This window comes from Simochromis diagramma, unplaced genomic scaffold, assembly GCF_900408965.1.
Source record: "Simochromis diagramma unplaced genomic scaffold, fSimDia1.1 OVJJ01000411.1, whole genome shotgun sequence".
Lineage (NCBI taxonomy): Eukaryota > Metazoa > Chordata > Actinopteri > Cichliformes > Cichlidae > Simochromis > Simochromis diagramma.
In genome coordinates this window covers 1,515,664-1,733,213 of record NW_024386735.1, presented here as the reverse complement: position 1 = coordinate 1,733,213, position 217,550 = coordinate 1,515,664, and the positions used below count along the sequence as shown (strand labels likewise).

At 40.5% G+C, this 217,550-nt stretch overlaps 5 protein-coding genes and 1 long non-coding RNA gene across 8 annotated transcripts; 4 read left to right on the top strand and 2 right to left on the bottom strand.

Moving 5' to 3' along the window:
• Nucleotides 1-7,323: 7,323 nt before the first annotated feature.
• LOC120738254 (sodium/potassium-transporting ATPase subunit alpha-1-like) lies at nucleotides 7,324-20,285 on the top strand. Its single transcript, XM_040039479.1, has 23 exons — nucleotides 7,324-8,292; nucleotides 8,779-8,889; nucleotides 9,168-9,227; nucleotides 10,306-10,407; nucleotides 10,528-10,629; nucleotides 10,704-10,817; nucleotides 11,014-11,148; nucleotides 11,595-11,712; nucleotides 11,874-12,142; nucleotides 12,237-12,545; nucleotides 12,672-12,806; nucleotides 13,335-13,527; nucleotides 13,623-13,798; nucleotides 13,900-14,036; nucleotides 15,233-15,383; nucleotides 15,478-15,646; nucleotides 15,731-15,885; nucleotides 16,763-16,886; nucleotides 17,401-17,546; nucleotides 17,646-17,776; nucleotides 17,921-18,022; nucleotides 19,253-19,344; nucleotides 20,133-20,285. Exons 1-23 carry the CDS (start codon nucleotides 8,281-8,283, stop codon nucleotides 20,159-20,161), a joined length of 3,072 nt encoding a protein of 1,023 aa, XP_039895413.1. The 5' UTR covers nucleotides 7,324-8,280; the 3' UTR covers nucleotides 20,162-20,285.
• A 1,228-nt stretch (nucleotides 20,286-21,513) lies between these two features.
• On the top strand, nucleotides 21,514-83,566 carry LOC120738107 (sodium/potassium-transporting ATPase subunit alpha-1-like). 3 transcript variants are annotated; one of them, XM_040039293.1, is made up of 24 exons: nucleotides 21,514-22,907; nucleotides 23,736-23,882; nucleotides 65,378-65,488; nucleotides 66,089-66,148; nucleotides 69,429-69,530; nucleotides 69,667-69,768; nucleotides 71,011-71,124; nucleotides 72,216-72,350; nucleotides 72,603-72,720; nucleotides 72,832-73,100; nucleotides 73,193-73,501; nucleotides 74,090-74,224; nucleotides 76,699-76,891; nucleotides 76,980-77,155; nucleotides 77,235-77,371; nucleotides 77,957-78,107; nucleotides 78,192-78,360; nucleotides 78,449-78,603; nucleotides 78,706-78,829; nucleotides 80,211-80,356; nucleotides 80,486-80,616; nucleotides 80,779-80,880; nucleotides 81,830-81,921; nucleotides 83,394-83,566. In XM_040039293.1, the coding sequence occupies exons 3-24, from the start codon at nucleotides 65,459-65,461 to the stop codon at nucleotides 83,420-83,422; spliced, it is 2,979 nt and encodes a 992-aa protein (XP_039895227.1). In that variant the 5' UTR covers nucleotides 21,514-22,907; nucleotides 23,736-23,882; nucleotides 65,378-65,458; the 3' UTR covers nucleotides 83,423-83,566. The 3 variants fall into 3 exon arrangements, with proteins under 3 accessions (XP_039895227.1, XP_039895311.1, XP_039895143.1); XM_040039377.1 differs by lacking the exon at nucleotides 21,514-22,907 and having other exon boundaries at nucleotides 23,037-23,882; XM_040039209.1 differs by lacking the exons at nucleotides 21,514-22,907; nucleotides 23,736-23,882 and adding an exon at nucleotides 64,712-64,866.
• On the bottom strand, nucleotides 26,208-27,548 carry LOC120738573. The gene is made up of 2 exons (XR_005697022.1): nucleotides 27,357-27,548; nucleotides 26,208-26,349 (listed from the first exon to the last, which is right to left on the bottom strand). It is a non-coding gene; the product is annotated as an uncharacterized LOC120738573 (long non-coding RNA).
• Nucleotides 42,325-44,933, bottom strand: LOC120738424 (piggyBac transposable element-derived protein 3-like). The gene is made up of 2 exons (XM_040039686.1): nucleotides 43,882-44,933; nucleotides 42,325-43,784 (listed from the first exon to the last, which is right to left on the bottom strand). The coding sequence occupies exons 1-2, from the start codon at nucleotides 44,209-44,211 to the stop codon at nucleotides 42,666-42,668; spliced, it is 1,449 nt and encodes a 482-aa protein (XP_039895620.1). The 5' UTR covers nucleotides 44,212-44,933; the 3' UTR covers nucleotides 42,325-42,665.
• A 1,054-nt stretch (nucleotides 83,567-84,620) lies between the features above and the next one.
• Nucleotides 84,621-108,728, top strand: LOC120738031 (sodium/potassium-transporting ATPase subunit alpha-1). Its single transcript, XM_040039088.1, has 23 exons — nucleotides 84,621-85,167; nucleotides 85,483-85,593; nucleotides 89,012-89,071; nucleotides 90,262-90,363; nucleotides 90,502-90,603; nucleotides 90,693-90,806; nucleotides 91,284-91,418; nucleotides 91,851-91,968; nucleotides 92,066-92,334; nucleotides 92,427-92,735; nucleotides 93,553-93,687; nucleotides 94,362-94,554; nucleotides 94,656-94,831; nucleotides 94,917-95,053; nucleotides 95,620-95,770; nucleotides 95,855-96,023; nucleotides 96,112-96,266; nucleotides 96,369-96,492; nucleotides 102,494-102,639; nucleotides 102,731-102,861; nucleotides 103,091-103,192; nucleotides 104,262-104,353; nucleotides 108,526-108,728. The coding sequence occupies exons 1-23, from the start codon at nucleotides 85,156-85,158 to the stop codon at nucleotides 108,552-108,554; spliced, it is 3,072 nt and encodes a 1,023-aa protein (XP_039895022.1). The 5' UTR covers nucleotides 84,621-85,155; the 3' UTR covers nucleotides 108,555-108,728.
• Nucleotides 108,729-114,886: 6,158 nt separating this feature from the next.
• LOC120737962 (sodium/potassium-transporting ATPase subunit alpha-1) lies at nucleotides 114,887-140,912 on the top strand. Its single transcript, XM_040038968.1, has 23 exons — nucleotides 114,887-115,099; nucleotides 127,636-127,749; nucleotides 128,453-128,512; nucleotides 130,236-130,337; nucleotides 130,461-130,562; nucleotides 130,749-130,862; nucleotides 131,128-131,262; nucleotides 131,824-131,941; nucleotides 132,016-132,284; nucleotides 132,364-132,672; nucleotides 134,642-134,776; nucleotides 134,948-135,140; nucleotides 135,228-135,403; nucleotides 135,502-135,638; nucleotides 136,032-136,182; nucleotides 137,240-137,408; nucleotides 137,499-137,653; nucleotides 137,807-137,930; nucleotides 138,888-139,033; nucleotides 139,114-139,244; nucleotides 139,904-140,005; nucleotides 140,145-140,236; nucleotides 140,544-140,912. The coding sequence occupies exons 1-23, from the start codon at nucleotides 115,088-115,090 to the stop codon at nucleotides 140,570-140,572; spliced, it is 3,075 nt and encodes a 1,024-aa protein (XP_039894902.1). The 5' UTR covers nucleotides 114,887-115,087; the 3' UTR covers nucleotides 140,573-140,912.
• Nucleotides 140,913-217,550: the final 76,638 nt, after the last annotated feature.

The window sequence follows — 217,550 nt, the reverse complement described above, 5'->3', positions numbered from 1 at the left end:
ACTGCCAATGAGGACAAACTGTTTAAATCTTTGGACATAAGCTGTAAAAAAGAAAAGCATAAAAGAAGATATAATAAACAAATTTCAAAGAAACACACGGTAAATGAAAAATAAATACCACCTATGTTATGGAGTTTAATGGATCACCAATCAGTGCTATGTCCAGTTCTGTTGTATTAAACACCCTCCATCATGATGCACTATCCAGGTTCTGACCATTGTCGCAGACAACTCAGTGGAGCATCTTCTCTTTAGACAATCTCGCCTCTTTGGAGGCAGCTGTGAATCTTCAACCTGGGAAGTAAAAATATGAGTTAAGAAAGAATGTTTTCTTTATGTTGCAAGAAATGATGAATGAATTTTATAAATAACAGCAAAGCGCTGGAAGCTAGATTTGTGAGATGGAAGCTCCCAGTGTGCTCCTGGTAATACAAAACTGTGGTTTCTTATTGTAAATATTAGCACAGATCAGTGTATCAGTATTTACAAAATAAATTGTAATACAAAACTGTATTTGTCCTTCAAGCTCAGTTTAGATTATGCAGTTTATTCATTACTCGTGGTTCGTGACAGTATTTTCCTACAACTTTATAACTACATGGCTATTACGTGACGTTCAGAAACTTTGTTTTCGAAATCATCTTAACACTACATCGACATAAACTAGCAGTTTTTTTAAAAATAAGGAATTATGTCAACTATTTATTTATAAGTGCAATTCGACTTTCCAGTGTGCTGTTTACCCAGACCTCAAGTCTCCGAGAGATTGGATGTAGTGGTCCAAGGTCTAGCTGTTGGGAGTGGGAACACAGGTAAGTGGATGTATTTTGACTTCCACAGGACAAATAGGGGCACTTTCATGTCTCTGGAAGGAAGAAAGAACAAAGAATGTAATAAGTGTGGCTTGAAAAGTCTGATTGACAGTGTGGTTACAGCTTTATCCTTGAAACTTCTGCTGTTACAGCACCACTGGTAGTAATGTAATTTAACAGAATCTTTAAACCGGTGGCAAACAAAAAATGTCACAAGATCTTAACTGTATTCATTAAAATGTATAAGTGGTTAAAAAATGATTAGTGTTTGTTTTCTTTGCAAAGATCCATGCAAAAAGTTAATTTACTAAATAAAAAAGCGTTACAAGAGTTATAGTTTTAGTAATAATACAGATGTTCCTAAAATTTGAATCAACAGAAAATATCTTGTCTTTACTTCAGCGTGTCAAAATTACACTGAAACATTACATTTTTATTTAAATCCCAAGCAGAAAACAAACAAGCAATACAATGCAAAAAAATAAAATAATAATAATCACTGGCCCATAATCAGAGTGTCGTTGTTCTCCCCCTTTATGCCGATGCTGCATTCTCACCCTGTTGGGCCTTATGAACAATAGTACCTATAAGTTTAAAAATAAATGTACTATATTGGCATATTTACATTCATTAAGCTATTCCTTATCAAATAAACCTAAAAGCTGCTTCAGAGAGTTTCTTCTTTTTACCACACACTGTGTCAGCAGATGCAATTCAGCTGACAAGTTGCAATGAACTTCATAACTCAGAGATCATTTAGAAAATGTAATTAAATGATTAGATTTTTCATGTGGTAAAGCAGTTGTACTTTACATTAAACTTTTGCCTACTGGAGCTTTAAAATATAGCAGCAGCTAAATGCTATTCCATTTTATTAGACATGATATAATTCTGTTATCTTGCAGTGATTCAATAATCACCTACTAATCCTTTAAGGGGTACCTGAAGCGCGCAACATAGCAGAAGTAAATAAATTAACAGTAATTGTGATTAAGAAAATAATTTTTATGCTTATCCGGTTGGATCCTTTAATCAAAATTATGTTTTTAGTGCTAAAATTTAAAAAATTGTTTTTATTCACTCATTTTCAAATTTACCATTTAATAAAAACACAGAAAAAATAGTAAACCACATCAATGTCGTTGTATTTTTTTATTATGCTAAATACTTTACTTGCATTTCTGGTAAGAAAAACAGGTTTAGTGGACTAATGTTATGGAATAGAATAGAATAGAATAGAATAGAATAGAATAGAATAGAATAGAATAAAGCTTTACTATCCCACAAATGAGAAATTTGGGTGTTACACAGCTCTTATAGCAAGGGGAATATAAAATATAGAAGGAAGACACAAAGTGGTCCTGCATACACAAGCAACTGAAGTTTGTATATATAGGTAACAATGTAGCAAACAAGCTGATGAGTAAGATAACCCCAAAAATGTTAAACTGTGTAATAGAGTCTGACAGCTGCTGGTAAGAATGACCTTATGCGTGACTGACCCAGACAAGTGCAGTGTGTTTACAATCTTTAGATTAGCTTGGTATTTGTCTAACTATTAACAATATAATTTTTGGTTCTAAAATATTTGTGTTTTCTTGTTTTAATGACAGGTAGTCTAATAAATGCATACTGTAGCACTGTAGATGAATCCAGATATTTAGTTAAATTTAATTGTGCTTTAAAACTAACAACGCATTTTAATGCTTAAATCATTGAAAGGAGAACGAAGGGTGTGCAAATGTTTAACATTTTCAAAAGACTTAGTGCAGCTGCCAAAGAGGAACTACTGACTGTTGAGTTGATTAACTCTTGTTTTATAGTTTGGTGAGGGATATTTTGAGCAAACATTCTTGGTGCTGTAGCTCACTGAGGAGTCCATTTACACAAAAAAAGAAAGTAATAAAAGGAAAATTGTGTGATACACACTATATAAATATTGTATAGTAAATTTGCATTAATCAACAACAATGCAGATCGTTGTTACATTGTTCTCATGCTGTGGTTAACGTAAAAGTGCCTTCTAGGTCTCTCTTTCATGGCTCATTTGTTTACTCTGTGTTGTCACCACCTTTTTTGTCTTTAAGATTTCTGTGTAATGCACATATCCCTCCTCTATGACACACTCACTCTTGGAAATCGTTTAAAGAGCACAAGTCATACACGCTTGTCTTGTTTTGTAAATATATAGAAATCGGATCAGTCGCTCTGAATGGTGTGTTGATATAACCCTAATCCTATAAGGCAAAATTTTAAAATTAGAGAGTTCTACACTAGACATAAGTTGAGTGCTAATTAGGAATTGACTCTGGACTAACTAGACCATTCCAGAACCTTCATTTTGATTAGTTTTTTTTCTTTAGCCATTCAGAGGTGACCTTTCTGAATAATGACTATCACTGTGGTTCACTGAAGTCCAAAAGCCTTAGAAATGGCTTTGTAATCGTTTCCATGCAAATAGACATCAATTAATTTGTTTCTCAGACGTTTCTTTAGATTATAGGTTGCTTTTTGAGATCTTTTTGCCTTCTTCCATTTGTCAGATAGGTTCTATTTCAGTGATTTCTTTATTTGCCAGGTCTTGCAGCACAGAGGTTATCACTAAACTGCCATTTAAGTAAACACTGTCGTTGTAATCTCTCTCTCTCTCTCTCTCTCTCTCTCTCCCTGTATAACTGTATTGTTTCACAATTAAGAATAATAATTGGCATTTCACAGAAATTCACATCAAGTTTGTGATTCCTGAGGAAGTGCGCTGATATTCCCCCAGGAAAGACAAAGAAAGACAAAGTGGCTTTCTACACTTGATCCATGACCTTTCATCACCTTAACAAAAGATATAAAGATAAGAAAAATCCAAGTTGAACAGTCAGTCACCAAATCCATCTTGCCAGTTTTTGTATTTTTATTTCCCCCTGTGACTGCTAGTAATTATGCGGCTATAAATTGTCCCCTTCTGTGGCATATTTGAATTTGGTGTTGACAGCAAGTATCTAGTCTATCTCTTTATTTGAAGTGTTTCTCCCAAACTTTGCAAAACTGTGATTGCAGATATTTGACTTTGATTACAGGTCACAGAGCTGGGATCCCATTGTGATGGTGCTGACTGACTCTACTACAAAACATCTCTGAAGTACAATTATGAAAAATCCATGTTTTGGGACATTTTAAGGTAGGTTTACTCCATCAAACACTGATTAGTGAACAGTTTATTCATTTTTTTTCCGATAGTCCTTTGGTGGACTCTTACAATAGTACATTTAAGGCTACTTATGCCTTTGACATTGAACTCCTTGCAGCTGTTAAATGAACTAAAAATCAAAAGCACTGTTCTTATGTTTGCCCTGAGATTGGGTTTCATTCTTATTAGTTGAAGAAAATTAAATAAGACCAAGGGGCCCTTAACAGGATGTCAGTCAACGTAGTTTGAAATCAAGGAAACCAGTTTTACTCTATGTAAGCATTTATTGCCAGGGAGTCCTTCAATCTAAAAGAAAAAACGTGCATAGAGTGAATACAACTTCACTAAAAACCAAACGAAAAAAATATTAAAATGTTTGTTATTACTGCCCATTAAAAAGCCTACGTTTTATTTGTAAACCATGAAATCAACTGATCCACACCAAAGCCCAATTTTCCTGCTGTAAGGTGATAGTGCTAAACACTGCACCACCTGGGATTTTTTTAGAAGTGACCTTTTAATGCAGGCAGTGAGCAGTGATGGTTTCATTCTTTCAGGGAAATAAAGGCAGTATTAGTGTGAAGGGCAGTTACTAGCATAGCTTTTTTTGAGAAACGTTTTCTGAACAAACACCGCTATCCAGTCTTAAAGTCCTGACTCAAATTACCTAAACACTGCACGACTGTTGAAAGGAAGTTGACGGGAATGACTCACTGCTAAATGGTGTGTTTCCAAATCTGAAACTTTTCAGTTTGTCTGTTTGTCACTGTTTACTATAGCAATAAATGAAACAGAACCGAAAGGGTCTCTTTGCTGCTGTTGCCAGTGTCTAGAGTGCTAAGAAAAATAAATTCTACTTACTTATCCAGTTCTGAGATAAAGTGATATGTTGACCTTACTGCACAATTACTCTATTTAAAAAAAATGTGATGTTAAATGTAAAAAAAAATTAATTAAGAAGATTAAAAGCATTATATCTCACATTCAAACTTTTCTCAGCACACTTTGGTTAAATCAAAATTCAGTCACACAACTGATTTAAATAATGTCATTATTGTGCTAGGGAACAGGGAAATATAATAATGCATTTATATAGTGCTTTTCGGGGCCCTCAAAGCGCTTTACAATTCCACTATTCATTCACTCCCACACTGGTGGAGGCAGCTACAGTTGTAGTCACAGCTGCCCTGGGGCAGACTGACAGAAGCAAGGCTGCCATATCGTGCCATCAGTCCCTCTGGCCATCACCAGTAGGTGAAGTGTCTTGCCCAAGGACACAACGACCAAGACTGTCGGAGCCGGGGCTTGAACCGGCCACCTTCCGTTTACAGGACGAACTGCCAACTCTTTGAGCCACCATCGTCCATGATTGTGTCTTCAAAATACCCATAGCATCATAGACATTTATACTACAAGTATATTTATAAAAGTTAAACAGTAATGCTCTTTAAATGGAAATGATGTGTACTGTCATTTACATCTTTTTATTATTTTATTTATTTATTTATTTATTTTTACATTTGTTACATTAATTTCCGAGATTTTCCATGTTTTTCTCCTGCCTCTTTAGTTTTATATGATCCACTCACTTTGTTCTCTTTCTCTCTTTCCATCTTTATACCCCTTCTCACTTAGCTTAATGGGGTGACAACACACGGTTGCTCGTTTACAGCAAACATATCCAGCTCCGCCGTACATCAAGGACAGTCCTTCCTTTATGATCAGGTTGTTGAGTTGGAGTGGGGGCAGGGGATGGGGGATGGGGGGCAGGGGATGGGGGGCGGGAAGTGTTGGATAGGATGTTAAATTGCAATGCTTAGGCTACAATACTCCTCAATAAACACCAGAAGACGTCACTAGATATGTGATTTATTCACAAATAATAAATGTTTATCTGCAGTAACCTCAGAATAACCTTCATTTTCCATACTCACAGCCTCATACCTTTTTCAACCCATGTGGTGCTAAGGCGGGGATCAAACTAGATCATCAGGCAAAACATACAAAATTATATAATAATACAGATGACTGAAATTTTGAAATATTAAATAAGTATCCAAGCTTAGCTGGATTAAAAAAAAAAAAAAAAACAGTAAATACCATATCTTGGTCCAGTCAAAATGCATTACAATTTCTGTCAGTTTTCCTCAGTTAACAAACATAAGCATAGAAGTGAGCCTGAAAATGTTTATGTGCCTGTGTATGGAGGCGTATTTCATTGACACTTAGCAACATTACATTTTTACAGAAGAAAAAAATCACAGTGATGTTAAAAATGCTATTTTATCAACTTCCACGTGGCTTTCTTACCTCACAAACTCATTGGTCCAACATATAAATCTTGAAAAAACAAAGTGCTGAAAAGGTGCTTCTTGATGTTGCTCCTGTCTATTATTGTAGGGTCTTTATCTTACAATTTAAAAAAGAAAGAAACCCCCCCCAAATTGAACAGGCGTTAATACTGCCAAGATTCTCGTTGATACTGCCATCGAAATAAAAGACTGCTGAGAATAGCTGCTGTTGGCAGTATATGAGCTCACTGTGTGTCAATTCAAGTAAAGTAAGATCTCCTACTTTTTCAAACTCTCTGGGTTAACATCGTAAAATGCTTGTTGTGCTCAGCTCACCTTTCTTTGGAAACAGCATTTCTTAAGAACCGCTTTCTGCCCCTCTCTTTTCTTTCTTGTAATTATTTGATTTTGCTTTCTTGTAGAAAGACATGACTCACAGTGTGCATTAGCGCTCGCCTAGGCAGAATAAATCAGTTGTGCTATAAAGGTGAGTCAAGCGTGGGATGGACTGAACCATTTTGTATTTTTCTAATATATATTAATATGTACAGAAGTGTGCTTTGGACCTCGTACTTAAATTTGAACCATCTCATTCATCATTTACCTTTCTCTCGTATTTATTTCAGACAGTTTCCATGTTTTCCTCCTGCGCCTTTTGTTTTACATTTTACCTCATCTTTGTCGCTCCATTCTTTGCATCTTCACAACGATCCTCACTTTGCTCTGTGGGTTGATAACACAAAGTTATACGTTTACAGCAAACATATCCAGCAACTCCCTGCTCTGCACCCATAAAAACTTCAAGGACAGCCCTTCCTTCCTAAACAAGAAGAGGATACATTGATTTGATGAGGGACATCAGGGTCAAAAGTGTTTTTTAATTACATGCTAGGACTTTGTTGACAAAACTACCCCTTAAAGATTTATGAATTTTACAAGATTACAAGTTGTAATTTTTTTCATTTGTTTTTTCATTTCTAAAAATCTGTTCCTTCCATAAATGGTGAAAAATCCTAATCAATTAGAGATAGATTTTTGCCTCATGGGGTTTCCCAAGGCAAATGGCAAATAACCCTCTCCTTCATCTCTTCTCTCACATTTATTTCAGACAGTTTCCATGTTTCTTTTCTAGGTTTTCTCCCTCACCCTTTTTTTGTTTGACAGTATATCTCTTCTTTGCGGTTTCTTTCTTTCTATCTTTACACCCATCCTAACCTTGCTTAATGAGATGATAACATGCTTACATTGATTCACACGTTTACAGCAAACATATCCTGTAACTCCATGTACTCCAACCAGCCAGACATCAAGGGCAGCCCTTTCTTTGCGAACAGGAAGAGAACATCTTGGTTTGATGAGGGATATCAGGGTCAATTTTCGAGCATAGCTGTGTTCATCAAGGCACCTAGAACACGCTAGGTCGCTGATGATTGGTTTTGTAATTGTATGACCAGATTCGCAGTGAGGTTTGCTGTGCCCAAATGTATAGGGAGGGTTCATTGTGCATGTCTGGCAGAGGATCCTTGTTTGTTAGATCTTTAACTTCCCCTTCCAGCAACGCAAGGATGACAAGGATGAAGGGTTATCGAAGTTGACTGATCAATTGTGGTAGCTCTATTGCCGAGATATCTGCACTGAGTAGTGGCACCAAAGCTGAAGGGAGCCATCAAGCTGAAGGAGTCCAACCAAGCGTGGTTAGCTGTTGGGCTTCTGGACACAGCTGACGGGTACCCTTGGCAGTGACTGAAGCAAAAAATTTGAGTGTTGGAGGAGTTTAATCATAATACCTCCCCCAACCCATGACCTATTGAGTTTAACCTCCACGCTTCCTTCCTCTAAGCTCCTCCTCCACAGGTATAAAAGTAAGCTGAAATTAAGCCACCTATGTTCAGGGCAGAGTGGAAGACGCAGGAGACAACTGGACTGAAAGAGGGAGGCGGAGTAGGAAGGTTAGACTGATTAACTGAACTGACTGCTGTCAGACTGCACTGCAACCATGGGAGTGACAGTAAGTTTGGACTGAGCTCGACAGTTTTGGATTGCTCAGGGTTGAATATTCTTGCCGCTTACTTACACATTAGCTTACATCTCTGTTAAATTTCTTTTTTTTTTTGACTGCTTTATCAACTGTGAAGAGACATTTTTCGAAATTATATAAACAATGACACATTTTACTTCATTATGTAAAATCTGAAAGGCAACTTTCCAGCATGTTTCATGTTGTATCAGTTTTATTTAAAACCCTATTTTGTGACACTGTGAAAACATACATTAATTTCTTTACAGCTTTAGAAACTTAAAACATATTCTAAAATGATCTATTTGAATTTGAATTTGCGCTTCTAATATTTAACAGCATATCAGTTAACAATATATTATTCTTTAATTGTTGACAATAATTAATAATTTAGTTTCATGCAACTTTCTGCTTTAAAATCACCTTTGATTTTAGTCTTATTCAGAACTCCCTTTTGTGACACTTTGTTCATAACAGAAAATGAAAGATGACTACAAACTGGCGGCAACCGCAGACCACGAGGAGAAGAGGAGCAAGAAGGGCAGAAAAAATAGGGATACGGAGGACCTGAAAAAAGAAGTTGACCTGGTGAGTACGTAAATTATATGAAGCCACTCTGGGATAATCTTTCATGTAAGTGTTTGATTGGCACAATTTAAGTATGCCAATATAGTATAAAGAGTTTATAACATGTGAAAATCCGTGTTCAAACACAAAAAGATTCTTATCTTAAAATGACTCTGTATGGAGCAATGTGTAAAGTGCAGATGCATTTTGTCCCCTGTGTCCCTCTGGAGGAATTTACAGGGACGTTTTTTAAGCCTCAAATGACATTTTCGTCTTTTTCTTTCCCACACTCTCCTTAGGATGATCACAAATTAAGCGTGGACGAGATTCACAGAAAATATGGAACCGACTTAGTCATGGTGAGGACTCCGAATATGTGTCTTTGTTTTTGTGAGTGTTTGAGATGGTAAGGACAGAGGCCAGGAAAGATCAGGTAGTCTTGAAAAACATCATGGTGTGCATGCAAATAATAGTATATAAAATGTTCAAGATCTCAGTTTCTCACCCACTATGAGCAGTATCTAGTTACGGAGTTCTGTTTTATTGGTCTAGTTTTACAAACCAAATTCTTCAAATTTGAACAAAATGAAAACTAAAAGACTTTTAATCCACACGAGCCACTATTTTTTTCACATCTCTTTTATAGGTAAGCATGTTAAACAACTAAAAAGCAATCAAATAATAATAACTTAATAATTTGCTATATGTTCTCCAGGCTTAATCTTTTTGAACTTTCTTGTTTTTTCAGTCATTTGTTGCCTTGACAGCTTTTGTGTGGCCTGTAGCAAACATCAAATTTAACATTAGCTCATTTTGTGCATAAAATTGTAAAATTACAGAGAAAATACCACTGCCTTGCCCCAACAAGTAAAAAAACGGCATTGGAATCTTCTCTCTAATACAAGATTTAAAAAAACTTAGATTTGAGCACTCAGATGCAGACATAATGAGAAAAGAGCAGGTTTAAAGTTTTTTTCAACCAGAGAGAAGTAGGTGATAAATGGAGGCCCCAGCTGAAAGACAGCAAAGAAATGAGGGAACAATAGAGGGAAGAAGGAGCGGCTCGGGCATACTGAACCACCAGACAGTGACAACTTTACACAGAAAACTTAGATTTTAAACATAAAGAAGGAAAAAAAGTTTTATTTGCAGTCAGTGCTTTAGCTAATGAACTGGTTTGTATGTAAAGCAGTGTTATAACCTACATTATAGACATGAATTATAAGCAGTTCAAGTGAAGATATATTTTGCAAAAAAAAGTACAACTCTCTACATATACTCTATAACTCTAAATGTTCCACAAAAGGCAAAATTAAGAGGGTGACAGGAACCAGTAAATATACTACAATATTACTGTTGTAGGATGTAACTATACTGTACTACACATGTACAGACAAGTCTTTTGAACTTCTGGGGTAACTGAGACACTGTTTTTAGGGTCTCTCCTCCTCCAGAGCAAAAGAGATCCTGGCCCGAGATGGCCCCAACGCCCTCACACCTCCTCCCACAACACCCGAATGGGTAAAGTTCTGCAAACAGGTAGGAGTCCAACATCCTCACCGTGAAAACCGCAAACCTGTGTTTTAACTCACACATTATAAATGCAAAAAAAGTGAGTACAATCACCAAAGCTTAAATGTTATTTCCCCTGGTTTCCAGCTGTTTGGTGGTTTCTGCATGCTGCTGTGGATTGGTGCCTTCCTCTGCTTCGTGGCTTATAGTATCCAGGCTGCCTCAGAAGATGAACCTGCAAGTGATAACGTAAGCGAGTCTTTATCTAAATTGTTATTGTGACCATTAAGGATCACCTAACTCTCTTGTGTCTCTTCATGAAGTTGTACCTAGGTATCGTCCTTTCTGTTGTGGTCATGATCACGGCTTGCTTCTCCTACTACCAAGAGGCCAAGAGCTCCAGGATTATGGATTCCTTTAAGAACATGGTCCCACAGGTTAGACACTGAAAGGAAAACTAATGTAAATTCAACATATTTACAGCTCATATGAATTAAGAAACTGCAGTATTTTTTGCACAGTCTTAAGGGAAAAGTTCTACACTGATGATACATTTTATCATCTGAAATTTTGGTGTTGGCATTAAATTCAAACCGAGTTAATCAAAAAATCCTAAAATCTTTGATTTCATAGCAAGCCCTGGTTATCCGTGACGGAGAGAAGAAAAGCATCAACACCGAGGAGGTGGTGCTTGGAGATTTAGTGGAGGTGAAAGGAGGAGACCGGATCCCTGCTGATCTGAGAATCATCTCTGCTCACGGCTGCAAGGTCTGTATCTCAAATACTCTTTATGCCAGCAAACATTTTTGTAGAGCATGTGTTTGATATCTACTATTATTTATTTATTTATTTAAATGAGAAGAAGACATGCTGTGATGTTTAGTTAGTTTTAGACATAGTTTAGTTATGGCCGGTGACAGAGTCGAGCTCAGCCCTCAGTCCATTTAGATTAGCTAATCTTGTGCATGCAAGCTGATTGCTCAACTGTTCAACATTTTTATGTATCCCACTAGTAAATCTGAGAAGTTACTAGCTATGTTGATTGGATGTGGTGGTCTTCATTCTAAGTAGCTTTTCTTTGATCATATCATAAACTGTTCCCATTTGTTTCTTAAGTTTATTATTATTATTTTTTACAAAAATATTTAATTCTGTGTTTTCATGTCACTGATCCCCTCACTGATCTTCGTTTGATTTTGTTTGTTATCTCTCAGGTGGACAACTCCTCCCTGACTGGTGAATCAGAGCCCCAGACTCGTTCTCCAGAATTTTCCAATGAAAACCCACTGGAAACCAGGAACATTGCTTTCTTCTCCACCAACTGTGTAGAAGGTAGAGTATGAACAGCTTGTGGTTGACAATTTGAGTGTGGTTTTTATTTGATGAAACAGTAGTTTAGTGATGCTTGCTGGTAATCCACAAAATAAGAAGGATAACGAGGAAGAATGAAATCATCCATTGTTCTGTGGACTCAGTGTCTCTTCAATTTTCAGGCACAGCCAGAGGAATCGTCATCAACACTGGAGATAATACTATCATGGGCCGTATTGCCACCCTGGCTTCCAGTCTTGAAGCTGGAAAAACTCCCATTGCCATTGAGATCGAACATTTTATCCACATCATCACTGGAGTGGCCGTGTTCTTGGGTGTAACTTTCTTCATCCTCTCCGTCATCCTTGGATATAACTGGCTGGAGGGTATTATCTTCCTCATTGGTATCATTGTCGCCAACGTGCCAGAAGGTCTCTTGGCTACTGTCACTGTGAGTTTTGGTGTCAAATGACATTCTCTGCAGATAGCTTATGTCTTACTGTCTGCAGTTGTCCTAGTTTTGAAAACTTACGTTTTGTCTGTAGGTGTGTCTGACTCTGACTGCTAAGCGCATGGCCAAGAAGAACTGCCTGGTGAAGAACCTAGAGGCTGTCGAGACGCTGGGCTCCACCTCCACCATTTGCTCTGACAAGACCGGCACCCTGACCCAGAACAGAATGACCGTGGCTCACATGTGGTTTGACAACCAGATCCATGAGGCCGACACCACTGAGAACCAGAGCGGTACCTCTTTTGACAGGAGCTCTGCCACCTGGGCTGCTCTGTCCAGAATTGCCGGACTCTGCAACCGGGCCGTCTTCCTGGCTGAACAGAACAAAGTTCCTGTTTTGAAGGTGATAAACTTTCATTTCTTAAGGCTCTTGTGGTTGGCAAGTAAAAGCTTTGGTATTTTAAACAAGGCGTAGGATGTAACTTATGAATCCATTTTACCAACTCTGTCTTTTTCTAAAAATCCACAGAGACATGTGGCTGGTGATGCATCAGAAGCTGCCTTGCTGAAGTGTATCGAGCTGTGCTGTGGATCTGTTAGTGACATGAGAGAAAAATACCCCAAAATTGCTGAGATCCCCTTTAATTCCACAAACAAATACCAGGTAAATCATCCATACAGAGTGACAAATCTCAAAAATACATTGTACATACTATATATGCAGGAGGAACTGCAACCACAGTCATGCTTTGGTTTGTGAACTTCTGTTTCAAAGCTTTGTGTTTAAATCAAAAGTCCAGTAAGCCAATTTTCTCAAAAATACCTATACAGTCTGACTTCTTGTTGTTATCAGTGGAGTCATCCTTTGCTGGCAGGAGTACAGTTTAAGGCAATAAACCTTGACGGTATGTTGTTGTGGAAATGCACAGTAGTATACTTCTTTGAAGTGCAGTGCCTGGTTCACATATATACTTGGGACATTGCAATGTAAAGTCTCCATGAACAATTCTATGTGGTCACAAATAATCGGCAGGCACAGTGACATCTCCACCAATGCTTGCACTCACTGCTAGATGGTGAAATTCAAGTCACACTCAAGATCACCCTTGCAAATGTAGAACGCCTAATGAGGGCCTAATTTTTGAGACCTGAAAACTTTGCGTTTAAATCAAGGCTTTCTGTTGCCCCACAGCTCTCCATCCATAAAAACAACACCCCTGGCGAAACCAAGCATTTGCTGGTGATGAAAGGAGCTCCAGAGAGGATTTTGGACCGCTGCTCCACCATCGTGATCCAGGGCAAAGAGCAGCCTCTGGACGCTCAGCTGAAAGATTCTTTTAATAGTGCCTATCTTGAGTTGGGAGGCCTTGGAGAGAGAGTTTTGGGTACAGCTTCACTTCTTTTTATATCAGCATTTATGAACTGTTTGTTTACTGGAGAAAATTTAATCTAACAAGTACTTTCTGTGTGTCTTTTTCAGGTTTCTGCCACTATCACCTCTCTGATGACCAGTTCCCAGAAGGCTTTGCTTTTGATGCTGATGATGTGAACTTCCCCACTGAAAACCTGTGCTTTATTGGCCTCATGTCCATGATTGACCCTCCTCGTGCTGCTGTGCCCGATGCTGTGAGTAAATGCAGGAGTGCTGGAATCAAGGTATGCTAACTTTTTTGAAACAACAGATTTTAAACTTTCTCTTTTTTCAAACTGTGGTCAAAACTTCAAGTTAAATATTTTTCTTATCTTTTCCCTCTCAGGTCATCATGGTCACAGGTGACCATCCAATTACAGCCAAGGCTATTGCTAGAGGTGTGGGTATCATCTCAGAAGGCAATGAGACTGTTGAAGACATTGCTGCCCGCTTAAATATTCCAGTTTCAGAGGTCAACCCTAGGTTAGTTTTCTTATCAAGATTTATTTAGCTAGCTTTGAACATTTTGTGAGCATAAGAGGCAGCTGTTCAAATCAAATCAAGTTTGGCTAATGAAGGTTTTGACATCTGCAGAGCCTAAAAGGCTTTTACCATTAATTTGTGCAAGAAAAAATAATCTTGATATGGTTCTTAGCTACTGGCTTTCCTGTTTCTTCATCAGCAGTACAAGACTATACTATACTATAATCCTGAATCAGTAGTCATCTTCGTAACTCAAGTGCAAATAATACCTAATAAATGCAACACATGTGATTCATTATCTGCAGTGGGAAGCCAACAAGTAGAATATGTTGTAAATGTAGCTTTTTGCTGAATGTTCCATCATCAACTTTTGCTGAGGCTGATGTTATTTTGTTTCCCCCATCATTATCTTTTTCTAATATCCTTAACATAGTCTGTGCTTGGACACAGGATGTTGGATTACAGCTGCTGTTCGTTAATAGATGATTCTTATATAGTGCTTTCCTGCTCTACTTGAGTACTTGAAGTACTTTGTACAACATGCAACATTTATCCATTTATTCATGCACATTGACACACGAGCCAGCAACCTTCCAGTTAGCGAATGAACTCCTCTACCTCCTGAGCCACACTACTGTCATCCAGTTGTCCCTCATTTATTGTGGGAGTTACGTTCTAAAAATAACCTGCGATAAGTGAAATCCGCGAAGTAGCCAAGTTTATTTTTTGCAATTATTATAAATGTTTTAAGGCTGTAAAACCCCTCACTACACACTTTTTTCAGACAGGCATCAAGATTTTTACACTTTTCTCTCTTGTTTAAATACTCTCAAAGTTCAAACCTTGTAGAAAAATAAGTGCAGTATTATAGAATGAAACCGAAGGCACCCGCAGGTGATGGTGCTTCGTCGACATTGTTGTGTTTGTTGGGGAGAAAACTTACAAACATACAGTGCAGCACTTCAGAGTCACACTGCAAGCGAAGATTTATGTAAATTTGACAAGTTGAACGCAATCTGTACTGTGCAGGAGACACTGCACGAGGTTGATTGAAAATGGTCTACAGCCAATCAGGACGCAGAATACAATGCGCATTAAAAAAAAAAGAAAAAAGAAAAAAAAAGCATGCAGAATTGCACAAAAATAAAAATCAGCGAAACACCTCGGTACTAACACTGCTGCAATCTAATCTACAGGGAAGCTAAGGCCTGCGTCATCCATGGTAGTGAGCTGAAAGAAATGACCCCAGAGCAGCTTGACGATGTGCTGAAGCACCACACTGAAATTGTATTTGCCAGGACCTCCCCACAGCAGAAACTGATCATCGTGGAAGGATGCCAGAGACAGGTGAGCATCAGGGGCGGCGGGAGTGGGGATTCTCACACACACAGTTTCAACATTGTTTTGTTTAAAATGTATATAAAAAAATGCTTTCTTCCAGGGAGCCATTGTGGCCGTGACAGGTGATGGTGTGAACGACTCTCCAGCTCTGAAGAAAGCTGACATCGGTGTTGCTATGGGCATCGCTGGATCTGATGTCTCCAAGCAGGCTGCTGACATGATCCTGCTAGACGATAACTTTGCCTCCATTTTAACTGGAGTGGAAGAAGGTAACATCTATATCAAGACTTGGAAAAAAAGTAAAATTCCATAAAATACAAAGCTTCGCAGCAGCTGCTGAATTCCTTTTTCAGGCCGTCTGATCTTTGATAACTTGAAGAAGTCTATCGCCTACACTCTGACCAGTAAAATCCCCGAGATGTCGCCATTCCTCTTCTTCGTGCTTTTTGACATCCCTCTTGCCCTGGGAACTGTCACCATCCTCTGTATTGACCTGGGAACTGACATGGTGAGATTTTGCCTGATTCTGTTCAATTCAGTTTAATTCAATCTATGTAGAACAAAATCACAACAACAGTCACAAAAACAATGATTTTAGAAGGAAGAATCATCCACGCTGTTTTAGCTTTAGCACATTCTGTTAAACACGTTTAACTAATTGTTGTGTTATCTGGCCTCTTAGATAAATAAAGTTTGGTATTATCCACATAGCAGTAAAAGTCAATGTAAAAGGGAAGCATGTATAATGTAAACAGAATTGGTCCTAGCAGGGAACCCTGTGGAACTCCATAATTAACCTTAGTGTGAGAAGAGGACTCTCCATCTTACATGAAGAAACTGTAGTCCATTGGATGGAAAGGATTCAAACTACTGTAGCACAGTACCTTTAATACCAGCAGTATCACTGAAGCTGTTTCTGTGGTGTAATGTGGTCTACACTGACTATTTAGAAGTACTAATTATTACGTTAACTCAGATAGATCAATCGTAGGGAGAGAGTCTAAATAAATATCAGTAGTATTAAAGCTTACTGTGAGTAATGATATGTTTGTGACATTGTTATAAATGTTGTTTTTTAAATAGTTCAAATATTACTTATGAAGAAATTAAAAAAGTTATTTATACTTAAGTAAGTTGGGTACAGTGCTGAAAAGAAAACTGCGATTTTTGCTGTTTTCCTTGATCAGAGATGGATAGGAAGATGTCCTGGATTTTTCTTAGATCAACAATCTCTTTTTGCAGGCTAAAAGAAGATCTCTTTGTTGATGAGGGGGCATTTCCTCTCCAGCTTACTGAATCTGTTCTACACAGAAGCTCAAGCGGAAGATAATGCATTTATGGGTGGATAATTTGTTTTTTCTTTATCTTTTCTTGTGCCATGACAGGTCCCTGCCATCTCCCTAGCCTATGAACAGGCTGAAAGTGACATCATGAAGAGGCAGCCTAGAAATGCCCAAACAGACAAGCTGGTGAATGAGAGACTCATCAGTATGGCCTATGGGCAAATTGGTAACACATCGTTCACTGTTTAACCTTTAGCTATATCAAATCTGTTTTTAATACGTTTGTGCTGTTTTAAGCCTTCCTCTACTGCCCCCTGCTGGATTTTGTTTGTACTGCAGACACTAAAACACCTTTAAATATCATATCCAAAATGGGTACCGTCATTTGGTGAGGAAATTATTGCTTATAGATTGAATGCAATTATTAATTTAAATGCATATTACTTTATTAAATTTAAAGATTTTTTGTTTGCAGGCATTAAAAATGGAATCCGTCAGTTTTTTTCAGGCAAATCTGATCATTATTTAATTTGTTAATAGGTTAAGCGTGCGGCATTGTTTCAAACAATTAATGTGTTTAATTTTCATTCACCATGGATTTGCAGAGTATTACATTGACATGTCATATTTGCTACTGCTTTCTTTATGAAGAGACAGCCACAGTTGTTATTTATATTTGTCATTAGTAAAAGTTGAAACCCTGTCTGATAAGCATTCTTTGATGTTTTTGCTTCTTTTAGGTATGATGCAGGCCTTAGGTGGCTTTTTCACTTATTTTGTCATCCTGTCTGAGAATGGATTCCTCCCCAAAGATCTGGTGGGAATCAGAGTGTTCTGGGATAACAGATATCTAAATGACCTGGAAGACAGCTATGGACAGGAGTGGGTCAGTCACAGTAATGTTACTAACTTTACTCCGGACTGTGAGAATTGTAAAACGTGTGTGTTTCAGTGATTCAGTGTTAATTTAGCTTTTGTCCCCCAGACGTACGAGCGCAGAAAGATCGTCGAGTTTACCTGCCACACAGCTTTCTTCACAAGTATTGTGATCGTCCAGGTGGCCGATCTGCTCATCTGTAAAACCAGGAGCAACTCCATTGTGAAACAAGGAATGAAGTATGTATGCACAGACATACATGAGATCTCCAATAACAACAGACTTTGGAACCGCCATTTTCCAAATAAACCGGCAAATAAGTCCAGTTTTAACGAGATTAGTCTCTGCTGTTTTATTGATTCTTACATTTATTTATTTCACAGGAACTACGTTCTCATCTTTGGCATCTTTGAGGAGATGGCTCTGGCTGCCTTCCTGTCATACTGCCCAGGCATGGACATTGCCATCAGAATGTACCCTATGAAGTGAGTAAAAACAATCTGATAGGTTTACACTATAATTTTCTACACTGTAATTATACAAATGAACCAAAACACTCAGCATTATTTGGCTACTTTAGAGAAATCGCTATATATTCATATTGCAAAGTTTTGCTATTTCACCAATGTTTTTGTGGCTGCCTAGTTTGCCATCTTCATTTATGCAAAGACGATCATGTCCTTGTATTTTGTTAAATGGAGTTTTAGCTTTGTTAATATAAAATAAAATATGTTTATTACTGTCATTTCCACTTTGTAGTAAAGCGCACAAGCTGCGATATGGGTTGCTCTCCTCTAAAAAGAAAAAAGTTAAGACACTTTTAGGCTCATCAGCTCAGAAATTCATACGATCTTGCCAAAGAATATCCAAGAGGACCATAAAACATTTGCATTAATTTGTTTACTTTTCCTGTGGGTGTTCTTTAAATGTTGTGCAGTATATCACAAGTTTTCTATGTGTGCATTATGACATTGAAAGGGATCATGTCCGTATGGTCTCTTCTAGACGTGACCAGTAACGGGAATTTTAAGATCAATACTGACACAAATATTTGGTGATTTCAGAACTGATACTGGCCAATTTTTTTCTTTCAGACAGAAAATATGAACAGCTTTCCCTGTTATTTGTTATATGTAGTTATATATGAGTCCTTGATGTGACAGTGATGTTTTAAAACAGTCTTTCTTTGTCGTGGATTGCTTGTTTATGCTCTGTCCAACTTTCTTCGGGTTAGCTGGGTTTCGTGTTTGTGGCATTTCAAATATGTGTTGCCAACAGGGAAGTTGCAGAGTGCCCTCTGGTAGGCAAACTTGCAACATCAATGGTCATAAAATGACTGAAGGCTTTTTTCTCCCCATGTCTTCCTTACTTTTTTTTTTTAATCAACTGTTATATATCCCGATACTGTTATTTAAGCTGATATATCGACCCCACTGATATATCAGTTGGTCTCTAGTCTGTTCTTACTGACCTGTAGCAGTGAGTACCTTCTGTTTTTAGATTTTTTAGATGCGTCGTTTTGCTTCCTCACCTCATAAATTCATTTTAACATCTGGTTGTCTACAGCATAATGTTCACCATCAAAGCTTTTCATGTGCTTTTACAGAACCTGACATAAGAATTTCCAAGATGTTGAGAAGCAAGCTTTTGTGTGTGTGTGTTGTTTTTTTTTTGTCATTTGAAATTGAATCTTTGTCTGTCCATCCTTACCTTAGGCCAATGTGGTGGTTCTGTTCCGTTCCCTACTCCTTCCTCATCTTCATCTATGATGAAGTCAGAAAATATATCCTCAGACGCTCCCCAGGAGGTAAGACCTTCCCAGCTCTTTGTTTTACTTTCTGACACACGTAGGACACATTTTTGCCTGTAAACTCTGCATTTTAAATATTAGTGTAGGGGAATGCAAAGGTCATACTTTTTTACATTTTATCTAAAGGGTTTGAGAAACCACAAACTGAACATCAGAACAGCAAAAAGTATTAAGAGTGAAAGCTGGAAAATGTTGATTATTCCAAGAAATGAAAATAAACTGTGTCCTGATGATCAGACTTCAGTTCAGAATTGTACAGGATGTAAATCTAATAATATAAAACCCAAATACACAAACATCTAGCTCTTCTAGGGTCATATGACTTCATCCCAGGGTGAATATTAATGGCCTCGCTCATGATATCCTCTCATAAGCAACCTTGAGACCAAACTGACACACCCCCACATGTCCCTGAAGGGTAGAGCTCCTAATAGCATCATCACCAAAATCATGGCTGCAGTTTATCTTCTTTATAATCCCCAGTCAAGTCAATTTTTTCCCCCAATAACTGTCAGTAAACATAAGCAAAATCAAGTAAAGACAGATAAAAATTAGATAAGTTGGCCACTCTATAATTTTTATTAGAATTTTTCGTTGGATTTGTCTGTAAAAGACAAAAGGAAGTACCTAAACTCTCACATTTGTGGGTGTGTGAATGCACAAGTTGTGTAAAGCGCTTTGAGTGCTCAGAAGAGTAGAAAAGCGCTATATAAGAACCAGTCCATTTACCATTTACCACATTTGACATGAAACATCACACTAATTGTGTCTCATTTGATTTCTAGGTTGGGTGGAGCTAGAGACATACTACTGAGCCAACATGACATAGGCTTGGAGGATGTGCGTTTTTCATTACCATCTTATGCAATCTTACATTATTAATATAAATATATATTTATCAGTGTGTGTCACAATAAAGAACGTCTGTTGTACACTGAGGCTGCCTGCATGTTAGTGTCTTTTGTAAACACTTTTCTCGTAGGTTTCTCTGTTTTGTTAGCAGTAAAAATACTGATTCAGGATGGGGGGGATTTCCCTGAAGCTTCAGCAGATATAGGACCTGTGATTCATTTCCACCTTTTCACAGTCCTTAGTTTGGTACAAGCTATGTGTCACAAATAAAAAGGTAACATATTAGGACATTTTTCTAATAATTTGCTGAGAGGTTAGAGACCTTTTTGTTCAAGAGCACAGAGTATTTTAATGGGCAAAGTGTTGCTAATTTCTTAGATTTTCCATTTTTTCCCCTCCCCTTCGCTCTTTGTTTCTTTGTACTTTTACAACTGCCACCAAAACCAGCACTACCACCACCTTTACTAAACATGGTTGAGTAGCTACAAAGAGTCATAAGTGTACTAGAAACACTTCCAACAACCCCCACAGGCCAGCCGGTGAGCCAAGCCTTCCTCCTCACTGCAGATTCCAAAGAACAGGAAGTGCACATGTTGATTTTGTGAGGAACATCAAAGTCCTTTGGTTAAAGGGCAATCTTTTTTTTTTACATTTTATTAGAGAAGTTAAAGATATTGTTGTCTCTTCAAGGGTACAGTGTGTTCCAGGTACTCTGTGTTGCTCACTTATTCACTGAAACCATCTCAGTTAAACTTTATGACTTTGCTTTGATTTCTGCTGGCCGCAGAAGTGCTGAACTGGGGCTTCCAGTTCCCAAACCTTTTGGTTCTTGATAGCATATCAGTGAAACCAATTAAATCGTATTTGTAAATTGACTTTGCCCAGATTCTGAGTCACGGTAAAAAGAAAACACACCCTCTTTTCTAAGGGTTTAAGGATCAGTACATAATAGAAAAATCTGGTCGTTATGAGGTTTTAAAGTTAGTTAAATACAACCTTCAATGAATAGCAAAGCCATAGTAAAGCATGAATAGTCCTTTTACATGATTGTTCAAAATTTAACTTATACACTGTGATCACCTGTTAGGTCTTCACCCAAAGTCAAGGTCACATTTGTCATTTTACAGACATTTTTCCATTTTCACAGCCTGACCTTCACGCACACTCTTCATGTAGGAACATTACTGAATCCGAATTAGTCATTAACATAAGGTTCTTAATAATTTGATGACTGGTATCCTGTTAGATGGTGATGATCATGATCTTCATGGTCATGATCATGGAGGGAGTGGTCCTACTGGTTGACTCCCACATTAGGAAGGCGTGGTTGGGGCTTTCCTTTCACCATTATGCTAACATCAGTGAAATGCTGGTGAATTCACATATTTCCATGCTTTTTATGTGTCAGGGTTACCACTGACCATCCTGAACTTTAACTTTGTCAAGTAGATTGCTTTTTACTGGATGTGACTCTTTAAAAGCCTCATTGATTTTTCAAAGGATTCTAATTGTCTTTATTTTCTGTAATACAGTAAGTCAAAAGCACATCACTCTACTGCTCAGCTTTACACATTTCAAAAGCCTTGAAACTGTTATTGATTGTAAGCTGAATGAACTAGTACATCCTCGAAGTTTCAATAAAGCACTGGGAGTCAGATTTATCAGGTAGATGTGCAGTAATACAGAACAAAGGGTTGTTGCTGAAAAGAACAGTGCAGATCTGTGCACCAGGATTTTAACTGTATGCACAGAGTAATTCGAAGCACTAAAGCAGTTTTATTCCTCCACCACATTGGATCCTCCACCACATTGGATCAGGTAGACAAGGTTTTACTCTTGTCTACCTGCCTGCCAGCTTCATATTCACCATCCTTTTTCTAATATATCCATTATCCCTCCTCTGCACATGTTCAAACCATGTCAGCCTTGCCTCACTTTATCTTCAAATCACTCAAGCTGAGCTTTTCCTCTGATGTTCTCATTTGTAATCCTGTCCCAATGAAAATCTAAGCATTTTCAGCTCTCCACTCCTGACTTCCTCATGCAGTACCACAGTTCCTCCTTTGGCACCCTATCATATGTTTTCTGTAGATCCACAAAGAAGCACAGTTGAAAAAATCAACTGCATTCTTTGCCAGACATCCCCAAAGCTCCACAAGTATGTCATATGAACCCACTGCCACTCTTCAGTGTGTTCATAGCTGTCCATACTTCCTCCTTACTAATTCTCTGCTGCTCATCCTTTCCGGCATGATCTTTCTGTCCAGCCAATCGATATAGTGTTTTTGTTTTTCCTTAGTGACCAGCCTTGTGTATGAGTCACTGTAACTGTTTGCCTTTGGCACTTCTTTCTTTTTGCCATATGCCTAGCCTCCCACTACTCCTCCTCACTTTCTTCATCACACGAATGATTCCACTCTTTCTTTGCCAACATCTTTTGAATATTTTCCTCTCCTAATGGCATCACCATCTCCTCTTTACTCCATCCAGAGGATACAGTAAGTACCTTCTTGGCAGTTTCCCTCACCACTTCCCTTCTGCTTTCCCAGTCACTGGGAAAGCAGTCTTTACATGTTACATGTTACTCTGTCACTGGTGACATCAGCTGAGATGAAGATCTCTGAGAGTGAAAGTCAGAACCAACTTCTTGCCTTTCCAACAGAAACATGGAACGAGTGGATGCCTGGCTGTTGGGGGCAGGATCCCAGGTAAGTAGAGCATTTTTGGGTCTGTCTACATCCATCGTGATTCCCACTGTCAAATAGAGGGGCAGTGTCGTGTAGTTAAAAACAGAATGGAAAAGTATAAAGTATGTAATCAGTGTGGCCAAAAGTAGTTATGTGATTTTACATGATCAAGTCTATGACCTAAAATTTCCAGTGTGGAAAAGCAGCCCTACTGTACATTAATATTTTGCTTGCTGGAGTTTTAAAATATAAGCTACACAATCGTTATTCAATTTTAGCACACTTGATGTCCTTCCTTCGAAGGAGAAACAGACAAAGTTTGTTCGTCTGTCTGTTTGTTAGCAGTCTTTGGTCGACAGCTTTCATTTTCATTTTCAGTTCAAGCTTATTTAATTTCGGTGAACATGACATCAACTTCACACAAATTGTGAAAAGCAGTACAACTTTACATTACCCACACATTTTTATGGATTGTGTTCAAAACTCAAACAATATACTAGGCCCTGAAGGACATGACTCCCTTGGTTGGCGAAACATTTGACCTTCACCATCATATAAGCACTGAAGTTCAAAGTTGACCTTGAAGAAACATTTCAAGACCAAATCAAGTAATATTTGATATGAAAGGGCATGGCAAGAGCTATACAACACTTTTTTTCTGTATGATGCCTACAATGTCACAATGACACCATAACAGGCTGATATGTTGTAATAAACACATCATTAGGCATCAAAGTTTTAGTCTAACCCTTCCTCCTCCGGGGGAAGTCGTTCTGAGAGCAATTCAAACACACATTTACTTCTGCGTACCTTTATCTGATACCTCAATAATGCTCTTTGCTCCATCAGGCATCTCACAGAGGTCTCCATGGTCCTCTGAGGCAACATCGTGAAAAGTAAGTCTTCATTTGGGTCCTTTCTGCTCCATCCCATATTTACTGCTGGGCATCAGCCTCTGCTCTTCCAAGTACCAGGCGCCTGGGAGCGACTCATCAGGTACATCACACTCAAGCAACATCCCTCTCTTACTTTAAAGATACATTTTTTTTTCTTTTTAAAATTTTAGAACATACATTTTCATTTTAATTCTTCTCCGCTGTCAACCTATTTAAGTAGTTCTTCTAACTATAATGCATATTGTTTGTATATTAAGGACTGGCATGACAACTCAATGACAAATTTGACTCTTATGGAAGAGGCAGTTGACAGAGTGCAGAATGAAAAGTATATGTTTATGTGACCATTATCAAAGGATTATGATAAAACACTTACCAATTAACCCTAGTTAACCAAGGTCTTTTCTGGGATTTCATGATGTTGTATTCTTAATCAGCATTGGTAGGACAGCAGTGGTTCCTGTTCATCTTTCAGTCATTTTCTATACTTAATTCCAATATTTAAGGTTGTCAGGAGCCTAAGGAAGGTAGATTCACACTAAGTAAAGCACCACTTAAAACTAAGATAAACATGTTGTTGGTTTTCTTGAACACCGCTGTTAAAAGGACTACTAGTATCATACTTGCTTATTTATCCTTGAAAGACAGAATTGCTAGACCTTCACTGTGGCAGTTCATAGCTTTGCAGGTGTAAACATCTTTGTCTGGTATACACGTCTAACACCATCTTCAGTGAGTTTCTTCTTCCCATTCTCCTTGCAGTGTTCACCATTTTGCACTGTGGTTTCCTATAAAGTCTCAATTTTCCTGCATATGTTGCATCACGCCATTGATCACTCACATCCTCGTGTTGTGGCTGGGTCTCTCCTTCGACTTTGAGATAGGTCTGGATCACTCTGGTATGGTCACCAAGTAACCTTTTCCCTCCCCTGACAGCTTGTAAGGTCCCTCATATAGCTATCCCACGGTGGCCCACTACAGGACATGGATAGCCTAAAACAGTGCCTCCCAACCACTGTGCATAGATGTGCTGTGAGAAATGATCAGGTGTGCCGTGAAAGATTATCTGGTTCCACCTTATTGGTACTCGAAGCGATTGGCGTGAGTAACGGACAGAACAGTTACATTCTCTTCCACTAGAGGGCAGTACAACTACCTGCTCTATTTGGTAGTTGAAGTTATATAACAGTCATGCTGTGAGACAACACAGTGCTAATGTCAACAGGAAAATATTTGAAAAGAAAAAGTAGTCAATCTTACCTGGTTCCTGGAGAAAATTCTGACCCAGATAAGAGCCCTAGCATGAGTAGTGGTCAGAAGAAAGCAAAAAGGTATACTGAGCCAATTCTATACCTGGTGCATGGGGAAAATTTATCAATATGCTTTTTGTGACATTTTTGTTTGGTGGTGTGCCGTGTGATTTTTCTAATGTGAAATATGTGCCGTGGCTCCAAAAGGTTGGGAAACAATGGTCTAAAACATGAGGTGTACCACCAAAACATCCATGATGATGTCACTCTTTGTTTAGGTTTTATTTATTCTAGCTTCATCTGAGACACTTTAAGCTAAAGAAATGCTTATTGTAGTAGATAATCAGTTCAGACAAAATAAATACAGACTATAGCTCGGAAACCCAAAACCCAAAAACAATAAACAGGATTAAATGGTTTTGTGAGCAAACACTCGGTTGTCTCACAGATGGCGCTGTAGCTCAGTGAAGAGTGTGTTTATAAAGCAGTCTGTTCAAAAAAGTCTCCGTGTCACATAGCACACAAACATACCTGCAGTCACTATCTGGGAGTAACCTCTTCCATATATAAAAGCATGCCTCCTGTGGCCTTAATGTTGGCTTCTCTTTGTTAGATCATTGTTGTGTTGTTGCCAGCTGTGAAGTCTAGCAGCAACATACACCATTCATTATCTGAAGCTTTATGTTCTTTTGTAGTTTAGCAGCCGCTCATTTCTCTTTCATGGCTCATTTGTTTCGTCAGTCCTGTCACCACCTTTCTTTTTGCATTAGGAATTTCAGCCATCTGTGCTCTGTGACACATCACTCTTAGAAATCATCCGAAGAGCATAAGTCATGAGTAGAAAATTTAAATGATGAGTAAAGTCATAACAGAGACGTATCCACTTTGAGTGTTTTGTGGGCACATGACAGGAAAAGATCCACCTCCTTAAAGCTAAAGAAATTAGCTCAGTGTAAAAGTCAACAGAGAATAGCTTATTTCTAATTGCACGCATTAAATTTTAGAGGATAAAATGCTTTTACAGCTGCTGTCCACTCCACCTCTGCTGCACCAAGACTCAGTTTATGGGCATACAGATTACTCTGTGGGCTCACCTTTCTGATACTCAGGTGACGCTAGCTGCTGTAGGAAAGAGGAGAAGGCCTCACATTTGTCTGCTGTGTTTTGTTTTGCTTGTGGAAGGGAGGCTGTGCACAGCTCTGGTATGCTTAACATAACTACAGAGTGCAGAGACAGTGTTTTAGATGAGAGCAATAAGTGTCACCTAGAGGAGGAGCCGGTGATCCAGACAGCACTTTCTCAATAACACTGCATTACCTACAGAGATGGGCAGTAACACGTAACGCGTTACTGTAATCTGATTACTTTTTTCAAGTAACGAGTAAAGTAAGGGATTACTATTGCAAAATCGGTAATTAGATTACCGTTACTTTCCCGTAGGAACGCTGCGTTACTGCGCTACTAAAACCATGATTTTTTTGCGAGAATGTCTCATGATAGTGACGTAAGCGAGTGCGACGTTCGTGACAACAGCTGTGTGCAGATCAACAATGGATCACATATCGAGTGCGGGAGAGAGTATGAGCGTGCAGCGTTTAAAGCGTGGAAGTACTGACCTTATTTTGAGTTTGATTCCATAAAAAGTGACAAAAACATTAGCGTCCGTTGTGCGTAGGAAGAAAACCCCCTAAACTTCCAAGCAAGCACCGAGTGCGCAATGACGTAATGGGAAATTCACAGAGAAACTCGTGGATTCTTCAACTGACCGCAGCACACCTGCACCAGGGTAAACCTCCGCCTACCCCAGTCCTGCTTTTCAGGTGAAAATAGAGCAACAGGACCGCTGAGTCTTTGACTTTATTTATTTTCTGCTGTGTTTTACTTGCATCTATTTGAAAGAGTGAGTGTAAACACAAAAAATATTTTATTTTATGTGCTGGAATGTGTAGAAAATAGGTTTAAATGTTAAACTAATTTATTCAAGTCAGAGAATGTTGCATATAATTAAATTTTTGCTTGATGCATAAAGTTAAAAGATTAAAATTGATAAAAACAAGTTTTAAAAGGAGACTTTTCCAGTTGATTACATTTTGTATGATGGATTATGCAGAAAAAGTAGAATTGGGCTGAAAGATCTATCGCTTTATCACCTCTTCAGGTTGTAAATCGTGTTTTTAAAAAGTAACTAAGTAACTAAGTAACTAAGTAATTAATTACTTTTGATAATAAGTAATCAGTAAAGTAACGGGATTACGTTTTTGGGGAAGTAATCAGTAATTAGTTACTGATTACTTTTTTCAAGTAACTTGACCAACACTGATTACCTAGTCTCACCATCAGGCTGGTGGGACTGAAAATAAAATTATATCACATGACTTTAATCCGTCACATTCATGTACCTTATAGTCAGTCTATATAAACAATGCACAGAGGTTTCCTTTAGCAGAGCAGCAGAGGAACAGGAAGATCATCTGTGTGTATATAAGATCAGCCCTGTGGGACACTGCAAGCTTTCCTCTCTGTTTCATTACATGTTTTTTTGCTTTAATAATAGCTTCTAGAAAAGTCCTTGTAATGTAATAGTGTTGTTGGATCTGTGGATCATCACTACTTATTTTCACAGGCAGGGCTAGGAGGTTGAAGAGAAGGTGACTTGAAGTTTTGTGGGGGTTTTTATTTCTTCCTCTGTTTGTATGGTCATGTGACCTTGTGATGTCAGCACAGCATACATATTCTGATGTGACCTAAAACCCTTGCAGGGTCAAAGTTAATCAAGCATGAATTCACAGAGCAGGAGTTAAAGAATTACAGAAGGTCCAAGGGCATAAAAAGCATACAAGAGATTTACTTGTTTTTCCAGTACTGTCCATTAGATGAGGCTAAAGAGTTATTTTAAAAAAATGAACTCTGGCCCTGACGTGAGTTTAAGGTTAAAAACAGCCATGCAGAAAATCAACATATTTAAGCCACACAGCTGTCACCTTTGACCTCCCTGAGCAGAACCATAGTAGAATTAGTATCACAAAGTGGCAAAGCATCTCATTGCATCATAATAAAATCCTCTATTAACAACATATTTCATTTCATTTCATTTATTTGTTTCAAACATGGTTCAACAGTATTCATTTCCTACATACAAATCCCCCTAGCCCACATTTAGATATAAATTTTCTAAAATAATAATAATAATAATAATAATAATAATAATAGTAATAAAATTGCCCATTTTTTAAATTATTAATTTAATAAAATTCTAAATGATCTAAAATAAAGATGATCTTTTAGGAAAAGTCTTGTTTTACCAACACTGCACTAAAAAGAAGCATCGCTCAGTTTATAGTTTCCAATCACTGTATCATTGCTGTAACTTGTGTCGCTGAAGTCTTATTAAGAGGGGTGATGTTATTGGAAATCTGAAAACATTGTGGTCCCAGGATGAAACATTTATGGCCCCAGAGACCTGAGGGAGCGTGCTCAGACGCAAGTACAGGCCCGAGGACGGATCCTCATCCTTCTAATTTTGAACCTGCTGTGAAAAAGAAGAGCAAACACATACTGAGAACGACTGAACTAATATAGAGACACGCAGAGCCAAAAGAAAGATCAAACATCTTTGTCAGGTGACCCCTGACATTTTGGCTCCTCCCTCTTCTCCATGCAACCAGCAAGCATGTTGGGAAAACCAACAAAGGATTCTGGGAAAGACAGTTGGGAGACTTTTTCCCCCCCTTTTTTCAATATAAACAACATCTGTGTATGTGTATGAGACAAAGAGAGGATTACATGTTTTTGAGCACTAGTTTTTATTGTTATTATTATTTGATTTTTTTTCCTCCTGAGAATAATTTTAGCTCTGATTCAACATTGTCCCAGATTGTGGCGCACGTCATGGCACTGAAATCATTTTTATGCTGGGAAAAGAAGCTTTTCTGAAATGATTGATTTGGAAATGTAGTTTTCTTGTTTGGTGTTCCTGACAGTGTCCTTGGGGTAGAGCACTTACACTTGGCTGAGTTACACACACGCTCAGTGAAATCAAGCAATCGAGAGACTGATAGTGTGAATGCAATAAAATAATTGGTTTATTGGTTTATTCACTGGAGGCAAAAGTTATGAAAAAGGCTGGTGACAGCACTGGAGCTATTATTTATTTATTTTGGAAAATGATCCTTTATCCTGAGAATTTAGAAAGAGTAATGCCTTTCTCATGTGAAAATCAGGATAATATTTGGGCATTAAGACTGGAGGCTGGTGAAAACAAGTAGTCAAAAGCACATAGTGCCTGTCCAAAAAACCCCTTACAGCATGCAACTACCCTGCAAACGTTATTACTGGACTCAGAAACGTTATCTCTTCTACCCTGTTTAGTTTTTGGCTAGGAAGAACTAATCATCTGGTGTCATACTATGTTAATTTTAATTACCCAGAATACTCCAAAAAGTTTGTGCCTCAGTGTTCAACACACTTAGAGCCACTGAGAGTGGATTTAAGAAGGCAAACCAACTCAAAGCCATTATAAACCAGGACATTTGCACAGGTAGAGGACAGTCCTATGAAAGAGTCAAATGCACTTGGAGGTAATGTCTGTATGCAGATATTATTTTATTAGAACAAGAGTTAGTGCAGTTCTAATTAAGTTGAAAGTCAATATTTGGTGTAAGTAGTCTTCAGGAATAGTTCTCCAGGCTTCTTGAAGGAGCTCTTCTTTGGATGTTTCTGCCTTTTGTTCTGTTCTCTGTCAACATGATCCCACACTGCTTCAATAATGTTGATGTCCGGGCTCTGGGGAGGCCAATCCATGACTGATAGTGTTCCACTGTGTGTTTTTCTATCCAGGTACGATTTTACTGCATTGGCAGTGTGCTTGGGATCAATAACATGATGAAAAATAAAGCTGTTACCAATCGGGTGCTTTCCAGTTAGTATTACATGGTGCATCATAATCCGAGGGTACTTTTTCTGCATTTAGAAATCTATCAGTTTTAACAAGGTCTGCAACACTGACTGGAATACAGATCAAACCATGATGGAGCCTCCTCCGTGTTCCAGTTATAGAATAGTCTGTCCAGCTTCTACCTCTAACCAACTCCGGGGCGATCGTGGCTCAAGAGTTGGCAGTTCGTCCTGTAATCGGAAAGTTGCCGATTCGAGCCCCGGCTCAGACAGTCTCGGTCGTTGTGTCCTTGGGCAAGACACTTCACCTACTGGTGATGGCCAGAGGGGTCGATGGCGAGATATGGCAGCCTTGCTTCTGTCAGTCTGCCCCAGGGCAGCTGTGGCTACAACTGTAGCTGCCTCCACCAGTGTGTGAGAGTGAATGAATAGCGCTATATAAATGCAATCCATTATTATTAACCAGCACTTCTCACATTCCTGTCCACAAACCTGAGCATCAAGCAGAATTTTCCTTTCCCACATTTTGGCCTGCAGTAGTTAAGTTTGTCTTAAAAGTAAAAGATCATCTTGTTATATTATTACATTTTCCTGAGTCTGATTTGTAGAGTTGTGTTTGAAAATCCCGTTTGTTGTCTTGTTTACATTTAATCAAAAAGGACTCTTGAGAGTTCATATCTCACAGCTACATCATAGGCGTAACTCTGAAGTGCAGGTAAACTCAGACTTGTATTTTGTGTTCTGCTTCATAGAGCTGGTACAGTCCAATCCTGGATTTGGCTCCGTATTGTGTTTACTTTAATAATGATGGTCAGATGTTGCATCGGATACATATTACATTACTTTTTGGGATCAGAAGCAGATGTGGAGAACATTCACACAATCCCTGCTTAAGGCAGAAAAGTACAGCACTGTACTCTCTTCCCACCTTGCAAACTGTGTGGATGAGCCAGTTTTCAAGTTTGCAGTATTCACTCACCGGCCAATTTGTTAGGTACACCTCGCTAATGCTGGGTTAAACCTCCTAAAGTCTTCAGAGCTCTCTTAATTTGTCATGTCACAGATTCAACAAGGTGCTGGACGCACTCCTCTGAGATTTTTATCCATGTTGACATGACATCATCACACAGTTGATGCAGATTTGATGTGAATCTCCTGTTCCACCCAATCTCCTGTTTCTGTTCCTCCCAAAGGTGCTTTATTGGATTGAGATCTGCTGACTGTGGAGGTCATTTGAGTTCAGTGAACTCATTGTCATGTTTTAGAAACCAGTTCGAGATGACTGAGATGGTACATTGTGGTCATAAAGGGACGGACACGGTCAGCAACTAAACTCAGTTAGGTTCAGCTGCTGCCAAGGACTAGAAGTGTGCCAAGAAAAACATATTTTTTAAATGTTTTTTTTTTCAGTTCATTAGCTCTAAAAAAGAGCATTTGGGTTATTAAAATCTCCAGAGTAACAAGTAAAAGTGGAATAAATGTAGTCAAGTTTATATAATTTCTAATCTTTTTAGAAGTGAATCTGAGTGCACATTTGGCATAACCAGTAAAATTTAGTTAAAAAGATTTTCCAAATTTTGCTGACTTTCCAAAATAAGGTTTACAGCTTGTAGCAGATATTTGGAATATATATATCTAACTTCATTAATGGGTCCATCCATGGTGCCATCACCGTGATCAGTGTTTCTGACTCTCCCCACTGATGCACTGAAACAAATAACATTATGCAAACAGTAAGAAGAAAGAAAAAGTTCAGTGTCTTTATATTCAAGCGTTGCAGCATTAATCTAAATATTATAAAATTATTTAGATTTATATGCATCTCTTTGGTTTGCATCATTGTAGTAATCCTCTCTTCCATCCGTATGTTGCAGTACATTTTACACTCATGACAGTCTGCTGATGTTGGGTTTTTCACTTCTGAGGATAATGTGAGGTGTTACTTGTAGAAGTCAGCCACCCTGAGTGCAGCAGAGTGATTTTACTGGAGTCAAATAATGTACAAAAAATGACTTTAAGGGCAGATGTGGATGCAAATTTCATATGATGACCCATATGATGACATGTGATGACACACACACATCCAAGATGACTCTTGGATGTTATGACAGATGTGAGAGGAGCAGTACATGCCGTCGCACCTCTAGGTTGCAGGCAGCCATCTGCTACAGTATATTATAGAACCTAAAAAAGGAAAAGCTAAAGCTACCCGGATGTCAGAGCAAGCTATAAACCACTGGCCTTGGTATGAGCAACACATCAAAGCAGTTTGGAGACAAAGGGATGGATGTTATCAAATGAACTTATACAAATAGATGAAAAGGACTTAACTTAAGTTTTTGTTTGTATATGCTGTCCACTGAAGCTCTTACAAAGAAAATCTAAATCAACAAAAATGACTTCCAATTATTGTTAATCAATAATAATTTATCTTGTTTTTCTGTTTAATGAGCAGTGGCAATTCATCTGTGGGCAAAAGATATATCACCAGCAAGTGGAAGAGGTCAGTAGAGGGAGCAGAAAGCGTCGCAGTTAGGATCCTCTTACACCTAATTATTAATGTATTTTTTTTTTTACTTTGTTTGGCATCAGATTAGTACAGTGGCACTGTGAAGCAAAACACTACAACAAACAAAAAGTAGCAAAACAAGAAAAACAAAAAAAGGTGTTTTTTCTCTGTAGAAACATTATATGACATTTTTTTGTATTTGCTGAATAGACAGATCTCCCGAATTTTAGTACATCTGTTACACCTATAGATGACACGAGCGTGTACAAAACTTTGGTAGTGTAACTAAATTTTCTGGTTCCAGTGGTGTGAAAAAAACATTTCACTCCACTCTAAATTAAAACACACACATACACAAACTTGCTTAGATGGAAGAAGCTTCTCAGTTTGATAGGCTGACAGTCAGACACACTGATATAGATGAGGGTTATTTAAAGCACACATCCTGATGCTTGAGCTACAGTTACCATGACAACCTGTTTGTGTGAGCATGTGTATGCACGAGTCCTCCACATGAACCCTGCTAACTTACTTTCTTTTCTGAAAAGGATGCTGATCAGACTAAAAACTGCTTCTTGGGTCTCACTAATTCACTTGTTGCTGTTCTGCTGCTCTCATTAGGAAAAATAGACACAGGACAAGCTTTCTACTATTAACCTTTTCTTGTTTGTGAACTTTGTTTAATGAATTTTTGCAGCTTGTGTTGATGCCCCACACTGAGAATATCTTGCAGTGGGGTTAGTCTAGCCATTCATAAATGTTCGCTATTGTTTTAGTGTGGAAGGGGACATTCTGGGGACCATGCATAACTTTAACTAAAGGTTTCTATTTAGTTATGAATGGCTATAAATTTAAACATTTGCTATGTGGATTGTTTACTCTGCAACAGACGAGCAACCTTTCCAAGGTTAACCCCACCTTTCACCCTGTGGTAGCTGCTATAGGCTCCAGCCCCCCCCCACAACCCTGTATTGGATAAGAAGAAGGCTGGATTGGATGGATGGCGTTAAGAGACTTTTTTAGGTCGTTGTTGGTGCATGGTGGTGCTGTGGTGGTTCTCCATGTTCTCCTCATGCCTTTGTGGCTTCTCTCTGGTTTCCTCCCACATTCCAAAGACTTGGGTTAGGTTAACTGCTGATTTTAAATTGGTTGTAGGTTTGAGCATGCATCTGGCTTTCTGTGTTAGTCCTGTGACAGACTGGTGACATGCCTCTCTTGCCCTGTGAGACACCCACAGCACTAAAAATATACAAGTTTGTCAAGTATGATCACCTGTCAGTCACATGAGCGTGTTTCACTCAAACCTGTAGAGAAAGTCATGTACTTTACATAGCTGCACATCCTCTACACCAGGGGTCCCCAATCCCAGTCCACGAGGGCCGGTGTCCCTGCAGGTTTTTGATCTCACCCTGGGTCAACACACCTGAATCACATGATTAGTTCATTACCAGACCTCTGGAGAACTTCAAGACATGTTGAGGAGGTAATTTATCCATTTAAATCAGCTGCGATGGATCAAGGACACATCTAAAACCTGCAGGGACACCGGCCCTTGTGGACTGGGATTGGGGACCCCTGCTCTACACCTTTGTACACTTTTGATGTTGCCACAACATTCAGGAAACGTACAATGGCCTCTTTTACACTTGTACCTACTTAGCTCAACTCGACTCGATTGTACTTAACCCTTTTTTTAAATTCGGTTTCAACAGTTTTCCACTACAATTGAGTACCATCTCACTGTCACGATCTTGGGTCTTTTGACCCAGTGTTTTGAGTTTATATATATATATATATATATATATATATATATATATATATATATATATATATATATATATATATATATATATATATATATTGATGTTTATGTTTTTTAATTATGCCTAGGTTGCTGTGACAGTTCATTGTGATTCCCCGTGTGTCTTCAACCCCTGTGTTTAAGTCTCCCTTGTCCTTCATGTGTTTCATGCCTGCGTCTCATTATGTTTCCTGTTTTATTTTGAAGAGGTGTCAAATACTGAGCTTCAGTAAAGATTCAATTTGGAGTTATTTAAATTTCCTATCACCTTAAATCTTCACTCAAAGACAAGTATCTTTGACAGTGTATATATAGTATATATATATATATATATATAGTATAGTGTATATTATGTATAAGAGACAAATATTGTTCTTTTAATATGTTGTCATTTCTAAATTTGGCTCAATGCTTAAATATATGTGTAAAAACAAAATGTACGAGCTGTGAAAACTGTTTCTGATAGAATGAAGAGTAGACTTATATATTAAATATTCCTTTATTGGGTGAGAAAATTACACCAAGTCATACAGAACAGATATAAGAGCCTTAAACAGGCTGACTTCTGCTAAATGGGTCAAACTGGGCAGATAGTATACAAACACATAACATCCTTATAGAATATGATGTAACACTATAGACCAACTTACCTCAGAATATATAAAGCATATAAACAATTACAGCAATATGATGCAACAAACAAAGCAGTACTACTAATCCAAAATACTCAAAGCTTCATAGAACTGAAACAAACATGGCAGCATCACTGACTTTCAGCCTGTTCTGTTTGTGGATATTATCCATAAAATCATCACATTCTCAGTAAGATTAAGGTCAGCTATTGAACCGTGTATTTTATAAAGTAAAGACTTTAAAACCAAGTTGATGCTGAGAGTACTCACATCACTAATGTCACATAACTTTGCCGACATGTGGTCATTCATAACGCGGCCCAGCCAATTCCAACAATAGCGACAGTTACTTTGTTGTAATATTAATCTTATTACTTTTTCTGGGTCACAAAATAAACTTTTAAGATATTTTCAGGCGAGAAAGTAGCTGTGTAAACTTTAAATATCTGCTCGGTTTATCAAGACATGACATATTTGTAAAAGTGCTACGACATTTTCAGAGACGTCTGTTATCCAGCAGCTCAATAGCTAGCCGGGAGCTTGAGGGTCACTAGAACTGCTGAGAACGGCAAACTCCCAGCACATCGTTTTCAAAGCCCCCATTACTCAGATTAAACATGATATATAAGTCACTTAGATAACTTAAAAATGTTATTGTTTGGCTTTTTTCAGTGTTTTATTTGTTCATGAGTTAATCGTTTTGGCTGAGATTACAGCTGAATAAACGTCGAATGGAAAACTGATTAAACAGAAGTGTGATCGAGAATTTACGCCAGTGTCCTGTTATATTTTAGATAGCAAGGAGCAGACAGCTGAGTTTATGAAACTCCACTGAGACAGGTGGTGATGCAAATCTGAAGGCGAGACTGTCCAATTTCACCACAGCCGCTCAATTCCGGCCTACCTAGCCTTCGGAGGACCCGGCCCACGTAGGCCACAAAGGCCGGGTCCTCAGGAGGATACAGCCTATGAATCTGGACACAGCTTCAATGTGCACGGGGTCGTTATAGCAACATGGCTAAAAGTCCAGTGACTTGTTTGTATGCCACAAACACAACAATGGAGGACGTTGAGGTGGCTGCATACCTACTGCTCGGTCTATGACATCTTGTCAGACTCAGGAACCATGTTGCCAGGTTTCAGAAATTGTGCATATGATTGTTGTTAAGGATTCACTCTCATGACTCAAAGAGTGACACCACTGACAGGCTAATCGGGGGCATGCAGTCTGCTGACATCACATTTTCAGGTTGATTCAGATCGCTTTGAACCCAGGCCGAGCAGGTACTAAAAAAGTACCTGGTACCAGGTTCTACTACCTAATGTAAAATCCTAAAAACCAAGTCGGGTCAAGCAGAGCCGAGTAGGTACTAGTAGAAGCGAGACAAATGTGATATGACTCAGTCTTTGAATGTTAGAGTGCAGAAGTGTAAAGACTTAGAGAGTGCGTCCCATCCCAGAGTCCTACTGCAAGAAACTTATAAATAATTGGAAGATGCTGCCCACAGATTCTGTCCATTATGATATTATTCCCATGGAAATGACCCAACCTCTGCAAACGGTGCTATGTAAAAATCAGCTGCTAAACCTGTTAAAATGTGGGCTGGTTCTTCAAATAACAAGTGGCTCTATACCAGCACTGTGTTGATGACAAAGAGTAGGGTAGGGAGTGTTTTTTTTTTTTTTTTAAATGAAACATTTCATAGGGGACCTAATTACTATGATAACTAAAGTAGTCCAGTCTTTTATCAGAATACCAAGAAATGTGATGCTGTTTTTCACCCAATCCTGTGTTTGTTAGAGGGATATCTCAAATATCTGCCAGTGCATAGATGGCCTTGGTACACCAAGCCAAGGAACAATTGATTAGCTACTGGTGTTTCAGATTGAGATCTGGGATTTCTGCCATCAGATGAAGTTTTAGCCTTACCTGCAAACCTTACAAAAGAAATCTGTGCATGCACTTGCAGTGGCAGGAAAACAGAGTCTGGATGTTTTCTGTTAGTAGAACAAATGAAGAGTTTTAGTCTTTTTTCTGCAGCGAAAATGCACAATTGGAATTACATGCGGTCGCTAGTTGTCTTTAAAAAAAACAACAACTAGTACATTGCTTACATTTTCTTTTCTAGTCTTTTGATTTCAAACTTTCTCGTCTTGCTACTTGTCTGTGCACCGTTTCATCAAAGTTGGCCCACTTCTCCAAAAACTTCTCAGCGAGGAGAGATAATGATGGCAGAACTCTGGCTGCCTCTAGGCAATGGTGTGTAACCATATACACATACACACACTGGGTGCCAAAACCACACATGGCATATTTGCTCTTAACAACCCTTCAGGGAAAACACACACACACACATGATGAGGTAAACTGATGCAATCTAACTGAAAGTGTCGATTCAGCAGAAAAAAATGCAATGACAAGAAATAAAGTATCATCCACCGTTTCCATGTTTCCACAGCGTGTGTGAGATAGCAGATAGGAACTGGTGATAGTTTTCCACTGCTATCACACTGCTTCCATAAACATTTTTCGTCAGTCTTGCTGTCTGATTGCCATGGTAACCTCTACACCTGTCATGTGCAGACATACACACACCGACACGGTCACAGCCCCAAATTAGTTCAATCCTTCCTGGTCGAAAAACAGCACATGTCGGTGATTTTCTCCTCCGGCAGCAGCTTTTGCTCTTTTTAGACTTTCACAAACATCCTGTTTTCTTCGTGTAATTATGACAATTTCCGAATTGTAAATGCACACCTAAATTTTGTCACTGCGAGGAAGAAACACACCCACAAAGCTAATTATAGCATGTGTGAGGACATCTTGTCCTCTGATCTCATCCCCTCTTAAAAATTATAAACAGCAGCTGTTGGTGATGAGCCTCCTGCATACTTATCTCCACTGCACGAGTCATTCAGGGAGTTTAATGTACTTCATGTTCTCAGAGAAACCTTAGATCTAAATGCAAAGGCAGAATAATTATTGCCTGTCATGGTTTACTTTAAACTGGCTTTCCCTTTGTTTGATTCGATGAAATGAACCTGCAAATGGTTTCTTACATTTGAAACTATGAATGGAGAGAGAGGTGTGGCTGTGACACAGTGATGAATGAAGTCATAAGGGAGGCTGAATGAAGTACTCTTCCTGATTGAACCTTTGCTAAGCTACATTAAATATCTTAAGCCCACAGTTCCAAAAGAAGTAGATTAAATAATGACAGGCACAAAATCCTTCTTTTAAGTTTTACAGTAATGATAAGTATACAGGATTAGTTCGTGCTCTAGTTTAAGCTCATTCATGCGTACTCCCTCTGAGTGTTTGCTATGTGACTTGAAAGCGGCGTATAGCAGGGGTTAAGCGGTTAGCATTTTAAAAGAGCAGTTGTTTCGCTGGGTAGATGCAGTAACGTGATCTCTGGTTTGGATTGCTGATGTTGTGCTTCATCAGGGGACATCATTATGCGATTATTGCGCTGTTGAATTTAGCCATATTAGCACTGTAATGCTGTTTTTTCTTTCTCTAAAATTACAATAACATTTTCTTAAAAAGAATATTTTTACAAATTTTCATGCAATCTAATCTGATGCTTTATTTATTCAGAAATGTATTTGGATGTCTTTAAAGCTTTAAGGCATTATAAACCTGCACAGGTTTTTATGTTTTTTTCTTCAGTGTGAAGCACATTGAGTTTACATTTAATAAAAATTGCCATTGCAAAACAGACTCAACAATTAACAATTTATAGATAGAAATATGCTTTCAGTCTTTAATGAAACTGGAATGCATTTCATTAACCATGTACAAAAATAGAGACGTAACATTTGCATCTACTCTCCTCTCTTTTTCCATTCGAATTACTTTCTATTAAAAGCTTCGTTCTATCTTTGTGTTTAATTTATGTTAAACTCTGACTTCATTATTTTTGACAAGTGCAGCATAGCTCAGTAAACAGTAGTTTATTTTTTCATGCAGCATTTAGCTGCACTGAATACTAACAAAAGAACCGTATACGTTAATCTGTTTTTACATATAGCCTACAACAAAATTCCCTGCTAGTCCGGTATTATATAAGTGCAGCTCTGTGTTTGGTGTTTGACTGTGAAAAAAAAAAAGCAAAAAAGTTGTTCAACGCTGGGGATAAAATTCACAAAAATAATTGGAGAACAGAACAAAAGAAATCACATAAAATAAATAGACAAAATAGTCATAATAATCTTTTTAATATCTCGCATGATGTTTGCATGCCTTAATCTTACATTTTACATAATTTAAATCTCATCATACACTATAAACAGATCCCTAAACCCTCCTCTGTGCATCTATAAACCTTCTGCACTAGTACTTAACATTTGATACTTTATTCATACCTGATGATAAGTCAGTATTTTTATACTTGAATTTATTTAGTTGTCAGCTGTCTCTATTTTTGCCATTATTTTTCTCAGGTTATTATTAATATATGAATGAGGCGGCCTTTTTTATATGTTTACATGAGATTACAGTAGATTGTTACATAACCCCTTGCACGTGCTCGCTATATTAAAGTGAAGCAGCCTGGTGATTCATTGCACACATGGATAACTAAATGGCAGAAAGTCAGAGCAGGGAATGAAGCGTTACGTAACATGAATCAAGCACACACATGTGTATGATCAAGTAAACTGGGCGAAAAAATCCCTCATTCATTCACTGAAGATTTGGCATGTTCGTGTGTGTATGATTTGGTGTATTAGTGTGCGATCACGCGAGCACATCCAACTCTGACTGGCAGATTGCTTGCAGTGAAATGTCAGCTGCCCACACCATGCAACATGCTGTGCTGCTGCTGTGTGCGTGTGTGTGTGAGCGCTTCATTCACAAGAGCACGCGATAGAGTGACAGGCAGACAGACAGATGGGAGGAGGGCTGCAGAGACAGTAGGGAGGAAAAAATCAATACATAATTTCAAAACAAGTTCACTTTTTCATCATATTTAACTGATACTCTGATGCGATATGGATTAATGCGTGACACAGATCTATTCCTCATTAAACTCAAAGAGCCAGTAATAATAAAAAAGGGTTGAAAATTTCTGCAAATCCTGCCCTGATCGACTGAATGAGCTCACAACAAATTTGCCTTTTTCTAGAACAGTACTGCAGTCACATGTATAAGCTTCTTTTTCATATTCGAGGCTGATAAAATACATTGACGTACTCTCATCAGCCACTCTAATATCTACACTTTCCTACCGCTACTGTCAGAGCTGCTTTAAATCTTCATGGCACAGATTCAACAAGGTGCTGGAAAACTTCCTCAGAGACTTTGATCCATGTTGACATAACAGCATCACAGTTGGTGCAGAATTCTTCATCTTGAAAACTGCAGCAGACCAGGCATCATTTTATGGTCTTTTTTTCCAGTTTTGGTGAGCCTGTGTGGAATGTAGTCTGTGGTGTTTTGTTTTATAGTCCATCTGCTTCAAGGCTGGATGTGTTCTGCATTCAGAGATGCTCTTCTGCATCCTTGGTTGTAAAAAAGTGGGTGTTTCAGATACTGCTAAATTCTTATCAGATGTTTGGCCCCTCTCTCCTGCCATCAACCCCCCCCCCCCAACACACACACACACACACACACACACACACACACTTTGGGAACCACTGCTCTAGAGGGGGAGGGAAAATCCCAGCAGATCCAGAAGTTTGAATTCTCAAACCAGCCCCCCCAACAACACCAACAACCATACCAAGTTCAAAGTCACTTAAATCACCTTTCTTCCCATTCTAAACTTCAGGAGGTTGTCTTGACCTAGCTAAATGTCACAGCAGTGTCACACCAATGTGACTGGTTGATAATGAGTAGCTGAAAAGGTATATATATATAAAAGGATTATATACCTATAAAGGTATATAAAAGGAAAAAAATCATCAAGGCTCAGCTTATCTCAGTGATCACAAAATACACAGAGGATGCCACACCTGAGTTTCAGTTACCAATTAACGTTAGTATATTTAAACTAAAGGTGGGGAGGCCTGGCAACAAAGAAACAAAAAGGTGTAAGGTGAAATTCCACACAATGGGCCGCAGGACCCACAACTTCCTTCCTGAGAATAATGAGCTCAGAAAACAAAAATAACCAATAAAGCTTTCAACCTGGAAGGAAAGGAAAAAAAATCTTTACAAGGAAGCAGGGAAACGAGAGTGCAGCAGAAATGAAGAAAAGGGTGGGTAGCAGTTACAGTCACTGTTATTAAGTGAGAGAAATACAATGTTAGCAAATGGCTCAGATAACCACACAAGCAAATGGATCGATCTATGTGTTTCAATCTTCAGATGAATCCCATGATTGTGCCGAAAAGTTTGACCACATGGTACATAAAAGAAGATTAAAGCACAGCAGATGATTATTTAATCAGAGTTAATGATTTATTAACTTTACTATATAAGTTAGTAATAGATTAACTTCCTTAAATCCACACATTGGTAGATGGAATAGAAACAAAGTAAACAGAAAGTTAAACAGTGTGATGACAGATGCTGGTGACATTTTGTTCTTTTGTAATCTCACCATCATGTCCCTAATCCCAGATACACTCAAACTGCTTCAAAGTTGCTCTGAAAACTCATTGTAATGACTCTATTGTCTAGCTTCATATTTACACCTGTCATCTTGCTGTGTCATTACTCACATGGTGAGTGCGTACCTGTTCCCCAACAGGAATGTCTCCTCCTTTGGGAGTGTGGTACAGTGTCATGCTCCTCTCCGAATGCTAATTTGTGCACGAATATGTGCATGATTGATAGAATGATAAGTGGAATAACCAGAAGTGTGTGTATGTGTGTGTGTCTGGTTGTAGTGGGCTGTCCTTCCTTGGCCCTCCCCACCGCAGTAAATCCAGCTCTCTGGCTCTGACATCATAAAGAGGCTAAGACCAGTCCCCGGGGGCCCAGAGAGAAATCCACGTTCCTCAGTGTGTGCATGCATTATGTGTATTCTGCTTTTTTGTTCTCTGTCCTAATTCAAATTCATGCCCATGCTGTTTCTTACGTGTGGCCTGTGAAATGATCCAGCAGAGCAGTAAGTGAAGTGGAAATCTGAAATTCAGTTGCAGCAGAAACTGAAATCTGAAATAATTTTACTTTGCATCCAAGTCCATATTGTTCCCTTGAGGCTCACGTTGTCAATCCATTTTAATTCCCGTGTGTATGCGTGTGTCCAAGAAATCCATCTGCTCTCCCCTTGTTAAGATCAGCCTCAGAGGGACCCTTGAGCACAAATCCTCCCCTTCTTGCGCTCATTTACCAGACGTAAATGAAACATCAGCTTCAGTATGCGAGTCCATCTCATGTCTTACAGTCTGTATAATTTTTAGTTATTACATTTGTAAAAAAAGAAAAAAAATCACAAAAACCACTGAAAACAAGGTGATTTCTAAAACACCTCTGATGTATAGTGATTGTCCAGTTATAGCTTAGCAACACTAGATTTACTAAACCTGCGCAAATTTGCGTAACTTCCCTAAACCCAACACCTACTAGAATTACTGGCTTTTTTATTTTCTGGTGCAAGTCCTGAGGTGTTAATCACCCCGCTGAGAGTTTCACAGGTCGTCAGCTCGTTTCTCCTCCAGCTTTTGTTGTGCAAACCACCCATTATCCTTGAGGCCTGGCACATTTGCATTTGCTCACTCAGAGTTGCTCAGATCCAAGCCAAGCCAAACCTCTGTGTTACAACCTTCAGAAATTCCTGCCATATCGATACAAAAGACACACATTCACAATATATGGGTACACAAGTCTGTTTTATTTCAAAGTGTTTCAAACTTTACAGCGTTTGCAGACCCAGTGTTCATCATCCCTGCATTTGGCACAGGTGAATTTCTGACATGTTGCACAGGTAAACCTGCTGCGATTCCTGTTACAGCTCTCTTGCACCTGGCACTGCGTTGTCTTTCCAGACACTGGCACAGCAGCTGCAGCAGCTTCAGCAGCCTGTGCTAATATTTCCTTGTGCTGCATGAATCGGCAACGAAGTTCCTGAGCTAGAAGACTCAGAAACAATCTTCTTTTGCCTGTCCACCCTGTACATGCCTTGTACAAAATGTAGGCATTTCCTGCTGCCAGGTCCAGCATATTGTAGAAAACTGCTACTGGCCACCTGCGTGTTGCTGCTCTTATGGAATACATCCGCGCAAGTTGAGGAAGTTCACGCCGGACTTTATTCACCGTGCCCAGTAACGTTGTTTTGCGCTGCAGCAGTCTGTGCGACAGTGACAGTGAAGTAAAGAAATTGTCCGTTGTGACGTTTCTCCCATCATCCAAAAACGGCTCCATCAGTTTCATGACCACGTTCTCTGCCAGCCTCTCTCCCTTCTGACGACTGGGGTCCTTTCCCAAGTAAGGAGATGCACTGCAGACATATTTGGTGTCCAGGTCTGTGGCCATCCAGAACTTGATCCCAAATTTGTCTGGCTTTGTTGCGATATACTGTGTGAATGGACAACGAACCTTGGTAGGGAACAGCTGTTCATCTATGGTCATGTGTTCTCCTGGAGTGAAACTCTTAGCACAGTTCTCGTTGAAGCGTGTCCAGATGTCAGAGATCGCTGCAAATTTGTCTGTTTTCACCCGTTCTGCCCACGTGTCCTTGTCATCAAATCGAAGGTGTTGCATAATTGAAATGAATCTATCTCGGGGCATTGTCTCTTTGATTACTGGCACCAGAAATCTTTCTGACCAGCAATCCACAATGGCACCAACGGGACACATGATTGCTCTTACAAACAGGATTGAAATGAATGCCATCAGTTCATGAACTGACAAATTCCAGTCTGGCTCTGTTCTGCGGGCTTGATGTACCGTACACTCTCTGATGGTGTGCAGCATTCCCACGTCTAACAGGCAAAGGAAGCTTTGGTGCACACTTGTAATTTTACGCTGTCGGAAGATAAACAAATAGAGAATGGTAAATTTACATGAACCTCACTCTAAATGGGTTTATATAAATATCATATGTAATATGGCAGTGACAAACCTTAGCAGACTCTGTGGGTCCAGCTTGTGCAGTGAAGCACGAGCGATTTGCTCCTGCACTGGGTATTCCATTGTCCTCCTCTACCCACAAAGTGCCGTCTTTTGCCGTGTGGCTCAGACAGGGTTTCCCAGTACCACGGGGCCTCTTCCGTGGAGGCATGTTGGGCTCTTGTTCCGTCTCCTTTTCAGATTCTTCTGAGGAGGTATCAGTGGCCTGCTGGACAAATGAAACCTCTCCTCCATCAGAATCTGCTTCGTCCATTTCCTGAAGCAAGGCCCAAGCCTGTTGCGCGGAGAGGTTCTTCCTGCGGGGCAGTGATACGGAGGCCATCCTGATGTGCGTTCTCAGAAATGCGTAGAAGAAATGATTCTCCCTCCTGGTCGGTCTGCTTTTATGCACAGCACTGTGCTGTAGTCAAGCAATGCCACTCCTACACATACACAAATCTCTCCTGGTTGGGGGAGGGTGTTTTGCACAACAAAAGCAGGAGAACAATGGAGCTGAAGGCCTGTGAAAATCTCAGCGGGATGCTAGCACTAGAATTACTGAGCCTTTTTTCCTGCTGCAAGTCCCTACTACTACATTTACTAACCCTGCGCAAATTTGCATAAATTCCCTGAACCTAACACCTCCTAGCACCCTGCTGAGAGGCCTTCAGCTCCATTGTAGGGTTGTAACACAGATTTTTCTCTTGCCTTGGATCTGAGCTACTCTGAGTGAACAAATGCAAATGTTCCAGGCCTCAAAGATAATGGGTGGTTTGCACAACAAAAACAGGAGGAGAATCGAGCTGATGACCTGTGAAAATTTCAGCAGGGGTGATTAACACCTCGGGACTTCCACCAGAAAATAAAAGTCAGTAATTCTGGGAGGTCTTACCGGTAGGTTCAGGGGATTTACGCAAATTTGCGCAGGTTTAATAAATCTAGTAGTAGGGACTTGCACCAGGAAAAAAAAGGCTCAGTAATTCTAGTTTAGCAAGCCTAACTAGGTACAGCAAACCCGTAACTCTTCAGATTTTCCACATGTGCAGTTTTTGTGAATGGGGGACAAGTTTGATCCTCAACATTTCATGCGGTTGAAGGATTCTTGGTTTGGTTTTTCTTTCCAGAACTAAACGTATGTGCAAAAAGTATATATACATCCCTGTAATGTGAGCAAGTGTGAGCACCTCTATAAAAGCAGAAGTTTAACACAATTCCAAGGTGAAAAGACATCATCTGTGATCTTAGAAAAGCAATTGCTTCTGCCTATCTAGGAAGGGTTTGGCTATAAGGCCAAATTTGAAGACTATCAATCTACAGCGAGAAAGACTGTTTACAAGTGGAAAACTTGGTGGCCATGATCAGACTGTGCAATTCTTAAAGAAACTTCAAAAGATGCAAGAGCTACATCTGAGACTCTACAGGCCTCAGTTAGCATGTTAAAGCGCTTAACAGTATAATTAGAAAAAGACTGAATAAATATGGGTTGTTTGGAAGAATTGGAGAAAGCCTCCTCGCTCTAAAAAAGAAATGGCAGCAAAGCTTAAATTTGCAAAGCTGCATCTGAGCAAACCACAAGACTTTGGAAACAATGTCCTTTGAACAGATGAGACTAAAGTGGAAATGTTTGGCCATAATGCACAGCACCATGTAGGGAGAAACCCAAATATAGCATAGCAGGAGGAATGATGATTGGGCCTTGTTTTACAGCCAGGGGACCTTAGCACCTTGAGTTACCATGAGCTCCTCTGTATACCAAAGTATTCTAGAGTCAAATGTGAGTCTAACAGCTAAGGCACAGCAGCAAATCTATAGCAGAATGGCTGAAAAAGAAAAGAATCAAGGTGTTGTAATGAACCAATCAAGGTCCAGACCTCAGCCTGAGTGAAATGCTGTGGTGTGCAACCTTAAGAGAGCTGTGCATAAACAAATTACTGCAAACCTCAATGAATTCCTCTGCAATGATATGAGCGACTGATAAAGACATACAGAAAACAGTGAATTCACATTACTGCTGCTAAAAGTGGCTCTACAAGCTACTAAATCATGGGATGGACTAAACAGTGAACATGGGGGTCCCATGGAAACCTTCTTTTTCCCATGACTGTAGCTACAGAGGCAGTATGCCTTATCTTTTACATCTAAAGTTCTCAGTGAGTAAAAACCTGAACTGTGAACACTTCTGGGGCAAACCGACCTCAGAGGTAATTGTCATCTTACTTGCTAAAATTGCTGTACTGTCAGGTCAGGATATTCCTCAAGTTTACTGTGCTGAAGCTGAGCTATAAGAACAGAAACTTCTGGTCAGCGTATGCCAGCTCAAACTTGGATTTAACCACTCTGTGTTCAGATACCTGGAGTTTGCACACTGTTTCAGTCTCTTATTTAAAGCTTTTTGATGCAGCTCACCACGCCAACACTGCACACCTCCTGCTGTCTTCACAAAGTCAGAATTTTTATTTTGTTTCCCTTTATCTCACTCGCACAACCATACTAGAGTTACGGACAGTACACCTCAACTATTATGCATGAGACCTTGTTGCTAGGCAACACTGGCCTATGTCAGAATGTCTTTACATGCAAGATCAGACTGTGCATTTTTTTTTAAGTAGTATTTTTGCAAATGTTTTGCAGACCAGTTTGATTGGTGGTTTATCAGAAGAGGCATGTGAAGGTGGAGATGAGGATATCTGTGTGTGTGTGTGTGTGTGTGTGTGTGTGTGTGTGTGTGTGTGTGTGTGTGTGTGTGTGTGTGTGTGTGTGTGTGTGTGTGCTTGCCGGTCATGCACTCTGTTTTAGTATTTTTTCTTTTGCTGCCAAAATTAACCCCACAAACTTTAACATTTCGCTTTTATTAATTCCCCCGATTTACTTTAAATTTGTTTTAAGTATTTCTCACATTCACATCTCACTTACTTTGTTTTTCTTTGCTTTGTCTTTGTTTTGTGTTTTTTTATACAGATTTTTTAAAGCTTCCAGTGTGGATATTGTGGAATTTTAACAATTTAAATACTGATCATTATTGTAAGGTAATTTAAAGATTATACGTTTATTATAGAGAAGAAAAACAGAGAGACATACGTGTGTGTGTGTGTGTGTGTGTATGTGTATGTGTGACTCATTGTACATTACATAATTTTGAAGCTGAAGGAAGTGACAGGTGGGGCGGGACAATGTGGTGTTTATATTTTGAACAGTGAAAACTGTCCATCTAATCCTCATGTTAAGCTTCAGAGCTGAACTCGAAGCACCGCATGTCCTCACATTTGGATGTTACGCCCTAGAATAGAACAACACTATGTGATACGATCAAGGCTTTAAACCTGCAGCATCAAAAGTATTAAATCTAAATATACTGTTAAACACGTTTAACGTTACTAAAAAGAAACATTTCTTTTATAAAATGTTTTTTTTAAATGTGTGTGAATATATATATATATAGAGAGATAGATAGATAGATAGATAGATATTTTATACTCTATATTTTTAAAGCTTGAAACAAATACAGTTCACAATGGATTTTTTAAAATGTTGACACTAATAATAATGCAGGGATGTCCTGAGCGAAGCTGACTTTGATCTTAAGTTGGTCAGACCAGTGAAAAAGCATGATAAATGTGTTAAATCTGGTGATCGTGGCTCAAGAGTTGGCAGTTCGTCTTGTAATCAGGAGGTTGCCGGTTCGAGCCCCGGCTCCGACAGTCTCGGTCGTTGTGTCCTTGGGAAAGACACTTCACCTGTTGCCTACTGGTGGTGGTCAGAGGACCCGGTGGCGCCAGTGCCCGGCAGCCTCGCCTCTGTCAGTGCGCCTCAGGACAGCTGTGGCTACAATGTAGCTTGCCATCACCAGTGTGTGAATGTAGTGTAAAGCACTTTGGGGTTCATAGGGACTAAGTAAAGCGCTATACAAATACAGGCCATTTACCATTTTAAAATTAGGTTCTGGTAGTCCATTACCCCTACTGTCATGTAATTTTAAACGATAAAGTTTTCATTAATTCACAGAAAATGTCCTTTTTCCCCCCTGTGGACTCACTGTAAGAAAAAGAAAATCTGACTTTTCATAGTACACAGTCAAAAAACAGCAAATCTTCTGTAATTTAATTTTTTATCTATTGGTTAATTACTTTGGTGTAATATGAATGGAACTAGGGGGAGGGGGTAAATTTGGAAAATACATAAAACTTATAAAAATACAGTTAAAAGTAAAGATCTATGCACTCCACATTTTCTAAAGCTGTCCACTGAGCCAGATGAGAGTCTTGGTTGGGGCGATCCTGGCCATTGGGCCTTATCTTTGACACCCCGGATATAAAAGAACAAATGATCTCAAATAATATAAGCAGACCACAAGGCGACTGCTGTTGTGATTTCGCACTATATTAAAAAAAATTGATTGAATTGAACTTGAACATGAAATCTAACAAAGCCATCACATTCAAATGAATGCGGTTTATAGTGGTTGGGAAATTATCAGATTACCTTTCTGCAAAACACAAAAGAACTGCAAACACTGAAATATTGTTCAGGTTGACTGCAGTGAGCAGTAATCGAGGAGGAAGCAGGTGCTTGATTCTTGGCTCTGACTCTTCTGTGCTGCATGTTTTCCATGAACCTCCGGCCAATCTGTGCAAGAAGTAAAACTTGCAACAGTAAGTATCTCCAGGAGTTCTTGGCAAAAACGAAGGTTTTTGTAGGATACTATCTGTTTAGGGATGTGCATCTATATGTGTATATATATGCATATAGTGCTGCAGAACTGTATAACAGTATAAATGTTTGGTGAAAATAATACTTGGTCATGCTGACTCACGCGAAAGGTCACTTTTCACAGGAAAACATAAATTATTTTAAACAGTACCTATTAAATCAAATCAAAATCAAATCAAATCACTTTTATTGTCACATCACATGTGCAGGTACATTGGTACAGCACATGTGATTATGCTCATTTTCAGCTCTATTTTGTTTTGGGGGAGATCCACTAGAGTAGCTTTGCATCAATCACTGTTCAAAATTATCTTGACTTATGTTTTACAAGGCCTCACTTGATCCTTTGTGGCGAAACAAGGTTTTTAACCTTCTTTTAAAGGCACCTTGCCGTGGAAGCCAACTTTCCTTTGATTGGCTGGGTTTGAACATCAAGTGGGTGGGGCTTCTGTGCTATGTCCCTGAGATGACCGTAGTGAGAACATCCGGACTCTACGTACCCTTTAAGTGTTTTAATGCTTCATTTCACCTGATGATTTTGCCATTGATTCATTTTATCATTCCTACAGGTTTTAGGATTAACACACATGTTAAATGAGGGTGAAAACTGGCCTCTTGTATGCCATACATAAGTCTGGTATGTCCACAGTTTACCTTTAAGGTGATAATAATCATTTCATTTTATGTTCTGCAAAGGTAATCAATGTCTGTAACTGAAAAAACAGAATCTTAACCTAAAATAAACCTACTTTAACCTAAAATTCATCTGCCCTTGACCTGCAGTTTGCTACATTAAGATTTAAATAGATGGAAGTCCTGTGAATAATATAGCAAAGTACCATCTGGCTGTAGTTAGGTCAGTGGGGGATTAGTCCAGTGGGAGGTGGTGTTGCTTTGGATTGGAGTGGGCGTGCTCAGTTTCTCTTTCTCAGTGACCATTTAGCTATCGGTAAGCATTTCACGGCACTTGTATAAATATTCATGTTGTCACATGTGGGTGACTGGAAGAGCTGGACAGATTTACGTTTGTTTTCATCAAATTTTATCAGTCACGGGCCCTCCGTCCCCCATCCCCCTCGCTCATCTCTCTATTCTTCTTTCTATTCCCGTTACTCTGCGGTCCACTGTTAACACAGGTCTCGTTGTGTGTGTGTGTGTGTGTGTGTGTGTGCGTGTGAGTGTGTGTGTGTGTGTGTGTGTGTGTGTGTACCCTGGTAGTTTTCCATGAGGGAAGGTTGTGAGGGCCCCAGGGGAAAGTCTTTACAGAGGGGAGGAGTCAGCATAGGAATTCTGTGCGTGTGTGTGTGTGTGTGTATGAGAGAGAGAGAGAGAGAGAGAGAGAGAGAGGGGTAAAGTGATTATGATAATGAAGAGGAATGGGGGATGTGGGGGAAGTTACAGGTGTATGCACGTGTATGTGTGTGTGTGTGTGTGTGTGTGCACGCATGTGTGAATGAACTCCTACTAAGAAATAACTAGCAGGAGAGTGAAAAAAAAGAAAACTCTAGAGTACAAAGGGCATCTTGAGTGTGTGTCCTTCTCGTGTGCAGTGTCAGGAACTGAGATGGTATTGTACAAAAGGTGAATAGCAGCTGGGTAGGAGAGACTAAGAAAATGGAAGACAGATAAGAGCTTGAAGGAGAGTGAACTTAAGACAGAAAAAGTGGGGAAATGAAGACAAGGAAATCCTTTGTTGTGAGATGCCTGTGTCCTTTCCAAGGACAAGATGACATTCCAGTACCATCATGTGACAAGTCTCCTCCTCTCTTGTCTGTTTGGCTCCTCCTTTCCGACGTTATCTTGTCCCTCCCCTGACATTTTCCTCTGCTCTTAGCTTCTCCCAGCAAGTTGCCTTTCCTTGGAGAGGTTAATGAGAAGGTGAGAGACTTTTAAGTGTATAAGGCCGATTCCAGAAAGGTTGTGAGGCTGTGTAAAATACAAATAAAAACTGAATTTAATGATTTAAAAAAAATGTTGTGAACCCACATTTTTATTCACATCAGAACATAGAAAAAGTGTCATTTTAAGAAAAAAAAAAGGTCATTTTGAATTTTATGGGAGCAATCTCAAAAAAGTTAGGACCAGACCATGCTTGCCACTTTCCCTCATTCTTGTCTGATATGTTATTCTAGCCGCTTAACAGTCCTGGATCTACTTTCTTGTATTTTTCATTTCATGAATGAGTTCAGTTAGTGGTGAATCAGCCTGCACTTTCTACTATCAAGTCATGCTGTTGTAATAGATGCGGGATTCAATTTAGCATTGTCTTGCTGAAATGTGCAAGCCCTTCCCTGAAAAAGACTTTGAATGGAAACATGTGTTGCTCTAAAACCTGGATATACCATCATCGCAGAGGGTGACTTTCCAGATGTGCAATCTGACAATTCCATAGACATTAATAGCCCTTAGAACCTACTTGGGTGGCTTGGCACGGCTCAACTTGGTTTTTAGGTTATTCTGTTAGGTGACCTAAACCCTAAAACCCCGGCCGGGGTTCCAAGCAATCTGAGGCAATCCAAAAATGTGACGTCAACATACTGCATGCCATCGATTCGCTAGTCAGTGGCATCACTCGGTGAGTCAAAATCACCGGTAAAATCAAAACCGCCATTTTTGAAACCTAGCAACCAGGAAAATGGCTACACAAAAGACAACACTGTGTTCCCCGAGTCTGATAAAAAGCCAAAGACCAAGCAGCAGGTATACCATCGCCTTGACATCCTCCATTGTTATGGTGTTCGTGTCACTTATATATGACGTCTTGGGACTTTTTGCCACGTTGCTATAACAACCCTACGCACATTAGGTGGTACTCGATTGTAACAGAAAACGACCCAAACCGAGTCGAGTTGAGCTGAGTAGGTACAGAGGTTTTCTACTTTGCCTGTGTTCATTTTTAACTAACCTTTGCCACGGAGAAGATGGTGACATTTCTGGTTATGATCCTCCACCCATTTTTCTTTATTCCTTACTTCTAAGAAACTCTGCGAATCATGTTATTGGCCTTTTGCTAATTAACTAAATTAGATAAAAATGTTCATCCAGCTGTTTCTGTTTACGCCCCTCTACTTTGTCCTTCTACCAACATATTGAGATGTGTTGCTGCCATCATATTTTAAGATGAAACAATATTTCTCATGAAATAAGAAAATGTCTCAGTTCAAACATTCAATATGTTTCTCTTTCATTTAAATGTCTTTTCTATTGCAAGTTTCTATACAGGCTCAGTAACTTTTTTTTTTGCCTTAACTTTGATTAAAGACCAATAAATAAATAAATAAATTCACTCTAGATTTCCAGTGAAAAACGTTCCAGGAATATATGGTTAAATCCATTGTTTGGAAAACTGAGCAATTCACTTTAGGGGTAATCAGCCCTAATCCACCACCTAGATTAGAGGGGATTTACTCATTATTAACTCATGCACTACAGGTCTGCCAGTTTCATGCCCACTGCTTATTACATTGTAGAAAAGAATATTTCCATCAACCTCCAGAATAACAGGAAAAACACCGCTGTGTGTGGGTGCAGTGATTGTAACAAATTTCAAGAAAATAGAAGAAACTGAAATACATATTTGAGATTAGGGTACACACTGATAACCTGTTGCTAATTTAGGATCACCAGTTAACTCTACATGCATGTCTTTGTGATGAAAACCAGAATACCTGGGGAGAACGTGCATCACACAGAAAACCACAAACTGACCTGAAGGTTCAACCCCAGAATCTTCCTGCCATGAGATAACAGTGTTTAGCTCCATACCACCATGCTAACCAGGAAACTAACTTTTCTTTTCATGTCAGACATAACGGTGACCACTGACCGAGTCATTCAGGGAAGTGAAGGCAGTTTTTCTGTGGAAGGCAGTTACAAGAATCTCCTTTTATTTTTTTTAAAAAGCTTTCTCAACAAACACTGCCACACAGCTGAAACAAACGCTGCATGACTTTTGAAAGGAAGCTGATAGCAATGACTCAGTGCTATGTTACGCATTCCAACATGTGCTTTTTCACAGTTTTTACTTTTTGTGATCATCCCAGTTCAGGACTTTGACATATCTTTTACCTAATATGTATTTAGTCTCGAATATGTTGCAAGTGAGATGCCTTTGAACACATACAACAGTGCGTAGCCATTTTCTGCTTCGGGCAAAACCTTTGTCATAGCAAAACTGGCACAAACAAAATCTTGGTTTTAAGACAACAGTTATGTCATTTTAATTTGGTAGCTGCAGCCATAATTAGTGAGTAGGTGCATGTTTACAACTATGGAAAGGCATAATGACAACTTAGAGCTATATCTGAAATCAGCAGAGGTAGGTGGCTGAAGGCCTGCGCCCTGGATGTTTATTTTTTGATAACAGTCTCTTGAGACAAACACAAGATTTGCTCAGACAGTTAAGCAACAGCATTTGATGGTCTTTCTTAAACACATTCACTGAAACCAATCTCCTGATCTTTTGACCTTAGTTTGACTCCCAAACAGACTGCATATTGACTCTATGATTGAATTGTGTATGACTGAAACATCACAGCTGAGAAAAACAGACCATGGTGTCAGGATGCAACTTTTTGAAATTCTGCTATGGTTTTTTTTTGTTTTGTTTTGGTCAAACAAAAAAGTGAATTCACATTTTTATACCCAAATTTGAGCCGAAACACCGGACTTCTCCATTTTGGTAATTACCAGTACTGTTAATTTAGGGCAGCAATGGCATAAACTTCACTTTGGATGGTTGTCTAGTAAAGCAGAGCACATTTTGTGTCTTTTAAACAAATGCCTGGTTTGGTTCTGCTGGAGGGTTCTTCCACTTAAAAGGGAATTTTTCCTTCCCACTGTCACCAAATCCCTAGCTCATAAGGGGTCATATGATTGTTGGGGTTTTCTCTGTAGTATTATTGTAGGGTCTAACTTACAATATAAAGCACCTTGAGGCGACTGCCGTTGTGATTTGGAGCTGTATAAATAAAATTTAATTGAAAAAAATTTAATTGAACAATTTTCAATGTTGCTATTCTGTAACAACACATATATTAAATTAAATACTCAGTCTTGACTTTATATTCCTAATGTACTGTCTTCGTTTAACTACAATGCATTTAAAACAAACCTTTAAAAGCAGTTTTTGACAGAGGTGCCACAGAGATATTGTGGGAGATCTTAAAACACACAAACTAAAGTAATGAAAAATGTGCTAGTCCCTCTGCAGCAGAAGGTGAAATGCTGGAATAGCGGTGCTTTGAGCTAAATATTTACGTCAGCATGCCTATATGTCTACGTGCTCACAATAACAATCATCACTTGCTGACATTTGCTTGTTTGCAGTGTTCAAAAGGCTTAAAATTTGCTAAACACAAAGAACAACAGAGATTGGCTCGTATTTGTTTGTTTTCACACATATTGGCAGGTTTACCTGATGATGGTTCTTGATGTGACGTAGAGAGCCACATTTCATGGGGACTAAAACAAGTACTAAAAAAACCCTTAAGCCTTAAGGTGATTGCTGTTGTGGTGTACAAATAAAACTGATTTGAATTAGTGTGAATGTGTGTGTGAATGGGTGGATGACTGGATGTGTAAAGCGCTTTGGGGTCCTTAGGGACTAGTAAAGCGCTATATCAATACAGGCCATTTACCATTTTTTTTATTTTATTTGTACACCATGACTTTGGTCATGACTGGAATTTAAATATTCCAGTCATGACCAAAATAGAAGGTTGAGTCCAGGAGCCATTGGACTGATGTTGCCACCACAGACTGAAAGACCTAAGGACTGCCATGATGCAACAGTTATATAATACTTTACCTGCAGGATGCATCAGTGTCAGAACTCCAGGTGTTATTTTTTTGTCTGTAGATGACAAGTGTTGAGCTAGAGCTGCAAGTGCAGGCACGTGGGCAAAGCTTGCCAAAGAGACGTTCAGTGCTTTCAGACAGATAGGTGTCCTCAGATTATGTAAAGGATCTATTTTAACCCACGTTACCATGTTGACCCAAACCTAACCAAACTGTCATCAAAAAAAGGCCTGAATTTAGAAGTCTTTCAGTCTTTAGGGAATCATCCAGAAAACCCATAAGACTTGTGGTGAGAAGAAAATCACTAGCACATTACTTGCATGTGGTGGTCATTTTGGTATGTGTCTGTTAGCAAACTAGCTTGCGTCCACACTGGGGTTTGCACATTGCAGTATGTGTGCATGAATGTGTGAGAAAGAGTGAGCTCAGACAGTAGCTCTTTGTTGCTGTTGCCAGGATTTTGGATCAGCCAGGCTGAAAGTGCCTACAGTGACTCTTTCTTCCTTTATTCTCTCACTAGTTCCTTGTGCCACTATACTACAGTGCACAGTGCTGGGAAATGTAAAACTATAATGTCACATCCAGTGCTGAAAAGAGAAGTCTTACATAGCTTTTAATTTCTATTTTATTTGTTCAGTGGTTACATTTTAAAAGATTCAAATCATTTGTACATTAGATATTTTACATTCTGTCATCGGTTGTGATCAACCCCAAATTAAATATCTAATTTTTGGTGTGAGTTCTTACAAAATGGAAAATTAGTGCAGAAATGTATTAAAACATGTGCCAGCACACGTGAAAATACAGTATTTAATAGTTTATACAATTCCACAACATTGAAAGTCAATATTTGGGTTACCACCTTTGTTCTTCAACACAGTCTGAACTCTTTTAGGTAGCTTTCCTGTCATTTTTTTAAGTAGTCTTCAGGAATTGTTCTCCAGGCTTCTTGAAGGACATTCAAATCTCTTCTTTGGATGTTTCTGCCTTTTGTTCTGTTCTCTGTCAACATGATCCCACACTGCTTCGATAATGTTTAAGTCCAAGTTCTGGGGAGGCCAATCCATGTCTGATAGTGCTGGATTGGCCTCAGATCAGGGATGGGATGTGTTTCAGCATCAAGCTCATTATAAGCACATGAAGGAATGTGTCAAATAAACCCTTAATCTTCATCTGATGTGCTAAAGGATTTGCATTTGTGACTTTGATGAGTATGAAGTTGTGAAGAATATTAACACAAGCTTTAGGAAAACTGTACATGAAGGAAAAAAATCTGTCAGAATCATTAAGACAAGTATTGATTCCCTATTTACTTCTGTACCAACATGGTTCAGTTTCAACTGCCTGTTTGCAGCTTTGACCATACAATAATAGCAATAACCTGAATTAGAAAAATGCATCCCTCGCCCTGTCTGTCTCTTTCTCCCTCCATCTTCCTTTTTTCATTCCTTTAATTGCAGCGGGTAATCCTCAACCAGATTAAATGGATGTGCAGGGTCTATGTGCGTGCGCCTGTGTGGTCTGAATGAACGACACATAGATCTCTCAGAGATTACATGATCCCTGTCATCATCTCCCTGGGTGAAACTGACGAGAATCCAAATCCAATTTACTCTCCACTGACGTCCACTCGTACCAGGAATACGATCTGGCAGCTTGTAAAGCAGCTAAACCGAACCACTTAGGATTTTCTTCATGTCAGAGAGGATGCCATGTGCGTTGCCGTAGCCTAGTTTGATTACACTTTGATCTGTCAGCTGGCCTATTTCTAGCTGACACTGCAGCTGATTTGAATGTTTACTAATTACACAAGCATTTTGTTGTGGTGCAAACAGATTTCAGAAATTCTTTCATCTCTCTTGGCCTGCAAGGAACCAAGCTTCTGGTAAATGGTTGGGTGTAGTAACTGCTGTGGACCCCCTCTGTTTTATGCCTTATCTTCTCCTTTCATACACAATTTTACCTGGTTTTTGAATTTCCTCATTCAGGTGACTGACTTAACCATTGAAGAATATGCATCCATCAGAAGTCACATCATCAATACATCCCATAACATTGCTTCCACCATGTTTGATAGATGATGTGATATGCTTCTTGATCTTGTGTTGTTCTCTGCTTTTCCATATTTTTCTTTTTCCCTCATTCTTTATCTTGGTTTCATCTGTCCAAGCATCTTTTTCCCCCTTCTGGCTCTTTTAGAGGTTTAGGGTTTTCTGTATAAGCCATTCCTAGGCTCCTTGGTCTAGCATTTGTCCCAGGTTTTACACCTTGTTTTAAACCTCTGTATCTTCATTGATGAAAATGTTTCACTTTTACAGTGATACATCTACATATTTGAGAGTCTGGTTTACACCATCCTCAATCAGTTTATTATCAGAAAATCCCCTCATTCATATAATCAACTTGATTCATTTCTTTCCATCTTGTTTTTGTCCTACTGGCTTCTTTGCCAGTCATGTTGATGTTATGTCATTATTTGATATTGGTGCCAAATGTGGTCTGACAAACTTCAACACCATCTTGGACTATATCTGGCAGCAATAATCCTTTTTGTGGTGTTCTTCTGGAGGCACTAGTTCTGCTGAGGGACTCCAACAAGAACCTGTAGGAGGTAGAGAACTGATCCAATGTAATAAATTAACTGAAAATGTCAAGTAGACCAAAGACTACCAGCTGCAGTTAGAGATGAAAGACTTACTAGAAAAAACTCTAGTTATTTATTTACTACTTACCAGGTAAAATATTCACAGAGGAGCGCCTTATAAATAGTAGTGTTTAACATGTGAATGGGAGCTGTGATGCATGGACAAAAATATTTAAAAAGTAAAATGTTGCCAACTAAAGTGATGGGATTAAAAAAAGATTAAGAAAACTACTTTGACTGTTTATTTGTTTTTTAACGTTCTGATAAAGACTAAAAAAATTATTAAGGTGATGGGACCAAGTACAGTCCGGTTTTGAGTACTTATTAGTTTGCTAAAATGGCAGGCTTCTAATTTAAGCAAAATCATATATAGTACAACTAATTTAGGGCAAAGGTTGTTTTCTTTTTTTATAACAGTAGTCCTCTGTTTGATGACAGAAAACAAATATGCAGCATTTAGCTTCATATCCATATATTTTTTTCTGACCTCATTTGTTTTTTTTCTATATTTGTATGAGAGGAGAAGAAGTGGAAACCAAGAGAGACAAAAAGTTGTTTTTTGTTTTTGTCCCTTTCATTCATGGCAGCCTCAACAAGAGTCTGTTTTCTCTTTTGTTGACCTTGGCACAGATATCCCAGCGTGTCCACAGAGTCTCTGACTTCTTCATCTGGAATTACTCTCTGCAAAGAAACATTTATGTCTGAGGCTATATAGCATGTTTCTGTGCCGTACTTAAATTTTTATTTTTTCTGTGAAAATTGGCCATTCTGTGTCTGTTTGATCAAAAGCAACCCAAAATTACTGCTAAAACTGAAACCTAAAAATGCACATGCTGAGCTAAATTCTAAACACCAAGAATAAATTACAGTCCTCCTTTTTTCAAGCTTTAGACAAACACCTAAGATGGAAATTTTGAGTATGTGTGTGAAGTCTCTTTTAGGAGTTATTAAGTCCTACTGGGAGTATGTCAGGCTGTCTTAACATTATGAAGTTTTCTCTTAAATGCTGGCAAAGTAAAACTAATATTTTAATTCAACTTACTTTTACTCAGTACAGTTATCAATTTTTTTCTTTTCATTTTGACTCGGTGTACCACCCAAGTGGATTTTAATTCAAGCAATCACAATGTTAATAAAGTGCAGACTTTCAGCTTTAATTCAAAATATCTAACTTGCATTAACTGTTTATGAATTACAGACATGGTTTCTTTACTAGTCAACTGGCTAATAAGAAGTTTCATGGCCAGGTGAGACTTATTGCCTATTCCAGAACCAGTTATACAGATGGTAAATGGCCTGCATTTGTATAGCGCTTTACTCAGTCCCTAAGGACCCCAAAAACTTTAGATAATCTTCAAATCGAGAGTTGAGTCACACGTCTTGTTGTGCTGCAGAAGTTGAACGAGCCCAAGTGAACACACTCCGAGTAACAACTTTTCTAAACACAATTTCCTGGCTGGTTTCATTGATTATTTTTCTAACTTTAGTTCTGCTCTGACACTCCATTCAGTCATTCACCCATTCACACACACATTCACACACTGGCAATGGCAAGCTACATCGTAGCCACAGCTGCCCTGGGGCGCACTGACAGAGGCGAGGCTGCCGGACACTGGTGCCACCGGGCCCTCTGACCAGCACCAGTAGGCAAACATGGGGTTAGTATCTTGCCCAAGGATATTTGGCATGCAGCCAGGAGGTAGCCTGGGATCGAACCACCGACCTTCTGATTAGTGGCTACAGATAAATGAGTTGGAGTTGATTCCAAGCGTTGAAATTGCATTTGGTAGCTCTTCACTCCAAAGTGATGTAAGCGGAAGTGAAAGTGGCCAAATTCAACCTTCTGCAACATCAAAAGGCCTTAAAGACCACAGAAGAAGTCTAGGAAGTGGATGATCACAGAAGTATTTCCATGGTGAAGAAAAACAACTTCACAACATCTGACAAAGTATCACTGTCAGGGTCTACAGGTTTGTCAAGGTTTACAACAAGGTGCACAGCGCTGATAAATGATATGACATGCAATCTATACTGTCTGCAAATCGATGATGACCCAAATCATACTGCAAAAGCAACCCAATGTTTTCTGAGGGCAAAGAAAGGGGATATTGTTCAATGGGCAACTCAGTCACCTGATCTGAACTCAACGCAGCTGCTTTTCAGTTCCTTTAAACAAAACTAAATGCAGCAAGACCGGCAAACAAGCAGCAACTATGGGTGACTGTACAGCATCTCAAGAGAGGAACCATGATGTTTGTTGGCAGCAAGGGAATAAAAACAATTCTTATATTTATGAAAATAGTTTGTGCAATTACTTTTAGGGCTCTGAAATAGTTTGGTTAAAACCCTTGAATTAAAGCTGAAAGCCTGCACTTTAGTCGCATGTTGATTGTGTTATTTGCAGTCCACCTTGATGTCATGTACAGAGACAAAATCATAAAAACTGTGTTATTACAACCTAACCTAAACCTAACAACATTATTCACCTGGCTGTCCCAATACAGTGTTCCCACCCTACCTTCTGGGAACCATTGGTATAATGTACTGAAGTCTGTAATCCAGCTGGGCTGTTTAGTATCTTTACTTGTCTTTGAAGTGCATGTTAAACGCAAATTAGAATTTTATAATATTGCTATAAAGGTACAGCCAGTTCTTATCTCTGGGGTGTCAGTTATTTCTGTTTGGTCAAGGCTCCTTTAGGTGCAACGTGTGCTTTGGTGGTGGTGCTCTGAAGTACCGAGTTATGGCATGAGTGAGACTCAGCTGTCACTTCCAGCTCATTTCTTCAGCAAGAAATATTTTAGCTTTTCTCACATTCAGTGTAAAGTTCTTATTTTTCAGTGGTATTGGTAGCAGCTTGATTGGGTTTTGGTGATGTATATTGTGGTTGCTCTGTTTAGGCCTGAATGTTTTTATGATATTATTTGTGTCATTTCCACAGTGTGTCTTTTTTTCCTGTCTCCCTCAACAGGCCGTGGCAGATGGCTGCCTGTCCCTGACCCAGAGGTTTCTTCCTGTTAAAAGGGAGTTTTTCCTTCCCACTTTTGCGTGCTTGCTCATTGGTGTTGTGTGATTGTTCATGTTTTCTATCTATTTTCTTTATTATATCTCTTTTATTATTTTACAGTCTTTACCTTACAAAATAAAAGTCGGTGCAATAGCATCAGCAAGCTCTTAATTATCTTACCTAAAACAATCTGATGCATTTAATTTCATTTTAAATCGTTTTTCACCTGGTCATCCATGTCACATCCTCTTTGTACTGCCCCACAGCTTGGGAACGACGGTTGGGAAAGACAAAGCATTGCCAATAATACTGATGCTATCACTTTTTTTCCCTTGGGAATTGAAGGCATTACTAGTCAGTGTTTTCATATTTGGGTACACTGCAGGGAGACGCTTCTGCACACATTACATGTTTTAACAGCCTTAAGCTCAGAGAAAATCTGTCATGTCATTATTATTTTTGCCCTGAAAAACATAACCAGGTAAGGAAAGATATTTGCCAATCAAAATTTGCATTATAAAAAAAATCATTAAAAAAATGTAAATATTTTTAAAAAATTAATAAAAACTATATTTATTTTAAAATAACTGGAAGTAATAATTCTGATTCAAAAAATATTTAAAAGTCTAAATAATCTTTCAAAATAATACTTAATATAAGACCATGATACTCTAAGGACGATCTAAAAAAAATTGACTAACTCAAGCAATCAAAAACTGCATTTTGTTGGGTATCCACATGACACATCAGTAACCATATATTCACACGTTAAAATCCCTGACTGTGCAGAAGAAATAAACATTACTACACATAAATAAATAAAATTAATATACAGCTTTTCTTTGGTCTAAAATAAGCATGTCAACATTAGCTTTTAACAGCGTTGTCGGACCTATGATCCAAAATTTTTCAGTTGTCAACTGCGTTTTTCACAAACTTGTGATTGCTCACGTTGGTTATGTCCATCTTTTATATACAGTTGGTGGTCTGCCCCCATCTTCATCATCATGAGATAATACAGATTCCCACAGAGTTTAAGTATCTCATGAATTTTGCTATGGCTTTGCTAGGTTAAAGGCCTTAACCTTTGATGCATAGAGAGTTAATTTGACTGCGAGCATGTTGTAGATGAACAAATATACATGATGATATGTGCTGTTACAGCACGAGGATTTACTGTCTCAGTGGGGTGGGAAACATGCTGTTCTTATCCCGTGGCTGTAATTTGGTTCAACTGTGGTTGCATTTTACATATCTGTGCCTTTTTTCTCATCACTCCTCAAGTGAATGTTTTATATCAAATTAAAAATAAACGGCACAAAGTCACATTTATTTAATGGATATTTTTGATTCCAAGTATCTGTAGGCTTTGTGCTGTCTTGTACAAGACCTTGGGCGGGGGAAGGGGTCCTGAAGAAACCTTGAAGAAGCCTACAATAGGAATAAGATGTAGCAAACAAGTCACACATTTTAGCTGTAATCATATGATAGCTTCTCAAGTAAAGAACAGATGTATGTCTATTTGTCAGGCATCTCTGGAGGAGTAGAAATGACAGCAAGGCAAATGTTCTCACATGTCAACATGGGTTTGACTGTCACCCTCGCTGCAGGAGTGGCTATGAGGAGGACAAAGCACTAAAATCAAAATCTTAAGAATCACTGGTCTGTACGTGTACTGCACTTGAGTGTCCTTTTGCCATGATAAGTTATTCTGAAATTACCTTTTATAGTCCCTGTAGGTGGCAGCACGGTGGCATGGTGGTTAGCACTGTTGCCGCACAGCAAGAAGGTCCTGAGTTCAATTCCAACATCAGGCCGGGGTCTTTCTGTGTGAAGTTTGCTTGTTCTCCCCGTGTTTGCGTGGGTTCCCCCCGGTTACTCCGGCTTCCTCCCACCGTCCAAAGACATGCAGCTTGTGGGATAGGTTAATTGGATAATCCAAATTGTCACTAGGTGCGAATGAATGTGAGTGCGAATGGTTGTCTGTCTCTGTGTGTTGGCCCTGCGACAGACTGGCGACCTGTCCAGGGTGTACCCCGCCTCTCGCCCTATGACAGCTGGGATAGGCTCCAGCACCCCCCGCTACCCTGAAAAGGATAAGCGAATGGATGGATAGTCCATGTAGGCAGTCAGTATGTTGGCACTACTATAGACGGCTTAATGTTAGCTTTCTTGCCCCAGTCAGGACTTTCTAGCGCACTCATTTACATGTTGCATATCCAGGTTTAGTCTCAGTTTAGGGAACTTTGAGACCCTTTTGCTATATTTTCAAGGGTAGATTTTAGTGTGTATTCAAGCCCAGTGTTGAATCCCTCTGACATAAGACATTCTTTAAATGCACAGTCCTGAATGCTTGCTTGATGGCAAGCATCTTTTGAAGGAAGTATTCCAACGCCATTTGAGAGATATAATCTCTCCAGTAAGTCCTGGGTCTTCCCTGGTGCTCTCCTGGGTAGACGCTTCACACCTCACTAGGAGAAGTTCAGGATGGATTGCAGTCAGATCACCAAACCACCTCAGTTGGCTCTTTCGAATGTGGGGAAACAGCAGCTCTGCTCTGAGCCCCTCCTGGATTACCTCCTCACACTAGCCTAAGCCCAGTCACCCTTTGGAGGAAGCTCATTTCTGCTGATTGTGATGCTTTAAGCCAATACACCCAGGTGATGGTAGGAATCTGGAATGGCCAGTCTAAATTCTTGGCTCTCCTATTCACAAATCCTGAATAGTTACATTAATCGTTACATTGAAATGTTACATTACATAAAAATCTAGGGAAGTATTCCAGAGGCCATTGTCATTCTGAAAAATGATGCCATTGCCAATCAAATGCTTTCCAGATGGTGGTATTGCATGGCGAATGAAAGCCTGATGGTACTTTTCTGTGTTCATGATTCATTAGCTTTATCAAGATCTCCAACATCACTGACTAAAATACAGCCCAAACCATGACAGAGCCTCCACCATTGTTCATAGACTGTAGACACTCACTGTTGAACCTGTCTCCAGTCTGAACTAAAAATGTGAAATTTGGATTCATCACTCCATCAGACATATTCCCACTGATTTTCCAGTTCTTGTGGAATGTGGCATACTTAGGCCTTTTCTCACTGGTTTCAAAATGAGGGAAAAACTCTCCAAAGACAAATTTTGAAAGACCTCCAGCAAGCAAGCCTGGCTGCTTGGAAGTAAAATATAAAGAAATGAATGGTGGCTCAAGATGTTTACACAGTTCTGTACGTTGACCTGTTTCTCAACAACACTTTAAGAGGTTATATTTATGCATTTGCATGTACATTTTTGCACACACTTTTTTAAATTTCTGGACATGTGTCTTTACAGTTATGTGAATCTGCATCATGAATGCTTTATACCCATTGTACTGTATATTTTGCAAAGTTGGCTTCCGTTATAATCACTTTTCTTAAGCATAAGTACAGCTGTTCACATTGCTGCTTTTTTTAAATCTAGCACTTCAGTGTCTTTTAAATTGCTTGGACCCTGTGCCTCTGCTGCTGGTGTTTCCCCTAATAATATTCATGTTAACTCTCATGTAGTTGGTAGTACAGTAACGTTCTAAAGGCCATGTTTTACATTTTCAGCTCCCACGTTGTTTGTGTATGACAGAGGATTGTTTAGGGTTATACAAGAGCCTATAATGCCTTAATTGCAGAGCTAAAACCTACATTATCTCCATAAAATCTCTGAGGGAGCCACTTAGGCTCAATCATGGTTCACTGTTTTGGTTTTATTGATGCAAAAATTGCATAATTTCCGCGTGGGGGGTGAACATCCCAAAGACTCAAGCATCCACATGTACAAACTCTGCAAATGAAAGTCTAAACACTAATTTCCAATGTGTGTGCTCGTGTTTTTGGATAGAAGGTGTGATCATATGTCGTTAAGACAAAGGTATCTCTGGGTGTTGACATGACGGGCACATTTTGTTCATTAGCATCCCGATGACTTTCAGATCACTACACCACAAACCAATATCCTATCCTGGGTTTGACTGTACTGCGGTGAGCTACAGCTATTATGAGTTGATATGCAACAGTGTGTGAAAGCAGAAAAAGTCTCAAATGGTTTTTGGCTTTAGTTAATGTAAGGGAGTAGCAGGCAGCAAACCAAGGCATTCAACATTTTATATTAAACACGGTGGTTTAGTAAAGGCATTTAGTAAAAGGCATTGTAGAGCAGCCCTTTCTTAAAGTAATGCAACTTTGAAATGAATTGGACGATCTTTTTTTTTTTCATAAGGGAAGCAGAAAGCTCACTGGATTACTTCCATTGCAATCCAAATTGTATCTGTGCTATGTGCACCAGTTTACTTCTCCTTTCACCTGCACCCTCACAAGATAAAAGTCCATTTTAAGCATCAAGTCCCTACTTTCAGCCATTGTTAATGAAGATTTGAGGAAATAAGTCACCTTCATAGCTGGATTCACTCCAGTGTTTCTCAACCTCAAGCGGGTGGAGACATCATAAACACATAAACGCTTCAGGTAAAATTAATGAGCAAGAAAATGTAAATTGTTTTCATAATGGCAGAATGAGGGGTGAAAGTCAAGTGGAAGACAGGAGGCAGTTTGTGCAACACATAGGGTTTGAGTGATCTTTAGCCCCCACATGGTCCTGCCCTGCCCAGCCACGGCTCCACCAAGTCAGGTATAAAGGTGTGCCAAACTGATGCCACCCATCGTCCCTGCTCTGGAGAGGGTGGAAGACAAGGGAGTGAAAGAGACAGTGCAGGTGTGAGAGAGAGAAGTGGAGGAGGGAAGTTTAACTTGTAAGGCAGGAAGATTGACTGCTGTTGGACTTGAAATACAATCATGGGATTTGGAGTAAGTACTGAAATTTTGTCACAGATTTTGGCCTTTAAACTTAGCTTAAGATTAGGTTCTGCATTTCTTTTCAGGTTTGAGCTCAGTCTAAATTTTGGTTATTTTGGTTAAGAAATACAATTTCTTTTGAGATAAAACAAAAATACTTCTTGTCTTTTCCAAATCATGAGGTTATTCTTGGGGCTAGGTTTGGAGTCACCACCAGAGATAACCTAGATCTCACAGGGCTCAATTTATTGTTTCGTGTTAATGTCAGTTCTCCTTTTTCTAACTTAAATTTATTTTTACAGCTTTGACAGCATTATAAACCCAAGATTATCTGGATCAAGATTAAAGAATTTCGCTCTTCTAACAGTTATTAACACCGGTGTCAGAGCATGTTTGAACAGGACGGCTGACCTGACTTTCTGCTCTTATTTTTGCACAACAGAAGAGGAAGCTTCAGGGCAATTTCCCCCACATATGTTCAGTTTTATTAATGCCACATTTTGTGCCACTTTCTTCTCTCCAGAAAGGAAAGGATAACTACAAACTGGCAGCAACGTCAGAAAATGGAGGACAGAAAAGCAAGAAGGCTAGAAAGAAGAAGGACATGGATGAGCTGAAGAAAGAAGTGGACCTGGTGAGTACTCAGCTCACGTGCAGCCACTCTGTGATCATCTGTAACTTGACTGGCTTGATGTCATGTAAGAAAAGTGAGAATTTTAAGCATACAAAACTACTGATAAATTCCCTAAAGTTTGACTGTGTCACAGAAAGAAAAAGGCATTGAATAAACGTTCGTGAACTTTAATGACAGTCACTCGATTGCTGCCAGTGGCCACAGCAATGATGCAGTCACGGCTGAGGTAAACCTCTGCTTTGGCCTCATTGCTGGTCTCATGAGATGTAGGTGTCTGAGCCATATTTCATGAAGATTGCTGCTTACATTGCTGGACGTACACTCCCATGTTATTAAGATGCTGTCAGCTATAATTACCTTCTAAGTCATGTTTATCTAGATTGGTTTTTAATGCTGAGTGAGTGAGAGGCTCTGTTGTTGTTGTATTCTGTGGTTCCTTAGATCACATCAACTCATCCTTCATGCGCAAACAGCAATTTTCTGCTGCTACATTCACATAATAAAACACATGTAATAAAATGCATGCCTGCCTGTGGGATTTCGGCTTGTTTTACTCAATGTTTCTCAATCTCTTTGTTTTTCCTCTCCTACTCTCAATAGGATGATCACAGGTTAACCTTGGAAGAACTTATCAGGAAATATGGAACTGACCTAACCAGGGTGAGCACTTCAGACGGGCTTGTGGGTGTCTAGTTTTGTAGAAGTGTGTTTTTTTAGAAGATAATCCCACAGGTCAAGGAGGATTTCATAGTCCAACATGAGGTTATAAGTAGAGGTGACACAAAACCACTTTTTAATGTCCGATACCAATACCGATATCATAAATTTGGATATCTGCAGATACCGATATGAATCCTATACAGTCTATTTTATAATCAATAAAACTTTAAAAACTGTAAAAAACAAAACACTAAAGCTATTCTATTACACCCAAAATATTTTGCAGTTCAGCGATACTAATCTTTTTATTTAAACTTTTAGCAGAACTTTAAATCTAAGTATTTAAAGTAATATTCAAAAATTAATTTAAAATGCAATTTTATGCAGATTTCAAAAATTCTTTGGTTCTGAAAAAAAGAATGGACCCTTTTATACTTAAAGCTTAACATAAATAGACATCCAGAGTGGAAAGCAGTGCAAATGAATGCAAACACGGCTTCTCACGACACTCATCTTTTATCAAGATGGATGTCAGTGTAAGCTAATGAATTTTGTGTAATTTCTATACAAAACATGAGTATGAAAAAAGTGTTTTTCATATTTTGTTTTCGAACCACGAAACTGTTTAACCATGTGTCGTGCCAAAGTTGATATCCCTGACAAAATTTGTTTCCCCTGCATCAGGAGCGCACGCTGGGCTCTCCAAATCACGGGCAAACACTATACCACATTCTGGATTTGAAGCTCACAAACACTTCTAATAACGACTAAATACTGAAATTTTGGAGATGTTAGCTCCTTATACAGTGAAGTTATAGTGGAATACAAATAATATCAGGCGGATCCTGCCACAATATGTTCCCCCCCTGCCTAAATCATGGACAAAGAGTATCCCACATTCTTGATTTTTAGTTCACAAACGCTTATAATGACTAACTAGTCCTAAAACTTTGAAGGTTTTAGCTCTTTATACAGTAAAGTTACATCTATTTATCAGATAAAATGTCCTTTATTTGTTAAAATAATCCCCTCCGATACCACATGAGAACAATAAATATATAATTTTCTGTTGTAACCCTTAAACTGAATGGTAATGTAACGACACTCATTTTTCACTTTTTCACAAAACTAAAACATCACTACTTCCACGTCTAATTGTCTGTAATGGAGGCAGAAAAAACTGGATCTGCACTCCGTGCCCAGCGAATGCTCACAACGCAAGAGGTACGAATTTTGTCAGGGATACCTACCTTGGTACACCTGGTTTGGCAGCACATAGCGAGGCTCCAAATGCTTTCAGTGTGAACTCCAGACCGCCAACAGGTCTCGCACACAACAGTCACTCTATCATGTGACGCATACTGCTCCGACGTGCTATTTCACTACGTGGGTTACGCAATGTTGCGAGTTTTGTGAGATGTTTTTGTGATATTTAATGGATCGGATTACTTTTTTTTTCTCCCCGATATCCAGTAATTTAGATCAGGATCAGACTGATACGGATACTGTATATCGGATCAAGCCTTCCCTAGTTATAAGCACATGACTCAGGACAGGCAACAATTCAGTTTACTTTGTCAAATGGACTGGTACTTATATAGCAGTGTTTCCCAACCTTTTGGAGCCACGGCACATATATCACATTAGAAAAATCACACGGCACACCACCAAACAAAAATGTCACAAAAAGCATATTGATCATTTTTCCCCGCGCACCAGGTATAGTGGAATTGGCTCAGTTTGTCCCCAGTATAGTTTGCTTTCTTCTGAGCACTACTCATGCTAGGTGCTTCGTCTGGGTCGGAATTTTCTCCAAGACCCAGGTCAGATTGAGTACTTTTCTGTTGCTATTACGCATTGCATTCTTTCACTCAGAGCATGACTATTATGTAATTTCTTCTTCGTCTTCTTCTGTTTTACTGGCAGTTGGCAACCCATTCAATTAGAGCAGGTAGTTGTACTGCCCTCTAGTGGAAGAGAATGTAATTGTTCTGCCCATTACTCACGCCGGACGCTTAGAGTACTAATCAGGTGGAACCAGGTAATATTCCACGACACACCTGATCATTTCTCGCGGCACATTGGTTGGGAAACACTGTTATCGAGCACCTTTCTACTTAATATGGGCATTCAAACTGCTTTCACCCAGTCACACACATATTAATACAGTGCTTCTATCTTTACTAAGCACTTTTATCTAACATGTCAACATGTTCGCACTCTGATAGGTACATTGGGGGTAAACTTGGGATTCTGTATCTTGCCCAACGACGCTTTGACACATGGACAGAAGGAGCCCGAGATTGAGTCATGGGCTATGTGGCACTTAGCTATTTGTTTCTTTAGCCTACTTGTAATTAGCTTCCTGCCTTCATTCATTCCAATAAAAGCTGGTAGAGGAATATTGTCTCTGTAAAGTAACATCCATCCATTCTTTTCTGTTTAACCAGTCATCAGGAGACTGGAGCCTATCCCAGGCTTTGCTTCTTGACTCTTTTTAATGCCACATGTGGCACAAACAAAATACGTTGTCTTTATAGTCCCAGGTTACTTGTGGAAATGAAGAAGATTTTTTTTTTTAAACAACTCAAGTGAAGTTAGGCAGTTACATTAACAGGTTAGACAGATGGTGAACTGGACCTTTAAAGTATCAATACATACCACACTACAAAAGGCAGACTTGGATACTATTCAATAGTAGCTCCATGTAATCTTCATCAAGCTACAGATAAACACACAGAATGCACTTTCACACACCAATACGGACCCACCTAATGATTGCTTGAGGCTGATTATCTCCTGGAATCTGACCTGTCTGAACAGTTTCACTCATATAGGGAAACGGGCTTTATTGACTCTGCCAACAAAGAAAATAGTAGTAAAAAAATTCCCCGTATTTCGTCAGAGGATTTCATAGAAACAGACACAACCTGATCACTTGGTAGTCTTCGCGCCCACTGTTAATTACAAGACTTGATTTCCCATAAACATGGATTTCTCTTGTTGTCTGTTCTTAAGGAGAGGAAGCTGTAATTTTAAGATTACTGAGGTATTTCGGCTTGTGGTTGTTGTTTTTTCTTCTTGGTTTTCCATTAGGCCTTAATTCACCATTTCTTTGGGTTTAAATTAAACTGAAATGTTCTTGTTCTTCATTATGTTTGTCCTTAAGTCAGCAAAGATTAAAAACTTTTTAGGAACAAGGGAAAAACTGGAATCACACATTTTCATATCAGGTTTTACACAGCTTAACCTTTCCTCTTACCTTTATCGTTCTTTTTAGGGTCTCTCCTCCTCCAGAGCAAAAGAGATCCTGGCCCGAGATGGCCCCAACGCCCTCACACCTCCTCCTACGACACCTGAATGGGTCAAGTTTTGCAAACAGGTAAGAGTCAAACATCCTCCCCTTGCAAACCGGACCTGTGGTGGAATATCCAAATAGTAGAAATGCAAATTAAGTCTGTGTCACTGTAAACCAGTACAACCAGCAAAGCCTGATTGTTATTTCCTCTTGTTTACAGCTGTTTGGTGGTTTCTCCATGCTGCTGTGGATTGGTGCCATCCTCTGCTTCTTGGCTTACGGTATCCAGGCTGCCTCAGAAGATGAACCTGCAAATGATAACGTAAAAATAACGTCTTCAACTAGATCGTTGTATGTTAAACAGTGTTGATAAGGTCACTTTTAAAAATGTATTCCGCTACAGATTACAGAATACATGCCCCAAAATGTATTTTGTAACATATTCCGTTACGTTACTCAGTGAGAATAACGTATTCTGAATACTTTGGATTACTTAATATATTATCATGCTTTTTACAACTACATGAATGTACTGTGTGTGAATTGCTGTGTGATTTATGACTATTACTTGGTTACCCGCCATACCAATACCAATATCAACTAGATTTTTGAATCTTAACATAAAATAAGTAACAGTAGGGTGGACATTATGTAAGGCTTCACTTTTTGCAGCGGTCTCGTATTGAAAACTATTCCGTGCTTATATAAAACAGGTCCGCGGCTCCAAATCGTAGTAAAGGGACCTCTGGCTAATACATTGCACTCTGTGACTGGCTCATAGCCAAAAATTAGCTTTACTTTGTTGTTCCGGTCAACTTTGCTAGCGAGAGACAGAGAGAGGCGTTGAAAGACTGCTCCAACTGAACTTATTGTTTTGGAGGAAAACATGAACACGGTGTACAGTCGAGTCTTAATAGAAAACTTACAACTGGGCTAGTCAGGTACTCTTTTTTGCTGCAGTGGTTATTATTATAGTTACATGCTTCCAACTCCCGTTTCTGGTCGGTGACAACTCGTACTTTTCCACTCTTCTTTTTCACCCTCCCTCGCGCTCACAGACACAGGTATGGCAGTCCATTCTCCCTGCAGCACAGACTACACTGCCCATGAGGCTACATTCTTTAGGGCTATGTCTGTAACACTCTGCCTGTTGCCTTCATATTAAAAAATTTTTTTAATAATTTAAAAAATATTTCTTTATGGTATTATGCGGGCCGCAAGTAGGGGTGACATGGGCTGCGAGACTGAGACACAGGCATTAGAGCCTCTTAATGCATGTTTTGTTTGGGTTTCCACCGGCGTGGAATTACCAAAAATAAAGAGGGCATAGACTAGCATATGAAACAGAAAAAGACCACCGTGTAATCCATTTATGTTAACAAAGTAACTGTATTCTGAATACCACTTTTTTAAACTGTAACTATAACGGAATACAGTTACTCATATTTTGTATAGTAAATACGTAACGCCGGTTCATGTATTCCGTTACTCTCCCAACACTGATGTTAAATAAATAATGTATAACACAAAAGGTGACCTAACTGCGCCTTCTCTGTTAATGTAGTTGTACCTAGGTATTGTGCTTTCTGCTGTCGTCATCATCACCGGTTGCTTCTCCTACTACCAAGAGGCCAAGAGCTCCAAGATCATGGAGTCCTTCAAGAACCTGGTCCCACAGGTAAATTAGCCGAACATGGTATAAAGTCCCTGCCCATTGAATCTATTTGGGTCAGGGAACTGGGAGAACTACAGGTTAATATAGACTGGGATACAGTGTGGTCTAATCTGAGTTTGACTTCTAAGAACCTGGCGCATCAATTAATTCATTTCAAAACCATACACAGAACATACATTACACCCTATAGGAGGTTCCAGATGAAACTACAGGCTACGTATCACTGTCACATCTGCAATGATTCATCACCTGGCACGTTTTTGCACATGTTTTGGGACTGTCCTGTGGTATCCAATTTTTGGGTCTTTGTGAACTCTGTGTTATCTGAGGTACTGGAAGTTTTTTATGTTCCCAATCCTGGTCTTTGTCTCCTTAATGATACCTCTGAAATCTCCTTAAAACAATTGCAATGCAAAATGTTGTTCGCTGGATTTACATCCGCAAAGAAGACTATTACAAAGCAATGGTTCTGTCCTGACATTTGTATGGAATCATTCTGGAGACGATGTCTTATCCATGTTATTGGTTTTGAACATACCACAGCAAAATTAAATAAAGCTCGACCCACGACTGTTGACGCTTGGAAAATCTTCTCATCCATAGTTATCTCCTGGAAGAGGCAATAATTGGTTTTAACTTTATGTTTTTGTGTCTTTTCTTTGCTGTCCCTATGCCTTGTTTGCTAATGTTTGCTTTGCTACTGCAGTTTACAGTTGTGCTGTATATGTCTGTACCCCCCCCCCCCCCAACCCCATTTTAAATCAATAAAATGTTGATCACAAAAAAAGAATCTGGTCCCACAGGTGAGACACAAAAAGAAAAGCTAATGTAACAGTTCATTTATACACACTGTTTTTGTATCATTTTGCTTGGTAGCCTCCCGGCGGTAACACCCAACAGTACTAGTTGCACAATTCTAAGGAGTAGCGTTTCTTCATCAGTATTACAACAATGATGATGCATTTTTACCATCACTCATCTGACTTTTTGTTGATGAGAAAAGAAAGAAAATACATATTCATGTGTCTTTTGACATATCTAGGTATGCTTGATGTGTTCCCTAAAAATTCCTAAAGTATCTTTGATTTTTATAGCAAGCCCTGGTTATCCGTGATGGCGAGAAGAAGAGCATCAACGCTGAGGATGTGGTGCTCGGAGATTTAGTGGAGGTGAAAGGAGGAGATCGAATTCCTGCTGATCTGAGAGTTGTCTCTGCTCACGGCTGCAAGGTTCTTTAACTCAAATACTTGTGTTAATTACACCATACATTTTTCTAGAGTGGGGGTTTGACAGCTATGGTTTTATTTATATAAATCTTATTTTATGTGTTATAATTTTTGAGTAATTTTTCATTCTTGAAGTGGCAAAATCAACCTCAGCCCTCCACCCTTGTGCATCACCTGATCATCACCACTGGTCAGCAATCACAGCTTATTGCTGACCCTGTTAACATGTTTGTTTCTTTTTTTTTCATTCCTCAGGTGGACAACTCCTCCCTGACTGGTGAATCAGAGCCTCAGACTCGATCTCCAGAATTCTCCCATGAAAACCCACTGGAAACCAGGAACATTACTTTCTTCTCCACCAACTGTGTTGAAGGTACAGACACAAAAATTGATTTACTGTCTAATTAGAGAAAACATAAGCTTGATGATCTCAAGTCAAAGCCAAATGAAATGTCAGCGGAATCAGTCTGTCTTCTCTTTTCAGGCACAGCCAGAGGAATCGTCATCAACACTGGTGATAATACCGTCATGGGCCGCATCGCCACCCTGGCTTCCAGTCTAGAGGGCGGAAAAACTCCCATTGCCATTGAGATTGAGCATTTCATCCACATCATCACTGGAGTGGCCGTGTTCCTGGGAGTAACTTTCTTCATCCTTTCTCTCATCCTTGGATATAACTGGCTGGAGGCTGTCATCTTCCTTATTGGTATCATTGTCGCCAACGTTCCAGAAGGTCTTTTGGCTACTGTCACTGTGAGTTTTGGTGTCTAATGGCATTCCTTTTAAATACCTTATATTTATTGATACAAAAAGACTGTGGGTCTAAAAACCTAAATTGTCTGTAGGTGTGTCTGACTCTGACTGCTAAGCGTATGGCCAAGAAGAACTGCCTAGTGAAGAACTTGGAAGCTGTCGAGACTCTGGGCTCCACCTCCACCATCTGTTCTGACAAGACCGGCACCCTGACCCAGAACAGAATGACTGTGGCCCACATGTGGTTTGACAACCAGATCCATGAGGCTGACACCACTGAGAACCAGAGCGGTACCTCTTTTGACAGGAGCTCTGCCACCTGGGCTGCTCTGTCCAGAATCGCCGGACTCTGCAACCGTGCCGTTTTCCTGGCTGACCAGAGCAACATTCCCATTCTGAAGGTGAGAAATTTTCATCTGTAAAACTGCTCTAGTTCATCCATCGTGAACATCAACAAAGACTCCAAATAATTTCCCATCCAAATAATCCATCTGAAGGAACAAATCAGAAACATTTGTTTTCCATGTAACAAGTCCTCATACCCTTGGTTGTACACAAAGACAATGCTTATTACCCCTCTTTCCTGAGTTTGATAGTATACCCAATGAATACTGGGAATCAGTGACTATGTGGGAAGTCCTGAAGTATTATTGCTTGGCTTGGAACTTTTGGGATTCAACCAGATACAAATGCAGCCAAAAAGCACTACAAATCTTTATGAAACCACTCAAGATAATTAAAGTCTGTTTTAAATATACAGATGTATAATAGTCTTCGTCTAAGTCATGGTCTCCATAATCATCTATCCAATTTAGTAAATTACATCCACAACCATGTGATTGCCATATTTTTGATGTAATTCAGCTACAGATTACCTAAATACAGTTGTGTACACATCAATTCTCATTTTCAATATGTTGTTATAAAGAAGGCATGGGATGTGATGATAAACCTATTTTACTAACCCTGTTTTTTGCTTAAATCCACAGAGACATGTGGCTGGTGATGCCTCAGAAGCTGCCTTGCTAAAGTGTATTGAGCTGTGCTGTGGATCTGTTCGTGAAATGAGAGAAAAATACTCCAAAATTGCTGAGATCCCCTTCAATTCCACAAACAAATACCAGGTAAACCATCCACACAGTGTGATAAAGCCCTTAAATGTTTAGATCAAAAAAAGCACATCTATAGACAAAACACATACTATAAAGTTGCAGAAAGCCTTGTTTCAAAGTCTTAACTTTAGAATTAAGGCAATCCCAATCTTGATTTCCATAAATTTGATTTGATCTGGGGGGGATGCTGCACACTAATATACAGGGAGTGCAGAATTATTAGGCAAGTTGTATTTTTGAGGAATAATTTTATTATTGAACAACAACCATGTTCTCAATGAACCCAAAAAACTCATTAATATCAAAGCTGAATGTTTTTGGAAGTAGTTTTTAGTTTGTTTTAAGTTTTAGCTATTTTAGGGGGATATCTGTGTGTGCAGGTGACTATCACTGTGCATAATTATTAGGCAACTTAACAAAAAACAAATATATACCCATTTCAATTGTTTATTTTTACCAGTGACACCAATATAACATCTCCACATTCACAAATATACATTTCTGACATTCAAAAACAAAACAAAAACAAATCAGCGACCAATATAGCCACCTTTCTTTGCAAGGACACTCAAAAGCCTGCCATCCATGGATTCTGTCAGTGTTTTGATCTGTTCACCATCAACATTGCGTGCAGCAGCAACCACAGCCTCCCAGACACTGTTCAGAGAGGTGTACTGTTTTCCCTCTTTGTAAATCTCACATTTGATGATGGACCACAGGTTCTCAATGGGGTTCAGATCAGGTGAACAAGGTGGCCATGTCATTAGTTTTTCTTCTTTTATACCCTTTCTTGCCAGCCACGCTGTGGAGTACTTGGACGCGTGTGATGGAGCATTGTCCTGCATGAAAATCATGTTTTTCTTGAAGGATGCAGACTTCTTCTTGTACCACTGCTTGAAGAAGGTGTCTTCCAGAAACTGGCAGTAGGACTGGGAGTTGAGCTTGACTCCATCCTCAACCCGAAAAGGCCCCACAAGCTCATCTTTGATGATACCAGCCCAAACCAGTACTCCACCTCCACCTTGCTGGCACCTGAGTCGGACTGGAGCTCTCTGCCCTTTACCAATCCAGCCACGGGCCCATCCATCTGGCCCATCAAGACTCACTCTCATTTCATCAGTCCATAAAACCTTAGAAAAATCAGTCTTGAGATATTTCTTGGCCCAGTCTTGACGTTTCAGCTTGTGTGTCTTGTTCAGTGGTGGTCGTCTTTCAGCCTTTCTTACCTTGGCCATGTCTCTGAGTATTGCACACCTTGTGCTTTTGGGCACTCCAGTGATGTTGCAGCTCTGAAATATGGCCAAACTGGTGGCAAGTGGCATCTTGGCAGCTGCACGCTTGACTTTTCTCAGTTCATGGGCAGTTATTTTGCGCCTTGGTTTTTCCAAACGCTTCTTGCGACCCTGTTGACTATTTTGAATAAAACGCTTGATTGTTCGATGATCACGCTTCAGAAGCTTTGCAATTTTGAGACTGCTGCATCCCTCTGCAAGATATCTCACTATTTTTGACTTTTCTGAGCCTGTCAAGTCCTTCTTTTGACCCGTTTTGCCAAAGGAAAGGACGTTGCCTAATAATTATGCACACCTGATATAGGGTGTTGATGTCATTAGACAACACCCCTTCTCATTACAGAGATGCACATCACCTAATATGCTTAATTGGTAGTAGGCTTTTGAGCCTATACAGCTTGGAGTAAGACAACATGCATGAAGAGGATGATGTGGACAAAATACTCATTTGCCTAATAATTCTGCACTCCCTGTAGTGCTAAGCTGTCAGTCTCAGGCTAGTTACCCTTTGCACTTTATTATCTATTTCACTATAAATGAGGGCTTGATTTACAAAAGAAATATCACATTGAATTAAATAACACTTAAACTAGAGATTTGGATGATAAACTATTGAGTATTTACTAGGGCTGTCAGTGTTAATCGCGTTAAAATGACGTTAATGCCAAAACCACATTAATGCGGCTTATCTCCATTAACGGGTTAATGTGGATCACCCTTTGTGTGGGGCTGGACGGCATCAACGCGTTAGTGTGTTAGTGCTCGATTAACGTGTTAGCGCCACGTTAATGCGGTTTTGCCGTTAACGTCATTGCAAAGCGATTAATGCTGACAGCCCTAGTATTTACTGAAGTTATAAATCAGAACAAAATGACTGTAATATCCTTATACATTTCTGCAATCATACTACTTGTTTCAACCAGGGGAGCCGCCCCTGCTGGTGAGAGTACATTGCATGAACTTACTTTTCAGGGCCCTAAGCCATGTCTATATTTTACATATATTTTATTCAAGTCTAATTTTAACAACAGCATTTTTAGCAATAAAACTTGCCTTACCTGAATCTATTAAATGTTTTTTATTAATCTAGTAAAAAGTCTTGTCAAACGGTTTGGAGTAAAGCTATATTTTAATTTTGCTTCACGTAAATCACTTAAACCTGCATTTAAATCCAGCCTCTCTGCTGTCCCACAGCTCTCCATCCATAAAAACACCACTCCTGGGGAAACCAAGCATCTGCTGGTGATGAAAGGAGCTCCAGAGAGGATTTTGGACCGCTGTTCCTCCATTTTACTTCAGGGCAAAGAGCAGGCTCTGGATGATGAGATGAAAGACTCTTTCAATAACGCCTATGTTGAGTTGGGAGGTCTTGGAGAGAGAGTACTGGGTACAGCTAGCCTCCTTCGCTATCTGTATATTTCAATTTTAGCTACCAAAGGGGAATCTTTCAAGTATTTTCTTTGTATCTTATTCAGGATTCTGCCACTGTCACCTCTCTGATGACCAGTTCCCAGAGGGATTTGCTTTTGATACTGATGAAGTGAACTTCCCCACTGAGAACCTGTGCTTCGTCGGACTCATGGCCATGATTGACCCTCCTCGTGCTGCTGTGCCTGATGCTGTTGGTAAATGCAGGAGTGCTGGAATCAAGGTATGATAACTTTTTGGATGACCAGATGTTTGTTTTTTTGTTTGCACAAAGTGCTCCATTTTTTTCTCTTCTCTCTCAGGTCATCATGGTCACAGGTGACCATCCAATTACAGCCAAGGCTATTGCTAAAGGTGTGGGTATCATCTCCGAAGGCAATGAGACTGTTGAAGACATTGCTGCCCGCTTAAATATTCCAGTTTCAGAGGTCAACCCTAGGTTAGTTCTCTTTCAAAGATTTATTGAAGTAGCTTTGACAGTTTCTTGACCACAAGTGAGAACTGTTCAAAATGTTTCTCTCTTTAATGATACAGCTTTAAAGTTTGCTTGAGATTGCAAAAACTGCTAAATTAAATTAACTCTGTCTTTCAGAGGTCCTGACTGCTACACAGCCAAAAAGGCTTTTACCATTAATTTACATCTATTAAATCTTGGTGTGATGCTTAGCTGGTGGCTTTGCTTTTTATTCATCAACAAGTTATAGTGTGTGTGTGTGTTCACGTTAAAGCACGCTAAAATTACTATCCTTCTTAGCGCTTTTGCAGGGTTGGGATTGTTAGGCTCTTTTAAACTCATATAAAACCTATGTTTACAAAATATGACATAACATTCTGTTGGATTAAATAAATGCTAAAAACAAAAGGTTGGGATTCACTGTCTGCACTGAGGATTGATTATTTTATTAGGTGACAGTGTTATTGAACACTTTTTTGCTGACAGTACCAAAGTTCACATAATTTACTTCCTGATGTAATCTCCTGATGATACCCTACTGTTATACTAATGCGTTTGTAATTTCTCCAGGGATGCTAAGGCCTGTGTTGTCCATGGTGGTGAACTTAAAGACATGACCCCAGAACACCTTGATGATTTGCTGAAGCACCACACTGAAATTGTATTTGCCAGGACCTCCCCTCAACAGAAACTGATCATTGTGGAAGGATGCCAGAGACAGGTGAGCATCGGGGGGGATTCTCACAGATACAGTTTGACAAATGTTTTGTTTGGAACTCGTAAAAACATGTTCTTCCTTGTCCAGGGAGCCATTGTGGCCGTGACAGGTGATGGTGTGAACGACTCTCCAGCTCTGAAGAAAGCTGACATCGGTGTTGCCATGGGCATCGCTGGATCTGATGTCTCCAAACAGGCTGCTGACATGATCCTGCTGGACGATAACTTTGCCTCCATTGTCACTGGAGTTGAAGAAGGTAAGATCTATATCAAGACCTACACCTGCAGAAATCTGGAAATACAAAATACGAAGCATCACTGAATCTGCTAAATTACTTTATTCAGGCCGTCTGATCTTTGACAACTTGAAGAAGTCCATCGCCTACACTCTGACCAGTAACATCCCCGAGATCTCACCCTTCCTCCTCTTCATCATTGCCAACATCCCTCTGCCCCTGGGAACCGTCACTATCCTCTGTATTGATCTGGGAACTGACATGGTGAGCTGTTTGGCTCTTCATCTTGTTCTATAGAGAGGTTCAAATGAACTCAAATATGGGTGGAAAGTTCATGTATTTATTTATTCACTTGTGGTTTTGCAGGTCCCTGCCATCTCCCTGGCTTATGAGAAAGCTGAGAGCGACATCATGAAGAGACAGCCCAGAAACCCCAAAACAGACAAGCTAGTGAATGAAAGGCTAATCAGTATATCCTATGGACAGATTGGTAAGGCATCATTTATTTATTCAGCTTTAACTATACTGTATCCATATTTTTGTGGCAGTATTTGAGAATTCTGCACCTTCAATATGACATATAATTTTCCAAAAACCCTCAAAAAGGTAATTCTAACTCTTTTGCCAATTTGTGCATTATTTATCAGTTGCATGGTTGAATGGTTTGAATGGTCTATCTAAAATGTCTGTAATTATGAAGGGCGAGCTATTGATAGATGGGAATTAATAATGGATTGGATTTATATAGCACTTTTTAAGGCACCCAAAGCGCTTTACAATGCCACTATTCATTCACTCTCACATTCACACACACTGGTGGAGGCAAGCTACGGTTGTAGCCACAGCTGCCCTGGGGCAGACTGACAGAAGCAAGGCTGCCATATCGTGCCATCGGCCCCTCTGGCCAACACCAGTAGGCGGTACACACAACGACCAGGACAGAGAGCCCAGGGATCGAACCGTCGCCCTTCCGGTTACAGATGCACTTCCCAACCGCCTGAGCCACGGTCGCCCCCTCAAATGGCAGATGGCTGCAGGCCCCTGCCGGGCATCGACGCTCCCACCCTAGGAGTGGGGATGGGTGCAGCCTAGATGGTCACGCCCTGGGGGTCGGCACGGACGCCAGAACAGTCCTTACCTCCTTCACTCTGGCGGAAGTGGCAGCCAGGTCCGGATCCGAGCTGCCATGCCTTAACCACCTCCACATGCTGCTCGGTTTTGTCCTGCAGCTCTTCCCGCCGGAAGCATGACAACACCGCCTGCTCTTGTTGTGTGGCTGTGAGTTTGATCACTATTCGGGCCAGCGCCTTCCCTGGCTGGCCCGGTCCTGGGTCTGCCATGCCACTCCACTTATTTTACAGTGGTTTCGGCACCACTGTAAAATAACCACAGCAGACCCAACGACATTCTTACACTTTTCAGCATCTTTATTCAACCACTTTTCACACACACAGTTGCTGTACACTCACAATGGGCTGCATTTCTGCAGCTGTCAACCACACACATCCACAACAACAACAACTACAAGATTAAACAGTCACAGACTTTTAAGCTGGCGAAGCGTGATTGCAGTTGCCACGCAGGTTCATCCATCTCACCTGGAGAGGCATTGCAGACCACGCCCCACTACAAATACATATCTCTTGCTGCAGTTATTTGCAAACCTTCAGCAATCCCACTGAGAGTGACATCAGTCAGCCCAAGTCAGACTGAACTACTGGTTTCAGAAAGGTTGCCTCCTATCAGCTGACCTGTGCAGTCACCTTGTGATCAAAAGTAGTCGGGGACCTTCAAGCACCTTACAGAATGTAAAAAGAAAAATCAATACAATCTGCATTTCCTGAAGTTCCCTGTTGTTTTTCTCCTGTTAGGTATGATGCAGGCCACAGCTGGCTTCTTCACATATTTTGTCATCCTGGCTGAAAACGGTTTCCTCCCCATGGACCTGATAGGACTGAGAGTGCTGTGGGATGACAAATATCTAAATGACCTGGAAGATAGTTATGGACAGGAATGGGTCAGTCACAGTAATGCTACTACATGTACTCTGAACTGGGAGAATTATTCAGCTTTATTGTGTTGTTCACTTGAGTTTCAGTGCTCGAAAAGGCTTTCTAAGCTTATCATTTTGTTTTTTGTGCACTAGACATATGAGCGCAGAAAGATTGTAGAGTTCACCTGCCACACAGCTTTCTTCACAAGCATTGTAATCGTCCAGTGGGCTGATCTAATCATCTGTAAGACCAGGAGGAACTCCATTTTGAAGCAAGGAATGACGTACGTATATGTGGAGACACAAGAGATCTCAGGGCGGGACTTACATCAAAACTAAGAGCACCTTTAAAGTTTAATGACCTCCCATGTTGTGATGCTTGATTTTAGAACATCTAAGAATATTCACCAGTGTTTTGGTGATTCTGACTTTTTTTTTCCCTGCAGGAACCGCATCCTTATCTTTGGGCTCGTTGAGGAGACGGCACTGGCTGCCTTTCTGTCATACTGCCCGGGCATGGATGTTGCCCTAAGAATGTACCCTATGAAGTGAGTCAAGCGCACAGACAAGCTTGTGCTCTTCTTTTTCATCCAGTAATACCACAAATTCAGGAAAACACCCTTAGAATTCAATAATTATTCATAAAGCACACTTTTGCTCTTCCACTGTTATTCTTGTGGCCGTCTTCTTTGTCACCTTTATTCATGCAATGACATTCATGAACACAAGACAATCCCCTGGTGAAGTGTTGATCTTGTTGTGTTTAATTCAGTGGTGTCATCTTGCTTTACCTTCTTGTTGAAAATAAGACGGCTATTATCTAGTGTCACTGGTAATTTCCTCTTCAGAGGCAGAGCGAAGCACAAGAGCTGCTATTACTAATGAGTTTCTTTGCCCAAAAGAGAACAATAGAAAGCATTGAAGACACTTTAGGCTCATTAGCTGAAAAGTTCGCATGCTACTTCCCTAACTTACCCACTCCCCTGTTTCTTTGGGTGTCTTCTGGTGTTTAAATAATCCCAGTTTCTTATTCTGTGTTGTTGTCCCTATTTCTGATTATTTTACTCTCTTTTATTTTTTTAATTTCTTTGTTTACCTGTGGATATATTCAGATGTAGACAGCTGCACTAGATCTAGGACACTGAAATAAGCACAAAAACATAACAAACAGATCCCAGAGTTTTGTGGGCTGGTTTTCAGGGCTTTGCATTAGTGGTCTTTCAGTAACCTCGTTAGAGTCGCCAGAGAGCAGTTTCAAAGAGATGAACGCATCAGCAGGATGTGTCCTCGACCCAGAGTCCTCAGATTTCTCTGCCTCGTTTTGCTTTAACAGCTTCTGAATTCATTCTAATAGCCGGTTCTCTGCAGCCTAATGCTCACTCCAAAAGCTTTTCATGTGCCTTTATTGAACCTTACAGAAAAAAGACGAGTGTGCTTGTGTTTTGTTTTGCTTTTTTTGCCATGTAACTCAACCTGACTGTCCATCCATACCTTTAGGCCATTGTGGTGGTTCTGTGCCTTCCCTTACTCCCTTGTCATCTTCCTTTATGATGAAGTCAGAAGATATATCCTCAGACAAAACCCAGGAGGTAAGAGCTTCACTAACTCTGTTACATTTTTTTCACTATCTGAGGCACCCAGGACCCCCGTTTTGTCTCTGCATTTTAATCTGAATGAAGTAGCGTGCAACTCCTTTTTACCCAAATGAGAAATCAGAAGCACAAAATGTGCTGTTTTGCGTTAAAATCTATTGTACATCCAAATTTGAAGAGAAATGATCAAGTGCTTTGACGAGCCTGCTACTTAAAGGAATAGTTCACTGCAAAATCTAACTTGGGCCTGTAGTGCCCAGATTTGGTGATACAGTATAGGCTGTGGAAATGTCTCCATTCTCTTAAATGTCATGAAACTAAATAACATTCTCTTTGTAGTGCCAGTGGCACCGATGTATCCTTCCTGTAATCAGGGCCTAGTTGCTCAAAAACTCTACAAACCTTGTTTTGCACAGTTTCATGTGGGAACTATTTTCATACTACTGAACCACATCCACTGAAACAAAGGAGCCCATCAGCTGGCTGGCATTAAAGCTCAGCTGTTGGTTGGGTGGAAGGGGGTGGGAACCATTTATGTTTACGTCCTCTCAAGCTGCTGCAGTTAAAAGCCCCTCCGTGATCAGTAGATGTACTCTTTCTCCTGCACAGTCATACAGTTGATAGGAATTGTTCCTGCATTAAACTGCCCACATCAAGGATTTTTAAGGATTTTTATTATGATACTCTGACCAGAACAAAGTTGGTGGAATTAATAACAGGTAATAGTTACATTATATTTAAGCAAGGCACACATCTGTGAAGCTGATGTTTCTAAAAGTGGCCGTTCACACCAATGCACACGGGTGGATAAATGGGACAACAGTGCATTAAAATATGTGTGTTTCATTTTCCAGATTTTTATTTCATTTAATTTACTCTTTTTAATTTATTATTATTTACTATATGCCAAATCCCATACAATCGCCACCTAATACACTATGTTGCTGGCCTTTCCACCAGAAATACTTGGATTTTTTTAGGATGTCCGACTAGTTAACATTTAGACTAACACATGAGACATGTTAGGACAGTTTTACTCAATTACATTTACATGAAACTCCACTCATAGCTTTTGAGCTACAGGGTCATTTCAGTGTCTTGTGATCCTTTTAGTCATTTCATCCCAGGCTGATTATTTATGGCCTCACTGATGATGTCATCTCATCAGCATCTGTGAGACCAAAATGACACAGCGTCTCCCGCCCCTGCAGGATACATCTTCTAATAGCATTGCCACCAAAGCCATGGTGGCATTTGGCCAAAGTTCAGCAACATATATCTTCAAAGCCCCGCCCCCCCTCCCACAAGTCGAGTCTCTTTTCTTTTGATTGCTGCCAGCAAACCTAACGGATTGAGTGCAAGCTTGTTGAAACCATGGCTTTTGTTTTTTCAACGCACCAGTTTGTCAACCCTGGTGCATGTGAGGCGAGATGTGCGATGTTCCTAATTGCGTCTCCTTTGGTTTCTAGGTTGGGTGGAGCTAGAGACATACTACTGAGCCAGCACCATGCATGGGACACAGGAGTGTTTCATATGCTACACCTATGTTTGAGATGTTAGACCACTAACACCACAAGTCATAGTCAGATTATGTTGATGTATGTGTGGCGCTTTCAATAAAACATAAATACTGTGCACTGACGCTGCTTGCATAGTGGATAATTTTGTCCAGGCTTTCCTTGTTGGTAAACGTGGGATTATCTCATCATTTAGGGTCATTTTAGCCTGTTTTCTGTTGCTTCTAACAGTCTGACAACAAGTCAAGAGATCACTTTGTCTGCTCAAGGGCACAGAGTATTTCTTGGCCACCATGTTGCCTAATCATTCATTACAAGCCCTTATGTTCATTTCTGAGATTTTCCATGTGTCCCCCACCCGCCCCCACGCCCCCTAGTGTTTTGCAAGCTCCCTCCCACTCCGTTGCTAACCCCCCACCCTGCAATAGTTGAGTGACTACAAACAGCCGTAAGTTTACTACAAACACATCCAACAACCCCCACCAGTCAGCCATCAAGGACAGCCCTTAATCCTCACAGCTAAAGTTTCAGTTGCGTTAACGGCACGTGTCGGTTCCAAAAGGGACATTGGGGGTCACGAGTGTCCTTCAGTTCCACCGTGGCTCTTTGAGTGCTAGTGCTGAAAACTTTTGGGCAGTGCATTTGCTTCACAGGGACTGTCATTCAGTTAAGAAGTCAGCAGTCAGTGGTCGCTCTGTTCAAGGGCACGGAGTATTGCAGGCGCATTATGTTGCTTAATCATTCATTGAAACCTTGTCAGTTAAAACTTTATGGCTTTACTTTAGACTTTGCTAACCTCAGGAATGCTGAGGTGGGGATTCCAGTGGCAGCTGCAAACCTTTTGGATCCTGTTAAGTGTATCGACCGCACCAATTAAGATACACTTTTCCATTCAACTTTGGCCAAGTTTGCAAGAGATAGCTAAAAATTTTAATCTCAAAACACTTTCAAATTAGATTCTTTTTCAGGGGGGGGGCGGGGTTGTTTTGAGCTTCAGGCTCAGTGGTTTACTCCCTTTGCATTCCACATGCTATCGTAGTTTTGGGTAACAGTTTTGTTCTCCCTCTATCTCCCGCGCCCTCGCAAGATAAAAGTCAGTCAGTTTTAGTCAGCTTCTCACTTTTTTTTTCTTTTTTTGGTACTTTACTTTCAGTCTTTGTTATTCAAGCTTTGGGCAATCAGTCACCTTCAAAGCTGTACTTTGACCTTTGGAGCTGTTGCTTTATCTCTGTGTCTCTCACTATCTTGCCTTTCACTGTGTGAGGTAAGCACACACAACCTGAGACAATGCCCTCGCACGAATAACACTGCAGATGAAATTAATCAAAAACAGAAGCCGAAAAACGGTTTTAGGACAGTTGGAAGGGAGAGGGAAGGAGAAGACCGGCTACAGTGGGAACAAAAATGAGAAGTTGAGTAAGATTTAGCCCACCCTTTCTCAGGCACGCCTCCTCCCAATGCAAGTAAACTTCCCCCAACTAAGCTACCTGTCCAGTTTTAGCTCCCTTCCCCCACCCAGCAAGCCCCTCCTCTTATTCCTCCAGGTATAAAGGTGTATTTCTGCAACCGCCTCTACCTTCTCTGCTCTGGGGAGAGTGGAAGACGACTGAAAAGAGGAAGAGAGTGAGCGTGAGAGAGAGAGGCAGAGGCGGAGTGGGAAGTTTCAGTTTTAAAAAGCAATTGGACTGACCACTCTCTGACTCGTGCTGCAGTCATGGGGCTTGGGGTAAGTGTTGGAACTCTGTCACAAGTTTGCTTAAGGTTGCTTAACTTTGCATGCGAGTGCCAAATTCTCCTACATTGACTTAGACTACGTCTTTCTTTACAGCTTTAGGAAGTTTATGAACTCCAGAACTCAAAGATCTCACTTGTGTTAATAATAATTTACAGGAGTTTCACAATATGTTTGATCAGGACAGTTGACATAGCTTCCCGCTTCTTAAAATCGGAAGTTCCAGGGCTTTCTTCCCTCAGGCTTTTTCTGTTTTTTTTTGGGTTTTTTTGTCAGAGGCTAACTTTGTTTCCCTTTCCTTCACTGCAGAAAGGGAAAGATGAATACAAACTGGCGGCAACCTCGGAAGATGGGGGCAAGAAAGACAAGAAGGCCAAGGCCAAGAAGGATATGGACGATCTGAAAAAAGAAGTCGACCTTGTGAGTACAGAGTGCTTGAGCAAAGCCAGTCTGTAATTAGTTGCCACTTGAGGGCTCGATTTATGTGATTTAAGCATGAAATGATGACACTAAAGCCTACAAAATGACATCTAAACTAGTTAAAGTCAAGTCATTTTATAAAATTCACTCAGTTCATGTTAACACTCAGTCACTGCCAGTGATACAAACCTCTGCTTTGGCCTCACAGCTGGTCACATGAGACGTAGGTCTGTGCTTACACTGCTGCATGTACAGTCACACATTATTGGGACTGCTTGCATAGTGTAGCTCACAGCTATAATTAAATTGCAAGCCATGTCTATAAAGACTGATCTCAACCAAACACGTCAGTGCTGGGTGGGAGTGCCAGGATGTTTCAAATGCATAAACTTCCACAAACACTCAGCATTTATTTTATTGTTAGGCTTCAAAATTTCAACTCTTCCCACTGGACTCTGATGACGTAGACACTGGTGGAGTTGTGGAGTTTCACACTTAAAAGTTTAGACAGGTTTTTAAACATCCTGGCGTAGACAGATGAGAGAGAGGGAGGGGAAAAAAAGCAGAACACTGAGGTGTTTTCCACTGGTGTCAGCTTTTTCTCAGTCACAGTCTGCAGCTTGCTTAGGTCATTTCCCAAGGTCAGCAAGGAACTTGGTGTGAGTTCACGAGAAAGTCAACTGCAGAGCACCGATGACCAGTTAAAACGGTCGTTTTGGTATTTTAGAAGCCAGGGATGCTTTTATTAAAAGTTTCAAGTGTTTAGGTTTTTATCCGACACATGGAGGCATTCACCTCTCATCTCACGTCTCCACTGGATACAACTCAGCGCGACATTTATCTCAGACACTTAATATTATGCATTTCAATTCCAGGCAAATTTTCCATCCATTCGGATTAACATAGTTTTGTTGGTTATCAGTCAAAAACAGATGAAGCGGGTAAAACTAGTGCGTGTTTAAAAATACCACGTAAAGTCACTGGTTACTCGTTTATTTGTATATATGTACATATTCACGTGTATTTAAGATGTATACTCTAGAAAATATTTTAGCCTTGTCCTTGTCCTTGACAAGGTCAGTTGACACATAGGCAAGTTTACCAACATCTCCAAACACCATTCAAGTATTAGTGAGCGATCTATGTTGAAATGTCACTTCTGTCATGAGGAACCATCAATTATTTGGCAGAATGGTGTTTTTTAAATGTTGCTGGTCAATGACTTTCACAAGGTCACAAAGGAAACATGTATTGTTAGGTAATATCCAGATATCCAACATGGCTCCAAGGTAACTTGTTAAAAACAACATTTTTGACAGAACATGCTATTAGCGGTCTTTGGCACTTCTACAATTATTTTGTCTTGACACAAGCGACAGTCCCTTCTTCCCAATGTCATCTTGCAGGTCACAGAATACTGAGGGTTATTAGGTAATAAAAGCCCCATCTTCCACACACATGAATGATTACTGTCCCGTGTACATCTTAACTACATCTCAAAGTCCTGCTGTCACTGAAGGACATCTCAATGCCATGGCAACCCTATCACCAAAGTGCCATGACCTCCCATGGCCTGCAATTAAAACAGAGCATTGTCTTTCATGTGTCAGGCCACCATTGAATGTGCATTTCAAAATAAGATTTACTGTCAAAGGGCAGCTTGGATTGATAATCCCCAGATTTGAACTTTAGTTAAATATTAATAACGTATTGGATTAATGTATCAGCTCAGTAGTAAAACTGTAGGTGACTCTCTATGAAACCCATGGATCTGGCAATCTGTTAATGATTATTGCATCATCATACAATTAACCGAGGCATCAAAGTCCAGCTAAAGACAAAGGGAACAGGCCCACAATAACACAACGCAGCTAGTGATTTGATAAATTGTGACAAAGTCTAACAGAAAGTCCTAAATATAGATCTTACTGAGTTATAGAGTTTGTTTCTTCAGCTGGCCCAGCAGTTTGTGGATGGCCAAGGTGTAGGTCTTTATAAGCCAGAATATGAAAGCTAGCCTGTAGCATGTAATATAAGCACAGTATCTGTGGCACATTTGGTATGGAACACTTTGCATGCTTATTGTAATGCAAAAAGGTGGCCATGCTGATTGAACCATGCGGTTACCCCCATTTTTTTCCCCATGTGACAGGAAAGCGTGCAGAGAAATGTCATCAAGCACAGTGAAGAAAGAGAAGTGGTTTAATTAACTTTTTTAATTAAAAACTTAACTAGTCAGATCAACCCAGCACACAGTAAGTGAAACTTGATGTGCACTCCTTCTGTTAAATAAAGGTTAACCAAAAAAGATACTGCAATCTATTAAAGCAGAAAGCCGAGTGACAATCATTTACCTGCAACTACAACTCTGACACGCTTTTCACAGTGCAGGCAGTAAACGACTGGAGCTTTTACACTTCAAACAATCAAAATGATCCTGTACTTTCGTATCACCAGCTCATGCCCATGCCACAGTACACGTGCTATGATTTTTAGTCTGTTGGTAGGCGGTTGCTAGGCAACGTGATGACGTCACAACCCACGTAATACACCATCCAGGTTTTGTGGATACAAATCAGATGGTATCGTTGTAAAATCAAAGTGATAGTGATGCTGGAGCTGGTTTGCTGTAGGTGCATAAACACCAAAAAAAAGAAAAAAAAGAAATGGGTCATCTTAGCCCATTGATAGGTGGTTGCTAGGCAACGTCACCTCATGATATGTGACACAGCAGTCCCAGAAGATTATCTGCTGCTATCTTTAAAACCATTAACATATAAATTTGTGGCTATAAAACAACATCCTTGCTTTATTTATGTAAATAATAATTTTTGTTTTGGTTTGTTTTTGTCTGGAAATGGAAATTAAATTGCTTTAGTGCACTCTTGATCGCATGACTGTGTTGTCTCTCAGTTTCCAATCAATGAAAGGTGGGAGTTAGATATCACTGCAGCTCATCCGAATGACATGAGATAATCTCACTGTAGGCATCGATGAACACATGCATCTCTGGTGGTTCATTTGTAGAGCTACTTTAGTTTCTGCCGCTATCGCATTTGGAATTAACTGAATTATTGCTTAATTAAAACGTTTGGTGGCTTACAAACACTCATGGTTAAACGCTACAAGAAATCATTATGAAAATCTTGCACCAAATTCACTTTGATGTCACTGATAATGACGTGAGTTAGACTCTGAGTCAGATAGCGTTCTTGGGGAGCTTTGCTGAAATGTCAAACAAATGAGCACCAACTTTTGAGAGCAAACATCAGTCTATCAGTTGGATGACATCGATTGACGGAGTGTTTGCTCGCAGCAAACTGATTGCTTGAGCCAATCCGAACGTCACTGAGCTCACGGCAGCCTTCATGTCTCACTTATGCAATGTCTCTCAGTCTCTTTCCTTCTCTCTCCATAGGATGATCACAAGTTAACCTTGGATGAACTTCACAGAAAATATGGAACTGACCTAACCAGGGTGAGCATTCCAGATGTGTGTATGTGTGTCTTTGTTTTTGTGAGTCTTTCAGCTGATAAAGACAAAGGTAAGGGAAGATTTCACAATCCAAGCTGAGGTCAAACAGCGGACTAAAGACGTGGACAAAGTTTCACTTTTTTCTTGTACTTATCCAGCAGTGTAGTGTTTATCCAAGAGCAAAGAAGTGGAGGCACAGATAGTCATGCAGCAAAGAAATTCATTTCTTGGTTTTTAGCCTAGTTTTACAGGTGTTGGCCTCATTCCTTCCTTCCCCCCAATGAAAAGCAGGTGAAAAGGGACTTTTCAAAACACTGGATAGAAATAAAAAGTGTCCCTGTTATTTAAAAGTACTGTAATGGTCTTGGCTATAAGTATGATTTGCAAGCAGGTCAAAGACTACTTTGTTAGAAAGTAGTCGTGCTGTTGCATTGTTACAATGATGCTACATGTTCCCACAAACAAGAGAAGACACGAGAAATTTCTAGGAAGAGGAAAGAGAGTAGCCCTTTAAGGTATCAGTGCACGCCACACTGTACAAAGAAAGCAAAGCTAGCTCCTACACAATAGTTGTTCTTCATGTTTTCCTCATCAAGCTAAGGTTACATACACACAGAATCCAATTGCACTAGCCAATACAATTCCACCACGGCCAAATGCCTGAGTGACGCTGGTTATCTCCTGAAATCTGATCTGTCTGAGTTTGCCCTAAAACAAAGGCTTCATTCACACCAGAACACCAGACTTATTGATCCTGCCAACAAGGAGAGAAAAAAAGCTCCTTGTTAATCTTGGTATTTGTTTAAAGAGACTTTCAGTCACACATGAAGTAATAGAAATACAACTTGATCATCTGGTATATTTCTCTGTCTTGGTTTTATTACTACTGGTATGTTGAGTTTTCATTTACTGCAAGTCACACATAAAACAGAGGAAGCTCTCATTTTAAGATTAGGGAGATAATTTTCTTCCCGCGTTTGGGTTTTCTTTTGTTTTGTGTCAACCAGACCTTAATCCACCATGTCTTTGTGGAATAGAGTGAACCTGTTTACCAAATAAAACCGTTCTTGTTCTTGTCCTTTATTATGGTTCTCACCCAGTAAATGAAGATTTAGACAGATTTAGAGAACAGATGAATATTTTTTTATATTATAGTTTGCACAGCTTCTTCTTATCTTTGTTTTTCTTTTTAGGGTCTTTCCTCCTCCAGAGCAAAAGAGATCCTGGCCCGAGATGGCCCCAACGCCCTCACACCTCCCCCCACGACACCTGAATGGGTCAAGTTCTGCAAACAGGTAAGAGTCAAACATCCTCCCCTTGCAAACCACAAACCTGTTTTTGAATATTCAAATATTAGAAATGCAAATTAAGTCTGTGTCACTGTAAACCAGTACAACCAGCAAAGCCTGATTGTTATTTCCTCTTGTTTACAGCTGTTTGGTGGTTTCTCCATGCTGCTGTGGATTGGTGCCATCCTCTGCTTCTTGGCTTATGGTATCCAGGCTGCCTCAGAAGATGAACCTACAAATGATAACGTAATGATAGTTTCTTTATATAGATTGTGACATATTAATTAAAGAATTAATAGTTACAAAGGTTATGTCTCTCTTCTCTCTTCATGTAGTTGTACCTAGGTATTGTGCTTTCTGCTGTTGTCATCATCACCGGTTGCTTCTCCTACTACCAAGAGGCCAAGAGCTCCAAGATCATGGAGTCCTTCAAGAACTTGGTCCCACAGGTGAGACACAAAAAGAAAAGCTAATGTAACAGCCCATTTATACACACTGTTTTTGTCTCAAATTGCTTTGTAGCCTCCCAGTGGTAACAAGCAACAGTACTAGTTGCACAACTCTAAGGAGTAGTGTTTCGTCATCGGTATTACAACAATGATGATACATTTTTACCATCACTCATCTGAATCATCTGGGAATTAAAAACAAGAAATATTCATCATGTCTTTTTGACATGTTTTATAATGTAGTTATTGTTTTATAATGTTTAACTAAAGTCTTTGGCAACAAGCAACAGTACTAGTTGCACAACTCTAAGGAGTAGTGTTTCTTCATCAGTATTACAACAATGATGATACATTTTACCATCACTCATCTGAATCATCTGGGAATTAAAAACAAGAAATATTCATCATGTCTTTTTGACATGTTTTATAATGTAGTTATTGTTTTATAATGTTTAACTTAAGTCTTTGGTTTTATAGCAAGCCCTGGTTATCCGTGATGGAGAGAAGAAGAACATCAATGCTGAGGAGGTGGTGCTTGGAGATTTAGTGGAGGTGAAAGGAGGAGACAGGATCCCTGCTGATCTGAGAATTATCTCTGCTCATGGCTGCAAGGTCTGTATCTCAACTACTTGTGTTAACCCCAACAAATACTTTTGTAGAGCATGGGTTTGATAGCTAATATATATTTTTAGACAGTTCAATTTACTTCTTTACACTCAAGCTGCCCCGTGATAATGTTTCTGATTCATGTGTTATGGTTTTTGAGTAATTGGGCGGAATGTTAGTCCACAAAAGCATTAAAGGCAAGCTCACATCATGATCTCAGCATCGGATGATTGCTTATCAGAAACCTTTCTATATTTCCTAACGAGGAATCTTATCTAGACTGTGTTTGAGTTTCTTTACCCAACATACATTTGTTGCTCACCTGCAAGCTGTTTGGCAACCCACCTCCATCTCAGCTTCTCAATATATCCTTTTTCTGGCTTGATCAGCATGATGTCTTTTGTCACTAATTCCTGCTTCTGTGCTTTCATTCCTCAGGTGGACAACTCCTCCCTGACTGGTGAATCAGAGCCCCAGACTCGATCTCCAGACTTCTCCAATGAAAACCCACTGGAAACCAGGAATATTTCTTTCTTCTCCACCAACTGTATTGAAGGTACAGCATGGACAATTAGTGGTTGACATAGAAATGTATATAGAGATCATGAATCATCACCAAGCTTCCATGGACTCAGTCTGTCTTCTCTTTTCAGGCACAGCCAGAGGAATCGTCATCAACACTGGTGATAATACCGTCATGGGCCGCATCGCCACCCTGGCTTCCAGTCTAGAGGGCGGAAAAACTCCCATTGCCATTGAGATCGAGCATTTTATCCACATCATCACTGGAGTGGCCGTGTTCTTGGGTGTTTCTTTCTTCATCCTCTCTCTCATCCTTGGATATAACTGGCTGGAGGCTGTCATCTTCCTTATTGGTATCATTGTCGCCAACGTGCCAGAAGGTCTTTTGGCTACTGTCACTGTGAGTTTTGGTGTCTAATGGCATTCCTTTTAAATACCTTATATTTATTGATACAAAAAGACTGTGGTTCTTAAAACCTAAATTGTCTGTAGGTGTGTCTGACTCTGACTGCTAAGCGTATGGCCAAGAAGAACTGCCTGGTGAAGAACTTGGAAGCTGTCGAGACTCTGGGCTCCACCTCCACCATCTGTTCTGACAAGACCGGCACCCTGACCCAGAACAGAATGACTGTGGCCCACATGTGGTTTGACAACCAGATCCATGAGGCTGACACCACTGAGAACCAGAGCGGTACCTCTTTTGACAGGAGCTCTGCCACCTGGGCTAATCTGTCCAGAATCGCTGGACTCTGCAACCGCGCCGTTTTCCTGGCTGACCAGAGCAACGTTCCCATTCTGAAGGTGAGAAATCTTCATCTGTAAAACTACTCAGCTTCCTAAGCACTACCTGTTGTACTCTAGTTCATCCATCGTGACCATCGCGAAAGACTCCAAATAATTCCCCACTGTAAGAACCTTTGTTTCAGTGGAGCAAATCCTCACAGCTCTGGTTGTAAACAAGCACAGAGCTTATTACCTTGTGGTGTATTGACCTAATTCCTTTAAATATTTTAAGGAATTTGATAGTATACCCAGTGAACATGGGATGCAGTGACTATGTGTGAAGTGCTGCAGTGTTATGACTTGGCTTGGAACTTTTGGGATACAAGCAAATACAAATGCAGCCAATCAGCGCTAGAAATCTTTAGAAAAGCACTCAAGATAATTAAAGGCTGTTTTAAATATACAGCTGGTTCTTTAGCGATGGCTGGCCAGAAAAAAAACATAAGTTAATATATATAATGAATCCTGGCAAGTGTGCTACTAATGCTCATTATGGACGGAATCAAATGTAATGCAATGCATAGTCGGCAAATTATATTAGAGTTTATATAAGCTTATATAAGAGTGTAAGAGTAAATCAACATTTGATACAAGTGATATTGTACTGTGGAATTAAATTAAAACTGAATCCTAGTCCTCAAAATCATCTACCCAGTTTAGGGAGTGGTATTCATTAAAACCCAGGTGCTGTATATTTTATGTAATTCAACAACAAATTATCTATATATATAGTTCTGTATACATCAGTCTACATTTGCAACATATTGTAATAAAGAAGGCATGGGATGTGATTGTTGATCCAATTTTAATGACTGTTTTTTTCTAAAATCCACAGAGAGATGTCGCTGGTGATGCCTCAGAAGCTGCCTTGCTGAAGTGTATTGAGTTGTGCTGTGGATCTGTCAGTGAAATGAGAGAAAAATACCCCAAAATTGCTGAGATCCCTTTCAATTCCACAAACAAATACCAGGTAAACCATTCAGATAGTGTGATAAAAGCTCAAAAATAAAAGAAAACTGATTCACAGATTGTTTAGCCACTCAAGTGTTGTTTTAAAGCATTGATTTGAGCATTAGGCTGTTTCCATCATTTCTTTTTTAACCTGAACAAGAAGGCTTGTGGCTCTGACTGTGAAACAAACAGTACAACAACCAAATACAAAGGCAACTTGACAATCACAGCCTGGCAATCCCCTAAACCCTACCCTGCTTTATCATATATTTTAGTTTAAATTACGCTGTGGTTTGCCAGTTGAGCATCTGCAAATTTAAAAGAGTTAGACAATAAACTAATCGGTAAAGTATTTACTCAGGTTTAATATCATACAGTCATCAATACAAACAGACTGCTTTATCCAAACAGACCTTCTGGACATTAGAAGGCATGCAGGTTTTAGGCCATTCTGGAATGCCCTTTTTAATTAAATCTTTGATTATCTTGGTCTGTTATGTATAGTCTCGGTGCACAACATATTTAGTAGTAAATGCTGATTCGTGCCCCCTAGTGGTTGGATTAATCATAAGCTGTTTTTGGCTAAAGTTCTTATCAAAGCTGTCTAGAGTAAACCAGTTTTTTTCATTACATAAACCACTGATAGTATAGATAAAACCTGAATTTAAATCCAGCCTTTCTGTTGTCCCAAAGCTCTCCATCCATAAAAACACCACTCCTGGGGAAACCAAGCATCTGTTGGTGATGAAAGGAGCTCCAGAGAGGATTTTGGACCGCTGTTCCTCCATTGTGCTTCAGGGCAAAGAGCAGGCTCTGGATGATGAGATGAAAGATGCTTTCCAGAATGCCTATGTTGAGTTGGGAGGTCTTGGAGAGAGAGTTTTGGGTACAGAGCATTCCTTCTATAGCTACATCCTTTATTAGGTAGTGGAAACAAGGCAAAGTTCTGCAAAGTCCTGACTAGCATTTTCTTTGTGTCTTATTCAGGTTTCTGCCACTGTCACCTGCCTGATGACCAGTTCCCAGAGGGATTTGCTTTTGATACTGATGAAGTGAACTTCCCCACTGAGAACCTGTGCTTCGTCGGACTCATGGCCATGATTGACCCTCCTCGTGCTGCTGTGCCTGATGCTGTTGGTAAATGCAGGAGTGCTGGAATCAAGGTATGATAACTTTTTGGATGACCAGATATTTGTTTTTTTTGTTTGTACAAAGTACTCCAATTTTTTCTCATCTCTTCTCTCTCAGGTCATCATGGTCACAGGTGACCATCCAATTACAGCCAAGGCTATTGCTAAAGGTGTGGGTATCATCTCAGAAGGCAATGAGACTGTTGAAGACATTGCTGCCCGTCTGAATGTTCCAGTTTCAGAGGTCAACCCTAGGTTAGTTCTCTTTCAAAGATTCACTGTGCTAGTATCTCTGAAGGTAAGGAGCAGCTGGTAAAAATCGTTCTGTGGCCATTAGCTGGTGAATGGACTGGTTCTTAAATAGTGCTTTTGTACTCTACCTTAGCACTTAAAGCACTTTCTTACTACAAGCTTCATTACCTCTTCAACACACAGTCACACAAGCACCCTTTTCTATGCCAAAAGTGTTTTTAACCTTACCTCTACTCCATTTTAACTTTTAACCTTACATTTACTCTGGATTTGTGGCAACTCGGGGTTCAGTAACTGGCCCAAAGATACTTGGATGCAGATGGAGGACTCCCAATTAGTAGACAACCTGCTCTACCTCCTCAGCCACAGCCACCTTAGAACAAAGCAGCTGCTGTAGGGTAGGTGTGGCTGAGGAGCTAGAACTCATTGTCTATAATTGGGAGTCCTAGTTTTTCCTAAGGGTGATGCTGTCTTTGTTTTGGTCAAATTGACTTTATTTTTTTGTTTTTTTCTTTCTAATCTCCTGACGATACCCTACTGTTGTACTAATGTTGTTGTAATTTCTTCAGGGATGCTAAGGCCTGTGTTGTCCATGGTGGTGAGCTTAAAGACATGACCTCAGAGGAGCTTGATGATTTGCTGAAGCACCACACTGAAATTGTATTTGCCAGGACCTCCCCTCAACAGAAACTGATCATTGTGGAAGGATGCCAGAGACAGGTGAGCATCGGGGGGGATTCTCACAGACACAGTTTGACAAATGTTTTGTTTGGAACTTGTAAAAACATGTTCTTCCTTGTCCAGGGAGCCATTGTGGCCGTGACAGGTGATGGTGTGAATGACTCTCCAGCTCTGAAGAAAGCTGACATCGGTGTTGCCATGGGCATTGCTGGATCTGATGTCTCCAAGCAGGCTGCTGACATGATCCTGCTGGATGATAACTTTGCCTCCATTGTCACTGGAGTGGAAGAAGGTAAGATCTATATCAAGACCTACACCTGCAGAAATCTGGAAATACAAAATACGAAGCATCACTGAATCTGCTAAATTACTTTGTTCAGGCCGTCTGATCTTTGACAACTTGAAGAAGTCCATCGCCTACACTCTGACCAGTAACATCCCCGAGATCTCACCCTTCCTCCTCTTCATCATCGCCAACATCCCTCTGCCCCTGGGAACCGTCACTATCCTCTGTATTGATCTGGGAACTGACATGGTGAGCTGTTTGGCTCTTCATCCTGTTCTATAGAGAGATTCAACTGAACTCAAATTTGGGTGGAAAGTTCATGTATATATTTATTCACTTGTGGTTTTGCAGGTCCCTGCCATCTCCCTGGCTTATGAGAAAGCTGAGAGCGACATCATGAAGAGACAGCCCAGAAACCCCAAAACAGACAAGCTAGTGAATGAAAGGCTCATCAGTATAGCCTACGGACAAATTGGTAAGACATTATTTATATATAAATCTCAGTTTTTATAATGGATACATGACTTGTGACCAATGTTCCCTCTAAGCTGCGCGTGCGCAATTGCGCACTGCTGGCACGGTCTGTGCACAGAAAAAAAATCTACCTGAATTGAAATTAAAATTAATACTTTAACAATTCTGTTTTGCAGTGTTAGTCAGTAAGTGACTGGCTGCTCCCGTATGGGATTAGAACGATGCCACCTTATCCCATAGTCCAGCCAATAATGCGATTCACATTCGTATATACACAGCTAATCAGTGTTGTTGACAGGCTATGACAGCGTCCTTATGTGCCGACACCGGTGTTTTAGCTAGCAAAGCGACGTGGCTGATGTGGAGTGAAGCCACGTTAATCACAACGTGTACAACCATTGGAGATGTGAGCAGGACAGACGGAACAATTGACGGAAAAAGTGTGGACTTTATACCAGTTTTTAAATTGTGTTGTTGTAGGCCACGTAAAACCAGAGTTATGATAAAAATATATGCAATGTTTGGTTGCCTTCCTGAATACCATTGTTATTTATATTTACTGCGGGAAGAAACGGTAAAACCAGCGTTTTATACGGAACACGCTCGAAAGCACTCTCTGCCTGTGAGCAAAAACAAAATCAAAAAACCCCCACCTTTTCCTATTGGTGGAAAAAAGTACTATGTCGACCAATCAAAAAATGATATGGCAACATGGCATTTAGTTGCTTAGGAAGGGGGAAGTTTTAGGACTGACAGTGGTGTTTTGAGATGTGAGAGATTTGCGATAGTTTTCAATAGTTTTCTTGTGTGCGTGAGAACAATGAGGCATCTGCTGAATGTTACAGGTGTTACAGGAGTGATACATCTCCTGCTGTCAGGCCTGCAGGTATCAGGCTGTTGTTCTCCTTTATCTCATAGTGGACAGAAATTTTTTTTTTGGAGTGGCACAAATAATTTGTGTGGCATCAAATTTGATGCAGAACACCTGATTGTTCTGTATATAGTTTGAAACATTTATTTTAAAAAAACACCTTGGCTGCATTTTTAGGTAAACAGCTGCAAAAATGTTGTTTGCAAAACTCAGTTACTTTTTTGAAGAAGTAACTATATAATTAATTGCCCAGCATTGGTCATTATATACTGTATTTCCTAGACCACAGACTCATACTCATAATACAAGTCAGAGCTTTATAAAAAAAAAAAAAAAAAGAAAGAAAGAAAGTTGTGTTTTCAAACTTGGAGTTCAAGTTATTTTTACTTCCAATAGTGTTAACATACTACACAGGTCATGAACAAGTTTTTTTTTTTAATTTTCATTGTAAGTGGGCTAAAGCAGTTAATTAAAAGTAGTCTAACATAAATGTAAATGCTGTTATTTTATTATTTTGGTGTTTAATATATTTATTATTTTTCACAATGAAATACAAAAATACAAAGCGAACCTAATTTTCTCTAATTTAAGATGAAATAATACATCCTTAACCCATTGCGAAACTGTGGGCGGGGCTGCGTCCTTCCACTTCAAAAGTATTAGACGTCTTGCCAATAGTGTAGAGAAGGCAATAAGTCTTTGACCCCCTGCCGGTAGTGCCAGACCATCGGAATTGACCCCAAATAAAAATAAAAGTGGATTGAGTGACACTCTCATTCCAAATATGCATGACAAAGCCTCACAGACATCCGTCCAGAACTTTTGTATTTTGGGACAGGACCAAAACATATGGATCAAGGTGGCCTCTGCCAATTTACATCTTTCGCACGTTGGGTCAATCTGAGGATACATCTTTGCCAATTTTGATTTGCTGAGATGTACCCTATGCACTATTTTAAACTGCAGAAGGCAATGTCTTGCACACATGGAGGACGAGTGAATATTACTTAAAACATTGCCCCAGTCTGCTTCAGTAATACAGATTTTAAGATCCTCTTCCCAGGATCGCTTAATTGCAGACATAGAGGAAGAACCCAGGCGCAAAATCAGAACAAGTATTGATGATATGGCCTTTTTCTTAACCGGGTTAAAACACATAATGTCATCCATTACATCATTAGGGGGTTTATTTGGGAACCCTGGGATAGAGCCTGAAAGAAAGTGTCGTATTTGTAGATACCTAAAAAAATGAGAGGGGGGTAAGTTGTATTTATTAGTCAGCTGTTCAAATGAGGCAAACGTGCCGTCAATTAATAGTTCTTTTAAAGATCTCAGCCCTCACCTCTGCCAGCCCTGAAATGTGGCATCAGACACTGAAGGGGAAAAAACATAGTTGGAAGCTACTGGGCTGCCTAAGCACATCTTCAGAAGATTAAAATGTTTTCTAAACTGAAAGCAAATTTGGATAGTATTATTAACTACAGGATTCTCAATTGTCAGGCTTTTGGGTAACGAGATAGATGCACCTACGACAGACAATAGCAAGAAAGAACCAGAAGAGAGCTTCTCCATTTCTACCCATACTGCAATCGCTGCAATCGTGCTGATAGCTCAGTTCCATATCGCGAAATGCCTTGAATAGCATGCTTACTTCTTATAGCTATTGCCAATGGCTCAATAGCTAATACGAAAAGGAGGGGGCTGAGGGGGCAGCCCTGACAGGTTCCACGATGTAAGCGGAACAGTTTAGAATAACGGTTATTAGTGAGTACCATAGCTGAAGGACAGGCATAGAGTAATTTCACCCAGGATAAAAAGGAACTTCCAAACCCAAATCTTTGCAAGGCCTCGAATAGATATTCCTATTCTACTCTATCGAAAGCCTTCTCCACATCCATGGAGGCATTTAGAAGCAGCTTGACTGGGGGCGTACATTATATTAAGTAGTCGACGAATACTAAAAAAGGAGTGACTGTTTTTAATAAAACCAGTCTGAGCTGAAGAGATTATGTTGGGTAAAACTTTTTCCAATCGGTTGGCCAAAACCTTTGCTAGTATTTTATAGTCTGAATTCAGGAGTGAAATCGGCCTGTAGGATCCACATTCCAAAGGGTTTTTATCTTTTTTGGGAAGTAATGTTATACAAGCTTGATTTAGGCTATCAGGCAAAACACCTTTGGCAAGAGAGTCAGTATATAATGTAGCTAACACAGGGGCTAGTTTTCCAGCAAAGGCGGCATAAAATTTGTTCGGTAAACCATCAGGGCCTGGTGATCGGCAAAACTGTAATGATTTTATTGCCATTATGATCTCCTGCTGCTGCAGAGGTGCATCCAGGGTGGAAACCTCGTCTGGGGACAATGTTGGAATCTTTAGGTCTCTAAAAAAGTCAGAGAGATGGTTAGAATCATTGGTATTATCGGAGCTATACAACTTATAATCCTGTTGATCTGTAACAGTTCCACCATCTCGGGTTGCGACCCCATTAATAGTTTGCCTGGCTCTTGCACATTTCAACTGTCTTGCTAGAATCTCTCCCGCCTAATCTCCGTGCTCATAGGTATCACTGCGGTTCTTAATAAATATTCTATAGAGTTTTAAGATGGGTTTCTTGGATAAAGGCTATATCAGCACCCATATTTTTCAAGTGAGTGAGAATCTTCTTTCTTTTAATAGGATGGTTCAGGCCTTTAACATTCCAGGTCACTAAGTCAATAGGGGTAACCATTGAAAATATATCAAAAAATTTTAGCTCATTCTTGCTCAGACAAGAAACATAAAACACTTGGAACCCTCCCAGAAACCCCCTGAACCCCCAGGTGACGCTAGCTGTCAGAACACACCTACCCAATCTAACTGAAAAACTTCCATAACTATCCTACCTAAAGCTCCTTAAGCCCGCATAGTGGAAAGGTTGGAATAAGACCCACCAGGTGTACACCGGTGAAGTCCACCAGTCAAAATATGTGTAAAATAATTGCACTGTCACGCCAAAAAAATAATAAAGAAAAAGAAATTAAGTTAAATGTCTGAAAATCAACAAAGGAAGCATGACAATGCCGTAACAGTCGTCCGAAGTAGTCCCGTGTTCCACGCGCCTCAAAACAGTTCAGTCTTCCATGGAGTCTTGCACAAACCTTTCGGCCTCAGCCACAGAACCAAATGTGAGGTGTACACCATCCGTATTAACAATGCATAGTCGCGCTGGGTATAGCAGTGATGGTTTCAGGCCCATCTTGTACAAGCATGACATCACCGATCTGTATTCTCTCCGCTGACTCACCACCTCAGGGCTGTAGTCTTTGTAGACTCGGAATGGTTTATCCATATACTTCAGGTCGTTCCTCCTCCTAGCCTCTTGTATTAGCAGCTCCTTGTTTTGGTAGCAGTGAAAACAGACAATGACGGGCCGCGGTCTGCCTCCGGGGGCCGGTTTGGGGGCCGAAATACGGTGTGCACGATCCAGTTCGGGAGGAGAGGGGAAAATGTCTCTCCCAAAAACGTCTTGCAACAACTGTGAGAAAAACTTAGAGGGTTGTGGACCCTCAATCTCTTCCTCCAGGCCAATAAGACGGGCATTGCAGCGTCTGTTTCTCGACTCAATGTCCGATAGCTTAGCCTTCAGCTTTTCATTAGCGACCCGTAGTGTCTCACAGGTATCCTCCACTTTAGCAAGGCGCTGGTCGAGCGGTTCAGCGCTTTCCTCCAAAGATTCTAGGCACTCACCATGGTTGTCCGATGCCTTCTGTAGTCCATCCAGCTTTTTACTCAAGTCATCAAAAGCTGACTTTTAGTTCCGCCAGTAAAGCTGAACGGTGCTCCGCTAGCAGTGCTGTTATGTCGGCTTTGCTAACATTCGCAGGAACGCTAGCAACCACGCATTCGGTTGTTTTACCATTCGACTTCGCAGGTTTAGGCGACATGGGCATCAAATGTTCCAACGGCTTCACCAAATCACCAAGATATTTGCCTCAAAAGATAAGTTAGGTGGGCTCGCTCAAATACCTAAAAGTTGCGGGAGCTAAGGGAAAGCGTGACTACCCCATGCTTGTCTATAATTTGATTATTTTAATAAACCATGTAACTTGGATGGATTCGATGCTGGCGTGACCACAGTGCACATGTCTGCTGTTGCTCACAGTGGTCCAAAGGACCGCTCAGGGAGTTTGTGTTGCTCAGACACATGAAAAATTAGAGGGAACATTGCTTGTGACTAGTGGATGCTTCTCCTACCAACTCAAAACAAAACAAAACACAAACTGAAGTGTATGTTCTCTACTGCCCCCTGGTGGACAGTCTGCATACTGTACTTTGAATCCCATATCCAAAATGGCTGCCTTGTTTTGGCGAGTTGCGCTTTGCTGGGGAAATCTTTGCTTACTACAATACATTTCCTGGTGTGAATATCATTGCTTTGTTTCAGATGGTTTTGATGTTTTTATACCTGACTTCATGGTAAAGTCTGCATCAAATACAACACAGTGGGTTTCCAAAGTCAGTTTTTTTTGTCCCCCATATCTCTCCTTTTTTATATTTCACCTTATGAAGCAATCTATATGATGCTTATTACAGTGACAAAGTCAATATTTCCATTAATTAACTACACTTATTAAAGCTTGAAATGTCTCTGTGCGCCGCCAAAATCACATTGGATTTTAAATCAACTGATCAAGATGAGATTGTAGCACAGACTTCCAGCTTTAATTCAGCACATTTTTAGAGACTAAATCCATTTAAAGTTGTGTTTTTAAAAATCCTCAAAAAGAAGAAAATCAAATTAAAGGATATCTTCACTATTTCAAACATATAGTTTTATACTGTTAAAAACTCATCTTTTTAAACTTGCTTTTGGTTGATTTTTGTTTCTATGTTTTCAGTTCTCTGTGAAGCACTTTGTCTTTTTATCTTGGAAGGTGCTATACAAATAAAATGTTACTTGATTTACTTACTTTTATGTCTCTCCAGAGGCTTAGCTTTGCAGGGAATGCCACTTACATGTTATATTTGGTTGTCTTATCTCCATCTTGATTACCAGAGACAAGTATGAAAGTTGTTAATGAAAGCTAGAGAAACTGTAACTCTGCTTCTGATTTGCATTTCCTGAGGTTTCCTGTTGTTTTTCTCCTGTTAGGTATGATGCAGGCCACAGCTGGCTTCTTCACATATTTTGTCATCCTGGCTGAAAATGGTTTCCTCCCCATGGACCTGATAGGACTGAGAGTGCTGTGGGATGATAAATATGTAAATGACCTGGAAGACAGCTATGGGCAGCAGTGGGTCAGTCACACTTATGCTTAAATTTAATTGGAATTTCAGTCTAGGAAAAGGAAAACATTCTAATCTTTTCCTTTTTATTTTATTGTTCCAGACATATGAGCGCAGAAAGATTGTAGAGTACAGCTGCCACACAGCCTTCTTCGCCAGTATTGTGATCGTGCAGTGGGCCGATCTGATCATCTGTAAGACCAGGAGGAACTCCATTGTGCAGCAAGGAATGACGTATGTACACATGGAGATGCTTGAGATCTTCAAATGACAACTGGGTCTTTATATTTGAGTAATTGTAAATAAAATCAAAGACATTACTGATGAGATGGCTTCAAGCCACAATGACAGTTTGGTACTGTGTTGCATGCTTTCCTATAACAAGAACATCAATATGTCAGGTAATTTTAAGAGTAGGAGCTTTTGTTGTATTGACCCATACCTTTTTTTTTCACCCCCACAGGAACCGCATCCTCATCTTTGGGCTCTTTGAGGAGACGGCTCTGGCTGCCTTCCTTTCATACTGCCCAGGCATGGACGTTGCCCTCAGAATGTACCCTATGAAGTGAGTCAAGTACACAAACAGAACCATCCTGTGACTCATGACTTTAAAATTAGCTTCCAAGATAATTTCGTAGGCTCCAATAATCATGCAGAACGTTTCATTTTCCTTTTTCACTGTTGGCTTTTGTTGATATCCCACTTTGCGTGTCTGTTCAGTTTATTTGAGGACCTCGCTGAGCACAAGGCAACTTTTGTTAAAGTGTGAAAAGCCTTCTTTCAGCAAATTTGCAGACATCCCTGGTTGTTGGATCCTTCCGGAGGTTTCTCGTACATCACTCAGTGCAGACAGCCCTTTGAGAGCTTCATGTTTTCAGTTTGGTGATGCTTTAGCTTTATCATCTCGTTGAAAATAAGATGGCTATTATCTAGTGTCACTGGTAATTTCCACTTCAGAGGCAGAGCGAAGCACAAGAGATGCTATACTAATGAGTTTCTTTGCCCAAAAGAGAAAAATAGAAAGCACTGAGGCTCATTAGCTCAAGAGTTCACACGCTACTTTCCTTTGTCACCTTTATTCATTGGTTTCCCATGGATCTGTCTCTCCTTTCTCACCTTCTTCATTCACCTGTTTTGTGTCCCAGACTCTAGCTTCTGTTTTGTTCTTTCTAAGTTATTTCTCTCTTTACCTCTGTAAATATCTTATGCAGATTAAAGGTGCTGAGCATATCTGTCTGACACTATGCCCTTCTGGGGTATTTTATTGGGTAAAGACAGGGGTGTAGGCCCCTGCTCTAGTTCTAAGACACTTATAGAATCACACAAACCCCCTCTAGAAGTTTTGTGGATTTGTTTTCAGGGCTTTGCATTAGTGGGCTTTTAGCAGCCTCGTTAGCGTTGCCAGAGAGCACTATCAAAGAGATGAACAGGATATGTCCTCAACCCAGCTGTCAGATTTCTCTGCATCATTTTGTTTCAACGGCTTCTGAATTCATTTAATAGCCGGTTCGCCACAGCCTAATGCTCACCCCAAAAGCTTTTCTGTTCAAAAGAGAAGAGCGTGCTTGTGTTGGTTTTTTTTTTTGTCACGTTCCCATTAATAATTCAACCTGTCTGTCCATCCTTACCTTTAGGCCATTGTGGTGGTTCTGTGCCTTCCCCTACTCCCTCCTCATCTTTGTTTATGATGAAGCCAGAAGATATATCCTCAGACGCAATCCAGGAGGTAAGAGCTTCACTAACTCTTGACATATATAACTATCTGAGGCCCCTAGGACACATTTTTGCCTGTATTCTCAGTATTGTAATCTGAATGTAGTGGGGCACAGAGGGATTTTTTACTTGACAAAAAGTCAGATGCAGAAAAATGTGCTGCATTGCTTAAAATATGTGCTCTCTGCACATTTGGAAAGAAGAGGATCATATTTTTGCATATTTGGGAGGTGATTTTCTCAAAAATTCGCCCCACACATTGCAATAATCTCAATGCATGAAAAGCGCTGAAGGCAGAGGAAAAATGTGTCCCTTTAACGTAATTAAACCGCATAAAAAATAAAAAAAAACCCATCTGAATGCGAGACCTTCTTTTTAGCTATTTTTTGACAAACACACGGGATTGAAAACACGACTGCAAAGTAGTGAAATATTGATGGCTTTAAAAGGTGTTGAAACTTCTAAAAAAACCCACAAAAACAAACAAACTCCCTCCAGCGGCTGATGTCAGTCTCATTGATTCATTGAGGCTGACATCACAGAGCAAAGGCAGCCGCAGCTTTGTGAAGGTGCCCACTGTACTGTGTGAAAATGAGACACAGGTGTGTGTGTGTGTGTGTGTGTGTGTGCACGCGCGCTCAGCAAAGGTGGCGTATGCCTCTTTCGAGTCTATTTTTCATGGATACTCGTGCCCAGTATTGCTGCCACAACTGCGTCCCTACACTGACCAGTGAGCTGAGGCAGATGGCAGAGCCCGGTGGGATTTGAACCCCCAACCGTGGTGTAGTTAATGCATCATTCCACCCACAAAGCTGAACAGAACCTGTACGAAGGGCTGGCTCTGAAGCAGCTGTGTGAGAGTGCGTGTGCGCTACATCTGAGCCCCACGGCACAGATCAGTGAACATCCCACTGCCCATCCATGGTGAATAATGTGTTACATTCAGACAGGAAAAAACACAAGTTGAGCTGACATGGTTTCTAGCAACTTTGGCTTTTTTTCCCCCCCTTTTCTTTCTTTTTTTTTGAAAGCGCTAGCAAATAAATACTTTTTCCACTCCATAAATAGCCCAAAGTGAACTGCCCTTAGATAATTTTTTAACTTTTTTAAAACTATTTTTTAACTCACAGTTTCTCCCAAAAGTGAAACCCAACATGCTAAATGGTATAATTCAAGCATTTAGAGCAGGGATGTCAAGCTCATTTTACATCGAGGGCCACATACAGCCCACTTTGATCTTAACTGGGCCCTTTCTGTCATTGTAAGTTTAAGTGCAGATTTAATCCATCTGATATCTATAATATCAGAAAAATAATAGAATAGAATAGAATTCAACTTTATTGTCATTGCACATGCACAGGTACAGGGCAACGAAATGCAGTTTGCATCCATCCAGAAGTGCTTTAGTGATATAGATATATTACAATATATATTAGCAATAATATAGATATGTGAGTATATTACAGAAATGGGTCTATTATGGTATGTTATAATGTACATGGTATGAAGTATGTTGTGAATATTCTATAACTATAAGTATGTACAGGCTGTAGTGAGTACAAGCTATGTACAGGATATGAACAGGATATAAATATGAAAAACTATACAGAATATGAAATAAATAACTTTACAGAATCTGAGATATACAGCTATACAGAAATGGGAACTATGCAAGTTGTAAACAGTTGTAGGATTAAAGATTATCGAATGTACAGAATGATTATTTACACAGAGCTATACAGTAGTGCAGTTAAGATAAGTGAGGGTGTAGATAGTTTCTACAGAGGCTATATAAAGTGCTAGTGGTTGTGAGTGGTGGTTCAGTCCATGTTATTATTGTGTGTTTGAGGGTACAGTTGTCCATTGTGGGTGTGTGTATGTCCAGTCCATGAGTTTAACGTGGGTCAGATGTCAGGAGGCAGAGTTCAGGAGTCTGACAGCTGTGGGGAAGAAGCTGTTCCGGTACCTGGTGGTCTTAGTCCGGAGGCTCCTGTAGCGCCTCCCAGAGGGCAGGAGGGTGAAGAGTCCATGCGATGGGTGACTGGGGTCTTTGATGATTTTCCCAGCCCTTTTCAGACACCGCTTCCTGTAGATGTCTTTTATGGCAGGAAGTGGTGCTCCGGCGATGCGCTGGGCAGTTTTCACGACCCTCTGCAACGCCTTCCGGTCCGAGGCAGAGCAGTTCCCGTACCAGACTGTTATACAGTTGGTCAGGATGCTCTCGATGGTGCAGCGATAGAAGTTCACCAGGATGTCTGAGGACAGGTGGTTCTTCCTCAGAGTCCTCAAGAAGAAGAGGCGCCGGTGAGCCTTCTTGACCAGCTTGGAGCAGTTGGTCGTCCAGGTGAGATCGTCGGAGATGTGGACTCCCAGGAACTTGAAGCTGCTCACACGCTCCACAGCCGTCCCCTTAATGTGGATGGGTGGATGTGGGTCAGCATTCCTCCTGTAGTCCACGATGAGCTCCTTGGTCTTCTCGGTGTTAAGCAGCAGGTTGTTTCTGTCGCACCACTCAGCCAGACGATCCACCTCCTCCCTGTAGGCGGCCTCATCGTTGTCACTGATGAGGCCAATCACCGTGGTGTCATCTGCAAACTTAATGATGGTGTTGGAACCATCAGCAGGTCTGCAGTCGTGGGTGAAGAAGGAGTAGAGGAAAGGGCTCATCACACAGCCTTGTGGTACACCGGTGTTCATTGTGATGGTAGATGAGCAGTGGTTATCCAGCCGGACATGTTGGGGGCGGTTGGTCAGGAAGTCCAGTAACCATTTGCAGATGAGGGAACTGATGCCCAGGTCTGTCAGTTTCCTGATGAGTTGTGAGGGGTGGATTGTATTGAATGCTGAACTGAAGTCTATAAACAGCATTCTGGCGTAGGTGTTGTTGTTGTCCAGGTGTGAGAGGACAGAGTGCATTGCGATGGAGACTGCATCCTCTGTGCTCCTGTTCTGGCGGTATGCGAATTGGTGGGGGTCCAGGGTGGGGGGGAGACAGGATTTGAAGTGTGCTAGGACCAGTCGCTCTAAGCACTTAGTGATGATGGGGGTGAGTGCTACTGGGCGGTAATCATTGAGGCAAGATGGGTTGGAGTTTTTGGGTATCGGGACGATGGAGGTGGATTTGAAGCAGGCCGGTACCACAGCGTGGGCCAAGGACAGATTGAATATGTCTGTGAGCACTCCTGCAAGCTCCCCAGAACACGCTCTGAGAACACGCCCGGGGATGCCATCAGGGCCTGCAGCCTTGTGGACATTGATCCTGCTCAGCACCGCTCCTACATTGGTGGGGGAGAGAGTCAGAGGTTGGTGGTCTGGCATCATGTCTGCTTTGGTTGTGGTTGTGGGGTTCCCTCGCTCAAAACGAAAAAGTTGTTGAGCTCGTTGAGGAATAAATAAGGAAAAAATAAGTGAAATAATAACCAAAACATTTCTATAGTAGATGGTCATCTATGACATGATTTTATTATTTAATATATCACTGTAGGATGATTAGTATGCATGGGGTGGTCTTTATCAGTAGGTAAAACTGAAAGATTTATGAAAATACAGTTAAAAATCCAAGATTTATGCCCTCCTTCACATTGTCCAAAGATGTCCAGCCGGCCAGATTGGAGTCTTTGGCAGTCCTGGCACCTTATGTTTGACACCAAATACCAAATTGGTGTCAAAATTGGAGAATTTTGGTATTATGACCACTCTCGCCATTCATTTTTACTGGATTTTATGTCCATCTAATGATATAAAACCCAAACATCTAGCTTTTGAGCTACAGGGTCATTTTATGTGATTCTTTTAGTCATTTCATCCCAGGGTGATTATTCATGGCCTCACTGATGGTGTAACCTCATAAGCAACCATGAAACAAAAATGACACAGCCTCTCCCGTCCCTTCAGGGTGCATCTTCTAATGGCCGCATTTCCCCTAAATTTAGCATGCAGTCTCTCGCACACGGCCCAAGCCCAGTCAAGTCTTATTTCTTCGAATCACTGTCAGCCAGCATGAGGGGTGAAATCTTTCTGAGCGCGAGGTTTGAGGCCAAAGCCGTTTTAGATGTGGCTGTCGTGTTGTATTCCATCTTTGTTTTTCTCTGTAAAAGACAACGAGACAAATTTGAGCCCTAAACTGTGAGAAAGATTAAAAAAACAAAAAAAACCCTCCCTAATTGTGTCTCCTTTCCTTTCTAGGTTGGGTGGAGAAAGAAACATACTACTGATCCAACGCCACACAGACACGGAGGGAGCGTGTGCTTCATTACTATTTAATGCCATGTTACATATTTGTTTGAGTTATTAGACCCCCCCATTAATAACACCACAAAGCATGGATAGATTAAGATTATATTGATGTGTGTTTCTTTCCCAATAAAACATTCCCACTGTTCACTGAGGCTGCTTGCATGATTGCTTGTCTCTCTGATGCCTTTGGACTGGAAACCGTGTTTCAGGAACTCGATTCAGGATGTTCTGAGGTTCAGCAGATACATACCTGTGAGTCAGGCGCAATGACCTGTGCAGTGGGATTATCCACCTCAACAGTCTTCACTGCAGGAATTGAATATGAAGAGCTTAATGGGGAACAAGCAAAATGTCTCAGGGAAGGAGAAATATTTTAGGGCATTTTCACAGGAAAGCATGATCATCATTTACCATCAATTAGTAACTTAGTAGAAATTAGTAACCAGCAGCTGGCTTGTGACATCCTAAGAAATTTCAAATTCCTACTTTTAAAATCTGAAAATCAACTAAAATCTGAGGGAAGTTTGGATATTATTTTGATTAGGGAGACTAGGAGAGTTCAGACTGTATTGAAGTATTGAAGAATAAAGGTGGTCAGAACAAATATTGACTTTCAAATTCAGTAATTGTACAAACTCTGTTTTTGCCGCATATACTGTATTTCCATTTTCATGTTCAGTAAACAGCTGTACTTTCCTCGCAAAAATGAGGAACAAGCACACTGAAACAATGTGTGTGTGTGTGTGTGTGTGTGTGTGTGCGTGCTTAAAACTGTCTCTATTATCTCAAGAACCACGTCTGTCACAGCAGTGTTTGCAATGGATTGGTCTGTTGACCGCTAATGCAAAGAGGGCCTCAGTGAAAATGAACTGAAACCACTCTAGTGCTATCTACTTTGTGTTTACACTGGTCATTATGATCGCCCCTCAACCTGTCTTGTGTGTGTGTCTGTGTGTGTGTGAGTATCTAATCATCATGCCAACCTGGTCACAGATGGCCAGCTTCACATACACACACACACACTTGGGGGAAAAGTGCTTGAGCCGAAAGAGTAATCTTTCAGGTGATTTCTTCCACAGCAGAGGGTGCTGCTGCAAGACAGAGTCTAGAGTCAAGAGTCTGCAGACAAAAGGATGGAGGGATGTAGAGGAAAGAGGGACAAAGAATGGGGTCGACAAAAGTGAGTCAGGGTGACGATGAGGAAGGGAAAGAGTTGGGGCATGAGAAACAAAGGCAGGCATTAATTTGTGTTTTTAGGGGCTGACATTATGAAGCTTAGTTTATGGGTTTCTGCTCACTGCTTTGAGAGAAAACGAGGCTGCAGACAGACTAACATTATCATGTCTTCAGCCCCCCCCCCCCACACCACCACCACACACACACTCCTCCACTCCCCCACCCCCAGTCCTGCCCTCCTTCACAAGCAGGGCCCCTGAACGTGCCTGTTGCTATGGCAACTCATTTGAGAGCCCTCTCTCTCTCGCTCTCTGTCTCTTTCTCTAACATCTAAATAAAATCTTGGCTATTTATAGCACAACACTGGCAACATGCAAGCCACATTTAATCGTGCACCCACAAATGGGAATGCAAAACAAAAATGCAGTAAACAGGCAACTGCACATGTGCAGTAATACACAGGAAGACGTATAGGCTTGTGTGCACACCCGCCTCCTCTATGCCAAGGCTTGCTGCTGTGCGTCCATCTGTGAATTAAGTCCACCTGTGGGTTTTGTTTGTTTACCCCTGCTTTGGGGTATTTTTTTCTCATCATATTTCAGAGCAGAGCTGGTCTGATAAGCAACCATGGAGTTAATGTGTGTGTGTCTGTTGAACTCCTTGCTGAAGCCCGCCATTGAAATCTTCCCGTCGTCTGTTTGATCTATCTCAGCTTTATCTTGACACTTGCCGCAGAGTGCTCTCCAGGCCAGCTGATAAAGTCTGTCAGAATACACAGGGATCCAGACAGCGAGTGACACCGTTTACCTATCGGGACACAATAGCACTCCGTAACTGCAGGCTCATATTGCCCTGCCCCGGTCTACTTCATTCTTGAGAAGGTCGCTCTCAAAGCGTAATCTGTCACAGCCTTCTGATGCGGCTGGTTCGAGCTGCAGACAGGAGACAGGAGAGCAATGAGGGGGGAATTATAAATGTGGGTTTGCCCTCGAGATTTACGGAATCTGAAGCCTTGGTGGAGCTTTGGCTCATGAACATAAGGCTGTAACTTTCCTTTTTTCCCCCTCTGGCCATATATATACGACAGCAAGTGGCTGACTGTTTCTGGTTTCAAGCTTACATGCAGGGATGAAAGACTAAATCTCTCATTTGTGTTGTGGGATGAAAGGGTTTAAAAGCTCATGGAACAGATGCAAATGGCCATAAGAGTGCTGCTGCTGCTGCTGGGGTAGTGTACAGCAAAATCTTGCTGCAGCGTGATAGTCAGTGGGCTCTCGGCACAGATCCCTCTACCTTGCAATCTCCGCAGGAGGTGGTCAGAGGTTGGGCGGTGTTCTGGAGCTGGTATATGTTCAAAGTATATGTGGCCTAGTCAGGGCTGGACTGGGACAAAAAAATCGGCCCGGGCATTTTGACTAGAGACCGGCCCACGTCATTCAGGGGTAAAACCGCAAAGGATTCTGGGAACTTGTGGCAAGCGGTACTAGCGCATGCAGGCTTTCAATTGAACTCAGTTACACAGCGATAAAAAGAAACACAAAAAATGGCAAGAAGCTGTTGTATTATTAACTGCAATAGCCGGTGTTGTGCCAAAAAGTGATTGTCTGCCAAAGACCGATTTCCGGTATTTGCCAAAAACTGATTGCTCATATTTAAATTGCTATAAGTAACTTGTTGGGCTATAATATGTGAAACATATGTCAAATGCATCCCTCATGGATGACATAAAGTCATCTCTCCATCTCCATCTCTCTCTCTTGCTCTTTTATTTCTCTCTCTTGCTCTTCTGTCTCCTCTGTCACAGACTTCTCCACTTTTGATGATAAATCAGCCTGGTGCAACATGTAAGGATTGGCACAATTTGTTAAGATTTTGAGGAGTTTGAGAAACTAACCTTAAGCATAAAATAAAATTTACTATCAGTAACTTCATAGCACCCGCCCAGCAGTATATAAACTCTGTCATGCTAGCTAGTACGCAGTACCAGTTATTCTAAGCGACTGTAAAAAGTCAGCACAACGAAAACAAACTACAACTAAACTTGGTTTATATCTGACACAGATAGACAGCAGGTCATAACTTCTTACCTGAAGTTCAGTTCTTCTGCCACTATGACCGGCGGCCGCCTCGGGTCTCTCCTCCTCTTGCCTTCCCTTTCCCTTATCCACCTGCTGGCCTCCACCACTTGCTGATGTTGCTAAATCTGTGGAAGCTATGCCATAGCTACCGCCAAACAATTCAGTTATTTTTACACATTTGGCAGCGTCTGCCTGAAGGGCTTGTTTCTTTTTGGCCCTAATTTTTTCTGCACCTCCTTTCCTTTTTTTGTTCTCCATTTTCTTTAGTTCGTCTATAAGATTGCTAAACAAGGGGGAGGGTGCATCCGACCTCCTCGCTGTAATTGGTCCAGCCCAGAGTCGATCATGACCAATTGGCCAATCCAACACCTTTCATTATTTATACCCTTCCAAAAAAAAAAAAAAAATGAATCGATCGGCCCATAAAAACAAAAAGTCGCCAGCGGCCCACGGGCAAATGCCCGGTATGCTCGATGGCCAGTCCAGCTATGGGCCTAGTACCAGGGGAGAAAAAGGAAACAATAGGCTGGCTGGTCAGAGGGAAAGAAGGGAAAAGTGTCAAGGCGCCCCAGGGCAGAATGGAGGCCTGGGATGCTAATGAATTTTGACATGATAAACCAACAAAACAGATAAGCTTTTATAAGCTTTTGTCTGCTTATACCCTCAAAACCCATGACAAGCCTGGTCAGACTATACAGCGAGCATGAGTGTGCCTTTTTTTCTGCAGCTAGAGATTCAGAAGCAGGGGCTTCAAAAGTTGGCTGCCCGCTATCAGCACGCAACAACCTTGTCAAAGCAGCAGGGGAAGGGAGGTGTCTGCGAACCCAGCTGTTAAGCCGGGAGAGGTGTAGATGAATCAGGAGTGTGTGTGCATGTGTGTGTGTAGTAGTTTGCTAACAGCGGGGTGATAGTGGTGGGCCTCTTTTGTGCAGAGCTGAAGTTTAAAGCAATAGTTCAACATTTCTGGTGAACAGTCTTTCTTGGTTGGTACTTCGATTCTAAACTCACATTAAGCTGTCCTTTAATGAGGATTTAAAAAGTATAGAAATGATATGAGTATAGTTCATCTAGATGGTTGCCTTCATATTTAAGTGTTTCTTCTATAAAAGGGTTTGAAGGTGCCATTTTGCTGGTCACAGAGGCTAACCACATTTTGATTTAATTTACAAATAGATAGGACATTGAAAACATATTTGTCCTCATTTATTAACGGAAAATAAGTATCCACCTATCTGGCCCTGTGCCAGTGTTAGTATTTCACACAAGAACTGGTAATGAAGTAGGCTACAGTTTCTCAAAAATTAATGCATCAAAGTCAATGACACCTATCAAAACCATTTCTAAGGCTTTGGGACTCCAGTGAACCATGGTGAGTGCCATTATCCACAAGTGGAAAAACATGGAACAGCGACGAACCTTCAAGAGTGGCCGACGTACCAAAGGTACTCTAAGAGTGCATCGTCGACTCATCCAGGACATCACAAAAGAACCCAGAAAAACACCCAACGAACTGCAGGCCTCACTTGCCTCAGTTAAGGTCTAAGTTCATGATCCAACAATAAAAAAGAGACTGGACAAAAATGGCATCCATTTCCAAGGAGAAAACCACTGCTGACCAGAAAACACATCTTGATGATACCTGAGACTTTTAGGAAAATATTCGCTGGACTCACATGACAAATGCGAAACTTTTTGGAAAGTTTGAGTCTCGTTACGTTGGACATCAAACAGAAAATCATAACAAGATCATAATACTAACATTTAAACATGGTGGTGGTAGTGTGATGGTCTGGGGCTGCCCTGCTGCTTTAGTACAACTTGCTGTGATTGATGGAACCATGAATTGTGCTCTCTAGCAGAAAAAACATTAGTTAATGCCATGGAGCTCAAGAGCACTTGCGCTATGCAGCAGGACAATGATGCGAAACACACCAGTAAGTCCACCTCAGACTGGTTAAAAAAAATAAAATTAATATTTTGCAGTGCCCCAGTCAAAGTCTGGACTTACTGGATTGAGATGCTCTGACGCAACTTTAAATGTTGCGTCAGAGCACATAAATAAAGCACCACAAATAAAATTCTGGGACAAAATTCTTCCTCAGTGATGTGAAAGACTCATTTGCTGTTATCACAAACACTTGATTGCAGTTATTGCTGCCTAGAGTGGCACAACCAGTTATTAGGTTTAGGCTTTGCACACAGTGGAAGTGAATTCTCATCATGCATCGCACCAGCTGGTTGCTTGATGACATTACAGGCTCGGGCTCCCAAGATGACCCGCAAATGTATTTATCAGTTGGTCATATGTCAATCAACATTATTCTTCACTCTCATCATCACACTTTCCATCCAAAGTTAACTTCCGTAGTTGCTTGATGTCACCAAAAATCATGCACTTTCTATGTTCTCTGGTTGCCACGTTGCTGCAAATCAGTTTCACTGGGTACGCAGCTTTAAGGGGCAATTGCTTTTTCACACAGGATAGTTTGGATAGCTTTTATTTCATTAATACAGGAACGGATAATCATTTAAAAAAACAGAAAATTGTAATTCTAATACAAATTATGTCCACTATTAAAATTTCTAAAACATGTAAGTGTCACAAATATGCAGAAGACTAGGAAATAAGGAAGGGGTCATAGACTTTGTAAGCTAGCAATGTTTCTCAAAAACAAATAGTTCGTTCAGTGAATGAGCAAAGATACATAACATTTAACATAGAAAATTAACAGTTGCGATGATATTTTAATTGTTAGTATTGTCATTATCATTATTATTATTATTATTATCATTTTTATTTTGGACTACTTGCGTGCAGATTAGTGCCCATCAGTGTTGAATTGTGTGTGTGTTTGTGTGTGGCGCTTAAAAAGAAAAAAAAGAAAAGAAAAAAGAAAAAAAAACGCCCAATAATGGAGGATGCCCCGCCTTCATCCGTGGGGTTACCATGGCAAATGGCGTCGACGTCACTATGGAAGAAACGCCGTCTATAAGTATTGGAGGGTCTGCCGCGACGGCTTGCGAGCTCGGATGTGTGCTGCGGAGGAGTGACACGTGCTGACTACAAAAATAAAGAAAAATAAATAAATAAAAAAAAAATATATATATAATAACAGGCACATCCAGGAGTTTTATTTTTTTATCTTTGTTTTTTGTTTAGCTTGTTTTTTTTTAACTGTATATAAATTTAAGGTGGAGTTTCGTTGCTCTTTTTTTTTACTTGAACTGGGAAGAATTAACCCCGCATTTTGGCAACCATGGGACGAGGAGTGAGTATAAAAAATGTTTATTTTACCTCTTTGTTCGACTCCACAAATGCTCTTATTTGCTCCCGCTGAGAATAAGCGGTAGGCAAAATGAGATATTTGAAAGTTCGCCATTCAAACAAGTGGTTCGCTTTAAGTCGATGCTGATGCTACACCATGTGTTGCGATTCGCTCGAAACGCTTCAAAATGCCTTCTCCTCAAATGCCTCTTGAGGGGTACTTCCGTGTTTCGAACCCTCAGAGAGCAGAGACTCCCCCCTTTTCTTGTTCTTCTCCTTCTGTTATTTATGTATTTTGTCATTGACTTGAGCCCGTCAAGGATAAAGACCGCTGTGAAGTAAGTTTCCATCGCTCACAGAGATGCTTTTGAGCGGCGTCCCGTTACGTAACGAGATGTTCTGAACCGCCTGAGCTGTCAAAAGTTTTACAGTTTTCCAGCTGCGACGGTGCAGCTGTGGAAATAAACCCGCTCGAGAAAGTAACGGTGTGCTCACTTTACTGACTTTAGAGCCACTTTAAGCTTCAACTCGAGTGGGAAAGCTCTTCGTGAGCAACACATAGCACAGAAATGTATGCCTTTAGGGAAGAACTGTGGCTTTTCTTTCTCGCTACTTGTATTTATTTATTTATTTTATTTCAGCACCAGGCGTTTTTATTCTGGGAATAACAGCCTGGCAGTGGGAGGGATATGTTAGCAGCCCGACCCATTTTTCTCTGCCTGCAACTGTGAGCAGCTATCTTAAACTTATCTGAAGTCAGCCGTACCTCCTTTTAGGGAGAATTTCTTCGACTGCTTGCTGGGTAGTTTTGTGTCATGCGGGTTCGCTATTGTGACTTTAACTGCAGGAATATAATGGATGAAAGGGTAATTGTGCTCCATGGTGGCAGCAATCCATCACTGATAGATTAAAATTGCTTTAAGCTGCTTGCAGGCATTGTTAAGAGAAAAAAGAAAAGAGGACAGTTTAAGCCCTTTTTGTGATGTTTTAAACTTGATTTAAAATTCCCACGCCTCCTTGTCTTTTTTTCATCATATATTAGTGTCAAGCTTTTTTACATGGAAAGATTCAGTCTGTTATTGTTGCTTCTTGGTATGGCTGATATCGTCCCTGTCCTCCCCGGCTTGAATTGTAGGGGATGAAACTGAAGCCAGTTGCATGTAATGTCAGCAGTCGCCACACCCTGCCATTCTGCGCAGGGGAAGCACTCATTACAGATTCAGCCTGCAAGGGATGGAGAGGTGGGATGAAGGGGAGAGGGAAGATGGGCTGAGAGAGATCTGGCGGGAGATGTGAAGCAGAACGCCTCATTCAGTCTGTTCCTCTTTCATTTTTTCCCTCCTTCTGTTTCCGCAGAGTTTTCTCCTCACTCTCTCTCAGCTTCTTGGCCACCGCTTCTTTTTTCTCCTTCCCATATGTGATGAAAGCCATGCCCTGCCCCCATTAGAGCCTCCACTTCCCCCACAGTGTCTCCCCTCCTTTCCTGCCCCCCTCCCTTTCCTCTTCTCTCCTTTTCTCAAATACATTCAGTGCTGGCACGGACAAATAGCTAGACTTGGAAGAGATGATGGCCACCATAGAGCCTTCCGAGGGGGTGGGGGGTTAAGTTGCAATGGAGAAGAAGTGGGGCAGAGAGTGAGCACAGGTACGGGAAGATCATTTTTTGGGGGGGAAGTGTGCCTCCCACTCGCTCCCCTCATAATATGAGGATGACATTACTCTTTCGCCCTTTTTTAAAAATATTTTCCACACCACATCAGCAGCACAGTGCAATAAAGAGACAAAAGCAAAGTGAGCTAGCAAGAGGGTGGATTGAATGCTTGAAAAGAGGGAGGTGGGGGCACATCAGGGGGGGAGCCAAGAGACACCAGTTGCCACTGCCGAACAACTTCCAGACATGATGGAGGGGCTGCGGACATTTCTGTGCAGTGCACTCTCTTAACCTGAATGATCCATTCATGGATTAAAAGCTCTTTAGGAAAGAGGAGCAGGTAGCTGAAGCTTATCTATATTTATTTATGCCCCCCCCCCCCACACACACACACACACTTGTTTTTCCTTTTGTTTAAATTCGCAGTGCAGAAGCTGATGGGAGGTTACCTCACCTGTTCAAACTGCAGCTTCTGCACTTGAACTAGGCGAGCACTGCGGAGTGGGGGATCTGAACGCAGAGGCAGCTGTCAACGCTTTCAGGGGAGCAATGGGGGCGAAGCGGACTAAATATTTCATAATCTTACCTAACTCAACCTTTAAGATCTTTTTCTCCTCAGTTGGCTGAATTATTAAGAAGTTTCAGGTCTTCAAAATCATCTGTTTTTACAACCAATTCAAACGCTTTAGCTATAGCAGTTTCCTTTCACCAACGAAATTATCCTGTTCTGGTAAATGGGTGGGGTAGGGTGAAATGGTCACAGTTGCATGAATATTGGGTTGTCAGGTTGAATTTGTTTGTTTTCGTGCAGCATGCGTTCTGCACTTATAGAGAGTTAAACTACCCAGTTGTCTTAATCATACTTGGATGGATGACACATTGAAGAGAAATATTTTTTATTTTTTATGATTCAATATCAGCCTTCCAGCAAGCTGAAAGTGCATCACTCAAATGTGACAAGGGTCTTTCTAACTGGTTGAAATGTCCATAGCTGCCATAGCCTCCTTGACATCTCCCATCAGTTTCTAGACTCTGCGTTGCAAAGCCTCAGTGTTTTGGCTCCCACCCTTCTGGGGTTTTCTTTTCTTTAGTGCTAAAAGTGGCAACATTTGACTTGGGTTTATGAGGGTTGAGTTTTGACCTTTCAACCAGAGCTTACGTCATATTGTTACAATGTGACCGCTGGTCATTTTCATTCTGATGGGAGTAAGCTTCTTCAGGATGATAATGCCCTCTTTGTAGGACACACATGCCTCTTTTCCACTAGCACCAACTCGACTGTACTGGATTCGACTTGGCTCAGTTTAAGCCTTTTCCCTTTCAATTACCACTCACTGTGGGTGGGGTCCTTATAGCAATGTGGCCCAAAGATCCTGTGACAACATTTACATGTGAAATAAATACAACACAGCAATGGAAAACAGAGGCGACTGTATACCTGCTGCTAAGCTGATGGTAAATGTCTGCACCTAGTCTTTGGACTAGGGTCTTGGTTTGTGTGCACCCATTTCCCTAATTTCCATGTTTGAGGGAATCAGTGGCATGAAGTCTGTTGACCCCAGCCCAGTAGACCAGGCACTACCACCTAATGGGAAATCCTAAAAACTGAGTACAGTCAAGTGAGTAGGTAGTAGATGAGTAGGTGCTAGTAGAAAGGAGGCAATGCAGTCACTAATGATAACTATTTGAAGAGGGTGCAGTCAGTCCTATTAGAAAATCTTAGGACGGACATGTTGGGGAGTTCCACCGCAATCCTTAGGAATGCCAAATGAGGACCCTAATGGAGTTGTAGAAACTTGGCAAATCAATACACAGGATGACCAAAGCAGGTGTACAGGAACGTGTAGCTGCTGTACCTTACTGAAACACCCAATGTTAAGTTTTTCCTTGAATTTGTCTTATCTGAAATCTATGGACAGTCAGATTGGCTCTGTGAAAGTACTGGTTAAGGACACAGCTGAGGATTTTCTGATCTTGAGCTTGCAGTTTTGCATGGAAAATATGACTATGCAAGTGTAGTTGAAACATTGAAGTGTACATGCTGTGAACAGTGAAAGGACTGTAATATTGCCGTTTCTTGATGGCACTCCCATCACTCGTATCAAAGACTTTTCTCTCTCATCTTCCCACCATAAGATGACTTGGCATGCTAGTCCCCACCCACTTTTAATCTACACCTTCACATCCATTCCTTACAGTTCGTTCCCCCCTTGTTCTCTGTTTGTACCTGTTTTCCTTCCGCTCTTGTCCCGCTCCCCCTCTTTACTGGGGATTTAACATTCTTTCCGCTTGGCAGTCACTGTGAATTAACTGGGACTTTTGTCACACAGTACCCCTTGTCTGTTTCCGAACACCGCGTACCCCCTTCTCTCTGCTTCTTTTTCCTACGCTCAGTCAATCTTTACCCATTGTGTTTCCTACGTTCCATTAATCTGTTTGCCATCTTTAGCTCCTCTCTTTCTTTCCTGCTTTGCCATTCTTTCTGGCTTTCCTCGTTTTTATTTTTAATTCCCTCCCTCCAATTCTTCCACATGCCATCCCTCCCTGAGCCTTCCCCTCTGTTTTGCTAAGAAGCTTGAGCCGTGTGATTTGTTTTCCGTGGCAGCTCTTTGAACTTTCCCTGCGAGCCTGTAGCTGAGTAAATGTGGAACATGGACATAAAAACCAAAAACCTGCAGAGAACACACGGGTGGCTGTCTTTTGTGCTCCTTTCCTGCATGAGGAAATATGGGAATTTTCCACGCCATGTTAAAATCCAGATCCAGGATCTGCAGGCTGAATCACTGAGCTGTTGGCTCGTGCGATTATGACATAAGATTGCAGTTTGAATTCTTGAGGAAACACTGCCAGACATTCATTCATTCATTCACTTTTGTTCTTTTTTTATGGGGGGGAAAAAAAAGAAAAGCTGAGAGTCACAGGGACGTGGAGGGAGTTTTAAACACGACCCCCCCCCTCCCCCACATTTAAATTAACACACTTTCTTTTCAGTGTTTAAACAGAAAAAGGGGTAGTTGGAGGAAATGAAAGAATAAAGGAGGAGGAGGAGGGGGCATGGGAAGAAAGGGGGAGGAGGAGGGGCTGTGACACGTGACTTTGTCCATTCACATATCTCCAGAGGTGTGGCAACAGTCGCTGGTGGCAACCGGGCAAAGTCCCAGGACAGTCTGTGTGTGTTTGTGGGGGCACAGTTGAATGAGCAGCTTTTGTATCTGGTAAGAGACCCTGGCACCAGGGTGGACTCGCTCACAGGAATTCTGCCTGTAAAACGTTTTCGAACACTTTAAAATATGTGGCTGCTCGACCGCTTTCTTCTGATGTCCACTTGAGCCTCTAGGATGTTGTTCTCCCATGCGAGGAGCAAAAGCCAGGAGGCTGGGACTGGGGTCAGCTTTTGAAGTTGCTTCTGCTCGGAGATGCAAACCTTCACTGTTTTCCCCAACTTTGTCATGCTTCTTTTTCTATCTCAAGCCTTCTTCTTACCGGTTAGTTCTCACGGGATTCAATTGCTAATAAAAGCTGAGCTGAACTCAATGTCACTGATATCGGTCTGTAATGTTGCGAAATCTTTCTGACAGTTCCTGGACTGTGTAGCCTTTTTGCAGATAAACAAAAGAGAGCGTGGTTCCAGCCTGTTTTGAAATTCCCAAAAATCTCCAAAAAAAGGCTGCAAGAAAAAAAAAACAATGAGCACTGGTCAGCATCATAACAGATAACATGGCCCACGTGCCTGTGGTCTTACCAAGCACATGAAACGATTCTGTGAGGCTGTTGTTTGTGTGTTTGATGCAGATTTTGTGAGGGTAGTACAAAAGGCCATTGTTCAGGGAGAATTCATACCAGTTTATTATGACATTTGCTTTTGTAGAGCAGATCCTTCCCTCTCATTTTTTTCCCTTGCTCATCATCTGTCAGTGTATTCTCTTCATACCACCTCCTTCCCCACTTTCATCTTTGCGTTTTCTTTCTAATCTTAACCACCTTGCTGCTGTAAGGAGTTCACTGACCTTGAATGCTGCTCTTCAAGGTTATGAGAAGCCTCTCAGTCTAAGTGCACTGGACCCCAGAATCCTCAAAGTAGTAGTATTTGTTTGCAGCTGTGCTTCGAGCTAAATAAGCATCAGGAAATATGCAGACAGCGATGTCTTGTGTGATATCCTTAATCTAGTTGATATCTCTGACTCTGTGCTTTGATTTGTCATCTTGCGAGCGAAAAAAGACCGCGAAAGCTTCAGAGTCACCTGACTCTCTGTTGCCTCTTCTGACACCAGGAAGATGAGCTGTCAACATGTGACTGTGGAGTAAGTGTAGGTGCAGCACCTCTGCGTGTTAATTTATGATGTCTCAGTAGCAGTTAGTAAAGTGACAGGTGCAGCGCCGTCACGGGGGATGCAGTCATTTCTGTACAGTGCAAGTAAGACTGGGGGAGGGTGGGTAAAATCCCGGATGGGATTTAGTTATGTGTCACCCTTATCTGGCAGGACCAGAGCAAGTTCACTGGGTTTAAAACTGATGCAACTGATGAAATGGGGCTTTCCCCACACAGAGGCAGGTGCGTCGACAGTAATGCATCAAAGACCGAACAAAGAAATGGCACACAACTGTGGCTGACTTTAAGGCCACATGTTGGCAGTGAGCTACAGAGAGATCATTAACACTGTTTTGTCTTTATAGTCAAGGCAAATGCCTTTAGAGTTAGAAGCTGAATGCTGTCAGTAGCAATGAGTTGAATGAAACGCTGTGTGATTACAAATAATCTGAGTGTCACTTGATTAAGAATAAACTTAGGTTCCAGTTCAAGGCTGGGAGGGAAAAAAAGTGTTTTGGCTGAGGCGCACAATGACAAATCAACTGACTGAGCTGCGAGACACAGGGAAATTTACTTATCAATCTACTCTGTCTTTTAAAAGAAATGTCAAGAGCAGACTTAGGGGAGCGGTGCAGCAGCTCCGGCTTGACTGTTGCTTGTCAGCTGCTTTCTTTTTTGAGTCTGCCGTCAGGGACTTTGTGCTCTGTAGCAGGTTAGTGTTTCTATTCTGGCATCTTCTCAGACTCTGATCTTTTACCTGAAGTGAAAGACTTGAAATAGCAGGTGTTTAAAAACTCACAGATCACTAGTCCAAGTTGGGGTTTCTCTGCATTGTTGTGGCCTCTTTTATGTATCATTCATATTCATAAATACACTGTTGCTGTGACATAAAATACTAATGACTTATTAATTTCATTTCTGGATACTTCAATTATAAACTTTTATCTTTCCTATTAGGACTAGAGCCCAACCATTACAGTTGACTAATACTGGGTATTTGCCGCTATGTTAGTATCAGTGTCTACAGACAAACACAAAAACCAACAATACAAATAGGCATATAAAATTGTCATTATCCTAAAACCAAATTAGTAGCTACACATAACAAATGTATGAAGAAACTGGTTTGTGTGTCTGAAAATATCGGCTAATATGATTTTTCAATCACTGAACATGAGTATTCGTCTTAAAAATCCTGTATCAGTCTGATCCTAAATAGGATAATTAATGTAACTACTATTATATAGTAATTAAAGAACCAAAAACTGTAATTATTTAAGCTAACAGATATTTAATTATTAATTATTATTTAAGTTGGATAGTCAAAATTAAAATGGTTGCAGTTCAACTTCTTTTTCTGAGGACGATTAATGTTTGCACAAAGTCTAATGATATATTTGACGTGCGTCAGTCAGGTGATACGTTCCTGAGGCCATTCAGCTGAGGAGTGCATGCAGTCCTGGATGATAAATGATCAAATCATAATCACAAGCTATCAAAGACAAATGCATGATTTTTCATTGATTGATTAGAACGGGTGGTATACACAAGCCTGGCATTCTTCATATCCAAAATTCCAGAGGTGAATGAATTTTTATCAATAAAACATTGTTCAGGATGTGAACTTTTATACATGGAGGACATGGACTTTACAGACTCTTCAAATTGGTGTCATCTCTGTTGGAAACAAATGTGTGTCCAACTTTGGGCTCTGGTCCTCTCTTCATGAGTGTTCTCACTAAAGCCAGATGGCCCCTGAGGGCCCCCTGAGGCTCCAGAGGCTAAGAGCAAGAACCAGGCTCGATGTTTTCCCAGCTTAGCTGGCCAGGGGGCTCAAGCAACAATAACAACATGTGCTTGGGATCACACAGTGCTCTGGTGGCTCTCTGGGAAATTTTAAGGGCTAATGTGGTAGAAAAACAATATTAGTTAGCATGTTTCCATGACTGGGATTGTGGTTAGGATGTTCATTTATAGTCATTCTGGGTCCAAAATATCACCACCTAACGAGCGAAGCAAATTGATAGTCACTTGGTGTTGGACAGCCTCCTTCTCTGCTAACGTGCTAACACCTTTAAAGTGCTGTACCTTGTACAGCGCTGAATTATTGATGGGACTTAACCACTGATCGATGTCTGCTTCTAGAGTTGCTGTCTTCTGTTACATACCTGAAGCACACACTAGCTTAGCTTTCTCTCCCTCGTAGCACAAACCCTGAGAATCAAATATGTGTTTAACCTGTTAAAACACACAGCTAGTGGCCCATTTGGGCAATAGAGTTATCCAATTGTCCAGGTTATATCAACATTATCTTACTTGAAATATATAAAAACCTACATCCCGTTACTATGAGACAATTACAGCCTGCTTCATATATCTGTGATATATGAGCTGAACTATTGGGTATTTGCCGGTATATTGGTAGTGTCATTGATAACAACCAATAAGTGAATTAAGTAATGGGAAAAAGACACTTGAACATGGTGTAAGTGTTGCTGTTGCATAGGCTGACTACCAGGTGGAACTCCCCTGTGTTTGAATTGGAACAAATAACAACCAGCTGACTTGATCAGAGTTGGTTGGTTGACTGAGATCAGTCTGCAATAAAACGATAATTTTTAAACTAGTGAGGATTCATAAATGCCTGCATTTTACAAACCTGTTTCTTTCAGAAGGGAAAACAGCTGATATGTGGGATTTTTCAAATCTCCAAATATCAGTATCGACTGTTTAAGAAAAAAAAAAAAATGCCGATGGTTATCAGTATTCCTAATCACAGTCAGTCTTTATGTAGCCTGCTAATGTGCCACATTAAGGCTAAAGGCAGCTGAAGCGTTCAGTCTTATGGTGGCCCTCGAAGAAGAACGGGAATTTTAATGTCTGCACTTAGTCAAGTGGCCATGTACAAAATAATTGTTGAAATACCGGTACTTCATTTTGGGCTTAAGTGGATATCAGCTTTTGGCTGATCTGTTAAATTGGACAGTTGGACTAAAATAACAATTTGAAAATTTTGGTTATCTTCCTTTGAGAGTTCAACATTGTAAATGTGACTAAATAATAACTGATCGGTGGTCAAAAGCTTTAAAAAGCACATCAGTTGCATTGATTCAGAAACCCTGCAAATCTGAATGAAAGTAAAATTGTATAATTTCCTATTATTGCCAGATTGTTTCATCATATCACCAAGTCTTTCTATAGAGGCTATAACTTTAGTCTTTTAGGAGTATCATAAAAACCACTGCGAGTTTGGCAGTCTGAAAGCAGAATGTTCATGTCCTCATATATAAGGAGTGGTTATGTTGGCCATCTGGTTATGGTGTCAATAAACTGTAGGCTCATTATTCACCTCATTTAAAACCCTGGACAGGATGAAGGTGTTCAGCAGCACATGGAATTGCCTTGCGATGTTTCTCACTGTTGAAGAAAGGAGTTCATAAGTGCTGCTTCAGAGCTGTGCATTTTGAGCTTTAAAAATAACGCTACTTCTACCCCTAGCTGTTTCCTGTGACTTCCTTTCTTCCACTTCCCCACTCTGTCTCACCGTCTCTCTAGCTTGGCCATTTAGAAGACTGTCTTTGCGCAGTCTTGCTCTGTCGTGAAATGTAAAATCAGAAGCGTTTCCTTATTTGATAATTTTTAAACCTGCTTTCACTACTATGAGTAATTCTATGTGGACACTGCAAGATCCAAATTTGGAGATATTCTGTTTACTTGCCTACAGCAAGAGAATTTGTGTCCCAGTTGGAGTTTCAAATCAACAAAATAGGGTGATATATATAAGTGTGACTACCAGTAAATGACTAGTGTGGTTTATTGGGCGACCGTGGCTCAGGGGGTTGGGAATCGCATCTGTAACCGGAAGGTCACCGGTTCGATCCCTGGGCTCTCTGTCCTGGTCGTTGTGTCCTTGGGCAAGACACTTTACCCTACTTGCCTACTGGTGTTGGCCAGAGGGGCCGATGGCGCGATATGGCAGCCTCGCTTCTGTCAGTCTGCCCCAGGGCAGCTGTGGCTACAACTGTAGCTGCCTCCACCAGTGTGTGAATGTGAGAGTGAATGAATAGTGGTATTGTAAAGCGCTTTGGGTGCCTTGAAAAGCGCTATATAAATCCAATCCATTATTATTATTATTATTATTGTTCCACTCTGGTGTTTGGCTGGGGTGCATAACTGTTCACGTTGCATTTAGAAAACTGGCGAGTGAATAAAGTGCTTTGTGTGTGCATGCGTTTGCATGCAACAGTGACACCTTTTACTGCAAACGTGGGTGTTTTCAACAAGTGAAACTGGTTTCACCCAGCACCGTAATCTGGCTCACCACAGAGAAAGTCTTATCTCGCAACTGACCAGCAAGCGCAAAAACGCTTGCTCCTCTCCGAAGTCAGACTATTGATGCTGGCAGATAAAGATGTGCCTCTAGAGCTCGACTGATCCTTTGAAAGCTTAATTGACTTAAATTTTCAAAATTGTCAGTTGCTGAAACACAATTTTACAGATGGATTATTGTTTTTTAAAAAGAAGAGGCTTTTAGAAGTTTACTGGGAAAAAAAAAAGAAAGAAAGAGAGCTGTTTGCAGTGACAGATGGTGTCCACATGTATGTGACAAGTTAAGAGGTGACTATTCTTTCTTGGACTGTCGGCTGAAGTTTGTGGCAGTTTGTCTCACCAATTTAGGTCAAGGTTTTCTGAGGTTTAGACAAGGCCATGTTTGTTATTTTTGTATCCGGTTTTAAGTGCACTGACCCACATGGAGGCTTAAAGAGACGCAGTATGACAAAATGTCTTCTGGCATTTTGAGTCATGAGACATCAGATGCACCTCGGCAGTAGTCATCGTGTTACTTATGCATGATTCTGTCTGTTTCTGCACAGAAAAGGTTTGGAACATGAGGTTTCACCTTCAAGTTGGAACATTTTATTATTTAGCATGCGTGTGCCATCAAGTGGTTGCAGTTCATTTAAATCAGTGGCATGCACCCCCACTTAAAGTGTCACGCAGTGATTAATATTCACTGGCCCAACATTTAAACCACTGACAGGTGAAATGAATAACATCCATCATGTTGTTGCTATGTTGTGCTAAAAAACAAAACTTGGGTTCTGAATGTCTTGTGGATGTCACTTTGATCAAACCATCCACGCAAATACCAATGCAGAAAAGGCACCCCACTGTAAGGGCCATGGCAGTTACCAGTGGCAACAGTCTTCCCCCAGCAAGGAAATGCACAATGCCATGCAGCAAAAACTGCTATTAAAGGACTACATTTACCAAATAGAGTGACCCAAGCATTCCTCTGGCCTCTCTAGAATGTGCCCCATACCGCAAGCCCACATGACCCAGATGACCCAAAGAATCCGGGGTCAAAGTCTCAGTGTTAGAAACCACAGGATACTCCCAGAGGTTTTATGTCCTTTCCCCAAAGGATAAAAGCTGGTTTGGCATCACAGGAGGGAACCTACTCACTGTTAGGCTCGAAGATTTGATCTTATATGGCTTTATAACTACATGGTAGAAGTTGTATTATAGGCATGTGGATATAAACCCAGAATGAATTCTGAATTGTCCAATGCCTCAGAATTAACTGCCTCACATGTATTGGTTTCTTTTTTTTATCTGTGCTGGTATGTTATCCAGTGGTGGCACATCAAAAAACGACTATATCAAGGTCATTACAGTAAGATTTTTGGACACTTGGAAATCTTTTTTTTGTTTTTGTTTTTTTTAAATGTCCTATGTGTTTATACTCTGGGACTGAACGATTGGTTTAATGTCTTGATTTAATGTCAGATCTCATTAGGAAACCAATAAAGAAAGAATCTTTCATACATAGGTCATTTAGCAAAGCAGCAGTTTGCATACATTGTTAGCAAAGTGACCGCGGTCGTTGGAGAGTTCTTAAATGTGCGTGGTTGTGGGGGGTGGCACTTTAATCACCCTCACCCAGCTGAACATGCACATTTTAAAGAAGCTAACATGGAAACCACCTCTGTCTATCCAGAATTCTGAGCCGGCTGCAAACTAGCAGCCTCGGTATGAGCAGCAAAAAGGCAGATGCACTCACATAAAAAAAAATTATGTAATGTAATGTGTAAAAAGAGGAAAAAAAAATACTGGAAAAATGTAAATTGCTTTGGGAAGTTTTAGATCCCTTGCTCTTCCAGTGTGGATGTCAAAGTATTCTTGGGCCAGATACTGAACCCCCGATGCATCCATCTCAGTGTGACTGTTAGGTTGAAAGCATTTAGGTCTAGAGAAAAACACTTGTATGAATGTGTGTGTGAGACTGGGTGAATATGACTTGTAGTAAGAAAGCACTCAATTAGCTTGCAGTAGAAAAGTACTATATAACTCCTGTGACTCGAGAGAACAATAACCGTTTCAGTGGTGTCTCATTACTAACACTATACTTTGTACCTTTTGACTGCCAATTTATGCATTATTGGTATCATTCACAAAGCTTCTTGAGATAATCTAAAGTTATTTCTGTAACTAAACAGTATTTCATTTTCTGTTGTTGTTGTTGTTGTTGTTGTTGGGTTTGTTTGTTTTTTAACCCCCATCTGCCTTGTGTTTCCAGGAAGGACGAGAGCAGTATGAGCTCGCTGCGACCTCGGAGCAGGGCGGCAAGAAGAAGGGCAAGGGTAAGAAGAAAGAAAAGGATATGGATGAATTAAAGAAGGAAGTGGACATGGTGAGTGTATCAGTGGTCACTTTTGTTTTGTTTTTTTTGCTACGTTTGTCCACCTCAGGACCTTTTCCTGTGATTGTCCAGTCCCCCGCCTTTCATTTGAACACTCTGTCCTCTCCATTGTGTTCATCTTCTACCGCTACTTCCTTCATATATACCTCTCCACAAGGAATACCAAAATGCAGCCAGTACTAAAGAGCATAAAATTGGTGTTTGATGTCAATATATTCACAAATCTGTCAAAGTAAAAAGTTTCATTTGTTGATCTATCATACCTTCTTTTACCAATCACATGTTAATTTCTCATTAAATTCTGAATAGTGTCCTCTAAAAAAAAAACATCATTTTTCATCCTGCCACTGCCTAATTGTTGTTTTTCTCCAGTTTTTTTCCTGCCTAACTCCTTCCTCTTTTCCCTTTCTTGCTTCCTCATTTCATGCTCCTGTTTTGCCTGCTGCCTTCCTTCAGCTCATCCTTCTACTTACTTTACATTTATCTTTTCCTTTGTCATTTTTCACCTCTTCTTCATCATCTCTTCTCTCTGTCTTCTGTTGGCTCATTATCTTTCCATTCATTTATTCATCTTATATGAGGAAGTCGTTGTAAAATGTAGGTAAATATCACTGGTTTTCAGCACATTGAGCCCACACACACTTGGATTACATGAACTCTGGTCTGATGCCACTTTGTCTCTGTGTCCCTGCAGGATGATCACAAGCTAACCCTGGACGAGCTCAACCGGAAATATGGAACGGACCTCACCAATGTGAGTGAAAGCTGAAAATGTGCTGCCCTCTGGCTCTCTGTCTGCTTTAAAAACCTTAAACAGTCTAACTTTTGGCAGCCGCTGTCCACGTCTCCAGACTCTGGCATCGTAATGTAATTTTTTTTTGGGGGGGCGGTGTATTTCCATCAAAGTGTCTCCATCTATCACGGAGATTAGATAAAAAAACAAAAAAAAGCTGCAATACCACCTGCAAACTGGCTACTGTTTGCCTTTAACCCCCCCCCCCCCTTTTTTTCTTTTTTTTTTTTGTTTTCCCTCTTCGGTCTGACAGCTGACATTCGGCACATGAATGATTAATGGTGCTCGGATGAATTAAACACGAGACTTTGTTTAAAAAGGGGAGCGATCTGTGCTCGCGTGACGAAGGGTTGTCGAGGCTGCTACTTCATCTTCAGGCTCTGTTCGTGTGTTTCAGCCAGGAGGGTTCAAGAGACTTCTGGGGGCCCAGGGAACACTTCCAGGGGAGAGAGCCCTCCGCCCAGTCATAATCCTAACACCAGTTTTTAGCTGTGTCACTTGATGCTGTGGACTGGCTAAAATATTTGCCTGTGCTCGCCAGCTGGCTAGCTGGATTAGCCAAGCTATGCAGTAGCAGGGATGGTTTGCTGTTCATGACAGATTGATGAGGCATATCAGAGATTATGCAGGTCCAAAAATAACGTGGGAGGGAGTGATGGTCGCAATATGCTAATTTTACTGGTATAAATGACCCCCATCTATAAAGGGGGACTCTTTAGAACAGAATATTATGATTTTTAGAGAAAATATTTTGCAGCCCTCTGCTTCCTAGACCTCACTTTTAAGTCGACTGCATTAAGCTAAACCTTTAATTGAGAAACAGTGGGACAAAGCGGAGTAGCAATGGAAATTGAACTGTGACAAAGAGAGTTGAATCAAGTTTTAAAATCTTTGCTGTCGATCATTTGGAGGAAGCGGAGTTCAGGTATGTTCCCACCTTGTCATAACTGTAAGTTGAAAAGCTCTTGTTTTTATTGTGACAGACCCTGCAGTGCAGAACCTCACATGCCACTGTGTAAAAGGAAATGCACTTAACTTTCTTGGTATTAGCCCAGTGGCAAGACGACTGTATTGTATAATTCATACACTGGCTTTAATGCATGAACTGTAATGCACACTCCTGTCTTAAAGACACTCCCCCAGTCTCCAGCCACTGCCATCTCAGTCGCACCCTCCAAACGGCCCCTTTCTCCTCATGCAAATGTGCTCCTGGTCATACAGGAGGGATCAAGGAGAGTAGTTAATCAGTGCCTCTAACTGGGGTCTCCGAGCTATGCATGCGTGCGCATGCATGCGTCTAAAGCAGCTGTGAATAATTTATTAGCCACAGACGCCCCTCTGCCCTGATTTCATATGATCTCATTTGCCTCATCTTTCTCTCCTCTCATCTTCACTTCTTCATCTTCCTCCTACCTGCTGATGAAGTAGATGGCCCTGTTGTTGTTGTTTTTTGTGTAGGTTTCTTTTTTTTTTTTTTTTTTTTGTCCTGTTGATGATGTGTTTCCAGGCAACTAGTAGCACCTACCGTCCCCCCTGGGCTTAAATATCTGGCAGTGTGTGTATTTGTCCCTGGTTGGGAAATGGTGATGAAGACATTTAAAGGCAGACATCGTTGTCCAAGCTCTCTTGCGTGTCAGCTTGGCGCATTTTTATAACATTCTGTTTCGGTATTTTCTCATGTCAGGGGTTGACCAGTGAGAAGGCTGCTGAGATCCTGGCCCGTGATGGACCCAACGCCCTCACTCCTCCTCCAACCACCCCAGAGTGGGTCAAATTCTGCAAACAGGTGACTTCAAAATCTTCCTTGTTTGGAGATTGTCGGGGGGTTCGGCGTCGACGTTAAATTGTGACACGAGTTTCATAAAGTTCGTGAGTTAAAAGGCAAGTCCTGTTCTCGTTTTTCCTTCAGATGTTTGGTGGTTTCTCCATGCTTCTGTGGACTGGTGCCATCCTCTGTTTCCTGGCCTATAGTATCCAGGCTGCAATGGAGGAGGAACCTGCGAATGATAATGTAAGCTACAGTCCTTAACTGTGTGGAAAATGATTTCAGCCAGTTTAACATCATAAAGCAGGCAATGCTAGACACTTATTCCTAATAGGATTTACCTTCAGAAGCTTAACAGAATAAAGGAAGCTAAGTTTGATAAGAAAGGAACTGCTGGGGAAAAAGTCTGAACTCGCTGTTTTTGCCATTCAGTTATACCTGGGTGTTGTGCTTTCTGCTGTCGTCATCATCACTGGTTGCTTCTCCTACTACCAAGAAGCCAAGAGCTCCAAGATCATGGACTCCTTCAAGAACCTGGTCCCACAGGTGCCTATTACATTTGAGCCTTTTTTTTTTCTTGCTATCCTAATGAGACCCCTGCTGACTGATTACATTACACTGAAAGCAGTGTTGTCACAGTGATTATTATTATTGTGTTTATTATTTTTGAGCAGCAGAGAGGGACGTCTCAGTCTCATGCCTGTTAAATCACACAGTGCTTTCTGAAATCAGCTGAAACGGACTCGGACGTTCCCCCGACTCTATTTGTCTCACATCAGCATCTGTTTCTCTCATTTCTCTTCTCTCATAGCAAGCCCTGGTTGTTCGTGACGGCGAGAAGAAGAGCATCAACGCTGAGGATGTGGTGGTTGGTGATTTAGTGGAGGTGAAAGGTGGTGACAGGATCCCTGCCGACCTGAGAATCATCTCCGCCCACGGCTGCAAGGTGGGCGCTCCAAAATAAGTTATTTATATCTGCCTCTATTTCATTTTTAACAAACAATTTCTCATCAGTATCATCCAGGGGAAACCTTTTAATCCTTCAGTTCAGTGCTTGTTAGTGATTCGAAGCTCCTGAAATGTCTCTCTAAAAATAGTGCTTCCTTTCATAAAATCCAGGCTCGCTGTGACCAATTAATTCTGTTTTTATTGTGAATTTCAAACAATGTCATGCACTCTGTTTATATTTTTAACACTTCATTATCAGATTGCCATGTGATTGTGAAGTAGAGCATGAAGAACCAAATTACCCTCTCTGACTCTTCCTTTGAAGTCACTATTTTAGTTACTTGACTTGTGCCTCATTAATTAACAGGCACTTATTTTGTTATGGAAAACAAAAAAGCAAATCGCTGACCCGTTTTGGGTCCCAAACCTGAAGTCAAGACCCAAGAGAAATGCCTCAGTTAAGTCAGAGCTTCTTCATGAGCCACTAGGAACCTTTCAGTGATTTTATTTTAACTAAAGGCAGATGTTACCATATGTTTGTTGTGTTGTTTCCACTCAGGTGGACAATTCGTCTCTGACTGGTGAATCAGAGCCCCAGACTCGTACTCCTGATTTCTCCAACGAGAACCCATTGGAGACGAGGAACATTGCTTTCTTCTCGACCAACTGTGTTGAAGGTATAATGACACAGAATGAACAATGAAGCTAATGTTTTATTGTTTTTTATTTAATGATCTTATCTCTGCGACAGGAACTGCCCGTGGTATCGTGATCAGCACTGGAGATCGTACCGTCATGGGTCGTATCGCCACGCTAGCCTCGGGACTTGAAGTCGGACGCACCCCAATCTCAATCGAGATTGAGCACTTCATCCACATCATCACTGGTGTGGCAGTCTTCCTTGGCGTGTCCTTTTTCATCCTTTCCCTCATCCTTGGGTACACCTGGCTCGAGGCCGTCATCTTCCTCATTGGCATCATTGTCGCCAATGTGCCAGAAGGTCTCCTCGCTACTGTCACTGTGAGTCCAGATGTTTCATGTGTCTTAAAGATCCAATGGTTCTCAAACAGTTGGCTGACCCAAGCATTCTCCTCTGTAGGTGTGTCTGACTCTGACTGCTAAGCGTATGGCCAAGAAGAACTGTCTGGTAAAGAACTTGGAAGCTGTCGAGACGCTGGGCTCCACCTCCACCATCTGCTCGGACAAGACCGGCACCCTGACCCAGAACAGAATGACTGTGGCCCACATGTGGTTTGACAACCAGATCCATGAGGCTGACACCACTGAGAACCAGAGCGGTACCTCTTTTGACAGGAGCTCTGCCACGTGGGCCTCTCTGGCTAGAATCGCCGGACTCTGCAACCGTGCAGTCTTCCTGGCCGAGCAGAGCAACGTTCCCATTCTAAAGGTAGGCCTTTCACCTGTCCTTCTGTTTATTTGGATAATTTGAATCAAATTGAGTCATTCTCTGGATTTTTCTTTTTCCCCTGCATGAATTGTGTATGTGTTTATGTATTTTAGGAAATGATTAGCTTTAAGAGCTAAAAACAGAAGCCTGTGTGCTCTTAAATCCTTTGTTCAACAGCAAGAAATGTTTTTCTGTTGTTGTAAGCTTTTAGTTTGTGTGCTCATTATGTGGGCAGGATTTAAAACTCCAGTACTGCTGACTCATTATCTAAATTTGAATATGCCCTTTTTCAAATGATTTGAAAAACACAAGTGTTCCTCTGCCCTATTGTTTGGTTTTTATCCTCTAATATTGTTCACTTCATTCCCAGTGTTTGTAACACCTGTGCGGTTGCGTGAACACCTCTCTAAATATTCCAACAAAGGACAAGAGACCGGCTCGGTTCTATGAAAGGAAATGTAATGATGCTGCAGCTTTTGTCTATGTTTCATGATAAAGCAGTTTAGGACATATTTATCAAGAGTGTCAAAGCTTCAGTACTTTGTGTTGGTGTTTCCAGTGGGCTGACTTAGCTGGGAGATCCACTGATAATTTCTGTGGCGTGCTACTGACCAAAGAATCCTGTAAAGCCTATGATAAAAGCCTCCTTTTAAATACAGGCCCACATGACACTTCACAGCATTCATCAGTTGGGGGAGGGGTTGCAGATTAAACTCTGGTAAACAACCTTTATTTTTGTAGAGCCCGACTGATATGAGACACAGCTGGTAGCCCATTTGGGCAATAGCTACAAAAGCATGACAGTCATAATCATGCTTTTATCCCAGTGCTCACAATGGCAATTAAAACCCAACTGATATATTGGCAGTAAGTCGATGGCTGATATTTGCTGTTTATAATGGCAAATAAATCAAAATTCTAAGAATAGAAGGGAGAAATGGCCTTTAATGGTGTAATCAGTGTTGATATGGTGACATTTGTCTACCAGAAGGGACTTTGCAACTTCCCCGTTGGCATATCTGCCAACTGATCCGAGGAGAGCCGGACAGAGCGTGAACAAGTAATCCTTGACTTGTTGTAACAATAAAACTAGATTATTATGGAACTGCATTGTCGTTATCATCAATATAAATAAACCTAACAAGTTGGAGAAGATCGGTTTGTTCCGTGTGTGGCAAAATTGAAAAAAAGAAAAAAAAGGCCGATATGTTGAACATTTAAATCACCAAGTTATCGGTCTTAAAAATCATATCTTCATATCCAGCTCTACATTATTCTGTTTATGAATGATTTTGAACCTTCTAACAGGGGTCCAATTCTGTTATTGTGCTTTTATTTATTTTTACCCCTGCTGAGATGTTTTCCTCTTAGACAGACCGGCTTGTTTTCCTTCACATAACTCCCACTGCAGTGGCTCACATACACACACACACACACACACACGTAACTACATAATTACTGTGTACCCCACCTCACCAACAACACACACACACACACACACACACACACACACACACACACACACACACACACACACACACACACACTTACGCAGCTGCACGTAGGTCTCTTGGCTCCAAGACTTTTCCCCCGCGAGTCCATAACCCATTACTGTGTGGGTGTCTTGAGTGTGCACATGTATATGTGTGTGTTAATCAGCTGCAAGCATCTGGCTGGTATCACTTGTATAATTATCAGTCATGTTCTTTCACTGCTCATTATTTTCCTGTCTGTCACTGTTACAAGAATGAGGCAAGGGTAAACATGGGGTTGGTTTTCATCAAGGCATATTATTACAATGGGAAGAAAAATTATAACGGGCATTTTGTTTCTTGTGCTATGCCTTATTCCAAAGTAAATTTAACAGAGAACAATTTTCTAAACTCTCCGTACAGTAATTTGGCAACCCAGTTGAATAGTTTGATAATCTACTTAAGATTGTTTTCCCCATTTTATCTTCATCATCCAGAGAGATGTGGCTGGTGATGCCTCTGAGTCGGCTCTGCTGAAGTGCATTGAACTCTGCTGTGGCTCAGTCCAAGAAATGAGGGAGAAAACCCCCAAAATTGCTGAGATCCCTTTCAACTCCACTAACAAGTACCAGGTATGGCAAAAGTATGCAGTGCATTATGAAATGTCACATTTATTGTTATTTACATGAAATCTACAATATTAATTATCTTAAATGCAAGTTGGGTTCATAACTGTGCAAAAAAAAACCAACAGTTTTTTTTAAAAATTTGTTCCTGTTTTTTTTTTTGTTCTGTGCTCATAGCTTTCCACCCACAAGAATTCCTGTGAAGGAGAGTCCAAGCACCTGCTGGTCATGAAAGGAGCTCCAGAGAGAATTCTGGACCGCTGCTCCACCATCATGATGCAGGGCAAAGAGCAGCCTCTGGATGACGAGATGAAAGACTCTTTCCAGAATGCGTACCTCGAGCTGGGAGGTCTGGGAGAGAGAGTGCTGGGTGAGGCTCTGTGGCTGCTGGGGGTTTAAATTTCTGAATTCATAATACTGAGTTGAAACCTAAATGACCACCTCGTGTCCAATCTAGGTTTCTGCCATTATCACCTGCCTGATGAGCAGTTCCCAGAGGACTTTGCTTTTGATACCGACGAGGTGAACTTCCCCACTGAGAACCTGTGCTTCATCGGCCTCATGTCCATGATTGACCCTCCTCGTGCTGCTGTGCCCGATGCCGTGGGTAAATGCAGGAGTGCTGGAATCAAGGTATGCATGCGGAGATCACATTCAAAGCAGACATTTAGACTTCATAAATGAGAGTGTTGACTTATTGGACTTATCAGCACAAACTTCCCTCGTTCTAGGTGATCATGGTAACAGGTGATCATCCAATCACAGCTAAGGCCATCGCTAAAGGTGTGGGTATCATCTCTGAGGGCAACGAGACTGTTGAAGACATTGCTGCACGTTTGAACATCCCGATCAACGAAGTCAATCCAAGGTACCAACTTTCTGTGGGGTTACCTCATGGCCACATTCTTGGTCCCTTTTTCTTTTTAAATGTGGCTGTTACATTCAGCAAAAGGACTAGATGTTGAAGTCCCTGACAATGCATTGCTTTAAATGGCGAGAATCTTGAGGGATGGCTGTTATGAGGAAAGGCAGCCCAGAAACTTTACCAGCAGCACACATCGTTTTATGCCTCAACTTTTGGTCTTTTACCCAAGCTAATCTGCAATTTTTGGAGGGGATTTGAGATCTAATCTAGGTTATCATATTAAGATCTGGGACATATTATCAGTAGTGGACCTTGGATTCATTGGGTGTTTCGGCCATTATCTATTATAATTTCCACCCTCAGAACATTAAGTATGAATGTCATTTTTCCCCACAGAGATGCCAAGGCCTGCGTCGTTCACGGTGGTGACCTGAAGGATCTGACCCCAGAGCAGCTCGACGACATCTTGAAGTACCACACGGAGATCGTCTTCGCCAGAACCTCGCCACAACAGAAGCTGATCATTGTGGAGGGCTGCCAGAGACAGGTATAGCAAAACAAATGTGAAAATGTGGCACAGTGCTTTCACCTGTGCTATGGAGCAGACCATCCTGCTCGCACAAACACCTGCAGCGTTTGTGCTCGTGTTTTTTAGTTTGGCAAACACAGCACCTGCCTTTGCTTTGTCATGTAAATGCATCTGTGAATTTCTCCCAGTGGTCTGTTATGATTGCTGCTTTGGTCTGATTTATCAAGTTGGCTGAATAATTGAGCGCCAACATCTGTCAAGCTGTGAGCTCAACCATGTGCATGAATATCTATGAGCGCATCAGTAAGCGGGGGAAAACTCTCAAAGTTGTACGTGGACTCTGACTATGGAGATATTTATTAAAATAATTCCTGTTTAATAATGTCTGATCAAGGGTTTCGGTAAACAACTCGGCGTCACAGACTCTTCACGGCTATTTGCAGGGCGGCGTTTAGCAGACTGTAATGACTGTAACGTTTCAAACACGTCTCTCATCTCAACGCTTTAAGAGCCAGTATTTGCCACATCAGGTGCAGTGAAATATAGATCTGGTAGTTTACTGATGCACGTTCGGCTATAAATAATTGAACTGTCGGCTTCTTTCTTTGTCACAGTTTAATAAATCTCAAAAATATGCTTGGTGCGCTGTTCATTAGCTCAAGTGGCAGGCCTAATAATAACACTGTGTGGAGCTAATGTGACAAATAATTGAGGCGCTCACCTTTTTTTTTTAATTTATTTTTTTAATGAAGGAAATCCCACAGGCTTTTGTTTTTTTTGTTTGTTTGTTTTTTGCCCCTGTTGGCATCCAACACAGCCACCGAATAGCCTTCCAAAGCCTTTTCACACGTAACACTGTAGCAGCGAATCTTCCTCCACTGATTCCACATTTATGTCTCTTAGTCACTTTTATCACAGCTGTCAAATACAAAAATGGGAGTTTCCCTGAAACCTTTTGAGGCTTTTCTTTCACAAGGCAGGAGATTGTGTCACACGATGTAATGTCATTTGAAAGAAAGAACGTCGCCTTTCCCCTTCTGTTCTGTTTAATTTGACTTTGCACCGCCTTGTCCAGGGAGCCATTGTGGCCGTGACAGGTGATGGCGTGAACGACTCTCCAGCTCTGAAAAAAGCGGACATTGGTGTCGCCATGGGCATCGCTGGATCTGACGTTTCCAAGCAGGCTGCCGACATGATCCTGCTGGATGATAACTTTGCCTCCATTGTCACTGGAGTGGAAGAGGGTAACAGATTGTACAAATTGACACTAGCTTACTTGTGTGTAAGTAGTAGGAGCATTTATGAATACAACAAATTTGCTTTGGTCTCATCAGGCCGTCTGATCTTTGACAACTTGAAGAAGTCCATCGCCTACACTCTGACCAGTAACATCCCTGAGATCACTCCCTTCCTCCTCTTCATCATCGCCAACATCCCTCTGCCCCTGGGAACCGTCACCATCCTCTGTATTGATCTGGGAACTGACATGGTAGTGTTTTATTTTTTTTCTGCTGCCGGTTAGGGATTCATCGCTCAGTTGTATGATTTTTAAGTTATTTGAAAAACAAGGAACTTGAACTTTTATGTTTTTTGGTGCTTTGTGTTTTTGTTTTGTTGATTGGTGCTGCGTGCTGCCTTTCAGGTCCCTGCCATCTCCCTGGCTTATGAAGCGGCTGAGAGCGACATCATGAAGAGACAGCCCAGAAACCCCAAAACAGACAAGCTGGTGAACGAGAGGCTCATCAGTATAGCCTATGGACAAATCGGTAAACAGATGGCCTCGACTTGAATGCGAATTCTGGAAATTGCCCACTGAAATGACATTTTCTAGACATGGATCTCTGCTAGAGGTTTTTTTTTTGTTTTGTTTTGTTTTTTTTTCTTTCTGTCTTTCTAAGAGGGCAGCTCAGTGTCTGGGTGGAGCAAGATAACAAGAAGAGAGGCATGCACCATAAATAGTCCTGTAGTGATAGAGAGTTGAAGTGTATGCCTGTTGTATGTTTGAGTGATGACAGAGCACTGCCTCTGGCTTTTGATGTTTCCCTCTTCGGTAATGAAGCCAGAAATAAACCTGACCCCTCTGACCATTTTTGAACTTCCTTATAAGAGCGTTACAGACTCAAACAAATTTCTCACCCTCCTTACTGAATGTGTGCGTGAATGGGTGGATGACTGGATATGTAAAGCGCTTTGGGGTCCTTAGGTACTAGTAAAGCGCTATATAAATACAGGCCATTTACTGTTTTAAAAACATGATATAACTGTTTTGGGGGTTTGCATTAAGGAGGCTTTGAATATCTGATGATGATCAGTGCATCTTGCCAGACATCTAAAGTATCACAGCATCTTTTTATGGATTATTCATCTTATGGATAATGATTTTAAAATGAAATTTAGTCGACTTGTAATTTTTATTCGTTAATAAGTCGTTAATGCCTCAAAGACTGGTTAATCAGATTTATTTACTTAATTACTCACCCATTGACAAATGGTTTGATCCAGAAAATTACCCAAAGGACTGGATAATCATATTCACCGACTCAGACGGCGACGTTCTCATTCGTCTCGTTTTTTCCGAAAGAGCACAAAGCTGATCTGTTTAATCAATAAATGATTGATTCCAGTTTAATTTCACACAAATTAACTGCATGTATTCATCATTTTAGTATTAAAACATCAGAATGTTATGAAGTGTCTGATATAATGATCATTCCCTCTTGCAGGTATGATCCAGGCTCTGGCAGGCTTCTTCACCTACTTTGTGATCTTGGCTGAAAACGGCTTCCTGCCGGCCACCCTGGTGGGGATCAGAGTTTCCTGGGATAACAAGTACATCAATGACCTGGAGGACAGCTATGGACAGCAGTGGGTGAGTAACATTTGTAAGGAAGACCTCAAGTAACAGTTTGTTCCATCATCAGCTGATGCAAACGATGTGTTCTCCATCAGACTTACGAGCAGAGGAAGATCGTGGAGTTCACCTGCCACACGGCCTTCTTTGTCAGCATCGTCATCGTGCAGTGGGCCGATCTGATCGTCTGCAAGACCAGGAGGAACTCTGTCTTCCAGCAGGGCATGAAGTGAGTAAAACGCTCTGTTTGTGAACGCGGAGGCGCATCACTGTTCTCAGTCACCTCTGCTTGAACTTAGCCGTGGATATTTCATTCTGAAATGGTCCTGAAACAGCTGCCACCTTTAATGTCATGCTTATTTATCCACATTGCACTCCAGCTAACCTCTGCATATATTCTGGGCTCTAAGAAGGATATACTTAATTTAAAAAGCACTCCAGCTATGGTTTGCATCGGTCGCTCAGATCAGTGTCAGTTGTTTAAAGGGAAACTATTCTCATCATTTCAAGTGCCACATTGTTATTCATGGACTTGACTGGAGTAGCTTTGCCCATTTCACAGTTCAAAAGTTTTTTCTTTTTTTAAATAAATTATTATTATAGACTGGATGAAGGTGCATCTCAGGTCAGCCATTGTCTAAAACAAGCAGTCTTAAAGGCAGTCCTTACTTTTCAGTCAACTTCCTTGTGATTGGCCACCACAAACAAAGTTTAAACCAATTCTATGGTCACAATTGAAGTCTGTGAGCCTGACATAACCATATTAAGAACTTGTGGAGCTCTGGTCATATTTAATGTGTGTATCCACTGCAGCATCCTGGCACAAAGACAATAAAACCATATAAAACTATAAATATTCAGCCTGATTTCTTTCTGTTGCTCTTTCAGGAACAAGATCCTGATCTTTGGACTGTTTGAGGAGACCGCTCTGGCTGCCTTCCTCTCCTACTGCCCAGGCATGGATGTTGCCCTCAGAATGTATCCTCTTAAGTAAGTAAAGCCCTCCCCCAGAAACCACCAATAAGTACTTTACCGACTCTAATCTGGTTTACCTACCACATGTCGTTCATCCAGACCTGGGGCTCTGGATCAGTTTCTCATCTTCTTATGTGTTTGTGTGCATTTCCAGGCCCAACTGGTGGTTCTGCGCCTTCCCCTATTCCCTGCTTATCTTTATCTATGATGAAATCCGTAAGCTGATCCTCAGACGCAGCCCAGGAGGTGAGTCCAGAATCCATGCCTTTATTATCCTTTTTAGTGTGTGTGTGTGTGTGTGTGTGTGTGTGTGTGTGTGTGTGTGTGTGTGTGTGTACTACTTTCTCTACTACCCATTCCTCTCTTCTTTCCCTTCTCCTTCTTTCTTTGCTCCCTGAGGCTAGTGGCTAAAATGGAAAAATTGGCATCTCCTTAATCTTCTGCCATCCTCCTGCCTATTTCCATGCTTTAAAATAAAGTGTATAATGAAATGTGTCCAAAGAGTTTTCCTCTAAATCAAGTGAGTTTTTTTTCTCCTCCCTTTTGTATTCAGGCTGGGTGGAACGGGAGACCTACTACTAAAGACCTGTCAGTCCAGTCAGCTCGCATCTTCTCCTCCACTCCCGTCTTTGCATGAATATTGTCTTGCTGCTCGGAATAAAATTTTAACCTCTGTGGAAAAAAAAAAAATAAAAAATTGGAACGTGTTTTTATATTAGGGAATGCTTGATACTACTCTTAGACAAATACTGAGATGGAACATGCTGATGATGATGCTGATAAATGATAATGCTAATAATGACATGAACACTGAACATTGACATGACTATGCGTGCCTTGTTTCTGAAACAGGACCAATTTTATACATGTTTTTAACAGTTATGAACGTTAAATAAAAATGCGCTCGAGTCAGGTCCCAAAATGTTTCCTGTCATCATTAATCGTGTGTTGTGCTTGTCTGGGAAATCTCCAGCCTTTTTGACTGAATCCATGAAAATGTAATGCAAATGGCCTGAGCTGCTTCTTTGTTTTTTCTTTCTTTTGAAATGCAACCCTAAATCTTTTTTTTAAAAAAAAGTTGGGATGTAAAATGTGAAAAAAATTATATCAAATGTTCAAATTTAATTAAAAATTGCATAAAGGAATTCGACGGCAGGGCGGGGGCAACAAAGGGCTGAAGAAGTGATAATAAAGGGTAACATCTGGAAGATTTTCTGACTGTTTCATTGGCAACAGGTCAGTAACATGATTGGGTATAAAAAGAGCATCTTGGAGAGGCAGAGGTTCAATCTGCAAAAAGGCATCTATAAGTTGAATGTGAAATTGTGAAAACTCCTCGTCTACAGTTTTAATATCAAATGATTCGGGGTATCTGGAGAAATCTCTTTGCGCAAGCGACAAGGATGGGGAAACAATATAAAATACCTGTGAACTTCGGGTCCTCAGGCAGCACTTCATCATTAACAGGCATGATTCAAAGATTGCATGAGCTCAGGAAGTACCCCATCCACAAATGCAGGTGAAATCTCCATCATGCAAAGAAGAAGTCATCTGTGAACATGATCGTGATCGAGCCAAAGCTCATTTAAAATGGACTGAAGCAAAGTGGGAGACTGTGGGCACAGAAATCAAATGTTGGAGTTTGTTTTGGAAAAGATGGATGTTGTGTCCTCTGGACTGACGAGGAGGGGGATTTTCCGGCTTGTTGTCAGTGCTTCAGTGTCTATGGAAATGGCAGCTTGCACATCTGGAAAGGCTCCATCAGTGCTGAAAGGTATATACAGGCTTTTAGAGCAACAAAGCTCTTTTACAGGTTTTGCATGTTTGAGCAAGACGATGCTTCACAGTCGAAGAGTCCTGGTGCTGAACTGGCCAGCAGTCTTGACATTTCACCAACTGAAATCATTTGGAGCATCTTGAATGGAAAAAGATGTGAATGGGACACCAATTACCTCCGAACAGTCCAGCAGCTGCTCTCCTTCAGCTCCACCACAATTATAGACTGTTGTTAAATGAAGAGCGGATGCTACACAGTGGCAAACGTAGTCCTGTCCCAACTGTTTTAAGATGTGTCTCTGCCAGCATGTATGTTTTGAAAATGTATGTTTTCTTTGTTCTGTCGTGAATAAAATTTGTGTTTTGAGATTTGCAAATCACTGCAATTTTGTGTTTTAATTTTACACAGCATCCCATCTTTTTCAGAAGCAGGAGTGTTTATTAAAAAACAAACAAACAGCATGACAGAAACCAATGTACTGTTACCATTTAAGAGATTACACACTCATAAAGATGGCTAGATGGGAACTCTCTGTTACTCGTTCTCTTTGAAATGTAAATAAAGGGGATAGAAACACAATAGCATTGACTTTATTCATTTATGTTTTTTGCTCGACACAAAATTGCTGCTATGGTTTGTTTTCCTCACATTTCTTCCCTGCACATCAGGTGACCTTAATTAGAATTAAATATAGGGGTGAAATCCAGGTCTGATTAAAACAATGCTACAGAAATACAAAGGCGTCTTGTACCCACAGTGATCCCGAAGCATCAACACATGTCCACGAGAAACTACCCTGCAATCACAGTGCATGCACTAAACCTGAATTGTGTGTAAACAATGCTGTTGGTAAAGCCTTCATTTTTAATAAAAAATCTTTTGGGTTTGTGCAAATATAATCTTGAAATAATGTCTTTTATGCTTTTAAACTCAAGGTTTGTCACAGAATATCTGAACAGGCTTTGATGAAGGGACCTTGATCAAGTGGATTAGAGTAACTTATTTCCTAGCAGGCTATTGGCTGATAGAGTGATATCTTACTGTGCAAACCCTTGCTCTTCTTATATGCAGCAAATCATTCATAAATTGAAAACCTAAAAGCCTCCTTTTTTTGTTGCCTTATTACCTTATTGCTATCTTGGCAGTGTTAACCCATGGGTCAAATTGTGAGCAGCCTTTTATCAGCACAACAAGGGGAAGACTTATCAACGAGCTGCTCCCAGCTGGTTACCGATCTCATTCCCTGTCTACATGCAGTGTGTGCTTACTGCTGCACTACTAAAACACTTTTCAGGAGTGAATCAAGAAATGCTCACATCAGACCACTTTGATGCTTTAATGAGATTACCCAAAAGTCTTTCAGAGTGTACTGCATCTGCTTTTTGCTGTTCAGAATCACACGGTAGGTCCAACCATCTTTGCAAGACAACCCCAAGAAGAATATCTCACAATTAACCCCACAGCATGCATCTACCTCCCAGATGATGCTACCCTTTTTTAAAAAAAAACAAAACAAAAAACAAAAACAAAACAAAACACAGTTTACACCATTCAAAGGTGCGTTTGCAGCTCCTGCAGCCATACAAAGTGTTTCTTCTGTGCTGAAGCCCTTTCATTTTGGCTCAAGAGCCAGATGTTTGTTTAAAATAAAGAGATTTCTAACTTTGCGTGACCTTTAAAGCAGCAGCACTGTCTCTGAGTTGTTTAAGGCCATGGTGGGTGTTTGAGTTCACCAAGATGGACCGGCGTGCCAAATCCGATTTCCATTATGTTTCAGGCATCTACTGTATGTGGTCTCAGTCCTCCCACTCACTGCTTGCTGAGTCTTGACAAGCGCACACACACACACCAGAACCCCCCACACAGAAAAGGAGACTTTTTAAGACTTTAAGAAGCAAAGAGCACAAACTCGGCAGCTTAGCATCCTACAAAAACACAGTTACAGACGAGGAAAGAGAATTAACACTGCCAGCTCTCTGATGGATGGCAATAAAAAGTAAGAGGAGACGTGAATGGTTCTGCCCAGATATGTAGCTGGTTACTAACAGGTGAAGCAAAAGCAGCTTACAGTCATCATTTCAACTTTGCATGCTTTTTATGGCATATTGTCAGGACTTCTGTGTTACATAACTGTAAGAGCAGCTGCTACTGCCAATACCACCACTGCTGTGAAGTAATTAACTTATTAATTAATTTATTGTAAGCCAATTAAATAGAGAAGAAATAAACACCTCTTCTTTTCACTAGGTTATTGGGACTTAATTGTTTTGTCCCGCACCCCCCTCAGCCTGGAGCCACTGGTTTAGTCCACACCTGCACAGGTTGGAAGCTAATGTTAGCATGAGGACATGATGATTACTAGCTACAAGCTTTGAAGACTGCTAAAGTAACTGGTAAGTGTAGATTTTGTCAAAATTACTAGTAAAACATGTACATTCAAAAATATTCTCACATTTCTATTGAGTGAGTACTTGCTTGTTGAGTATATTTACAGACTGCTAATAAATAAATGAAAAAACACGTGTAGCTAATTAGCTTGTTTCTGTAGACCCTGTTCACAGCAGACACATGTGTTCACAAGTTTGCATTTATTTTGGATTTTCTCTAATCCATACAGGCTCAATATCCCTAAGCGAGTTACACCATAATCAGATTCTTTTGGTAGCCATCAACAAGCTTGTGCTGTAATTCTGGCTGGATATTTGACCATTCTTCTTTGGAGTTCATTTGGTAGAGTTCATTTAAACCACATGTGTCAAAGTCAAGGTCCGCGGGCCACATCCGGCCCGGCATACATTTATATCCAGCCCGCGAGATCATTTTATATAGATGTACTATTATTGTTATGCATGGCCCGGAGATATGAGGCGCTAATAATATACAAATTACAGATCCCATAATGCAGCGCTGCAGCCTCCTTGATGACCGCTAGGCTAACTGGGAACATTCCCGCGTCAATCAAGTCAAACTTCTAGAATAGAATTGACCCTGTGCACGAGAAAATTCTAACTTCCTGGTTTGAGACCGGATGTGGGGTTCTACATTTCCGGTAGCTTTACTTTGCGGTCAATCGCTACTGCGAAGATACCTTTCACCTCGCTGTTTGCAGATTTTTTTGGTGCACGTTTGCACGTTTTTTTTTTACGTCACATTGTGTCCTGATCGCTGCAGATGATCTCCTCCGTGACGTCTCTCTTGTACAGTACAGAATCGCTGCATCGATCGCTAGCAGTGTGAATCTGAAGTGCAGTACAGTATGTCCACGATGTCCACCAAACGTTTTGCACCGTCAAAAAATAAATTTGGCTACTTGATTTCACCTATCGCTGGTTATTTTTAGAACATAAAACCTGCGATAAACGAGGGACAGCTGAGAAATATAACATTTGAATCCCTTTTCTCTTTTGCCCTGAGGCGCGGGGAAAAAATATCAACAAGTCGATGAACATCATTTACAGATATATTGGGTAAATGCCCAAGACATCTATAGAAATGTAAATCGCCGCTTGATTCATTCATTTGCTTAACTTGTTTTGGACCGTAAACAGGGCGTGAATAGGACACCGGAAACAAAGCTCCCCACAGGAGTTTCTGCACCGGAAGTAGCATATGCTAACGTGCACATAGTCAATAGAATAGAATTCAACTTTATTGTCATTGCACATGCACAGGTACAGGGCAACGAAATGCAGTTTGCATCCATCCAGAAGTGCTTTAGCCATGATATAGATATATTACAATATATATTAGCAATAATATAGATATGTAAGTATATTACAGAAATGGGTCTATTATGGTTTGTTATAATGTACATGGTATGAAGTATGTTATGAATATTCTATAACTATAAGTAAGTATAGGCTGTAGTGAGTACAAGCTATGTACAGGCTATGAACAGGATATAAATATGAAATAAAAAGCTATACAGAATCTGAGATATACAGTTATACAGAAATGTGAGCTATGCAAGTTATAAACAGTTGTAGGATTAAAAATTATCGTATGTACAGAATGATTATTTACACAGAACTATACAGTAGTGCAGTTAAGATAAATGAGATATGTGGATAATTTCTACAGAGGCTATATAAAGTGCTAGTGGTTGTGAGTGGTGGTTCAGTCCATGTTATTATTGTGTGTTTGAGGGTACAGTTGTCCATTGTGTGTGTGTGTGTGTAGGTGGTTGTGGGTGTGTGCATGTTCAGTCCATGAGTTTAACGTGGGTCAGATGTCAGGAGGCAGAGTTCAGGAGTCTGACAGCTGTGGGGAAGAAGCTGTTCCGGTACCTGGTGGTCTTAGTCCGGAGGCTCCTGTAGCGCCTCCCAGAGGGCAGGAGGGTGAAGAGTCCATGTGATGGGTGACTGGGGTCTTTGATGATTTTCCCAGCCCTTTTCAGACACCGCTTCCTGTAGATGTCCTTTATGGCAGGAAGTGGTGCTCCGGCAATGCGCTGGGCAGTTTTCACGACCCTCTGCAACGCCTTCCGGTCCGAGGCAGAGCAGTTCCCGTACCAGACTGTTATACAGTTGGTCAGGATGCTGTCGATGGTGCAACGATAGAAGTTCACCAGGATGTCTGAGGACAGGTGGTTCTTCCTCAGAGTCCTCAAGAAGAAGAGGCGCCGGTGAGCCTTCTTGACCAGCTTGGAGCAGTTGGTCGTCCAGATGAGATCCTCGGAGATGTGGACTCCCAGGAACTTGAAGCCGCTCACACGCTCCACAGCTGTCCCCTTAATGTGGATGGGTGGATGTGGGTCAGCATTCCTCCTGTAGTCCACGATGAGCTCCTTAGTCTTCTCGGTGTTAAGCAGCAGGTTGTTTGTGTCGCACCACTCAGCCAGACGATCCACCTCCTCCCTGTAGGCGGCCTCATCGTTGTCACTGATGAGGCCAATCACCGTGGTGTCATCTGCAAACTTAATGATGGTGTTGGAACCATCAGCAGGTCTGCAGTCGTGGGTGAAGAGGGAGTAGAGGAAGGGGCTCATCACACAGCCTTGTGGTACACTGGTGTTCATTGTGATTGTAGATGAGCAGCGGTTATCCAGCCGGACATGTTGGGGGCGGCTGGTCAGGAAGTCCAGTAACCATTTGCAGATGAGGGAACTGATGCCCAGGTCTGTCAGTTTCCTGATGAGTTGTGAGGGGTGGATTGTATTGAATGCTGAACTGAAGTCTATAAACAGCATTCTGGCGTATGTGTTGTTGTTGTCCAGGTGTGAGAGGACAGAGTGCAGTGCGATGGAGACTGCATCCTCTGTGCTCCTGTTCTGGCGGTACGCGAATTGGTGGGGGTCCAGGGTGGGGGGAGACAGGATTTGAAGTGTGCTATGACCAGCTGCTCTAAGCACTTCGTGATGATGGGGGTGAGTGCTACTGGGCAGTAGTCATTGAGGCAAGATGTAGGGGTGGGTTTTAATAATTGATTCATCGATTAAAATCGATTCTGGCTTGGATAACGTGATATCGATTCATTAAAATCCTGAATCGATTTTTTTTATATAAATGTATTTTACCCAAAATTCCAGAATCTCAGGTGAAACGTCACAAAATTTAAACATTTAAAACAGTAAATGAGAGCAGGTACGCGGATTCTGCACAAAGACATAAACACAAAGCGCAGACCGCAGATCAGAATCAGTGAGATGTGCCTTTCTCACCAGACGGCACGGACACGGTCGGGGCTGAAAGCTAACAGCTCGCTGATTCTGATGTTTCGGCGGGTCCGCGCTCTGTGTTTACGCCCTTTTTGCGCTGATTCTAAAGCTGTTAGTTTTATCTCTCTCCAAACAATATTGAGCGAACCAGCAGCAAAAGAAGATCCAAACATCACATAAACATCGTCATGGACTCCCTCTTACTTTTGCTGTTTTGCTTCCACCACAATAAAATCACACTTCATGCACAGCTCTCTCTCTCTTTCTCTGTATACTTCAAGAACAGTTTCCCGTCTATCCCCGAAATCTGTTTTCCGCATTATTCGCTTGCTTGTTACGCACAAGACTACCGTTGTTTACAGCGCTGTCGGCTGATGTTTTTTTTTCTTTTACTTACTTCCGAAAAGAAAACCTAATTTCTGACGTTCAATAGGCTTCTGAACAAATTTAAACTTTTTAAAATTATACAAAATGCAAAACGCTCAGCCGTGTCTCTAATAAAACCACTGTAACTTCAGAGGTAATGTTCATAAGTTGATTAATGGTTTTCTTTCGTTTTTGATGTACTGCAGAATATTTTTATAAAATCCCAGGCCAGGAAAATCACCTTCATGTTTTTCTGTGTTTTATCTTTAGCTACTTTGACACAAAGGCATCTGCTGTGATGCTACCACCTTTGATAAAGTCTTGTGTGTGTCAGCTTCCTTTTTATAGATACAAAAACATGTAAATGTACTGATCTGAATTATAATATTTCTGACTGTCTGAGGCAAAATTTCCCAGATTCAAATCGGATTGAATCGAATCGTGGATCGAATCGATTCAGGACCTTGTGAATCTGAATCGAATCGATTCTAGAAATCAGTGACGATACCCAGCCCTAGCTAGATGGGTTGGAGTTTTTGGGTATCGAGACGATGGAGGTGCTGGTCCTGTAGTCTGTAATGGTCTGGAGTCCTTGCCACATGCGTCGGGGGTTGGAGTTGGAGAAGTGTTCTTCTACCTTCTTTTTGTAATGGTGTTTGGCTTTTTTGATGCCCTTCTTTAGATTAGCCCTGGCTGTACTGTAGGCGTGTGCATCTCCTGACCTAAAGGCAGTGTTGCGGGCCTTCAGGAGGAGACGAACATCCCGGTTCAAAGGCTTCTGGTTGGGGTACATGGTGATCCGTTTCTGGGTGGTGACACTGTCTGTCTGCGAAGCTAGCCACTCACAATGGTGGAGAGAAAAGTTGATTCTGAAAGCAGAGCCTTTCAGCACCGGTGGATGACTGAATATATGTTTACAGACATTGCTGGTAAACCCGTGTGTCTTATTAGTGGAGCTAATGTGGCTGTAATTAAGGAATTTAATTTAAGACGGCACTACGAGACAAAACATCAGGATAAGCTGAAAAACCTAAATGCAGAGCAGAAACTACAGAGCTAAAGGAGAATCTGACATTTCAGCAGAGCAAAATCACAAAGTGAAGCTGTTGTGAAAGCAAGTTTTATTGTAGCAGAGGAGCCAAATCAGCCCGGTACCACTCTGATGAGCTGCATGATGAAGGTGTGCGACGTCTTGTGTCCAGACAAAACGCAGATTTTGGCAAATGTGAGCTTGAGGAGAAATACGATTGCTGATCGGGTTTGTGAGATGGCCACTGATTTAAGAACACAGTTGTGTGAAAGAAGCAAAAACTTTATCGCATACTCTCTTGCTGTGGATGAAAGTACAGACATGATGGACATTGCACAGCTGGCCATCTTCATCCGTTTAGAGGAAATATTGAACATTAAATCGATGCACGGGACAACGACAGGAAAAGACATTTTTTAAAACGTATGTCAAAGTGTAACTGACATGAAACTGCCCTGGGACAAACTTGTTGGACTGACAACAGATGGAGCGCCGGTGTTGTGCGGTGAAAAAAAAAAAAGCGGACTAGTCAGCAGGATGCGAGTAAAGATGCAGGAGGAGAACTGTACCGTGAGTTAACAGCATATCACTGCATCATACACCAGGAAAAGCATTGTGGTAAAGTCCTAAAAATGGTACTAAAATGTAATGATCACCGTAACGCAAACCATAAATTTTATCTGAGCTAAAAGTTTAAATCACCGTCAATTGCAGTCTTTTATGAGGGAAATAGATTCAGAGTTTGCCGACATTCCTTATCATACAGAGGTCTGTTGGTTGAGTTGGGGAAAAGTTCTCAATAGAGTTTGAGCTCAGCAAGGACATCTGTCAGTTCATGGACATGGCATGTAAAACAATAGTGTGGCCCGCGACCTAAAGTGTGCCTTGAGTTTTGGCACCCTGTGCAATTGAGTTTGACATCCCTGATTTAAACTGTACAGTAGTTTGCTTTCCCCGACCTGGCTTTTTAGTTTCAAATTTTATTTGTCATATACAGGTAATAATGGCAGATCACTACTGGCAATTAAATTCTTAGGCTCAGAGACCCCTAAAGATATTCCACAAATTTTGAGGATTGAGCTCTGGGCTTTGAAAAGACCATTCCTGAAGCTTAATGCTAGCCTGTTTTATCCATTTTAAAACCAGTTTTGATGTGTATGTGGTGTCGCGATAGAGGAATAACTGGGGACGGTAACTAAGATATTGACAACGCCACCTGGGGGAGGGAGTTACACCCCAGGAAAGATTTCTCTAGCCAATGTACGTGTTGCACTGGCTACCAAAGCCCACAGACTCGTTATTAACGGTAGAGGTGAGACAAAGGAAGTTTACAAATCAAAATTTATTAAGAGGAACTACTAAAAACATAACTATAAAATCAGGAAGGCACCTAAGGTAGCAGGGTTGAGATGGCAAAATAGTTAATTAAAACACTTTATTAACAAACGATGATTAAAATGACCAGACTCCCTACCATGATGCTACCCTAAAACAATCACAGCATGATAAAAGAATAACTAAACAAAATAGTGGAGACCGGCCACTTGAGGAGGCAACCTACAGGGAGGAGTGCCCAAGGGTGCCACCAATTACTCACCCGTGTAACTTCACTGCAGACCTCACTGTCACTCACACTAAACTCTAAATGGTGCAATCTACCTATGCCCGGTGTGTACACTCGCATGCATCGGGAAGGGGATTCCACCTCACGTGCCTAGCCCCTCAGCAAGCGGCCGCACCTCCACTAAAGCAATAAAACAAAGCATAAAACGTTACACACATTAATAAAAGATCTACATAAAACAATTACACCCCAAAGTACTGTTCGTCATAAAAGCATCACATAACAACAAAACAGCATGACAAGACAGCAGCAGTATAGTGCAAACCAGCAACAAAAGAGGGAAACAGTTGTCAAAGTCCACCCTACTATATGCCACGTTATGATGAACACAAGAGTCCCACTTACCACTCTCTAAAGGGCAATATTAAACAGAGTAGCTTTCTTTGAGAGATCAGCAGCACTTAACTGCCTAATGCTCTCAGCCACCTTGGATGGACAAGACTACCAAATGCCTCCTTCTGGTAGTAAGCGCAGCTGTTTCTTATAAGCCTGCTAATTATCAGCTGGGAAGGTGTGGATTTCAGTGGTGCGTTTGTGGACATCATGTAAAATCCTACCCCAGAATCTACTTCACTACATGTATTTGGGATCATTGACCTGTTGGAACACCAAACTGTGTCCAAGTTTTAACCGTCTAGCTTCTGATTTCAGGTGAAGTTGAAGACTTTGGATGTAGTCCTGCTTCGTTCTACATTGTACAATGTAGTAGTACCACTGGCAACAAAACAGCTCCAGAGTATGATGCTACCACCACCATTCTTGACAGCAGGTTGATCTCTTAGGTTTAAAAAGCCTCACCATTACTACTTGAAACATACGTCTCGTCATTCTGGTTAAATTCTATGGCTTTTAGTTTTTAAATTTTTACTGTTTTTAACTTGTATTGTGTCTTTTACCTGTATTGCTATGTATCGCTTTTATTATTATTATTTTTAATCTTTTTAGTTTTAAATAGTTGTACAGCACTTTGTTTGAAAGCGCTTTATAAATAAAGTTATTATTATTATTATTATTATTATTATTATTAAATAGCTCAATCTTTGTCTTGTCTGTCGCTGTAGCTAAGGTGGTAGAACAGGTCATGTACTAACTGGAAGGTTGGTAGTTTGGTCTCTGGCTGTTCCAATCTCCATCCAGCATAATGGCTGGATGACAGAGAAACCAAATCACTCACTGACCACTTCATTAGGTACAGTTGTTTAACAGTTCGCTAACTCACATATTTAATCATGTCTATGTGATCAAATCAGTCTGCTGAAATTCAAACTGAGCATCAGAATGTTGAAGAAAGATGATTTAAATGACTTTGAATGCGGCACGGTTAATGGTTCCAGATTGTCTGAGTATCTTAGAAACTGCTGCCCGTCTTGAGATTTTCCCACACAACCATCTCTATGGTTTATAAACAATGGTTTGAAAAAGAAAGTATCCAGTGAGCAGCAGTTCTCTGGGTGAGAACATTTTGTTGATGTCAGAGGGCAGAGAGATTGGCCAGACTGCTTCAAAGTGATAGGAAATCAACAGTAACTCATATTACTACTTGTTACAACCAAAGTATGCAGAATATTTATTTATTTATTTATTTATTTAGGACAGTGCATGTTAATGAACATAAATGTAAAAAAAAAATTACATGAATGTAAACATACCAGATTATAGCCAAGGGCTAATTTCCATCTGTTGTCCTTAAGCATAAAAATAGACATAATAATTCATAAAAATTCATCATTCATTCATAATAAAAACTCCATCACCAAACTTACACATACACACCATTCTGTTCCCAAATAAAACATTTACATGTTACACTGAATGTTTAGAGATTGTCTTTAACCTCCTAAGACCTGAACTCTTCCACAGCATGCATTTGTAATTTGTCTTTGATATTTTGGCCGATTGGGACCCGACGAATTAAAAGGATTAAAAGGACAAAGCATTACCACATTTTTTTTCTTTCTTTTTTTTTTTTTACCTGATTTTTGTTTCTAAGAAAAATGAGAGCCACATATGAGGATATTCAATTAAAATTTCGATAGAACAGTAGCAGTATGATATCCTTGCAAGTGGATACCAGGCCCTTGTAGAGCAAAATTGAGTATTTTGGTCTAAATAACCCAAAATGTTATGTCCACATATGTGGACGCCAGGTCCTAGGAGGTTAAATCTCAATGACATTTAAAGAGATTTCTCTCAAGATTTCTCTCTGGAAAAAAAATTAGCCAGAAAAAACCCCACTATGTGCATCTAAGAGTTAATATCAGTCTAATTTAAACTAATACCAAAAGCACACAACAGCCAGCGGACACACACATGCTCACCATACACACATACACTCTCTTGGTCACTCCAAGGGACAAGGACAGACTGTGAGGCTCTGCAGTGTTTGTGTGTCAGTGAGCACTTCAGCTCTGTCAAGATATCGCACATCTCCCCACTGACCCCAGTGACAGCTCTGGCACTCTGATCTCCAGAGTGCGTCTGTGTGTGTGTGTGTGTGCATGAACCCGGTGCTCTACAGAGCATGTGCTTGCATGCTGACAATACAATGCTAACTCAACTCGCATCACTCCACTCTGTCTCTGAGGATACACTTTGCTCAGAGAGGGAAAGTTTGTGGTGACGGATGTCATATAAGCTGGTGAGGTCGCAGGAGTGAGAGAGTTACAGATACAGGGAAAAGAATAGGATCCAACCTTCAGGCATTTCCAAGTGTATCTATCCCCGGACTGAAAACAGTAGTGAGCTCTAGATAATTCACTTTTTCAAACTGATACCAAATCATTCAGGTATGCATGGCCGATTAGGAGTCACTCTAGACAAACCAGTGTGCTCAGAGGAGGGCCTCACTTTTCTGCAGGCCTTCTCTTAAGATACACTCTGACCTTACCAACATTTCTAAGTGTTTAGGAGTATCAAGCTCTGCTCACAGTACACATTGTATGTATATGTAACTAGAGTGGCATCCTTGGAAGCATCCTTGAGAGTGAACATGTTGCAAGAAATTCTAGTTATAGTAAGATCTTTTCTTTTTTTGGGCAACAGGAACACATACTTCTGTCTCTTGTATAGATTATAAATTGTAAAATGAATTCTTGTTTTTCAGAGTAGTTGCACCATATAGCAATTTTAATGCATTTGGAATAAATATTAAAGGAAAGAGTTGGATTTTGATGATTATGCTTCTAGTTGAATAATAATGAAAAAAAAAACAAAGAAAAGTGGAGAAGCAGATAAATTGATAGTACAGACATAAAATCCCATCCATCTTCTTAAGCTAATCTGGGGCTGGGTCACTGGGGCAGCAGCCTAAGCAGAGAAGCCCAGACCTCCTGCTCCCTGGCCACCTCCTCTAGCTTGTCCGGGGGAACACCAAGGCATTCCCAGGCCAGCCGAGAGATATAATCTCTCCAGCGTGTCCTGGGTCTTCTCCGGGAACTCCACCCGGAGAACACATGCCTGGAACACCTCACCCAGGAGGCAACCTTATCAGATGCCTGAACCACCTCAACTAGCTCCTTTCAATGTGGAGGAGCAGCAGCTCTACTCTTAGCCTGTCCCCGGATGGCTGAACTCCTCACCCTATCTCTAAGGGAGAGGCCAGCCACCCTTCGGAGAAATCCCATTTCCACTGCTTGTATCTGCGATCTCGTTCTTCGATCACTACCCACAGCTCGTGACCATAGATGAGATTAGGGACATAGATCAACCGGTAAATTGAGAGCTTTGCTTTTACACTCAGCTCTGTCATATAAAATTCATAGATAGTAAAAAATATTAAAAGCTGATTAGGTCAGAGGAAGAAAGGTTAGTATCATTACTATAATACTGCTACCATAACAGGGAAAGAAAGATAAACATGATCTGTCATTATTCAGTTATAGGTTATAGAACAGTACATCATCAGTGAAGAGTTTGAACTTGTGGGTTACAGCATTTTCACTGTATACCACAAGATCACAATGCATGTGATCTTGTGGTAAGGCAAGTAAGAGACATGAACATTTACCAGTCTGATAGCATCTAATAAAAGGCTGTATTCAGTTAATGCAAGAGCTGATGGTAGCAATTTCCAGAATCTAAAACTTTAGTGCTATGGTCACATTAATGGTAAAGATGCGACTAGTAATTTCTATTTGTAGTTGGTGACCAGAAGCTGGAAACTGACACCCAGCTGCTATGTGTTTAATGTGCATCAAATTACTTCTAAGGGAGCAGGGAAAGACAAGGAACACATGTAAAGACAGCTCTTAAAACATGTGGTTATCCCAGCTGGGTCTTTATCAAATCAGTGAAGATGCACAGGAAAGAAGGTCACTAGGGACACCAACTAGGGAGAAACAGAATGACGAACAGAACAACATAATCTTCCCTAATTTAGCAGGTTTATCAGAGAGCCACACCCTCAGACAAAAACTGGTTCATCCCAAAGACGACTCCCAAACACAAACTAAACACCAGAGTGTATGCTGTGCAGTGCAGCGAGGAGTACTTAGACCGCTGCATCCGAGAAACCAAACAGCCACTCCATAAGCGCATGGCACAACATAGAAGAGCCAACTCGACAGGTCAACACTCAGCTGTACATCTGCATCTAAAGGTCAATGTTTGCTCTTTCGAGGATAACAATCTTCATATTTTGGACAGAGAACACAGATGGATTGAAAGAAGAGTAAAAGAGGCCATCTTTGTCCACTGTGAACAACTACTGAACAGTCTACAGTGCAGTTTTAAGATCCCTTCCTGGGCCCCTCAACCCCCTCTCACACCTTGGCTCTTGTGATGATGAACATGATCAATAGTCTATAGGGACAACTCCCTCTAGGATTTAACTCCCTGGGGCACTCCACCATTTGGTGTTAGAACTGAGGAATCTTCTTGGATGAGAGGTGAAACGTCTTCAGAAAACTTGAACAAGTTCATTCACTTTATTTTGAAGGCTCCCAGAGTACCATGACCTGGATGACTAAGAATCTACGCAGAAAAATGCAGCTGATAATTTTTCTTGTGTTCTGCACTCCAGTAACAAGGGGAACCATCAACCAGTCATGCTTCGATGTTTGAAAACGCACACATGCCGGTGCATGACGTGAACAAACTCTTGAGCAACTCCTTCAACCTTGACTTGGTGATGGTGTAGCTGGTCACGCTTATAAGGATGCTTATGTGTCAAGTGCTTTGATTTTGATAATTTGGCCTCTCACGAATGTGTAATTATATGATCTATCTATCTAGACATAGTCATTTTTTAAATAAATAATCATAAGCAGTATTAATATAACCACTCTTATTTCTGTACTTGTCAGATCATTTGGTGGCATGTGTGTAAGGGCTGCTTCAGATAAAGAAAAGACATACAAGGACACCTAGAGAAAAACTCAATATCCTTTCTGATTATGGTGACCACAGAAGCCTTTAAAGGTGTCTGTTGCTGTATTTAGGAATGGCTTGTTCTCCCTGTCCTGTCTGTGTAGCAACATTAGCAATACTGCAAAAGGTGAAAGGAAATGCCAGTGGGTGCTTTTCAAAGCAAACCAAAGTTAAAGCAGGTTAAAAATGACTGTTTTTTTTTCTCTATTAAGGTTGTAGTCCTCTACTATAAGACAAAGATAATGTAATTGTAGATCCCAGCTGCTGTGTCGTGTCTCTGTCTGTGGTTATTCATAAGGTTGCTGATTGCTGGATCTATATCCGTTATTGCCTTCCTGTCTAGACTTTAATTCAATCTGGATTTTAACTTTGTCTGGTGGATTTGTACCTTTATGTCGTAGCAAAAGTCTAGATTGCGGCTTGGCTTCCTCCCCTCATCCTGTCCTGCTCTCCGCTGTCTTGTTTTTAGTCATGCTAAAATGTAATCATGTAAAGAGGAAGCCTAGTCCAGCTGAGCTCTGAGATTTGACATTTATATCATCATGTCATCATCATATCAATGCACATAGACGGTCTACGTGATGAAACCGTCACATAGACAGAAGATGGGTCCTTTTGCTAGCTTTGTTTTGCTCTGATAACACATAAAACTGTTTCACTTGTTTTAAATGATGGTGATTGTTTTTATCTAGGGATTGATTGGTTCCATAGGTAAATTGAAAAGCCTGAGTTGTAGTTTATACATGTATATGCATTTGTCAGTTGGTATAAAACAGTATAAATATATCAAATTATTCTTGGTAGTCGTAATAGTTTCTCTTCAAAACAGAAATTCAGAACTTAGGGAAATATGAAGTTTGTGCTGTTTGCTTGTTAAAGTGTATGTGCAGTTGAGCATAATTTCACTGTATTTTTCCAATTACCTTTCCGGACTGTAACGGCGGATATGTAAAGCTAGCTCATATACACGTAATATAATGTTTGTGGTAACATCCTGTGTAACCGGAAGTGAATGTTGCTAATGGTAACTAGCTTGATGTACAAAAAAGACGCAAGAAAACGGTAAACTATTGCTAACGGAGAAAAGGGAGAGAAAAACATGGTTAAATTGTACAAAAATGAATGTTTCTAGCTACAGTCGACAGGGGAACAAGGTTTGTAATGAACATGATTTAATTTGAGCAATCTGAAACGCATAATATGTATTGTATAGTTTAATAGAAAACGGTTAGACCAGCATAATGAGCGGTTAAAATGGTGTTACATGAATAACGTGGTAATTGTTTTATTTGTTTGTCTAGCTCTTACGTTGGTTTGTTGTCTGATACACGGCAAGGAATAATAAAGGTCATTCAACAACCATCAGTTCTGGCCTTCTCAGTTCGACTGGATGCTACACGGACGATGTAGTTTAGTGTTATATATTTAATTGTAGAGCTGGCCGATAGAATGATAACGATATGTATTGCGAAATAACTTTTTCTCGATAGAAAAGTTAAACTATTGCGATAGGCCTCATCTCTCCTGTCCTCTTAAAAAACAAAAAAAGAAGAACGGCCAATCCAAATTAACTAGTGCAGAGCCGAACCAATCACAGCCGCAGCGTCACGACAGGTGACTTGTTACCTACAGCACAAGTGCCAAGCCGCACATGTGTATTTGTTTGGGAAGCACCCAGCCGCCGTGCTGCCCGGGTAATGGAGGAAATGAGTGTGCCGACTAGAGAAAAATCAACCGAGAGCATGACCGAAGGTTACCGAAAAGAGAAAACAGATGATGGTTCCAATGCCGGAGAGATTGTCGAACGGAAGAGCCATAGAAGTTCTGTAGTGTGACGGTATTTCGGCTATTTCAAGTCTGACAAAAAACAGAGTAGCGCGCACTATAAATTGTGCCGAAAGCAAGTCTGGAAATACAATAAATCGCTTTCTGACTGAAAGCGCTAATTCGTCATTCGGCTTTTGTCAGACTAAAGTAACTGTTAAAACTGTTTGAAAAGCTAAGCTATACAACAAGGAGAGATTGAGAATTTCCTTTTAGTTCTCAGTTTATTTGATATTGACAAAAGTTAGTCAATTTTGTCTGTTCTTCTGTAAAACAAACTAAGATTTATTTTTTAGAATTAATATTTTTTTTCTAAGTGGAATTGACAATTTAGTAGTCTGTTTTGTTTGTTCTATTTTGAAACTTAAATGCTTTAGCTGCGGCCTTTTGTGTAGTTTGCAATATTTGCCTTTATTTATCTGAAAAAGTCTCATGTTCCTTAAGTACATCTACCCTGTTGAACTTATTATGGGAAATAAATATTTAAATCAAAATAAGCTGCTGATTATTTCACACTTTACTTGTGAGCAACGGCACATTTAAATCTTACAAATATAGTTATTTGGCTTATATCGTGATAGATATTGTTATCGCCTGACATGAAAAAAACATATCGTGATATGAAAAAATCTTATATCGCCCAGCTCTATTTAGTTGAGATAAATCTGTATCCTCTTCTTATAAAGCCATGTGGCATAGTGAGTGAGACAGACGGAGACACACACACAGAGGCATAGATAAAAATATGCAGCTATTACAGCCCAAAATCTGAACATTGCTCAAGCTCCATACTGTGGATATTAAAATTGTCATATTAAAACGGCAGTATGGGATTGAGGTGGTGCGTTCTGGATTCTGTGCTTCCAGTTTTCACTTTTTGTTTTTTTAGTTGCTGATTAATGGGAAAGTAGTAAAAAGATAGGAATTTGTGTGTGAGTGAGTGGACCTGGTTACCGTCATAACCCTCGTTAGGAGCTCAGGAAAGACCTCTGCACACTCGAGATGAAGTTTTGTAGCAAGAATTGAATTTGCTGAGATGGCCTTTAGCAGGATAACCCTCTTCAAGCGTCAGTGAAGCAGATGACAGTGTCACAAATGGACTTGTATAAATGCCTGTACAGCATCTTTGTCTCAATGGGAACTCGGGTCCAAATGTTACTCCCTTTTTTCCAGGTACCACATGATGATAAACCTTATATAAGAGAAAATCTGGTCGCACAGCCTTAAGGGAATGCTCAGGGACCGGATTGCTTGTTTATGTGAAGCAAATACGAGCCGAAAGAAATAGGACAATAAATAGACTTTCATGGGTTTATTGGTCTCATTGTCGTTCTGGTTGGGGGCAGCATCTTGTAGTGGCTGCTGCCCGCCATTTCTAAAAGAACTCAATGAGGCAGAAAATTTGTCCAGGAGCAAAGAAGTAGCCACTTGTCCCTGCACTACTCTTGGTTTCACATTGTATGTGTATCTGGGAGTAGATGGGTTTCTGTGTCGTTGTTTACTGCAGCTAAACCAGGTTGCAGAAATGTTTCCCTTCCTTCCGTACACTCAGACTATTTTCCACTCTCCATCCACACCACTCCCAATCTAGCTCATAGTAAGAGCGAGGAGGAGGCGGCCCTGAGGCAGGACTTAGGCAACTACAGCTGTCTACTCTCAGTGCAGCACACAAACACACACACACACACATGGTGAGACTTTACAGATGAATAAACCATGTCACCGCTGCAGAAATAATAACAGGAACTGCAGTGGGATGAGAAATCTCTCTAATGATGAAACTGTCAGCTGCAGGAGCGTAATAATGTCAAGTTTAGGGCTGAATTAGAGCACACCGAGATGGCACAGATCTGCTTAAATGGTCATACAAGATGAGATGAGTTAGCTAGCACTGTGTATTGTTCCTGTAAATGGCATAGCATCTTTAATTTTTAATGTTTGACAGTTTAGATAGAGACATTAGTACTTACTTCAACTTGTGTCGCTGCTGACTGTATATAAACTCACTTCACTATGGTGAAATATGTGACAACATCCCAGAATTGGGGGCTCTTCTGTGGAGACAGCAGATATCCGTTCACGTGTGCTGGTCATTGTTCACAACTGTAGATACATTTTTGCGAAGCTTCTTTTACCAGAAGTCTTTCATACATTGAAATATTGAAATGCAGATGATATGTATGCTTATAAAGATTGAACATACTTTCCAGCATGACCAATGGAATTATTTTCAAATGATGCCTAATTAAATGTTCAGTGTTGACTTAATAAAATTGTTCTGTAGGAATCTACTGGAAGATGATTTGTTTCTTCTAGTCTTGCTAAGGTGTTATAGCTTGATTAATGGTGATTCAAACTCACTGCACTGAAAACAGCTGACTTTACTTTCATAATATATGTTTAAAAAGCATAATGAACTAGATTCAGGTTGGTCTTGCTCCAGAATCCCTTTTATGGGCTCATGCACTATAAAAAGACTCAAAAAGCCTTAAAATTGAGTTGGACTCTTTGATTGTATGACATGTTGGCTGAGTTTGAGTTTACGGCACACTGAACACTAATTAACTCAGTTCTTCGGCTCAAGATTAATGGAACAAATGAGGATGAATTGTCTCTCTGAAGTCGTATTGCTCTTTGCAAGCATTTCCTTGTTTTTAAGCCGACAATGTGCTGTGAGGCTGGTTCAGCAGGTGAACTGCAATACTGTGCAAAGTCTGGAGCCAAACCAATTTCTTAGTTTCAGTATTAAGGGGCTTGACTAACAAAAAAATCCTTCGTCTAAAAATGTTCAGGTACAAGGACTGCACTGAAAATGAGTGAAAAAGCAGCGAAAGAAAGCCTTCGAAGGACGTCCAGAAAGCCTGAAGAACTGTTGCTCAAGAGCAGTTTAAAAAAATGACAAGAACGTTTATATTTTTCTTCCAAGCAGATAAAGAAATGAAGGGTGGCTCAAGACTTTTTCACACTACTGTACTGTTGAACCCAGGGTCATATATTTTATGGGGTTGGTTAGAGATATGACACAGAATCAGCATCCTGTTTTTCTGTTTGAGTATCGAGCTGCAATTCATGGGCACATCTGTTACCGTGATGTCAGCACACCTGGAAACGTGGATGCCTGATATTTGCTTTAAAGCTGCACATAAAGCTCAACATTATTAATATTGACCCGCAGCTCTAAAGCACATGGTTAGTGGTGTTTTCGCCTTGTTCCATAGCAAATTGTAACGAGTTTAGTTTTTAATATGAATTCTACACATAATTTTGCCCTTAGCATAAACAAATGAAAGTAACGTTGCTCAGTTATATTTTGCGAATAGCGTAATCTAGACGATGGTCTTCATGTTGACCTGTTATCAAACGTAAACTAAATTAATAAAATTTATATTCTTTTAGAGAAACAAATATTTGAGAGGTGGAAGGGGCAAAGCTGTGCTTAATTGCACCAAACATATGTGTGTATGTGTGTGTATGTGTAAACCCATGGGGGAAACGTAGGCTGGTGGTTTGATTAGATTAAAGCTGGCTGAGATCTACAAACTGTTAATTACCTGACCCAGTTTGTGTTTGTGTGTTTCCGGTGTGTGTGTGTGTGTGTGTGTGTGTCCTTGTTCTTTGTGCTGCTGCTGAAGTGGGTGAATATAACTGCAAACTTCCAAGCAGCAAATGATTGGCATGTGTGTCACGTGCATTTGTGTGCTTGCAAGTAGTTGTGCGACATTGCAAAATGAATATAAACATTTCCTAGTGGTTTTAGGAAACCACTAGGAGCAGGACCAACCCACAGAGTCATATTGTTACAATAAAACCTCGTCACAGCTTGAAGTTACACTTCACTGCTCTGTGAGTTACTAAAAGTGTGACAGTGAATGTGAAGCTTTTTTTTTATTGTGTATTAATTGTGTAGTTTGTTGAACTGCACACTGTTTAGAAAGTGGATTAAAAGCACTATCAGTTACAATCAACTGGCAAAAAATGAATGTGGCATTATAGCTGACTAATTCAAAATAAAGCAATAGGTTTTCTAGACAACACAGAATATTAAAGATAGAAATGAGATAAGCAAATTAGATATTTACCATCTAATGCTGTATCTAATTTTCTTTTAAAACTAAAGGCCTGTTTTGTCTAATTGGGTATGTGCCACAGTGCTGTATGAACTGAGTTACACAGGAAGTCTCAGCTGGAGCCATTGAAAGAGAGAAAAGAGAGCTGCAGAAGGTCTGCTGGAGTGAGTGTTTAGTCAAAGAGTTGAATAGGTTTTCAGGAAGTAGTTTGTTCTTCTCCGCTCAGCCAACGTCATCGTCTCTGGCTCGCACATTTTCCACTGCCTAGGCCAACTCTCTCTCCGCTCCTCTCACAAACACACACATGCCTTTAACTCGGCACAGATACACAGGTAACAAACGTGAACCCCCAAACATGCACGTTTCTGAGCAAACTAGCTCTTCCGAACCGCCCGGCTGTCTGTGCTTTCTTCCCTAACCACATTAACTACTAGCAAGGACACGCACAGACGCACACAAAGTTAAAAGCCTGTGCTGGGAAGCTCTTTTGTGTTTTTCTGTGTGTGAGTAAGACAAACATTTAGCCACCAGTGTGGCTGATGGCACCAAAACAATATGGTCATTATTGGACTCGACAGCAGGCCTGGTGCCAGCAGGAGGACATAGAAACAGAACTCATAGAACTTCCACTAGCTAGCTGCCCCTTGCTAGCTTTTAAACAGTTTTATACACACTGATGTGAAAATGCCCTCAAAAAGCACAGAACTGTGCAAAAGTCTTGAGCTACAGCCCATTTATTTATAAATGGGCTTCCAAAGAGCCAGATTTTTGTAATTTTTGTGGTCTCAAACAGTAGCTCTCCATGCTTTCTGAAGTTTTTTTTCCTCGTCTGGACATTGACTGCTTTTTCATTCATGTTCAGTCCAGTCCTTTTACCTGAGCATTTTCAGAGGAAGTCTTTTTGTTTTTGTTTTTTTTGTTGAACCACATACCTATGATGAATCATTAAGGAACAAAGAAGGCACCTAACCCAAGGGATGAACCAGTGTTGGGAACATATCTCAGTATGGTGTGCATGATTTGAGAAAACTGGACAAGTGGAGGAGAATTAAAGAAGTGTCAGGCCTTACAAAAAAAAAATCTACAGCAGATGAACAGTAAGAAACAGGAAAGAAAATACCCGAAGCCTCATCAGAAATGGTCTCAGTAGAAGGGTGGCTGTCAAGAAGTCATTCTTAAGGAAGGGAAACAGGGAGAAAAGGCTGGTGTATGAAAAATACACAAAAACTGGACTAAAAATCAATGCCAGCAGGTCTGATGGAGTTCAAATCATTGTCAGCATGTATGGAGGAGGTCAAACCGTGGAAGCTCTGTCATGGTTTGTGGCTGCATTTCAGCCAGTGATGTTGGAGATCTTGATAAAGCTGATGAAATATGAACACTGAAAAGTACCATCAGATTTTGATCCACCATGTAATTCCATCTGGAAAGTATCTGATTGACAGCTGCTTCGTTTTTAAGCATGATGAAATCTGATGTGACTTACAGATTTTCCAGTAGATCGATGGCATGCTGGAGGCCCCAAGTCAAAACATATCGATCAAACAGTTAAATTATTTTTTTTGGACTCCAGACTTTCATCTCTCCTCCTTGCACACAGGAAGCAGGTGAAGCCAAAAGGCTTTACTTCTACAGTAGCCAGGCGACCACCTGTTCAGCAGTATATTACCTAAACAGCAGAACTAGCTGATATGTCAAATAACAGTCAACTAATATTTAGGATGCAGGAATGTGTTTTGCATGGGCATATTTTTGTTGTCTTGCTTGTCAGTGTGACTTATTTACTCACAAACTCCTTTTGAACACTATTAATTAAAAAATAAAAAATAAACACAGCATGCCAGTTTGCCAGTGTAATGTTCTTCACACCTGGAAAAATGGTATAACAACTCAATGGTTAAAACTACTCCTTTGTACAGTTTCAAAAGTTAGAATAAATCACAGAAAATGTTAGCTTCCCTGGTTTTGGTTGGAATATTTTCTAAGCAGTGTATTTCTATGAAGGTGACTGGGTTCATCATCAGCAGGAAGCAGTGTGTCATCCTGGTTACACACTCCTGCACTTTCTCTCTCTCTCCTGTTCTTTGTGCTTTGGGGTCCCCCCCCCAGTAATTATTGTGCTGAGCAGCCTCAACAACAACAACAATTGCAGCGGCACTGTTGCTGCGTGTCAAGGCAGGAAACTAACTTTCAAAGACAACTCTGTTTAATGAAGTGTTTCTTCCCCTTCAAGTATTTTTGTTAATGTTTACTCAGTCAAATCTGTGAAACAGTGCAAATCAATGAGACTTTTTTCTGTTGTGATAGTGGAGGACATTTACCCTAAAACTTGTTGTCCATGTTTGGAGCGACACAGCATTTAGCGCTTGATAACTCCTCATTAAAACTGTGCAATATTAATCATGCAAGAAAATAAAAGAATACATCAGAGGGCTCCAGCAGTAATTGTACAATACAAATGTGTCTTTCGAGGAACTCTTCGAGTGTTTCCTCGAAGGACTAAAACTCAGTTATCATCAATTTATGGAGCTTCTCTAAATGTGGCAGAGGAGGAAACAAATCCACTGTGTCGGTGAGTGATAACGCATCATCCCAGGTCCTCAGGAGCTGCACATCTCCAATTACTTGCTTAAAGCAACTAATACAGTACAGCAAAATAGCAGACAGCTATTTTGTTTGATGGGTTTTTTTGGAAGGTTTTTCAAGCACATACTTTCTTAGGGTGTTACAATACCAAATGAATGACTTGTCTTTATTCCAGTAACGATATAGTATTAGCTACAGATTATCCCCCCCCCCCACACACACAAAAAAGCCCAAAAAGTGTTGTATTGGGTCACACGTGATGTGCACTGCTTTAATGCTTTGTTTGCATCTGTTGTGCAACTGGCTTTAGGGTTTAAGGTTTTGGAAAACCCTTCTTGTTCCTGGTAGTAGGCTGGTAAACTCAGTTAGGCAGCACCAGGGAATGAGAAAATAAGATTTAATGGTCATCTGAGCGCGGGTGAGCCCAGACAAAATAAGATTTGAGTGTCCTCTTGATATCAAGCCTAGAGCCAAAGTAGATAACAGATCAAAGTTCGAGAGTAACAGGAAACATAAATTCACTGAGAAGATGATGGGGGAGAGACAAGAGAGGGAGAAGGCTGGATGCTGGGTGTTGGACATGGAAGAAAAACTGGTGTGAGGTTAGACTGTTAAGTTAAAGGCATGAACTATTTTGGGTTAGCCTCTTTTTCTTTAGCCTGTACTGGAAAAGCTGCTTTGGATGGATTTCTTTCGTAGACTTTTAAAGACTTTTGCCAATGCAGTTGTGTTGTGTGACAGATCCTGTAGAATACATAACTGCCAATGAAATAAGGCTTTAAAACATTAATTAAAAATGCAAATTTTGGGATTCCAATTTTTGGTTATAGTTACTGGCTTTTGCAAAGCATGCAGATCATAATGATCGTCAAACTTTAACTTTACAAGAAAATGAAAATAAGACTCAAAAGCTTCTCCTTCCTAAATGTAATTTCATTCAAACTCATATCAATAACAGACCTGCCTGGAGCTGCTGCACCCTGGTATTTGTCTGCACTGGGCTGGCCATCTAATGCTGGCAGAACTGGGAACTGTCAACAAGTAATGCCGCTCTCCTCTCCTGCTGCTGTGCATGTGTTGGCTCAAATGATGATGTGACTCTAAAGCTAAGATGTAAAGAGAAGTATAATGTGCCTTCAGTACTGCTGTGTTCTCCAGTGTATTATCATTTAAATATGTTAGCTGCTCTCTGTACTTTGATATGATTGGTTGCTTATGCCTGAAATCAACATACGGACACGCTAACAAGGTTAAAATGTATCATATTTGTCAGAAGGACTCCGATCGTTTTCACAAGTCAGTATTGTTATTCAGAAACTCACACAATCTTTTTTTTTTTAGAGCCGGATGAATCATGCAGATTTACATAATAATTTCATGATAAAAATGAATTTTAAAGCACTAACAGCACGAACTAACTGCTTTTTTAAACGTTTGCTGTGGGTGTTGATGGTTGTTTTCAGCAATTTACACAGAAGCGCACACACAAAACACACACGAGCATTCACAAAAGGAGTAATAGAGAGTGTGTTTGTGCGGTTGTTGCTTGGCTGGCTCTCTTGCTCTGTGTCATACCTGCTCACAGGGCCCCATTTATCAGGTGCTGCAGCACGCACATTAAACAAGTGTGTAAGTTTATTGAGACAGATGAACGTTTAAGAATAGAAAGAGTTATGGCAGTGCATTTGTAGGCTGGGCAGGCTTTGGCACAACATACAACAAGGGACCACCCAACCTAACCACTGCCATTCCTCATTTGTAACGAATGTGTTTTTCACGGTTGCAGGTGGGGTAACAGAGACATGACGAAACCTTGGCCTGACATAAACAAGAGAAATTAGTTTGTATGGGATAAATGTTCGGAGACGATTGTGAGTAGAAGAAAAAAAAGATGCTTTCAGATAAATTGCTGCAGAGAAAAAGTTGAACTGTGAATAAAAACTTTGGCAAAGCCCACACCTGACTGCACAAAGATATGAGCATTATATTTGACTGAACTTTGGACACAAGGCCCCCGTACTTAGGGCGGCCGAGATATTATTAGGAACAGATTTGTTGAAGCAAAACCAGAGGTGTCACTTCAAATATGTCCACACAGAAGCAGTTAAGAAGTCGTCTTCCTTTTCAGATGATTTGTCTGGCTCAGCGAGAGCTTCATTAAAATTGAGAGCATATGAGATGAGAGAGGAGACAAAGTATTATTTTTTGCCTTAATTATGATATATGGCCTCATTAATTGTTATACAGCTTCAGGGGAGATATTCAAGGAGGTGGAGAGTATTGGAGCAAAGGAGGAGTGGAGGACGAAATGGAGACTAAGAGGGGGAGAGGAACATGTTTGAGAGATTTTTAAGCGGAAGGAAAGAAAATGTAAATACGAGCAGGTGTAATTGATGAGTCTGGGGGCAGTTATATGAAGTAAGGCTACAGCTTAAATGTAATTTGCTTAATTTATAAGTTTATAAGGTCAATTTAAATGTTATATATTGAAAAGGACACAAATGTTGAGCTTCTGGCCAATAGTCATCAGGGATTTTATGTCCAGCAATGGCACAATTAACAAGATTTTAGAAAGAATTTAGGGAGATAGCTGTGTCTCCAACATGTAACAGAAATCTCACTTAGAGTTGTTGCAAGAAAATAACGAGAGTGCGAGAGTAGAGGTGGGCGAATCCATCAAAATATCGATAGTATTGATAGCAACACTGGTATTGGATCGATACTTATCCACAGTTTGTGGTTGAGTATTTTCAGATTGGAGCAACAGAAAGAAATGAAACCCTTTATAACAGTTTTGCATGCTCCTCTTCCCTCTTGGTCTTTATTTCCTGTTTCCCTCCTTCACACCTTTGGGAGACAGGGATGTGACAAAGACCTGACACAAACCACACCCTGCCACAAGGCAGAAGTAAAAATTGTTAGTTGTGCTACAAATTAGGGCTGCACAATTAATTGAATTTGAAGTTTGGAGTTTCCTGATTATAGCTCGAACCAGTGACATCACAGTAGTTTTCAGTTTTATTTGTCATATGCAAGTTAGCACAGGGTCAACATTGCAATGAAATGTATTTGACGAGCAGAAGACAGTCACTCAGCAGAATGGTACAGTAGAAGGAGAAAAAAAATATATATATTAGGGGTGCAACGATACACAAAATTCATGGTTCGGTTCGATACTTTGGTGTCACGGTTCGATATTTTTTCGATACAAAAAATGTTCATTCCTTTTTAATTTGTCATTTATTAAAATTATAAATATATATTTTAACTCAAAAGTACAGTTTTTAAATTTAATGTTGCTGAAACAACAAAATAAAAAAAATCAAAAAAAATCTATCTGATCGAGAAATCACTCATCTTTGGAAAAGAGAGTTTATTACAGAGAAATGGCTCTTTCCAAAATAAAAGCTATACTATACGCTTCTTCTGGGCTATATTCTCAGCAGCATATTAAACATATCAGGTCCCCATAAGGAGAATCATGTGCTAACGGCTGTCTAAATGACTCGGGTAAAGTTTGTAGCATGCGTGCTTGTTGTTTTTGTCTGCTTCCACTTGTCTTTGCACTAGGATGATGTCGGCGTAAATGTGCAGTCATATTCGTTGTGTTTAAATCTCGTTAAAATGACATTAACGCCATAACACGGCAAATCTCCGTTAACGAGCTACCGCGGATCGCCCCGTGCATGGGACTGGACGGCGTCAACACGTTAACAAGCTAACTGCGCTAACTGCGCTAACGCACTAGTTCCCAAGATTGAGCATTGCGTGGCACATCCGACACACTGTTTAACTTTTGTCCATGACGCGCTTACCATCAGGGTCATGCTTCACATGAAAACCGAGATAGTTCCAAACACCAGATCTGAATGAGGGTGGGGGAGGTTCAATTTCAGGTAACGTTGAGGCAGTTGCCATGTCGCAACAAGCTTAGCTTCTGTCTTGCTAGCTTGCGCTGCGCTCAGTGGATCTGCACTCGACAGTGCAGCCTAGGTGGAGTAGTCGAACGCAGATCCACTGAGCGCTCAACACAGACAGCATCATCAGAAGAAAAGTTGATAAAATAAATAAAAAAATGTTGTATTGTTCGATACATATGCGTACCGAACCGAAAGCACTGTATCGAACGGTTCAATATCGATACGAGTATTGTTGCACCCCTAATGAATATATGTACACACTAGTGATTAGATAAAGAAAATCTTAAATAGGAAGTGTGACGGGGGGGGGGGGCAGATGGGATATTGCAGTGGCAGGAATGAGCAGCAGTACAAACTGAACAGTACAAAAGTTTTTTAGTGGCAGTTGTTACAGTATTGCACTTTTTTTCTTTTTTAAATATAAATATCAGTAAAGTGGAGTGACCAGTGCAGATTATACAGAGTACTTGTGAAGCTGCAGGGTAGCTTCCGAGTGCGTTCTGTGGACTGTGTTGTCATATGGCTTGATGGTAGAAACTGTTTTTAAGTCTTGTAGTCCGAGCAGACAGACTCCTGTAACGTCTGCCAGATGGTAACAAGGTAAACAGTAACAGTAAAAGACAAATATGCAACAGATATTAGACCGCCTCTCAATCACACACCTTTTCAGTCTGCCTACGTCTGGATGGACCAGTGGAGGCTTTTAGCAATACAGTGTATGTTTCCAGTAAACATGGTGGTGAGCAGTGTTGGTCAAGTTACTTAAAAAAAGTAATCAGTAACTAATTACTGATTACTTCCCCAAAAAAGTAATCCCGTTACTTTACTGATTACTTATTTTCAAAAGTAATTAATTACTTAGTTACTTACTTTTTAAAAACACGATTTACAACCTGAATAGGTGATAAAGCGATAGATCTTTCAGCCCAATTCTACTTTTTCTGCATAATCCATCATACAAAATGTAATCAAATGGAAAAGTCTCTTTTTTTAACTTGTTTTATCAGTTTTAATCTTTTAACTTTATGTATCAAGCAAAAATAAAATTATATGCACCATTCTCTGACTTGAATAAATTAGTTTAACATTTAAACCTATTTTCTGCACATTCCAGCACATAAAATAAAATATTTTTTGTGTTTACACTCAGTCTTTCAAATAGATGCAAGTAAAACACAGCAGAAAATAAATAAAGTCAAAGACTAGCGGTCCTTTTGCTCTATTTTCACCTGTAAAGCAGGACTGGGGTAGGCGGAGGTTTACCCTGGTGCAGGTGTGCCGCGGTCAGTTGACGAATCCGCGAGTTTCTCTGTGAATTTCCCATTACGTCGTTGCGCACTCGGTGCTTGTTTAGGGATTTTTTTTTTTTTCGCTGTAAAAAGAAGTTTTCTTCCCACGCACAACGGACACTAATGTTTTTGTCACTTTTTATGGAATCAAACTCAAAGTAAGGTCAGTACTTCCACGCTTTAAACGCTGCACGCTCATACTCTGTCCTGCACTCGATTTATGATCCATTTTTGATCTGCACACAGCTGTTGTCACTAACGGCGCACTCGCTTACGTCACTGTCATGAGACATTCTCGCGAAAAAATCACGGTTTTAGTAACGCAGTAACGCAGCGTTCCTACGGGAAAGTAACGGTAATCTAATTACCGTTTTTGCAATAGTAATCCCTTACTTTACTAGTTACTTGAAAAAAGTAATCAGATTACAGTAACGCGTTACTGCCCATCTCTGGTGGTGAGTAACAAAGGCTTCGAGATAATGGACAAACAGTATGTTTTGCACTGGCACAACATTTTGCATGGAAAAAGGAGATGGATTTCACAGCTGCTGAACACTTGCTGAAAGACTCAAGTTTGCAGCACAAAGTAAAAATGTAAAAATTCATTTTTTATGGTTATTCTAAGAGCTGCTGAATTTAAGAGAATATGGAGGACTCATTTTATTTGGATGCAATGATTTGGACATGCAGGAATGCAGCACATCGTGGTTGTGAATGCAGTGTTTTGTTTACATGACAGCTCAGTAAAACTGTTTTCCTCACTAATGATCATAATAAATAACTCAGTGTGATCTCAGTGTTGATCACAATAATCCTGATAATCAGTTTAGCCGTCATCGTGCAGCTCTCCGCTGGGCTGAGCTTCATATTTTTTAACCCACATTTTGTACTGTCTGCTTGACCTACTTAATAATATAAAGAAAAAATAAAAGTCAAGAGGTTTTAGCAATTTGATGGCACCCACCTGTAATACTCATAACCCATCGCCCACTTAATCTAACAGCATGATGAAAATGGGGCATTCATAACAGATGTGCAAATAGAGGAAAAGAAACAGGGCACATGTGGAGAAATGAAGGAAGATGGGCTGGAAAAGGGGGCAAGAGGGAATATACTATTCTGGTTTGTAATGAGGGGCAGGATTTAGCACCAAAAACTGCAATCGGGGTGTTTCGTTCTAATCAAAGGATTCATTAAAACTGCTGGCGCTGTAATTGGTTTGGTTGCTCTTGGGGAGAGAGTTACTGTCACACTGATAACGGCAGGGATAAAGATCTGCAATCTTTATTTCATGAAATTGTGTAACTGTGACTGCAAACCCTTAAGCCTTTTGCCCAAAAAAAAAAAAAAAAATCCTACCTAGGATTTGCTCTTCTCTCCTGGACAACGTCGTCAGACTGTCAGAGGTGGCAAAAGCGTGTGTGTGAGAGAGATGGAGTCACTGAGGATTTCTTTTCATTTACTTACTGTTTATTCTGTTTGGTAATTATCATATCCACCATCTGTTACAGAGCATATGATAAGTGGGAGAAGAGTTGGTGGTGCCAAGAGGAGACGGAGGGAGAATGGGAGCACAAAGGAGAGACGTACAGAGGGTGAGGGTGGGGTGGGGGAGAAAGATAGGGACAAAAGAAAGGAGAGGAGAGCGTGAGCGTGGCAGCATGTGCATCCACCTGTGTTTGTTTATGTATGAGCGCGGCTGCTTGTATGCATGTGTCACTGAATACATTTATGCATGAGTGTGTGTTTGTGTGTGTGTGTGTGTGTGGCATGGAGGGTGGGTGCGGCGGGTACGCGGAGAGCTATTAATAGCCGCTCCCTCACCTAGCTGTTAGCAGTGTGTTTACCAGGAACCGAGTGGGATCATGGAAGTCCCAGCAGACGGAGCTCTGCCTCACAGCATTATGTCACAGCTCTCCCCTCCCCACCGCCTCCTCCTCCTCCTCCTCTCTCCCGCTGTCTTCTTCTATTCTTCCAGTCTGAACGGGCTTCCAAACATGCCCATAAATAGTTAAAGTCTCTCTGCACTCGTTGCCTCAGCAGATCAAGCGCCTCCTGCCAAATTGGAAACCATGCCACAGTTTGAAAAGGCAGACTGTTGGAGGAGTCATCATTTACAGATGAGCTGATTATCATGACACATACACAGTGAATGATCTTTTATTTGGGGGGCGGGGAAGATGGGGTTGGGAGATGGTTACACTTGGTGGTTTTCTTTAATTAAACAAGGAAATTTAAGGAAAGTTGATTTCATATTAACTTCTAGCCATGATTTGAGTCTTTAACTAACATCGCAAAGGATAGCTGCGCAACAAGCACCTGCTTTTGTTATGAGAATAACAGAAAATCTAAATAAATCTGTCCATGTTCCTTTCCCACTTGCACGATGTGGCTTTCATGATTACCAGGTTTTCTGGATCCAAGGAGCAGACATGACAGCGCTGAGCAAGTTTAAGGGTTTTATTTACAAATCCTGAATCTATCAAAAGCTGAGTGGAGAGATTGGAGACCGGAGCTGAAACACTAGACTGTATGGGCAGATGTGGGTAGTTTAGATCCCTTATTTGGGGTGGGAGAATGAATAATGAAGAGGGAGATGGCTGTTTGAGGGCAGGATGTTGAGCAGGCAGGTTGGAATCCAAAGTGGAGGCGGCAGGCTGCGAGGGTAAGACGAATTGAATCTGGCTCTGAACGGAGAGCTCCACAGGAAGCTGCAGGTAAGCTATGCATGTGAATCCACTGGAGAGCGGAGCAATGAGCTGAAGGAGAAACAGGAGCTCCAACTTTGCTAAGATCGAACACAGGGGAAAAAACGTGGAATCAGTTTACCACCATAGTGGCTGGGACGAACTGTGATTCTCAAACACAGTTGGAGGTAAATACACCACCCTTGCTTAATAGAACCAAAAACATCACAGTCATTGTTCTTCTAGTCGGAATACAAATAAAAGAATATTGTACAAAATGAGCACGTCTTACTTTCTTCACCTTTACTACCATCTGTTTATTCACTGGTGTTATCTAAGACAGAGGTCAGACTTGGCACTCAGAGTGATTTAGAAACCAGAAGTAGAGAGTTCATTAGTCACATCTGGTCATGGCAAATTACTAAAAGCCAATTTGTCAGCATCAGTGAACCTCCAGACCTGACTGCGAGCTCCCAGAGATGATTCACTTCTTCTACAGTTCTTATAGTAAAGCTCCTTTCTGTAGCCCCTGCTTCACAATTTCAAGAGGTACATCTGATATCCATGTGTTATAGTTGTTACTGCATCATCATAAAAATGTTGGTCCAACATTGCAAGTGACCAATTACGTAATTGTGATGTCATAGCTTTGGAATGTGGTGGGAAAAGAAGAAAAAAAATGCTTTTGTTAATTGAAACCTCATTTCTGGAACAAATGCTAACCACTTCAAGCGTTTTCTTTATTTGTTTATGCAAATATAACAAATATATTATCAAGTTAGCTTTGCTGTTAGCCGAATTTAGGTCACTCATGTTGGTTTGTTTGTGATAGTTTCTAATAGCATTAGCTAACTTCTCAGCTAACGCTTTCTGAATGCTCAGACAGCATGGCTGGTCAGTTGCTGATGTTATTATGATGATGTAGGAAAAAACAGCAACACATATACAAGAGTAGAATTAAAATTCAACTCATGTATATGCAGCATCTGAAAAACAAGATGCTGAACTGTTCAAACGGCACCCGAAACATTTTGGAACATATCTCAACCAGCTTGGACATCAACATCACATGGACCAGTGGACAGAGAAAATAAATTTGGATTACAAATGCAGGCACATGTGCTGCCAACTGTCTGTTAAATAATTTCAAAAGCAGAGACGTTATTTCTTGTATTTGTTTTTCTTTGAACAAAGAATGGTAGCATTTTCAAATGAGACCTCTCAGAAATTCACAAAGAACAGACAGTTAAAGCTTTGCACACCGTGTTTCTAATGCTTTGCCTCTATTACCGAACCTGACTGAGAATGAGAACTATTTTTAGCCCATGAAAAGCGGCTTCACGTGTTACTTGAAATGAATTTCGAATGAGTGGGCCCCCTTTGAAGCTGCTTCAAACAGCCTTGAGAGTGGACACAATACTTTATAGGAGATGATAAAACAGGTTCTTCTCTTGTAGACTGAAGATGAATAGATGCAGATGTGGCGAAATAAATTATCAGATGAGCATAATGTGTTTTATTCAAATTAAAATTAAATTAACCCAAAAAGGACAAAGCATTGGATCAGAAATGCTCACATAGTACAAAACACACAGAGCAACAAAAGCAAGAAAGTTTTGAAGAAGGTCGGGCTGCACAACCAAGATCTGCTTAATCTGCAGATGATGTGCTTCTCAATCATAGTGATTAACATAAATGGGTCTGTCTGTGCAAATCATACTGGCAAATAGATTGTGCTTGATGAATAAGTGGTTGAATCTAAATTAGCAGCATGTGTGTTTACACGAGTGGGTGTCTGTCGCTTTGTATTAGAGAGGACCAGCGGAGCCTGGGGCATAGCAAGATGTGATCATGGGTACAGTATGATGGTTATTTATAGGCATATACACCAACCATTGAAACTAATGACAGATGAAATGAACTACATTAATCATTATGACATTGCAATGTTCTGCGGTGTACTTACAGACGTCCACTTAAACACTCGGCAAGACTAACCTCAGTCCCTGTAAAGACTGAAGATACTTGTGCTTTGCTGTTTTTATTACACTTCATTGCCAAAATTATTCAGTCACCCATCCAGATCATTGAATTCAGGTTTTCCACTCACTTCCATTACCACAGGTGTATAAAATCAAGCACCCAGTCATGCAGACTGGTATGGGCTCAAATTGTGGTCATAAATATTTTGTACTTGTAAATCAGGATTTGTATGTGTAAAAAGAATTTGTGTGTGTGTGTGTGTGTGTGTGTAAAAAAAGATTTGTATGTGTAAAAAGAATTTGTGTGTGCGTAAAAAAGATTTGTGTGTGGACTTAGCCAAAAAATACGTGTGAAACTGCATTCAAGTTACAAGTACGAATTTTGACCCTGTTTTTCTTCCTTTCATCTGATTGGCCAATGTCATGTCAATCACAAATTTAACTATCCAATCAGAGAACAGGTGGGTTTGGCTGTTGGAGGTGTGCTTTATGGAGCTTAAGGTCCTTGAAGGGAATAAATGCCCTTTTACATGCCAGCCCAGCGTTTTCCTTCATCGCCACGAAGGAAAACACAGGTTTACGTGCTTAATACAGGGACCTCCAGAGCCTTTTCAACAGCGCTGCGGACCTGGGGGGGGGGGGTGTCTCAGTATTGTGGAAATGACAGTCTTCACTAGTGGGGATAGTTACAAAGCTTTCTTCGTTCTGAATGAGCATACATGTTTTTATTGAATATTTGAAGAACCAGCAAAAAAAAGAAAAAACTCTTGTAGAGGAAATAAAGTCAGAGATACAAACAACAAGGAGCAGGTGCATCTAGTACAGGTCTGCTGCAAAAACCCACAGAGCTCAGCAGCCAGCGCAACAAATTCTGGATCCTTGGCTTTTGTGTAAATAATCATTGTAAATAATCATGTGTAAATAATCATTCTGTACATTCGATAATCTTTAATCCTACAACTGTTTACAACTTGCATAGTTCCCATTTCTGTATAGCTGTATATCTCAGATTCTGTAAAGTTATTTATTTCATATTCTGTATAGTTTTTCATATTTATATCCTGTTCATATCCTGTACATAGCTTGTACTCACTACAGCCTGTACATACTTATAGTTATAGAATATTCACAACATACTTCATACCGTGTACATTATAACATACCATAATAGACCCATTTCTGTAATATACTCACATATCTATATTATTGCTAATATATATTGTAATATATCTATATCACTAAAGCACTTCTGGATGGATGCAAACTGCATTTCGTTGCCCTGTACCTGTGCATGTGCAATGACAATAAAGTTGAATTCTATTCTATTCTATTCTATTCTATTTTAGTTAGCAGTTAGCATTAGCAGCACATGCTGCGTCCGATGTGAAAGGACCTTTATGCTGCACACTGTGACTCACAGCCATGGTCCCGGGTCAGCCCTGACTTTGTGTTAAACTAATCCTAAAGTAATAATGGTATTTCTAACCACTGATATACCACAACTTTATCCTTTCAACAGCTACTGAAAGTTTGGGGACCTAGCTTCTATCGGATATTTACATAGAGATCCTCCAGCTTCAAACTGTATTACCCTTCAAGGACCTGCAGTTCAAAAAAAGTGCCCCTCCGACAGTCAAACCCATCTGTTCTCTGATTGGATAGTTAAATTTGTGATTGACATGACATTGGCCAATCAGATGAAAGGAAGAAAAACGGGGTCAGAATTCGTACTTGTAACTTGAAACTAGAGCTGGGCGATAGAACGATAATGATATGTATTGCGAAATAACTTTTTCTCGATAGAAAAATGGAACTATTATGATAGACCTCATCTTTCTCTCTCTTCCTCTCTTATAAAAAAGATGAATAGCCAATACAAATTAAGTAGCACAGAACCGAACCAATCACAGTCGCAGCGTCACGTTACGTAACTTGTTACGTAACTTGTTACGTACAGCTCAAGTGCCAAGCCGCACATGTGTATTTGTTTGGGAAGCAGCCAGCCGCCATGCGGCCGGGTAATGGAGGAAATGAGTGTGCCGACTAGAGAAAAATCAACCGAGAGCTTGGGTGACCAGGTTACCGAAGAGAACACAGATGACGGTTCCAATGCCGGAGAGATTGTCGAAAGGAAAGGCCAGAGAAGTTCCGTAGCGTGGAGGTATTTCGGCTATTTGAAGTCTCACAAAAAACAGAGTAACGCGCACTGTAAATTGTGCCGAAAGCATGTTCCCACAAAGTCTGGAAATACAACAAACCTTTTTTATCACCTGAAGCAGTGCCACCCACTAGAGCACGCTCAAGCTCTGACTGAAAGCCCTAATTCGTCATCGAAAACAACCAGGGGAATCCCTGCGAAGCAGCAACAGTCGGCTTTCTCCAGCGTCTTACCATATGACAAAAAAGCTAAGAGACACAGCAACATAACGAATGCCATAGCTTACTGTCTTGCTAAAGACATGCTACCAATAAACACGATCGAAAATGAAGGATTCAAGCAGCTAATTAAGGTAATGGATCCTCGTTACCAACTCCCTGGACATAAACATTTCTCTCAGACAGCGCTTCCAAAGCAATATTGTATAAGTTAGTCAATTTTGTCTCTTCTTCTGTAAAATAAACTAAGATTTATTTTTAGACTTAATATTTTGTTTCTAAGTGGAACTGATAATTTAGTAGTCTGTTTTGTTTGTTCTATTTTGAAACTTAAATGCTTTAGCGGCTACCTTTTGTGTAGTTTGTAATATTTACCTTTATTTCGCCTAAACTGAAGCCTCATTTTAAGTACATCTGCCCTGTTGAACTTATTATGGGAAATAAATATTTAAATCAAAACAAGCTGCTGATTATTTCACATTTTACTTGTGAGCAACAGCACATTTAAATCTTACATATATAGTTATTTGGCTTATATCGTGATATATATCGTTATCGCCTGAAATGAAAAAAGCATATCGTGATATGAAAAATCTTATATCGCCCAGCTCTACTTGAAACTTGAGTGCAGAGTTTCACACGTATTTTTTGGCAGCAACTCAGCCACAAAGTCAACAAGTCAACAAATCTTCAAAAAAGAGGTCTTTGCATGTAATTATCAGCTAACAGCTCAAGGGTGATGTGAAAAACGGCCAATATCCTGCTATGGTCATCTCAGGTGCTCACCTGTGAGCGTATAAGCCCCATCCACCTGGTGATTAAACCTTTGGCTTGAAAGTAGCTGTGAATCATGCAGAAAGTATGACCGTAATAAAAAATAACGATTTAATGATTCGTGATAATGTCGAGTGATCATCATGAGAGGGAGGTGCCAGGCTATTGTGGCTGTCTGTGGTTCTTCCACATGCTACTGACGACCCTGTTTGTTAAAGGAGTAATGTGTTAATGTGTGTCAGACTTCAAACATCCGATCAAATGAATGACACCAAACAAGAGTCAGTAGCAGCATATTGTGTCTGGCACTGGCAGAGATGATGTGGCAAGTTTTTCATGAGCACAGCTCTGCTGCTCGACCCATAAATGCATAATCCTTACAAATGTGGCACCATTTAAGGGGAAATAAACAGGTTTTCCAATGGTATAGCTTGTAATGCCAAGAAGCATTCTGACAACAAATAAATAATCAACCAATTTCCTCACAATTTCCTTACTTTTTACTCCGAGTTTATTTGACTTCTTCCTTGCCTGGTGCATGTAACCAACATACCACTTACTCCGTTCACCGCCACATTTTCAGAAAGGCCAGAACAGAGTTAAAAGTGAGCTTGTCTTTGTAAGCTGGTGTAAATTTCCTGTCATGTTCTTGTGATGGAGTAAACCCAAGAAATGCGGTTGTTTTATTTGAATTTGACATGCAGACCCTCCAGAGTCCCAGTCACACAGGCAATCAGTCCATTCATCTCCCACCAAGACAGACCAGGTAAACAGAAAAAGAAACTAAATCAGGCAACAAGATGCCTTTTATTTATCTGAAAACTCATAAAATTGGCTCCACGTTATCTGTAGCTGTCACTTATCAGATGTATGTGCTCTGTCGGAACATTTTGTGCTCACCCTCCCCTGTATTTGCCATCATTTAACATTCAGCATGACTATTTTAGTAGATTTTTCTATCTGTACTCTTTAGTCAAGCATTCGAAAGTCTAGTCGAGCACACTGCAGTAAAATCAGTCGGAAGCTGCTTCACTTCACCAATGCAGAGCTGAGCAGAAGACGAACGCACACACATTCAGGCAGAAAGGATCCTCTTCGTGATTCAGATGTATCTTTATTCTTTCTTTTTTTTTTTTTCAATCTGAAGCAGGTTCATGAATAATAAATGACAACACATTGAGAGTTGGACAGATAAACAAATGCAATCTGTAGAGAGATAGGATGAAAGTAACCGATCAGAGGGATGTGAAAAAGAAAAAAAAGAAGAAAGGGGGGAGAGTGTCATTAAGACCACGAGTGACGCTGTGAAAAACTGGACTACTCGGCAAGGAGATGGAGGCAGGGGTTTCAAGGCATAAAAATAAGGACGAGATAAGCTAAAAGTGCGAGAGGGAAGATGAAGAAAATTGAAGCTGCAGCAGACAGTAAGATGGAGCGGGTTGACGATGGGGAAGAAGCACGAGTGGAAGATGAGCTCCACTTTTGTGTGAGAAAGCAGTCAGATGTGAGCGAAATCATTCGCCTAATCCTGCTTCTGGTTCTTGGTTTTATGTCTGATGTAATGACAGGACGATTTGGGTTTCACAATTGCCCCGAAATCGAGAAAGAATAGCTGCTTAATAATTAAAACCCCTTTTCTCATTTGGCACTCGTTGCCATTACTCAAAGGCTTCCTCCTTCCGATATATTCACATCTTCTTCCTCTCACTTTCTTCATTCCTTCTATCATTGCCTTGACCACTTTAAATCAGAGAGAGCAGAAACATTAAATGTCATATAGTGCCTTTAGCACTCGCTCTAATGGTTGTTAATGGAAGCTGTCTTTCTCTCTTGCACAAAACAGTGTTGTCCTTTTTTATTATGCACAGTGAGAGTGGATGGGAAATAAGAGGTGAAACAGACACTATCATCTTTGTCACAGGTACAAACACTGGAAGCTTGATGCAAGACGTAAAGGTGAGGAGGAAGGAGGAAAGACAGAGTAGTTTATAAAGCATTGAGTAGAGACAGAGCTTGTTGGTGTCCCAATGTATGATAATTCAATAGAAATATAGGAGCGTAGAGGATACTTCAAGGCAGTCATCAGCATTAATTGACCTGTTTCTACTTTAGCTAGAAGTGTTAACCGATAATTTTCATTGTTTATTTTTTCTACAAAAACAAAACGATACCTAATAAAAATGAATGCATGAGGACAAAAACTATGACAACACTATGACACACTTAGAATAAAGACAAGATTAAAATGTTCTGGAGAGACAAGTTTGGAAGTAGTCCAATCAGAAGTAATCTCCTTGCGCATTAAAGTTAGAAGTGCTCATGCCCCCTGTTTCTCATGAAAACTCGACCAAACATCAGAGCTTGGGAGGAAGAGCAGACCAGACACATTTGATCCATCCATCTCCATCCATCCATCTTCTTCCGCTTTATCTGGGGCCGGGTCGCAGGGGCAGCAGCCTAAGCAGAGAAGCCCAGACCTCCCTCTCCCCAGCCACCTCTTCCAGCTTATCCGGGGGAACACCAAGGCGTTCCAAGGCCAGCCGAGAGATATAATCTCTCCAGTGTGTCCTGGGTCTGCCCCAGGGGCTCCTCCCGGTGTGACATGCCCGGAACACCTCACCCAAGAGGTGCCCAGGAGGCATCCTTGTCAGATGCCCGAACCACCTCAACTGGCTCCTTTCAATGTGGACGAGCAGCGGCTCTACTCTGAGCCCCTCCCGGATGGCTGAATATCTCACCCTATCTCTAAGGGAGAGGCCAGCCACCCTTCGGAGGAAGCTCATTTCTGCCGCTTGTATCTGCGATCTCGTTCTTTCGGTCACTACCCACAGCTTGTGACCATAGGTGAGGGTAGGGACGTAGATCGACCGGTAAATTGAGAGCTTCACTTTTACACTCAGCTCTCTCTCTTCACCACGACGGACCGGTGCAGCGTCCGCATCTCTTCTCCCATCACCCGCGAACAAGACCCCGAGATACTTGAACTCCTCCACTTGGGGCAGAAACTCATCCCCGACCCGGAGTGGGCACTCCACCCTTTTCCGGCTGAGAACCATGGCCTCAGATTTGGAGGTGCTGATCCTCATTCCCGCTGCTTCACACTAGGCTGCAAACCGTTCCAGTGCAAGCTGGAGGCCATCACCCGATGAAGCCAACAGAACCAAATCATCCGCGAAAAGTAGAGATGAGATTCTGAGGCCACCTAAATGAAAGCCCTCCACCACTTGGCTGCGCCTAGAAATCCTGTCCATAAAAATTATGAACAGAATCGGTGACAAAGGGCAGCCCTGGCGGAGCCCATCCCTCATCGGGAACGAGTCCGACTTATTGCCGGCAATGCGGACCAAGCTCTTGCAACGGTTGTATAGGGGTCAAATGGCCCGTAGCAATGGGCCAGACACCCCACACTCCCGTAGCACCTCCCACAGGACACCCCGAGGGACACGGACGAATGCCTTCTCCAAGTCCACAAAACACATGTAGACTGGTTGGGCAAACTCCCATGTGCCCTCAAGTATCCTTGAGAGGATAAAGAGCTGTTTCAGTGTTCCGCGACCAGGACGAAAACCGCATTGTTCCTCCTGTATCTGAGGTTCGACTAGTGGACAAACTCTCCTTTCCAGCACCCTGGGATAGACTTTCCCAGGGAGGCTGAGGAGTGTGATCCCCCTGTAGTTGGAACACACCCTCCGGTCCCCCTTCTTAAAAATGGGGACCACCACCCCGGTCTGCCAGCCCAGGGGTACTGACCCTGATCTCCACGCAACTTTGTAGAGGCGTGTCAGCCAGGACAGCCCTACAATGTCCAGAGCCTTCAGGAACACGGGGCGGACCTTATCCACACCAGGGCTCGGAAATTGGTGGGTCATCCCCCTCATCCCCAGACTCTGCTTCCTCCTTGGAAGACGTGTCAGTGGGATTAACGAGGTCCTCGAAGTATTCCTTCCACCGCCCAACAATTTTCTCAGTCGAAGTCAGCAGCGCTCCGCCAGCACTATACACAGTGCAGGTAGAGCACCGTTTTCCCCTCCTGAGACGCCTGACGGTTTGTCAGAATCTCTTTGAGGCAGTCCGAAAGTCTTTTTCCATGGCCTCTCCGAACTCCTCCCACACCCGAGTTTTTGCTTCAGCCACTGCCTGAGCGGCATTCCGCTTGGCCTGTCGATACCTGTCGGCTGCCTCCGAAGTCCCACAGGCTAGCCAAGCCTGAAAGGACTCCTTCTTCAGCCTGGTGGCTCCCTTCACCTCTGGTGTCCACCATTTGGTTCGGAGGTTACCACCACGACAGGCACCAACCACCTTGCGGCCGCAGCTCAATGCAGCAGCTTCGGCAATGGGGATGCTGAACATGGTCCATTCGGACTCAATGTCCCCAGTCTCCCTCGGAATGCTGTTGAAGCTCTAGTCTAGAATAATCTTTAGATGCTCACGTTATGAGCTAAAACTAAAAGATGTATTAGTCAATGAGTAAAAGTGAATCAAAGTTTGCTGTCAGAATTAAAACTGCCAGCATGTAGTCTCAGATTGATTGACTATAACTTAGAAGTGAGGTGCTCTTATAGAGACAAGTCAAAGTGTTCGTAGATTTAGAAACAACATTTATCGATCATGCAAAGTGGAATAAATGACATCGGAAATGCTTGGTGAATAAACCATGGTAGATACGAAACATTTTACCTACACACTAGACATTTACCCTTCCTCCATTGGAGACTTTCGCACGACAGCTTAACATCTCCTTCATAATCTGTCTCTTTGCTCATCACTGACTTTCTTTCTCAGCCTGCCACCACGTACCAGAGAGTGTCAGCTGATGATATTGATTGATGGGACATATAACAACAGATAAGATTCATTAAATGGACCAATAACATCTGAGTGAAATGAAATGAACATACATGCCAGTATTTCTGAGGTTTTCCTCTGATTTACATTCATTTGACCTACAACTGCTAGATCTTATTGTCCACATACTGTACAGTTTGTCACTTAACTGTAGGATTTGCATGACCAAGGGTTTGTGCAGTGTACAGAACTGCTCTAATACTGTGAAAGAGTATTTGACTAAACATTTAAAGAATTAGAATGAAGCATTTGTGCAGAAAACCACTGGCTTCCAATGTGTTTATTTATTTTTTTTTAAATTTAGTTATTTCACGAAATGATTTACATTTTCTTACGCTTGATATAAATATGTGCCATTATTATTATTATTATTATTATTATTATTATTATTATTTATTTTTATTTTTTTTGCCCGCACGCTTTTTCAAATTTTGCCAGAAACACACATGTGCACAAAAACACACCTGCATGCAACACACAGATTTTGGAGGAGCATGAAAGAGTGCCACTCTGATTAAGTTAATTAATTCCCCTGTGGCGGCGCGCCGAGATAGAGAGTAACTTGAAACACGCCCAGAAAACAGATAAACACACACACACACACACACACACACACACACACACACACACACACACACACACACACACACACACACACACACACACACATACCAGCCTTATGCAGCTCTATTTCGCCTTTCTTTGTCACAAGTCAGAGAAGTGAACAAAACAATCCAATCTCATGAAACCTTTTTTTTTCTCGTGTACCTTTTGATTTATTCTCAGCTTCCTGAGGTGAAAAGCTTAAAGAGGCAGAAAGTCATTTCCATGAGGATAGAAAGTGAGCTGTAGATTACAATAAGTCTCACATTAGGATGTATAAAATATAATTGTTTTATTGGCAACCAGTGTTGGTCAAGTTACTTGAAAAAAGTAATCAGTAACTAATCACTGATTACTTCCCCCAAAAGTAATCCCGTTACTTTACTAATTACTTATTTTCAAAAGTAATTAATTACTTAGTTACTTAGTTACTTTTTAAAAACACGATTTACAACCTGAATAGGTGATAAAGCGATAGATCTTTCAGCCCAATTCTACTTTTTCTACATAATCCATCATACAAAATGTAATCAAATGGAAAGGTCCCTTTTTAAAACTTGTTTTATTAGTTTTAATCTTTTAACTTTATGCATCAAGCAAAAATTTAATTATATGCAACATTCACTGACTGGAAGAAATTTGTTTAATATTTAAACCTATTTTCTGCACATTCCAGCACATATTTTTTTTTTGTGTGTGTTTACACTCACTCTTTCAAATAGATGCAAGTAAAACACAGCAGAAAATAAATAAAATCAAAGACTAGCGGTCCTGTTGCTCTATTTTCACCTGTAAAGCAGGAGTGAGGTAGGCGGAGGTTTACCCTGGTGCAGGTGTGCCGCGGTCAGTTGAAGAATCCGCGAGTTTCTCTGTGAATTTCCCATTACGTCGTTGTGCACTCGGTGCTTGCTTGGAAGTTTAGGGGTGTTTTTTCGCTGTAAAAAGAAGTTTTCTTCACACCCACAATGGACACTAATGTTTTTGTCACTTTTTATGGAATCAAACTTAAAGTAAGGTCAGTACTTCCACGCTTTAAACGCTGCACGCTCATACTCTCTCCCGCACTCGATTTATGATCCATTGTTGATCTGCACACAGCTGTTGTCAAGAACGTCGCACTTGCTTACGTCACTGTCATGAGACATTCTCGCAAAAAAATCACGGTTTTAGTAACGCAGTAACGCAGCGTTCCTACGGGAAAGTAACGGTAATCTAATTACCGTTTTTGCAATAGTAATCCCTTACTTTACTCGTTACTTGAAAAAAGTAATCGGATTACAGTAACGCGTTACGCATTACTGCCCATCTCTGTTGGCAACACATAATACTGATAGTCAGTAAAATGAGAAACACAGGGCAGCATGATTATTTCTGAGAAAAAGTCAAGAAAACTCACAGGTGAAGTTTTTTTTTCTTTACCTTGAAGTTTTACTTTATAACATCTTCAAGAAACAAAAAAAAAAAAGACCAAAAATATGTAAATAATTAGACCCACAAAAATCTAAACTGCCAAGCGTACTAATTGAATCCACCAGGAGTAACAAAATTATTGCAGATTGGAAGAAATCCTCTGCAGGGGATTCATCTGTGATTTGAATATCTGTGATATCTCTGCTTCAAAAGTATAAAAACCCTGGCAAAGAACAACAGTGTCGTCTCCTTTCTCTTCCTTGATTAGTACTAGGATTCAATTAAAATACTTCTGTTTCTTATGCTCTCATTTATGCTTCAATTGCTGTGGTAGGTGGTGCCTTTCTCCTCCTTCAGCTGTCTAATGATGCCTGTTTCTTATATTTCTTGACTTTAAGCATTGGAGGGTTTTTTTCATCATATCTTTAGGGTGTTAAATAATCTAATAATGATAAAGTATAACTAGAAATTGCAGGGAGAGTGAGGAGATTGTGGCATGTAACATACATGCACTTCCAGATCTGACAGTGGACGTTCCTGCTTCTGAATGAACAGAGGAGGTGCTTTCCCTCCTGCAGCGGAGGAGGAATCTGGATGGATGTGGGCGGCATTATAGATGCATGAAAAATTTAATAGCAAATAAAGGATGCAGCTGGGGCACACACCTACACAGAGGCATACATGCACTCACACACTACTTGTGTGTGTGCTATGAATGTTTACATTTAAGCAGAAATCTGCCTGTGTGTGTGTGTGTGTGTGTGTGTGAGTATGTTGGAACAGTGAGAGTATACATATAGTAAACCACAGCTATATGTATAGAGCATAGAGACCATACAGCGTGGCCTACATAGAGAGACTGTGAGTGGGGTTGAGTGGCGCTTTATTATATGCTCATCAATATGCTGTTGAGTCTCTGAGAGCCACTCTAGCATAACTTACTGATTGTACACATGCACAAATGAAGCACAGTAGAATCTGTCACTTCTATTCAGATTCTCATGTTATACAAGTACAGTATACAATAGAGGAAACTCAGTGAATCCAAGTTGAATATTACTGAATATTTCCATCCATTTTCTTAACTGGTTATCCAGGTAAGGTCATGGGGGTGCTGGAGCCTATCCTAGCTTTCATGGGGCGAGGGGCAGGGTACACCTTAGACAAGTCCACAGTCTTATCGCATTCAAGCACACATTCACACCCACAGTCAGTTTAGAATTAGCATTTAAGTTAACACGCATATCTTTACACATGGCAGGAAGCAAGAGTATCTGGAGAGAACCCACCCAACTGTGATTTCCATTCGACCTAAATAAACAGAATGTTCTGTGCAAAAGTCTTGGGCCACCCCGTGTGTTTTTAAAAAAAAAAAAAAAAAATTCTAGGAAAATGGGTCAGTGCAGTCATTTTCTGAAACGTGCAATCCAATATAAAAGGCAAAAACAGAGTTTTACAATTTCAACAAGCTTGAAAGTCAATATGTGGTGTGACCACCTTTATTCTTCAGCACAGTCTGAACTCTCTTAGGCAGCTTTCTTGTCATGTCTTTAAGTAGTCTTCAGGAATAGTTCTCCAGGCTTCTTGAAGGACATTCAAAGCTCTTCTTTGGATGTTTCTGCCTTTTGTTCTGTTCTCTGTCAACATGATCCCACACTGCTTCAATAATGTTGAGGTCTGGGCCTGGGGAGGCCAATCCATGACTGCTAGTACTCCACTGTTATTTATTTATTTATTTATTTATTTATTTAATCCAGGTATGATTTTACTGCATTGGCAGTGTGTTTGGGATCACTGTCATGCTGAAAAATGAAACTTACTGAATAATCCTCAGTGAGTTTCTCATCCTGTGGATTCATTCTCATCTTTACTATGATAAACTGAAGCTGACAACATAGGTCTTTGTTTTCCTTTGGTTAGAGCTGCCCTTCATTTCCATTGAATCTTCACAGCAGATTAAGGAATAATGACACTAACAGCAGTTCATGATGGAAAAATTTGAGTACTTCAGCCCGTTTATACCCACCTTGTCATCTTCGTGAATAGCGGTGTGCACCAAAACCTCACAACTGCTGGCATAAGTCGTGCTTTGGTATTGTTTTGGCATGTCGTGCATCTCTGGATTTTGGCAGCCTTGTATGGGTCGCGTGGCGAGATTGAAGACACAAGTGTGCGATCCTGTGACTTTTTACCACCGTTTCCCAGATTAAACAGAGGGAAACTCTTATTTTTTTCCCTTCCGGTATCGACTTCTTCTGCTCAGCGGTGCTGATGTGCAATTTTTGCTTGGCTGGGTACACCGATCATTCACGACAGTATTGCAGTGTGTCTAACAAACTCCCAGGCCCAGTAAAAAATGTTTATGGGGATGTGGTGATGTCACAGTTGGCCCGCCTCACAACCAATGCGACAACTATTAACAAGGCACTGGGAGAAGTGAAAGACATCAGGTGACAGGACTACAGTGGTCAGTGATATAGGAAACTTCTGGGTAGCAGGGGCTGAAGAAAAAGCAAGGGGATTGTCCGCTGCTAAAGTGATAATGTTGCTCTTTCACACAGATGAACAATCCCAAAATCTGCATGTATGAAGCACTCCAATGTTTTTTATTATAGTAGACTAGAGTACTATTAAATAAACAAATAGCTTACGTCTTAGTTCTGAGGATCCATTTTCTCATTCACAGTTTCTAAGATATTCATACGTAAGTTTGATAAAGCGAGCAACTGATGCTATTTTTTAGGCACACACTAAAAGAAACACCACGTCTTTCACAAACCCGAGCATTTCCACTGTCTGAGGAATTTTCTGTGAGTGGAGCTGTGAAAGTACCATAGCAATCAATGTTTAACGCACACTGACGGTAAAAAGAGAAGCTGAGCAAGCAAAAGCATAAAGGGCTGAAGGACTGTGGCTATTAATCGCGAGAGAGGCAATAAAACTAAACAAGTGAGGGGAGCTCAGCAGTTTGGAGTGGTGGATTGATGATCTGTGTATGGGAGCAAACACTGTAATTAGATGCATTATGCATTCATTATTTGTTGTGGTCACGTTGAGAGAAACATGTATGAGCGTTCAGAAACTCAAACCCTCCCCAGCAAGAGTCTAATCGGCAGTCGGGGTGTTTTACTGATAAAATCAATTCTCTGAATAATCCCCCCATCCTTCATCTGCTTTATACCTCCTCCTCCTCATCACTCTTTGCAATCTGTAATTCTCTCCTCATATTCCTGCATGTAATTACTGTTTTGGCATTATTTCACTCACTCAAGCTGACACTTTTATCATTCACTTGTTCACACTCTCTCATGCAGACCCTGTCTCACTCTTTCTCCACCCCCACCACCATCTCTGTACTGCAGGGTATTATGTTATATGGGTGTGTCTTCCCCCCCGCGTCTGCCTGCAGTGGAGGAAATTTCCCCGGAGGCGAGCAGATGCAGAGACAGACTGAGCAGTGCAGCATAGTAGCTGTAAGGCAGTGATCCATTAGGCTAGTTTTATGGGCATTTAAATGAGGAACGCTGCCATCAACAGTGAGTGTGCTAAAACTTAATCAAAAGTTTTTATTTTATACTTTGAAGAGATCGTCTTCCAGCCAAACTACTTGAGGGTTGTGTCTCAGTAGCTTTTACATTAAGCCGCAGCTCTCAGACTCAGGTTTTTTTTTTTAAACTTGTCTTATGTAAGTAACTTTTTGTTTTTTCTCATAGAAAACATAAAAACCAAAGAATGCATTAGAACTCACTACATCTTATAAGGTTTTTGTATTATATAGTAACTAGGGGATGCCCCGGAGCATGCTTTCATAGGGCAAGATTACATAAGGAAGAGGAGTTCAGGTCATTCTAAAGGAAGGGAAACAGGAAGAAAAGGCCGAGATATGCCAAGTTACACAAGAACTGGACTGAAAATCAGTGACAACAATAAGTGTCTATAGATATCTGTAAAGCACGGTGGAGGCTCTGTCATGGTTTGAGCTGCATTTCGGCCAGTAGTGTTGGAGATCTTATCAAAATTGATGAAACTGTGAACACAGAAAGTGCCACTAGATTTTGATCTAGATACTTTTCAAAGATATAAAACAGAATAGAATAGTTCTTTGTTGTTATTGTACATGTACAGTTAAATTGGGGGTGCTCCACACCAACTGTGCAGGAAATATAAATAGTAAGACAGGAATAAATGATAAACAAATGGAATTTGTATAAAACTAGAGGAAGGCACACATTAAAATGGCAAGTTGCAAAGTCCTTGAATCCAGCACAAAGGACTTAGTTTCATCTTTAAAGTCTGTGTGAGTGGCCTGAGGGATGAGGTTTACTCAGACCATGGTTCATATTGGTGTATTTGTGTGTGTGTTTTGGGTCTCCTGTGATGGCCCTGGTTTTCCTGAGACAGGAAGATCTGAAGATGGCTTCCAGGGGTGGCAGAGGGAAGCCAGTGATTTTTTTGGGCAGTGTTAATTACCTTCTGTACAGCCTTCCTGTTCTCAGTAGTGGCCCCTGCCACTACTGAGAACCCAGCCAGTAGGAGAGCATGCTCTCCACTGAGGAGCAGTAGAAGGCCAAGAGCAGCTTCTGGTCCAGTTTATTCTTCCTCAAGACACGGAGGAAGTGCAACTGCTGCTGGGCCTGCTTTACCAGGGCGTTGCTGTTGTGGGTTCAGGTGAGATCAGCGGAGATGTGAGTGCCCAGAAACCTGAAGGTGGAGGAAGATTCCACCTGTTCTCTATTTTTAATGAGAGGGTAGTGGACCTGTCTGTGTCTCCTGAAGTCCATGAGAAGTTGTTTTAAGGATGTTCAGCTTCAGGTTATTTTCTGAGCACTAGTGGGACAAATTCTCTACCTCTGATGAGCCCAACCACGGTGGTGTCATCAGCATATTTGACGACGACGTTGGTTGGGTGGGTTGGTGGACAGGGCGTACAGTAGGGGGTTGAGAACGCAGCCATGTGGGGATCTGGTGCTGAGTGACAGTGGAGGGGAGAGGTGGGGGCTGAGTTGGACTGATTGAGGCCAGTTGGTGAGGAAATCTTTGATCCAGGAGCAGGTGGGATGTGGAGCTGTAGCAGTTTGGTGGTGAGGATGTCTGGGATTATAGTGTTGAAGGCTGAGCTGTTGTCCACAAAGAGCATCCTCATGTAGCTCTTTCTGTTCCCCAGATGGCTCTGTGGAGGGTGATGGTGATGGCACCCAAAGTGGAGCAATTTGCTCTGTGAGCAAGCTCGAGGGAGAGGAGTAGACATTTTCTGATGTGCTAAGAAGCTATCCACTCGAAACACTGTATGACTAGAGACGTTAGAGCTATAGCTCTGTCGTTGTTGAAACACATAAACGTTGTTGTGCTTTTTCTTATTTGCTGAAAGCGCCTTTACACATTTATTAAATGGAACATTTTAGAGATTGCTAATTGGAAATAGTTAGGTATTTATTTTAGTACGTCATTTGTGCTTAAAAGTTAGGGAAAGCAGGAGAACAGAAGGTGCAGTATACAGTATAATAGTACAATATCTGTGTGTGTGTGGGTGTGTCGCGTTGGTCGAGCCATTAGTGACAGCAGTGGGGAGGAGAGGAGGGAGTGACAGAGCAGGGAGGAGTGGAGGGGTTGATTACGAAGAGGAACAAAAGTCCGTCATCAGCAGGAAAACTCCTAAACTGTCGATTGCTTTGTTGCTGCAGTGTGTGTGTGTGTGTGTGTGTGTGTGTGTGTGTGTGTGTGTGTGTGTGTGTGTGTGCGTGGATAGTGGTGCATTGGGAAGCCCTGCCCACAAGAGCTGTCTAGCTGTTGCCTTCCAAATGTAATCCATTTACTGGCTGATGTCGAAGCAGGATACCCAGCAATAAAAGGAAAGAGAAGAGGAAGAACAAAAACATCCACTCACTCTCACTAAGATTTTGTTGGCATGACTGTGAGGAACATGAGCTCAGATTAATACTAGCAGACTTAGCGCTTACAAAGCAGCTCTGATTTCATCAATGAGATCCAAATTATTGATGAATTTCTCATCAGGACTTTGAATGCATGAACAGGGTTTAGTTTAGTTAGGTTATTCTGCAGTGGATTTTTATAAAACCAGCAATAAGCTTCAATATTTAAATGTGTACACTTATTATTTTAGTCTGAATGAAAAAACTGAAACTTGGTTTTTGCTTTTTAAGAGTAAGCACTACTACATAGTTTTCATGCTATCAGGAGAAACTGATTGCTATGGCTATCAAACAGTTCAGTATTTTTTTTTTGCATAAAAACACCTTATCTTCTTCTTCTTCTTCCCTAGACTGCGTCTGTTGTCACGAGATCGAGTGAAACCAAAGATATGTTGAAGATAACGCTGCATTGCTGCAAGCAACGTCTCCATCTTTCAGATGGAGCATATTGATGAAATCATAAATTAGAGCACGGCCTCGCCCTGTCTGGCTTTATAGCTGTGGTAAGACAGAGCAGCTGCTGCTGAGCTGCAAAGAAAATGCTGTGCATCTGCACCAACATGAAGTCACATGAAGCCAAACCTGAGTCAGGCTGAAATGGAATAAAACTACAATTTGATTGTTAATTGTCTCGATTTAAATGCAATTTATTGAGCTTTATGCATCAAAGCCAGTGGTAATAGTTCATTTTCAATTTACAGGAAGTAGGGGTTGAGTGCATTAATTTTAAGTTGATTAGCATACTTTAATCTGCTCTTTATTTAATCAAATAAGTAAAATAAATAAGTAGTTTCATGGATCAGAAGAGGTAAATCAACGTGAGAGTAGGATTTGAATTTTCAACGCTTCTAAAACACAATATATTAAACTTTCCACATAGATGTTTTCTTAGGTCCTTTATCAGTAGGAAATACTTTAAAACCTGTTAAAAAAATAGAGTTAAAATCCAAACTCTATTATGCCCTCTTTCACATTTTCCAAAGCTATCCGGTAGAACCATATTGAAGTCTTCAAGGGGCTCAATCTGGCCCTCGGGCCTTATGTTTAACAGCCCTGCATTAAAGGATGCCTTAGGCAAGCGAAGTCATGTGTGACAGGCGAATCACTTCCAGTGTGGACGCAGATTTAAAATTCTGTGGTTTGAAAGGTTGTGATATAGTTTTCTCGGCTGTGTATCATTTATTTTCAACATGAGTTTAATGGTGTGGTTTGATGACACAGCGAGGATAAAAGAATTCTCCGTAGCTTCAGACTGACACTAGTCTTGTTCTGGAGATGGATATTTGCTGTCAGGCTTTTGCTGCCCTGGGGAGGGATTGCGTGCAGAAAACACTGCAGGATATCTTTGCGCTAAGATCGACCGTACTGCACACACCAGCAAAAAGACCCTGTGGTCTCACCAGCTAAGTACTTGTACAACCACCATCATCTTTTAATTCACTCTGTTTGACAGGGCAAGCAAAACGTAATAGAGGAAGAACAAGCCGCTGCAGAGCACGAGGTGGGATGTAGTGTCCATAAGTTCAAATAAAGCTTCAAATTAAAACCAAAAATATTTTACTTTCCAGTCCAAAATAACAAGTTTCCACAGTTTACAGATGATTCAGTTCATAAATTCACGATTGCAGTGGACATGCTCTGGAGTGAGGCTTGCTCTCATCTTTGAGATGATGTTCCCAGCTCCTGATAACCATGATCCTCTCTGTCATGACTTCAGCCGTTTGGGATGTGCATGAGCATCTTTACATGACAAACTCACCTATATGCCTGTGCTTAGTACTAGTAAAACAGAACAAAACTGAATTAGAAAAGACCATATCTAATCACAAATTTGGTTGTATATCATAGTTCCTCAGTTGGTGTAGCATTTAATCCCAATTAAACTTTTTTAACTGGTTTTATAGAATTAATTATTGATATGGACTCACGTTAGCTGGAAGAGGTTTACTATTCAGAATAAACGCTAATATTAATGTGAGAAGAAGAAAAAACAAAAAACTAGGAGACATTATGGCTACTCCAGTTTAATGATTTCCATTTCACTCATTAGCTAAAGCTAAGCTAGCATCATCCTGGTTTGTGACAGCTAAGCTAACATAAACATTAATGTACAAACATTAACATAAAGAAGGCATCAGCAGTTCGTGCTACGTTCTTTGTCTGCACCCAGTGTTGGGGAGTAATGGAATACATGTACCGCTGTTCAGGGCTGGACTGTGACAAAAAATCGGCCCGGGCATTTTGACTAGAGACCGGCCCACCAAATATGTGACGTCATTCAGGGGTAAAACCGCAAAGGATTCTGGGAACTTGTGGCAAGAGGTACTAGCGCATGCAGGCTTTCAATTGAACTCAGTTACACAGCGATAAAAAGAAACACGAAAAATGGCAAGAAGCTGTTGTATTATTAACTGCAATAGCCGGTGTTGTGCCAAAAAGTGATTGTCTGCCAAAGACCGATTTCCGGTATTTGCCAAAAACTGATTGCTCGTATTTAAATTGCTGTAAGTAACTTGTTGGGCTATAATATGTGAAACATATGTCAAATGCATCCCTCATGGATGACATAAAGTCATCTCTCCATCTCCATCTCTCTCTGCTGCTCTTTTATTTCTCTCTCTTGCTCCATCTCTCTCTCCTGCTCTTCTATCTCCTCTGTCACAGACTTCTCCACTTTGATGATAAATCAGCCTGGTGCAACATGTAAGGATTGGCACAATTTGTTAAGATTTTGAGGAGTTTGAGAAACTAACCTTAAGCATAAAATAAAATTTACTATCAGTAACTTCATAGCACCCGCCCAGCAGTATATAAACTCTGTCATGCTAGCTAGTACGCAGTACCAGTTATTCTAAGCGACTGTAAAAAGTCAGCACAACGAAAACAAACTTGGTTTATATCTGACACAGATAGACAGCAGGTCATAACTTCTTACCTGAAGTTCAGTTCCTCTGTCACTATGACCGGCGGCCACCTCGGGTCTCTCCTCCTCTTGCCTCCCCTTTCCCTTATCCACCTGCTGGCCTCCACCACTTGCTGATGTTGCTAAATCTGTGGAAGCTATGCCATAGCTACTGCCAAACAATTCAGTTATTTTTACACATTTGGCAGCGTCTGCCTGAAGGGCTTGTTTCTTTTTGGCCCTAATTTTTTCTGCACCTCCTTTCCTTTTTTTGTTCTCCATTTTCTTTAGTTCGTCTATAAGATTGCTAAACAAGGGGGAGGGTGCATCCGACCTCCTCGGCTGTAATTGGTCCAGCCCAGAGTCGATCATGACCAATTGGCCAATCCAACACCTTTCATTATTTATACCCTTCCAAAAAAAAAAAAATCGATCGGCCCATAAAAACAAAAAGTCACCAGCGGCCCACTGGGCAAATGCCCGGTATGCCCGATGGCCAGTCCAGCTATGCAGCTGTTACGTATTTAAAATACAAAATATGAGTAACTGTATTCTGTTACAGTTACCGTTTAAAAAGGTGGTATTTAGAATACATTTACTTTGTTGAAATAAATGGATTACACGGCGGTACTTCCCTGTTTCATATTGTGGCGGGTCAGGCCTGTTTGGGTTTTGTTTGACAGCTACGTTCTGTTGTGTCAGGTGGCAGCGTTACGGTTGCCATGGTTACAGGGTGACGCTCTCTCACTGCGTGTTTCCTGGGTGAGAGAGGCCTTTTTGTTGTTGTTGTGCTAAGCTAATAGGCAGAATGCTACCGGTATAGCTCTAAAGAATGTATCATCATAGGCAGTGTGATCCGTGCTGCAGGGAGAATGGACTGCCATACACGTTATGTGTCTGTGAGCACGAGGAGGGAGAAAAAGGAAAAGTACGAGCAGTCATCGAGCAAAAACGGGAGCTGGAAGCATGTAAATATAATAATAACCACTGCAGCCAAGCAGAGTGCCTGACGAGCCCAGTTGTAAGTAAGATATTAAGACTCGACTGTACACTGTGTTTGTGTTTTCCTCCAAAAACAATAAGTTCCGTTGGAGCAGTCTTTCAACACCTCTCTCTGTCTCTCGCTGGCAAAGTTGACCCAGACAACAAAGTAAAGCTAGTTTTCAGCTACGAGCCCGAGACGAACCCGACGTATTAGCCAGAGGTCCCTTTACTACAGTTCGGAGCCGCGGACCTTCAGTAACAGTAATAAATCACAGCAATAGTACATTCATATAGTTGTAAACAGCATGATAATATATTAAGTAATCCAAAGTATTCAGAATACGTTACTCTCATTGAGTAACGTAACGGAATACGTTACAAAATACATTTTGGGGCATGTATTCTGTAATCTGTAATGGAATACATTTTAAAAGTAACCTTCCCAACACTGTCTGCACCAATGACTGTTTTCTACAGTCACTGGTCATACAGTCATTGGTCTGCACTCTTGGCAGACAATATAGGCAACACTGCCCCCACAGCTTCCAGTAGTGTATTGCAGTTACAAAAACACGTATTCGTGACACATCGACAATAAAATTCCAGATTTTTACAGTTGATTTTATGTCGATTTTATGTCGACGAATCGTTGCAGCCCTAGTTTGGAATAAGAAATGTCAGAAGGTACTGTGTTTTGTGTTTTTATAGCTCGTCTTCTCCTTAATTTATCATCACTCCTCTTTGTCACCTCATGGCCCTCTTTTATCTACCTTTGTGCAGTGCAGTGTAAATCCCCTGGTGTTTCCTTTGCAGCTTCTCAGCCCCTCAGGCTATATAGGCCATTAAAGTTTAATTATTAATAGACAAAGGGGGGCTGATCCTGCTGCTTTTAGGTTAAGAGCAACAGGAAGCCAAGACTACACACACAGACACATATACATAGTTTATTTCCGTTATTTCTTTTACATGAACACTGCTTACCTAATCCGTACCCGAATTCATGCTTTCACCCTTAAATCAGGTTATTTATGTCGTACTATAAGTGACTGTGTCCGACTGCTACATGGGTAACACAATGATAACATGGCCGTCTTTAGTTAAATTCACCTATTTTTCTGGACTATAGAAAGACCAGTGTACAGAGTAAATGCTTAAACACTCGCAGCAGGGTCTTGAGGGTCTGAAACACACTCGAGCTCACAGTGTTGCATCTTTAAGCCTGATATTGAGGCAAGTTTTAGCAGCAGGGGTTCCTTTTAGATGAGTGGAGTTTGTGGGAAATCAGAGCTTTCTGACTATTAGAAGTAAACAGTACGAATTTGTTTAAAAAGAAAGAAAGAAAAGAAACGGCATGAAGCAAGCGGGATTGTGGGGAATTTGGTAAACAGGTAAACAGTCATCTTGGTAAATCATCAGTCAGTCTTGGTAAACAGTCATTTAAATTTGTTTTATGCTGTTAAGCCCAACCCGTTGCATCAGATGAGCCCCGTTCCTGAGTTTGTTCTGCCAGAACTTTCTTCCTGTCAAAAGGGAGTTTTTCCTTCCTACTGTCGCCAGAGCGCTTGTTCAAAGATTGTTGGGTTTCTCTGTTTTCTCTGGTTTATTGCAGGGTCTTTACCTTACAATATAAAGCGCCTGAGGTGACTGTTATTGTGGTGTGGTGCTATATAAATAAAATTGAATTGAATGCCTCATTTTCAGTTATGTCTCACTGGAGATTATTTAGAGTTTTATTTTTCAATTTCAGCAGGTGCATTTCACAAGTAACAATGCAATTAACGTCACATTCAGGCTGCTAGTTATGTAGTCTGTATAATAATACTTGTGTTGTGACATTTTGGAGTGTGTTTTGTCATTTTATCAATATAATCTCCTGAGGAAAAGAAGGCATAGCGACAGAGCTGTAGAGAAAAGTAAATTGATGTTGAGAAATGCGATGCCTCAGGCTTCGTGTTGTCATTCCTTTGTGTTTGAACTCTGACCTTTTGTCACATGGATTTGAACAGCAGTCTCTCTCTCTCTTGCTCTCACTCACATGGTTAGAAACAATAGGACTTCTTTCTCAGATTCCTGCAGTCTAATCGTGTTATGCAATCTCCCACAGACCACAGTTGGTCAGACCCTCCAACACACACACACAGCCTCGCTCTGCCTTGCCTCTTCGCTCTGTTTCTTTCTCACACTCTCTCCTAAACTCACTACTGACTGTGGAAACATGCGGAAAATACAAAGTGCTTGAGCGTGCATGTATGAGCTCAGTGGTGCCAACGGGAGAAAAGATCCTTTGTTTCGCCAACCAAATAAAGGAGCAGTGCACACAGTTTAAATGGCTTTGGGCTGAGAGGTGATCCTGGAATAGAGTTGGTAGATTTTTAAGAGTAACTGTGAAGCATCTCGTTATTCCGATCATCTGAAATTAATTTGTGTTGATCAATATGGTCTGAAATGTATCACAGACCCCGATTGTTGTAGTTTTGACCTAAACTTGATAGAAGTATTTAGCATGGTTGCTGTATTTGGACTTCTGTGTCCAACATATTTCATCCATGATGGGATTTCTGTTGCTTGACTTTTACAGCCTCGCCGCACTAACAAAGCTCCTGTTTATCAATATCAATATCAGCAAATACAATTGAACTTTAGCCTATGGAGACAGTATATGTATATCAAATTCTGATACCAATGAATTAACATAAATAAAACAAGGAAAGAATGCTGATGTTACATAGTTTGTCCACCAGATGGCACTCTTCAACTTCCATGTTGGCAACATTTGTTTGGGACGCCACAAACACAAGTGATCTGTGCAGTGTCAGTGTTAGTGAGTAATCTGTGGCTTGTTGACATCAAACAAGATTATCTTTAAAATCTACTGTTGTTTTATTTTTGTTAGGACTCATAAATAGCTGCACGTAAAATCTGTTATTTATTTTTCATTTGTTTGAAAGAAAAGAAATATCAGCCAAAATATTGGAATTTTAAGTCACCAATTATCGGTATCAGTTTTCGGTCTTAAAAATCCTATATCAGTCGAGCTCTATAATATATTATTGATTATTATTGGCGAATTGCTGTTTTTTCTTTCTCTTGCAAGACTTTTAAAATATTTTCATTTGATACAATTAAAAATGTACTCCTTAATGTTCTTTTGACTAATTTTATTGCTGCAGCTCTAATTTCACGAGCTCTGTAGACTGGCAGGAGCTTTCAGCTTAGCAGCTTAGTGTAATGCCATTAATTACTGTTAACATCATAATTGCAGAGCGCTCAAAACAGCCTTTGGATTTATGATCTGTCTGTTTTGGTGCCACAGTGCTAAGAACAGACACACTCTGATGTCCGAATATTCCCTCAGAAATGTACAAACACAGTAAATGATGTGGTATTAATTTAAAAATACATTAAATTGACTGTTATTTGGACCATAATCAAGCTGGATGGCATGTTTAAAACACATTGAGCTAATTTGTTAATTAAATCAGACAGGCCTTTTTTTATAACAGCGAAACACAGCCATGCTCATCCGAGACACTCATAGGGTCAAGTCCTAGCAACGTTAATGTTAAACACCCAGTGATCTAAATGACTTGGCAACAGCGGCGAGAAAAAAAAACTCAGAAAAGAAGAAAGCAGGCTCAGGGAGGAGCAGCCAGCCATCTGCTTCGGCCGGTTGGTGGTGAATGATAACAGAAAGAAGAGCACAGAGGGATGAAAATCATCACAAAGCACAAACTACAGGCGATGGTAATGACGCACAATCATGCTATATAAACACAAGTGGCGTAAAAAAGATAGTTATAAAAAAAGAAACACACACATTTTTTTTTTTTAGATCTTTTTTTCTAAACTTGTCTTCTTGGCTATGTGATCCATTTCTGATTGTCCTGCTTTTCCTTATTTGTCAGATCTGTTCTCCTGGTTTCTGTTATATGGATGTGAGACATTAACACAGGCTGCAGACTGTCCAGGATGTAGAGCAGACATTTAGCTCTGCTAGTTTTTTTGTTCTTAAGTTCACGTTATTGAAATATTTATTTCAGATGGTTATTTTAATTCCAAGTAGCACAGTGCGATTCATCATGCATATCTAATGCGAGTCGTGGCTCTTTCCCTTTCTCTCTTTGTTTCTCTGTCTGCATCTCTTACAAAAATATGAGAGCGTAATTCATTTTGCAGGATTTTAAAAAAAAAAAGTACATTTGATTAATGACGGTTAATCCGGGTTTACATTTCCATGCTCTGTAGGGAAAGAATAATTTATATGTTCTTAACGAAAACTGTAATAAATCAGCGTGAAGGGTGGAGTGGATGAAAGCAGACAGCGTCACAACACTGTTAGCTGTGAGGTTGCTGGTTTAAATCCATGCAAAAGCACAAATACATGGAGATTTTTCCCTGCCTTTGCTGCTTCATTCTAGGCCGAGCCATATTGCGTGTGCCGGTACGGCCCCTGGGGGCCCCTGCACACTCGATTACATAAGCTTTTTGCGAGGATTGAGCTTTCTCAATCTGTCACTGTCCCTGCCCGTTCCACCTGCTGTCTGCTTTAATGTTGCACTTTTTAAACCTTTTTTTCCTCGTTTCAAATCTGTAAAAAAAAATAAAATTCAACAACAGCATAATAATAAAGCAAAACAGACGCTGAATGAAGGCAGTCAATGAAAGCAGTAGACATAATTGGAAATAGCCAACCAGACGTGTTGTTGTTGGAGCTGTCATGCTTAATTGAATCCTGCAAATTTTTTCATTCATTTTCCTGTCACTCAATAATCCTCGCAAGTCAACAGGCATTAATCAGCTGCTCGATGGTTTTCAGCAGGCGCTGCTGGCTGGAAACTGCGCGTGCGGCCATTCAAGCAGCCGCTCAGCATAGCTGCAGGAATTGTGTGACAAAATACAGAAATAGCTTTTTGCATCCTGTGGAAAACAGGACTGAGCTGTTGGCTGGCAGCTGCAGAAAAACAGATCACTGCAGACCACTGAGGGCCCCTGGTGGCCCATAGATTTAATCCTATCTCTGTCCTCTGTCCATCAGATATTGCAGATGTAACAGCAGCACTGTAATGTGATTACAAGTAACTTAATCCGTTTACATTTTTGCACAATTAAACAAATCCCAGAAAGTCAAACAGATGACCGCTGCTTTCACCATCACAGTACCTCGACTAAGAGGTTGATGCCCCATCTTAACATATAGGGATTAATAAATTAAAAGGGTAATACAGTAATCGTGTTATGTAACAACAAATGCACGTACTGTAAAAAACACTGCAGCTGAGCATGGCGCCTTAGTAAAATAATAATCGGTCTGTGGGGACACCTGGTGGATGACTTTGGGAACTGCAAGCTGAAACGTGAAACTGCATACTTGCACTGTAGTTGTGCATGTTTTAAACAGTGCAGAATTTCAGGAATCAAGAGGGTTTGTTGAAATGAGGCCATGTGTGTGTTGTAGAAGAAAACTTCCACCTGCTGAGGAAGCTCAGGAGTTTTAACTTAAGTAAAGGCGATTTAAGTCACTCACTGAGTCTGTTGGCCTTCAGTATTTCATTCTGGGTCTCACACTTACACACAGGAAACTCTGTCAGATTATCACACAGGCCATGAAGACAACAGGTTCAGTTCAAACATCAGTGTAAGGGTTGCACATCAGGCCATTCATTAGGAAAGCCAGTGAGATCATACAGCTGTTACTATCAGACTGGTGTTACAGAGTTCCCTTGACTTGAAAAACAGTCGTTTTATTCCCTCAGCTGTGAATATTTAAAATAACATGTCAGCACATAACCTTATTTTTAGTTTGAAGGCTTTGTTGGATGCCATTGTTGTTTATGGACTGTGATTTTTGACTCTGATGCCTAACAGTGTTTTCATACCTATAGTTTGATTACGCTGGTCTCTGGTCACATGTGTCTGGGGAAAGTAGATCCAGGAAGAATGTACTGGAGAATTTTACATTGATTTCGCAGCTTGTTGCATGCCAGCGTTGACCTTTGTTTGCTCCTCTGTAGGACCCTGCCATATCCCAGAGTGCAAAGCATATATGGGTACAGGAAGGCGTTTAGCTCGAACTTGCAACACACACATGGTAGTTGGGTTAAATTGAATCTCGGTGTGGTCGTTTTGGCCCACACTGAAGTGTTATTACTGTGTTCACACCTGCACAAACCGATCACATCAAAGGGAGAAAATGAATCAGAGTTTGAAAACATTTTTTTTCAAGTGTGATATATCATATGAGAGAGCACAGAGAGAGCTGTACAACACACTTTTTCAATACAACATCCATAACGTCACAACGACGCCATGAAGTTTGCAAAGTCACACAGTCCATGAATATATCTTTAAATCTCAAGCCAAAGGTTTCAGCCAGTTCGGCTCTGATCATATGGATAAAGATAATAAATGACACCATTGTAGTATGTGATGTTTCAAGGTCATAGGTCAAAGGTCAGGGACACATAAATTAGGAAAAAGCGAAAAAGCTTTAGTTTCCATTGGGGGGCATGCGCACTTTCTTTTTTGAGGTCTTTAAAATATATATTATATGCAACATTATATGACTTACATATTAACAATGCTGACATCAGCATGAAACATCAGGTTTCAGGTTATCTACAGATTACTGCTGCTAAATAAAGATGCTTTCTTTCCCTAAAATCAATATTGCGAGATGGAATGAAACAACTCATGTGAAGCACTGTGGACTAGACAGAGTCTGTTGGGCATAAAATAACCTGTGTTAATATGTCTGACATTCAACCTAGCACCTCTGTGTCTTAGGCAGGGTGATGCTGTGACTCCATTATAATTTCAGCTGATTCGTTTTCAAACATCCTCACTCCCAACTCTGAGTCCTATCGTTTTCTCTGTGCGTATTTCCAGTGACTGAATCTGCGTATTTGTTTTTGGAGGTCAAATTGCATCTTTATGTTCTTCAGTGGTGATTCAGTAACGCTCTGTTAGTCAAGGTTATCAAAGTGCTCCCTGCAATCCAGTCCTGGCCATTGGAAACATTTATTTACTCTACATTTGATTTATCCACAGTTTGTGTTCCATCATAATTTAGTTTTTAGCAAATAAAGCCGGCCTCTGAATATACAACAGCCTCCTCACTCATGTTTAAAACTACAAAACAACACTGAAATGACTGAATGAAAGGAAGAAATAAATGAATTATCAATAGCAACCACCATCTTCCAAACAGGCACATTGCAAGTATTTACAATAGGAGTTTGCACCGTGTGTATTTACAGTACATTGTGTGGCCCTCAGTTGTGTGTATCACAGCTGGGCTCATAGACTGTGACCAAAAATGGGGAGAAAACAAAACTGTGCAAAGCACGCAGGCCCTGTGACAGAAATTATGGAATACAATGTGAAAGAAACCTCGCTGTAAAACTGATAAACTAGTCAGTGTAGGAGGGCTGGTGTCTGCAGGAAGGTGGAAGCATTTATAGCCCATTTAGGGCCTGCAGAACAAAGCACAACTCAATAAACCCAAATGGAGAAACCTAGTGCCAAAGGGGTTGTCGAACATTAAGATCCACCGGTCTGTAGTCTACAGTGACATCTTGTGGCCTAGGACTTGCCCCTGATACTCGTCTTTCACTTGAACAACATAAATGTTTGCACAGAAACAGAAATGTTACCTAAATTATCAATTTATAAAAATGTTGTGCACTATGTAAAACTCATTTCACATTAATTTCCAGGTTTTTTTTCCCTCTATGAAAAAACAAAACAAAAAAACAATCAAACAAACAAAATACTTGATATTTCTATACTAGATAATGGAAAAAACAGGAACTTTTCTGTTGTTTAACTGTTTAATTACTTTGAAGTATGAATGGTGAAGGAGGTCTGTGCCAGCAGGAAAAGCTGTAAAATGTATTAAAATACACTTAAGTTCAAAATTTATGCACTTCTTCTAAATATTTTCCAATGTTGTCCAGTGGGCCGGATTTGAAGCTTTCCTGGGCCCCTCTTTTGGCCCTTGGGCCTTATGTTTGACACGCCTGCAGTGCAACCTTTTAATACTACTGAATTAATTTCAACGGGTGCTATTTGTAGATGCATGCAACCTGCCGGTTCAACCTCTAGAGTGTGCTGCTGTTTAGAAAACAGGATTTGGTTTAAAGCTGCCGGACGTGTTAGGTTACTGGCCTTCACATGAACGAGTTTCTTCCACTTTGAATAGATGCCTCACAGCCTGCAGCTAATGTTCTGTTTTCTGCCAATTATGACAGGAGAAAGCAGCAATTCCTCAGATTTGAGAGGATTGAACCAGAAGAGGAATGCGTATTAAAAAAAATCATCTTTAGAAAAAAGTTATATGGACTTAAAAAAACGTCAATGGGTTATTCGGTAAAAACAGCTGAAGTTAGATGATAGATGTTAAGATTTTTTGCCGACAGCGGCGATTCTTGATGCTAACATGTGGAAAATATCATCACTGCCTTCAGAAACATTAAATCTGCTCTCGTAGGTAATGTGAGGCCGCCCTGCTGCCTTCGTCCCGTCTCTCTGGTCTACAATCTGGTCAAAGCTTAAACTGATTGCCGGATTTGAGATTGAAAGAAAAGCTGGTTGAACCAAATAGGTGATGACCCCAAATTCTTATTTCTCCCTCCCCCACCGCCTCCCCATCGCTCCTCGCCCACCTCTCCAGATATACCCTATTTCATTTTTCATCATTTTCACCCCCCCAACCCCCCTCCTCTCCTGCTCCATCCGAGATGAAGATTTGGCTCTGCTCATCCATCCGGCCCCCATGCAACCACTGTAATTCAATTTTTCCAATCTTTCTAATCTAAAGATTTGGTTTTCATTTTTCTAATACTATCAAGGCCAAAGGGAAAGGGTGGGGGTGAGGATGTGGTGGTGGGTACACAGCTCGGGCCCCATTTATGAATATCACAACCTTGTTTTACTTCTTGCTTGATTACTAAGAGACTTTGTCGAACTTGTCCCTCCCCCACTCTTTATCTCTATTCTCTCTTTGTCATAATGTCACTTTTAGAACATCATCTTTTTCTTTTTCCACTCTTTTTTTTTTTTTGGTTTGCTTTCTCTTTTTCTTTTTTTTATCTCTCTTTCCTTTCTGTCCCCCTCGAGTCATACCCGAAGTCCTAAATCATTACGATTATTTGGCTCTAGGAGGGGCAGCGGAGCGTATGGGGAAATTGTTAAATCCATGATGGATTACGATGTCCAGATTGTCGTTCTGAATTAAAGAAAACAATAAGGAATATATGAAAAAGAAATATAAAAAAACAATCATAAGTAGATTTAGTTCTCAAGGAGAAACTGTGTTATAATGACAAGCCGGTGTCTGGGGTGGGGGGTGTGGCAGGACCGCATTCAATCACTGAATATCGTCTCGGCGCGTCTTCTTAAAATCTTTCGCTGGTAACACACGGCCGGGGTTATCTGAGACCTGCGTCCACTCAATTTAGGCTCCCATCAGGAAGGCATGCGGTAGCCATCTTGTTTGTCAGTTTGTGTTACTGCCCTCTTCCTTCAACTACCTGGAGAGCAAAGGAGACTTGTAATAGCTCTATCTGCTGCAGTGTGTGCGGCTATCTGAGCTAACCACTGTGCCCCCTAATATTTAGTGGATTTCACTTTTTGGGTTGGCTCCAATTTTGCACATTTAAAAAACTTCTCATTTATCTCAATGCAATATTAGTAAAGTTTCTCAAATTCCTGATGAATGTTTATCCAAAATTTGCAGAAAATCATAAAAGAAAAGGCCAAATAATATGCACGTGCACACACAGCTGCAGTTGCACAGACACAGCTGGATGATTTATTGAAATGACACCAGTTAAACTTCTTCATCTTCAAAAAAATCCAAGAGTGCTGACGCTTGTAACAGTACATTCTGGTTAACAGGGACCAACAGGAGCAGCACTGAACTCTGATGAAGCAAATGGAAACAATTTTTGCGTGTGCGTTGTGTGTAAGCTCGTGGTCCAAAGATGGCGGGGAGAAGAGGGGGTACGTTTGAGGAAAAGTCGGATTTGCAAGAGGATGAGTATGCAGTCTCTGGGGAGATTATGTCCTTAAGTCACCAAATGCTAAAACTCAGATTAAATTTATGAAACAGTTTTTTTGTTAATTCCTGGCATGCGGTCTTATTTTGAGCGTCTCTGGAATTTGGTCTGTCTTTGTACTAGAAAAGTGTTTTATTTAGCAGCTTTCTGCAATATAGAACTCGTTGTGTTACTACACTATAGTAGTACATCATCTGTTGTATCTGTACACTGCTTATTAACTTTATGTTGTAAGGTAAACATGAAACGTACAATAATCAGAGCAAACATTAGTTGGTCACACACTACAGCAGATAGTCCTGATCAAAAACATCATGAAGAGAAATAGTGATATTATTGTGAGTAACAGGAGATTTTTACAATCAAGAAACACTTGTCGCAAGTTACCTTACCAATGTTAAACCTGAAACTTGGCTTTGCTGCCCTTAAGGCAACTTTTACGTGTTAACTGTCAAGAAACTGAAACTGTATAGATGAGTTTAACGATAAAGTCGATTCTATCACAAGCTTCATATATTTTAACACTGCTTATTCAAAATGTTGACTTGAATGCAGTGTTTGTGTCTATGTAGGTCTCTCTAGAAGGAGACCGAAGGATAGGGTGGTGGTAATATAGGTATACTGTTTACATTGGTAACACAAATCATCCCATGGTCAAAGACCACATGGAAGCACATCATGTATTTATGCCCTTAAAGACACCAGTTACCCTGGTCTTAATGAAGACTTGGTCCACCCGTGTCTTTGTGGTCAGTACCTCGGTCCTTTACTAGGTTAACTAGTCTGGTGAGTGACTAGAGTTGAGCTGCTGTGCTGTGTGTTAAAAGTTGCTGTGGCTTCAGTGCATTTTTAGTTCTGTTTTATTAGCTCCTCCAAGGAGGTCATGTCTTTGGTAGCATTTGCTTGCGTCCGTGTCATCCTGTCTGTAAACACAATAGCTCAAAAAGTTTTGAAACTCATTTAAAACTATATTTCTTACTGCCAGTGTTTGTATTGACAACATTTAGGCATATAGGGAATGATAGATGGGGCCAAATTTTCATAAAATGTATTTTATCTTTAAAACTACACTACATTTTTTGTATTGGAAATGATATTGGCATGTGGGTTTTGTGACGATCACAATATAGTTTGCATCTAAAAATCAAGTCACATTTGATCTCTGACCTCACTTTTAGATTTCACACCTGCCTTTCTTTCAAGTTGAATCAAAAATGTGTTACATCTTTAAAGAACGTGTTGTAAAGAGAAAGAGAATGAGCTGCCTGGTGGAGGTTTAAGCTTTCTGAGAGCTTGTTGATTTTGTTTTTAGTAAGGATTTCAATTTTGTACCTGACAGAAATATATCTGATATAGCTGTCAGGCCAGAGTTGTTGCTACCGCAAGAGTTTTTGGCAGAATTAGACATGTTCTTACTGTTATCATAATATTAATAATAATGATAATAAAACACCCTCAACACAAAGGGGCGGTGCCTTTGTCACTTAGATTGGCTGTAAAAAACAGCCAGTCTATCACAGTGAATTTAGGAGTAGATCAGCTGAGGTAAGGTTCAGAGTAAGATCATCTGTAGAGTTTGAAATTATAATAAAACACTGCTCTACTTTTATTTTCTATTAGCACCAAAATTTGATCACGCATGTGTGCCCACTTGGAGCTAACTTAAGTTGTTTTGTTGGGGAAGTTTTATCAGAGAAAGATAAACGCTGCAAATGTTGGTGCATTTTGGCATAATGTGTAAAAATATCTGAATGAGTTAAATGAAATGACCACAAAAAAGAAAACAAAACACAATAACACTCTCTTTGCTGTGCTCTACTTTAGTAGAATAGTGATCGTTAAGGCTGATGCAATGTAATCTTCCAGTAATTTAATAACTCTTTGTTTCCATCATATGTTTGTCTCTGTTATCCTTGTCAAAGGTTCAGCTTGTTTGACAAAAACAATACCTTTGGCTTGTCTGTTCTGTCGCTGTTGTAGTGCCGGACTCTGGTCTGTGTTCACTTTATCTCATATGGACTGCCAAGAAAAGGCAGGGAGCAGTAAGAGTATTACATGGCAATATGCAGCAGTGTGTCCTGCTGAATTATACAGAAAAGTGCCCTGGCACTGTAAGAGGCTTAGAGTAAAAAAAAGCAAACAGACAAAAAAAAAATCCTTGGCACTTATATATACGTTGTTTAATTGATTGATGTTTGTTTTCATTTCAAAGGACAGTTTGTGTTGTTTTTTGTGGTCGTTGGATTTTGTAATTAACTTGTTTTAAAGTGACAGAAAAAAAATATTGTACATATTACAAATATTGTTAAAATGCCTGGATTATTATGCTATGATACCATTTTTGTGGCACCTCCAGACAGTTCTTAAAAGCTGGTTTTAAAGTTGTCACGTTTGTATGAAGTTTACGAAAGTATCTTGATACAGAGGCCTGGACTTGTTTCTATTGTGGACAGCTTTTCTAATCCTCCTTTAAGTGCCGGATTTTCAAACTGATCCAAACCAAAGAAGCAGAGAAAAATCCTGTGTTGAGACCTTTGCAGTGAAGTAAAGAGTTGTAGTGGCGTTATTGAGTTGTGCATTTGTGCATTTCTGAGAATTCTCTTTCCAACCACTAATGCTCCACGAATGTCTCTTTTACCTAGAAATTATGAAGAATTCTGCGTAGTCTTAAATACTGCTGCATATTTGTCAGACACTGGGGGAAAAAAGGTGACGTTAAAAATATGAAGAGCTGTTTCATGTCTTCTGCTCAACAATGCCTTCTACATAAGTAAATTCAAGTTACATAAAAAAAAAATATTGCAGAGTCCAAATTGATAACCAGGCTCCACAAGTACTGAACAGAGAGCATTGGCTTGCTAAAGTAGTGCACATCAATAAAATGGTGCGATTGTATGCTAGCCATTGATGCATCTGTCCCCACTAGTGTTGGTTATAACACATTTCAAAGTAATGTGTTATTGCAATTACAGTACATTTTTCAATAACACAGTAAATTAGCTTGTTATTGAAATCTGTATTCACAATAACAGATTAAATCTAACATGTAATTACAATGCATTTTTCAGTAACATATATTACATTTTTCAATAAGATGTTATAAGTTCCAAAATAACACATTATTGCAATTATATTACATTTTAAAGCAGTATTACAACATCTTACTGTACTGAATTCAGTAATTATATTACAGTTACAATTACGTCTGTACTTGCATTACAATGGTTCTTCAGTTATCTGCAGAAAAAACCATCAAACTTGCCCTTTTCTCCCTACATCTTTGCGCTGCATTCAGCTGATTCAGCAAGGAGGAAATTGGTGGAGCAACCTAAAACTTTTATAGAGTGAAGATAGGGACATTACCTTTATCTTTATTGTAAGAAAGGGCAAGGAGATGGTGGTAAACTGCAACAAAAACAGGGCAAGACAAAAACAACACAACTTTGGCTATTTTCAAAAATCTGCACAAACATGCTAATGCATGATTAGCGAAGAATCCATTGTGCTGTTAACCCTTTAGAGCCGATCGGAGTGGACACGCTCCATTTTGCGTAACTATTTTTAAATCCCGGTAGCACTGCAACCACGTAAGCTAGCGCAAAAAATTTTTTTGCATATGAAACCGGAGGAGTTGTACTTACATCTTATGCCATCAGCTTGTCCTAGGTCACGGTTTCCTTCCACATAAAGCTTTGCAAAAACTGCATAAAAAGCGCTTGCAGGAACAAAAACATAATATTCCAGAAACACGCTTTGCCGGTCCGATCAGCTGTTCATAACACTTCCTACGTTGGAATAGACGTCAGCGCGAACTTTTGCATTTCCGCCATTACCTGCCCGAAACCGGAAGTGACGTCATTTTCACGGAAATGTAGTCTTTTTTTACCATCAGGGCCTCAGGGCCTATACTGGTCTTTTTAAAAGTTATCTTTGACTTTATGACTTTCTGTGTCGTTTCTGGGATGCTTAGGACTCATATTGCACTGCTGGAAATAGTTTATTTTGATGCATATGCTGCTTTTTTGCAAATTTGCAGTATAATATTTATTTTCGTTTTTCCTGCAGTGTATAAAAATTGGTGTATTTCAAAAATAAAACTATGAAGACACTCAAAATAAATTTCCTGTGGTGGGAAACTATTTTGTGCAACTTTTTTGTATTTACAGTTTTGAGGGATAAGCCTCTTAAATTTCTCTAACTAGAAATATATGTTAAAAAAGCAAAAACGATTTTCAATTTTTTTGTAGTTTATTGCACTTTTTTGCAATTTATGTAATTACTATGCACTTAATGAATACATATTATTAAAATCTGGGCTATAATGGTTGTATTGATGTATAGCAACTTGAAATGCTCCCAAAAATGGCTCCACAGCATGTAAAAATATAATATAAGCTCTGGCGGACTTGGTTCTATGGTAGGTCTTAAAGGGTTAAAGCTGAGCCTGCAGTCAGAGCCTGAACTTTAGCAGGTAACAGAAACAGTAATGAGCAGTCAGTGTAACTCTGTAGCCATCATTTCTATCTGTGGATACAGTGGCTTGCAAAAGTATTCGGCCCCCTTGAACTTTCCCACATTTTGTCACATTACAGCCACAAACATGAATCAATTTTATTGGAGTTCCACGTGAAAGACCAACACAAAGTGGTGTACACGTGAGAAGTGGAACGAAAATCATACATGAAGTCCAAAGAACACACCAGACAGGTCAGGGATAAAGTTATTGAGAAATTTAAAGCAGGTTTAAGCTACAAAAATATTTCCCAAGCCTTGAACATCCCACGGAGCACTGTTCAAGCGACCATTCAGAAATGGAAGGAGTATGGCACAACTGTAAACCTACCAAGACAAGGCCATCCACCTAAACTCACAGGCCGAACAAGGAGAGCGCTGATCAGAAATGCAGCCAAGAGGCCCATGGTGACTCTGGACGAGCTGCAGAGATCTACAGCTCAGGTGGGGGAATCTGTCCATAGGACAACTATTAGTCGTGCACTGCACAAAGTTGGCCTTTATGGAAGAGTGGCAAGAAGAAAGCCATAAGAAGTCCCGTTTGCAGTTTGCCACAAGCCATGTGGGGGACACAGCAAACAAACTATTCCTCTTCCCCGCTGTCTTTGTTTCCCTCCCTCCCCACGGTTATGTCTGTCCTGTCTGTAACAACTGAAAATAAAATAAAATAAATAATAACAACAAAGGTCAATCAAATGGACCAATACGGCAAGGCAGGGATGGTCCAATGGTAAAGTAATTCCGTTGGGCTTCTCCCCTTACCTTCAGACAATAATTCTGATGGCAAAAGAACCAAACAGGACAGGCAGCCAAAAAAAAAAGAAAAAAAAAAGAAGGTGCTCTGGTCAGATGAGACCAAAATGGAACTTTTTGGCCAAAATGCAAAACGCTATGTGTGGCGGAAAACTAACACTGCGCATCACTCTGAACACACCATCCCCACTGTCACATATGGTGGTGGCAGCATCATGCTCTGGGGGTGCTTCTCTTCAGCAGGGACAAGGAAGCTGGTCAGAGTTGATGGGAAGATGGATGGAGCCAAATACAGGGCAATCTTGAAAGAAAACCTCTTGGAGTCTGCAAAGACTTGAGACTGGGGCGGAGGTTCACCTTCCAGCAGGACAACGACCCTAAACATAAAGCCAGGGCAACAATGGAATGGTTTAAAACAAAACATATCCATGTGTTAGAATGGCCCAGTCAAAGTCCAAATCTAAATCCAATCAAGAATCTGTGGCAAGATCTGAAAACTGCTGTTCACAAACGCTGTCCATCTAATCTGACTGAGCTGGAGCTGTTTTGCAAAGAAGAATGTGCAAGGATTTCAGTCTCTAGATGTGCAAAGCTGGTAGAGACAGACCCTTAAAGACTGGCAGCTGTAATTGCAGCAAAAGGTGGTTCTACAAAGTATTGACTCAGGGGGCTGAATAATTACGCACAGCCTACTTTTCAGTTATTTATTTGTAAAAAATGTTTGGAATCATGTATGATTTTCGTTCCACTTCTCACGTGTACACCACTTTGTGTTGGTCTTTCACGTGGAATTCCAATAAAATTGATTCATGTTTGTGGCTGTAATGTGACAAAATGTGGAAAAGTTCAAGGGGGCCGAATACTTTTGCCAAGCCACTGTATTTCTAAAGTACCATCATTGTGGCGATTGCTCCAAAGTCTCTTTTTCCTGGTTTTCATCTGCTTTTTGTTGTAGGTTTTGTGTCATGTCTGAGTGTGGGCAGGCAGGAAGGGAGGACCCAAAATGCAGGACTCACTGAGGCGGAAGTAATTCAAAACACACAGCTTTATTGCTGGTAAGAAGCAGAACAGAAAAACACTAACTAAACTGGAAGAACGGAATAAGTAGGCAGGAAGGCTGGCTGGCTGGCTGGCAAACGGAGCACACAGAGGAAGCGAGGGTGAACAGACGTTAACGATGTGACACCGAGTAGGGGAAGACACAGACACTAAATACAAGAGGTGAACGGAGCAAAGAGGAAACAGCTGGGAGACACAGCTGACGTTGATTACACTGACGAGACAGGGAGAGCACAAAGCTGAACGCACTGACAAAGGGCACAGACCTACAAAATAAAACAGGAAGCACACGCCAGACAGAGACAGACTCGTAAACAGGCATAATGACGTCATGGACAAACAGAGGGACATACGGGCAGAGAAGACTAAGCACAGGCAACCTAAACCAAACATAAGGGCAAGATAACAAAACCTAAACCAGAAATAATCATCATCGTCATCAACATCATCATCAGATAACTAAAGAATCAGAATATAATTGTAATCAAAACAGTATCACCAGAGAATAACTAATCCATAATGCAAAATAAACCAAAACATAAGAAACTCAAAATGCTGGGTCGACCCGACCCAGGACCGTGACATTTTGTGCTCATATTAAACCACTAAATGATTGTATGTTTGTCCTCATTAGGACTGGGATTTGTGTAAGCATGTGGGAATGGTACCCCAAGGTTTATATTTTTAAATGATTATCCTGTTCTACGAACACTAAAGATATAGCATCTTTTTCCTGCAGTTTATTTGTCCAGGTAAAAATCTCACTGCGATTAAAAAAGCTCTCCTTCAAGAGTGACCTGGCCAACTGAGACTTGACCCGTTGGTGTTGGCATTTAGACATAAGTCAGTTTTACCTGACTAGGAATGAGTGAGGTGCCCTGGCCTTCACTATAACTTAACCCCAGGTGAAATGGTTTGGGATTACTTGGACTGCAATGCAAGTGGTCGGCATACGTGGAAAGACTTCAGGTGCAAAAGTTTCAGGCGATAACGTCATGATGAATGCAACGCCTGGATCAAAAGGTTGAATGAAGAAACTTTCCAGACATATCATGTTTTGTTTGAACTTTATTGTTTACTACATAGTTAACAAGCCTCGTTGTATGGCTTTGTTATTAACTAGATGTGTCCAACATGTTGACCAGCACTGCTCAAGCTTTCCGCTTTTAAAGTCCATTTCAGTGTTTTAGAGACTGAATTTGTTCATTGTCTTCAGTTTATATTGTTTGCACTAATGATTGGAAAAAATAATTGGTGACGGTGGAATGTGAATAATCTAAACCCGCATAAGCCTCTTGCCATGTCTCATAGTGATTTACAATGGCGCATGCCAACCTGAAAGCTTAACCTTGTTTTAACTTTGCTGTCCTCCTTCGACCCCATTGTTTCACCTCAGACTTGCTTAGCTGCCAATTGACAGCTGTCCACAAGTGTCTTTGTGTGTGTCCGTGTCTCTTTTATTTTCCATGCTCTGTTCCCTCAGTCCTCAGCTGACCTGCCAGTGAACCTTGACCACTGCAAGTTCAAAGAATCTGCACAAGCTTATTTGTAGTCTGTCTGTGTGTGGACAGACAAGTACGGGAGGCCTGAGATTCCTCCCCCTCTGTCGCTCCTCTTTAATGCTAGTTATCAAACAGCCCATTATTTTCATTTTATCTTCTTCTGCTGGTTGATTTTCTTTTTTCTTTATGCTTAAAAAAACATTTTCTTCTTCTTATTATTATTGTTACTTTACTCTCATACTTCAAGCAGTTGCTCTCTCGTTTTGTTATTTATAGTGTTTGTGTGTGTTTCTGAAGAGGGGTCTTCTAGGAGCTCTTTCCACGTCTTGATAAATGAAATTCCTACACCCACTCTGGGGTTTTAACAATGGCATAGCACAGATACTGAGCTTAAGAGACTCTGCCCATTATTAGTCTTCAGTCACATGCGCATTTTTCCACAAGCACGGCATGCCTCAAGATTTTTTCCGAAGGTCTTCTGTAGGACAAGAAGCACCTCTCAAGTCCGTATAAGATCTATGCTGGCATTTCGTAAGGAGATAACTTTCAGACACTGTTTATCAGCTGCAGTTTTTGGGTGGAGCCTGACATTTCTTTTGTTATCCCGTTTAACAGTTTCCTTTAACTATACAAGTGTTTTAAAAAATGACAACATGCAGAGATATAAAAGTCCGCACTGCTAAACCAAACCAAAGCTAAAGACATGCTTTCACATCCTGACACTTTGAGACAAGATTCGGACTAAGTTTTTAAAAGTAGATGTTTTGGTAGAAGATTCATAACCAGCTAGGTTCATGCTAAAATTATTTGAATATCATTAAAAAACAGTAACTATTTTGATTGTTTAAATAATTGCGAGTGATTGTTTGAGCTTCTCACCCTGCTCTGTGTTGCTACTTTTGTCATTTCACCCAAGGCCTTAAATGCCTTCTACAGCATTAAATAAGTAAATAAAACACTAAATAAAAGTGGTATTTATTTGTTTACTAAAATATTGGCATTTCATTTTAGTTTAAAAGTAAATTTTAAAAAAAAGTTTACAGTAAAGCCTTTGAACTCAAAAATCTCTTTTGGCAGAGTATCGTGGCCCAGAGAAGGTTTTGCTGAATAGCAGGAGAAACAAGAGCTCCTGGAGAAGTGCCTACACAGGCATGAGGAGAATATGCACCCGCTTTGAGGCACTAACCACTGAGCCATGTCAAAAATTCAACTCTGGAGTTTGACATTACCTTTTAAACACATACAGTACTTAAAAGGGTTGACCTATGGCCCCTTCTCTGACCTGTGGCAGCAGGGGTGGGGTGATGTAGATTTAAATGGAACAGCCCCGTGCATGTCCTCCACTTGTCTGGTTAGAGGACAAATATGAAGATGAAGTTAGTCTTTGTGGGTGTGCAGATGAAAAAATATTTCATCTGTGTGTCAGTTGGTAGAACCCCTGGTATTCTTGAAAGGCTCTTATTGACAGACTTAATGCCTGTATTGGACATGAGACACGTGGCTGACACACTCCCTCAAGCAAATGCTGGAAGTGTGTTTATGTATGAGCATGTATTAATGTGTGTGCGAGCTCCCGTATGCGCTCTGTGGGAGCCTTTATTGATTTCCCCACCAGATGTCTCTTTTCTCTGCTCGGATGAATTTTACCATCACAGGGTGTCCAGTCGCTGCTCTCACACTGACTGATAACAGGCAGTCAAAATAAAAAAATATCTTTCGATCAACGGAAAGTTTAAAAGCTTTGATCTTTTATAGCAAACTTTCATCATGTTATAACCTCTAAAAGCTATTATCTAAAAGCATTACTTCCTCTCATTGAATCTTTGAAGTGGTCTGCAATGACAAAATTGTTTTATAGCCAGTTTTTTTTTTTTTTTTTTTGCTTCAGTGTTATTTTTGACAATGTGACATTGTTTTAATGACTTTACACACCTATGGAGCACAGCTTATCAGGTAGCATTAATTAAAAAGCACTAAAAGTAAAAAAAGACGCAGGTGTCCTCGAAATATCATTTTTAATTAATTAATTAAGTCATTCTTTGAAGAAAAAGACAACTGGGATGCTTTGAATGGTCATCTTTTTTGAGTGGCTCTGACCATTCATTAAATTAGATAGGTACAAAAATCTGAGTGGCTGCAAAATGGTAAAAGTTTGCAGCTAGTTTTTACCAGCCAACTATCCATCTATCTAGATATGAATTTCTTTGTAAGCACAATATACTGTATTACACAAAAGTGTTGAGTCACTCCTCATTTCTCAATATTTTGCTAACAAAGGGCCAGACATTTTTGTTTGTTAAGCCACTCAACAGTGAACTATGAATCATTGAAAGTTTTTTCTTTAGCTGAATCTGTGAAAAAATGAATCAGTTTTACAGACATAAAATCATATTTTTGTACCAACTAGGTGATTTCCAAAGAGGTATTAGCTAAAAACTTGGCATATCAGCATGGTGTGCAGTGTGTCCTTATAATATTGAGAAAACTGGACAAATGGAGGACTAAAAACAATCTACAGCATATTAATAGTATCTGAAAGTCCTGTCCTGAAGAAATATCAGCAAAGACTTGGCACAGGACCTGAGAGATGCATCCGGAGCTTCAGCTGATCCATCTAATGATCAGAAAAATTGTCTCAGTGCAGCGGTGAGCGTTAAGAAGTTTTTTTTTTAAGATAGGGAAACTGGGAGAAAAGTCTGAGGAGTGACAATTACACAAGAACTGGACAAAAAATCAGTGACAGCAGACCTGACGAATCCAGATATGGGGTTCAAATCATTGTCAGCATGTATGGAGGAGGTCAGGAGAGACGTACAACAGTGAGTGTCTACAGCCACAGACACAGTAGAGGCTCTGTCATGATTTGGGGCTGCACAATTACACACATTAACACAGAATGCAGATGAAGCATCTGACTGGCAACCACTTCATCTCTCAGCATGACAATGATCCCAAACACACTCCCAGTCCAGTAAAATCATACCTGGATAGAAAAACACGCAGTGGAACACTATCAGTCATGGATTGGCCTCCCCAGAGCCCGGACCTCAACATTATTGAAGCAGTGTGGGATCATGTTGACAGAGAACAGAACAAAAGGAAGAAACATCCAAAGAAGAGCTTTGAATGTCCTGGAGAACTATTCCTGAAGACTACTTGACAAGAAAGCTGACCAAGAGAGTTCAGAGTGTGTTAAAGAATAAAGATGGCCGCACCAAATATTGACTTTCAAGCTTGTTAGAATGATCTAACCTTATATATGTCTACTGTATATACTGTGGTATATACGTACAGTAGACATATACACGTTATGAGAGACAAAGCAGCAAAGGTATAGAGGACACAGGAAAATGTCTTCAAAATGTGCTTTTTAAATTTAATCCCCACAAAAAGTTCAAAAAGACACAGTTCAAAATGTCATTAGTGGGCCCATAAAACAGGTCAGCTAAATATAACTACTCAAAAAGTAACTTCCAGAAACTTAATCGAACAAAGCAGACACAACTCACAAACTGACCTAAGCACAAAGACACAGTGGTTTAGCCAAATCAGTTACACACAGTAGGGGGAAACAAAAACAAACACCAATACTAAGTAAACACAACATAATATAACTAAACCTAAAACACTCCCGTTTCTGACAAGCATTTGGTTGGTCCTGCTGAGCAGGTATGTCCAATAGATATGTCCAAATTCCTAGGCCGCATCCTTCAGAGGCCGCATTTGAAGGCCGATTACGTCACAGCCAGGCTGTCCCAATTCAAAGGCTGCTCCAAATGTGGCCGACAAATGCATCCTTCATTTCCCCAAATTTGAATCAGGTCCATCCTTCATAGCCCAACCAATCCCAGAATTCATAGCGCGGCCCAGCCAATTCCAGTCTCCAATAATGGCGGCAGCTAATTTGTTTTAATATTACTCTTTCTGGGTGACAAAATAAACTTTTAAGATATTTTCAGGTGAGAATGTAGCTGTGTAAACTTCAAATATCTGCTTGATTTATCAAGACATCACATATTTGCAAAAGTGCTCCGATGTTTTCGAAGACGTGTGTTTTCAGACCTCCCGCAGTCTTTCACTACTCAGGTTAAACATGATATATAAGTCACTTCGATAACTTAAAAATGTTAATGTTCGGCTTTTTTCAGTGTTTTATTTGTTCATGAATCAATCTGTTTGGCTGAGAATTAAAGTTTAGTTTTCACACAGCTGAATAAATGTCAAACAGAAAACTGATTAAACAGAAGTGTGAAATGGTAGAGAATTTACTCCAATGTTGTGTTATTTATTGGCAAGCAAGGAGTGGATGGCTAAGTTTGTTAAACTCCACCGAGACAGCTGGTGAAGCAAATCTCAAGGCTAGACAGTCCTATTTCAGAGCCTCGCACTTCTGGCACTTTCGGTCTTCGAAGGACCCAGGCCACATAGACGGCAAAGGCCGGGTCCTCTGAAGGATGCGGCCTATGAATTGGGGCATAGCTATTGTGTTTTCAAAGTCCACAGCCCTTGGCCATGCCTTTTGCCCAGACAGAAAACAGCAACCTCCCTAAACCAAGTAACCCAAAGAAAGAGAAAGATAATGAGTATAACAGAAAACATTTTTAGAAAAACCACATAATGCTATTATGTGCACGTTTTATAATATCACTGTTAGGTTATTATTAGGTTTAAGTAAAGCCATTAATGGATTAAATTACTGAAATAACTGCAAACCAAACTAAACTGATTTTACCCTTGTGTGGCTGATGCCATTGCACACGTCCATGTCTGCACATTCTTCAGTATATCGCTGCACCTGTATCCCTATGAGGAGTGGCTCAGTGCTTGTGCACAGTACTACAGATAAGTGATTTTAGTATTATTTCAAAAGCACAGTCCATGTATGTGTGAGCATGGACAGTCAAATTCAATATGCTCGTAATTATATGAAAAACTTTTATGTGTACAGTTTAATAGTAGAACCTTTGTCTGGTCAAGACTGTGTCTGCAAGTGCAGCGATTAGTAATACTGAGTGTAAAGAGAACTTCAGTCAAAGGAAGGGTTCAAAGTAAAAGAAGTGAAGTCACTGTAATGGATCATTCAGCTGTTCATCATTCAACTGTTATAGATGTCATAAAATGCTTGGAATAAAAAAAAAAAAAATCAAGGTCCAAAAACTTCACAGCAAAATACTTATACAGATGTGTACAATACAACGAAATACAAAAGAATAAAATAAGTAATATAATACCTGACAAAACCAGCAATAAAAAATTCAAACTTTGCAATAATAAAACCAAAAGACTTGCGATAGATTACCTGGGAGAAGTGATTTCAGAGATGTTGGATGAAAAATTAAATTAACTCAGTTAATAGGCAGTGCTCTGAGTTGCATCTTGGATGGCACTAGAGTGAAACATACTTCACTAACATTTTTTTAGTCTCTTTTAACCGACTTTACATCTGAATAGTGCTGAAGCAGTTTTACATACTCTATGTGGACAAAAGTATTACTGCACACCTCTTCATTTTAGGACAGGTGTTATCAGTCCCAGTGCTACATGTGTATAAAATCAAGCACCTACTGTAGCCATGCTGTCCGCCTTTACAAACATACTGTAGCCCAATGTTTCCCAATCTTTTGGAGGCACGGCACATATTTGACATTAGAAAAAAGACACAGCACACCACCAAACA

Bases quoted from the DNA above. Each gene is read 5' to 3' on its own strand.
- LOC120738254 (XM_040039479.1), top strand. The intron at 9,228-10,305 runs GTGAGGACTCCG...CACTGTTTTTAG, and splicing joins ATGGAACCGACTTAGTCATG to GGTCTCTCCTCCTCCAGAGC. The intron at 13,799-13,899 runs GTATGCTAACTT...TTTCCCTCTCAG, and splicing joins GCAGGAGTGCTGGAATCAAG to GTCATCATGGTCACAGGTGA.
- LOC120738424 (XM_040039686.1), bottom strand. From the start codon at position 44,211: ATGGCCTCCGTATCACTGCCCCGCAGGAAGAACCTCTCCGCGCAACAG. The intron at 43,785-43,881 runs GTTTGTCACTGC...ATCTTCCGACAG, and splicing joins GACCCACAGAGTCTGCTAAG to CGTAAAATTACAAGTGTGCA.
- LOC120738107 (XM_040039209.1), top strand. The intron at 65,489-66,088 runs GTGAGTACTCAG...TACTCTCAATAG, and splicing joins TGAAGAAAGAAGTGGACCTG to GATGATCACAGGTTAACCTT. The intron at 76,892-76,979 runs GTACAGCTAGCC...TATCTTATTCAG, and splicing joins TCTTGGAGAGAGAGTACTGG to GATTCTGCCACTGTCACCTC.
- LOC120738031 (XM_040039088.1), top strand. The intron at 89,072-90,261 runs GTGAGCATTCCA...TTTTCTTTTTAG, and splicing joins ATGGAACTGACCTAACCAGG to GGTCTTTCCTCCTCCAGAGC. The intron at 95,054-95,619 runs GTTAGTTCTCTT...TAATTTCTTCAG, and splicing joins GTTTCAGAGGTCAACCCTAG to GGATGCTAAGGCCTGTGTTG.
- LOC120737962 (XM_040038968.1), top strand. The intron at 127,750-128,452 runs GTGAGTGTATCA...GTGTCCCTGCAG, and splicing joins TAAAGAAGGAAGTGGACATG to GATGATCACAAGCTAACCCT. The intron at 130,563-130,748 runs GTAAGCTACAGT...TTTGCCATTCAG, and splicing joins AGGAACCTGCGAATGATAAT to TTATACCTGGGTGTTGTGCT.